This window comes from Pseudoliparis swirei, chromosome 13 (assembly GCF_029220125.1).
Source record: "Pseudoliparis swirei isolate HS2019 ecotype Mariana Trench chromosome 13, NWPU_hadal_v1, whole genome shotgun sequence".
NCBI lineage: Eukaryota > Metazoa > Chordata > Actinopteri > Perciformes > Liparidae > Pseudoliparis > Pseudoliparis swirei.
The window spans coordinates 5,617,652-5,878,765 of record NC_079400.1 but is presented as its reverse complement, the minus strand read 5'-3'; the positions used below and the strand labels follow the sequence as shown (position 1 = coordinate 5,878,765).

Here is a 261,114-nt window from a genome sequence, read left to right as displayed (position 1 = left end):
CACAACACTGGGAACAGGATAATATGCTTATAATTGGTTTCTATTCAAAGATGTGCATCTTCCTACATTTGCCCTCAATTGGCACACCAATGAAAAAACAGGCCGGGCAATAGAAATGCCCCACGAGGAAAGCTTACACAGCATAGCATTACGGACACAAAGTAATCTCTGGTGCCATCAAAGTGATTTAAGGCATTAACAGGAAGTTTTAACAGATGGAAACCAAAGCAAATTGCAAGAAAGCTCACAATGCAAAGCAGAAACTGCTCCTTTGTTTCATGTACAGTATGACTGAGCCTCAGCGTACACAACATACTCAATGTTTACTCGAAGAAGAAAAAAAATGGTAATGCTGCCAGATAAATGTTGCATTGCTCCACATGAGTGGGACACACTGTACTCAGTCAGGGAGGAACTGAAAGACATAAACATGCGTAGGTACAACATGTTCTAAGGAGGATGTAATAAATGAATAGCCATCATCACAAGGTTTTGAGAGTGTGTGTGTGTGTGGGGGGGGGGGGGTTATGTTTCTTTTTACATTCCAACAAATGTGGACTAAAGTTAAAAGGCTTCAGCAAATCCTGCAACTGCAGAACACTTCCCCCCCCCCCCAACTATGAGCAAACAAGTTAAAGAGTGAATTCCTTAAAGTGCGATTCAAATCGAACTTCTGAACTCTAAAAAGGAAATGTAAGCTGCGGCTGTAGGCGTGTCTTGTTATTTTCAACATCGTCCTTCTACATTCACACCCAGAACAGGACATTCTGTTCGCTCCCACCCCTTTTGTCTGAAAACATTCATTCGCTGAGCAAAACACCAAGGCCAGCGCTTTTCCTCGCCGTCAACACAGCAGAGCAGCAGTCCAGAGACGATCAGACTTCAGCTTGCTTTAGTAACAGCAAAAGTGGACATTTTCAACATAAAAATAACAGCACAAAGATTTGTGTGCACAGCGAGATGTTAGAAATGAACTTGAGGAAGTGGGTTTATAACAAACTAGAAAACACCACACACACAAACAGCAGGGAAATGTCCAAGTATGGCTTTATTTACACACTCTCGTTGTTTTGCTCCAAGCGCAGTTGGAGTGAGCAGCGATGAGGAGACTGAGCAGATTTCCAGATTTATGAGTTACAGTGCATGTGGAAACAAAAATGTCTCTTCAGGGGACGTTACGAAATTAATTATTTCTGTAATCACTGAGGCTAAGAGCAGATTGGACTGGAAAAACACCTTTATTCGCCGATTACAACAGTTTTTATTATTCAGGCACATAACAAGGAGGTTTTTGTTGACAGTAGTTTATTATAGTATGCCAAGCACAATAGTTTTTTTTCTTTTTGAAGAAAAGAAAACCACGCATAAAATAATCAAAGTGATAAATCTCACATTCAGTAACTCTCGATATTTTACACTTATAATATATAATGAAACCATACAAAAGGAATATCATTTATGAACTGAAATAAACTATCTCCTTTAATTTGGCTGAATTATTAACGAAAGGCCTGAGGATCTCTCTATTTAAGACTGTGTAAATCCCAATAGCTGTTCAATCGGTTTGTACCGCCACTCATCTGCTTCCAGCTCCTCCACCAAGCTTGCCAGTTTCTCCATTCTAGACACCTGTTGATCTGGAAGAACACACAGCACCTTCTTTATTAAGGAACCAGGTTGTCATGGATCAACCAAAACAAACACAATTTGCATATATAGTTACTCAACTTACCATGTTTGACCTGTTTAAGTGTGGAGGCAACTTGGTAGCTGAATACAGACTCGCATAAAAATCTGTCAGAGCCGTCTAGAAAGAAACAGACAGAAGCAAAGAGGAAGTTAAATGCGGGTGAAGACGTGTTCACAAAGATCATAGGTCACGAGTGTCTCCAAATTAAGCCTTCATGCTTCTCCAGAAAGAGAAGTTTCAGAGGAAATATTAATAAGAGATGTTCAGCCTTCAGTTTTAAAATAAACAAAGAGGAAGAGCATAAGACCTATGGCATCACTGCAGTCCTCTTCATCACTGTGTTGCACCTCTTCTTAACTGGATGCCATGCCAGTGGAGCGAACATCAATTTATTACCGTTTTTCACACTATAGATACTCAATTGTTGGATGATGAAGAAGAACAATTGTAAAGCTGCAAGATACATGTAACATTGTTCAATGCGAGTGAGACAGACTGTACTTCAAGTCACAGAGGAACTGAAAGACGTCGACACATGTAGGGACATGTCTAAACCTTTTCTGGGGATCAGCGAATGGGTGAAGCAAAGTGTCTCTCTATTTCAGTAAAGTTGCATGCTAATCCTGCTCCTCCAATCTTAAATGATGAAGGAAGGGCCTTTTTTGACAGGTAAACTGCAACTTGACTGGTTGGCGAAGGCAAACAACTGCAAGGCAGTTATTCTAATTAGCCTGGCGAACTTTGAGCTTTTATACAAAAGCCAAACCAACCACATGAATTACTGTATTTGAGCTCGACAGGACTTCCTTTTGTTCCAATACACACATTTCTTTGTGGCTTCTGGTCATGCAGACATGTGCAAGACTCAAGACCTAGCCGAAGCTTGATTCAGACCAATGTTGGCAATGGGTATTTTAAAGTTCAGTGAAAAGAAAGACGACTTTCAAGCTTTGCGATGCGACTTCATTAAACACCCAGGTTGGTGTCACTCGTCGTTTTTTCAGTGTTTGGTTTGTACGTTTAATTCATAAATCAGTTGCTTATCTCTGAGACCTAAAAGTACATTTAAAATGCACTAGACTCAAATCTGAGAAAGTGCAATGATTGTGTGAGGGGCCCAGTGCTTTCTCAATGTAAATGACCTAAAACAAAATGAATGCACAGCGTGTTGTCTCACATTATACTCCCCTTAATCCCTGCCTTGTTGTGAGGGGAGAGACAGCTAAAACACAGACGCCTTTGGCTGCGTTTTATCTCACCTTCCATCATTTCACCTGCACCTTTAGGATACGTGTACAGGACTTTTCGTGGAGGGATTAGCTCTGAAGCACTGAATCCAGATCCTGTCACCGAGCTGCCACTCACACCTCCCGCAGAGGAGGACGAAGAAGACGCTGCCATGGCCTTGGAGAACTTTAAAACACACACACAGAAGAAAACATGTTGTGCTGTTGTTATACGATGGTAAACATTACTACGGCAGACTCGCGTTTTGGTTTCCACAGGCTGTGATGTCACCATAGCCACACGAGACTTGAAGTTATTAGGCTTGCTTTCATTGCAACGTTAATATACGAATGTAGAGATATTAACTGCGACAAGAATGCTAAGTGGCTAGCAGGAAAGCTAGCTTAACTGTCCTGGTGAGCAACGGCCATTCTCCATTAGTGTTGCCCGACTAATCATGAAAATAAATTACCTTTTTTCCCTCCAAACAATATAATGTTAACTCCCCGTCGACGTTCACGTAAATCTCGAACGACTTTCAAGCCGTGCAGTTGGTTATGCTGTTTATTTTGTCTCGCCACTAGTTTACGACAGAAGACTGCATTTTACGTTTGAAATGACGGCCATCTTGCCAACGTTCACCAAACCCCTGACTGCCGTAAAGCAGGGAAAACGATATGTGAACGTCAACTAACAAGCAACTTGATAGCAACTGAAATGTTTTAAAATACGACATAAGCTCGTTAATTTTTCGGTTAATAGTTCGCTAGCTTACTGACGAACATTTCGGAGATATATAATTGTGTTGTTAGGTTAGAATTGCCACATTATGGAAGTGTTACGTCCAGCTCTCATCAATATAAATGGGAGAATGTACCGAAGGAATATCATTAAGGAAGAACATTATGAGGAGGAAGAAGAAGACGTGTCTTACATGGGACCACCAGGTAACTTGGGTCCTGTTATGTGTATGTATGACTTCGCAAACAGTGCTGCCAGTCAGCAGAACTACTTTATTAACAAAAAGAAACCAGTAATACATCTGTACATGTGTGTGTCTAGAGAGTGAAGACCTTGCCGATGAGGAAACCTGTGATGCCATCGTCATTGAAGAGACTGATAAGGGATACCGCTGTGCTATCGATGTCCCAAGTGTTCTTTACAAGTGAGTTAACTGTCTATAAAAGGCGTTTTGATTGTTCGCTATCATCCCCAACTTGAAAAGCACAAGAGGTTTTGATTCTAAGCAGCACACTTTGTTCTGCAGATACATCATTGGGAAAAAAGGAGAGACACGCAGACGTCTGGAGTTGGACACAAAGACGTCTATCAATATCCCAAAACCAGGAGTGGAAGGACAGATTGGTGAGGATTGACAGCGTCTTAAAACAGGTGAGATGACAGTTCCTGAAACGAAAGATTTCCCCTCAACTTTATTCCTTCTGCCTGACAGTTATCACAGGCTCCCAAAAAGCTGGAGTCTCATCTGCAGTCACACGAGTAGAGGTCCTCATTGAGAGTTTCCGGAAGAAGCAGCCTTTCACGCATTTCCTGTCGTTTCATATGAATGATCCCAAAATTCAAGAAGGATTCCTGAGCTTTAAAGACGAGGTGCTGCAGCAGTGCTCGCAGGTACTGTCGAAGGAACATGTGTGGTATTGATGAGGGCCAGTGGTAGCCATGTATGGCTTAAGATCAGCACATTATAATTCAATATTCACTCGTTGTTGTTCCCTGATGTGTAGGATCATGGAGTAGAGGAAAACATCTTTCAGAACCCTGCAAAACTTCACCTGACAATCGGCACCCTGGCTCTGTTAAACGACACAGAAGTGAGAAAAGCATGCGAACACCTCCAAGAGTGCCAAAACTTCATCAGGTATATGCTAAAAAGTTATTTTATGCAAAAATGTAAACTGTGTTACTAAAAAGCTTTATAATATATTGTTTGACAGAATAGCAACAAATATTGCTTTAAAGCATATATGTGGTGGTATTTTACATATTTGTTGTTTGGAACAAAGTTCATAAAAGGTCATCGATGACTTAATCCTACAAACAAGTGTTGTATGTGTTTTCAAAGCCTGATATAACTTATTCTTCATCGATGAGCCTCTCTGCTGCACTGTGAGCGTGTGTATGCACTGTGTTTATATTACGGCCGCCCTTGACCAAAGAAGTTCTTAGTTATCTAACACTCCCAAAGAAAGACATAAAAGCACCACTTTAAAAATTGTGTTTAGCAGAGATGTGCGTGCTCATAATAATGAAAAAAGTACTTCAGCATTAAAAAGCCAAACTAAAAGATTAGACTACTGAAGAAAGTTGGCTAATACCATTTATATACTTATAGAGAGAAGTGGGTTGTATCAATGATACAACCACAAGAAGCAAATCTATTGAACAAATTGGAACATTAAGATACATCTAAAATACAATACATTTTGTAAGCATAATTTAAGAAATAATGTGAACGGTTGTGTTTAAATTGTTTTGCGATTTCACAAAGGATCGGGCATTCTTTAATCGAGTGGGGACTCTTCCAATGCATCGCTAGCAGTGTCACAAACTGCTAAACGTAGGAAGGTCTATAAAAGAGAATGACAATGAATGGTCTGTGAGTAGGACACCAAACAGGCCGCCTACGGGTGAGGGGAGGGTGTTAGAGTTGGTCAAACGCCAGACTTCCAAAATAAAGATAAGGAGATGAGTACAAAACGTGTCAGTGAATTTCGCTTGTCCGAGTTGACATTTATGACAATTTGGATTAGTGCCAGGATAGTTGCCAGCTAGTGTGCTGTTAGACCAGTGAACTCTGTGTCCTACTTTGATTTGTGAGATTGTGACGGGTACAAATGTATGACCTGCCAAACCACAGTCTCTATATCGAGATATGTGGTAGTTCTCACTACCGCTAAATCCACGGCAGAAGTTCGCCCCCTGTTTGAGTCGCATTTGCTAAAACGACAGGGTCCACTTCTTTTCAGACATTATGGAGCCTTTAAAAAATAAATAAACATGATCTATTTGTAACCAGTTTTAAAGATCTACATCCTCAGTAATAACGAACGGACTCTTGGCTGGTTGCCACAGATAAGGCTGGGTAAATTGGAGCGTATTGAGACGTACATTGTTAGTTTGGGCTTATTCATGGAATTTGGTTTCAATATGAAAAAACTGAATACCACCTCACTTTTTCTTTAATATCTAATCAGATTATGTAATTTCTGGATTAGATTAGATGGAATCGGATTAGATGTCATTATTATGATTGGATTAGATACATTTAAGAGTGCACTCGGTGTCACGTGCCACAATAAATAAAACTTATAATACAACACTGAGGAACCTTTTAATTGCAATCTGCTTTCCGCTGTCTTCCATCAGAGACATCACAGAGGGAAAGCCTCTGCCGTTGGAGGTGACGGGTATAGAGTACATGAACGATGACCCAGCTATGGTGGACATATTGTATGCCAAAGTCAATGTGAAAGACAGATCTGACAAGTAAGTGGACCGGTAACAAATCATGTGGAAAATGACGCAAATTCACAAAGTTGACGCATCACTTTTACTTCTTATTTCTTCTCTTAAGGTTGCAGGTGATTGCGGACCGGCTGGTAGAGCACTTTGTCTCAGCAGGGCTGATGGTCAGAGAGTGGGACAGAGTGAAGCTGCACGCCACTGTGATGAACACTCTGTTCAGAAAGGACTCCGCAGGTAAAGAACGACGCGTCATGCTTGCGGCTTTATGTGCCAGTCGTTAAGTTAAAAACAAGGTTATTGACCTGTTGTGACCACATTGGTAGCTCCTACACCCAACCTGTTTGCCAATGTCCGCTCATTATCTCTTGGCTTGCAGCTGAGCTGCAGTGAGGAGGACAAAGCTGAATGTTTAATTACAATAACAAATTCTTGAAGATAAGCATCAGGCAACCCGTTCACCGTTTGGCCACCGCTCTGTTGACGTGCATGTTTTCCAAGAACTCTGACAATGGCTTCATTCATTTTGTCCATGGATAAAGTCCAGCTCCAGTTCTCAAATTTGTACCGAGCTGACCAACAACACCCCACAAGGGAGGGATCGTGTCGCTCCTGACCATGTTTGCCAGAATGTATACGATTAAAATCCAGTTTCTTCCCCCTTCTCTTTAGCCCCACTTTTCACAATGAAATGACCTGGATTGACACCTTGCTGTTTCCCACTGGAGCAGCAAGTCCACATATGTATTTGTCCAGGAGAGACGCATCGTTGTCCTACGTTGTTCAGCTTTTCTTTTGCATTCCGGTGTTTCTCCAGTTGAAGACACGGGCGGCGCCAGAAGACAAACCACGAGTGAACGAGAAGCGTTTGATGCCAGAAACATATTAAAGGTTAGAGGAAATAGTAACTCCCGCCTGCCCTTTCAAATACTGCTGGATGGCAAACATCCAGACTTTTGATTTAAATTTGACAAACTATAAGAAAGATGGGAAATGTTTCGTTAAATATATGTGGAAATTAACTATTGACCTGCAGTAATACTGTGCCACATTGTCTGCACATTCAACACATTGTAAACAGGGTTTCCCACTGTTGGTTGACATTTCCACGGCTTTTAAAGCCCCTTTGGGATAAAAGCGCTTGCCAAATACTACATCCTAAAATTAGAGCGATTTAGGTGTTTTGGGGGAACTCTCTGATACTCTAGATTTCACAGAGGACCAACAGGTTCATTTTGGGGCTGGCTTACTCCAACCAGTCCCAAGGGTTTTATGATTTCACGCTGGTATCAATATTTTCCAAATTACTGTACATTCAATTCACCTTAATTCACTGTCCCATAATAACATTTCACAAATTAAAATTTCCTCTCAGGGAAAAACTCCCAAATAACCTTCAGGGAAAAAAAAAAACAACCTGGAGGGAGAACAAACCAGGGGAATCAAAACAGGGGTACAGAGGGAAAGAGCAACAGATGGACAGACAGAAGGAGAGATTTAGATAGAAAATACAGATGTTATAGATGACATGTGAGGATGAGCATCAATTTATGATCATATTCAATATGATCCACCTCCCAGATGTCATCAGGTCAGGGGAGGAGGAGTGGTGGGTCATGCACATGGCGATGGATCAGGCAGGGAGAGGTGTATGGGAGTCCAGTCCGTCAGTCAGGCGAAGCAGCGCTGATGCAGGCGTCATGGATCGGATGACCAGGGGGGCGGAAAGTCAGTCAAAAAGGACTTCGGGGAGAAAGAGAGTTATGTGATTGAGAGAAAGAGATGTTCATCATAGGCCAAAGAGAGTGAGAGAAGTGATAAAAAAAAAAAAAAAAAGGACCCAAGCAGATAAAAGCAAGGGCAGCAGCTCAAGGGGGCTGGACCATACCAAAGCTGATTCAACCTAAAACAACTATCTTCAAAGGTCCTAAAAGAGAGAGGCCTTAAAAATAAGGAACTACAAGGTGACTTAAGGGAGGGTCGGGAGCTCCTGGAAAAAGAAAGGCAATTGAAAAAATAGGGCTCCATCTGATAACTAAGACTCTAGGAACCATTCTACTTCCGAGCTCTGTGTTAAACCAAAATAGTGCAAGCAATATACAAGATAAGCTCATAAGCTCTGGTCATAGCTTTAGGCATCAATGGATCTGCACCAATCAGAATTTTTTTGAGTTTAGTATTAATTTAAAAGTGATTCTTGATTTTCAAGGGAGCCAGTGCAGAGGAAAAAGTTTAAGGTGATTTGAGGACTGACCACGAGGAAGTGATTGAGATTGACTGCAGCATTCTAGAGAAACTGGATATATGAGATCTCGGCCTAAGCAGCCTGCTAATAAGGGATTAAGCAACAATTTTAAGGAAGTTTTTTTGCCCAGAGACAGATTTTTTTCTTTCTGATGTATTTGATAAAAGAATGCAGTTCTTTTGAAACAGACATAAAGAAAGAAGTCTTATGGGGAGTTAAAGAAAAGGGAGATTCTAAACAGATTAAGCTTTGCCAAGAGATTTGGATGCCTTTAAATGACATGATCAAATAGATTCTGATCCATACATATCCAGATACTGTGAATCGAGGTGTTGGTTTTAGTGCGGTTTTCATGAAGGTGCAGGTCATTTTTGTTGTTTTTCATTTTGTTTTTTTTGTGAATCATTTTGTGTTTTAATTTTTTTTTTAGTTTCAAATATAGTTGGTTTTATTTATAGTGAGTTGGAGTGTCATCTGCATAAGAGTTTGATGATATGTTTATAGGTGTTATGTATTAATAAAGCACAATTGATTATGAAGCTTGAGTAAAAAGTATACAATTTGGAAAATTATGAACAACTTAGGAAGTGTCGTGAGATCGATCTAATTAATATACAAATACAAACTGAGATCGATCTGACTGATAAATCCAAAACCAAACAATCTGTTACTGTGAAATGTGCTGCAGTGCTCCAGTCTCTGTAACAGGGCTCAATGGTCAATGGTGTCATAGTAAGGTCTAACAAGACCAAGACCAAGACAGACAACAAGACCAGGAGAGGTCGTCTCATCATTTTCACCAGTTTTTTATTTTCTGATTGGTGTTTTCTAAATAAAACCTGATTTTTCTCAAAAAACTATTATGATTGTGAAAGTCGCATGAATGATTTCGACCACTTTTCTTGAGGAGGGGCAAGGAAGGAGGATGAGAGAGAGGAGGTGAGAGAATCGGTCTGTAGTTGGCCAATACCTCTCTGATCCAGGTGGGCTTCTTCAGGAGAGGTAACATAACAGCCAGTGTGAAGGTGGCCGGCCTATTAGCAGAGATACAATTAAAAAATAAATATAATAGAGAAGCCGCCGTTATGGGCAAAGTAACCAGCAGGTAGGGGGGGGGGAAGACAGGTGAGTAGAAACGTTGTGAAAATAGTTGGAAAAAAAAGAAATGGTTGACAATAGAAAGAAACTCAAAATACATACACCCAGGCATACAGTTTCCAAAATGGTTCACTGGGGACAGAGATTATTAATTTTGTCCCTATTAGTTATTAATTTTTAATTAAATTAATTAAATTAGTTCAGTTAGTTTAGTAAAGTTTATAGAATTAGGTGCTCTCACTCACAGACATCAGACTCTCTGTGCTAGCCTGGCTAAGTGCTGAAAGGTTGTTTTTTTTTTTTTTTTTTTTTTTTTTATATTCTGCTCTGGCATGGTGACAGGGGAGTATATCCTTCTTATGTTCAAGCCAAACTAAGCGGGATTTCTTCGGATTTTTGATTAGTTATACGCCATCAGCAAGCCGTGCTTTTTGCTTCAGTTTGCGGTCTGAGGGTCCAGGGACCCAGAGACAACCTCCTCTTCCTCACTGTCTTCTTCTTCAGAGGGCTACTCGTCAGTGTCATTCTCAGAGAGCCTATGGCACTGTCAACAAGATGATCAATCTGGGACGGACTAAAGTTAGACCAGGAGTCCTCTGTTATATCAAAGGATTATGTTCCAAGAACATCTGCGATATGTAATTAGACGTTAAACCACTTGATCTATTAGAAAGCAGTTGTGGTCGCCCTAGTTTCATTTCACAAACATGTTTAGCATTTAAATCGTATTAAGTCTGTCAGTGTGTGAGGTTCTTGTTACAAATATTAACGATGACTTCGGTCACATCAAGTGTCCCAGTAAGATGAGACAGGAACTGATGCAGTTAAATTGATTTAAACCATCTTCCATTTAATTATTTACACCTGTATTCTTCCCTACTTTGGCATGTCCCCAAAAAAATGTTTTTGTCCTACGGTGTTGTAATGTTTCAAAGAAAAACCTTTCAAAACCAAGTTACTAGTTTCTAACATACTGGAACCAGGATACAAACGAAAATAACTAGAAAATGTCTCCATGAATATTGTGTTTATCTTCCCAAATTGTAATAATGCTTTCGTCCTCGGCTCGTGCTTCACCTTTCCACAAAGTTTTTCCTTATCATGCTGACACACAAACCAAACCAAACATCAACCATTCATTGTGTTTTCAAGATTCATCAGTGCTCGCTGAAGATATTATTCCAACATTCAACCAAACATGCCAAAATATGAAGTGCTAAAACTATATTGGCTGGTAGAAAGATTTACTTTTATTTTAAGGAAAAACAACACACCTGTGTAGAAGTTTAGTTTTCTTCCGAAAGCAGCACTTGTCAAGCGTGATGATGATGTTTTGTATTATTGGTGTTTTTTATTTCCTTATTTAAACATATTTGCTGTTTTCATTACAGACATTTGGTGCTTATCGATTTGGAGAGTTTAAGCTGAATTCAGTCCTGCTGTCGCAGAGATATTCGACCGACTGTTCGGGATACTACACCTCAGCAGGGAGCACCACCTTCTCCTGAGCTTCAACAGGACGGAGCAGAGTCTGAGGTGAGAAATTAATAATGAAGAAAGCTTACAGCAGAATATGGAGGTGGTCTTTACGGTGTTGTCCAGTAGGTGGCGGCATAGGGCTGTTACTTGTTTCTAAAACCCCTTGGGAACAGTTTATACCAGAGGTCCCCAAACTTTTTCCTGAGAGGGCCACATAACGTTTCCCTTGTCTGCTGGAGGGCCAGCGGGGGGGGGGGGGGGCTTTAACACTGAGGTGTGCTCACCTGTGTGCGCGCATCACAGCTTTATTGCTTTTTAGTCATCTGATTTTCTTTTTCTTTTTCTTTGTATGAATTAAGTTGATTTGCATAACATATATCTTATCCTTCAACTGTACTGAGCATCTGACTGCACTATTTTTTTACTTTGTTGTACTATTTTTAACTGTTGGTTACATTACATTACATGTCATTTAGCAGACGCTTTTATCCAAAGCGACTTACAATAAGTGCATTCAACCTAGAGTACAAACCAAGAACAACAAGAACACAGGAAGCAACACTTCCTCAACTCAGTCAAACCACAAAAGCACCACAATAAGTGCCATCCCAGTGCCACTGAAATGCAACTGGTTTCAAGATATGTTTTGTTTGTAGCCCTTTCTGTGGACCCCAGGAAGATTAGCGGTCGCTAAGGCGTCAGCTAATGGGGATCCAATAAATAAACAAATAAACAGCTGAGCGAGGCGCGCGCCGGCATCGGAGCTCTGGCGCGCGCGAGCCGAGAAGTGTTGACAGGAGGGGGGGTAGACGAAAATTACAGGGTGACGGGTGGTCAGATTTCACCCTGTTATAATGGTCGGGGAAACACTGGAGTTGATACGCGTGTCTTCTTGTCTGATCAATACGCAACTGTGAGGTGCGCGACTTGACCGAGTGGCCAGCTGCTGATCACTCACTCAACAGCCCGATGTGCATCAATAGATGGTGCGCGCGCAGCGCGCCAACATTTTTTTGGGGAGCACCGAAGACCCATTTTGACCCAGGAAAAACCCTGTGCTCACCTGTGTGCGCGCATCACGGCTGAGCGATGCGCGCGCCACTCGCTGTGAGCGCTGCGCGTGCAGACAGCATTTAACAGAGCGGAGAAGCGCGTGCGCTCTGATCGCTCTTTTAATGAAGTATCGACACTAAAAATATGCTAAATCACATCGTTTTTAACGTACGGGTACTTTGTTAGCATCGCTACACCGTGCAGCGTGACAGCAGCAGATGAAGCGGACTAACATTCAAGCTAACCTAACTTCCCAAACGCTGTGGACATCTGAACGCTGATTGGCCGAGACGCGACACGTCCCATCAAAGATGTTCTATTGCGAAGAGTACCACTTCACACTTTCTCCGCGTCTCACTGCAATCTCAACGGCAGCGGGCCAGGTGAACAAAATAATAAATCGGAACGCGTCTCTGGTATTGTTCAGGGGGCCGGTCCAAATGGGGAGGCGGGCCGGATCCGGCCCGCGGGCCGTAGTTTGGGGACCACTGGTTTATACAGAAAAGGCTAAATTATTGAATGTTCAGACTATATCTCGAAAGATTATGCATGCATGCAAAATCTCTCTGAAATGCACAAGTTAGACACATTTCTGTTTTTGTACTTCTTTTTTATTTGATACAGTGGGAATCAAACATCATCAAAACAAATCACAAATACATTTTAATGGAACAGGCAGTTAAAAAGGAAAAATTAAAAAGGTGAGAATGTACATTAAAAAAAGACACTAATAACCTTTGTCTTGTCTTTTGCATGTTTGGAGATTTGTTCACAATGGAAAGCTTTTAATGTGAGTCACAGTATATCAAAGTCAGTGCTGTTGTTCTCTTAGAAGAGGAGATGATTGACTTAGTCTGTGAAATTGGATTGTTGAAGATACAAAGTCAGATAAGAAGCTTTAAATCAGTCTCGTCTCGAGTTAGATTTCAGTAAAGATGTATCAAATATATAAAATGTGACATTTTGTGGAACACAAAGGTCAAAAGTAGCAAATTACATTTACTCAAGAACTGTACTTCATTTAAATGTTGAAGTCCATCTAATTTGCTACTTTATACCTCACTAACCCCACATTTCAGGTTTAAATATTGTGTTTTTATTCCACTGTAATTACTTTCCCCGCAACGAGGATCATGCAATCCCTCTCGTCTGTGAGCGAGTGTGCACCTCTGTGTCGGTCCACGGCTAATTCTGTTGCAGCGAACTGCACACTATTTCGGGTGGCCGGTGATGGCTGCACGCTCCGAGACCTCTCGTGGTTATGGTGATTCACACTTTCTCAAAACGCCGCTTATTTCCAGACTGCCTGTTAACTCATCACTCGCCCTTCTGAGTCGGCGAGCGATGACACAGTTGAGTGCTTCACTTGTATTGTCTTGGCGGTGTGTTGCGCTCCCAGCTCACAGAATACCAGTAACTAAGTAACGGTACCTCGTCGCCTCTCAGCCGCTGGCAGCTCGGTGAGTTTAATTGAGTTTTTAGCAAGATTGTATAATGCGTCTTATACGACGACTCCGAAGAAATGGCCGAAATACATTGCAGATTTTGTACATTTTATTTGAATTAAGTACGTTTTTTGACACCTTACAGCTTATTCGTATCCTTTTGTGGGTAGTATTCACACAATACAGTCTGAGAGGAGACCATTATTTTATGGCTCTCGCCTACATTTTTACATACAAAACATTTGATGAACTTGTTTGATATAAAGTGTTAATATAAATGAAACTAACCAACATTAATGCAAAACAATTGTGAGCAACACTTCATTTACATTTTCAATCCAGATCTACTTAGTAGTGTGAATAGTTTTGTGCTACTTCTTCCACCACTGGTTGAACATTTACTTTTTGTCACCTGGTAGTTATCAGCATGTAAGTCCAGGTTTACCCTAGGAGCTGTCAACATGCCCTGACCTGTGCATCCTTGTGAGATTATTGGCCGGTTTGTGTCGTAAGCATTCAGTCCGGTCATACAGGAAGTCATTGGCAATGGATAACAAATGTAAGAGCTCTTGCTGCACAGTCTCACCTCTCTACGATGATCCGACTTTTCTCAACTTTCTTCAACCGATATTGTAAATAACTCAGGCTTTTGCTTGCAGATGGTGAGGCGTAACCATTTCGGCAATGGGAAGAAAGTATCCAAACTTTCATAGCTGTTGATAGCGATCATAACCAAGTATTACCCATTTCCTCTCGCTGCCTCATGAATGTGTCAATGCGTCACTGACAGGATTTATTACACCAGTCTTGGGTTGTTTTTTTCCCTCCGCCTCTTTTTTATGAGCGCCGTCCCCACATGAAGCCACAACCCTGTTCCCACTCCCGTCTGTCGAGTGTGTCATTGAATACAGACATCGGACACAGGGCCTGGCCACTTGCTCTCTCTCTCTCTCTCTCTCTCTCTCTCGCCGTCATCGAGCATTTCTCAACCCTCCCCTCAGCTGCCGATGAGCTCTGTTCCACTGATAGAAACGGAGGGCTCTTTTTGTCCGTCAGCTCAGCCGTCCCATGCTGTCCACCCTCCTAGTTCAGCAGTGGCGTGACTCCTTTTTTTTTTCTCCCACCCCCCTGTTGTCCTGGAGCTATGTCAACAGACGCCATCACACAGGCTCATGCCAATGTCATCATCGGGCAACAGCCAGCCAGTTGAGCCGTCCACAAATCGACATTGAAAATGAGTCTTATCCGACCCGCGGAAGGCGCCTAATTATCCTCTGCTGTCTCCTGAGAGCATGCTCGTTTGTGGATCGGGAGCACACAGCCTGCGTTAATGGCATTCTCAGGTAACGGATTCGGAGAGGATTCTGGGAACTGCCACCGCTTGCTCATAAGCACGCCGAGTGCGAGAGATGGTGATTTGCAAGTTAATGAAATTCATTGAGAATGTGCGTCCTCGCCTCTTTTGCAGGGACATGATTAAGGATGCGCCGGACAGATGTCTTCACTAATGATCGGACTGAAAACACGCGTGAAGGATCACACGTCATCCGCAGACAGATTCACACACCGAGCACGTTTCATTTGTTCGTGGATTTGAAGATGTTTTAGTAAAACGGAGTATGTGTGTTGTGTTGATCAGGAACATATTGAACTTTAAGCCTGCAATGACCGTTAGTTTTTTCATATCAGGTCATTATTCCATTATTTTCTCGATTCATTTAACAATCATAAAATGCTAACAAGTGGGTTACACTTATACCCAATAGAAGGATTTAATAATAATGTAGTTTTAAACAGCTATAAGGAAATTGTTATGTGTTTATGAACATGCATTATTTGGTGACAATTGTAACTTTGTCGATGAAGACATATTATATTATTACAGGTTTGTTTTCCTTATATGGTAATTCATCATGTTATTACACCTACAGTATATCTCTAAGTGGGTTGGACCCCATTTGTTGCATGTTTAAATACTGCTTATCAATTCAAGGTGACATCTTTAAATCACTTGTTTTGTCCAACTTCAGCATCAAAATTGAGAGATTTAATAATAGATATAAAACTAGTAAGTGTTTGGCTGAGGAATTCGGTGAAATGATGATTGATGGCCGGCCGTAATAATGTACTTTAGTCACATTTAATTTAGAAATCTAACAGAAATGCTACTTTCGTCTGTTTAATTGCTTCAGATTTAAATATGTTGTGGGAAATTATTCCCATTGACTCCACAAAGTCATGTTGCTTTGTGCTCTGTGTGGGGGAGCTTGCTTACGCACTTTCTGTCTCTCACTAATTAGTCAGCTCCGTGCTTCCCGCAGTGGAAACTTCCAACCTGACCCCTCGAGAGTTCCAGACGAGTAAACCTTCCTCTCAAAGAGACCTCGCCGTTTCCTTTTGTGGATCTGCATCCTCATGTCTGAGGATCTGAGGAGACTCGGGAGATGGGTTTGAAGTTTTTTTTAAAGTTCGTTAAAAGTGTCGGAACAAAAAGTCGTGATTTTACAAAAAAGTGAAAGCAAAGCAATCGCTTAAATGAGTCTAGAACTTACATTCAGCAATTAAAATGAATTCATGTTTGGTAGTTAAAGTCTTGCCTTATCTCAACCAAGTATTGTTTAGGCCTCTATCCAATTTGCATATTTAATTTCATGCCAGTTTTCCAAGTTGATATTTTTCAATGCAAATTTTGCAACGGGTCTTACTTTTTTCACACATTTTGGATTTTGATATTCATAACCGCACTATACAACTTTTCATCGTGAGAATAGAAATGAATCTTTCATTCAGAGGAGCCGGCGTTAACATCGGCTGGCGGAGGGAAAGATGGCGTTTGAAAGACGTGGCCTTTTGAACACAGTAGATATGTTTTGATTTGTATTCTCGCAGTTGTAACGCACGTTAAATTGATTTTACGCGGCTAATTACTTCTTAAGGTCACGGAGCGTTTTACCCATCTGTGCCTTAAAGCGCCAACATTGGTCCAAAGAATATTTTGATCTGAATCCAATTAACTGAAAGGGTGAAGTTGACAGCGAGGAAGCATTAAGATGACATTTCAGTCGGTAGCCCCGCGGTCCGGGATCAGCTTTCCCCTTAACAAGCCCGAATCCTCGGATTGTTTTAAGTGGATCTTTTGATCGATCAAACACGTCTCTCCACGGGGAAGTTATAAAAGGCGCTCCGCAAATGATCCTGCTCGACGAAGCCGGCGAATCTCTCAAATCGGATATTGTTAGCGGGTGAAATATGACAGTGCGCCTTCCTTTGAGTGGTCTCTCATGTTGGATGCGACTCTCCCGCCGAGTGTCACCGCCGTTCGAATGTCACACTAATCACTCTGTCACTAATGGGCACGGACGGCCTTGAAGGACGGCCAAGGCTAGAGTATTTGAAATGTCTAATCTGTGTCTCCAGCGAGGAGGCAGGCGATGGCTGCAGCAGCTCTTTGTCATTCAGAGTGCCTGCAGCTGTCCACGTCTGTTTACTGCTGGAGGCACAAAGCCCAGTGTTTGAACAGCAGGTAGTCATTCTGAGCTGCTGTTTACTTTATGTACACTTTGCACTAGGAGGGTCTAAATAGAGAGCTGCGACTATTTTTTCCATTATTATCATCGATTCATCGTAACGTGTAAAAATGTCAGAAAATACTGAAAATCCACATTTTAAGATGATGTCTTGAAATTCCTTATTTTGTCAGACCAACAGTCCAAAATTCAAAGATATTCAATGATAGAAAAGCAACACATTCTCACATTTTAGTAGCTGGTGCTTTTTTTGGGGCTAAAATTGCTTAAATTCTTAAAAACTTTCTATTTAAATCATTGATTGTTTCACCTTGACATGAAATCCGTTTTCATACCTGCGTCAATTTAATTTTAAAATAATTTAGTCGGGACATTAAAGCAGCAGGAACATATTTTTCTTTCTGCTTGGGGCCAGAGAAGAAGCTATTAACCCAACATATTGCAGCGTTGTCATCTACTTCCTCATAGAGAAGGCATTAGCATTCATTTGGAGTCGTGTTTCCGTCCACATGACAAACAATATTCACTCTCCTTATATCTCTGGTTTTGATCTCCCGCAGCTCACGAAGGAAATATCGGTCTCTTTAGCAGCTAAATGCTCCGGTACCTTCACCAGATGGACGCAACCACGACGATGGCCTCCGATTTGATATGCAGAAGTCGGGCTTTTACTGCTGTAAACTCTCTCCGCATCGGAGGCTATAAACCACGAAACAAATCCTCCTCCTCGAGTGTTTTATCTTCAATCCCTTCACACAGCACTTGATGCTGTTTCATATTGGAAGGATGCAGAGTAGTAACACTGAGGGGGGATTTGTCATTTATAGTAGTCGGTATATAAGCTGGATATGCAGAGTGAAAATAAACCATCTAGAGACTGAGCACGTCAAGAGTTCAGAATATTAGCCAGCTTCTCGTCTGTTGTGTGCATTTAATTGAAAAAGATGCCGCACTCTGTTCCACCCCTCTGCTGCGGCTGCCCGCTAGTGCAAAACCAGCAGCTCCAGTACTTTCCTGGCGAATGCGAGCTGCCTTCAGACGGCTCTCAACTGACTTTGCACTTTTAATAGCTGTGTGACCCAGTTTGAGTCCAATTGAATGAGATCTATATGCGTTCCGAGCAGCTCCACTTGCAGTTTGTAAGTCACTCGAGATTACTTGTAAAATGCCTCTCGATGTGGTTTATTTTCTGATGGTTACATCTTTTTTTTCCTGAACACTTTACGGCGGCGGCCCCCGCCGGAGGCAGTAGCTGCTCCACAATGAGGCCGAGGTGGAAGAAGTGCAGGAGCACATGTTTAGTTTTATTGGGTCACTGGCATTTAATGACTTGACGTACAGGCGGAAAAATAACAACATACGGAACACGGACATGACGACACAATACAAAAGATGTGATTCGATGCAGCACACAACACTAAACCCGCTAATATGAATACATACAGTTTAATTGAGTATTATTCTATTGATTGTCATTACTATTTGATTTTTAGATTAGTTGATTGACATAAATTGAATCAGCAATTATATTTGATTAATTGTTTTTTCCAATAATCAAACAAACATGTTAAACATTCACAAATTCCACCGTCTCAAATGTGAGGATTTGCTGCTTTATTTTGTTTTGTCATTTAAAATTGTGTTCATGGTCTTTATGTTTATGTTTGTCAGACAAAACAAACAATTATGTTGATGTATCCTTAAACAATTTCCCCTATTTTCTGACATTTTACAGACTAGATAATGGATTCCCCCCCCACCGCCCTCAACAAAACAAACACACACTGTCATTGTAGATAATAAACTTATGATTTGCAGCCCTAGGGTAGAGAACAAATATTCATCACTGACTGTTTTGCAGGTGACGGATGAACATGGCAGCAGGATGAGGTTCAATGTGACGGGCTGATGAAGAAACTCTCAGTTGACTGAATCACCGTGGGAAACATCACATGATGAACATCAGTGGACTCACTACAGAGCGTCTGCTGGATATTTTTGTTATAATCAGTCGGACCATGGAGTTGCCTCATTACAACATTATGTTTAAATGCAGGAATAAATAAATGTGTGAAGCATCCACCCCGTAGCCTGTTGCAATTCATTTCTGTGTACCAGGATTTCCTGCATCGATCCTCGCTGTGTAGTTACCTTCGCATTGAAAATGCGGAAGGTAATGTTTTGATCGCCGTGTATTTGTATGTGTGCGTGTTATTCGCATAAGTCAAAAAGTATTAAACCGAATCGCGTGAAATTTCGTGGGATGATTGGTTATTATCCGGGGACCATTTGATTAGATTTTGGAATCGATTGGGTCCAAGGTCAAGGTCATGAAAAGGTCAAAATCTTTTTTTTACCATAGCAATTTTTATCCAATTTGCATGCAACTAATGCCAACATGTTCATAATTTAATGCCAAATCTTGTGATATGCGAAGGTATGCGAAGGTATGCGCTCTACTGAGTGCCCGTTCTAGTTCCAATATAGAATATGTACAGCTCTGATACGCAGCGGGGCTCCTGTTGATCCTTATGAGCTATTTATAAGACAGCAAAGAGTTGTGTTTTTACAGATAATCATCACTTCAAACTCTACTGCTGCTGTGTTGTCTGACATTGTTCAAATGAAGCTTTCCTCCGCGTGTATCACGCCTGGTGTAGATACGTTTTATCAACAACACGGCGGACCGATGACATCAGTTAATCCCCTTTCAATTAAAGGCACTCTTCCACAGCGCACCTCTAATGTGTAAAAGAAGATGTTCGGTGGAGGTGCTTCCTCTTTTAAAATGTTATCGATTGAGGGATTCCTCATGCACACATTGTGTCCACTCTGGTTTCAGTGATTATTCAGTGATTAAGATGAAGGTGTTAGTATCCAGCCTCAGGTCTCTGGTGGAGAAGCAGCAGCCGGCCGGTCGCAGCCACAGTCGATCCATCAGAGGTGGGGGGGAAAAAAATTCATCTTCTTACATCGCAACGACAGCCATGTTGTGAGTTCACTTCCAGAGATACGTACTCTAAAAGCTCCAAAGCTACATTCCATGTGGTCAACATGAACTGCCTCTTGCTTTTACACAAATAGTTATTACCTCTGGTCGTGTCCTTTGTGTCTTTTGGTTCCTTTAAAGATGAATGTGTCTCCATCGCCGTTCTCGGCACGTACGTTTGAGCATCTCACCGTTGGAACAGATGGAACAAGAAAAAATCGAATCAAATGGTCCCGACCTTTGACCTTGAACTTTGACCCGATCGAGGTAACAAGAAATACTATTTAACCATTCAACAACAGCATCACATGCCTCTCAGCCACAGAAGGGCTGTCATCGTGCTCATGGCATCTCAGGGTTTGAATCTGCAGGACGCACATAATATCTGCACGCTGTTGTGCTCCAAACGAATAGTGGGTGCTCTTGAAGAATATCTTACAGATCCAAGCATTGCCTTCATAAAAAGAGAAATACAGCCTCCTTTACGCCCTGCGATTTAAGTATGTTTTCCTCGTGCACCTGATTGTCGTTGCCTGGATGTGCGCACACTTGATCCCTCATCTGAGATTCCTCACCACAAGATTGAGAAGCTCAAATGGTCACTTATGAAATCGCAGCAAACAGATGTGATTTAAATTGGGCATTTATGCTAATCTAAGGTCGGTACTGCTGCATTTGAAAAGGTGGAGGGACCAAATCACAGCTGAGATTACGACACTGAGATTTCAATAATCAGTGAAACATGCTACACCATCATTTTTGCTTATACCTAATGTAGTGTGAGTATAAAAAGGGCTCGCTGTGTGACCAGTAGTCCTACGGGGTTGTGGAAGAGCCAAGCTCATAACGCCTATCTGTCTATAATCCTTTGAGTCTTCTCGTCCCTAAACATTACCATGTTAACCCTCCTGTTACCTTCACATTTACTAACATATTTTACCCTCGGGGTCAATTTGACCCCAGCGATTAAAACCTCCAGAAAATTCTTAGAATTAATATTGTTTCCCAAGTTTAAGTGTGAGGTACTTTATGTTTGTTTGTTGACTACCTAAATAGCCCTTTAAATATATAAAAAAGTTGATATTCCTTCTATGTTTGACACAGTGAAAAACAGCCTGGGGTCAAATTGACCCCAAAGAACACCGACGTTAAACATTGAATGGGGTCAAATTGACCCTGAAGGTAACAGGAGGGACCGCTCACCGCTGTCATCAACATGTTTTCCATGTCCTGTTCTGGCACACATGGGATTTTTCATCCAGGGGACCAGAGCCAAACAATCTTTAAAAAGCGAATGTGGAAATGCAGAACACAGTCCTTTTCAAACGCTTCCCAGCTCAGCGTGACCATTAATCTGCGGCACATTCGTCCTGATCGCGACATGACTGATGACGACCTCAACATGTCCGGCACCTGGCACTGTTGACGTGCACAGCTGGCTGACGCTGCGGGACCGTTCTCTTGTTGCCCTTGCTTTCCGATGATGTAGATCTGCACACTCAGGAAAGCCAGCATCATCTGCCACATCGACTGTTTTGATGCCAGAGTCGGAGTCGGTTTGGCCGGCTCTTCAGCGTCATAGGAGCAAGATGCTGCCCCTGGCTTGACTCAGATTCAAATATTGGGAGCCTTAAACTGTAAAGAATCTAACCAGAGTGCTGGATTAAGTTTGTTTTTCTGGGGATGAAATGGAGAAGGAAGGGAGCGAGGGCAACAGGAATAAAGTGGGTATAGAGTAAAGAAATGATGATGTGCAGGTGCAGCAAATCTCTTCTTGAAGGAAAAGCAGCATCACAGCTTTAATTGGCATTTATCAGACATGTACCATCTTCACAGACCCATCCTTATGTTATGGTGTTCACAGACAATCATTGTCCAGGCACAGGAAACATGGTTTTTCAAATGTGCGTGAAGGACTAAAGGTGTTGCTGTCAAAACACCCGAGCTTGTGTTTTGCTGATTTGCAGGGTGTGTGAGACCGTTTGCTGCTTGATGCACTTAAGAAAAAATGTGGTCTTATTTTTTTGGAGAAAAGCGAAGAATGAAATGGTTATAAATATGATATGATATGATATTCCTTTATTCGTCCCACAGTGGGGAAATTTCAAAAATCACAGCAGCGGTACACATCAGAGCATCAATGAAAAATAAATATAAAACACAAAACTAAATACTAAAAACTAAATACTAATACTAAATATACAGGGGGAATAATAAAGTAAAGTGCTGAGTAAAGTAAAGTAAAGTGCCGAGTGATCTCCAGCAAATGATCACCTCTTTAGACAATACAAATAAAATACCACCAACCTGAGTTGTTTATGGACAGTATATACAATAGCAAGACATTTTGGATTTCCAGAGATGTTCCCTGAATCGAAGGCAGTACCGTCTCTGGAAAAATTGTCCTAAACCTTGGAGACAAATGTTCTCCATGTATATTTCTAAGCGCCTTCCTTGGACCTTGACATCTTATTGACAAGGATTTGAAGCAGTATGGTGTGACCGAGCTTGTACTACCAACTGGGAAAAGGAGGCGACTGCCCCCAAAAAGCTCCGGGCTACTTCTGTGTCAACTGCTTTGTGGTAATTTAATTGAATATTATTTTAGCCATATGCACTGATAAAGCTCAGTATCAGCTTATAACAAGAACCGTAGAGGCATTGTTCAACTTTATTATGGTGGTATGGAACATGGGTTGGACTGTTGGTTGAACAACATTTCAAGACATATCTTGGGCTTTTAGAAAATGCAGCTGAATGGGAATTTTTCTGACTTTTCTGATTTTTTTTATAGATCAAAAGATTAATTCAGAAAATAATCAGCAGATCAGTTGATAATGGAAACAATCATTAGTTATGGGGGGATGTCTTTTTGTCAATGTAGTCCTGCTATGATGTAATTTCCTATATAAAAAGCATTGTTCTTCCTTTGGATTTAGTCTTTAAAATGCATCGAAACCTCCAAATGAAAAGATTGAATACAAATAGTTGCATTTGTGTTGGATTTTATTATTTCACTCTACATGTTGCTGCTTTAGTAGACGACTGTAACAACTTTCAAAGGAGATTAAGAAGAATGTTGGATCCCCAGTTTATTTTATATTAATATGAGCTGCTTAAACATACTGTTCTCAAAATAAATCACACACAAATAACGTGTTGATAAAGTTTAGACTATGAAGCACTATAAAGGTTTGTTCCAGGTATTTCATGAGATTTAGTAAGATGCTGTACAGACACTAATGATCTGAGTTACCCACAATCTCCTTCTGTGCTGCTAACGAACAAATTAAGAACAAAAGCACGCAAATTCTAAGCTAAATTTAACCTCATTTGCTTTTTGGCCACTGAGGAGTCCTTCAGGGACCCTCAGAAATCTACGGAGCCCAGTGTGGTCGCCACTGCCTCGTGGTATTAGATTTACTGCAGCTATTCCCCACATTTCTGTCATATTGTTTCACTGAGTCACTCAGAGAGACACATTGTCTCACCAACGGCCTTCTTCCAAAAAACGTTTCAATATAATAAATACAAGTCTGATTGATCCTCATTGCAAAAAAAACAAAAAAACATCCGTTCCACTTGTATGATTCCTTTGCATCCCACGTGTGTTTGTGTGTGCGTGTGTGTGTGTGTCTGTGTGTGTGTGTGTGTGTGGGCTGCTTACAAATATAGAAAAGACAGTGAAGCAATGGAACCAAGTATAAGCAGAAATAAATGATTAGTGCAGGATCTAATCGCTCCTATAGCTCTTTCCCCCTCCCCTCCCCTCCTCCTCCTCCGCCTCCTCCTTCCTCTCCTCTCTCCTCTACTCTCTCTCCTCCTCTCCCCCCTCTTTCGCTTTCTCATTTCCATTCAGTCCGTTGAAGCGGCAGCAGCAGTCGTGAGGATCCTCGGCGCGAGGACAGGAGGAGACCCATCCCAGACCAAACCGCCGGAGCAACATGGTCGCGTTAGGAGTCGTCGCGTGCCTGTGCCTGCTGGTGGGCTTCTCGCTCCAGGTGGACGTGAAAAGTGGGAAAGAGGCAGGAAAAGCCGGGAATTTCATGGAAGATGAGCAATGGCTGTCAACCATCTCCCAGTACGGGCGTAAGATGAAACACTGGAACCGCTTCCGAGACGTGAGTGCGCTGTTTGGTGCGATGGCACGGCCGTGTTTGTCTTTCTCATCTCGCGCTGCTTGAGACGAGCTGTCCGGGGAGGTGACGCGCGGGTTTGTTTGCTCAGGTGATTTTGCGCACAGCTGACTGCCGCTCACTGTAGTGCGCACACACGCACGCACACGCACTCACACACACGCGCGCACACACTCCCGCTCACATACACGCACGCGCAGTGTTAGCAGTTTGTGGTGCAGAAATACTTCAAAAGATGGAGATATCACAGTGTGGGAGAGAAGAAGCGCGTGCGTGTGTCTCATGGAATGATTGATCAATTATTTTTTTCTTCTCTTTTTTCTTTGGCAAGGTGCCTCGATTTTTCATAACATTTCATCATCTGGCTGGCATGCCAAGCAGGCTGCTATTTCATAATTTATTATTTATTAAAATAATTATAATTATAATTTATTATTTTATGGTAGAATAGATACTTTACTATATATATGTATATATATATATATATATATATTAACCTTCTTATTCAAGAGTGAATTAAATGCAACTCACATTGGCCACAAGTCTTTCCAAGCTCCTTCTGGGTAACTGATATTCCGAACAGTGATTCACTGATCAATACCCATTGATCAGCAATATTGCACACAACATGTTGTGCTCACGGCAGCATAACGTCGGGTGTTTATTCCTTCCATCAAAAATATCAAGAATAAAAGAACAAACGTGTTATTCTCATGTGAATCTATTTGTTGTCCAGATTTCCTTCTGGGCTGTAAAATGACAGCTTTGTTTATTCTTTTCAGATGATTCATTTTAAACAGTGTGGATCTCCCACTGACCGAGATTTACTCCGAATACATAATATGAATAACATTACTTGATATTTCATAACTTAAAAGATGAATCGATTAATCAAGAATATAACCAAATGAAAATAGTCTTTACCAACTGTGACAGTGCGTGACTGGAATTGTTTTCACCTTGTAAGCTGTGTGTGTGTGTGTGTGTGTGTGTGTGTGTGTGTGTGTGTGTGTGTGTGTGTCATCATGGCAGGAGCTGGTCCTTAAGACACCTACAGGACAGAGGCGGTTTGGAGTACTTTGCCAGGTGTTTATATATCAATGGAAATCATTCTTCCAACGCAATGGTGTCACAACCGTGCAAGATGCTACCGCGAAACTCTACAGGTGTGTGGTCGAGATCAAAATGGAGGTTCGAAAGTTCGAAACATTTGTTTAATTTTGAACAAGGACACCAGAAGGGCTGTTGGAGGTGCGGAAGGGCCCTGTAGACTTCCCACTTTACACCCCTGGCCGGATTTGGCGTCATGCCTGGTCCCATAGAAGATGGTCTCTGGTTAAATAATTTAATTACTTGTGAGAAACAACAACCAGTGCGTTCATTTTAGGGGTGGGTGGTGATGATAAAACATCGTGATGGCAATATTCTGAAAGAAATGCAATTGAGGAACCATTAGTGGATCAAACAACCAGATGGGAGTATTTGTTTTTCTGTCTAATGTTGATACCTCTATTTAATACATTTGATAAAAATTCTCTCTATTCACCAGAAATCGATGTGATATTTGACACGGAAACAGTTTCTAACATGATACATTTATTTAGGTTGCTTTTGGTACTAATACCGATGCTGTACATTGGATTGGTCCATCTCTTATCGCTCAATTTGTTCTGGTCTACACACAAGTTCATTCCCGGTCATAATCGAGGAGAACATATTGTATTGCGCTGCAGCTGATTCAAGTATGTTGTTGGCCCTCACTGATTTAAATGATGTGCCAGATTTTATACCGCCATGCCTCTCTGATTTGAAACACAACCAGCAGGAGATACACGTGTGAGACGGGGACACTGTGAGCTTGGTGAAGGGTCATTAGGTTATTGTATCGGGTGTGTGACACCTCCCTGGTACCATAAGACGGAACACATGGCAGGAAGGAGGATGTGAAGGATGTCGGAGGAGGAGTTGGTTAGCAACCATCCTCACATCCGAGGCTCCTCCGTGACGAGCAGACGGACCGTTTGATCTCATTGCCGAGAGATATTCCCTCAGACAGATTGTCTTATCAATGTCGGCCAGGCAGGAGCTGCATTACCTTTCCACGGTGCTCTGGAGTAGGCAGGAGTCCGCCCCTCTCTCCTGGACCCCCGGGGGGCACAGAAAGCTTGCGGTTGAATTTGCTATTAAATTGCATATTGCTGTTGTCATGGACATTTGCATACTTTCTTGGCTAGTTTTTGGAGCGGTTTGCCTCGCCTGTCTAATTGGATTGGTGCTACAGGGGACGGACTGGGAGGAATGGGTCCTTTCTGTGGGGCTGTTGGTGGAATATTTGGGGCAAACACCAACACTGTCCTGAGAAGCTTCGGTTGACATTTCTCGAGGTTGGGTGCTTTGAATACTGAATTTGACACATGCAATATGTTGGAGGAAATCTTCGCCTCATTTAATTTACAATCCCCTCAAAAAGTTATTAAATGGTGCAGCTTAGTGACACAAGTGCTTCTAATGATGGGGGGGAATGGTGGTGGGCCCACAGCTAGAAGGGGCTCACATAATAAATTGCAGGATTATAATACATACGCTGCAAGGATGCTGTGTGTACTGTGTATACCGTGTCTGTCTGGGCAGGATTAGTTCAAACTAATTGATTATTAGTTTATAAAATCTCTGAAAATTGTTAAAAGACTGATTGGTTTTTGCATGATTTTCTGATGAGCAGTCCAAAATGAAACAATATTGCATTTACAAGGATAAATATAATAGAAATACATATTCTCATTTTTAGAAGCAAAAACCAAGATTTGTTGCTTGATAATTGACGATTAATCCATCTTCAATGACATCTCTTGGTCTGTTGTAGCTTGGATCGTACCTTATTTGTATGTTGTTGTAGATAAAAGGAACATTTCTTAATTTCTTGATCGTCAAACTGATTAATGTATTGACTAACCGAATAATCAACTTATCATTTTACCACTCGTTCATCCCTCTGACCTTTTCTTGGTTTAAAACTTTGAATCCCAGAGGATTAATTAGTCATTTTTGCAAGACGGATCATTCGAGAAATTCTCTTCAATGTCAAAGTAAAAACAAATCTATTCATCAGTTTAATTTAAGTTGAACTACTGTGCTGTGATATACACTTGTGAAACCAGTCATGTGTTTGTGTGTGTGTGCGTGTGTGTGTGTGTGTGCGTGTGTAGTCAAATACGTATAGTGGTATGTAGTCCAGGCCCCAAAGGCAATGAAATATTCTCAGTTCTCAACCAGTGGGCCTTAAAATAATATTTATAGATATATATATTGTAACTTTGTAACTTACAAAACTAGTTATTTTTATAACTACATGTGATTCATAATTAGCATGATAAATAAAAACATAAAAATAATGACCAGTTTGAATATCACCAACCCGATCACGACACATCATGAGGTGGAGATAAACGTGTTTTAGATTTACGACGTTACTAAATAATAAATGCTCTAAAGCGCGTGGTGAGGAAATATGAACCCCAAAACAATACATTTGGATTCATAATGGCAGGAAGTCATGCTGAGCCCAAAGCACACCGTGTTTAATGTGGCGAAGTCAAACGAGGCTCCGAAACCAGAGACGCTCGCTGAGGGTAAGCAGAATATGTATTTTAGCCATCAGCATTACAGATGACGGCGGCATTGCCAAGTTTATGTTTTCTCATTTTTCCTCATGTTTTTTTCCTTCTTATTGGGAAGGTGTGAGACGGTTATTACCTTTGCATTGAAAATGCGGAAGGTTATGTTTTGATCGCTGTGTATTTATTTATTTATTTATTTGTATGCGTGTTACTCGCATAACTCAAAAAGTATTAAACCGAATCGCATGAAATTTGGTGGGATGATTGGTTATTATCCGGGGACCATTTGATTAGATTTTGGGATCGATCGGGTCAAAGGTCAAGGTCAAGGTCACGAAAAGGTCAACATCTTCTTAATCGCATGACATTTGGTGGGATGATTGGTTATTATCCGGGGACCATTTGATTAGATTTGGTCAACCTCTTCTTTTTACCATAGCACGGTCAATTTTTATCCAATTGGCATGCAACTAATGCCAAAATATTCATAATTCAATGCCCAATCTTGTGATATGCGAAGGTATGCGCTCTACCGAGTGCCCATTGTAGTTATCTCCTGCGCTAAGGAAATGTTATTGTGTTTTATTTTTTATCGATTTTATTGATTATCTGTTAATTTCTATGTTGAAGAATTATTTTAATTGAGGAAAATGTGCTTTCTCGCCACTCTTGTCTCTGTAAAGCTAACGTGGACTTCGGAGCTAACTTAGAGCTAGCACACGATTAGCTTATAGGCCCAATGTTGCCTTCCGTCATCTCTGAGGTTCATGAATGAACATGTATCTCCTATGTTTCTGTACACAAACAGAAATGTAATCAAACATGTGAAGTACCGTGAATATTTCTTAGTAACTAGACTAGATGGGTATTTTCTGCGCTGCATCAATCAGTGAGATACACCATCTGATATGGAAAGGGATTTATTTGTTCCCTTGCTGTCTTGGCAAACAGGTGGTGTGAAAACAGCAAGCATATTGATAGGGCATAAAAATAAAAAAAATAAACACCATGTTGGCAATAAACAAGCATCGGTGGCAGTTGGATTGAGCTGACTGGTGTTTTAATTAGGCCAGTGTACACGTATGATTATCTAGAGGAGGCCTAATGAGGAAGCATGGAAAGAAATACAAATAAAACAAACAGCTGCAGAGGCAGGAGGTGTCGGGATGATCCACAGCAGGTTACAGGCTGTTATACAAACTCCATTATGACAGGCATCAATGTTGAAGCTGTAATCATGGCTCACTGCAAATGTCAGCGCATCAGATCTCCCAGTGTAGATTTCCCCCGGCGTTTATGTTCGCACGGAATTCACCTCTTCAAAGCAGGCCACGAAGTTGCAAATGTCCCAGAATTAAGCTCGGCTGTAATCAGCTGATTGCATCGTTCTGAATCAGCTCATCGCCCTTCTGTGACTGCTTGATGAAATTTTTTTCATTTTTTTTTCTTCACAAAGTTCCACTTTGCATTCTGGTGCGTTCGGGTGGATCGGCTCAGCGGGGACTCGTGTGATCAATACTGTGCTGTTCATTCACGGCCAAATTCACCCATCTCTCTGAGCAATGCAGAGAGGGGACTCATTAAGGAGCTGTGCAGACTTCAAACCGTCCACAGAGAACGTTTTAAGGTTTGCACCTGCTCTTCTCCCTGCTTTCATTTTTAATGAGGGAAAATTGCCACGTCTTTCTCAGGTAAACGGCTCCTCGGCTCCTTTGTTTGTTAAGAGCAGCCGAGCGTACATCATTTCGGTCTTATTGGTACTCACCATTTAATTTAATTCAATTAGATTACAATGTGAGGTTCCTTTTATGTTTACCAACGCCTCTCTACGCCAACGTCTCCATCCTCAATATTCATGAAACCAAATATGCCATGCTAGCAGCTCTGTATGGTTGTACTTATGCATATCGGCTTAAAAACTAAAAAAGTAAACTGATGATGGCGCTCGAAAGAAGATATTTGTGAGCATTTTAGCATGCTGACCTCAGCGTTTAGCTTAATGCACTGCTGTGCATAGTACATCCTTGCAGAGCTGCTCGCATGGCTGAAGAATCTCTTGTTTTAGTTATTTAGTGTCAAATAATAGTCATCGAAAGTTCCTACAAATGAAGAAGACGTCTTAAGATTAAAAATGACACATTTACAATGACCACATTTCCATGTTTAGTGAGCTATAGTGGACGATTCTTAACTTTTTTCTCTGTTTATTACCTGCAAAATGCGGAAGGTAATGTTTTGATCGCTGTGTATTTGTATGCGTGCATGCGTGTTATTCGCATAACTCAAAAAGTATTAAACCGAATCGCATGCAATTTGGTGGGATGATTGGTTATTATCCGGGAACCATTTGATTAGATTTTGGGATTGATCGTGTCAAAGGTCAAGGTCAAGGTCATGAAAAGGTCAAAATCTTCTTTTTACCATAGCACGGTCAATTTTTATATTCATAATTCAATGCCCAATCTTGTGCTATGCGAAGGTATGCGCTCTACTGAGTGCCCATTCTAGTTGAGTAATAGTTTCAGGAGACTTCAGTCACGGTGGTATACAACACAAGCACTTTATGTGGCAACACAATAGGACAGCAAGCAGGTTGGAATCAGAATCAGAATCGTTACTTATCCCCGCTGCTGGGACTGAGATGATGGCGACGGCCCGGCCACTGATCCTACATCAACACAGATCCTCTTTCAGAGCTCCGAGAAAAATACAAGAGCAGGGTTCACTCTGTGTTTCTGCTGAACATGATTCTGTTGTATCCTCAGTGACACTGAGCTCCTTTACTTCACTCAAAGACACGCTACCAGCTGTGTGTTTTGTGCTCCTGTCATCAACCTCAGCCATTTATAAGCCTCCCACAGGAGATATGCTACAGCACTAACAGCCAGTGTAATTACGGATATGAAAAATGTGGACAAACATAGAGCAAGAGAATAGTGTGCAATAAAAAAAATAAAAAATAATACCATAATGAGACCTATCTCCAATTAAAATGTTATGGCAATGTGTGGGTTGAAAATGAAGACGGTGGAAACCACAACAGTTAAACGAGCTAACAGTTATCCGTGTTTCTTCTGAAGATCACCCGATCAAGTCAACTGTGGAAATGTGCTCGTTGCACACTAATGAGATCAAAATGGCAGAAGTGGTGGAAAGAGACGATGTATCGTTCTCTCGTCATTACCATGCTCGTCTTCTACTGGAGGTGAATGTCAGAGGAAAAGGAGAGAAAAAAGGAGATCCTGTTGGCTTCTCAATACAAATGTAGGCGATTCCTTATTGAGGGGAGGGGCTGTTGTTCCTGTTGAAGAGCTCGACTCGTTGTCGAGACACTGAGAGAAGCTCAGCAGCCAAAGCACAAATTCACTTTCCTTCCTTCTGTGGCTGAGCACCAGGAAGCTCCATGTTGTGATTGGACCGTATGTGTGCAGATTGATGCGTTTAATAGCGGAGGCCGACTGACTGCACCTCGCACGCGGCCTGAATTCCATCATATTTAACCGTTAACTTCTCCGTGAGTTTCTGAAATGTCGGTCTGAATAATTAGCTGTTCGAAGGTTCCTCTTCTGGCTCTATTGTTCATGCATTATTTATAGTGGCATCTGCCTGAGAGTTGTGTCTGAACTGGTGAGGCTCCTCTATTCCTTGCTGCATGCAGTGGGAGCAATAAATGCTGCCACTCTGCCGCTGAGTCTGTCTTCATTCCTGGCTGTAATGGTGGCGCATCCAATAATCAATCAATGATCCGGCTTTTTAGCAAGCAGACAGAGCTTTATTATCGCTTACGATGAGTCGATAATGGAAACTGATAAGCGTATTAGGTTCTTATTGTTTACTGCATCGCCTTTTGCTTCTGCCGGTGTGGTTATTGGCTTCCTGGGTTCGATGAATACACAAATGTCACACAAGAAATGAAAAACCAAGACAATAATTCACTTGTGATTGCATACAGTAAAATAACTAAGAAACAAGACGACTAGTCTACAGTAATGCTTTACTGCAGTTGTTTAGCAGGTATAATGTTTACCATGTTCACCTCCTCAGTTTTAGCTTGTTAACGTTTGCATATGAGCACTAAACACAAAGTGCAGCTGAAGGATGACAAAAAATGTCAACCTCTGGGTACCATGAATGCCTTCACCAAATGTCATGTCAAGCCATTAACACGCAGCTAGTCTGGTTTAAAAGCAAATGGAGGAAAATATATTGTGTGAAGAAATGAAAGGGAAAATCAAGATTCAAATCAAACGGCTGGACTAAAAAGATGACAGCAACATTGGTTTAAAATGTTTAGATTACAAACAGACATTATTTTTCTATTGTTGTAAAATACTGTCTGGTGAACATGTTCCAGCCTGAAAACACTTCTGTCATTCAGAACATTTGAGTTTTTAGAAGAGATGATTTACAATGAAATTTAGGTTAAATATACCTGACTGAGTCTCACGTTAAAAATGTATCTTACATCTTTTAAAAATAAAATATAAGACATCATCACAGGCTTAAGGATTTTGATAGATTGATAGTTGATTGATCAAGATAACAAACTCACCTGTATTTATTGTCGGCTGGAAACTCATCTGCCCCTTGACAATGAATCTATTTACCAGCCACGACCTTCATTGTTATTGCTCACAGACACAAAGCAGAAGCCTCATAGTTTACTCTTCTACGAGTGAACACTTCACAACCGGCTCCACCTCCCGAAATCACTGTTATTTGAGTGGAAATGATTAAACCTGAAAAAACAAAAAACTGCAAATCTATCTGTGCATTTATTAGCCAGGTGGAAATATTAGAGTGCAGTAAAGTGCTGTCCTCAATATATTCAGATCTGCCTCGGGTGGTTTTTGTTGTTTTTGAAATACATTATCTGAGCAAACACAGCCATATCGCTTATGTTCAGTAACAAAAGGCGTAATAATGCAAGGTGCTCAGGTTCAACCTGGCATTGATAGATTATTTGCTTGAGGCCACAAATCCCTCACTGTTATACGAGCAGGGCAAGCAAGTACGGTACAATTCGGCCTGGCAACGTTGAAGACACGCTCTTGCCTGGGGAGGATCGGCTGCTTCTACCGTCTTCTTTATGTTTGATTTGAACGCTCCTTCGTCTTTGGCTCGACTTTCTCGGAGCTGCATATGAAAGAGCAGGGAGAGCTGAGCCTCCTTCACTTCACTAACTGACAGGCCAAGAGGGAGGTGCCAAGGACGCACTTGGAAGGGACTGTGATCCCGTCTGCGTTGAGGCTGCATTTAGTATGTGTGGCATTGTGTCGGATGCATTTGTTGGTGCGTGTGTCGCAGACTGTTCATTTGTCAGAGTTGGCAGAGTAATGGATACGCAGTAAAAAGTCATATTGAAATGACCTTAATCAAGCTAATCGTATAAACTGTGATAGGGTGCAGAGCTAAACCGCTATTATCTTTTTTCTCAGTCGAAAAAGAACCCGACAGAATCTCATTTCCGTGTGATGTAGTCCTTCCTGAAGCCATAACGTGCCATCTCAATGTGGCTCCCTGTTTGCCTGTAATATCCCGCTGCCACTGCGGGAGATTGGTATTATCAGCTGCAACAACAACCCAATTTGTTCTCATTGCCGTGGCAGATGGGGGGAATTAAATGTAATCAACCAGCTAGCATATTTAACTTAGCTACCCCTGTGTGTTGCCTCATGCAGATCCCTGCGGTATTTTAACTGGGATGGTTATCATTATTATCTTTTCGTAACCATGCTGCTGGTCTCTAAACTCACATGTCTGACAGTTGTAAGAGAGCTCTGTAGCGTGAATGGACTTATTATTGGCAAGTGTAATTAATTTAAACAGCAGGCATAGCTGTGGACATTTTGGAAACACCAAATACAATTATAGTTGCTGGCGCAAAAGATAGATGGTGGTAAGTGATATTGTAATCAGAATTCTTTGATTTGCTGAACACACGTGCTGACAGTGCACTACAACACGCTTAAATGATTACACAGCGGCTCAGTACAAAACATTTCTTTGCGCAAGATTTTGACTATTAAAGTTCAGTCCATGCTATGAAAAATATTTTTTATTTTTCTCAATGTCAGCAAGACTAAAACCAACAACGTGGAAGTTCATCTTGTAATATTTACAGACTTACTTTATGTGGCAAAATTGATAGAGTTTCATAATAAAAGTAACACTTGTGAGATTTCTGCAGAGATGTAACTATAAAATAAATAAATATATATATATATATATATATGTATGTGGATAAAAGGAAATGAAGATGCAACATACCATAACATTAGAGTGAATATCCCTTCAGAATAATGCATTTGCAGTCCAATACCTCTTGCAAACCACATCACAATATCTGGACATTTACCTGTGGAAAGAGAAAAAATCAAATGAAGCATATCGCGAAGTTGGAGAGGTTTTAGAGACGCGTAGGCAGAATCTTCAAATGTGCCGTTTGGGTACAATCTGTGTGCCATTTGAAGTATTTTCTAAAATGTATTCAAGATACAAAATTAGATGACATTTCTTACTACAGCCCTAACATAACATACATGTGTACAAAGTGTGAAATCGCTGTCATTTGACAGTTTTCACAGTTTACCACAGAATCAATTAAGATTCATGAAAAGAAGTAGACTTGAATCTGCTCTTAAAATGTCCGTTTAATACGTAACCTTTCCTTAATCAATCACAACTCTGTAATAACTCATTTATAAAGCTAGCTTGTTTTTTATGCAGTAAAACCTGAAAGGTTTTTCTCTCCAGGGAAACAAAGTCCATTTGTTAAGAGTCTATTCGAGTGGAATTTATTTTCTTTGCCTTCACTACATTTAATATTGATCTAGGTCATTCATGTATTTATGTACGCTGATAACTTTTTGTGTTTGCGTATCAATACTGATGAGCCTATAGCTACTATAAAGTAAAATAAAAGCACACTGGAATCAGGTGTTGCTGTTTCTGTGGACTCCCATGCATCAATTTGTCTTAATATGGGTTTTCACTGCTAATATTGTATGCATAAACAACATGGCTCAGCACAGCGAAGACGGCCCTGCATAAGCTGTGATCTCCCTGGGGCATCTCTGTAGAGCTCAACTTGAAGGCTTACCTCCTCTCTTTCCGCTTCTTTGTTTTGAAAATGGAGGGGTGGGGGAGCGATACGACGCTGCAGAGACTCAGACGTTCCAGGGTTCTGCTTGGCTCAGCAGTGGGGTTCAACAGAATCCATTTTTCTGCATCTTCGCCATCCTTCTCCTCTCAAATTACTGCATCTCTCAGAGCATGCAATGCCTTGATTCGACCATAGAAGCTGCAGCAGCAAAGCCGGCCCAGCCTCTGTTTGACGTGTCACTTTACCAGTGCTTTGGAGAGCACAGCTCACGGGCTCCTGAGAACGGAAAAGGTTCATTTCCGTGATGCAACTTCCTGAAATGTAGTTTTGATAGCCAAAGGCAGCGGCTCAGATGAAAAGCCTCTTTTATGTTTTTGAAGACTCTTGTTTCATGTTGCAAAGAGACTCATACGTTGTCATTGCCAGTTATTTAAATCATGTGTGTTCTGAGGCAGGAGCCAAACTCCCCTGCCAGCCTGATTATTTATGCATTTCGACGCAGCGCAAACGTTTCAGGTGGATATCCGCTCGACAGTTGGCTCCGTGGTGGCTCGGGCAGAGAGACGTGCCCTCCAGTGTGCAGAGGGATGGCTGCAGAATGTGCTTCTCGCTCTACTGCATTGCAGGCGGCCGTCTTACCTTGTGACACAACGTGTGCACCGACGCTCACATGATCGATCTGATCTGTCTCTGTGTTGCCGGGTTGCGACTTAATCCCATAATGCGCCAGTGTTTTGTTGCAATCCACCCCCATTTTCTTCTCTGTGGGTTTCGCATTTTGGGTTTAGTAAACCGCGTGGGTTTTCTTATTTTGTCATATGCGCAGCATGTAATCACCTTGAACAGTCTGTAATACGATCATTGATCATGTCATTGTCTGTCAGAGTCAATATGCTGTGGAAGATCTCAGACCTGCCAAGGTTCAATGAGAGGGAGAGCGACAGACGTAGGAAGCTTGAGTTGGTATGTGGAATCAAAGGAGATGAGAAAATATGTTCTTCCAGCTGTTTTTTGCGGGATTTCTGCCTTATGTTCAAGTGAAAATGTGTTGCCATTCTAAAGCCAGTGGGTTCAGGTCGAAAGACACAGCATCCTTTCGGAACACTCTAATGCATTTGTAAGTGGTTCAATCTGTGGTGGGTCTGCACCATTACTGTCTCTCCCATTTCTTCGGCGTTTTCAAAGACGGCGGGGTACAAACAGAGCGAGACATTACCTCCACATCTCAGGCCCCAGCATGCTGAATCGGGGCGCCATAATGACATGGCAAAGGCGAGATGCACTCCCGCTGTTCCCTGGTAACTACTGAGACACGCAGGGTGGAATGTAGATTCACGACAGCCTCCGCCTGTGTGCCCTTTAGTCGCGATTTATGGGCGGCTGGGAGACAGAGCTAATTCGTCGACATTAATCAGGCAAAAGCACATCACTTGGCAAGTGACTGGCCGGGGGAATGATGAGCTGACAATGTCCTGCCAGTCAGAGAGGCAGACACACCTCAGCGATCTGATAGGATGACACAGCCCGGGGCCAGAGCGGAGCAATCAGCTGAGCCTCTCCCATGTCTCCGGTCATTACTATTATTAGAGTAAATGACTTCATGGAGCCAGATAAATGACAACTGGTGGAAATGCTGAATGTCCAGATCATCATTTAATCTCTTACTCATATCCTGTTGCTTAAGTGACGTCTTCACTGCAAATGTTGGCCTTAGAATATCAACATGGACAATTGTGAACAATTAATCATGCAGTTATTGCCCGAGGGAGAGGGCTTTCATCTGTTAAGCAGGACTTATGAGCAAAAGTGATGTGGGTGTCAGAGACCTGTTTGCTGTTGGTACCTTTTTACAAATCTGGATCCAAATCAGCATCAAAATAAATAGTTGTAGATGTAGATTCATTTTTAGATCACATTCGTGTGTGTATTTAAATGTGTTTGTATTGGTATAATAGTTTGGAAGCCAATATTTTGGGAAATCGCTTGTTATGTTGTTTATAGTGGCTTCATCCAAATTCACACCTGTCTGTTAGAGCTTTGGTTAGCATTGAGACTGGAAACAGCGAACCCGGCTTTTTCACAAGTAACCAAATGTGGCTTCCGACACCTCTAAGGCTAACTGTACAATGAACATGAACAATACACGTGTTATATCTAAAATAAGTATAAAACGTTGTTTCTGGATAAAGCCGGGCTACATGTTTCACCCTCAATCCTGTTTTTGTGCTAAGCTAAACTAACCTGCTGCTACCGATGGCTGACGATGTATCGTATAAACATGAAAGGGGCATCGATCTTCTCGTCTAACTCATAAATCCCATAAGGCAGGAGCACCTTGTTGTCGATGCTGTTTGGATACAGAATCCATAGATAAGAATCAATCCACAAAAAACATGATCACTCTGACCTAGATTATGAAATATGATGTTCTGTGATCAGAGACGAGTTTATCAGCGCATCATCTGTAGAGGAGATTCCTCTGATCCTTGTCTGATGTATTATACTTCTGCGTTTGTGTGTGTGTGGAGGTGTTGTATAAAGGGGACATAAAATGTCCCGTCCTTTAAAGAATTCTTTGACATCCACCTCGGTTTGATTTTAGATGTTGAGGTGAGTGAGTTGAAGGTTGGAGTGAGGTGTGTGTGCGGTAGTGTCCTCCAGAAACCCAGACTGAAGATTAGATTAGATTAGATTCAACTTCATTGTCATTACACATGCACAAGTACAGAGCAACGACATGCAGTTTGGCATCCAACCAGAAGTGCAACAGAAAGTATCATAAATACAGGATATACAGATTATAGATAATAAAGCGCTATAAAAGAGGGCGGCTTAAAGCCTGACATGGTACTATTGGTAATAAGTTTAGACAAATCAGTAAACAGATGAAATTAACATTTAAATAATGCGGAGATATAAACATAAACGATCTGGGGTTGCTAAACTCGTGCAAATATTCAATGCATATTAACTTGAGAGTGCAACAAATGGCATAACAGCCTCACAGCTCCAAACTCAAGAGTCCACAAGCAACTCTTTGACTTTTCTGCTTGTTTCGTGTTGTCTCTTTGGAGATGGATAGTCCCATCACTTTTCAATCACTACTTAATTTGCAGTCCGCGTTTAAGAGATTTCGAGCATGCAGGGCGTCGTCTGTGATTTGCACTTGACCTCCAAGACTGCAAGCTGCATGGGCAAAAAGTCAATGTAACCAATTCCAAGACCATTCTGGCTAGATGTGGGACACACGTAAATCGGGGCCATATCTTCTCACCGATGGCCTTGTTTACTTATGTGGGTCATATGATGCATCACTATCAACGTGAAACTATTTCACTTCCCTACAGTAACTTTAAGATATTCATTAATATGTATTCATTGTTCCATCCTATTAATTATTATCTGTAACCCATTTGTATGTCGTCCGACATTAGAGAAGTGTGTGATGAACCTGTGAAAAGAAACAAAACAAAACATATTAGTATAATGCTCCTCCCAATTTATGATAAATCATCTTGGCATAGAAAGATTGAAAAAAAAGACTTAAAGTGTGACTTTGATTTCGAACCCCTTTAATGACTTGATTTGGTCCAATAGATCAAAACACCTCCGTTCAAATTACAAAAACGATTCGTCATCCATAACAATATTTGCTTTGTTATGGTCTGGAGAGAGTTTCTCACATAACTGACACAACTTTCAACAATCTCTGTTCCGGTGAAACTTGTTTCACTCATTTTTCATGATGCCTTTGCAAGCTGTTGACGCTTCCAACACTGATTCTGTCCATGAAAATGTTTATATTGCACACGTTTTAAGTTATGTGATACACAAGTTTTCACCCGACTCCGTATACCTGGGATTTGTGTCTGTTTTACATGGTTCCAGTTGTTTAGTGCCAATGCAGACGGTGATGTAGTGGAAGTTGGAGTCGTGGATCAATGTGTCACACTTCTGGTGTTCATGCAGGAAACCAGAGTTTGTGACTCATCACATCCTTTCAATTAATGTTTGTATTTGTATTAACCCTCACCAAAATAGTTCCTCAACCTTAACCAAAGGTTTTAGGCAACCTTAACTAACTTAACCATGTTGTTTTACCATAACCAGAATATCTCCCTAACCGTACAACCAGATAGTATAGAAAGGTCAAATCTCTAAACTTGACGTCGTCGAGTGTAATCCAGGATTTTGCTGAATATTCTTCTCAACTTTCTTGCCTGTCGTTCTATTCTCTTGTTTTCAATATGTTTGTCTTTGGTCTCCGATCCACTGTTTCCGCTATTTTCAGGCCAATACTGAGTATAGAATTGGAGCATCGCTCCAATAGTTCACACACTCACAACTGCGGAGCAATTTCCTTGCCCAACACGACACAGACATGCAGTTAAACGGTTTAAGACTTTTAACCCTTACGGCTGTCGTGCAGATCTGCGATGTGTGTGAAGATGTTGATGTCAGTGCTCAGGATGGGTGTGTGTGGTGCGGGTGATGTCGGGGTTGGCTGGTTCAGGGTTATCTGTGGTATTTATGTCGCTGGCAGACGAGGCGCAGTCGAGGTGAGATAGATGTTAACTCGATTGGGCGTAGTCAGGCTTGCGGCCAAGCGCTTGTCAGCCTCATACCAGCGCGTGGTCCAGGAGGAGCAGTCGCAGCATCTGGATAGTCAAGCTCCATTAGCCTCCCCGCTCTGTTTTACACCGGCTGCGATACAGCGTTGTTGACAAATGGCAGAAGAGGTGGCATGTGTTATGTGATTCACAGAACTCAGGGGACCTCCACCATGAATATCAGACCCCATTTGCTCCCTGATCTGTCCCTCCCTCCCTCCCTCTTGTCTTGCTGGTCTTGCTGGGATGCAGTGGGACAGCATTAGCTCTCAACCTTGGTGAAGGACTAAATGCACCCTCAGCCTGGTGTCCTTGCTGTCACACTGCTGCTGTGAGAAGATAAGCACTCAAGCCTTTAGGACACGCCGCAGGACTCCCACCGGCCCCTGCAGCACTGTGAGCTGGGTAATTGCAGAAGGAGTGCAAATAATTAAATCAAGCAATCGTGACATCCGACGCATGACACACAGCCGTATCTTTGGCGACGAGGGTGGTCGTTTTTGTAGGATTCTATGATATTCAACATCCTTTTCCAGTATTTGCAGAAGTCGATTCTGTGGTTGATTTAAGGACTCTGCAATTATTGTCCCTCTTCATTTTAATTCAGATATATTGTGCAAATTTGTCACAGTATTTTTTCAGAATCTTATTTGTTCTTCTATGTTTATGTTTCTTGATTTCTGTAATACGTGCTTTATTTTTTATTTAATTTCCCCACATTCTCAACTACACAGAAGCTTGGCAATAAACCTGATTCCGGTTATTTTTATGGCTTTGTCACCCTGAAAGTTCAGTGTTACAACTACAGCCTTTTAAGTGCCATGTACACTACCGTTCAAAAGTTTGGGGTCACTTAGAAATGTCTTTATTTTTCAAAGAAAAGCACTGTTTTTTCAATAAAGATAACATTAATCAAAAATACACTCTATACATTATTAATGTGGTAAATTAATATTCTAGGTGGAAGTGTCTGGTTTCTAATGAAATATCTCCATAGGTGTATAGAGGCCCATTTCCATCAACTGTCACTCCAGTGTTCTAATGGTACATTGTGTTTGCTAATCGCCTTAGAAGACTAATATCTGATTAGAAAACCCTTGTGCAATTATGTTAGCACAGCTGAAAACAGTTATGCTGGTGATATCAGCTATACAACTGGCCTTCCTTTGAGCTTGAAGTTTGAAGAACAAAATTAATACTTCAAATATTAATCATTATTTCTAACCTTGTCAATGTCTTGACTCTATTTTCTATTAAATTTTCAATTCATTTGAGAAATAAAAGTGAGTTTTCATGGAAGACACGAAATTGTCTGGATGACCCCAAACTTTTGAACGGTAGTGTAAATACGCAGATATCTTTTCAGAAGTGGAGGTGTTTTGTCAGAGCAGGGTCTTCCTTCAATCAAAGGATCGACGGTTCCATCCCCGGATCCGCTATTCCATGTTGATGTGTCCTTGGGCAAGACACTTAACCCCGATTTGTCCCCGCAGGCGGTTCCTGCGGTGTGTAAATGAGTATAAATGGTTAGGTAGTCCTGATGGGCAGGTGGCACCTTGCATGACAGCCTCGGTCATCAGGGTGTGAATGATGACAAGAAACGTTTAAGCGCTTCAAGTGGCCAGAACACTAGAAGAGCGCTTCACAAGTACAGTCCATTTACCATTTACATATGACATATTTCAAGTTTATTTTTCCTCTTCTTATATCACAGAGATCAAGCAGATTTTAAAGATAAAATAGTGATATTGCCTCTTGTTATGTTGCACCTGGGCCTTTTCCCTGCTGCAGGGAAAATACGTAGCACCATAAGAAAGAGTCTCTGAGGTGAAATCCTGCTGTAGCTCGGTGATGAATTCTTTCCTTCGCCTTTTAAAGCCTTCCGCTGGCTTTTTGGCTTGTCCTTGTGCGTCCTGTAAATTGTTCATCGTGATATATTAAGTGTGGCCGTGTGTGTGTGTGTGTGTTTGTGTGTGTAAGAATTAGGTTTATTTACTGGGTTGAGTTGCTGAAATAAACCCTGCAGTGCGATATTTCTCTCAAAACACACCAGAGCATCGAATGATGAAGCACAGGGGAAGAGGCTGCGGTGGGTATTGATGTGTAATGCCCTTGGACCGAAGCGAAGATGGTGAAACGGAATGAAAGGAAAGCATTCACTCCCCTCTTAACTCAAGGTTATACTTTACAGGAGCTATATCCGTCCGTGTTGTCAATGGTACGCTTAGTTAATGCGCTTTATGCGTCTGCTGCAAACCATTACAAAAAAAGCATCTAAATCACATCTGTCTGTCGACTTTGAAGCTTCCCAACTATTTGCCAGTATTTTTCCGAGGCGAACGCGGTATTTTCACGGCTTACCCACAACTTCTGAGCCGGCAGGAGGCTGGCGTTTGGCAGTCGCTTGTAAACACAGCACAGAATGAGCCCTCAGCGATCGGGACCCCCGCCAGCTCGTGGAAGTGGCAGCGGATCATCCTCGCTTAATAGTCTCTCATAATCCTCTGTGAATGTCTGATGTTGTCCCCCGAGAGGAGCGAGACTAAGGCATGTATTTGCAATCAGCGTGCATTAATGGCTGACGGTTTAACTGCTGCCATAACTGTAATAAACCAACCCACTGTTTGCAATGCTGAATGGAAGCAAATTGAGAAGTTTGGAGTGTTGTTTTCCTCCTCTGACTCTCTTTCTTTCCCCCCCCACTGCTGCTCGTCATTGCCACAGGAAGTCGAGGTTAGTGTCTCTTTTGTTAATTTGTACAGGGGCTTTGTCTGTCAGTTTTGACGACTCTTTTTGACGGTACTGAAGGTGTCATCTTGGCTAAAGCACCACGAATACATATGATGCACAAAGGATGTTCGAGACAATCACATGTGAAACATGAATAACATCAACGCTACATCAAGAGAATACAAACCACTGTATGGTTCGTAAATGAAAATGTGTTTTTCTTTTTAGACTCGCTGATATTAATTCACTTCAGTTAAATCACAAACCTATCCAGTTAGCTACTCACCCTGTGCACAGTATTTAAAATGCCGTCGGCTCAACTTGTTCAGCTTGACTTGAGAGTTCAGTCTTCGTGTCCCCTGGGTGGAATAAGACGGCGCTAAACTGAACAGACCTGATCCTCTGGGTCCTCTCTGGGCCTCGCGTAGGAACCGCTTTATAGTTGATCCTCTCTGTCCTGACACACACAGAGAGAAATGGGCAGCAGGGGGACACTGAGTGTGGATCATCGCTCCAGGGCAACGCCGCCAGGGACACAATCTAAAAACCAGAGTTAGTTTGAAAATATTCCCTTTGCAACAGCGATGGAGTTCAAAGAGTCCAGGTCTTTTTATAAGATGATGTGAGTCTTTTGCTGTTTACTTAATGTTAGCAATCTACAAAAGAAACCATAATAACTCTAATATAACACTTAAAAAACCTGTCTGACATTTTGGGAAATATGCTGACTCATTTGCTTGCTGAGCTTTAAATGAGAAGATCAATATAGCTCTTGCTTGTATGCGAACCTAACTAGGACGGTGCTTAGCTTAGCTTAGCATAACGACTGTAAACAGTTGAAACAGCTAGTCTGGCTCTGTATAAACATAACTAAATCAGTTTTTTGCAGCTCTAAATCTCATCAATTTACAACTTACATTTATTTTTTCTGTCATTTTAATCTGTTCCATAACCAAAGTGTAAAAAGGTTGAGCCAGGCTAACTGTTTCCCCCTGTTTCCAGTCTTTGTGCTAAGCTAAGTTCATCACCTGCTGGTTACAGCTACACATGTAGCACACAGACATGAGAGTGGTATCAATGTTCTTATTGAACTCTGGGCAAGAAAGTGAATAAGCACATTTCCCAAAAGATCAAATTCCAACCTTCTAGAGTTTATCTCTAAACATTTGCCAGTGGCCGTGTATTACAACCAAATGTAATGGAGAAAGAAGAAATCCCAAACTTGGAAACCTAGAGCCTATAGTGATGAAATGTCGTCAGTCGGTTTATTTTCTAAGAAGACACTCAGTCAGCGAGTCTGATCTCCTCAGGACATTCGCACAGAACGAAGGTTCCTGGGAGGAAGAATCCCCTCCAGAACAAACCTTTGACGACGGTACCGTCAGGAGGGACAAAACACGGCGACTGCTTTTTAGTGTGTTTTCCAAATAAATCTGAAACAAAGATAAGAGATAAGATAACAGTTTAATCATCCCCGGGAAGAAAATTAGGTAATAAAGCTTCTGAAAAACACAGCAGATAAAGACAGAAAGGACAGAGCAGCAAAGTAAACCGTAGAATTGCAACATAAGTAAAAATAATTCGACAAATAAGTAAAAGTAAGTAATTATGTATGCTATTATTCTCTTTTTGACATTGAGTTGTTATTTATTGGGGTGTAAGCCCTTGGTTGCACTTCTGTTTGTAGTTATTATTTAATTTAACTCAAAAATGGATAAACCAGTTAAGCACAGAATATGTGGTGAATGAATATTAATTTAAAAGAATTCAACATTGGATTTAGAAAAAACTCTTTCATGTTTTTTGTTCTATGAAAATGTGTCTTTTTAAACCCATCTATCTATTCCACATAAAAGATGCATCTATTTGTATTGCCTAAAATCACAGTCATTTATCGTTTCTTTAAGCTTCCTTCATGATTTACGTTTTCTGAATTCCTATTAAGAATGAGTAAGAAAGCACATTTCTGAGTGTGTTGTCAAAAATGAAATATTAAATACATTAATGCAAATCCATTTTCTTTCCAGGATGACTACATCAAAAACATTGAGGAGAACGTTGGCTCTGATGAAAGTAAGTCTGATTTTCTGATTAGAAACGATTTTCTGTGCACACACGAGAATGGCTTTGTGGTTTAATTTGAAGTTTAATGGATTTTCCACTGAGCGCCAGAGTGTATGCGGTAATATATGCAGAGACGGTTTGCAAAGAATTTTAATATTTAAATGGCTTTACTTAAAGTAACATTATGCAACAATTGTACCTTAAAATAACAGCTTGAAAAAAATGGTGCCGCGACAATGACTTTTAATATGGCGATTTGCGCCTCCGCCATTGTCATCGGGGGTCTGTGGGGAAATAACTCCGCTATGTAGGATTCTGGGGCCGCCCGATCCGGGGCGGATGGACTTCGACCTGCTTTCTGGCAGTGATTACGCAACGTCATATAGTGCCAGTCCACGCTCGCAGCTACAGTATAAGGGCGAAGCAAGCGAAGTCTCTTGTAGTGAATTACACGTTCCAATGTAAATTATGAATATGTAGCTTTTTGGTGTTGTCAACAATATTGTATTCGATCACACGTACTCCACATTCAAACATTTAGAAAACAACGTATATTGGCTGAAAACGCGATCGGTATTTCATCTAAACTAAATGTTGTCATTCTTTTGGTTATGTTAGCATTCATCTCCGATATCACAATGAATAAAACTATGCAGTCATATTGATGTAAAATCTTTGAATATTCTTACCTTATCGGTTGACATCATTTCTTGGTTTCTGACTTCGTCTGGTCATCAATACAAGTGTATGCGAGGCTGCATCTATCGTAACTGGGTATTTACGACACTGAAGTAAACGTTAAATACCTCCAAAACTGAAGGGGGCGCTAAAAGGGAAAAACTCCATTATGGGGCTTTAAATGGCCAGTTCTACTTCAAAGAAAAAATAACCTGCTGTGTTAAAGTATTCTGTAATCAATGCTAAGTGCTGTCTTTCTTTATACATCTGCTGTACACAATAATGAAAAAGTGAAATGTACACTATAGAAGTGATGGCTTTCCTTAATTGCAGCAGTTGTATAAGGTCATCCAGCGTGTGGGGAGCGCTGGTCAGCAGCGTCGGAGCTTGTGGAGGCTGAGCACCAGTTGTGATTCAGGAGAGGAAAGTCTGAGCCTTCAGTTGGATCCATTAGTTTCAAAAGCCTTCTATAATTGCCTTTGTTGCTGAGGACTCAACTCCAAACTCCCACATGGCTCCATTTACCTCTGCGGGGTTTATAGTCGGAGGAAGGAGAAAAAAAATCGCACCGTTGGAAAATCAGCCGTGGAGGAGGAAGGGAACTTTATGTAAAAAAAGAAAAGGTGAACAATACCGAGTGCAAATGCAAATCGTTTAAATTTGGGGAAAACAAATCACAGTATTGAGCATAATGTTTGACACCGTGTGAAACAATGTGTCTTTCAAGAGGACAATGTGCTGGATAATAGTCTTGGATAAAAGTAAAATTCAATTAATTCAGTATTTTGTTCACAATATGACTTATGTGTGAAACATGATATTCACAAATTGAATTAGTGTTTTATATATATATATACAGGACTGTCTCAGAAAATTAGAATATTGTGATGAAGTTCTTTATTTTCTGTAATGCAATTAAAAAAACAAAAATGTCATGCATTCTGGATTCATTACAAATCAACTGAAATATTGCAAGCCTTTTATTCTGATTTATTGCTGATTATGGCTTACAGCTTAAGAAAACTCAAATATCCTATCTCTAAATATTAGAATATCATGAAAAAGTATACTAGTAGGGTATTAAACAAATCACTTGAATTGTCTAATTAACTCGAAACACCTGCAAGGGTTTCCTGAGCCTTGACAAACACTCAGCTGTTATAAATCTTTTTTTTACTTGGTCTGAGGAAATATTAAAATTTTATGAGATAGGATTTTAGAGTTTTCTTAAGCTGTAAGCCATAATCAGCAATATTAAAAGAATAAAAGGCTTGCAATATTTCAGTTGATTTGTAATGAATCCAGAATGCATGACATTTTTGTTTTTTTAATTGCATTACAGAAAATAAAGAACTTCATCACAATATTCTAATTTTCTGAGACAGTCCTGTATATATAAACACACACTGCCTCACTTAAGACATTGAATAGTCTTGAAGATTTGCCTCAGAGTAGAGCGATGTGAGAAGCAGCCACTCCCAGCATCTGTTCTGACAACAGGGAGAATAACTGATATAGTCTCAAGAAAACGCCTCGCTTGCTGTAGTGTGGGATATGTTCATTTGAATACAATTGATTTCATCCTCGTCCCAACCCCCACTGGGGCTAATTCTGCAGAGTTAATTAATCCGGGTCCTCTTTATTGCTAATTCAACAGGACAGAATAGCAGACACGGTGTACCTGCTAGACCTAACATGAGACCTCATACTCCTCTGGTTCTTTTGTAATGTGAGCCGATTGAGACGTCAACTCGGTCCTGCTGAGGTTTTATGGGGCCATTACAAAAACAATAAGGTGCCGACTGCTCTGATTCAACAGAGGGGTTGCCACATTTGACCTTGACATCCTCTTGTTTTCTAAGTTAAACTTCTCTAATGCCAAACAGAAAGAAAAAATATTCTCACTGTGATTACGCTTCCATTTGCACAACTTTGGGAATGTATTCAGTCATAATGTGTAATGACGAGGTGCTGCATCCTTTTTAATGATGAGTAAATAATTTCATAGCTCCATTGGAGTTGAATAAAAGCTGCAGGTTAACACAGCGAGCAGCAATTAAATCAAAGGGTGTACCAGCGTTTTCTAAGATGACAGTAATTGCAAATCCAGTTGAAACTAATTTTCTTAAAGCCTGTCTTGTGCTTTTAATGTTCATCAGCACTAAATCTTTCAGGTTTCAGATGGGTGCTCCTATTCTTATGAGGCTCTTCTCTTCTTTCTTTTATTTGGCCAGAACCACTAAAGTGCTTTATTAAATGCACATGTCAATGTAAAACAAATGTATGGATTTAGGATCCTGTCCAACTGCAACCTTCAGTCGAGAACTCGCAGGCAACGGGGAGAAATCTGATCATGGAGGAGATGTTATATTATGTTTTTGATGGCAGCGTAATAATAATAACAATAAACTCAGAGAGATTGGAAACAGGCTCATAGCACTTCCATCTCTTTTGTTGACATGATTACAGGCGGATTCAAAACCCATAATGGCCCTCAAACATCCCGACCATGCACTGAATTGCCAATGCAGCATGATGTGAACGACCAGCAGAGCGGGCGAGGTGGAAAACACACTTGAGCTTTAATGCAAATTGATTCTTGTGCTTAGATTTCATTTTCAGCATCTAGGAGTTGTATAAGAATACTGTATGAGGGATGTGTTTGGTCTTAAGCTGTTGCTTGGAGGCAGAAATACTGAACATGGGAGCAATGGAGAGATACACATCACCATCTGAAACTAAAACACCAAGCTGTGTTTCCATGGGAACATACAGTAAAGTAATTAGAAGGTATACTTTGGATGTAAGAATGGATGTAAGAATGATGAAATGGATGTAAGAATGGTGAACTCCTTTTTGGTTTTCAAGGGAATTATTTATAAAACAATTCTTGAGAGTTAGAAATGTAATTAAAAACGTATTAATATGGAAGATGTATGTGGTAGTATATATACATATATTTTGTTTTTTATTTTGTTTATTGTTGTTTTTTTGTTGTTGTTTTATTTTCTTCTTTATTTTATATTAATTTTCTGATTTATTTTGATTTCAATTTAGGATAGGAATATATAAGCATTTTTTGCTTCTACCTATACCTTTTCAGTCTTTCTCTTTTGTATATTATATAGGATAATATTGTATTGTATTTGATTTGATTGACTGAATAAAATACAAACAAAACAAAACAAACAAAACACACTTTAAAGTGAATATTTTAGCTGGAGATTCACATCCAACAACCCGAACATGTGGCTCTTTATAAAGTGCTCAGTGTTTCAACCAAAAACTCCTAACTTTTGAGTAGAAGCAAATACTGTCATCGTAACATAGTTGAAGAGCCTGATCCCTCCCTTTAGGAGTTGGTGGAGACCAAAAACAGATGAATGGAGAATGAACATTGGACTTGTAGAAACACAACTCTGAATGAATGATAATTGCGAGGCAATGCTAATGTTGATCTGTTTCTGTGTGAGTGACCTTTGTTTGCTGAGTTAAAAAACTTCAAACTTCTTGAGTAACAGTAATTGTTGTTGTTTTTGTGTATTACATAGTCTGCGGCACACTGTTATTGTTTTAGATGTTTTAGAAAATCATCTACATTTGTAAACCTAATGTAGATGATTTTATCTACAGGTTCAGTGGCCAGCTGCAGTAAAATTCAATTAAATCACCCGAAGGCATATTGTTCTCAGAGGATATATTCTCCTAAAAACCAGGGCTGCCAGTAGCCAATATGCTTGTTTACTATATGTTCATACTTGGCCGTGGTATTTCTGCACATATATCATATGCATAAGGTTTTGTCTAGATAAATGATATTGTATTCAGATACAGATCCACATTTTTTATTTTCAAAGCAAAACATGAAAAATATCGTAGAACCTTCGTACTGAGTGCTTTCTAGTTTTATTTTCTTCTTCTTCTTCTTCATATATTCAGAATGCGCAGTGCATGGCCCTGTGGTATATGTGTGAGTGGACGGCAGGTACATACATTCACTGTAAAATGACACAGAAGAAGGTTATAGTTAAAGGTATATTACACTGCTAAAAAAAACACTCAGTGTGGTTCACTGCCCACATAAAAGTTAATGGTTGATGACCGAACCTATTATTAACTAAATGACATGTGCCTTGAAACCACCAACAAAATACACTTTGGCAGTATTTGTAAAATAAGCTAGAAAAAAGCTGAGTGGTTGATTTGATGTGAGAAAATATGTATTTGCTCTCTTTTGTTTTGAAGAAATAGTCAAAATGAGATGTGTGGTGACAGTTTGGGTTGATTCTTGGGAGGTTTACAGTTTGAGTGATGTTCATATGTCAGGTATTATGAAGTAGTATGACAGCTAAACAGAGTGGGTTTGACCACTTATTATTCTGTGTGTGATAAAAAATGTGATTCCTCCGCCAATGTTTGTGTTGAAGTCACAAATGAGGGCTACGTAACTGAGAACCTTGTCTGAATGAAGCGATGAGATATCCTGATATCCCCCCAAAAAAAACAACGGAGCCAACAGCTCCATAATAAAAATTGCATCGTGGAACAAAAACTGGTGAATCACAAGCTGGGAAGCTGGGAAGTGGTGCCGCTCTTAATGAACTCAGTCACCAGCTCACTCTCACACCTGGTCTTCAGGAGCAAACCACAGGCACACAGCTTCGCACCAGTATTTTTGGATCCCCTTGGCGTTGTGTTATTCACTCTTCCCTTGTACCTCCCTGCTGTAGCATCGAACTACCGCCCAGTTTTAGGATTTGCAGAAATCTATCTGGCAGCCACTCCGTCTGTTTACCGTGTTGACTGCAAAGCAGCTGCTCAAAGCTGACTCAGGATTTCACAGCTTTAAATTTCTCTCGCCGACCGCCTCTTGCCACTCACTTTGAAATCTATATGTGGTTTTTTTTCTTCCGAGGCCTCCCCTGCCAGGCGGAAAATGGCCTGTGAGGATGTGACGTACAGTTTGGGATGGCATTGACCAGAAGGCTGAGGAAGGTGGAGGACACGATGCTATTTCCATCTCGGTCTATCAGTGAAGGAGAGGTTGGCGTTGAAGAGAGTTCAACGACAGAGAGAGAGAGAGAGAGAAAGAGAGAGAGAGAGAGGGCCTAGGGAAGAGGACAGAAGGAAAGGGAATATGGGAGAGAAAGATGGAGTGTGTGTGTGTGAGAGAGAGAGAGAGAGAGGGCCTAGGGAAGAGGACAGAAGGCAAGGGAATATGGGAGAGAAAGATGGAGTGTGTGTGTGTGTGTGTGTGTGTGTGAGAGAGAGAGAGAGGAGCTAGGGAAGAGGACAGAAGGCAAGGGAATATGGGAGAGAAAGATGGAGTGTGTGTGTGTATGTGTGTGTGTGTGTGAGAGAGAGAGAGAGAGAGGGCCTCGGGAAGAGGACAGAAGGAAAGGGAATATGGGAGAGAAAGATGGAGTGTGTGTGTGTGTGTGTGTGTGTGTGTGAGAGAGAGAGAGAGGAGCTAGGGAAGAGGACAGAAGGCAAGGGAATATGGGAGAGAAAGATGGTGTGTGTGTGTGTGTGTGTGTGTGTGTGTGAGAGAGAGAGAGAGAGGAGCTAGGGAAGAGGACAGAAGGAAAGGGAATATGGGATACAAAGATGGAGTGTGTGTGTGTGTGTGTGTGAGAGAGAGAGAGAGAGGAGCTAGGGAAGAGGACAGAAAGAAAGGGAATATGGGATACAAAGATGGAGAGTGTGTATGTGTGTGTGTGTGTGTGTGTGTGTGTGTACATGTGTGTGTGTGTGAGAGAGAGAGAGAGGAGCTAGGGAAGAGGACAGAAAGAAAGGGAATATGGGATACAAAGATGGAGAGTGTGTATGTGTGTGTGTGAGAGAGAGAGAGGAGCTAGGGAAGAGGACAGAAAGAAAGGGAATATGGGATACAAAGATGGAGAGTGTGTATGTGTGTGTGTGTGTGTGTGTGTGTGTGTGTGTGTGTGTGTGTGTGTGTGTGAGAGAGAGAGAGCTAGGGAAGAGGACAGAAAGAAAGGGAATATGGGATACAAAGATGGAGAGTGTGTGTGTGTGTGTGTGTATGTGTGTGTGTGTGTGTGTACATGTGTGTGTGTGTGAGAGAGAGAGAGAGGAGCTAGGGAAGAGGACAGAAAGAAAGGGAATATGGGATACAAAGATGGAGAGTGTGTATGTATGTGTGTGTGTGTGTGTGTGTGTGTGTGTGAGAGAGAGAGCGTGAGAAGAGGCAAGACAGAGATAACTTGACATGGGGGAAGTGAGATGTGACAAGTGGAGAGAAAGAGATGCTCAATCAGGGCTGTCAGGCTCTCTGCCAATCAGACCGTCGTTGGAGACTTCAGGCGCTGTTGACGACCGGCTGCCTGGCTAATGACAGAGAGGCGTCCATGTTTTTCAGCACTGCCGGCTATAAAATCAATGGACTCATTTGTGCACACTGCGAGAATATTTTTCACATTTCGTGTTTTTTTCTCTCCATTCATTGCATACGCCCGCCTGTGTTGAAAAGAGAGGCCGGAAGATCGTGTTGAAATGTGGAAAATGGAAATACATAACGATTTGAATATGCGGCACTTAAAATGTCTGTTTTTGTTTGCCATCAATCTGTGGAACATATGCTCCTCGTAAAGACGAATACAACAACAGCCGGAAGCTCTGTTTTTCTTCTCTCCAGGAGGTGACAAAAATAGAGCATTTAAGCAAAACACCTCAGCTGTGATTGACACCCCTGGTGATTTGCAGTGTTGTTGTTTGTGTGCTTGCAGCCGTGGACACCACCAAGGACCCGTGCCAGAATGTGAAGTGCAGCCGCCATAAGGTGTGCGTCGCCCAGGGCAACCAGAGGGCCATGTGTGTCAATCGCAAGAAACTGGAGCACAGGTAGGTTTGAGGGACGTCACAGACATTCAGTTATCAGTAGTTCACATTTGCCTTTATTATTATTACCTTCGCATTGAAAATGCGGAAGGTTATGTTTTGATCGCCGTGCATTTATTTATTTATTTGTATGCGTGTTATTCGCATAACAAGAAAAGTTTTAAACCGAATCGCATGAAATTTGGTGGGATGATTGGTTATTATCCGGGGACCATTTGATTAGATTTTGGGATCAATCGGGTCAACGGTCAAGGTCAAGGTCATGGAAAGGTCAACATCTTCTTTTTACCATAGCACGGTCAATTTTCATCCAATTGGCATGCAGCTAATGCCAAAATGTTCATAATTCAATGCCCAATCTTGTGAAATGCGAAGGTATGCGCTCTACCGAGTGCCCATTCTAGTTTTTACTATGTTTCTTTCTTTTTTGTTTTCTTTTTGTTTTCTTTTACCTGTTCTGGGTTTTTTGTTGTTGTTGTTGTTGCTTGTACAACATTTTATGTTTTGATCCGTGTGTGTGTGTACTGTCTGTGTGCTTGTAGTAGTTGGAAGGGGGGTGGTTAAAGGGTTCGGGGCGGGGCCGTCCAACTCCTCATCTCAGAGGAGCCTACAGACCTCGGTCTTTGGACGCTCCTCCATTCGTACATTTTGTTGTTGTTAATATCTGTCAGTATGTACACGTTATGTATGTACCTATGGAAATAAATTACTTACTTACTGACATTATTCATCCTCGAAATCATAAGTCATGTTGCGACACAACGAAAGAGATGCTAGCTTAATGGGCAACACCTAATGTCAAGGGTACATACTTTGTGATTGATTAATGCCTAATAATACATGACTCATCATGATCTATCTAATTCATGATGTATAATGAACTCCCAATAGTGACTTTAATTAATATGAAGACACTATTACTTAGGTTAATTACTTAAAACTACACAGATCATCTATTTATTTCAGATTAAAATGAACACGTAATCAAACCAGATGAAATTGTCTTCTCAGTTCCACGGAAGTGATAATCCTCAACACCAGATTATTATGTGTGTGCAAGATTAAAGCACGAAACTGGCTGATCAGCAACAGTATACTCTGTTTTTCTTTGCGCCTAAATTATTCTCTGCATTTGGGCTCGCTTCATGCATTCATAACAGCGTATTTAAAATCGGAGCAATCCCATGGCTTACATTGTGTCCATGGCATATGATATGAAGTGTAAATACAAGCAGCTGAGAGGGGGGAAAACATTCATATCAGCCTTCTGGTTGAAATATGGAGGAGTTCAGATAGCTACGATATCTCATTTTACAAGAACAACTGCATAAGTGTCAACAAACTGTTGCCAAATCACCATTGTAGTTTAGATAAATAAAATCAGATATTAACACAAATGGTGCAGCTAATAACAAGGAGCTTTATAAGCCACATACTTAGTATCTAGTCTAACATGTTAACAAACTGCTGCAGTTATGTATCATACATCAAATCGTCATTTGGTGTAGCTGAGAAACATCTAAATAAAAAAGCACATTGCCCAGAACGAAGCAGCCAGAATAGTTCCTCAATGTTATGTAATTTGTCATGGCTAACTGTTAAATATAATCTTTTTCGATTAATGCAAATTAGCATTTGAAATGCCACACCAAACAATTTGTTTGTGATAAATTAGTGTACACTGGTTTGTGTCCAAGGTATAATGCGCTTCAAGTGAACACTACTGGTCTTCTGGTCACACCAAATCCACAAATAAATTGTATGATGAGAACCGTTCATTCTTGAGCTTCTGCTTGTAATATTCTAATTGTGTCATTTAAGTTGTGAGAAGATGTTTTCAGCAAAAAAATTCTAAATCCACCGGAGGCTATGCTGCTCCTCATCAAAGAGCAGACAGACAGAATAAGTCGCCAGCAGAGAAAAGAGCCTGACCGTTCCCTCAGAAGTTAGTAGACAACAAACAGAGCTAAAGTTGGATTACTTGGTTCTGGTAGGTCGGTGCTCTTCAGTGGCCGTTACATGTTATGATGTATGACGTTGATGTTCATTTTAAGAGTTGGTTCATTTATGTTGTCGTCAATCCAACCTCGTAGCATGACAATGGCGTGCAAAAAAAACACAAAAAAAGGAAATTAAAGGTGCAAGGTGGCGTCACTAAGCAACAGCGTTCTTACATCTCACACCACTTGATCATGGAGGACACTGTGTGCCCGACTCCCAGAAAGAATCCTTTACTGGACTTACCGTGTTGATAAGAGGGCAGCTCTGGAGGAGGTGGTTTGGGTTGAACCATGAAAGCTAAAGCAAATAGTCGCTTCAACATTGCGGTCATTAAATACAAAGTAAAGCTCATCCTTTCCCAACGACCCTTTAGTTTTCTGTGTGAAGCTCAATAAAAAGCATTTATTTCATCCTTCGCCCATTTATTCCACTTTGACTGGAAAGCAAATGAGCAGAGTTGCAGTGTGAAAAGAATTAATGAAGTGAATTATTACTACCTTCAAAGTCTCGCTGCTGCAACAGGCGCTTATCTTTTTCAACAAAGTGCTTCAAATACAGAGTCCCTCCAGAGATGAGAGGGACTGTGTCGAATAATGGATAATAAGCATGAACGCAACCATGCTAAAGCATCCCGGCATCATTAAGCAGCCTCAGAAGTCAATCAGAGGAGAGCAAGTGGAATTTTACGAAACGATGCTTCCAAATATTAACAGGCAAACGCAGACAATTCTGGTTTTGTTTACCAGAGATTGAAGATATCAGCCTCTCGGGTTTCTGTTGCCATCCCACCACAGGAAGTGATTAGAAAATGTACTTAATCAACAGTCTTACCCATAAAGTGGCCCGTTAAATTTATGTTGCAGATTATTTTTTCCAAATCAACTGAACAACATGAAGTGTAATCAAACTTTAGCAAGATGTCATTGCAAAGTGCATCGCCCTCAAACAAACAACTGGATGCTCAGCGCTCCAATGCAAGTTTTCTGTTTTGAAAAAAGAGAAGAAATTAGAGGTATTTGCGTTTCTTCGCTGGGCAGTGACTCAGCTCTCCTGGAGTCTGTCTGCATGTCTTTGGCCCACTGGACAGACAGGCATTATCTGATGCTCCGGAAAAAACCTCAGACCTTTCCTCTGAAGATACTCTCTACTAAAGAAATAGTCACCATGAAAACGGCAGTGTGTCGCAGGATCAATATTTCTGGAGATACTTTTGAGCTTTTCGCCACTCTGGCGTCGTTGATGTCTGAGAGCCGATGTTGGTCAGTCGGACTTTAATATCTCAACAACTATTGGATTGATTGACATGAAATTGTGTCCAAGATTCATGGTCCCCAGAGGATGATTCCTATTAACTTTGATGATCACCTGACTTTTCCTCTTGCAACAGTTAGTGAAATGTTTTCACGACTATTGGATGGATTTCCACCAAATTCATCCACATCTCCTTCACCATTGATTGTAATCATTTAGATTTCCTTTCGTCATCATCAGGTTATAAATGTACTTACTAATTGATGTACAAATTACCCCAAAACTAATGACGTATACATCTGCCTGAGCTTTACTTTGTGTTTGCTTATTATCAAATGTGCATCCCAATGTGAAAAAGGAAGATGGATAAATGGTAAACCCATTCACCTGACTAAAAACCTGGAAGAAAAAATAAATTCTGTGTTATCTGGGAGGGCTGACATTTTCCCTTTTTCTGTAATTATCAGAGGCAAACAGTCCGAGCATCTCGAGGCTCATGAAACCAGCTGCAAGCTGTGTCCTGTCGCTGCCTCCTCACCTGTGTGCGGCTCTGATGGACACAACTACGCCTCTGAGGTAAAAAATGAAATATTCGGCACCAGCGTCTCACTCTAGAAGCACTCTACCTTGTATTTGGCATACATGTAGTATATTTTTGCTTTATCACTGGATTCTTCGAACGATAAAAACCCTGAGAAGAAATTGAAAGCGCCCGTGTCATCGTTTTTAAGTAATGAGGGGAGTCCAGTCAAGAGCTGTTTCCTGCTGCGCTGACACATACGTGGATGCAGCAGGGCCGCACAGTTCATCACTGCTCGCTCCGGGAGGACAAGTGGGCGGGCTCAACCCGGCTGTGTGATTAATGACTGGCGGCGTTTTTTTAGCGGCATCACCGGACAACGGCCTCTGCCAGGACTCTTTATTGATTTATGTTTAGTTTTTACCTAATTGTGACCTTGTATTGAAGGCTGGCGGGAACATGACGGCTCATTCTTGCTGCCTTTTCCAAAGTGCTGTGTCTCATCTGAATGAGCAATCTCTTTTACCTGCGGTCACCTCCATAAATATTTGAACTGTCTCTTTCTCCTCACAGTGTAAACTGGAGCAGCAGGCCTGCCTCACGGGCAAAGAGCTGAGCATCATGTGTGCTGGCTTCTGCCCCTGCGCCACAGCTCCCGTCACCCTCTCAAATACTGACACGAAACGTGGCAAGTGGACTCTTCTTTACCTGTTTCTATCTGTCTTGATTTTGGGATTCACACCTCCCTCTCTGCACGACTGTGAAAAAGAAGCTGTGACGCTTCACACACAGCATGATGTCAGTAGGAGAGGACGAATCAAGTGGTGTATAAAGTACCCAAAAGTCATACTTGAGTAAAAGTAAAGATACTTGACTGGAAAATTACTCAAGTAAAAGTAAAAGTCACCTATGAGAATACTACTTGAGTAAAAGTATTAAAGTATCAGATTTTTTTTGTACTTAAGTATCAAAAGTAATTTTCTCATATTAAATGTACTTAAGTATTTAAAGTAAAAGTAAATGCTGTTAATAAAAAAAACAAAGGGTCAGAATTTTGAGAATTATGAAGTTTATTTGTTTGGGTGCTGTGGCCGCCATGAACAAGGCAGTGTCCCACATTTAGGATCAATACTCACCAATTTCAGAGATTACTGTTACCCAAATATCCCCCATGTGGTTAAAGTGCTCTTTCAATCCTGTCGTGATTAATTATTTAGAGTGTACACTATCTATCATTGCAGCCAAACAGTATTGATTGTCCAAGCTCGTAAATGTGCCAATTGATCAAAAGGATGAAATTGTACTCCTGTTTTTTCATCTGGTGCTTAGCCTGAGACGGAAAGTGGATTCCTATTGAATAACAGCAATCTTAGGTCGTGAAAATGTATTGAGCAATAATATTTTCTGTGAGGGGAAGATCTTGTGAACGCCAACACGCACCTCGACAGCTTTACACACGAGTGAAACCTCTGCCTTCGATTCTGTTCACCGTACATCACTCAGACAGCTGTTGAGTGTCTGCTCGGGTTTTGAATGCTGGGATTCCCTTTGTGTGCCCCCTCAGAGAGCTGCACTGGCCAGGACCTGGCAGACTTGGGAGACCGTCTGAGAGACTGGTTCCAACTCCTTCACGGAAACGCGAAGCAGAATAACTCTGGCAAGCTCAGGGCTGGCACCGCTTCAGGTTAGAAACTCACAATGAGGTTTTATTCTCAAACGTACAACTCCATCTTCTGTGTGAAGAAGTGTCGTCCAAAAAAGAAGGAAATTAGAGTGCTGAGGTAACTGAAGTGGAATGCGCTTTTTTTTTGCTGACAGTGCTTGACAAGAGCCTTGTAGCCAGCTGCAAAGACTCCATCGGCTGGATGTTCTCGAGGCTGGACACTAACAGCGACCTGTATCTGGACCAGGCTGAGCTGGCTGCTATTAACCTGGACAAGTACGAGGTCTGCATCCGACCCTTCTTCAACTCCTGTGACAGCTACAAGGATGGGAAGGTCTCTACAGCAGAGTGGTGCCTCTGCTTTTGGAGAGAAAGTGAGTGAAGGGATCTCAACCAGAGAGCAGCGGCTATTTTGGGTCAAATCTCTCAATGATACTATAATATCAAGGTTACATCACAGAGTAAAAAGAGACTATGGCTACCTCCGAGCGGCAAAGCAATCCTGCTATGGCTGCTATAAAAGGGGATAAATTAAGAATTGTGTATCTGTAAAAACTAATCATCAAACTGTCTGTAATAATACTTTTAGCAGAATATTTTTGACATGTTGGGATATATGTTTGTTCACTTTCTAGCTGAGGGTCGGATCAGAAGAATCAAGAGACCACTTCTATAGAACTAGCTAGAACCAGCATGCTATTAGCTTATCTTAAGACCGTAAACAGGGGGAACAGCTAGCTTAAACCAAAGTTCTGAAAACACAGAAACATCATGTTCATTTGTGAACTGGCTGGTATATTTTAGGGGGAGAGGCTGGACTAGCTCTCTCTGACTGCTTCTGATCTTTATTCTAAACTAATCGCCTTCTGGCTTGAACTCCCCGCAAGAAAGCGAATTAAGACTATTGCCCCCCAAAAAATTGTAACCAAGTCTGAAAGCCTGCAGGCTTTTATTTAAGGATTGCAATGTTATTTTAACTTGAAAAGCACATTGTGTTTGTCTGTTTCTTCTCTTTCCCCAAAGGCAGTTTGTACAAACCTGCCTATTTTCCACCACCGCTTATCCAGGTCGGACAATATTCCCAGAAAGCATAAGCAGTCCCCACATTCTCCTGCTGAGAACAATCTGGACCTGTTTTATCTGAGTCAGCTGACAGTTTGCCAGAATCACTTTCTGGCAAATAGAAAGTCCTTCAGAGAGGTTTCAGGGTTCGTTGGGGCTAAAAAGACTCCTCCATCAGCTCTACAGCTTCGTCCTCCACTTCTTTTTACGAGTGGTGTCCTTGGTTGCAACAGTTACTTTTTTGGTCACAACTCGGCTCGCGTTCCAATACAAACACACAGATCCGTCAATGATCTTTGGCCGAAGCGGTTCTGGTAGCTTCTACATTTATGAACTAGAATGGGCACTCGGTAGAGCGCATACCTTCGCATATCACAAGATTGGGCATTGAATTATGAACATTTTGGCATTCGTTGCATGCCAATTGGACAAAAATGTATCGTGCTATGGTAAAAAAAAAGAGTTTGACCTTTCCATGACCTTGACCTTGACCTTTGACCCGATTGATCCCAAAATCTAATCAAATGGTCCCCAGATAATAACCAATCATCCCACCAAATTTCATGCGATTCGGTTTAATACTTTTTGTGTTATGCGAGTAACACGCATACAAATAAATAAATAAATAAATACACGGTGATCAAAACATAACCTTCCGCATTTTCAATGCGAAGGTAACTATGCTGGAACACGGTGTTTCCTCTGGAGTTCATGATTAGCACAGGAGTCCAATAACAAAGCGTCACGATGTTCAGATCAGCAGGACTGTTCACTTCAATCAACCCCCTCCTGGTTTCTGTGGCAGTGACCATGCGGGTGTTGAGGCGTTCCCTCCGTGTAACATGCAGTCACATAGTTGAGACAACAATACATTCTGACAGTATTCAGACCTTGTTGCAGCCTTAAAAACAAGGATTATATAAATGTTAATTTTGTAAATGAAAATCTTCAAGATGTTTTCAACACCTCGATTGGAGTCCACCTAAATTCAAATGATTGGACATGATTTGGAAAGAGCTGTCTGTATTCAGTCGTACAACGGAGACAACGCACATCAGAGATAAAACTAAACCAGCCACCAGTCTGAATACTCAATGTCAATGTGGGTCGGAATACTTCCTGAATGCACTCTATCTCATTATTTGATAAAGAAGCTCTAAATGTAATTGTGCGGCATCAGCTTTTACCAATTTACCAATTTATTTTGTTCTATGAATGTACAAGTCCAGGTGGTTTATGGGGATATCAGGTCCATACCCTCTATACTACTACTTAATGAGCTTTTTTGAGGTCATGTAACATCCCCACAACCTATGTTTTAAATGCTCTTGAATGTTGAAGAATGGTTTTAAGATCTGCTTCCTGGATTAATTTAAATTAAGAACATAGTGTACTTCTTATGATCGAGGATTAAAAACTGAAAGCAGATAACCTGAGAAACGTCAGAAAAAAATCAAATTATTAATCTAAAAAACATTGTTGTGCTTGAATAATCATTCATTAATGAAAGCTTGCTTTAAAGCCATGTTCTTGACACTTTATGTTTAGTTCATGTTGTCAAATATAATACGATGAGGTCTCTGGATGTTACCTTCGCTCTCAGTGATATTGCAGCTGTGCTCATTTGCAACATCTGCACCATTTGACCTTTACGACACAAATACAGGATAATTCTGGCACTAACCTCATTTGCACGCCGATTGCTCCATTGATCATTCAACCTGCATGCCATAGATCACACCGACTCCCTAATCAATTTTTCATTACCAGCTGGTGGTATTTATAAACCATTTAGTGATAATGGTTTTATGATAATGATTTGGAACAGGACGTCAGACTTCATGTGGAGAAATGATTGCACACTGTGATTTTAACCAAGTATTGATTGTGCTTTGTGAATTAATATTGAGCAAAAACAATATAAATGCTGTGAATACAAAAAATACTGGAGATGGTTTATTGCCTTTGGGGTCAATACAGAGTTTATTTTTCCTTTTGTTTCCATTCTAGAGCTTCAGCTTATTTCCATGTCATTCTCAGGCTCCATCCAAATGTTCTTTCACCCAAGCTCGTGGCGATCGATGAGGCTCGAAGAGAATGAAACGCAAGACTTCTTAAACAAATCAATACGGGCAAATACAATTGTGTAATTATGAAGAGCATTGATTGAGATAAAGTTTGGGGAGAGCAGTTTAAAAAGGTGTCATCACGGTTCTCGTCTGATTCTCACAGAGCCGCCGTGCCTCGCCGAGCTGGAGAGGATCCAAGTGCAGGAGGCGGCCAAGAAGAAGCCCGGTAAATTCACCATTTGTCACAACAGTATACTGGGAAGTTCAAGTTATATTTGAGTGACGGTTTTAACCCTTGTGTTGCCTTCGGGTCATTTTGACCCGAATCAATATTACACCCTCCCCCCGCCTTCGGGTTAATTTGACCCCATTCAATGTTTAATGTCGATGTTCTTTCGGTAGTCAACAAACAAACATAAAGTGCCTCACACTTAAACTTGGAAAACAATATTAATTCTAATAATTTTCTGGAGGTTTTAATTGCTGGCGTCAAATTGAACCCAAAGGGTAAAATATGTTAGTAAATATAAAGGTAACAGGAGGGTGAAACATTGAATCGGGTCAAAATGACCCAAAGGCGGGGGGAGGGTGTAATATTTAATCGGGTCAAAATGACCCGAAGGCAACACAAGGGTTAAAACACTTCGCTTGCGTAAGAATATCCTTTTGCACAGGAAATTACCAATGACTCACTTCAGATCCTTTCAAAGTCCCTCAATGCCATGAAGTGCAGCCTCCAGCTGGCGGGTGCCGCTGCACTCTCTCCTCGTCTCTGGATGCTCTTGTGTAATAAGGCCTGGAGGAGCTGGAGGAGGCTCATTTAAGAGATCACAAGCTCACACCTCGAATGAGCTCCTGTTCCAACTGGGGATGGATTAGAGGGCAGCGCTGGCTTGAGGAAAGAGCCCGGCTGAGAGGCCCATTTGGCTCCCTGAGAATCCCCATGCTTACAGGTTCTGTTTTTAACAGCTGCCAAAATGGAAGAGAGAAGTTCTTCCGTACCGAGGCCCTCTTGTCTCGTTGGGTCGTTGCTTGTGTTTCCGCGGCAGTGGAGGGCAATGATCAAAGGTTCACTAAGGCGCGTTGGCGTTCTAGTTTGTGCTGCGCTCCTCTCAGGCATCAGCATGAGGCAGCTATTTCTGCAAAGGGTATAAATATTTAACAACGAGGTGTGTGTGTGTGTGTGTGTGTGTGTGTGTGTGTGTGTGTGCGCTGGTCTTGCAGGGATGTCCATTCCTAGCTGCGATGAGGACGGCTACTACAGGAAGGTTCAGTGTGACCAGAGCCGAGGGGAGTGCTGGTGCGTCGACCAGCATGGAGGAGAGATGATGGGCACCAGAGTCCACGGCAACCCTGACTGCGGTAAGAGAGAGAGGGGGGGGGGGGGGCAAAAGACAAACAGATATGTTCACACGATACACAGACAGAACATCTTATATCTTCACAATCAGTAATGAGTGAAGACGTTTTTTTCCCAGAATATCAAAATATGTGCCGATGCAGAGAGATTTTAGCTTTTATGCAAGGCTATTCATCATGTTTCCAGGTATTTTATATTTATTTTTAGATCTCATTTAGTGCACTGACCTGTCTTATCTTTGATGCAGACACACACCTTCAGGCATTCTCAAACAAGTAGTTTTCTTAACCCTTGTGTTGCCTTCGGGTCAATTTGACCCGATTCAATGTTTCACCCTCCTGTCGCCTTCGGGTCAATATGACCCGATTCAATGTTTAACCCTCCTGTTACCTTTATATTTACTAACATATTTTACCCTTGAGGTCAATATGACCCCAGCTATTAAAATCTCCAGAAAATTATTAGAATTAATATTGTTTTCCAAGTTTAAGTGTGAGGTACTTTATGTTTGTTTGTTGACTCCCGAAAGAACACCAACATTAAACATTGAATCGGGTCAAATTGACCCGAAGGCGACAGGAGGGTGAAACATTGAATCGGGTCAAAATGACCCGAAGGCAACACAAGGGTTAAGGCAACAGATTGTAATATTATTACTACATTTAGATTAGTTTTTGTTTTGTTTAAAGACATTTATTTGGGTAGTTTTTAGTACTCAAATAGGATGAGAAATACACATACAGTGTGTGAGATTTGTTTGCATCTCACGGAAAACCCCTATGCGAACCCCTCTAGATCCCCCGAAATGCTTCGCACTGCTCCTTTAATACAAAATGCACGTGTATGTATCCTTTTTTCCAGATGAAGTAGAGGGATATTCTGGAGATTTTGGGAGTGGAGTGGGATGGGAGGATGAAGAGGAGAAGGAGGCAGAGGACACCGGAGAGGAGGCGGAAGAGGAGGAGGAGGAGGAGGGCGAGGCGGACGATGGAGGATACATCTGGTAGAATTGTCTGACCCCACGCGGAGAGCCGTGTCGTAGCCACTGGCCTGAAAATCTCCAGGGATGGCTCTCTCTTCAAAGCAAAAGATTTTGGGATCGGACCTGGGAGGCATAGAGTTGTGTATCATTCTGGTGGCATATGTGGTGCTGGTCAGGTCCAGGGATGAGACAGATGACCAGTTTTTGTCTTAGATATGTGTAACTGCTTCATTCTCTTGACTCCGTTTTTTGAGCAAGAGAGCTTTTTGTTTTGCCGTCCTGAGAAGGACCCACTGACTACTGCACCATAGGTAGCTAAAGTCCATCAGACTATCTTGTCCAACCGCCATCTATGCATATAGAGATTACCAGTGATTTTGTATTGTGTGAACAATTGCTTGAGTGTTAGAGTCGCCGTCCCACTGGAGTGACTAGAGATCAGAATTGAAATCGTTCGACATTTTGAGAAACGTGCTTGTTGGCTTGCCAAATGTTCTGAGAAACTCGAGACCACTCTGTTGAATGTGGAGCCAGAGCGCGGAGACGCGAATGTTGGAAACAGTCTGTCAGAAGGTAAAAAAAAAATCAAATCAGACCGAACACAACCTCCGAACCCTACGAGATAACATCTTATATCATTTGTTCAATCCGTACAAAAACACACAGCATAACAACAACATGTTGTGTTATTATAAAGACTTTCCAGCAAGTCATTCGGCAGGAAAATATATAGTCCGGCTGATAACATCTCGTAAAAATGCCAATTCTTGATGTAGTTTTTGGACAGATTAAGCAAACAAAACTGCTTCCTCCTGGTTTCAGTGTTTAGGAAATGATATTTCACTGATGTGTTCACAGTTTATCTCTGCTGCCTTAAAGTGGCCAAAAGAAAGAGCTCAGCTAACCTTCTCTTGGCCGTGGCTTCGTATTTACCGGACAGACAAGAGAGTTGAATACATGTTCTCGAAACAGATGGCAAATAAGCATATTTCCCAAAATGCCAATTTATTCCATTTATTAAGCAGTTCAGTGCAATGTGGCTATGTATGTCCAAACTGATTCTGTATATAAATTCAGCGCAAATGATCTATGAAGCGAGCTTCGAGGATTTCAGGTAGCCACGGTTTCAAGCTACTTTTATGATAATGTGCACCACAGCTCATCGAAGTTTTTAAATCTTACTTACGAATAAAGTGGATCCACACAACTATAAAGGACCTACATTTCCAGTTGGATTACTTTTATTGAAAAACTGTAGAATGTACTACAACGGCCCAAACTACAGTAGAAACCACCCGTCGCTGTCCTCCGCTAACGCTGAAATCATGATAAAGAATGTGCCACAACTATGTTTTATTATGGGTTTGCAACTGGAAAAACTGTATTTTGTGTTTATAAAAAGATGTGTTCATTACTTGAAGTTCTGTGTGTATACTTGAATTCACATTGTAATTTTTTTCTATGATGATATCGTTGCCATGTCTTCATTCATGCTATTGGTAGGCCAGACATGTGGTTGTTTTTAGTATTGCATGTTAGTAAATAAGAATGTACTTCTAGGCTGAGCACTTTACTAATAAAGGCACTGGAGCCAAACTGTATGTTGATTTCAATTTTTTCCAACTATTACCGAAGTGAAATTGGGTTGCGCCACAGAGTCTCTTATCATCTTCCTCTGTTTATCGGGATGAATATTTTTACAATGATCCCGCAAGATCAAGTTTCAAGTTTCAAGTTTCAAGTTTTTATTGTCACATCCCCTTTTATACAAGTATAATCGGTTCGTGAAATTCTTATGTGCAAAACACCCGACAGCAGTAGCAGACTAAAAAAAGAATAAGAATGAGAATAAACTATACAATATCCACACACAAAAAAGAAGAAAGTATTAACAATATATATATAAAACAGTGTAATAGAATATACATCATGACAATATATATATATAAAACAATGTAATAAAATATACACTTTTTTGAGACTATATATATATATATGTATATACATACAATATATATATACAATATATATATATAAACAATGTAATAAAATATACACCATGGCCATAGATATTCACAGAATATGTTCTGGTGTGTAGTGTTAATGAGGGTCTCAGTCCTTGTTCAGCAGCCTGATGGCCTGACTGAAGAAGCTGTCCCTCAGTCTGTTTGTGCGGCACTTGATACTGCGGTATCGCCTGCCTGACGGTAGAAGGGTGAACAGTTTGTGGCTGGGTGGTTATTGTCTTTCAGTATCCGTTTGGTCCTGGCCACGCACCGCTTGGTGTATATGTCCAGGATGGAGGAAGCTCACCTCCAACGATGTACTGTGCCGACCGCACCACCCTCTGTAGTGCCCTACGCTCCAGGGCGGTGCAGTTCCCGTACCAGACGGTGATGCAACCTGTCAGAACACTCTCGATGGTACTGGTGTAGAATGTTCTGAGGATGCGGGGGGCCATGTTGAATTTCCTCAGTCGCCTAAGGAAATACAGGCGTTGTTGGGCCCTTTTCACCACGTGAGTGGTGTGCGTGGTCCATGTGAGGTCCTCGGAGATGTGCACGCCGAGGAACTTGAAGCTGCTGACCCTCAAGATTCAAGATTCAAGATGTTTTATTTGTCACATACACACACAGGGCGTGCAGCGAAATGAAAGTGGCAATGCTCAGCAGGAATGTGCAAGGGCAACAAGTACACACCATTTACAAACAAAAAACAACACAACATTCACAGCAAGTGTGTGTGTGTGTGCGTGTGTGTGTGTGCCCAAGAGGGGCAGCCGTGTGGGTCCATGTGGGGGTCCTGGTGAGGTCGGAGTTCACAATCCTGATGGCCTGAGGAAAGAAACTCCGTCTCAGTCTCTCTGTTCTTGCAGCGTGACTACGGAGGCGCCTGCCTGATCGCAGCAGCTGAAACAGTCTGTTGTTGGGGTGGTGAGGATCCTTCATGATCCTGCCGGCTCTGGTTCTGCACCTCCTGGTGTACAAGTCCTGCAGGGTGGGGAGTGTAGTTCCAATAGTGCGCTCAGCCGAACGCACTACTCTCTGCAGAGCCTTCCTGTCCTGAGCGGAGCAGTTGCCAAACCAGGCTGTGATGCTTCCTGTCAGGACGCTCTCTACAGCTCCAGAGTAGAAGGACTGAAGGATCCTCTGGGAAACTTTAAATTTCCTCAGCTGCCTGAGGTGGTAGAGCGCTGCCTTGCCTTTCTCACCAGAGTATCTGTGTTTGCTATCCATGTCAGATCCTCGGTGATGTGGACTCCCAGGTATTTATACCGCTCACCCTCTCCACAGTAGTCCCGTTAATCCCCAGTGGTGAGTACGTCCTCTGTTGTTGTACCTTCCTAAAGTCCACAATCAGCTCCTTAGTTTTGGTGACATTCATGATGAGGCTGTTGTCCCGGCACCAGAGTGACAGATCAGCAACTTCCTCCAGGTAGGCCTTCTCGTCGTTGTCGGAGATCAGGCCCACCACCACTGTGTCATCCGCAAACTTGATGATGGTGTTGGAGCTGAACCTGGCCACACAGTCATGTGTGTACAGGGAGTACAGTAGGGGGCTGAGGACGCAACCCTGGGGGGATCCTGTGTTCAGGGTGAGGGATTTGGAGGTGTGTCTGCCCACCCTGACCACCTGTGGCCTGGCGGTCAGGAAGTCCAGGATCCAAGCACACAGGGGTGTTCAGTCCCAGCTCAATCAGCTTGCCGGCCAGTCTGGAGGGACTATGGTGTTGAAAGCTGAACTATAATCAATGAACAGCAGAGTCACTTAGCCCCCCCTCTGGCTGTCCAGATGAGAGAGTGTGGTGTGCAGTACCTGGGAGACAGCATCATCCGTGGATCTGTTTGGGCGATAAGCAAACTGCAGCGGGTCCATGGAGGAAGGGAGGAAGGCGCAGATGTAGTCCTTTATCAGCCTCTCAAAGCATTTCATGACCACCGAGGTGAGGGCCCACGGTAGGTAGTCATTCATACATGCTGGAGAAGCATTCTTGGGCACAGGGACAATAGTGGATCTCTTGAAGCAGGCGGGGACCACGGACTCAGCCAGGAGAGGTTGAATATTGTGGTGAACACTGGAGCTAGCTGGTTAGCACAGGTCTTCAGTACTCGCCCAGATATGCCATCTGGACCTGCAGCTTTCCTGGTGTTCACCCTCAACAGAGCCCTCCTCACACTGTGCTCGGTCACAGAGAGTGTGTGTTCATCCCCAGCGGTAGAACTCACCTCGGCTACGCTAACGGTGTTGTTGTTAGCGGCGAGCTAGCGCTGTTGTTGCTAGCCTCAAACCGTGCATAAAATGAGTTCAGGTCGTCCGCTAGGGATGCGTCGGCACTCACCATTCGCGGGTCTGCTCTGGTAGTTTGTAATAGTCCGTAGCCCCTGCCATAGGCGCCTGGTGTCGCGCTGCTCCATCTGTGATTCCACTCTGTCTCGGTACCTCCTTTTGGCGTTCTTCACCGCCCTCCTCAGTCCATAGACCGCTGCCTTGTACTCGTCCATGTTGCGGATACAAGACCGGAGTTATAGGCAGCAATGCAGGCGTTCACAGCTTCACGGATGGATCTATCAACCCACGGCTTTTGATTAGGAAAGACCCTAACTTTTACCGTGGGGACGATGGTGTCCGTTAAGCGTTGCTATGAGGCTCATTGCTACTTCCAAAACTCGCTGACGTCACTGGAACTGGATTGGATCATGTCCCAGTCGACAATACTCAGAGCGTCCTGTAGCTCAGCCTCTGATTGGTCAGACCACCGCATTACGTTCCTCTTCACTACCGTTTCCCGCCCGACCCTTTGTTTATACTCCGTAAGCAGAAAAATGGCGGCAGGGTCTGTTTTCCCTAAGGGAGGAGAGAGACAGCCTTATAGCCTCTCTTGAATGGCGTATAGCAGTGGTCCAACGTTCTTTCCTCTGGTAGCACACGTAATGTGCTGGTGAAAGTTCGGCATGACTTTTTTTAGGTTTGCCTTGTTAAAGTCCCCAGCCACCACCACAGCCGTCGGGATACTTGTTCTGATGCCGACATAACACATCATGTAGGTCCGATAGTGCTACGTCGGTGTCCGCTTGTGGTGGAATGTGAGCGGCTGTGGTGATGACCGAGCTGAACTCCGGGGAAGGTAGAATGGGCGGCATGAGATCGTCAGATGTTCCAGGTTCGGCGAGCAGGAACGAGAAAGAGTCTTAATGTTCTTGGGGTCGCACCACATGTTGTTCGTCATGAAGCAGACCCTCCACCCTTAGATTTACCAGACTCTTCCGTTCTGTCTGCACGGAAAACAGAGAAGGACTCGGTTGGACATATGACTCGATCCGGCACCAGCGGGTCAGCCAAGTTTCCGTCAGACAAAAGATGTTACAATCCCGCATGTCCCGTTGGAATCTGATCCTTGCCCTAAAATCATCCATCTTATTTTCCAGAGACTGGGCGTTAGCAAGAAGGATGCTGGGCAGAGGTGGACGGTGGGCTTGAACTCTCAGTCTGTTCGAATTCGCTCCGTTTCCCTCGATGTTTTCGTCGTCTCCCCGTAGTAGCGGCTCCACTGCTGTTGTTGTGGTTCGCTCGTACGATCTCTGCCGGCCACGCTGGATCGATGGAAAAAGTGGACAAAAACCCTTGTTTTGCGCAAAAGTTTATGTCCAAAAGTGTGCTGCGGTCGTATGTTGTTAGTGCCGATGTGTTTGTGGCAAAGAAAATATTAAAAATAAACACAAAAACTAAAAGAGCGCACAATCTCCGCGGAGCTGCCGCGACGGCGACTGGACACTGCCGCGCCATCTCTGTGCCCTCTCTACTGCAACTCCGTCTATGGAGATGGGGGTGTGCTCTCCTCTCCGCTTCCTGTAGTCCACGATCAGCTCCTTGGTCTTCTTGACGTTGAGGACGAGGCTGTTCTCCTGGCCCCACTGTACCAGTGATCCAACCTCCTCCCTGTAGGCTGTCTCGTCGTCGTCGGTGATCAGCCCCAACACTGTTGTGTCGTCAGCAAACTTGATGATGACGTTGGAGCTGTGCATGGCCGTGCAGTCGTGGGTGTACAGGGAGTAGAGGAGAGGGCTCAACACGCATCCCTGAGGGGCTCCCGTGTTGAGGGTCAGCGGCTCTGAGGTGGTACCGCCCATCCTCACCACCTGGCGGCGGCCCGACAGGAAGTCCAGTATCCAGCTGCACATGGTAGAGTGCAGGCCTGGACCTCTGAGCCTGGTGTCGCGCTCGGCGGGAACAATAGTGTTGAGCGCTGAGCTGTAGTCCACAACCAGCATTCGCACACAACAGTTCCTCCCTCCAGGTGGGAAAGGCGGTGTGAAGTGCCATGGCAATTGCGTCGTCGGTGGATCTGTTTTGACGATATGCAAATTGCCATGGGTCCAGCGTGGCAGGCAACATGGAACAAATGAAGTCCTTGACCAACCTCTCGAAGCATTTACTGACAATCGAGGTGAGGGCTACGGGTCTCCAGTCATTCAGGCAGGTTACCTTGGGGTGTTTGGGGACAGGCACAATGGTGGACATCTTGAAGCTCTCAGGAACAACAGCCTGGGACAGGGAGAGGTTGAAGATGTCTGCGAAGACTCCTGCCAACTGGTCTGCACATGCTCTGAGGGCGCGCCCCGGGATGTGGTCGGGACCTGCTGCCTTCCGGATGTCCACCCGCTTGAAGGCTCTGCGCACGTCGGCCTCTGAGATGATCAGCAGGCTGGTCTCGTTAAACAAGGGGACACTGAGCTGAGGTGCCTGTGGGGAAATTAAATGAGTTTCTTAAGTGAAGGAAGGTTTATTGTCCTTGCTGCAGGAAAGTGCACAGGAGAGAGTAGCACCCACTTACTTCAGCAGATCAATATTTTTCAAATTCAGCTGGTGTGCTAAAAAACGATCTTGAGCAGAAATTTACTGAATCTATTTCCAGTATCAGTGCAGCCTACCTCGCATGAAGTATTTTGTTTATCAAACCCACGCTGGGTGTTTGAAGATGAATATTCTGGAGCACTTAACGACTTTCTCATGACCTTTGGTGTGTAAAGCATCAATTACTGAAGCTTATTACAAATAAGGTCAGTTTCAGCCCGCAAATTACATGTGATTGTTTAACAAAGCTTTAAATAAAGAACATGTTATCATCTTTGATCATGTGACCTGCAGTGGAATACATACAAGAGGTTGTAGCTGCAAAGTCTCCTCTCAGTTGAGTCTCTGACGAACAAATAGGGATTCTTGCTTAAACTATTCTGGTGCTCATCTGCCACCTCATGCTGGAAGAGCAAATTACAGCAGAGTGGTTGCCAAATGGCATACATGTCCACAATGTGAAGGACAACACTGCACATAATGAACATGTGCTAGTTTACGTAATTACGTAATTTACGTAATCAGACTTTCTTAATTCTAAGAAAATGAGATATTTCCAGCAGTTAAATCTGAAAAGATCATCTCCAGTGCTGACAGCCAGCCAGTGAAGGGCAGCATTAGCAGGGATTGGGGTGATGAGTCACTCAAGCTGGGTGTTGACAGCCTGGAAGCTGCACTCTGCAATAGCTGCAGTTTGCTGCTTTTATAATAGAGCGATCACAACAATTAGGCCCGGAGATAAAAGCATTTGCAAATGTCTCAATGTCTGAGAGTGAAAGGGAAATGTTGGTGATGTGCCCAAACATTTGCTCAAACATGGCACGCCCAAAATGAATAGTGCAGCTCTGCAACTACAAGGTATACTTGCATAGTCTATAAAGATAAGAGATGTAAGCATATGTCTATAGGTCAGAGTCAATGAATAAATAAAAGCTTTCATTTACAACCACAAAATGTTTACACTTTGTGTGAATGATGCAGGCACAGCCCAAAACGTCGTTATGACAACATCAGAATATTACCAGTTTACAGATTTATCAGGTAACTATAACACTAATTTAATTTAATTAACATGTCACTGTAGGTATTTCTTGAATATCTATACAACTGTTTTTGTCTTTGTTTTAGAAAAATCGATCACACACAAGATGAAGCATTCAAACCTCCGGTGTCTGCATCTTTTGTCAAAGGGTTTCATCTTGACACGTCGCCCTGATATCGTTCACACTTCCATTTCTCTTTCCTCAGGCATAAAGTCTGTGGAGTTGATCTAAAGTGGCCGGAGAATGTATTCAAACCCGAGGAGACAAAATGCCTCTCTCCACGGATATGCAAATGATCTTAGCAAGTAATACTATCGCATGTCAAGAAAGTGACAAAGATAGCATGTTGCATGGAGCATGTTGTCATTAAAGTTCAAACTATTTGCACAGATAATCGCTCAAAACATCATTTTCAAGTTAATCAGCTATAAATAACTCCGGTGCTTTATTCGTGTCGGCTTATAGGCAGTGACTATACAAACATTTACATCTGTACTCTACGTCATTTACAGGAGTTCGGCGACTGCTACAGAGAGCACTGTTCAACGGGAAAGCGGTCTGTTGACATGTGTGTGATGTCTCAGTAAACACTCAATATTCCCCGTATGAAATCGGTTGGATACATATGTTCTCTTACATCTCAGTCACGAACCCCCCTGCATATTTTAATGAGCAGAATATTCATAACGGTACTCTGTAAACATGGGACGCAGGAAACATTAAATGGGGTACAATGATGACACGTTTCTGTTCACTCTGCTCTATTTCCAGCTTCTCATGAGGATACAAATTTAAACAGGTCATTGTAAAAAAAAAAAAAAAAAAGGAACTCAACCATCCAGAATAAGATTTGAATACTCAATAATTTACAGGTCAGCATGTTCACATTTGCAAGTGCACTCTCATATCTTTTCAAATAGTCACAAAGTGCAGCACCTGCACCACTTCAACCCTGTTGCACAGCCTCCATGCTGATTACGTGCACACCGATTGCTCAGGCGAGAGATTAATCTGAAGAAATAACACAAAAAGAGTACAATTATCAGGCTCAGAACTACATATATGCTGTCTTACTCTTAAATACAGAGGCGTAAGATTGTCTCTGCTACAGTACAGTGGGTCATTCTGTTTTATTGCTCTCCGACATTTTAAGGGCGGTTAGTTATTACGGCCTTCGTGATATAATAAAGCAAGGGCAGCCATGTGACGGCACGTCAGGTCGGGAATTACATTTCATCCTTGAGTTCGGTGCGGAACACCCCGAAGTCAAAGATAACGAAGACGTATCTCAGTCCAACACTCTACGAATTAGCTGCCTTCAACGCAACGGTAACATCACTTTGGGTCAAGAAGTGTGTATATATATGGATATATATATAATTTCTATGAGGAAAAGTAGAAAAATAAACAAGCCAATTCCATGAAGACACTGAAAGTGAGAAGCAAATTATTCACGGCACTCGTCAGCTCACCGATGAGTGTGACTCGGTTTGCTCTTCATCTCTGCCTTTATCGGTGGGCCTGCCGTCTCTTCTGCTCGGTCGTTCTCTAAAGGTGATTTCATCGTATTTTGGCTTAGTGCTCCGAATGGAAGATATCTTTTGTTGAAGTCCAATCTCTGTGCCCGCTAATCCCAAAGTGATTAGCACACATATTTGGCTGTATGCTCTGAAGGCAGTGGCTGCGTATCATTAGATTAAACTCAAATTAATCTTTCTGTATTTAGTTTTACACTTTAAAATCTAAACTTTGTACGACATCCGACGTGCAATGAACCACTCAACACAATCGCCACAGTTCTTGATTTTCATCACTTGCTTCCTAATCTAGAACAGCTGGCCTATTCTATATTAAATAATGCAACACTGATGTATACGCATCTTCATACTTGCATAATGCTTATCTGCCTGTGTATTGTAATCAGGTATGATGTAACCTAATGAATATGCCATGGAGATTTTAAAAAATCAGTTAATTCTCACACGAACGATACAGGTAGGGCAGCTCCCCATGAACCACTTTAAACGTTTGCATATAGAAACTTTTGAATCTTCAATAATGTATTTAAAAGAATATGCTCTCAGTATGCTCTTGTAGTTTGACGTTTGGGCTGACTGACACCGGCAAAGAGTCTTTGTCACGCTCTCGTGAAAATGTGTCAAGAAAACCCCTCCCGGCCACGCTTCGGCCGCGCGTCAGTCGATGTACTGCGATAACCATCTGAAACCTTCCCCGTAGCCTTGCTTTTTCAACACGCTGCACATGAAGATCTCCAGCGGCCGGGCGTTCAGCTCCTTCGAAGACACGTTTCCCTGGCGACGACAAATGGGGGTAAATGAGGATAGCGCTCGTTCGGCACCCGGACGGAGAAATCGTGTCGCGTCTGCGAGATCAAAGGACGGCGTCGAGGACACGCCTACCTTTCCGGTAACTTGACCGTCGAGAGCAAAAGCTCCTCTCAGCCCTCCTTCACTGATGGCCTCGGGGCGGTCGATTTTATTTCCCAACACCAACACGGGTACGTTGACGATGGTCTCGTCTCCCAGGAGAGCCTGGAAATGCAACAGCAGCACAATCGGCATCAATCCACAGTTAACAGTCGGGACCGCTGCGTGGAAACGGCTCGTCGGGGCCAATCTCACGTCGAGTTCAGTCTTCGATTCCGAGAGTCTGTCGTGGTCCGCACAGTCCACGAGAAAGACGACTCCATTCACGGCCGGCAGGTAGTTCTTCCACACCCTCCGAGCTGTCCGCAGAGAGAGAACAGTGTGTGGAGAGTTTGTCCTCGCAACAGTGTCCATCTCAGCTTTTAATGCAGGAATTTCTGTTTCACCGTGAGATTAAGAAAACTGGGATAATTCCTGCAGAATGTACATATACATTCATAGTGTGTCAATCTAATTGGGTAGCACCGTTTCTATATGCACAGCTTCTACACTACCGTTCAAAAGTTTGGAGTCACTTAGAAATGTCTTTATTTTTCAAAGAAAAGCAGTTTTTTCAGTAAAGATAACATTAAATTAATCAAAAATACACTCTATACATTGTTAATGTGGTAAATGACTATTCTAGGTGGAAACGTCTGGTTTCTAATGAAATATCTCCAGAGGTGTATAGAGGCCCATTTCCATCAACTATCACTCCAGTGTTCTAATGGTACATTGTGTTTGCTAATCGCCTTAGAAGACTAATGTCTGATTAGAAAACCCTTGTGCAATTATGCTAGCACAGCTGAAAACAGTTATGCTGGTGATATAAGCTATACAACTGGCCTTCCTTTGAGCTTGAAGTTTGTAGAACAAAATTAATACTTCAAATATTAATCATTATTTCTAACCTTGTCAATGTCTTGACTACATTTTATATTCATTTGATAAATAAAAGTGTGATTTTTCATGGAAGACATGAAATTGTCTGGGTGACCCCAAACTTTTGAACGGTAGTGTATATATTTCAAATTTCCATTAAAATGTGATTTCCATGTGGGCTCAGTGGTTCCATCCGAGCTGATTTAAAATGCGGGTACATGTCAGGGGCCACAGAGACACCATGTGGCAGCCCAGAGAACTGTGATTGGTCAACTTCGGTTTTCTACATAGTGTTTCTGATGTCAGTCAAAATTACTGATGGTGAAGCGATTATTACTGATTCCAGTGCCAACCCTCTCCCACCTGCAATTTCTGTACGACTTGTTCTGACAGCCTAATAATGTACGACACCTCTATGTAGTTTTAACTATGTCAATCTACACGTCTACAGTCAACTATTTCTATGTATTCATTCTACGCAAAAGTGGAGAAAGATCTCACCTTGTACATGTCCTCCCAGGTCAAATGTAGTAAACGTCATTCCAGCAATCGAGAGCTCTTCAGAAGCTTTGAGGAGAAAAAGAAAATAAATGATTTATTACGAGTAAGTTTTGGGCTGCACAGTGAGAACAACAAAGCTGGAAAGCGTAGTAAGACTTATACAACTTGGAATGGCCCACGGCACCACCATCTCAATCTCTCCTCACTTGGATGCAGCGTTGGCACATGTTGACCAAGTCGGTCATTTTTCAACATGTGTAGGAGCGTTGTCTTGCCAGCATTGTCCAGGCCCAGGAAAACCAGCTTCCCAGACTTTTTGTACAGACCTGGAAGATATATTTCACAAGTATATAAAAAAATGAGAAACCCAAGTCCTGCTTAGTCCCCAAAGAGGAACATAACCAATATGATAGCATCACTCAGGCATTGATAACCTCCCAGGCTTGATTACATTTCAGAACTAGAATGGGCACTCGGTAGAGCGCATACCTTCTCATATCACAAGATTGGGCATTGAATTATGAACATGTTGGCATTAGTTTCATGCCAATTGGATACAAATTGACCACGCTATGGTAAAAAGAAGATTTTGACCTTGTCATGACCTTGACCTTTGACCCGATCGATCCCAAAATCGAATCAAATGGTCCCCGGATAATAACCAATCATCCCACCAAATTTCATGCGATTCGGTTTAATACTTTTTGACTTATGCGAATAACACGCACGCATACAAATACACGGCGATCAAAACATTACCTTCCGCATTTCCAATGCGAAGGTAATAAAGGCTCTCTGGTCTATAGATTATGCTGTGGTCTGTTTCACAGACACACTGATGCCTTTGTTTTTATTTTTGTGAAGCCCTACCTGCACCACATACATGTCAAAACTGTCAACATGTCAATAATTCCACACCATAATGTACCGTTCCTCAAAGTGAGCAACGGTTGATGAAGAACTGGTGGTATCGCTCCCTCTGTTCAGGTTGCACCTCTTGTAAATCCTTTGTGAAACTGCACTCAGAACTTACCTAAGAACTGTAAAACGCTGCTAAACCCCCTGTAGATCCAGTCGAACAAAAATGACATCTTGAGTTCTTTGACTGAAACAAAAACAAAAACGTTAACAGATTAATTTCACACAACACTGCTCCGGGTTGCCAGAGAAATAGAAATGCTTGTCTCGACATAGCATTTATTAATTTGTGTGCTTCTGCTCATACCGCATGCAGGTGTGGACACCGTATTAGAAACACCTATGAATTTAACGAGAACCGAATGTGCCGTATAATTGGGTAGTTTATACAATAACTTGTCATATGTACACAAAGTAGTGTATATTTGTCGAACAACAGACTTTTTGCACAGCAGATATTTTGGAAGGAACATCACGGGTGTAATTGAAAGCATTAAAAACGACTTCAATTCAGTGAGGTGAGCTGGTTTCAGGATCCTGGGGGCCGTGTTAACGGAGACACCTGATGGAGCTGCTACCAACCTGTGCTTTAACCCTCCTGTTACCTTTAGGGTCAATTTGACCCCATTCAATGTTTAACGTCGGTGTTCTTTGGGGTCAATTTGACCCCAGGCTGTTTTTCACTGTGTCAAACATATAAGAACTAGAACGGGCACTCGGTAGAGCGCATACCTTCGCATATCACAAGATTGGGCATTGAATTATGAACATTTTGGCATTAGTTGCATGCCAATTGGACAAAAATGTATCGTGCTATGGTAAAAAAAGATGTTGACCTTTCCATGACCTTGACCTTTGACCCGATTGATCCCAAAATCTAATCAAATGGTCCCCGGATAATAACCAATCATCCCACCAAATTCCATGTGATTCAAGAAGATTTGACCTGTTCATGACCTTTGACCTTGACCTTTGACCCGATCGATCCCAAAATCTAATCAACTGGTCCCCGGATAATAAACAATCATCCCACCAAATTTCATGCGATTCGGTTCAATACTTTTTGAGTTTTGCAAATAACACGCATACAAATAAATAAATAAATACACGGCGATCAAAACATAACCTTCCGGCATTTTCAATGCGAAGGTAAATATCAACTTTTTTATATATTTAAAGGGCTATTTAGGTAGTCAACAAACAAACATAAAGTACCTCACACTTAAACTTGGGAAACAATATTAATTCTAATAATTTCAAATTGACCCCGAGGGTAAAATGTGTTCGTAAATGTGTCTACGTGTCTGTCATTGCATCACATGACGTCACACTGGTGTCGTATTATTATAGCCTGGTCGCGATCCATGCGACATGTCACCGTGCAACTGCACTCGTGCGTAGCAGCTGGCCAGTTACTTTGAGGTCAAATGTAATGTTCACTTCACGTAAAGGATTATTTGGACCCAATTTAGCTCGAAACCCTCCAAACACCTGTATCCGTGTTGATCGTTAAAGGCAGCTAACGTTAGCTGCACTGCACTCTGATGTAACAACGCTCATTTCCGCTAAGTTGTTGAATGACAGTTACAACAGTGTAATGTTAAAACTGATCAAAAACACAAAATCAATTGTAGGGACGTGTCTGTTGCTATTTAGCTAACGTAACGTTAGAAGACGCTTTCTGTTTTAGCTAGTTAGCATTAGCGTGTTAGCTTAACGTTAAACCGCTGGTACTTGCGATAGTCGGATGTGCTGTAGCTCAGGGCAACGTGTGCAGATTGTGCGCAAACCCCCTATCCGTTTTTATTGTATTTATGTCCAAATAGTGTTCCAACTTTAACGTTAGCGTACTTGCCCCTCAGCCCGTCAGCAGCAGCGCAGACAGGAGTATTGCTGGTCTCCTTGGAAACAGTCAATCCGAGTTCTTCTTCGTGTGTTCGAGTTCTGCGTTTGGAATGCAGTGGGACGCTTTAGCGCCCTCTTCGCACTTCTTGATGAACAGCAGTTCTTTCTCTTTTTTGTTGGTGTTGACAACTGTAGCTTCAAAATGTTTTATTTTCTAAACTAACATACACAAATAATGTAATATTAATGTAACATGTAACCCACGTAGTGTGTATTTAATATTTTCAGATTTACTCTTTTACTTTTTATTACTTTTTTTATTACTTTTTTACTTTTATAACTTTTTTAAATGTGTTCATTACTTTTGTACTTTTTATTACTTTGTAAAACTTTTTCATTACTTTTTACTTTTTCATTACTTTTTTATTTTTTTATTACTTTTGTACTTTTTTATTACTTATTTACTTGTATTACTTTTGTACTTTTTTATTACTTATTTACTTTTTATTACTTTTGTACTTTTTCATTACTTTTTTACTTTTATTATTTTTTTACTTTTTCATTACTTTTTTACTTTTTAATTACTTATTTACTTTTTATTACTTTTGTACTTTTTCATTACTTTTTTACTTTTTTACTACCTTTTTACTTTTTCACTCTCAGTGGTCTTTCCATCTTTTCTCCTGACTGTAACCTGACCAGAAGCAGCAAGATTAACGCGGGCTCATCCCAACTAAATTACTTGGTAAGTAACAGTATTTGTTAGTAGTTCAGAATGAACCTCCATCAATTCATGCCTTCGTTCTGTAGTAATTACCACAATATGGAACAGCCGTGATAATTTAGCCAGGCAGAAATGGCAAATGTGTTTTGATATCTGACGGGGCATTTATTTGAGTTCTTGGGAGAATTTCTCCCCGACATGATCAAACACAGGTCGAGGACAGCTTCACTAGTGTAATGCTACTTATGCTTCAATTCTGTCACTAAACATTTTTGACGATGGGTGCCCGTTTTTTTAGTTTGAGCACCTGCCTCCCAAAATGTCTGTGCACATGCCTGCCATGCTGTTAAGTCCTACATTGGAGTTGTTCTTTATTTTAAAGTATAATGAGAACAATCTTAAGGTATTAAAAATACCCAATGCCCAAAAATAGCCGCTGTGACTGATGAATTTACGTCATTAGATTATTATTCATTCATGTAAAAGCAGGATTTTACTGTTTGAGATGGAGCTATTATATATATATATGGTAGCTCATTAGGCTAAAAATTACAGCAGGTTTGATATCAGCAGAAAAACAGATGTTTTTCTTCTATTGTATAACAACACTAACCCCACTGTGAAGGCCTCTAGTGCTCATTGAAGCACAATGTTTAATTGCAGCTTGCACCCCACGAGGCTTATCCATTTACAGCCAAATACTCAAGAACCAGTTGTTTGAACTGTTAAATTGCTATGGATTTATTGGAATTGCCCATATAGGCAGTAGTTGTATGTCCATATACATTATTAGAGAGTACTGCACAAAAATTGGTTATTTGTCTTAATTCAAAGAATCTCTCCAATTATTTCCAATTGGATACTACTATTGACTTTATATCCATATTCTGGGGGTAAATTCAAGTACATGTGATGATTATAATCTACTGTATAGTAGCATTAATACAAAAAATATCAACACAACATCCAATACTGTGGGGTTTAGTGTAGTTTATTATAATGATTTTCCCGCCTACAAATACAGGTAACTATCTGATATCTTAATGTAATATAGTGTCACAATCACACAACAGGCAGTCGAGTAAATGAGACATGAAATATTAAATCCAATCCATCCAGGTCATGAACTGCTCTGATCTGTAGAAATCAGATGACCGGAGGAAGAAGTGAAGGTCGTTTTCAAGCCAGGATTTTCCCTCTTACATCTCATAGTAGAACCATGTGTCGACTGAGAAAGAAAATCATGCATTTATTCCATGTCCTTGAGAAGAAACAGTAGCTACAATACAACAATTACATGTAGAAACACCCACCTGAACTTGGAATTGGATCTTGGTCTCCGAGAGCACATGCCTGTAAGAGTTATTGGTGGTATGTTTTCATGAGGAGATATTTTGGACTCAGTGAAATGCCAATAGAAACTGCTCGTCTGTTTACTGTCTTCTGATCCTCTCCTTTTGTCTGAGGGCTTTGTGTGTTACCAGGTTCAACAGCACATTGGTATGTGTGTTAATTCTAGTCTCACTAAAGGGAGGGAGGGTTACGTGAATTTGAAAATGAAGACAGACTTACAGACTTCACCACAGCGTCTGCGTCCCCAGCAGAGCAGCGGAACGGACTGTCTGAGACACTGGTGTTCATGCTGAGTCAAGAAAGAAATGAAACAACAGGACATGGCTTCAGAAAGGCATATATTCACACTGCCACTATTTCATCTGCAGGGAGAGCTGTCCAATAACCGAGCAGATGTTGTCGAACAGAAATCTATTTTAGTCTTCCTTAGCGTTTTGTCAACTCTCCTGCAGCGCTTGATAATTATCTCATGGATGTTATGTGAGTAAATATCACTAACAGCACACACAAGCATCATTTAATTGAGTAAGTCCTCACCAGTTCAACTCGCCAGCATTGGTCCTCTTAGAAATCAGTGCCTTCCAAAACTTGTTGGTGCTCTTAATTGTTTTAATGGCAAAGTCCTGGAAAAAACAATGTACAAATATTTTTCAGCATATTTAACTACAGCCATAATACTTGGAGTAAAAGGTTAAAAAGGTGTACCCTGTCCTTGAACTCTCCGTTGAAAGCAAACTGGTTTTCAGGTTTCCCATCTGGGACTTTGTATCTTTTGAACCAATCAACAGTGGCCTCCAGGTATCCGGGCTTAAGTCGTCTTACATCATCAATATCTGCAACAATTCAGAAGACAAAGGCGAACTCTCGAATCCAGAATAGTTTGTGTAACTGATTGCAGGTTTTCTTCGTCGCCTGCTGCAGGTTATTCATACCGTTAAAGCCGGCGGCTTCAGGGTCCTCAGTATTGATCACAATGACCTTCCAGTCGGTTTCACCCTCATCGATCAAAGCCAGAGTTCCCAAAACCTTCACTTTGATTATTTCCCCTTGAGAGCACACCTGGGAATCGAAGGCATATTTTAAAAAGCTGCACACAGCTGAACTTTAACCCGTTTCTTCCGAGCCCCCAGTCAGAGTAATACCTTATTTCCTATGTCACATATGTCAATAGGATCATTGTCTCCACAGCAACCTGTGTCGCTGTCCTTATGGTTGGGGTCTTCCCATGTCTGTAAAAGAAGAAACCTTGTGTTTGATGGAGCAGAGACACAGTCTGGTTTTCTATTGTTTGAGTATTGTTATTAGGACTTACCTGTGGAATAGCTCCATAATTCCAGATGTAGCCTTTGTGAGGAAACACATTCGCTACATAACGGAGATTCCCCTTCTTCATATCCTGTTTCAGTGGATTGAGAGGATCTTTGGTGGCAATCTGATAAGCAGACGCACAGAACACAGTTGCATCAACTTACTAAAAATAGAAGGACGCACTGACTCACATTGTGATGACTGTATTATTAATAATGATAATTTGTGGAACATAAACACAAAAAGGTAAATAAATCAAGATGAACTAAAACATTATTTGAAAGTGTAATAATAAAAACATCCCTGCATCATCATTGTGTATTAAATTCAGGGATTCAAAGTACCTCTGCATTGTATATGTGCATTGCAACAAGTACAGACATCTACACAATATGCCTATGACAAAAGATCATAATTGTCTTATTTTAAAATCTTTTCAATCTATAAACTATATATTAGGAGGGAACTTACATCAACATAACACATCGTTTGCAAATATGTGAATACATTTATATTATATATACCTCCATCTTTGCATTTGTCCATCTTGGAACCTCCACAACGGCATGAAAAATATTCTGCAAGATCAACCGAAATAACGAAGATTAATTATCTTTCGTTTTAAATACATACAAATTATTTCACTAAAACCTACGTAACAGTGATTATAGATTGAAAAGACAGCCGAAGCTTCGCTGCATTATATCCATAAAAATTCCAAACTTGAACGGACACTGAAAGGAACGTGTGTGCTTGAACGCACCATATCCACTCATTACCTGTGGATATAATGGAACGAAAAAAGTGAGGGGCCGATAGATAAATAACCGGCAATGTAACCCGTAAGGAGGGGCAGGAGCAGTACATTTGTGTACAATAATTATTTATATATATTTTGTCGTTTATAGCAGGAACACAATCTTTTCCCGGGGGCATCTTGGTCACCTGGAGCCCATAAGTACGTTTGCAAAATGACAAATAATGTATTTTCATGAACATGGTTACAGTACAGACCCAGCAACAAGCGTGGACACGTGATGCTCACCTCTGCTTCATTTGCATAGATGGGTATGTCATGGAACGGGGAGATGTATTTGCCCTCAGAGTTTTCTATGAAAAGGAGGAAGGCAAATTTGAACTCTTTTAAAAATGTATCACCATGAGGAACTACAGAGTGTGAGATCCCCTCGTAAAGCTCGACGATTGCAGCTATTAATGAAGTCACAGCTCCAAGTTAACAGGCAACTATTACAGTACAATTCTCCACAACACACAAACGGGTTCCTCTGAAGAGCTGTACTTACTGAAAAACACCCTGTACTCATTGGTGTTGGGCCTGCCCCTCTCCTCGATGGAAACGCTCATGTCTGCCGTTGCTCTCGAGCTCTCCCACTGTTGTGTGACACAGGAGCACTCAGACGCTCCTTAGTGACAGGCGTTGAGACGGGGGGAGCAGGAGGGAGAAGAAGGGAGCAGGAGGGAGAAGGAGGGAGAAGGAGGGAGCAGGCATGCGCACCGCTTAAGCCAGGAGGCCTGACAACTGCATGCATGTGACAACAGGACGTGTAAAGGCCAATTCAATTCAATTCAGTTTATTTGTCTAGCCCATTTTCACAAATTAGAAATTCCCCTCAGAGTGCTTTACAATCTGTACATATAGACATCCCTGTCCCAAAACCTCACATCGGATCAGGAAAAACTCCCAAACAACCCTTTATGGGGAAAAAAAGGGAAGAAACCTTCAGGAGAGCAACAGAGGAGGATCCCTCTCCAGGATGGACAGGTGCAATAGATGTAATGTGTACAGAATTAATCATGACACACAAATCAAAACACAGTAACAACACAATCAATGGATTTGACAGAGTGTATGAATTGTTGGTAGTCGGCATATTCCACGATCGAGACCTCCACGATCCATCAGGCAGATGGAGGTAGGGAGGAGGAGTGGGCGGAGTTCCTGAGTTCTTGGTCCCGTTCCCTTTTGTGTCACCTGTAGCTAACGAGCATGAACAACCATCTGGGAGAAGCAGACTTGCTCAGAGTAGTAATGAGCAGCTCATCCCTCCTCATGCCCACTTCTCCATGGCTGCCAGCTGCACCGTGTGGCCTGGATGTGAAGTTTCTTTACCTTCTTTGCGTGCGGAAGCTGTGGCTCCTCAGAGCTCTACGCAGACACAAACAGATGGAGCTGACTGCCGTGAGCTGTAATCCAATTAACGGGGCAGGATTAGGTGGCGTGCCCTCTGTGTGACTTTGTGCTTCTGGAGTGTCACTGTAACTGTTTGATTGCAACATTACGGGCCTATTTTTAGAAACGTGTGGCCAATAATGTGTTTTTCTCTCTCAATGCATATCTTTGAGGGTAATTAATGGCTTCTTGTGGAGCTTGCCATGTTAACATTGTAATATACACGTATATGTCAGAGAAAGGTGTATAATTAGAAGAATATATGGAAGCACACTAAATGTTTGCACATTTTGGTTTCAATATGCGGAAAGTAACACATTTAAAATGTGTCCGACAACCTGATAAACTGTTTATCGATTTCTGATGTGAGAACTATACTGCTAACACATGTTACAAACATACACACACACACACACACACACACACATATATATATATATATATATATATATATAATGCATATATATAATGCATATATATATATATAATGCATATAGTAATAGAAGGAATAGAAATGCATATATATATATATATATATATACAGCTTAAGACAACTCAAATATCCTATCTCTAAATATTAGAATATCATGAAAAAGTATACTAGTAGGGTATTAAACAAATCACTTGAATTGTCTAATTAACTCGAAACACCTGCAAGGGTTTCCTGAGCCTTGACAAACACTCAGCTGTTATAAATCTTTCTTTTACTTGGTCTGAGGAAATATTAAAATTTTATGAGATAGATATATATATATATATATATATATATATATACGATAGACGATTATAACAAGAACATCAAATATAAACAATGGATAATACAATATACAAGTGGGGAAATGTGTTGATGCAATGCAGCGGTTCTTGTCACTTGCAATTTTTTCTAAAACTATATTGTGTATTGATATAAATTATTAATGACATTATCAGTTAAATAAATAACTAAAATACAACAATACCCAGATAAAAATGTGAAATTAAGTATAATTATGTTTGATAGATGTGTGTCTTATTTGTTTTAACACACACTGCAATGAAGATAGTGTTAATTACATTAAATGGTAAACAAAAAACTGACTATTTGGATAAAGTGTACCGTATTTAAACTAGAACACACACACACACACACACACACTCTAATTTACCAAAAGAAAAGCCTCCAGCCGCAAGCATTGTTAAAACACCACACTAACCATACATGTAAACACTGTCGTTTTCCTCTGGTTCATAGAGGATTAAAACAAGGAGTCAGAGAGCAGCTTGGTGCACATACGAGCTCACAGCCTGGACCCAAAGGAGTCACGTGACGCTGTAAACCTGCCTCTAAACAAAATATTTATCGTCTAATTTAAATATTTCCACACATAGAAATGATCTGGTGATCAGTGAATCCCTCACATATCATAATGCGACCTCTCTCTACCCGCCCGTCTGTGGTTGGTTTGTCACGAAGGCTCAACACAGTGAACCCAAACATCAGCTTAAGGTGATTCAGACTCTGCACTGTTGCTATTTAAAGAATTCTTGAAAAGCCTGAGTGAACCATTACATACTGTGGATCAGTGTCTGTCACCTGCAGCTGGGCTTTAAGAGCCTCATCAGTGTTTCCTCTGTACTTTCTCTTTAACCCGACTAAATCTCTGTGGTAACTCCAGCATAAAACTAGTGATCAGATACTTTCAGAGCATTTTGACCTCAAAAATTATGATTAGTGACAACGTTAAGACATTTATCATCCTATTCAAATAAATGGTTGGCCTAACTAGGATCGGTATCCAGTTAATTTTTTATGGTTGTGAATGTGAACACCAAAAACGTACTAATACAACGTGGGTTAAAACAATTCACCAAGTAGTTCATCAACATTGTTTTTCTTCTTCTATTTTAGAACTATTTAATTTGCCAAATGCCAAACATGCACTAATCCGAGCTTCTCAAATGTGATGATTGGCGCTTTTTTTATTTTTTTTTTTACTGTTTTGTATCATTGTAATCAGACGATGGCTGTGTGACTGCTGGTCTATTGACTATTTTCTGACATAAACAATGATACTTTATTCCAGAAAAAGGTTTGACTTATTCAAAATGAACAATATCATCAGCAGCAGTCTTAAAAAACAGTATAGCTGAACTTCATATCAGGACACACTTTTGTAAAATTGGTCTAATGTGAATATGAATAACTGTCACCAAGTGAAAAATAGTGACGCAAGACTACAGTTTTCAGTGCATTATTTTTAATGGAAAAAAAACTTTTTTATTACAATCAAAAGGAATGAATAAATCCTTATTTATCTAAAAATCAAATTGCATATAGATGGATTGATTTCATCTATTTGTAGTTCTTAAAAAGAGGAAAAAACGAGGCCGCAGGGTGAAGTCATCAGCAGAGAATAACACCTTATTCAAGGAGGTCGCTATCTTTAATAAAACCCTCTCTGTTTTCTTTGATTCTCGTAAACCATTTTGATATCTTCAGCTTGATATCTTCAAGTATGTTTCCTCATCCCGCTTTTTGGTTTTTACTTTTAATTTATTCATCTGGTTGATGAACATGTTTTTTTGTTTTTGTTGGCACACCAAAGCATCCAACTGAAGTAGCTAGAAGGCACACAGCATGCAGTCTGTGGGTGGGTAAATAAAATATATGACATAGTTTAGCACTCTGTTTCAAAATTGTGGGGAGATTGCAGAGCAGACTGAGTGTTTGAGTCCAACGGGTTCGACTTCACGTTCAGCCACTTCAGTGCTGGCATGTCGGTCAACTTCTCCACTGGTATTTCTGTGGGACAAAATAATAAAAACACGGAGTAAAAATGAGCTCAAGGCTTATAACAAAATACAACCCCTTTGCGTTAGCATAATATATAGTAAGTATATGTATATAATATAATATATATAACCTGTGATGCCATTTCCCTCCAGATTAATCCTCTCCAGTGTGGCTATTTCAGTCAGCTTGTCAGGGAAGATGGAGAAGTTGTTATTAGCCAGATTGATGCAGGTTAAATACTCCATTTCTCCCACGATCTCGGGCAGTTTGGTGAGTAGATTTCCTCGCAGGTCCAGTTCTGAAAGATATTTAAAGACAGGTGTAAATCAAAGGGTCAGTTCGTTGTCTGTTCTTCCGCCAACATTTGTGAAGTGAACACAAGAATGAGTCCATGAATCAAAGAGCTGCAAGGTATGATCCACTACCTCTCAGCAGAGAGAAGGTTGTAAAGAGTCTGCTGGAAATGCTCTTCATCATATTGTCAGCCATTGTGATAACGCGGATGTTGTCTGAGACACTCGTGAGGAGCTTAAACACACCATCTGGGAAGGAAATGAGCTTGCAGTTTGACAGATCTGCAGAGAAGAATGAGAAGATGATTATGAGCTTATGAAGCTTTAATGCAGTTTCTATAACTCTAAACTTGGAGATTTAAAGTTATTTGATAAGACAAACGTTAACCTCTGCCACCACCTGCTGGTGAAAATCTGAAAAAACATTAACCCGAATAATGAATCAGGGCTATTCACTTACTCAGCAGAAAAAGTGAGTGAGTGAGAAGAAGGGATATTACCTAGTGCATCATTCCCCTCCTCTATGGTTGCATTAATCATCCGGACCACATTAGCGACCGCCTCAGCCATTTATCTGCTGTTACTGTTCCTAAAGAAAACATTAAATGACACATTACATTTCCTTTCCTTTATGCATAAGATGTATGACACCCAAATACTAATACCAGTAACTACAAATTACAGTATATTAATTGAACACAATTGAGTCAATATAAAGTTAGTGCTCAATGTATTATATGGTATGGTTGTATTACACACACAAAACACATCATTTAAAAAAGATAATTCATCACTGGAGTAATATTCAGTAAATTAATTCATTTTTTGTAATAAGTTAAGTTAATATTGTGTGTAAATTGGCATTCATATTTCCCGAGAGCGGTACTGATATCACTCACATGCAAAGTATTTTAAAGATTTTAAAAAGTGAAGGAAAATAAAAGTGTCCCGTAAAAGTGCGACAAGAAGTACACCTACAACTGGATAAAATACGAAATAATCTATTGTAAATTATGAGTGATGACAAGCCCCAAAATGTATTGTGCTTTCAGATCAGTTGTCGGATCATATTGTACATTTACCATACTCTGTATTACCAGAAGTGGACAAAGTAGTCAAATATTGTACTGAAGCAAGAGTAAAAATGTATTTGCCTCAAAATATAAATATACATAAATGTAGTTAAGTAAAAATACTTATTATGCAGAATAAGAATAAGTAATGTGTCATCACTTTAATGTTCCAGCTGGTAAAGGTGGGTGAAATGTGATGACTGTATATGCTGCTGGGAAGCTTAACTTAAAATAATATATAAAAACTATTGATGATTCATTTTTTTTTTAAATTATATAAATCTGCAAAGTAAAACAAGATGTCAAATAAATGTGGTCAGGTAAAAAAAAAAAAGTACAATATTTCCCATTTGAAGTATTGAAGACAAGTCAGTCCGCTGGAAGTCGGTCAATGCAGTCGAAATAAATAAGTCGACAAAGACACTTTAGTGTCGTAAACACCGGGGCCGAAAACAAATCACGTTAGTGAACTTTACTTCACGTTAATCCCAACGTAGCGCTGATCACTTCGATCAGGAAGAACACCTTTTCTTACTCTAAAAGAGAAGTAGAAGTCCATATAAAATAATCTTTGGCCCTGAAATAGACTAATAAAAAGACAGCCTGTTGAACTCCATGTAGTATTTATTTAGATAAATAACCGTTTCGTTTAAAGCAAGCCAGGAAGAGACTTACCTAAACTAGAAGCTACTGTAACAGAGCCTGGCAGCTGTTAGCTAACATTAGCTACAGCAGCTCGGACAAATTTGGCGAGTGTGTATTTTTAGCCCCGCAGAGGCCAATTCCCCGGAGCGTTTCTCTCCATTCAAAATCTACGATTCGCAACACCTCACATAGTAACATTTAACACCCTGCAAACGTCGTTGTTGATTAGTAAAGTAAAGAATAAAGGTGTCTAGACTAGTAGCAAACGTATTGCTGGGGAACATATACATTCACGAGCGTCAGTCCTGCGTTGTCAAGTTTGCAGACGATGTAGAACCTAATTTAATGAACAAAGATCATCAGTAAAAAAAAAAAATACAAACGCTATTTCACGTATTACTAATCCTTATTGGCGATAACTATTCCGTTTTACTTTTAGTCGATCAATTTTGGTTCATGAGTCATTTTTGTCGCCAATTCAAAATAATCTGAGTCCTGCTTTTAAAAAATCGGAATATTCATCCCTATTAAAAGATCTGAAGAAAACACAAGAACGTCGCATTTTCCCCGGCAATGTTTCTCTACTTTGAATATCTATTCATTATATATATATTTTGAATGTGTATTTTTCCCATCCACATATTTGCATTAGGAAGTTAAGTGCTGTTTTACCTGACTCCTGGTCCAACTATTCCTAGTTTGAATAGTCATGACTGGAAAATTCCTGGTTAGTCAGAATATTTTCAAAAGGATTTGAATACAATGAGCTCTCTCTGGCTTCAGGTGAATAGTTTACCATTGTGAGGACTATAACAGCATTTACTGGATAGTCCTCTCGTATACAATGCTGTATTTTGAGGTGGTACCATTGATGACTGAACGACTCTAAAACTAAAAGAAACCTAGAAAAGGCCACCTTATTTGATGTGTCCTTTGTATAACACAAGGTAAATATGTCTGTAATCTAAGTGGTGGATATGTATTATGTTTTGTGGATATGTTTGCAAATATGTGGTGTTTTTGAGAGCATAACCCAAATCTGAGAAAACTGCTTTTAGACAAGGTATCATTAACCAAAACCAAAATAATTGTTCCAGTATGATACAGTTATATATATATAAGATGTTTGATACACAGCACTTCATCTTAAAATAAACTTTGTTAATAAACTATAAGTAATAAAACACAACAAATATATATAATCCATGTGCAAAATGTACATAAATACAATTCATTTAATATTTACAATAAATATACATTAGTTTACAGTTACACAAATGTACTGTCGAATAAAAAAACAGTGCTGGAATATTCAACAACATTGCCATTTCATGTTTACATTGATGAAATTGACAAGGGAAATAGAGTTGTACATTACATTGTGACATCTGCCCACAACTGGAAGGCCGGATGCTATTGTTGACTTTGTATTTGAGCAATTCTTAAAATGACAATGTTCTCCTGATAAACCAGACCTCACATCATAAATTAAAATCACATCTCTGCACATGGATCGGCTACAATCTTACAGTGAACAGTGACAAATGACAAAGAGCTTTTTCCTCTGACCTAAGTGTTTCCTTTTGTTTTTCAGACATCGGCATGTTTTATGCCGTTAGCACCGCTCAGCATCGCAGGTCATGTTTGGAGGTGGTCGTAGCTGTCACTGGCAGCCACATTCATCCACAATCATGTCCTCGTGATGTCGGAGGAGCATTTCTCTGTTCTCGTAGTACAGCATGCTCAACGGGCTCATCTTGGTCGGGGCACAGCAGGGTGCTGACACTCGGTCAGAGAGGAAATGTTTCAGTAAACTCTGTGAAAGAGAAAAACAAAGCAGAGGATTTAGATTGATCATTCCAGTCTTAAAATACTCCATTTCTGTATACAAAGATACCAAGACAGACAAATACTTTCAATATTTTTCAGATGAATTATTCCAGGTCATGCCAGCGCAAGTTTTGTGAGAGCATGCTTGTTTAAATGTGTTTCATGGCACTGCAACTAATGATCATTTCCATTGTTGATCAATCTAATTGATAATGGTGTGTCTATAAAAAAATTAATAATATGTATTAAAAATATCTGTTATAATTACCCACAGCTCCTGGTCATGAATTTAAATCAAAACCTAAATGTATTCAGTTTATTGTCCAACATCACAAAGAAAAGCATCAAATCCTAACATGTGAGAAGTTGCAACCAGTGAAGTGGGGAAGTTCTGCTTGATTAACTATGAAAATAGTTTCCGGTTAAATCGATACATATATTTTCTCTTTCTAGTCTAGTTTCCATCTGCAGTTCCTAGTTACCTTCCAGCAACCAGTTCACCTTAATCAGTGATAATACCAAATACTGCAGGTCCTGTACACAAGCAGCACACACTGATGTGAATCAGCTGAGCCTCAGATAATGAATCCGTTATATTCATAAAAACATAGAAAGATAATCTGCTCCACTAACCTGCATGTACGCATGATTTGTTGGATTCAGGTTCTCCCCCAGTGGACCGGGGCAGGACCCCTCACAGCGATAGGCGTTGTATCTTTTAGGAAAGACGATCCAGGACCCCCAGCCGATTTGATTAAAGTCGACATGCAGCTCGACTCGGCGACAGAGAGATTCATCGCTCCCTCTCTTGGACTTCTGCGGGCCTCTCACCGTTTGCTCTATCTGGCCCCGTTTGCTTCTGCGCCTCTTTGGCCATCGGGCCCTTTTGATTTCAGCGGGGGACAAGAACTTGGATTGTTCAGCCGTGTGAAGTAAGCTGGCTTTGGCCTTCGAGCTGCCATCAGAGCCAGTTTGTGAGAAGATGACCAACAAGGCCCGGTCACTCACGTCCTGCTTTCGTCTCGGGCTCGCCACAAAGACGGGCGGATCGGGGAGCGACAGGCCTCTCTTAGTCTTCCTCACTCTCCTTCTTCTCGACACTCTTTTTCGTTGAACTCTCGCCCTCGCTGATTTTTGTCCAAGCCAGCTCAAGAGAGGTTCTGTCATGTTGAACACTTTCCAGCTCTGCGATGAAGTGACCAGTGATGATTCAGTGAGAAGCCCCACCAGCTGCTGTTCCTGGCAGTCCTTGTGCCTATGGCACGTCTTGCCGTGCTGCTGATAGACCTCCACAGTGATGTTGGAGGCACTCGCTGTCCGGGGAAGCCGGATTCTCAGCTCTGCCGCCTGGATCTGCTTGTCAGCTCGAAGGACCTTGAGGTCAAAGGTCGCAATCCAGCTCCTCTGACTGAACATCAAACCTAATGTCGTGAAAAGAGAAAGATTAAAAGAATAGCATCAGACAGCTTATAATTATAATTCACACCAATATGACAACACACAATTGCCAGTGAGCTTTCCAGGAGAAGCAAAGTACACCAACCAACATGTTAACAGTGAAATGCTATATTTAAATGTTGGTCAATATGATCTCCTTCAGTCATTACTTCTTTACTTCAGGGAAGACTTCCTCTGGGAAACAGAATCAGGACATAAAGGCCACTACAGCCGTATTTCTTTCAATTTGTTTTTAATTTAATTTAAACTTAACAGGTAAACTACACTTAACAAATATTCTAAAACAATAGAATACTTTTTTTAGACTCTTATTTTCATGTTAGCTATCTTTTAATACCTCTGGTTCAAATAGGTAATTGTTTGCAGGCTTTGTTAATCTAAATTTAATCGATTTCTTTTATCAATGTGATTTGTTAGTTACATGATTTACTGAATATAGCAAACACAGACTTTCACATCTTTATTTTCCCATGCAGTTTCCTAAAATAAGTACAACTTGTACTTTATCACAATGCTAAACAATATTGTCATTTAAAATGTAACTGTATACACTATGAGAAAAAAACGTATAACAGTGAAATAAAACATTTGTTTAAAAGAACATTTGAATATGTTTCTCCAGTAACTGAAATAAATGCATCTACATGTCAGACTGACATCAGAAAATTGTTAATTACTGTGCATCCCAAAACCTCAAAAACCAACCATCATATTAATTACGGTTGGGATTCTTCCTATTTTTTGGATCCAATCTCCTCTTTTGTTTTGCAAAGTGAGTTGTGAGGAGAATGGTAAAGGGACAGCATAATTCTCTTTGATAACTTCTCCTGTGACTTCATGATTAGTGCTTGATTTCTTTAAAATAATCCAGTCATTGTTCTGGTGCTGCGCCATATGTGTAATGGGGCTCTCATTGTGATTCAATGAACAGGTGTGGTTCAAATTAATCTGAAGGATTAAAGCATTTTAAACATCCAATTTGCTCTAGACTGTTGATCAAACGTGCGAACCATCCTCGCCACTCATCCACTCAAACCAAACACCGATCCCAAAATAATCTAACAGGTCTCTGCCTCTCCGGGCTTCTGCATATCCTCAGTCAAACAAATAGGTAGTAACTCTAACACCTCACGGCGATGTGAAATTAGACTCAGCAGCAGGGAGGGCTGTCCTCTGTTGGCTGCTTGTGCCATTAAATCCCGAGCTCTAATCTAATCAAGCCAAGTGTGAAAAAAGAACTAAGGGAAGTTGTTGATTTGATTTAACAAGAGATTTGTATAGGGGGATGTCTGGCGAGATATCTAATCAACATCACCTATTTAAGTAAAAAGAGGTTTGCTTTGAGAATTAGACAGAAACCCGTCCTTTTCACAAACTGATCCCTGCATGGTTATTCACTCCCTGACCGGGATGTGGATTGAAGCCCTCTGAGGTCGTCTGGCTCGCAGCTTTGACAGCAACGCTTGAGCCCCTCAAAAAACGAACATTTCAAAGGGCCCTTTTTAAGTGGTAAAGAACGAGATCTGACTTTGACCAGTGGTAAAACAAAAAATAAATAAAGACGTGAATACATTCCCCATCATCGTGTTGCCCCTGCTTATTCGTGATCCGTAAAAAAAGAAGAAGAAACGTCTTACTTTTAGCCATCAGACTCTTCACGGTGTCTGCCTGCTGCCCGGTATATAGCTCCATATTATCCGACGGGCTGGAAAAGTTGGACTTGAAATTCCTGTAGAGATGCATCATGTAGGTTGGCAGGTGGTACCCGGACGACCGGTCCATGATGGAAAAGGGCTGCTGCGGCCGCAAATAAACTCTATCCCTGCGCTTATGGATCCCCTGAGCGAGCAGCACCAGCAGAGATGCGTGCAGCGCAACAGTCAGAGCTCCCAATGAACGCATGTTTTGGGCCGGTTAATGACACATTCCTCTCCTCGGAGATTAGGGGTGTCTTATATACCCTCACCCACCCCCTTTTTATGTTTAACAAGTAGCTGAGAACATTAAAGGAAATTGACATGCGTTCTCAAGACTTGTTACCTGACAGCTCATCATCCATTCTGGTGGTAATGAGGCGCCTGGGTGCGTGTTTACAAGGAGCGCAGCTCTTTGTTTGCGCCATGTTATGTGGGCTTCTGCAGCCCGATTTCCCATCCTTGGATTAATTGTTTCAGCTATTTGACTTACACTAATTGTTAGGCTTTCCAATAGTGTCCTGTCGACTAAATACCGTCTGAAATGAAGTATATAATGCAGAAGAAACATTGGGCTGCTGCATGTGCTTATAAGACCATGAACCTGATAACAGAAAGCACCACTCAATTATCAGGACTATCGGATGATGAATCACTCAAATCATATATATATATATATATATATATATATATATATATATATATATATATATATATATATATATAATGCAACATATAGGCAACATTTACACGTGTTTATGTACACATAAAATACAATAACATAGCCTACACTGTCTATGCTTTATCATAGAGGTACACTTATAAGCACACAATGTTCATGTATGGCTTTAAAACTTATATGGTGTTAATATTACATTTTTTCTGATCCGATCACTATTTTATGGTGTTTTGGATTTCCACAATATTACCTTCTAAAAACAATATCCTTTTAATCCAAGTTTTAATTGGTGGGTGGTTGATATTTGCACGTAAAATAGTTGAAACAAGCTGTATTTTTCGAACTGGCTTCTCAAGATATGGAACTTGGACGTGAATATTTATGGTTTGTGAGACTTGCGCCGAGCATCCGAGGATGACCGCAGACTGCGCATGCGCTGTCCGTCGTTCATACACATCGCGAAATCCTTTTCCTCGTAAATTTCCAGAGAAAGGACCCCAAAAAAATCAATGGAAGTTGTTGTTTTCCTTGTAGTCTAACGAAAGAGCGGTGCACAGCGGCTTCATCCTCCACAGGACAAACCGACTGCGTAACGACATGTTTACATAAAAGACAGACGCTTTCTTTTCCCCCCACCGTGTGCTGAAATGGTGAGTAGCTTTAAAGTTTACGGCTCTCGTTGCACGAGCCTCGACAGGCGAACACTTACACGTTCACGCGGATGCCACGACTCTCACCGTTTCTGAGCCCCTTTAACATGAAACAATGCATGTTTCCAATTATGTTTGGCTGAGCATTTTGTATCAGAGTGATGAGTATCTTCATAACGCGACGTGTTTGTGTGTTTGATGGGGCATACGATACGTGTGCTTCCCCCCCCCCCCCCACACACACACACACTCCATGGCTGCACTGTGGTGTGCACTGCATCTTGCCAATGAGTTGGTCCCCGGAAGTGATGAATAAGCTAAAGTTTGGTAAACTCTGATCCCCAGCTGGTTTCAACACACACACACACACACACACACACACACACACACACACACACACACACACACACACACACACACACACACACACACACACACACACACACGGAGAGGTATCAATGTAAAATATGCTTTTATTTTCTTTAATAAAGCATACACATTTTCTAATGCAAACTGTTTGGGTTTGCACCACATGACTACCACTTTTTAAAATGTTTTCCTCCAAGAAATCAGAAATCAATGCATCACTACTAATTAAATCACATTTTTGGAGCTTTCTTAACAATACAGGAAACACTATGCACCCAAAACAACAACAACAACAACTCCCAAACATAGTAAACATTAATAGCATTATAGAATTTTCTGGCGTGAATGTATTTAAAAATAAAATAGTCAATGGGCCATTTACTGTACTAGTTTCTCCATTCAAGAAGGTATGGATGAAAGCTCTGAGAAGCTATAAGTAGACCTTTTAGTATATTCTGTTACAAAGATCAAGCATTAACGTATGTGCTTGAATTGGCATCAATTAATGTGTTGTTATCAGCTCATGGGCACAACAATACTTTTAGTCTGGAACATGTTTGGAATGCAATACAAACACAACACAGTGAATACATTCTGTCAGTGCAAAAACAATGCCCACAAGACACAATCAATGTTCAGACATGTTCATTCTTCCCATTCAGTGCAATATGAAGTCTGAAATGTCCAAAGCGCAGGAAGACAAAGCACCACATGTCCTTTGATGTATTGTTGCACCGGCTGTTGTTTGATTTATCCGTGCAGCTGGGATCTGTCTCCTCTGCTCATATCACTTTACCTCACATCCTGGGGAAGACAGAAACTGGCTCTTGACAAGCGAGAGCGCGGATTAAACCGTGGACATCACAATTAATCAAGAGTGAGAGCATGAAACCCCTCGATGAATGGACACCTTGGATCATAAATGATTGAGCTATTTTTTCAAGGCTTATCTTGATAAGAGGAATAGAACAGAAGCGTTACTACCCCCAGGCTTAACTCAAAAGGTGACTGATTTTCATGTGTGAAAGGTTGTTTTATTATGAACTATTTCTTGGTCCTAGGGCAATTGATTGGGAACGGAAATAATCAAAACAATTCAATTCAATTGGGGTTCAGTTGGAGTTAAAAATCCAAAGCTGCTGCCTTTAAGTTATAAACACCCATTTGGAGTTGAAGTAGTTGTCGTATGATAATGAACATCCCAGGGAACCTGACATCTTGTCCAGAGTGCAATGGATAATGTTTACCACAAGGTGTCATATTGGCTCACTGGACTCAAGTGGATATTTAATATCCCCCTAATGTAACTCCTGGGGGGATCTTGTTGTCATTTAATCTTCCTAAAGTGTTGGTGATATATTCAAGACTTGTACACATGCAGCATGAGAATAAATAACATTTCGCAAATGAATATGTCATCCATAGTTATTTGACCATCATTCTCATACAGCTGAACGTTGGCTGAAGGGAAATTGTTCCATCTACTATTTCCTCCTTTCCTGTTGCTGTGAAAAGGCTTTTAGCAAATTGCCTTTTTCGAGGTGAGACAGACTCCAGACCTGAGAAAGGATTCGGATAAGACCGGTGATATTAGCCGTATGCTCTTTTTTCCATTGGGGACATTAGGAAGAGAGGAAACGGAACATCCAAACTGTGTTTTGCTTTATTGCCATCAGAATGAAATGACTGGTTTTAACCTGTCAGAGTAACTGGATGCCTCATTTGGTAGCTTCAGTCTCGCCTTATTTCATTTATAGTCAGTATCTTTTAGTGACATCTGTTAAAATAGCTTCTTGCTTCCTGATATTTGTCGTCACTCCGACAAAATCCCCAGAGAAAAGGAGATGATGTTTCTGATCGCTCACTCACTGGATTGATTGATTCATGTTCAATAGGAGGGTTTTGTTTCACTGAGTCTTGGCCTGCGCTGCTGCAGGAAGGAAACAACAGGTGTAGATTTGACGTACATATCTCGAAAAACACTCTGGATTTGGACTTTGGATTTTGTGACACACTTGATTACACACACTTGTCAGAAAATATTCTCGCAGTCAGTCACAGAATAAACTTGATGTTGTTGCCTGTTTACTTCTTTGGAGTTGTATCGTTGTTTTCAGGTACATGTGCTGTCCAATGAGGGAATTGTGTGCAGGTATAATATCACTTCTGTTTGCTTTGTTCTTGCTTTACACATCCCACATGAAGGAAATAAGACACTCGGTGCACGACGAGATGGTCTGACCTCCGGGTTACAACTATAAGACGGAGAGCACACCGCCCATTGCAGCTGAACCTCAGGCTTAAATCGAAGTGTTTGCCCAGCTGTAAGCCTGTTTGCCTTCAACATAGCACGTGTTAACCGCTAATGAATGGAGTAATTAGAGCATCGTAGTGAATTAGGCTTACGTGATGTCATCTGTGTGCAGTTGTTACTGATTGTCAGCCTCCTGGCAGGTCTCCACTGCGTTATGTCAGAGAGGGTTAACTGCCGCAGCTGACTGCAATACATTTCATAAGTGGTGGTTTAATGTGTGTGTTTGAGACTGTTGTTAAAAGGTCTGCCATGTGTGGGAAGGCATTGTGCTCCCAGGAGGCTGCGGCAGTGATTGGATAGACAACTGGACGATGAGTAAGCCTCTCTGGGTCCGCCTCCACGTCCTCTTTACACATTCACACACACACACACACACACCGCTGCACACCCACATCCGAGCGTGTGTGAGCAGCCTTGCACCTCATGCACAGGGGGGTGCGTACAAAAAAGTAACAAAAAAACCGACAAGGGGGGCATGCCGGCACCCATCTAAACCTCCTCAGGCGGAGAGCTGTGTCCCCCCCCCCCCCATCGTGCAGACTGCCCATCTGGGATCTGACCTCGCTGGAGGACACGTTCACTGACTCGCTTCATAAGGACGCCTTAACGATGCGAGACCGCCGCCTGCTGTAGTGTGATCCGTGGGAAGAGACGGATTGCCTCATAGATCAGAGAGGGAGATGCCAGAGAGGATGTCCGGCTGAACCTGGTGCCGCTGCCTGCTGGTTATTTTTCACCCATTATTTCCTGTTTTTTGTCATTGTGCGCCTCTCGAGACTCAAACACCTCTCGGATGGTGGCCTGATCAGCTGAATGTCAGGTACAGTTGGGATACTTCTCTGCGTTGTGATACTTGAGTCATGTTGCCGCTATCGGTGTGTTTCTGATGGGTGTCGTTGTTTAAAATCTCATTTCTGATATCGCCGCGTGATTTTATCGATTTTCCCTCCCCCTCTCACTCTTTAAGACAACACTATGCAACCGTGTCAAACAAAAAGATCGTCACAATCTACTTAAGAATATAAAAGCTACCTTCCCTCTTGCAGAGTGGTGTCCTTTGGTTGAGCACATTCTTTCATAATACCAGTCATGTTTGATGTTGAAACGGCAACACGGATTACATTCTTCATGGCGTGTGATGCCTCTGAAGTGTTTATCATCTCTCGTTACCAGAGGTCCAGCGCCTGTTTGACAGGATTCTTTAGCTTCCCACGCTAACTTAGAAAACGCAGCTGTGAAGTCCGTTTACCACTTCACTCTGTGTGGCGAAACATATTCACAAATTGGTGTAAACACTGTCCGGAGAGAGGCTCTCTGAGGCAGCGACTAATATACATGCCTTCAGTTAGACTTGGTGGTGCTGACAGAATGTTGTGGTCAGACGCCGGGGTTGCGGAAAAAAAAAGAAAGCCACAATACTGCAGCCATAAAATCATCGGGGGATACATTTGCCATCTTGAGATGAAATAAATGACAGGCCGGGTTTTAAAAATAGACTTGCACAGCCTGTTTAGCAGCTCGTTGTCGTGCTGTGATGAAGGCAAGATTGTCGAAGGCTAAAGGTCATTCTTGTGATTTACGACTCAGTCACTGCAGTAGCATGGTTTGTTTGTGTGTCACTCATGGAGTCCAAGTAGATCTGCTGCTTTAAGTGGAAGAAGTTTGTTAGTCCTTGTCGGTTTGTGCACCCAGTCCGTTAATCTGGACTATCTGTCTTGCACAGCGAAAGCTATCTGAGGATAGTTTCATCCGATGCGGACGTCGAGTCAATGAACAATGCCTCGCATGGATTCTTTTTTTTTCAAATTTTTTTTTCTATGGACAGGCTGTTGTTGGGCAATTTATTGCGTAAACAACAAACACAAGAGCTGTAAATTGGCACCAATTCCCAATGAGATCTCTGGAACAGTTGAAGGAAAAGAAAGATTTTCCTGCAGAGGAAGCACTGAGCTCATTTCCGCGCAGCTCTGATATTTTCGCTCAGGAACTAGCGGTGTCCTGTTGAGTCACGGCTCGATGCAGCCCTTAACCTCATTGGTGAAATATGTGTGCAGCTGCGGGCAGGAAGTTTCAGAGAGTACAACGAAGCATTTCCTGTCAAGGTGTGCTTACACTTCCTCGGCATGGGGGCGGTGTGACTGGGTTGTATTGAATGGTTCGGTGGTCTAGCATCCTGTGATGAGTGAGAGACTGTGGGACATTGTGTCATTGTTATGAATAAGACAAGGATGGAATTACACCAAAGCTTTAATTGCCATACATTAGATTCCTGCATAAGTTGTCATCAGACATCCGAAGCAACATAAATTGACGTTTCTTATGTTGTATTCATCATTTTCTGTCATTACTACCGTCGCATTGAAAATGCGGAAGGTTATGTTTTGATCGGCATTTATTTATTACCTTCGCATTGAAAATGCGGAAGGTTATGTTTTGATCGCCATTTATTTATTTATTTGTATGCGTGTTCCTCGCATAACACAAAAAGTATTAAACCGGATCGCATGAAATTTGGTGGGATGATTGGTTATTATCCGGGGACCATTTGATTAGATTTTGGGATTAATCGGGTCAAAGGTCACAGTCAAGGTCACGAAAAGGTCAAGATCTTCTTTTTACCATAGCACGGTCAATTTTTATCCAATTGGCATGCAACTAATGCCAACATGTTCATAATGCAATGCCCAATCTTGTGATATGCGAAGGTATGCGCTCTACCGAGTGCCCGTTCTAGTTTATTTATTTATTTGTATGCGTGTTAATCGCATAACACAAAAAGTATTAAACCGAATCGCATGAAATTTGGTGGGATGATTGGTTATTATCCGGGGACCATTTGATTAGTTTTTGGGATCGATCGGGTCAAAGGTCAAGGTCATGAAAAGGTCAAAATCTTCTTTTTACCATAGCACGGTCAATTTCTATCCAATTGGCATGCAACTAATGCCAAAATGTTCATAATTCAATGTCCAATCTTGTGATATGCGAAGGTATGCGCTCTACCGAGTGCCCATTCTAGTTTTATGCTGTTTTACGCAGCCAGCAGACCTTGAGACTTTAACATTTGCAGACTAAGCGAGTGGCCTCCATGGAGACCAGAAATGCCAAGGATCCTTGAATGAGACGAGCAATGTTGCCAAGTAAGCACGTTGCACTGAACTCATTGGTTCTTGCTTCCAGGCTGGCGGCTCTCTTCTCCCTCTCGGTATGGGAGGTTGTATTGAAAGATCTCCGAAGCGTTACAAAATGATACCCCTCTCCCTTCAACCCATGCATCTCTTGTGAATGAAGAGTACTCTGCATCCTTCCTCGGGGGCCACCAACAGATGCATCCTGCAGCTGCACGCTCCTTCCTGTCTGCACTCGGGCCCTTTTGTCTGAAGACGTTGCAACAGCAAAGTTGTTGCACCGGCTGAATTTAAATGGGCCTGCCCTGAATGGCGCAATGCTGCTAGGCGCACAGGAGGGACCCGTTTCTATGGTCCTTCTTCTTTTTGTGAACTCAAACATTAGGGCCTTTGGCTAACTTCGACCTGCTGTTGACCGCCTGGCTGGCAAAAAAACCCAGAGGTTGAACTCAAGACCATCTCCTTTTTGTTGAGCCGTCCACGTTTTTCGTTTTATTGGCTTCACAAGCAGCGCAAACACTCCTCTGGTTGACATGTGGGATAAACAGCCTCTCTGATGAGTTGCCTTGATTGGATCTCCAGGAGGATGTTTATGACTGAGGGCTATTTCTACTCTGGCCTCCGCCCATGCTGCCCGCCTGCCTGCTAGACCAGGCCTGCCCATGCTGAAGCCAGTGTGGCTGACGAGCTTGTTTGAAGCAACAACTTCCGTATCAAAATGTGTGTGCAACATGGTCTCGCAGCAGAGGTGACAGGCTGTTAAGGTAAGACAGAGCAGGGTTTTCAATGTACCGGATTCAGTGAGCAAGCTACTGTGTGTGTGTGTGTGTGTGTGTGCAGCAGCATTAAAAATGCCACGTTTCATTTGGAGGCCTGTTGAATCAAAACGTCCGTGAGTTAATCACATTTAACTATTAGGCATTTTACAAATACAATCTCCATATTGGATAAAATAGCGGACTTTTTTTTGTGGATGAGCACAACGGGAGAATCTGAGTGTTTCATAGCCTTCGACTGAGCCACATAGCAACATGCATATTATCATGCATGACTGTGGTGGAGGGTAAAGGAAACCTACTGATTAAATGTCCTAAAAGTGGAAGAGATTGAAAAGAGTTTGCCGTGTAAGGCCCTTTACGGTAAAGGAATGCAAAGACTGAGCTCAGTCTTTAGTTGAAATGGAAGTCAAGGAGAAACAAAAGACATTGTATATATATTTTTACGTTCAAAACTACAATTAAACATTACAGTAACAACTGATTGTTTTATTGCTATCAATTCAAGTCAGTTTTACTGAATACTCGCCTAAAATCACACATTTTCCTAGAAGGGATTGAGAATCTGTACAACATACAACACCCTCTATCATTAGACTCTTAGTTTGGATAAGGAAAACTCCCAAAACACTATTTAAAGTTTTATAAAGGAAAGAAACCGTAGGAAGAGAAACTAGAACCAGTTATGCCCACACACCCGATCAGAGGGTTACCACCAACAAAATGGTTCTTAGAGATCAAATTTACAGGTTTATAAGAAACAAAGAAAAGCAGTACATCCTCTCATTTGATAAACTGTAAGCTGCGTTTGGTCTTTTTGCTCGATTTAGGATATAAATTCCAGTCAATCAATCAAAAGAGTCACTCCAGCACGTTACTTTTGCACTTTTTTCTTGCTATACAGTGCAAGAGTCAAATCTGGACTGGTCTTTGTGCACAGTCCCTGTGAAAAGCAGCTGAACTTGAGCCATCTGGCTGCCAGATGTACCACTACTTCCTTTGGTCCCCTCCGTAGAGACTTGAGTCTCTTCCATGAGTCTACTCCCCAACATCATATAGGTGGTAGAACGAGGAGGACGCTGTCTTAAAGCTACAGCTACTGAAGTTCATTCCACCAGTGCCAAGCGACGGGGCCCTCTGAGCTCCCACGAGGGGTGTTTCCCACCGTCTGGGGGTGGGCACAGGGGGTTTCAAAAGAGAGAGATTCCTTTTTGGATGTGATGCCAAGTTCTCACACTCCTTTTCTCACAAACCATGGCGGGGTACAAGCAGCAAAGAAAGGGATCTGGAAGTACGGGTCGATCCTCATCTCACACGTAAGATGTCCACGTTTGGCGGATTGCTCCAAAGTCTTTCGTTGATTTTCTTGTGGTAGTCGCGAAATTATGGCAACAGAGATGCTTTTGGTATGTGGTGGGGACTCAAATAGATCTGGGCAGCCGGAGCCACGTATTCTTGAAAACTGCCGCCTTTTATGGAACTCGGTGAGAGATTCGAGCTCTTTTTACTCTTTGGTCTTTTTACCCCAGCAGTTGTTATTCAGATCAAGCTGTAAAAACATCATCGTCTTTGCTTTGGTTTTTTGAAAGAATATGTTGTTGTTGTCTCCTCCGTTGTGCTTGTCGGAGGAGAATCTCCTGACCGGATGAAAAGGTCTGTGTTGACAAGGTTGACCTGCATGCCCACCTCTCTGCACAATGAGAGTCCGCGCGATACTCAAAGCTGGAGTTGGCACATGTTGCATCAAGTAGATTGTGATGTTGGCTGGACCTTTGGCCTCCACTCTGCAGCTCCAGTTTGTGTTCGGGGACAAACAGCGGGGTTCTGTGTATTCCTGAAGGGTTTATGTGCATTCATGCATGTCTTCCTCTGTGTGCTCCGCTGCTGTAGATTCCTGACCAGCTACATGTTATAAGTGATGTTGAGGAGCAGTGTTACTGCGAGCTTGTCAGAAGACTTGTTTGTGTATCTGCAGAACTCACTGTTTATTCAGAGGGGAGGAGGTCTGCTTGAAGCCTGTGGCTGGCTCGGGTGAGGGTCTGAGTGCTCAGCATCACACTCTACCTATAAAATACAAATACTGTCACAGTATTGCCATCACGACTGAACCGTAGAGATACACAATACATGTTCTATCTCTCTCAAAAGACTAACAAAACGGCTTTTGTTTAAAATAACTGGATTTCATGATTAACATTTAGGATGTATGTTACGACACAGCCGAGATCGTCTCTTTGTCAGATACAAAGGCATCAAACGGCTCCATTTCTTCAGTCGTTTAGTGTTTTTTTAAATGCTTTTTTCATGCTGAATAAAAATGAGCCCATCAGTAAACACAATGTTTCAAGCGGTGCCTCTGTGTGATTCTTTGCGGGAACATTCTTACAAATCTGTCCATTAAATCAACGCGTTGATTAGTTAACGAAAACATATGAATGTTAGTGTTAAGTTGTAATAGTTTATTTTGATAACATCTGCAGAGGTCTTATGTTTTAAATTAATACATATAGAAAGATATTACAATAGACAATATTAAGGAGAATATTGTCTATTATAATATCTTTCTATATGTATTAATTTAAACCATAAGACCTCTGCAGATGTTATCAAAATAAACTATTACAACTTAACATTAGCTTAGCACAGAGACTGCAAACCGGGAGAAAGCGCTAGCATGGTTCTCTGAATGTAACAAAACAACAAGCCTACAAGCACCTTTACCGCTCACTAAAGTGTTAAAACATGCTCTTTATGCTAAGCTAACTGCCTGTAGCTTCATATTAAGTGTACAGGTATGCAAGTGTTTGAGTGTATTGCATTAAACCATTTTACCAAAGTGGTAGACAGACAGAAAGACATCGTCATCCCAAAAGCCAGCTGCTAATATAATAAAAAAGCAGTATATTACTCGTCAAAGGGTTTTTATCGATAACATCTGTGATACATCTATGAAGAAAAGAGTCCCTCAATGTGGAAGTGTGAAACGTTGGATGTGATTCACAGCTGCTTGTGGAGCATGGGTACAACTGCCAGTGCCGCGCCACAGCCTGTTTCCGTCGCGTCGCCGCTTGAGATTGTCCATGGCAACGGGATGGCCGACAGCAGGCGGTCTCTCAGCACGAGCCCCTTTCAGACGGTCAACATCCACAGCAACAAGGCCAAGTCCATTATCACCAACAAAGTCGCACCCGTCGTCATCTCGTAAGTTCCTCCCCGAATCCACGTTCTCACAATTGGTTGTTAATCCTCTTTGATCACTGTGGTGCCATCCCCATCCCCCTCCACCCCCCCCCATCAAGTGTTTGCCTCCCGTTATCATCTCATTTGTCAATCCAGGCCTGGCAAATAGTAGCTGATAATTAAATCCACCTCTCTTAACCAGCCAGACCTGCTGTTGTGTTCTGTTTTTTTTTTTAAAGGTATAATTTCAGACAGGAATTTCAGATTCACGATGAAATCCTCAAGACCAACTACAAAGTGGGTCGGCTATCAGACGCAATGCCGGAGCACTACCTGGTGCAGGTGAGGACGCGGTGGAAATACGCGGGGACATCTCACCTGTCTCTGCGTCTGCTCTTTTCACATTCACATGTCCAAATTGCGGCGTGGCATCGGAACATTGTCATGCGACGTTTTATGATCCGGGGCAGCCATTGATACCGGAATGTTGTCACCCTGCTATCAGGGCTTTGATCTGCTCCGTCACCTCTGCTGCGTCTGTTCAGGCATGCGGTGTTTGGTCGGTGTTAACCCACAGCCTCTGTTTACATGTGTCTTTAGAGGCCTGTAGTTTCACCCGCAGTAAGATCTCGTCCTCACAAATTTGAAAAGCACATCTTTTCCTGTTTTGGCCTCCCGTCCACACTCACAAATTCCAGAACAATGAAACAAGTCTGCTTGCACCAGTGTTGCGTCTTCAAATTATAATTATAGTCTTGCATTTCGAAGTTGTTTTACATAAAGAGCCAAAAAGCTATTGTGAATGAAAGATTAAATAAGGGATTAGTTGCCCGCAGAGCTTCGCAAATCCAGGTATTTCTCTAACCTGGAACTGGATCCAAAATAGAAGCGGCGATCAGAACCAGTGCCTCGGTGTCCGTAAAGCGCAACAGTGTAGGGATTAACGTTAACCTCTACGAATCACAGCCACAAGCTGGAAAAAAATGTTGACATACTCGGCTCTATTAAAACGTAGTGATCTGAGAGAGATGAAGGCGACAGAGATTTAACTTGTTGAGACAACAGAGTAAACAGACTGTGTCCGTTTTGTCATTTGCCACAGAAAGAGGAAGAAGACGATTTTAGCCATGTCTTAATTGTTTTAATGTTTCATTGAGGGTGAATTACTATGAAGTAAAAAGCTATAAATCATTTTTATTTTCGTTGCAAAATTAACACATTTTTATGAATGCATGCTCGAGGGAAAGCTGGAGGAACGGTGTGTTGCGGGGTCCTGCTCTGAGATGACGTTTGCATTGCTTTCCAGGGGGAGTACTTCATGGTCCAGGATGTGCACAGCAAGGCGGACGTCCTTAATACCACGGGCAGCCATGGAGCGCCGAACTTCCGCCAAGTGAGGGGATCCTACCCGCTGTATGGGATGGGTCAGCCGAGCCTGAATGGCTTCAAACATGTCCTCCAGAGGCTCCAGGCACAAGGACACAAGGTCACTTTTGTTTGCGTTTTATATACACATTAATACAGGCAGAACACACTAACACACACACACACATTGATGTTGACTGGTAGATGTAATGCCCTTAATTCTCCTGAGTTGGTGTCTGCAGCTCTGCCTGGCCTCTTTTCTACCAGTAAATGTTTGAGGAGTCAAGTGCTCGGTGGAGGCTGTGGCTGAATTGTGGAACTGAGCAAACAGAAAGTTGCGGTCCCGTGTACCCGTGGAAAGTGAATCACTTTGCTGACAACAGCTAGAAAACTGACCGTAATTGAAATTAAATCCACAAAATTATACGTCAGGCTTCTCTAGAAACTCCATCGTCCTTACTCATGTGCTACATACTGTACGACAACAGTGATTGTTTCCAGTTGCTCTCGGAAGTGGTGTATTTGGGAGACGCCGGCAACCGCCTCTCACTAAAGCTATTATTTGATGCCTGCTGTGCTTTTGCAAACAGGAGGTTATATTCTTCTGTGTAAGAGAGGAGCCAGTGGTTTTCCTGCACAAGGATGACGACTTTGTGCCGTACACACCGAGGAGGAAGGAAAACCTCCACGAAAACCTTCATGGCCTGGAGAAGGAGGAGCCGGTGGAGAAGCTGGAGCTCACGATCAGGAAGGAGGTGACGAACACAGTTTTTTTGCTGCAATATAAATATATATATATATATATATATATGTGTGTGTATATATATATATATGTATGTATATATATATATATATGTATGTATATATAATATATATATATGTGTGTATATATATATATATTTATATGTATGTATATGTGTATATATATATATATATATATACGTGTGTATATATATATATATATATATATGTATAGCAGTATTAAACCCCCACCTACCTCCCTCCCTTCGTCTGCAGCTCCATGACTTTTCCGAACTCAACGAAAACATCTTCTATGTCTACAACGACATCGAGCACTTTAAAGACGAGCCGCAGAAGATCTCCATCACGTGCGAGGAGGACATCCATGTGACGGAAGAGGTCTATAAGAGACCCATGTTCACCATGCCGGCCTACAGGTTGTTTACATTGTTCCTTTATTGGCCCTCGGCTCACGCTGCAGTATAGATGGACGTGTGGCTGCCTGCCGTAGAATATGCAGGCCTGGTTATAAATAGCGGCGTTTGTTTGTGCAGAGGATGGTTGCTCTGCTTTTGTCGAAAGAAAACGGGGGAGTGTAAAAGCTGAAAGATTGCAGCATCCTGTTTGCAGATCAGCGGCATCGGCTTCATCAAGATGTCACGAGCCGCTAAAAACTTTTCCAGCACAAGAGAATATATTACTCCCCGAGGAGAGCGTCTCGGACTCTCTTGACGTTTTGTAGTTTTGTAGAAAGCAGCAGGATGTTTGATTATGAATAGTTGACATTGACAGGTGGTGCATTTCTAAAAGGGGAAGTAAATAATCCCACTATTCGGATCTCTCCCGTCATTCCTTGTGGATTGTCGGAGGAGGCGAAGTGCTCCTCCAAGCAAACCCAAAATGAGGGCGCTGTGGAGTCTGACTTCAGATCGGATGTGTTTGTGCAGTGTGTTGTGACCTACGTGAGGCAATATTGACACAACACTGGCGGAGGTTCAACTCCTGGTAACAATCTGTTATATTGCAGGTACTACAGATTGCCACTACCGATGGAGGGAGCGCCATTGGAGGAAGACTTTGACGCATTTGTTAGCATACTCAGGGTAAGATAATAAAAAAAGAAACGTTGATCCGCAAGTTGTATAGACCTTTTTTGGTCGTGCTTCTCGTGATGGGATGCTGTTTGGATGTGCCGTTAAAGTTATTAATGGCTGGAATATTGGAGAGCATCTGGAATTTCTCACTGAGGTAGCAAAAAGGTCACAGAATCTTTAAAAAAAATCCACATACAGCCTTTTGAATCTGTCCTGTACATGCTATTAATCACTAATAAGTGTGATAGTTATATAATAAATGGCTGAAAATCTGCAGTGTGCACTCACTCGAAGTCCGCTCTTTAAAAAAAAAATTGTTTTATTAATTTTCAGTTTTTATCCCACCAGGGAAGAGGATTCACACATGTCTCAGGGCAATTACAGATTGAAATTTAAAACCTAATTCCCGACCCCACCCTACCCTACCCCACCCACCCCACCCACCAATTGTAGGGTTACAGGCTACGGAACTTATACAATACATTCAGGTAATTTCAGGTACATTCAGGAGAGGAAAATGTAAACAGTCAAATAATTACATTAATCCATCAGGTAATGTAAAGCAATTTGGAAATGAAAATTAACAAAGTGAGAAGTTGCATGTCAAAAAGAGAATGAGTAATGACAAAAAACAAAAACAGAAAAAACAACAACAAAAAAGATAAAAAAACAACAACATGGGGAGGGGAGGGAGGGAGGGAGGGAGGGAGGGAGGGATGCTCATTGTTGCTATGGAGCGGATCCACCTTAGACTATGTCGAGAGGTCGATGTCCGCTCTTTATTCATCTGTTCCGCCTGGTTTCCGTCCTGCCCCTCACTCACATAAGATGTTCTTTTCATCTAGTTTTGCCCTTTTTTGGACTGACGTGCAGCAGCTGGTCCAAGTCCCCGTGGTTGGAAAGTGGCTCCTTTACAGTGTTTGGATCAGAGCTTGACTGAGCCTCACACTGTATCCACTCTTTCTTTTTGTCGGTCTCACTTGTCTCACATTTTCTTTTTTAAAGATTTAAGGCATGGCAACCGTCCATACTTTCCACGCCAATTATAACTTCTCAGGACGTTGCCTCTCTTCACGCGTTAATCTCAACTAAAATATCTCCAAAATGACATTAGGAGCCAGTTAGTATTGATTTGCCGATTCACAGGCGATAATTGCATTTATACCCTCAAGATAAACGCTGAAAAGTCATTTCAATGGCTCTGTGCGGCAGGTAATACAAAACCATGATGTTCTAAAAACTAAAATGATCCAACCAAAGTTAGGTCAGCGTTAACCTTCCTAACCACCTGGTGATGCAATGCAGTTTATCTGTTCGGTGTTCTACAGTCTTGTGTGTGCTCTCCGTTTCCCAGGAGAGCCCCAGCTTGTCTCTGGGCCACGATGCGTCCCGGTCGCTGCCCGCTCTGCTCTTCAACTGCCAGGTGGGCGTCGGCCGCACCAACTTAGCCATGATCCTGGGCACACTGGTCATGAATCGCCTGAGGGGTGATTCACAACCGGCGTAAGTAAATCAAATGCATCTGGATAGTCGGAGTTTGACGAGACATCCGAGGTTATCACGTGTTTGGTCGTACTTTGAAATTGGAGCATTTTGTTGGATGCCAGGTAAGATTGGGATTCACCTTGTTTTGCAGAGTTGAGGAGGCGGCGGCTCCGGAGCCCAAACCACTGTTTCAGGTCATCCAGTCTCTGATCAACAAGCTGCCGAATGGTCAGCAGGTTATGGAAGAGGTAAAGCAGAAACAAACTACACCAACTCAATGTCCAGTTTGAGAAGGAAATATTCTCAAAATGTGTCTTTTTAGAAAATCTGCAGAAATCTTGTGCCTCACAGTTAAACTGCGAATATTTGTATATTAATAAACTCTACATTTTTTGGGAAAAACCTTATCAGACACTAGTATTTCTCAGGAGAGGGGCTTTAAATACTGTTTAAACTGTTTAAATCAATATCTTAAAAGGTAAAAAAATAATCTAAAAAATGGTTAAAGTTGATACTGTCTTGTTTTTATCTGACAGGTTGACCAGGCTATCAACCTTTGTTCAGAAATGCACAACATAAAAGAAGCAATATATGAGAACAAGAGTAAACTGGAAGGGATCGGAGAAGATTATCAAGTTCAGGTAAGTGTTCTTTGTGAACAAAAATGTCTCTCCAAAAGACGCCACTTGATTTTCAACTGCTTCTGCTGCTCAATTTATGTGATGCTAAATATGGCAAGAGGGAGGCAAAAATCAAAGGAGGATGCTGCTGCTGCTGATAATGATGATGATGATAATGATGATGATGATGATGATTGCCTCCCTTGAGCTGATGAAGGACTTTAGAGGGGAATTTATATAATCTTCTCCTGTCTGTCAGGCAAATGTGTGGGATCTCAAATGCAGGGAATATTGGGACAAAATAACATCACAAAAATATGAGCTGCTATTTAGAAAAGATACTAACGCTTCTGTTTGTAACTCAGGGAAGCAGTACCAAGGACTACTTTCTCAACAGAACCATGCAGAGCTTGGAGCGCTACTTCTACTTGATTGTATTTAATGCATACCTTCATGAACAGGTGACGTTTTTGGTTGTTAGAATATCTTTATTGATGTTTGTGACAAAAACTATGGAGTTAACTATGTTTTGCATTTCGCAGTATCCTCTTGCCTTTGTGTCCAACTTCAGCCAGTGGATGTGCTGCCACGCTTGGCTCTACAGGTTACTGGCCTGCATGGACCTATCGGAGCTGTCGGCTCCGGCCGAGCTGGTCACCAGGGGGGCCCGAGTCCTGGTGAGGAAATGAGAAGCACAACACTGAAGATTGGTGCCTTGAGCGATAGACCTTTTGATTATATGTGTGTCTTTAATCTCAAACCAAAATTCCTGCAGGCCACACTGATGTATTCTCTCTTTTCATGCATATAGATGCCACTGCCTTTTAACTCGCTGGAGGATGTCACTCTATCTCTCACAGTCTTCCCACACAGTTATGTAATCATCTGTATCTTCAGATGCACCATGTTTAATTAACTGCGTGTGTCCGCACAGGTGGCTGACGAGTGGTTGGCTCCTGACGTGCTCGGCACCGTAAAGGAGATGAAGGCGGTCAACTTCAGACGAGTGCCCAAGATGCCCGTTTATGGAATGGCTCAGCCAACATCAGAGGTGCAGCATATTCACTCAGAAGCATTCTTACACCACCTTGAAGGATTCAAAAGGGTAGAAGGAATCTTGAGAGCATCAATTTTCACACTCTCTATGTGATCATCTTCTGAGTACTTTCACAAGCCATAGTCTTGACGAGTCCAAATCAGAGTGACATTTATGTTTTTGTTTGCCTTCTTTTTAAGTCTGTAAACAGTTCCACAATGCACAAATTGAAGCAGAGCGGATAAAAAGGATGAATTTGTTGAGGGGTGTGTACGACGGAGTGCATATATCTTTTTTTTGTCTCGAGAGCTGCCACTTCTATGCAGGGAATACCGGATTTGAATTATTGATTTTTGTCATCTAAACTATGTTTTGACGGATTTTGGACACTCCCATCAAAATAAAAAATGTCCACATCAAACTGACAATTTTACGTACAAAAAGGACACCGAGGAATGACTCGTGATGGTTTGGGACCTGGATGCCCACCTCTCTTCTTAGGCTACCGTCTAATCGTAAACTTGCTGTGTGTGCAGGCTACCGGAGTAGTTTTGGCCCACCTGACGGATGAGAAGAGGAAACACGGCCACGTGCTGTGGGTCAACTTGCAGGACGAGCTGGTGCTCGAAGGGAATGGTCAGATCTTTACACCGAGGGAGCCCTCGTGCATGGACCAGCACATTCCTATCCCTTTGTCTGACCCACAGCAAATAGAGGTAGAGTGAGAACGACGGTCCTCATGGCAGTTACAATCAGACAAGTGACCAAGAGTGCAGAGACTCCCTAGTTTTACCATCAGAAGCTGAAGTATTTGCCCTTGTTGAAGTGAAAATGTGCTCATGTCCCCTCCTGTTCTGTAGAAACTGGAGACATCTCTGAAGGAGGAGATCCTGAGAGCTCAGAAGTGGCTTGAAGTGACGCTGGAGCAGGAGAAACAGATGAAGATGTTTAAAAGCTGCCTGACGGTCCAGGAGATATTCAACCAGCACAAAAGCTCCCAGCAGGGCTTCGTGAGCAAACGCATCCCGCTACCCGAATGCAGCGCGCCCAGGGAAGAGGTAATGACATCATCAACATGTGTACTCTCCAACATGCCGTCACTGCCGCCAGAAATAGCTGTTAGCTTCATTTGTAATGAAGAAAAGTGGCCATGAATATGCATTGTGCTCCCTCTAGTGGTTAAGAATGTCCTTCACTATTCAATGATCATCAGATTGAATTATTTTGCATCTTTCCATTAACTATTTAATAGTTTTCTTCATTATTATTCATTAATATTGGAGTTGTTAATTAGAAATGAGTACACATTTAAAATCTTCGCAATAAGTCACTTTAAAGCAGTTAGATTTTGCATTATTTTCATTTATTTGATATAATATGACTATAAAATAGTGTTCTAACAAATATTACGAGTGTAACTTAAAAGTCAGTAATGTGATAATATGTGATTGAATATGTTGTTATACCTCTAATTGATTTCCTTAGGATACACTTTGATGGCTATTGTGGGACAGTTTGTTTGTGTGTGTTTGTGACTGCACTTTGTGTGTTCTTGCTCTCAGGATTTTGATAAGCTGCTGGAGGCCATGAAGAGTTCCTTGGCTGAGGACTCTCACTGCGCTTTTGTTTTCAACTGTTCCAACGGCAAAGGAAGGACCACGACCGCCATGGTCGTCTCTGTTCTGACTCTCTGGCACTTTAATGTAAGACGCTTTCTTCAGCATTTAAACACCCTGTACCTAAAAAGCATCAAATGAGTTAAAATAACATAAACAACTGTTGTCCTCCACCTCACAGGGTTTTCCAGATTTTGGCGACGATGAGATCGTGAGTGTTCCTGACGCCAAGTACACAAAAGGGGAATTTGAGGTAAGCACACTTTTAAAAAAACAACAACTTATGCTTGTATACATTCGATATTAATGTACATTATACAAACTAAAAATGAAGTCTTCTGATGTTAAACAAATTATTCCGGGAACTTCTGACATGCAGGCAACAGCAGTTGATGAATTCATATCGATGATTGGTCGTCAATCAGCAGAACTATTTTTGTAATTCCCGAAATCTTTTTTGCCATTTTCTCTAACAACAAAAGCCAATTATTAGCTGATACCAGATTCATCAAATGTGAGGATTTTATATATTTGAAGATGTTACCTTGGAAATTTGGAAATTATTCAGGGAATTCTACATTATCATTTCATAGACAAAACAATTTATCTGGAAAATAAAGGGTAAAAAAAAAAAGAATGAAAGGGTCACTGATGGGATTTCCTTCTCAGTCCCATCTTTCCTTTCAGCTTCATGTTCATCATCGCTTTTAACAACCATTTACATATCAGTGCGATGATTATAGAGTGGATTATAATCTTCATCGTGATTAGTTTGATTCAGCAGATTTAAAAAAAATCTACTGCTCAAAATACAGATAACAAGTGTTGTGTCACTTTAATCAAACTAGACAATCAAGAAGGGCTCTGGGAAAATTGCATACTGAGAAGGAGATGCTAATGAGCTAACAATATATCATGATCAGCAGGACAATACATGTTCATGATGCCTCAACGGCTCGGTCGTCACATTGATTGTCATTAAACATCAGCAGGTTTTATTTAGTGTGTCTAAAAGGAAAGTAAATTGATGCTGTTGGTGGTCGAACACAATAAGCTGCTAGATACTGTCTGTCTTGAAACAGTAGTGAACGTATCCTGGATTCTCTCTCCGTCAGCACTGTGTTTTTATTTTAATGGCTTGAGGTGTCATTGAACTCGTTGCGTTTGAACCTTTTTCAAACCCTTTGCTTTCGCTTCCCCGTGAACTTCTGTGTTTGTGGATGCATCAACCTTTTGTGCCCTCCGCCCTCACTCCTTTGAACGGCAGCTTCCAGATTTCATTAGCTCAATGCAGTTGAGTCAATGGAGGCAGTCGAGGACCAGCGGTTATCACACTTGTTTGTGTTTGCTTGTGGTCAGAGGCAAATATTAGCAGGGGAAAGATATTGTCTCGGCCTCTGCAATGAATCACATCACCATGCCATAAATCTTTAGAGGAGTACTATAAAGCTCCTTTTAGTTTCCTCAACTTCATCTGTGATTGAAAGCGTTGGTAAATCAAAGCCAGAAGCCAAAGCCGTTCCTCCTCTGCTCTGAATAGTGTCTGTGAATTAGAGCTGCTGGCTGTTCTTCTTGATTCGGGGTTGTTCCAATGAATCAGTGGTTGGAACCTGCTGGCGTGTCCTCAGCATCGTAAAAATGGACACACAGAAACTGTGGCCGCACTCAGCAGGCACACAATACCGCATGCCAATCACAGCAGCACGGCCACCGTCGTTTCTGGGATACACCGAGTGGTTGCCACGGAAACCTTGTCTGCTTCCAATTCAACCTCTGAGGGATGTGTGATGTTTCCATCCCCATTGCCTCATCGCCCAAAAATGGGGTTGCTATGCTGTGTGATCCAGAGCATCAAGTGATGGAGGCACTTCTGTGCTGGGATATAATCGGCTTCTGGTGTGATACAGGGTTAGTTGATCCTTCGGTAATCGGCGCCCGGGTAGATGAAGCATCTCTGACTCTGTTAGTATTTCCTTAAAGGGGCTATAATCACTATTTCTCTCATAAAGTGAGCAACTAACTGGTAAACATAGTGCAGCTCTCAGCAGTTAAAGAGACAGATATTTCCTTCAGCAGTCCAAAAGGAGAAGAGTGTGAATATTAATTTTAATCAGAAATATGACTCTAAATGAATGAATAAGGTAATAAACAAACAACTTTGCCAACAAGTCTGCCATATAAACTTAAAAGGTGAGAATAATATCATATTGTGTGATCACAACTTGTTTCCATTGCCCCCAAGTGGCCACAAAAGGAGTTTATCAACTTGAGCTTAAAGGGACAGTTGGAGGAGCGTCGACTCAAGAGCTGGAGACGGTGGCAGCAACAAAGGCTTTTTTTTAAAGTATACTATATTTAGAGTATTTTCCACCACTCCTCCTTGCTGTCAGTCAGCCCTTTCTGACGGGGAGCTGAAGACAGAGGAAAACTGTAATTGTACCTCGCTTGATCGTGTTATTGTGTGACTTTGGTGTTTTAAAGGGATTGATAGGCTGTTGTTTTCATGACTATTAAAATATATGGTGTGGATTGAGACTTTCAGTGGAATGCATAGTAGGAAATAAAGAAATCGTATTGAGACAGAAATCTTGAGGAGGAAAAAAGTAAAAGTGTTATTTAACCTGACACAGATTGTGTTTTTCAGAAGGACAGTGGTCAGGCATGCTGATGCTGCCGGTCTGAAACACACACTGAATGAATAAATAGGGTTTTGCCTGCAGGCCTGTTCTGTTCTCTGATCCTGTTTTTTTTGCATTCCTGCTACGCTTTCTTCAGGACTGACAGTACTCTTCCAAACAAACCCAGTGAAAGATTGCACAAAGAGCCACTATGTATGAATATTTTATACTACTCGCACATAAGTATGTTGTCATACATAAAGACAAATGAAAGGGCTTTACATAATGCACCAAAATTAAAATAACACCAAATTCTATGCAATGCCGTACAATTGTTATTTTATGGCATAAAATGTTAAGAAATGATAGAAAAATTTACTTTTTTAGGAATATTTTCCAATAAGTGACTTACAACATGCGAGAACAGATGCAGACCTTGTTTTCAGATTTTTTTATCAACTGCTGTTTCCAAGGTCAAACATTTTTAGTCTCAACTGTCAAACCAACATGGAAACGCTTCCGATTTAGAGATTCCTTCTCATTTATGCAGCCTTGGTGTCATTTGATGCAATAACTTTATGTGTTATGTTAGGTGGGGGGCCGAGGAACCAGAGTTGGCGGCGCTCGTTACATTTCGCAGTCTTTTTGGGCTTTAGACACATTGTATAAAAAGTGTCTCCTGTGTCTGGTGTGCAGGTCGTGATGCAGCTGGTACGTCTTCTCCCCGACGGCCACAGGATGAAGAGGGAGGTGGACATGGCCCTGGACTCTGTCAGCGAGACCATGACCCCCATGCACTACCATCTGCGAGAGATCATCATCTGCACGTACAGACAGGTAGAGCACAACTCTTGTTGTATTCATGAAATGTAATACCATTCAATGATGTTGAAAAAGATAGATGTTAAACAGGAACATTTTCACACACAAAAAATGCTGCGTGTGTGTGTTTGCTGTCATGCTCCCGTCATTGTGAGCACCAATTAGATTTTACACCTTGTGAGTTGAACGTTGAAGGACATTTTTGCCAGTGCTCTCTTTGTATTTTGAGGATTAAGAAGGTCAGGGTTAGGATCAGTCAGGTCTAGAGGTCTAAATACATCAGCTTCCAGATGAGTATTATAAACTGTCACATTTTAAACTTGTTGAATATATATCTCACAAGTCTTCAAAAGCATGTCTGTAGTATTCGATCAAATCAGATATGAAACACTGCTTACTTGTATGATATGATATATTTGTCCCACAGTGGGGAAATTTCCCCCAAAAATTTGTGAATTTTTTTGTCAATCTGTCTACGACACAATCAGCAAATTAACAAGGATTGAGGTGCAGTTTCACACGAGCCCCATAGATGGCGTCAATAACTTGTTTCGATGTGGGTTCCTAGAGAGGCGAATGAGAGAGATCTGCTGGCAGAGTGTGGACAATGTTTGTGGTGCAACATAACTTATCTCTCAAACTCAATGGAATTCCTTTGGGTCTAAATGGAAAACTGCGAGAGGAAAAAAGGCAAGAAAAGAAATGTTTGCTTGTGGGTGTTTCAGGCTTGACCTCCTTAAGTTTTATTAAGTGTGGCTGCTGTATAAAACACTGGGGTCCGCTGGAGCAATGAGTGCTCATACCATCTTTGAACGCATACACTACCGTTCAAAAGTTTGGGGTCGCTTAGAAATGTCTTTATTTTTCAAAGAAAAGCACTGTTTTTTCAATAAAGATAACATTAATCAAAAATACACACTATAAATTGTTAATGTGGTAAATGACTATTCAAGGTGGAAACGTCTGGTTTCTAATGAAATATCTCCAGAGGTGTATAGAGGCCCATTTCCATCAACTATCACTCCAGTGTTCTAATGGTACATTGTGTTTGCTAATCGCCTTAGAAGACTAATGTCTGATTAGAAAACCCTTGTGCAATTATGTTAGCACAGCTGAAAACAGTTATGCTGGTGATATAAGCTATACAACTGGCCTTCCTTTGAGCTTGAAGTTTGAAGAACAAAATTTATACTTCAAATATTAATCATTATTTCTAACCTTGTCAATGTCTTGACTATATTTTCTATTCAATTTTCAATTCATTTGATAAATAAAAGTGAGTTTTCATGGAAGACACGAAATTGTCTGGATGACCCCAAACTTTTGAACGGTAGTGTATAACTTCATCTTTTCTTTGACGTTGAACAATGGCTCCAACTGAGACTTCGGTCTTTATTTGCGTTTTTCAAAGAATTGCAGTTCACACTTTTACAATGGGTGTGGAACCCACTCTAAGCACCATCCCATAAACGTAGACACATTCGTCCTCTCTTACCCAACGTCACTCTTTGCGACATGAGTTCAGTATTTTTAATGGAGAGCTTCAAAAGTGATTTTAGTGTCGACCAAAAGCCTCATTGACCTCTGACGCTGGAGGTGATGGAAGTCTCCGATACGGTAAACAGTATAGGAACATATACTATAAAATAGATCTGTGTCTTTATTCAAGTCTCTGGATGCTCATTGCCAAGACTTTTTGTCTGTTTTGTCTGCAAGCATTGGAAGGAGAATCAGTAGTAAGTTTTGCATTAAGAAAAGAAAAAAACGCTCCATATCTGAAAAGGGTTTGTTCCTGGTGAACAAAATAAGCTTGTAGTGGGGCTTTGAAGACCGATCTGGACAAGGTCTCTCTTGATGCCGTGGGCTCTGCAGGACCACGGCTCTGTTTTAGCCATTTGTAATGCAGACTGTAATCATTGTGCCCCTGTGCACCGTCAGCCGTTCTGGGCGCGCTGGAGGCACCCGGTCCTGTCTCCACCGTATCAATGGGCCTCATTGTCCCGTGAACCTTGTCTTTCGCCTATATTCTCTCTCTCCGTCTGTCACTCTCTGATGCCAGGCTCCAGGAAAAGGCTAGCTCTCGGCTCACTTTCAAATCAATTAGGTATTTTGCAATATATTCGCATCAGCAGCAACAAAAAGCGCTGTTCAAAGGGACAATTTTGGTGAAAGAATGGTTCCTATATTTGTAGTTGTGTTTTTGCCAACAGTGATACTTACATTGCACTCTGTTGAGTTTTTGACCACTGTAGTGTGTCAGCTGGGATCGGCTCCAGCGACCCTGATGAGGATGAAGCGGTATTGATAATGGATGGATGGATAGTGTGGTTTGTTTGTATCACGCACTCCCATGAGGATGCAGGCCGTACACATTCCTGCCGCCAATTTTGGTAAATAGAGTGTACTCAAAGTGCTTTAACACCACATGACATCATTCCCCCCATTCACACCGATTCATACACCGACGGAAGGCAAGGTTTAAACACGGCAGGCACAGCTCCGGGAACAATTTGGCGTTAAGTGTTTTGCACACATCGACATGGACTAGCGGAGGTGGGGATCGAACCCGCTGATGAAAGGAAGTCGCTCTACCACTGAGCCGCAGTCACTGTGCGCTTTGTGCGTTTCTATTGGTCAACACTGTAAGACGCATCGGAGCGTCGCACGGTGTCAGCACAGGCAGTGAGAAAGAAGACAACAAGCTAGCTGACATAAAAGGGAATTAAAAATAACGCTTTGCTTTGTTTCACACCGAGGGAAAGGCGTGTTTGGCGAGAAATACGGCACGTGAACAGAACTTTATTGTTTATAAGAAAACTTCACAGGTCACCTTTTAACTGCTGTGATCTGTGAATGTGACACTTTAGACTGGTTAACAATTGACGAATTTGGCTTGCTTCCTCATTTGCCCAATCTGACTTCTTTTTTGTTGCTGTTTTCTAGAAATCCACAGTTGATAATGATAGCCAAAACTATCAAATCAGGACCCACATTTGTAATAAATCAGAATGATCTTTTAACCTTGATATAGCAGATGTCAGGTTGGCACTATGTTCCCCTCTCAGCCTTCCCTTCCTGCTTGAGCCAGCAGGCCAGGTGATAAACAGTGCCAGATGTTGCAAGAACCCGGCAGGCAGCAGCTCTCTCTCTCTTCTCGTTGCCCTCCCCCACTGCAAAGCACCCTCCTCCCCTTTGACAGTGGTTGGAAAATGTGTCTTTGATAGAGAAAAAATATATTTACACTGGGACCTGAACCGTCCGCCAGCTTCCAGAGGGGCCCGGGAAAGGGGGGCTTTTTTTGTTGTTGTGGGGGGCGGGGGGTTCTTCTTGAAGGGCCTGTAAATCCCTGCTGCCAACCAGGCGTAACCTCGCGTTGCAGATGCGTCCTCCAGCATCAAGGCCAACGCAGTAGAGAGGCCTCCTCATCTCCTCCTCCTCCTCTTCCTCCTCCTCCTCCTCCTGTCTCTTGCACAGGATTCAGCTGCAGGGGCCTTTCTTTCCATCGTCGGGATTGAAAATTGCCTCAAGCGATCAGAGCACCCTGTTGTTTACTTTGTTACTGTTCCCTTTCTTTGTGGATATTTCTGTGTTTACATGAGTGAAGGAGACAAACGCGATATTTATTGGATACTTTCTAAGTTAGCAGGGAATCTGATCTTTTCTTAAATGATTCACAGACAACTTCACAATTGCTTAATTTCCACCTCTTACCCCTCATACTGTTTATATTATCTTCACTCTTGCAGCTTTCCCTTTCCTTAACTTTCTATATCATCCTGATTAATTATCAAGATGTTCCATTTCCACAAACAATTATATTTCTCAGCCATTAGTGCTACCTTTCAGACCATCCTTGGCAGGAGATTGCTCTTGTCTAATTTATTCTGTCTTGGACTTCTCACTGCATGCAAGATTGCTGGCTTTCCACCTAGTCTACTGAGAATAAAAAATTGATTTCTTTTCCACGCAGGTGGCGAGAATACTGAAACACGTAGTGCAAGAGTGAATGAGCAGCAAATCATATGTGTGTGTGTGTGTGTGTGTGCACGCAAGCTAAGAAAGGGCCTCATGGTTTGGATGGGGCAGTGGAAAAATATTTTCAGAAAGGGGAGAATGCTGTGTGCAGGTTTTCTTGAGGAAAGGTAGTGGACCACTTTTGAAAAGAAGAAGGGGGAGGGATTGGGGAGGTTGAGGGGACCACCGCAGCACTGACAGCCAGATTCATTTAACTAACGAGGAAGAGCAAAGGACTAGAAAGAAAGAACACCAGGATAAGGTTTTAAAAAGTAAGAGGCAGTCACACTGTACGGTTACCAAATCGTATTGTCCACCTTCTGAAGCTTGGCACTTTAATCCTGGATAGCTTTATTAATATTTCGGTTTGAGGATCTTTGTGTGAACACATTTCTTCTCAATTAGAATGACCACTTGACATAAGTGGGCCAATTAAAAAGGTGGAGTTGGTAAGGCCAAAGGAAATATTGGCAGGAAAATGAGCCCACCTGAAGTAGAGACAGGTTCTTCTTCTTCTTGCCAGAAGTGTGCGTTGACTCGCAGTTTCTGAAAAGAGGCTCTTATTTAGACCCAGCACAGGGTGGGAGGGAGGAAAGTGGGGGAGGCAGAGGTTTTTATTTTGATTCAGAATTTCCAGCCTCTCACATGCCAATGCCAATAACAGTATTTGCTGCGGCTGTCTACAAAATATCTTACTTTGACCAAATCTCTGCTGAGCAGGTGCAACCAGCTGAGCTATTTTTTTGGACATTGAACACCGCCTCTCTGTGCGCTATTAGTCCAGAGAGTAGACAGGTGTGTGTGTGTGTGTGTGTGTGTGTGTGTGTGTGTGTGTGTGTGTGTGTGTGTGTGTGTGTGTGTGTGTGTGTGTGTGTGTGTGTGTGTGTGTGTGTGTGTGTGTGTGTGTGTGTGTGTGTGTGTGTGTGTGTGTGTGTGTGGCAGGACACGAGGGGGGTAAATAAAGCATCTCTGGGGACTCTCCGGAGGGGTTTGGTGAGTCGGGGGGTTACATGCAGCTGCTACGAGTCAGTTGCTTTTCAGGAGCCCATTTATTTTTAGGGTGTTTTCATCCACAGCTGTAAAAAGAACTTCAAACGATACTCATCTAGTGACAGTTTGATGTCTAACATGACACGATGCACGAGAGAGCTGCGAAATGTACTTCGATGCAAACCTAACATTTCTGTTGCTGATAATGTATGTGCCTTTGTATGATTACCTGTACAGCAGCAGATCCTTGACTGAGTTGACTCAATGAATTTTTAAATTACCCAACCATTTTAAGGCTTCCTACTTTCAATCAGCAGGCCAATTACATTCCATTTTTAAATTATGATTCGGGGGTATTTATAGTAATTATATCCTGTGGAAGGCAGAATGCAGGCATACTTTTGTTCCATTTTGTATTGTTTGAGGCAGGCGAGCTCTATGATTAGCATACCGTCAACCAGCGAGGAGCTATCAGTGAAAATATACGAGCGTCATTGAAAGCAACGTCACACAAAATTACAAAAGTTTCACAGGAACCGATTTAAAACCGTGCTGATTAGCTCCTTTTTACGATTTTGCTGAATACTATTATTTACAGAGTCTGTTCTTCGGAAGCTGACCTTTTGAGATTTTATTATTATTTTGAACGGAACAACGCTTAATAATCAAAATATGTGAACTGCCAACTTTCAAATTCTGACTTTCCATTTTGGGGATTCAGCCAACAACTAAAGCCTCTATATCAGCCACGAGTAAACAACCAACTCAATTATGTCCTCCGCTTCAACCTATGCAATACTATTCAACAGAAACACAAAAATGATCATAAATCTGAATCAACACCAACCTAAAGTGAACATTCATGACAATAGGACTCCTGCAGGCCATTTATATTAGACTGTATTAATTAGTTTTAGTTAGGTGTGCCTGCTACACTGAAGACGAAGTTCATTATCAGTCAAATGTGCATGAAAGAGCCATAAGTAAAATATACACAAATGTTGAATATCGTTTACCTGCACATTAGCTGGATTCTTGCTGTCACATGATGACGGAAGAGTCACTAAAAAATTTACTTTGTGTAATGCTTTTGTGTCCTGTTAGCCAGAGAGCGGATTAATGGTGCAACGGATATAGTTTCGGATTGTATCCAAGATCTGATCAGCACAAAAGAATAAGGCAGCAAATATAACTTTTAAAGAATTCCGATCATGTTACGAAGCCAATACTCATAATCTATTCATGCTGTTGTGAAAACAGCTCCTTCAAACAAGTGGATTTATTCAAGTGCCTCGCCAAAACTACCTTTTTACGAGATTACATGTGAACACATGATAACATTATAATTAACCTTCGCCCAATCGTAGTTATTACTTGACAGAGCCTGAACGCATCATAATGTAACTGCGCGGAACCTTCGATGGTTAGCCGTTAGCGGTACGGTGCTGCCAACGATCCTCCAATTCAATTTCAACACGGATTTGCTGTTTGCAATTAGGGATGGGTGTCATTTATTGTTTTTTTTCCCATAAACCGGTTCTTTAAAAATGATACCGGCGCCTGAACCGATACTTTAAAAAAAAGAGCACAAAACGACGATTGACAATGACGACATTAAAAACCTCTTTGACCATATTCCCTGTAAAAGCTGCACTGAAAGAAAACGGATATCAGACTGTCGCGCGAGCTACGAGCTAGCTTAAGCATGGTTATGATGCCCAATTTATTATTTGTTGGCCTACTTTTATAATTTACAATTTAATATTGGCACAGGTTTTCGGTACCCAACCCTATTTGCAATGTAACATGAGAGATTGGCGCTAGAGAAGCAGACATGCCAATGTCCTGTTTCCTGGATATTAGCGGACAATAATCGTCAGTAAAACTTAATTTCTCATTGTGATGGTTACATTTTCTAATTAATCCACGGTTCATATGTGTGTCTGTTACACCACTAGTAGGATCAATCGGCATTCTCTACTTCACTCTACATGCTGATTGCTTGAGAAATAGTTTTTTTTATTTTTCTCCTAGCCCCTTTTTTACCCTGAATAACTGAACTTCCTTGGCCTGCCCTTTGCCCTGACCTCCCACCCCCTTCTTAACCACTGGCCCCAGGACAACGCTTCGGACCTCGCTGAGCACTGCACAGAAAGGGTTGCCATTTACATTACATTACATTTAGCTGACGCTTTTATCCAAAGCGATTTACAATCCTGTTACATACACTGTAGACGCAGCTACAGGGAGCAACTCAGGGTTAAGTGTCTTGCTCAAGGACACATCGACTAGGGCGGGGATTGAACCTCCAACCCCCTGATTGAAAGACGGACCTGCTACCCACTGACCCATAGTCGCCCATTTCCTGCCCTCACACACTAAATCTGTCATTCCCCCAGCCCAGGAATAACTACCTCCAAAACCACGCGTGAGTGTTTAAACATGCCTGCAGTAGCTGTGGTCATGGTATCTGATGGATCCTGTTAAGGCCCCAAATATATTCACCAGGAAAAGGTCCCCCTTTTTTGACTGAGCTTTCACACCAGCTAACTACTGGCACTGAACAAATACCAACGGGAATACAATCCCAATGGTGAAGTCACTCAAATGCCAACCACGTGGGATATGCAGGAGCCGTGACTGCATTGAGTTGCACTTTCATCATGCCCCAGTAGGGAAGCCGTGTTTCGTACGTGAGGACAGTTGTGCAACAGATGAATACCGCGTTAACGACGCCATAACTCCTGCCAGAGTGCCTCCAACTCACTAGGGTCAGCAAGGAACCTCCAGAGATGCCTTGGCAAATGTTTTTGTTTCTACTCTCACACAGTGACACTAATATGCAAAGCTCTTTCTGCATTCTTTCATTCTTGGAAAAAAATACGACAGATTTGATGCGTGATAGCATTTAGAAACTGGTGACAATATAATTGGCTCATAGCCTTCAGACATCGCATAGATTGACAGGTGCTCAGGTGCTGAAATCCATTTGCTGCTCCTTCTATAATTCACCGTTAGACAAGCATATTCAGGAACGTACTGAAGATAGAACATATTGGATATGATATTGAAGTCTATTGTCATGCTTTTGTGAAATCTGTTTGAGTAATGGACCAAAGCCTGTTTCAAGACCTTCGGTTCTGTCAGGTTCTTGTGACGGGGTGAGGCTCAGGCACAGAGAGACAGGCTGGGACGCAATATGAAAAAAAGGCACTCTTTAATGAGGCAAAACTGTTTACAAAAAAAACAACAAGGTCCAAAAAGGGGCAGGCAGAGAATCCAGGTTCAGGGCAGGCAGGGTCAAACAGGCAGAATCAGCAATACGGACAGGACGACGGGAAAAGGACACGGAACTAAAGACGACAATCCGACCCAAGACAAGGGAAAGACTGACACAATATACAGGAGGGGAAACAGGTGTACGACATCAGACAGTAACGAGACAAGAGTGGCTGAGTGCAGGTGCAGGTAATTAAACAATTAAGACAGAGACGAGACAGAGGAGACATAGGAGACACGGAACACAAGAGAAACAGAACAGGGTGTTACAGGTTCAGCGCCTACATGTCTGATTTGTATGTGATCTTTTCTGCCACAGCCAGACGAATTGTGCAGGGGGAAAAATTTATACGAAGATGGTGACTGCCTAGGATGAATACAAAGCTTTGTTGTTGTCAGACCACTTGAAGAGAACACTTAAATCCTGGAGCTAGGTGGATTCATCAATTTCTTGAGGTCTTCTCCACTGGGACTAATTTTCCGATTTTCATGGCAATGTAAGCTATAGTTAGTTACAAGTCCCTCACAACCAAAGTGTTTAACCATGCTGTCGTGAGCTAACAAACAGAAAATAACATGGTCTTCACAGCAGCATCGTGACTCTCTAATGAGAAAATAAGTCAACCATTAACACATTTGCTTTCAATTAACCCCCAGCATCAATAATAAATGCAGTTTGTGGCTAAGGATACACATTTGATTAGAAGAACTCCCAGCATACCATTTTATTGCTGCCGTGTTGGTTTTGCATACACAAGATATTTTGATAACCCGGTAAATGATTGATTCACAGTGGGAGTCTCTGTTGCCAGGCATTTGCACATACAGAATGTACCATAATGTGTGTGGTTCATGTGGGCAGATATTCCAGTCTCTGTGTAGGATAAATTGATGAGCCCTGTCTCCTCTTGTGGCTTTTGTAATCTCTGCTCACCAGACACGTGATGTGTTTTTGCTTGGGAAATCGTCCTTTTCTAGTGACCATTGATCATACAGCACATTCCGCCTTTGGTTCCCCGTGTTTCAGGTTATTTCTTCGGTTTATGTTCAAAAAGTCTTAAATAAAAAAAAAAATAAAAGTCTTAAATAGTCTCTTATTGGCCTTAATTTGTCTAGTTAAAAAGTCTTGTTGTCTTTTATTGGATTTTTGGTAAATTTTTTGGGTGTGGGTGTCATGTCATATTCTGAATATGGGGCAATTTGACGTTTGCTCGGTTGCTCCTCTTTCAAAGCGGCCCCCGTGTCTTCCCGCCCACCCCCTAGCGCCCTTCGCATCGCCACCCCAGAAAACATGGGCAGCAACGACTTGCAACGGCTGACTTTAGAAAACATGGGGGATGCAAATTCAACAACGGCTGAAAGAGCGCGAGTCGGGTCGGAACTCGGTGATGAATCTGAAAAGCATGTGTGTGAACTTCCAGAAGTGTAGGAAAGGTAAAGCGCAGGCACTGCTGAGACCCAGAAGCCAGCCTCGCTAGCGGCTGCTCCGCCGCCCGCGCTGCGCGCGCCCAGCTCCGCCGCGTCAACGCCAAAATCCACACGGAGACAGGAAGATCTCATCCAGGAATCCCAATGCTGACAACAAATTGCTCATCTTCCTCTCGAAGCGGTGCTCTCTTCCCACTGACCACAGACTCTGGACCAGACCATTGCGAGCTGACAGACAATGACCACGTCCGCTTGGGATCCTGTCCGTCAGCTGGGCCAGATCCACCAGGACCTATGGCCGCACCTCAAAGACCTGCTCATATAAAATAATATAGTAATATAGCTATATATAGTTACACACTACATATTATTAGAATTAATTAAAAATTAATTTATAGTAGAGTGGTGGTGGACCTGTTTGAATGTAGGTTTACCTGTCAATATGTCTCAATAGGCTATGTCTGGCTCGCTCTATAAAATAGTATTTTAATTTATTTATTCTATTTATTATTCATCTGATTGTGGTGTCATGGTGGATGTGTGTGGGTGTGGTGTTGTTTTTGTTCTGCTTTTTTTTTTCTTTCTTTTTTTTCTGGACCAAATGTCAAATGGGACAAATTTTTTATTCATTCAGTTTGAAAAGGATTTTTTTAGTATATTTATTCAAGCTCAGGGAGTAGACATGAACCAGTGCAAACACAAACATCCATCACACATAGAGACATGAGAACACACACAACACATTTCTATATACATTCTATTATGTATTTTTATTTTTTTAAAAAATGCTTTTTATATTATTTTATAGATTTTTTGTTCAAAAAGGAACTAAAAGGAACTATTTAAAAATATATTTTATTTTTTTTTTTTATTTTATTGACATTGGACCTAAATGTTGAAAAAAATGTTGTAATAAATAAATATAATTTACAACAGCAATGCAATTTGTTTTTTTTTTGCATATTTACATACTGTTAATTTTGAACAGTGTGTGTTTTTTTAATTAATTAATTTAGATTAATGTATATTTCCTTCGTACGTTAGGTCTTACATTTTATTTAGACGTGGTCTTAAAAAGTCTTAAAAAGTCTTAAATTTCACTGGTTTATTCCTGTAGACACCCTGATGTTTGTTTGATTCTTTACTCGATCTGTTACATATTCAGTTTAGATATGAAAGGAAAGTTTAAATCTTTATTCCGATAGAAATCACGAGATGGTGAATTTGCGTAAGTTACATTTCACATTTCATTTTCTAGCCCTTGGCTCGATAGACTGGTTGAAGGCAGAGCTGAATATACAGGATGCGGATTAACACAGATTGCCCCTACAATCCACCTCAGCCTCGACCTCATGATTTAATCAGCGTAGTGTGGCTAAGCAACTGGAAAAAGGACAGACGGAGAACTGGAATCTGTAGAAACCATTAACATAAAGGCATCTCCCTTCCTCTCACTGGCTGCTACATTGCTTCCCCGCTCTCTTTTAAAAAAGGACTCTCGAGCACCATCTTAATCCATGTAGGTCAGTTCTGCAGCTTGAAGCCAGATGATATATAACTTAAATTGCTTTTCAACCGGCCAACCTGGCAGGCAGCAGACTGGGTGGGTGGATGGCCTTTAAAAAAAATGGTGTGCCTGTAAAAAAAATACAAATAAAAAGAGAAGTATATGAGAAATACGTTCATACTTTTCTCACGTTTACAAATTCCAGCATCTGGGGGATGGATACACTAGGCGGCTAACGTTTTAAAAGCAATAATTATGAATTTTATAATAATAATAATATATTTGGCCTTTTTCAAATTTTGTTAGCTTCACACAGACTTTAGAGAATGAAAAAAAAGAGCGATGATATAAGAAGGTGGCAAATTAGCCTTTACAGAAAAGATTAAATAATTCATTAATTGTGTGGTAACTTTTAGAACACAATGGAAAATAAGTCAAGCTATTTTTTCACATTACCTTAAGTCGGGTTTTCGTTCGCAAAAGTAGTCGATATATATTGCATTCAGACAAGCTAACATGCAAACGGCGTATTTAACTTCATAACATGCTAAATGTCACATGGCAGATTCTAGCAGCTTAAAGGTATTCTGTTGAGTTTTTGACCTCTGGTAGTGCTATCGAGCAGTTTTGTCAATGCGTGAGTCCCTGTTTAGCTTGTGCATGCACATTAGTACACACACACACACACACACACACAAGTCACACAATAGCAGCCCCACCAATGGCTTCTCACGATTCCACTGATCTACAGGTGGCTGCAATGTGCCAAGAAACATAGCAAGGTGCACATAGCTAGCAGAAACGTAACCTCTGTTTGTTCGGAAAAATCCACAGGGTACCCATTTAAGATTCAATAACCGTCAAACAAGCAACTGAAATCGCTAATCATAGCTAATTATAGTTCAAGGTTGTTTTTTTTGCCATGTGTGCCAAGACCAACAGTCCAGACACATTGGAATTGTTTTGCAGGGCTCTCCGAGTCAACAGAGGCACAAACACACTATAATAATAATAATAAGACAAAATATAAAAAACACACTGTACATAAGATGGTAGAATATACAGTATTAAGTACAGTTTAAAAAAAACAGGTTATCAACATAAAAAAGGAGAGGGCAGAGGTTAATAAATAGATAAATGCTGCTGAAGAAACGTGTTCTCTAATTCTAGCTTTTGTGTCTAATGAAGCTTTTAAACATTCAGCCCAAAACAAGGTATCAGGGTCTAAAAGTAAGTCTTAGACAAATGAGAAATGAGACATGTTTGACGGTGTTGAGCTGAATCTGAGATGTCCTAAAATGAAAATTATACAGATCATTAACATGTCACCTGTTGGCGTCAAATGAAAAACCAGAGAACTTAATTTTAGTGATGTCACTTAACGATTGTTTCGAATGTAAGAAAAAGCTCCACAGAGAGTAAGAATGTGTGTGTATATATATAATAGAAATGTATATATATATATATATATATATAATACATAGTCATATTTGATGGAAAGTAGTTCCAGAAAATTGCAGTTGGTGGCTGTTTTGTAATGAACCTACCTGAAAATCAGCATGTATACATGACTTTGAGTTGTCTGTACATTGAGTCGAGGACCCATGTGTAGGCTGCCTGTCCGCTCTAGACAGCTCGGGGTTTGGTTTAGGATTTGGGTGGGAGGTGTTCTTGCAGAATCTGATGAATGGCTGCTTGTGCAAACTTGGGTGGGAAGGGCCAATATGGATTGGCCTTTTTACCTCGGCATCCCCATCAGCTGGTAATTGGCACCATATGTCAAGCAGACGGACTTCTCGATACCGTTCACTTCTCAATTCACTCCTCACCCACACGAGCCCACCGAGAGGTCAACCTTCAACACTCGTCTGCCTCCATTTAAGGCATTCATGACTTTTCTTTCTAGACAAAGCAGATTTTATTCCTTTATGAGAATTATCATAATGCTAAATTTAAATGACTGGAAGAGAAATTGGATAGTTTGTAAGAGATTATTAAAATAAATAGTTACACCCAGAAGTTGTCCTGCTACAAAATAATCCCCTAACACAAAATGTATATTTGGAAATGTCTTCTTGTGTCAAAGGGCTGAGAAAACTCAAAGAAAGTGTTGTTAAACAAAAACATTCAAATACTGATTTTATGTTTTTCAATTTACTTGAGATAGCTGGAGTCTGTATTTGTCATCCAGAAGATGTAGTCCCAGATTTGAGGAAAGACAACAAATTATTTCAATTAACTTTACTCTCTTTTTTCTTTATTCATGTGCTAATTCACCGAAATTAACAACCAATCAGAGCTCTCTTTTATTGACCGCCTCCGCTGCTGATTCAACATGTTTAGCTGGCAGTAAGGGACGAGTAGTGCAGACGGTGCCCGACACAGCACCAAAACAATGGGCGATGCGTAGTAACGCATGAAATGCATCATTAGATATGCCATTTTGATAAATGTAGACATTAAAATCAAAATTTGACATTTAAAGAGACAGTTCAGATTCTTAACAGGGGGGTTGTCAGAGGTTCTTATCCAGTAGATCAGGGGTGGCCAAGCAGTCAGAGACTAAGAGACACATTTGTTTACTGTGTTACCGCAAAGAACCACATTATACACTTGGCCACACATGAACATCACCCCATCCCTTACACACACACACACACAGACACACACACACACACACACACACAGAGAGAGACAGACCTCTGCTCAGCCAGATTTATTGTAAATGTCAAACACAAACATGATAATGACAGAAATTGACTCCTACAGTACTAGGACCACAGGCCAGTCATTTTCAACAATGAACATTGTGTGCACTGTCTCACACACACACACACACACTCTCAGGTCAACCAAGTCCACAAACAAAAATATAATAATTTACCATAGTGTTTTTCTTTTACTATGCATGTTGCTTACACTCAAAAAAACGATTCAAGGCCTTCATAGAGGGGACACATTTAAATATTGTTTGATACATTTAAATAAATCAATTACAAAAATAGATATTTATATTTAATGGGTGTCACACAAAATGTAGGAATACTTTGATTTATTAGATTTATTTAGGTTCGATGGTGTACATATCAACGCAAAATAAATGTTTTTAATTGGGGACTCGCCTTTGCGCATGCGCCAGCTGAAAATCAGTTTGCATGAGGTGAACACGCTTTCAGGGCTGGTGTAGTGGTTAGCACTGTCGCCTCACAGCAAGAGGGCCGTGGATTCAGTTCCCGGTCGGGGCGGTCCTTCTGTGTGGAGTTTGCATGTTCTCCCCGTGGCAGCGTGGGTTCCCTCCGGGTTCTCTGGCTTCCTCCCACAGTCCAAAGACATGCAGTCAGTTTATTTGGTGTCTAAATTGCCCATAGGTGTGAATGTGAGTGTGAATGGTTGCAGGGTTTTTCCTGGGTCAAAATGGGTCTTCGGTGCTCCCAAAAATTGTTAGGGCACCAACATGGCTAGCGGCACTAGTCCCGCCCCCCTGATGCTGTAAACCTAGGGGAAACACTGAACTCGATTACTATTGATCAAAACAGAACGAGGGTTCGGCTGTAGCCGACTTGAAACATTCTATTGTGAACATATTCGCTGACATGCACGTGATGAACACAGTTTTTTTTTTTTTTTTTTTTTTCCATCGAGGACTTTTTTTTGCCTTAGGCGCTCGGGATTTGTCATAGGCGTTTGGGAAAACGGTTTAGGCGCGCGCCCAAATTTTCTCTATGCAGGAAAAACCCTGGGTTGTCTGTCTCTATATGTGCCCTGGATGGACTAGTGGCCTGTCCAGGTGACCCTGCCTTCACCCAATGTCAGCTGGGGTCGGCTCCAGTGCACCGTGACCCTAATGAAGTTAAGCGGTATAGAATATTTAATTTCCAATTTATATTTTGAGTTGGACAAATTAATTTAATTTAATGAATATCGTTATTTTATTTTAGATGTATTTGATACAAATGAGTTGGACTAACTTAATTACATTTTATTGCACTGATGTGCTTAATTTGAGTTTGAGTTGCATATAATTATTGGATGGAAAACCTGCCAACACTTTAATTGAGTTCATCCAATGAGTCATTTCTTTGAGTGTAGTGGGACTTCTGGCCTTCCTTGCCTTGAACAATCCTCTTCAAATCTTGGCTTGTATACCGTTGTTGTCACTCAAAGCGATTCTTTCACATGGGTGTCAGTCAGAACAGATCGATGCTTTGATTTCACGCGTTTCAGGAAACACAGACACGCACATTCTCATCAGATTGAAGTCTGCGGACGTGGATGAAAGTGTCGAACGCTGCACTTACGCCAGGAACGCCGCATTATGGGCGGCTGGATGTCACGCACTTCGGCTGGGAAAGTACTCAAACGCGCACCACTAAACCACTTTAGCCGAAATAAGTGTTCGACATTCGGATGCGGTTTTCCCGCAACGCTGCACTTACACCGTGCCCGCCGAATTAATTAGCGGCTGGATGTCATGCACTTCGGCTGGAGAAAGCATCACCGCAAACTACTTGAGCCGAAGTGCGGGACATCCAGCCGCCCATAATTCGACGTTCATGGCGTAAGTGCAGCGTTTGATTTTCGGACACTGAACACGAAAATCGTGCGTGTGACAAAAAAACGCGCGGGCCGCACTAACTTTAAACTTTAACGTCAAGTAGGGGGCCACGAAATATCTTCTCGCGGACGGCGAGTTTGAGATCCCTGGGGAACTTAAAGACAAACTTAAAGACAAATCGAAAGCTTTCGATCCAAGTCTCCTATAGATAGAATGAAATAAATTGACTTCGCCACATGTTCCCCAACATTGCTAAGGAACTTCTGATATTACACAAAAGCTGGTTAACACATGTATCTATGGCTCAGTCCCTGTTGACACATGGCAGCCATATAATTAGGGTTCTGCAGATTGTCGAATTATGTAATCCTATCAAACGGATTTCAGTCTGTGATTTTAGTAGTGTGTGTCTTTGTTATGAGCTTGGCATTTGCACAGATAACTGCCGAGCTTTGGCACTGCACACTTCAAGACTGAGAGATGAAAAACTGAAAGCCCTCTGGGTTAGCAGGGCTCACAGGGCGATCAGGTTCAGCAGCGTTCACCTGCTCTGCCTCAGGAGTCAATCACTTCGAAAGATGAAATAAAGCCTGTGTGCTTTTTGACTTCCTCTGTGACCTGAGAAATGTAATAGACAACACACAGCACGGTGGCTCAGTGGTTAGCACTGTCGCCTCACAGCAAGAAGGCCAGGTCCTTTCTGTGGAGTTTGCATGTTCGGGTTTCCTCCGGGGGTTTCCCCACCATCATAAAACATGCACCGCAGCCTCACCCGGTTCGTATGGATGTGAATGAATGTTGGTGGTGGAGGGGAGGGCCGGCGCGATTGGCTGCCACGCTTCCGTCAGTCTGCCCCAGGGCAGCTGTGGCTACTGATGTAGCTTACCACCACGTATGACTGTGTGTGACTACTGGACTCTGAACTGTAAAGCGACTTCGAGTGTCTTGAGAAGCGCTATATAAAATAAATGATTATTATTATTATTATTATATCCATTCTTTCCATAGGTGTAGTTTCTCCTCCACTCTGCAGATGCAGATAGAAAACTGGGATCCAACCACGGCTGTTTGGGAATGAACAGGAAACCCCACTCATTCCCCCTCGCTCTCTGTTGCGTCACTCGGCTCTGGAATGATCATATTATGGTACAACCGTGCACATTTCAAATTACCCAGAATGCTAGCCCACGTACTTGGTGAACTTTCATTATTCTCCGGGCAGCCCCCACAATGCATTTAACACACCTCGCTGATATGCTTCAAACCGTGTGCAGATAATCTGTTTTATCCATCAGAAGTTAGTCAGGCAGTCAAAGTGCGCATTACAATGCAGACCACAATCTGCTCCCGAGAAGGCATCTGAAGAGCCGCAGACGGTTCATTGAGCCGCGCGACACCTCGTCCCGACTTGTTACTTTATCTTCACCCCAATTGGCACGTTATCCAATCGTGCACACGCCTCACACTACGCCTCACGGCTGGATGGCGAGCCTTTCCGCTTGATGCAGTCAATTGCTTCAGGAAACCAGAAAAAAGGAAAAAGGATATCTCGACACCTACTTGCCACAGCGATGAAAACCTGTCTGCGTTTGCCTCAGAGCGACAAATGAAGGTCGACGTCAATTCCCAGCCTTAATTTGTGAAAAGCGATGAATAATAGTGCTGCTGCAGAGCTGCTTGACCACGACATTCAAGCTGTGCTCGGTTACTTAACCCTCCTGTTACCTTTTGGGTCAATTTGACCCCATTCAATGTTTAATGTCGGTGTTCTTTGCGGTCAATTTGACCTCAGGCTGTTTTTCACTGTCAAACATATAAGAAATATCAACTTTTTTATATCTTTAAAGGGCTATTTAGGTAGTCAACAAACAAACATAAAGTACCTCACACTTAAACTTGGGAAACAATATTAATTCTAATAATTTTCTGGAGGTTTTAATTGCTGGGGTCAAATTGACCCCGAGGGTAAAATATGTTAGTAAATGTAAAGGTAACAGGAGGGTTAAATAACATGTTTATTTCTGCATTAGTTTTTCGATTTTTTATGATTTTGTTGTGGCTTTTTGTCCAAGTTTGGCTTGCAAAGGCTTTTGCCTCTCCCTAGACAGTCAATTAGTTATCATTGTTATTTCTCTTAAGAACAAGAGCCTCTCTGTCATTATGTTTGGATAATTGCACGGTTCAAGTGTTTCTAAATATTGGGTATTAACATGAACATTTGTATTATTTAGTCATTGTCAAAATAACTACCATGTAACTCCAACGTTTATTATTAAAACAATAGAGTTTAAGGTTATCTGGACACAGGGAGTAAACAACTGATAGGGTATCAGTATTTGGAAATGGCTTACCAACTGAACTCAAATATCAAAACTGCTATCGGTGTTAAAGGATGCATCGGTATAAGGGCCGAGGAGATGAAATACTTTCATAGGAGAAGGCGGTCCATTTCTCCCCCTTTTATATCTGCCATATCTCACACAGCTCAATATAATCTTGACACAAATACTTCCCTTTGCTTTACAAGTTTGATGAACTCATTTTATCACAAGGTATTTTTAAGGTCTGTCAACGCTGAGCTAGAAGGTTATTCTGTTATCTATGTCAGTTAAAGCATTAAAGAGCAAATGTAGATGTTATTGTTGAAATTTATGGGCCATTCCCATTTCCTATTTTCACCCCGATCCCTCGTGTTCGAGTGCCCCAAGCTTTTCGACTTGCCTAGTGGTTGAAATCGGTTTACTGTGTGCATAGTGTCATTTTTAGTGTGGATATAATGGAGAAAAATGTATGGCAGCATTTTTTCCTGGGAATGTCATAATGCAATACTTTCACCAGTGGGTCCCAATCACAATTGTGTTACCTCCTTTCGCAATATATAGGGATTTAACATATCATATGTAGATGAAAATCTTGTAGATTTCTACTTTCAAACAACGTTGTAACGTTTTCTATCTGCATTTATTTATTGCCGTTCTCGTCTTCTCACCACTCAACGCGCTGTACACTCCATGTCAACATTCACACACAAACTAATGCACAATCCAAACTTAATGTTCAGTAGCTACACAAGAACACGTGGGGACTGGAGGAGCCAGGGATCCAACTGCCGACAATCTGCTTTTCCTATAATACAACTAGAACGGGCACTCGGTAGAGCGCATACCTTCGCATATCACAAGATTGGGCATTGAATTATGAACATTTTGGCATTAGTTGCATGCGAATTGGATAAAAATTTACCGCGCTATGGTAAAAAGAAGATGTTGACCTTTTAATGACCTTGACCTTTGACCCGATCGATCCCAAAATCTAATCAAATGGTCCCCGGATAATAACCAATCATCCCACCAAATTTCATGCGATTCGGTTTAAAACTTTTTTACTTATGCGATTAACACGCACGCACGCACGCATACAAATACACGCCGATCAAAACATTACCTTCCGCATTTTCAATGCAAAGGTATTTAGGGAATATAGGAGAAATACAGTGCAGGAATGAGGATGTTATATGAACTGAAAACTAGTTCACCACACAACCTAAGAGATGTGTGAATGTTGTGATTGTGTTTAATTTATTACTTGCTGAATTTGCTTTTTACGGAATTGTATGTGGGATTACCTTTGTTATGTTTTCACCAAGATGTTTTTTGGTTTAGAAGCGGCAACAACAATAATCAGTGATTCACTAAAGGGATTACGTTTCCCTGAGAGTTACTGCACTTAAATGAAGTGGAACAGATTCGGCACATGACCCTCTTTTATTATTCCGGTTAGACAGCTTCAATTAGATGGCAAGACATTTAAACAACACACTCGCAGGTTTCATTTAAAAAGTATGCAATATGTAAATACGGTCTACAAATAGGAGACAATGAAAGACATTGACAGCGATTTCTCCGTAACAATGCAGAAATGTAAAACACGTGAGCTCCTGATTACAGTTGTCTGAGTGGGGACAAACAATTGTTTGGTGTGGCACCTTGAGAGAGTGATAAAGTTCGGTTCCCTCTTTTCTCAGATCAAAAGTGGTAAGACGGAGAAGGCGTCTCAGCAGCTGCTGCTGAGGAGCCTGCAGTACCTGGAGCGATACATTTACCTCATCCTCTTCAACACATACCTGCATCTGGAGAAGAAGGACTCCTGGCAGCGCTCCTTCACTCTCTGGATGGAACAGGTACAGGATCTCTGCCCGACTGCTTTATTCTATCTCACTTTGATCAGAATAGACGTGCATTTTATATATATATGAATATATATATATATATATATATATATATATGCATTTCTATTCCTTTTGGTGACATTGCAAATCTTTCTTTCTTTCTTTCTTTTATTTGCAATGTCACCAAAAGGAATAGAAATGCATATATATATATATATTCATATATATATATATGCATTTCTATTCCTTCTATTCCTATATGCATTATATATATATATATATATAATGCATATATATATATGTGCATTATCTCAGAAAATTAGAATATTCTATTCCTTTTGGTGACATTGCAAATAAAAGAAAGAAAGAAAACTAGGTCTTTTTGCTTGGGTCTTAATTAAGATTTAATTGGAAGCCTTTTATTCTTTTAATATTGCTGATTGTTGTTACAGCAAGAAAACTCAAATATCCTATCTCTAAATATTAGAATATCAAAAAACATACTAGTAGGGTATTAAACAGACCAGATGGAGTCCCACACTGCATGACACCTGGAAAACATTTTCAAATGTTTGATTTCATTTTGATCTGTATATATATATTTATATATACTTGGTCTGAGAAATATTCAGAATTTATGAGATAGGATTTCTTTATTTTCTGTAGCTGAAAAAAAAAGAATATGTCATGCATTCTGGATTCATTACAAATCAACTGAAATATTGCAAGCCTTTTATTCTTTAATATTGCTGATTATGGTTTACAGCTTAAGAAAACTCAAGAATATCTTATCTGGGTCTAAATATTAGATTTAATATCATGAGCGTTAAAGTATACTGCTGCCAGTGTTGTTGTCAAGACCCCCCACTAAACAGAGAGAATACAAAAACAACAACCAAGACCAGACCAGATGGAGTCCCACACTGCATGACACACTTCCCAAAATATTTTGAACAAGCAAACCATTGGCACTCCTCATATTGATCTGAAATATATATATATATATTCCCATAAAAACATCAACGGAAAACAAATGAAGATTTCTCTTCACTCACCTCTTTAATGGCTCTTTATAGCTCTTTTATAAACTCTGTACTATTTATGTGTGTGTGTATGTATGTGAGAACTGGCATTGCATCAAAAGGATGATGGCCTTCAAGACCAATATCTCCCTTTGTCGTTTGCAGCTAAAAACATCAAAGGTTTATCGTAATTGCATTTTCGTTGAGATGGTGGCGGTATTAAGACCGTGGCAGAGGAGGAACACCAACAGGACGTTTAGTTTTTCTTCACACATTTTGATCCGGTTACCAGAGTTTCATTTAGTTTTTTCTCCAGAAATTTACAAGCGGGTTGTTGCTCTATTGTGGTCCTGATTCTTCACACACTGCACTTCGTAATGTCTCGACTCTCTGTGTTTGTTGGGTGCATTAATCGTTTGGCCAGCTGTGTCCCAACAGTTAAGTGCAGAATTTATGTGCATTTCAAACAAATGAGTAGTCTGCAAGTGCCGGTACCCAACACACACACACACACACACACACACACACACACACCCTACAATTAAATGTATGTTGCAATACGTTAAACTCGCATAGTTGTAAAAGAAACAAGCATTTTGGAAAAAACACATTTAGTGGGATCAGTTTAAGCTGCAAATAAATAGGAATTAATGATGAATTAATTACACATTTACAAATTGTATACATTTAGATGTAATTAAACTGTATTAGCTGTCTTGTTTTTTATCACAGCTTCAGCACACGCTACAATTAAAATGTATGAAACTCAGCGAAACCTGTTAAATCCGGTCTTAAATGGCAAAATTATATAATTCTAATTTGTTGCGGTCACACAGTGTCATACTGGAGCGTCTAACACTCTTGCTAAAAGCAAACAACTTTCAAGCAAATTTCTTTTTTCATTTGTGAGCACACCGCTCGGGGTCAAAAGCCTCAAATGTTTTTTTTTATTCCACCTCAACGAGGAGGAGGTGTTTCATTTCAATGAATTTTAAAGAACAAAATGAGGAATTCCAAAATAGACTGGAACAATAGCTGTAAAAACATTTGTCACACAAATATGCGCGGTCAATCAGGGCATATTCTTCCTGTTATGAATATCAAATATATGCGGTGCATCGGAGTGACCGTAATGGCCCAGTTATGCCATGAGAAAATACATGTGTGCACACAGTGAACAGGAATGTTCTGCTGTAAAGCATAAACACACTTGTTGTTACAACAGAATATTGAATATGATTTGTATTGTTGCTGCTATTCCTTTCTGTTTTGTTTTGTTCTCCCTGTGACTGAAACTGCCTTTCTGTGTGCAGAAACATCAGTTAGGTCTGGTGCCTTATAGTCGTGTGATAACATTTGTCCCGAGGCAAACGATTCACCTTTAAGCTGCTGAATTCTCCCATTGACATTTGTTGCATTTCTTTTTTTTAATTTCATCCAATTTAAATTGAACCCAAAATTTCACACGTCATTTTTCCATTTGGTGTTCAAATTGACAAAAAAGGGAACCCAAAAAATGCAATAAGCTCCGACTGTCTACAAACTGTACGTTACGGGGGAGTAATCATGACTGAACCCAAATGCAGAGGCACAGAACACTGGGAGTGGGTGCAAACCAAGTGTATTATGATTTATGATGCACTTTTGAATCACATCTTCTGGCAAAGTCCCCGAACACCAGGGGCCATGTCTCGGCTCGATCACAAAAATGCCCTTTCGATGTGTCGGTGCAATCCCTGGTCACGAAGAAGATCTGGAGGGAAGCAAGTAACCAGGTCGATATATCACAGGCATCCATCAGCTGCACAAAGAGCATCATTCTCACGGCACATACATCAAATGGATTTCCATGTTATTTCAGGCCTGACCGTTTTCTCTCGAGCATTGGACTACACCTGCACCAAAGCAGTGTTTCCTCCAGTAAATTATCATATCAGAGCCAAAGGCTGATAAAGGCCAGACGGAACAAAACAACACATTTGTTTAGATGCCTCTAAACTACTTGGACATTTTACTTCATAAATATACTAAAATGTCTATCGACATAGCACACATTCCATTATTACAAAAACGGAGCCACATTTTTCACAGAAATAATGTGTTCATGCTCTTAACCCTTGTGTTGCCTTAGGGTCATTTTGACCCGAATCAATATTACACCCTCCCCCCGCCTTAGGATTAATTTGACCCCATTCAATGTTTAATGTCGGTGTTCTTTCGGTAGTCAACAAACAAACATAAAGTGCCTCACACTTAAACTTGGAAAACAATATTAATTCTAATAATTTTCTGGAGGTTTTAATTGCTGGCGTCAAATTGAACCCAAAGGGTAAAATATGTTAGTAAATATAAAGGTAATAGGAGGGTGTAATATTGATTCGGGTCAAAATGACCCTAAGGCAACACAAGGGTTAAGCAATTCTTGTCATTTCCTCGTTGCCATACTCCTGATCGATGCTAAGTTACTGTCGACAAACGCCCGATATGACTCGAGTACGTACTAAATTTATCAGGACAATGCCTTAACGAATAGGAAAGGTCGCAAAAATGAATTTTAAAAAGGCTGCTGTTGGAGAATATAGAGTAAACCTAAGAACATAGTTTTTCTGTGGAAAGGAGTTAAGCACGTCTCACAGTTAAGTTCTGTGTTTTGAGCGTGGTCTTGAAGACTTGTGTCACATTATAAAGTCACTTCCTCCAGTGACTGCTTGAGAGCTTGTTTAATGGCTAACTGGCTGACTGGACAGACTTCTGCATGGCCACTCATCAAAATCACATCATTATCCTACTTATGGCCTGAGGTCTCGTTGGATGGAGCTTCTATATGATTCAAATCCAAATGTCCTTGAAGACTGTACATCTGACAGCGTGATCATTATAACAGTGCTCTGTCTCCACCAGAGGTTATTCTTTTGAATGTTTATACATATAGCTGAAGCGCACACTGCTGAAATGTCAACTCTATACTGATTCCAACTAGAAAGCCATTTCCTCCACCTGTACAGAAAGAAATCAACAGAAGATGTTGCTTACCATACCATAAAAGCAAATTGTTCTTAATAATGAAAACTACAGTACAGTACAAGATCATTTAAATCAGGTCAGCTCACACAATGTTCCTCCAAAAATAATCATTCTCCAACGCGTGCAACATGGCATGACGTCACCTCGATAACCATTAAAACCATCCAGCGGTCAAACACTCCTTTCAGGACCAGTTTGAAGCACATTTAATTCAAAAGAGTGATCTCTGACAGTAATAGTCAAACACAATTATAATGCGGGATAATCTTGTGAAACGGGCTACGTTTTTCCCCATTTGTAACACCCGGTTCTGTTTCTCCTGTGTTCCGTGTCTCCTATGTTTCCTCTGTGTCTTCTCTGTCTTAATTGTTTTGTTCTGTCAGGTTCTTGTGACGGGTGAGGCTCAGGCGCAGAGAGACAGGCTGGACGCAATATAAATAACCAAAAAAGCACTCTTTAATGAGGCAAAACAGTTTACAAAAAAACAAGGTCCAAAAGGGGCAGGCAGGCAGGCAGGCAGGGTCGAAGCAGGCAGGATCAGATACGACAGACTGGACGACGGGAAAAAGACACGGAACTAGAGACGACAATCCGACCCAAGACAAGGGAAAGACTGACACAATATATAGGGGGGGAAACAGGTGTACGACATCAGACAGTAACGAGACAAGAGTGGCTGAGGGCAGGTGCAGGTAATTAAACAATTAAGACAGAGAAGACACAGAGGAGACATAGGAGACACGGAACACAGGAGAAACAGAACCGGGTGTTACACCATTAGTATAGTGAGGTTTTCACTGGCCCGCTTTGCAGCAGAGACGGGCAGCAACCTTATCAATCTGACCCAACCAACCCGGAGGCACAATCATTAGCCTATCACCAGTGACCGTGGCAGGATCATTAATGGTTAAATTGTGATGCCGGAGGCGGCCGAGGGGTCAGCAGCGTGCATTTGAATCCACGGTTACACAACCTGCCGATCTGAGCCGTACCGTCTGTCCTGCATCCTGTCCTGGGTGTATGTTTGTGTGCGAGCACATGCACTAATTTGATCTCTCCGGCGGCTAAAAGCAGGAGCACAGTGTTTCCAGTCATGCCGGGCAGCAGCCTGTGCCAGTTGATCCGGCGCCTCTGACCTATTTGGTCTTGTTGCTTCTGTTCAGTCGGATTGTTTGAACACCAGGAGCGTGTGTTTTGTGTTCGATCACCGTTGGATCAAAACGATGGGGCGGTACATATTTGAAGTAAATGCTTCCTGCCACATTGTGCGCACATCGGACAAATATTGTCCCGAGCGTCGTTAGCCCGAAGCCTCGTGGCCGTGTCGTAAACATCAGAGCAGAAACATCAGAGGAGGTATTGGAATTGAAATCCATGTTTGCTAATCCAAAACGTGGCCCTTTACACAATGGCAGGACTTGTGTACAGTGCATACCATGGATGCCTGCAGGAGAGGGACCCTATCAGTCATTCCAGCTGTTTTGATGTGTGGCACAGAGGCCTCCCTGTCCCCCGACACAGGTCCGGTATGTGCAGCCTTTTGAGATAGCCGACTGTGGGAAAGACCAGCGCCTCCTCGTTGCGCCGCTCCTCCCCAGCCACTCCAGCCGCCTAATGAGTATTGGCGTTTGTGATCTCCTCGATGCAGCATGAAAGGCATTTCTCCGACAGAACTACTTACTGTCACACAGAAGGTTTGTCACCGCATACCAGCAACGTGGAGGCCATTTACCCCCAGAGATTTGACCCGTTTTGATTTGTGTGCAGACGTATAGATGTGCCGATTTCCCACATCTCATCTCTTTTCACGTTGTATTTACGTATCTCATATAGATAAACACAAACATCCATACATGTGTACATTTAAAGCCCTCCGCTTTGCTCAAATGTGAAAGTGAGGTTTATTGGTTAGGACCTTGGCGCTTTGTGTTTTGTGTGACAATGAGCTGGTGTGAATGGGACGTGTCCGTTAAGCATCAGCATGTTAGCGTTGGCATTGTGAGCCGGTTTCTCTATACAGCGGCACAGGAGCTGCCGTGGCTGCCTGCGCTGAGACTTCTTTAAAGTCGCAGTGTAAGCCAAGTCTTTGGCTTCTGTACTGCAATCATTCACTGGTGGAATCAAACATTTGAGCGGTGTACAGATACAAGAGTTATGTATGAAATATATATGTATATATATATATATTTATTTATTTACAATAATTGAACGTTTAAAGACTATATATATATATATATATATTTATTTATATAAATAAATATATATATATATATATTGTCTTTTACAGGAAGAAAAGTAATAACAAAAAACTAAGAAATCGTTTTTTTGTAAATGTATTGTAAATAAGGTGCACATTATGCCAAGGGATCGAGAGAGGAAGCTAACTGCCCTTCACTGGGTTGCCTTATCTGCAAAGAAAAAAGTTTTGCCTGCCTGGTGCTTGTTTTTCTTGTTATTTGTCATGGTAATAGGAATACTTCAAAATGAGTTTGGTAATCGTTTAATCGTCTACCCTTTTGATCCAGATGGTCAGTATGATTCATAGTTTTGCCAGGAAAATTCGACAGAGCTTATATGAGCATCTCATGGAAGTGGTGTATTTACCTCTGTGGCAGAGAATCTATCTCTGAACTATATCGATGGATTGAGGAGAAGTGGATTGTGTTGCTGGAGTGCAGTGGGAGAAATCTGGGGTCACCTGTGAAGGAGTCACTGTCAAATGGATTCGGTATTTAATTAGTATTCATTTCAACATAAGAAAAGGAGGAAGATGACAAACTGTGAACGCCCTCGGCTCTGACCCACAGAGATGTCATGCAGTCACTCGTTATCCTCTCCATCTCATTAGTCCCAACATTTTCTTTTCACTGTTGAAGATTTTTTCTCACGTCCTATTCAGACAGCTGGGCTGTGGAGTAGATGAGTCATGTTAAGCACCCTGATTCCTACCAAAAAAACATAAGTCCTCTTGGGAGTCTCACTCACTGACTAATATTCAGCTGCACCAACTCATTTGTTCCCACCAAAGACCTCAAACAGCAGGCAGGCTGGCAGCCGTCCAGGAACACACGAAACACCAACACGGACGTGCTGAAAGGGACATTAGTGGCTACATTGGAGTTGAGACGGGAGCGTAGAAGCTGCATTATTATGTGTTCGTAGTGACGCAGCTCACAAAACCACTGTCGACTCTACAAAGCAAAAGTGTTGGCGTTGCCTGGTATCTATTGTAAGATTTGATTTTGCACGGTCAGCAAGTAATCTCGACCACACTCTGCGGTGCCTTGTGTTTATTTCTGCACAAAGCTGGCGAGCGAAGCTATAATTATTGTTCGTGAAAGGGATATCTTGATATTATTATTCCTGTTCATTGTTCCATTACGGCCTCCTTCGGCATTCAACCTGACTGAGCATTTTTTTTTTTTTAAAGTACTTCACGATTCTTCTATTGGAGGCGGTTAAAAAGTGAGCATCCACAAATGATGCCCTTGTTTCAACATCTCGCCTCCTGCACATTCCTCTCCCCTTAAAGTCTGAAGACTTCTTGACCGGCCGAGGCAAAGATGGAGCGACTAAATTGGCGAAGCGTTTGAGGCAACGTTACCTCCACTGACTCATACCCTGAGTGTCTTACACACCTGCGAACAGCTGGTGGTTCCTTCAAACGTCTTGTGATTACACACATTACCTGAGATGTATACATTTGACTCACTCTGGTCACATGATTTGACTTCAGGAGTCTCTTTGATGTGTTTTTTTACCAAACGTAGCGGCCGACCGCCGCAGTTTTCCGAGCCTCTCCTGCAGTGTACACTGGGCAAGCTGTGGCGCTTCTAATCGGGTGTTTAGTCTTCAAAGTGTTTGCATGGAAGTTGGCGTCCGCAGGGTTTGTTTAAATTAGTTTGTATTGTTTTCGGCTTTATGGCCAGATGTTTCTGGTTGTCTGTGGCGTTTCCCGTCAGACCGATGGGGTTCGACAGCCAAAGCAGATCCTGAGTCGGCGTGACCTGCTGCTTAACACTCGTACTGAACCAATGCCTCTTCATGTTCCTTTCTGTCCTCAATAATTCAGTAATGACTCGCATAGAATACTGTTCCGTGAAGTCCTTCTGTCCCATTATTGCATTCAAGCACAATACTCTGGTCCTTTTAAAATGTTTTTACATCAATTTGTATTTCTAGTCCACTTATTTCAGCCGTGAACACCATTTTCCTGCAAATTCAAAGCAATGATTGCACACAAGGGAGACTCTTACGCATGTTATTCAGAGGTAGATATATTATTACCTTCGCATTGAAAATGCGGAAAGGTTATGTTTTGATCGACATTTATTTATTTATTTATTTGTATGCGTGTTATTCGCAGAATTCAAAAAGTATTGAACCGAATCGCATGAAATTTAGTGGGATGATTGGTTATTATCCGGGGACCAGTTGATTAGATTTTGGGATCGATCGGGTCAAAGGTCAAGGTCAAAGGTCATGAACAGGTCAAAATCTTCTTGAATCGCATGAAATTTGGTGGGATGATTGGTTATTATCCGGGGACCATTTGATTAGATTATGGGATCAATCGGGTCAAAGGTCAAGGTCAAGGTCATGGAAAGGTCAAACTCTTTTTTTTTACCATAGCACGATACATTTGTGTCCAATTGGCATGCAACTAATGCCAAAATGTTCATAATTCAATGCCCGATCTTGTGATATGCGAAGGTATGCGCTCTACCGAGTTCCCATTCTAGTTTTAATATAGAGTTGCCTTTCATCCAGCCATTCATACATTCACTCAAACACCACCACCATGCAAGGAACTCCGCTGACCATCCAGAACATCTTGGGTTCAGTGTTATGCTTAAGTACGCTTGACATATAATGACAAAATATGTATTTCAGCCTCCTGGTGTGAGATGAAGTTTCTTCCTGAGATGACCTTGATGGCATCTTTATGACATCGTCAGGATTATTGCTTTCGAGACTTTGGAAAACTCGCTTCCAGCTCTTTGTGACCAGTAAACTGAACTTGATTTGTAAAATCAGTGGATCAAATGAGCTTGTAATGGAGTAATTGAAGGACCTGAATACTTCTTCCACCACTTCCTGTTGTTCCCAAACCTGTGTCCAATTGTTTCAATGTAAGAGCGGCACGGCTGACATTCAAAGCATTTGCGCGGTCGTGACGGACGAATACAAATATAAAAGCATGGCTGGCTGCGTTGCCTGTTCATTAACATGTTGTGTGTCTCCGTGGTAGGTGGCTTCCAGAGCCGGAGTTTATGACATCCTCAACCAGCTGGGCTTCGCCGAGTTTGGAAACCCGAGGGACTCGCTGCTGGCCCGGCTGCGCTGCCGCTGGCAACGGGAGAACATTCAGTCACTTCCTTTCCGTGGGGAGTTCATCTGAGAGGATCACTGTGAACTCACCAACAGAGTACTGGGCTTTTCAGAATAAAAGACATTCACGTTAGCATTATAACGCCTTCTATATCTACCCCTGTATTATGCGTATCTTCACTTCATCTATTGTTTAACATGTGTGTTAGCAGAATGTTGCTCCTATATTAGAAGTTGATATTTGTGCCTTTGTCTTTCTTTCTTTTTTAATGAATGGTAAACCATATAATTTCAATGTACTAATATTTATGTTACTTTTTAAGTGTCTCACATTTGAAGATGTTCCTTGTTGGAACAAGTTGAGCTGAATGCGGGCCATTGAGGAGAGAAGCACATTCCACTGTGTTGTTGGACAACCATTTTGGTTGCACGTCACAACCGTTGGCTGTTGAGTGACCTGATATTTTTCTTGAGCCCCGTCCTTTTCATCTTCGCACAGCTGTCATCAACGGCTGTGCAATTGTTTGACTTGATATTTTCAATTTTGTTCCCCCGTGTACATACAAATGCATTTGTTATTTAAATTCATCTTTGAGTTTTCTAAAGCCGTGCTGTTGAGCGGCTTCTCGCTCAAGATGCTGTCAGTCAGACTTTCTTTCGCAACAGTATAACACCAGTGTTTTTTTGTTTTTTTACATTTATCTATACGTGTCATGATAAAGGTACTAACAGTACAGCATGTCAGGAGTTACTTTTTTTACTTTTAATCTGTAAATGTGTCTTTTGTGTTTGTAGACATTGGAGCGATGTTGCTTTCAAATTGTAAACATATACTTTTTTATGATAGTTCCATGAAAGGCTAACACTACTTAAGAACTAGAGATGTTATCTTTATCTGCATTATTCTTCCATTTTCAAAACCTGGTGCCTACATGATCCACAATGCAACTCGACCGCCGACGTAGCAGTAATGCAGATGATACCACTGGATAAATATACTTTTAAAAGTTATAATTGATTCGTCAGCCATTCCGGGCAACAATTACACCTTTTATTGTGTCCACCACATGCCAAATATTCTTTACCATGCCATAAACTGTACAGTATTTCTTGAAAAGTCCCAACACTTTTTTGTTTTTGATTATGTTGTCACTCTTTAATTTACTGATATGTTTTTTGGGTTGTAAAGTAACTTGTAGTTATAGTGTGCTTTAAAAAGCACAAATGCTGCCTTAAAACCAGAAAGATAAGCAAGAAAATAAATTTAAAATCCTTCCTCCAGATGTGTCTCATTAGTATTTTTTTCTTTTCTGTCAGAATATTGAAAAAGATTGATAATGGAATGGAAATGAAAATTGCTTTAGTATGTTTGAGAGAACATGACCAACACATCTTCGTGTGACTCACACAGGAAAGTGCATGTGCTTATCGTCATAAAAACCTGACCTTTTCACTCTGCTCTTAATGGAAGATTGATTTTTTTTCCATACAGGCTTCATAGATGAAATCCTTGACCATCTATTTACTGCCTGTGCTATTTTTTTCTTCTGTGGGGGCTAAAATACATAATTTTAAATATAATTCAACATCCTGTATCTGTATTTGGTCTTATTTTATTGTTGGATTCTCAAAAGAGGAAAAGGGAAGAGTTTGAAGATTTTCTGACCATGGATAGTTTGCACACAACTCTCTGCCATGCGTCGTTTCATTGAAGTTTCCGATTCGGCGACGGAGCCAAATAATTGTCTCTCCTCTCCTGGCCTTCCTGTCTTTTTCTACCTTATCTCGGCATCAGCTTTTGCTCTGGATACGCACCGCTAAGAAGCCACTCGTATATCCGGACGGCGTCTTCATTTTATGTCGGCGCCAATCTCGGAGAGCAGAGGAGGTTATGAGCATCGAGAGGCACACATTTACACAAAACAGATGATTCATTGTTGGGCTGATATCTTAACATATTCCATATACAGTAATAAAGAGCTTAGGCAGACCAAAAGACTAATCTGAGTTGCCTTTTGATGTGGACAGGTAAGGTCTTAATTAAAAATGAGAGAAAAAAAGACACTCTCACAAGAATGGATGACTGTGTTGGGATTAAAAGCCACCGACCGGCACATCAGTGAAGCTCACTTGGCTTTGCTGGCCTGCTTTGAAAGACTGATACCCCAGATCACTTCCCGTCTTGTAAGTGCACAGCGAGCTTATCTTTGTGAGCACGGAAGTTGTTAGGATTTTATCACACCACAGCCTCCCCTGGATTAATGTAAATGGAAACCAAGTCGTTTGGATTGAAGCGCTTCTTTTTTAGTTTGCTACACTCCTTTCCACATCAGCTCAGTTTTTACGGGCTTCTTTATCCCTCTTTGTTAGAGGTCCGACAGGGTTTGGGTGATGTATTCGATCAATGCACAGCAACACAAACCCACTTATACACAGTGTCTGTTTCTCTTAACTCTACCAACGGAGACAGATTGGTTAAAACAACACTCGGATACGGAGAGGGGCTCTTCAGTTGCAGCATGTGGCCAACTTGACTCGGGGTCACGATAAGCTCAGGACATGAGGACCATGCTTGGATGATATAGCGGCCCCCTTCGCCTTTGAAATCCCTTCCAGACTCATTGAGATACTCCCCGACGTGAAACTCAAGCTAGCGGTTCTGAAGGATCACGAGATTACGGCGGACAAAGAGCGGCATTGAGAGGTGAGCAGAGAGACGGGATGTAATGAACTTCATGTGAAAAGCTTCCCTCTGCAGATGAGAGATGCATGGTGCCGTCGCGAGGGGTCCGTGTGTGTGTCCCGCCGTCTCCTTTGTTACACTGCCTTTACGCAAGAGCAATCAAACACCTCGACTCAATGGTGCTCTCCGGGATTTCATCAATAATAGCAAGATGGCAAAAATCCTTGAATGTTTTTCTTTTCTTTGCTTTGGCCAATACACATTTAGGCTTTCATTTACCGCAAGCAATAATGCCAAATCTCTGATAGGCTAGGTATTACACACCCCACTGAGCAAGGTAATGAAAAGTCTCTGCTGGCAGGACATAAAATACTGACTGAATTGACACAGAGCACACTTACATTAAATATACACTACCGTTCAAAAGTTTGGGGTCACTTAGAAATGTCTTTATTTTTCAAAGAAAAGCACTGCTTTTTCAATAAAGATAACATTAATCAAAAATACACACTATACATTGTTAATGTGGTAAATGACTATTCTAGGTGGAAACGTCTGGTTTCTAATGAAATATCTCCATAGGTGTATAGAGGCCCATTTCCATCAACTATCACTCCAGTGTTCTAATGGTACATTGTGTTTGCTAATCGCCTTAGAAGACTAATATCTGATTAGAAACCCTTGTGCAATTATGTTAGCACAGCTGAAAACAGTTATGCTGGTGATATAAGCTATACAACTGGCCTTCCTTTGAGCTTGAAGTTTGAAGAACAAAATTAATACTTCAAATATTAAGCATTATTTCTAACCTTGTCAATGTCTTGACTATATTTTCTATTCAATTTTCAATTCATTTGATAAATAAAAGTGAGTTTTCATGGAAGACACGAAATTGTCTGGATGACCCCAAACTTTTGAACGGTAGTGTATATATATATATATATATATATATATATATACCATTGAGTTCTGCTATTTAGAGGCTCTGGAGTCAAAGAGTAATCGTGTTGTGTGAGCTGGGTTTAAGCTACACAATAAGATAAATCCTGAAGGTGAAGTGTCATAACAATAGTTGACTTGAGACTTTGAGACTAAAGCACAGTGATGGGCAGGTGAGCATGATTACATAACTTGAATATTTAACTGGCATGGAAGGGACTTGGAGTCGGTTTCACAGAGATAAGACTTTGACTATGGCTTAGAGAAGACTTGGTCAGTACAACACTGTCTAAAAATTGACCATCTCAAATAATAATATTACAAACTCCTCAGTCAGGCTTTCGATAGTTGCAAGCGACGTCCTCTCAACTGGATATTTTCCGAGGGGCACTCCACAAGTTATAACTCGGGTCATGTGGTGACACTTGTGGGCAGGTGTCACTGATTGTTACCATGGGAAGATTGCTCTTAGTACTCAGTTAGCTGAAGGGTCAGGTGGTTGACCTTTTAGGCTAAAAATAAGTCTGTGTTTATTTTTGTGAAACAGTCTAACTTGCTCATCTGAGGCCCCTGGTCTCAACTATGAGAACAACATTGTTAATGACGGGTGCACATGTAGTGGTTTAGTGGTTAAGGATTCAGGTCTCAAGAACATGCAACTTCATAAAGACATAACTTGAACTTGCTCTGGCAGAAGTGAGATTTGAGTTATGTCTATTCACTGTCAGCCAATCATGAATCACAGTCTTGAGTTTCATTCTGCACTGTCAGATAATAAAATCTTTTTAGACTAAAAAGATTTTATTATCTGACAATGTAGAATTTTAGTTAACACATCTGTATCGAACCAAGGTATCCCGGAAATAGAATTAGGCAAAATGTAATGTTTGTTTATTTCATGTTGCAGAACAACATCAAAGCTTCAAGGTAAGCATACACGCTCAGAAACATAGCGATATTAATTTGTATCCATAAACATATGTTCTTTGGGTACTCAACGCAATAAACTTACGGTATGTCAGAAAGGACAAAAGGCACAAGCACGGCCTCCCTCAAAGGGGCAGTATGCAAAGAGTTAAAGGAATATTAAAAATGCTTCTTTTCTTGCCAAGAGAGTGTGAAGTGTCTATGATATTACAGCCATGGCATTAGTTTAGATTCACTTAGTAAAGGGTGGAAGCAGGAAGACACAAGTCCAGGTGGATGACTGGGTTCAACAGAACATCTGACTTTAACAAAGACATCTGTTTGTCTCAAACCGAGAGTCATTCTTGTTAAAAAAACGAACAAAAGAAGAAGCATGACCAAAATCATTCCCTAACCTTAGCTAAGTGTTTATTATATCAACCATTGCATACTCTAACAACGCATACTACAATCTTTTCCTCCTAACCAAACCTTAACCATACAGCATTGCTGCAACACATGTATTTATTTGTTTAACATTGACGTGTTACAGTTTTGGAAGGCACAGAACAATGATGTCGTCGAAGTAGTTATATCAGATAAGAAAAGGCCTTTATGTCTCGTTCTAAAGGGCATAGACTGTATTGTGTTGTTTATTTTGGAGGACTTGTTGGACAAGGCTTGGCCTACAAATAACTCTCTCTAACAAAGCGAATGTGTATTTTCCCAGAATTTTCCTACTAACCTTTTAACTTTCCACCAAATTGTATTGAAAACTATTGAGTCGTTCTTCGAGATATGAAAAAACAGACCTGACATAAAATATGAACCTCTTTAAAACCTTTTGACACAAACATAGTGACACATATTGGAGGACAAAAAAAGCTTCCATCCACACAGGGCAGAGGATCATAACAACAACTTCTTCAAGTTGCTGGTTTGCAACTCGGCAAATGCAGACGCCCGTCGTCCCTCAAGCTGCCAGGCAGACTAGCAGCTGCTTTGCATCTCCCTGCATCTCAAGAGATGAAAAGTCACATATTTTCTCAGCATGCTGGCATGACCAGACCACATTACAGCACACACTGAGGCATCCACAGCTCCACACAGTGTACTGTGACTTCTCCCCGCTAATGGAAACACAGTGGAAGAAGCTTGATTCTTTGCAGCTCACTTACAGGACAAACTATACGATTCAGCGGATTCCAATGTGTTTGTTTGATTTGCACTTTAAGTACATTTCAAGGTCACCTATGCAGAAATGTAGAGTTTGAAGCATGTCTCTGTGGAGTATGAGGAGGGGAAAAGTACATAAATAAACCAGCTGTCTCACACAAATATCCGGTGCGTATTGTTAAACGACTCAATAGTTCTATACGACAGCATTGATCTTTTTCTTTTCTGTTGTGAGGGACAGAGTTAATGAGAGCACTGTAGTAGAACATTGGTTTGGTGTGTGGACTTAACCACAGACTGCAGCGTCTAATTGAATACTGTGTTATATTGTGGAATGTCATCCAGGCTTTGAGACACAAACAAGACAAGAAAAACAAAAAACAAAAACACTCCAACTGTATGGATGGAAAAAGAGCATAACACTTCTTAAAAGGCAGTTAATGGTTTCCATCTCTTGATGCTGTGGTTAGTTTCCATCGCTTATTAATGCACAACTCTGGATCACCATGCGATCCTCTCATTGCTGCCTCGGGGGGATGACTGCATGAAACACCCACACCTGCTCTCCTCTGAGTATCCCGAGAGCATGGAGGTAATTAGCCACAGAGTGAGAGTTTATACTGCATGGGGGAGGTCGGGCAGAAGTCGAGGAACTGTTGAGGGGGGGGGGGGAAGTACCTGAAAGTCGAAACGTATTCCAACTCAACCCCCGTCCTCTTCCTCTGAAAAGGATTGCAGAGTTTTTGGTTCAGTCTGCGTGGTCATGTCTGACAAAGTCTGGACTCCAGTTGGATTGACCAGCGCCAGAAACAAAAGAATAAGATGTCCTGGTGGCTTGAGCGGTCATCCAAAGTTCGAACAGGCTGTCATTCCATTCATGAAATCTACTGTGGAGTTTTCACATCTTCTGAGTCTCCAATAATGGTGTTGGATTGATTTTCTGCAAAGGGAACATTTGCTCACAGTGACATCTGCAGGATTAGCCCAGTTTATGAAAACGTGAGATACAAACTGCATGAGGTCACTACATTGATTATACTACAATGTGTATTCAATAGCCATGGACAATGCATAGTATCTGATTTCATAATGACATGGCACTACTTTGAAATGCACTTTATTTGGCTAAATAAGATGGGTGCACATTTCTTTTAAGTCTTTCTTAAAACAGTATTTTATATATACTATATTGTGGGGACTGTAAGTGTTCCTCCAGAGATTGAAAACACAATTTTATTGTAAGAAATTATAATGTTAGATTATTAGTGTAAAAATCTTTCTTTACGTTTCCACACAGTTTCCTCGCTGAGCCGCTGCAGATCAAGCTGCAGTAGGCGACACAAAGAGGGAATCTTGTACTTAAAAATACTGTTACTCTGAAAGATGTATTATCAACCTCCAAATGCTGAAGCCTCATATTATTAGCTTTAGTTGAATTTTTATAACGTACATTTGCACAGATTTACACAAGGAACAATTACAGTCACCAAAAACGGTTCCAATACACATATGACCATAAGAGCATCCATGTAAGATCTATTGGAGGCAAATGTGAATTCATCATTTAATCTCTCTTTAAGTGTTGCTGCTTTTGGTGTGATCTCCTTTTTCTGTATCTTAAACATGTTTTATGTTCTTAATATTAGTAGGTTTTTATATGTTATATATTTCTTTGACATTTTTTGATTTGTTGTCATGGGTGAATTTATGTGACCTACAATATGAGTCTTCTACGTGTCTGTAAACCAATTCTAAATGATAATAAATATTTTTCTCCAAACAAATCTTTTCTTCAAGCACGTGCATTGGGAAATCTTTACCTCTGGCATCCCTGATTTATTGCCATGTAATCTCTGACTGAGTTTGTGGACACGTGTCAACATATATGAGTAATTATGTATATCTGGCTGCGAGTTCTGCCCTCTCTAGGAAGGAACGAGACAGAATATTAGCCGGGGAGGTGGACATGATGATATAACGTCTCCAGTTTATTTTTGTTTGTTGCAGAAAAAAAGTGGCTTGGCTAAAATATGTGGTTGTTTAGTGGAGAGAGGCTGTTGGCTGGAAGAGGCTTCAAGTTGAGCAGTCGAGACTCGAGAGTCCCGCAGCCGAACCATTGGTGCGTAATGGTGCACGACTGGACGGCAGATGTTTCACCACCGGGACACTCTGTCTCTGCACACTTTATCTGAACTCCTTCCGAATTTTCCCCTCAACGTAGGCGTGCGTTAACTTGCTCTCCTGTGCTTTAAAAGAAGTAATCTGAGGAAGGAAAGAGACGATCGGGAGAGGGAAAAAAATTGGACTATCTTCAAGCCGTCCGGGTTTTTTACCGGAGAGTTGTCGTCACCAGCACCCCAGATATCCCCCGTAGCTCCCTAAATGGATGGGGCAGACTTGGTCTATGCAGTGCAGCACAGACCAAAAGATTGGAAACAACTTGTGAATATCCGTCAGTTTGGCGTCTAGAGGGAAACGCTCAGAAATGCCCGGCTGCTCCGCTGGAGCTCAACTCTGAGGACTTTTCTCCTGCATTCGTGTTTTTTTTTTCTTCAGGAGGAAGGACTCTGGCTCAAAGTTTACAACAGAAAGGAAAACTCAGCGCTGAAGTGGCAGCTCTCACACTATAGCCCTCGCTATGGATTGGATGTATTTATTGATGTGCTTCTCACTCAGTCAACTATTTTTGGATACAATTTTCGCTGCAGAAACACATGGTGAGTTCTCCACTTACTTTCTTTTGCTCTCTGCAGTCCAACTGTTGAGAAATTGTGAAGCAAAAATGATGGCCTATTTATTGATAGGACCACATAATCAGTCTGACAGCCTTACTGTTCTGGATGTAGTTAAAGTATTGGAGTTTCCTTTATGTCTCCAGGGTGTGTGCTCATAATACCAACATTCATTCTAAGCTGCCTTTAGGCCTATATGCTTTATATAATATTAAGCATGAAATAAAGTTCATTTCTCTCCTCTCTTAATAATCAATCAGCTAACTTTGCTTTATAGTATATTTCCATAAGAACTTGCCACAGGTCTGTGAATGTGATTCTCACTTGACACTATCTGTCCCATCAGAAAAACTCTCTGGAAAGTTAAGTGAATATGGTCTTATCGTGCCATTCAGCACAGACTCCCGTGGCAGGTACATTTCTCACGTGGTCTCTGCTGGAAACGGAAGTAAAGATGCTGCAGCCACTGATGGTGATGCTGCCTCGGCCTTTGGCAGCAAGAGCAGGGTGGCCCGCAGTGCCCCCGTGATGCCCCCGGTCAGCCACGTCCCGGCGCATCACTTGTTTTTCAATGTCACTGTGTTTGGGACAGAACTGCACCTCCGCCTGAGGGCCAACAGGAGGCTGGTGGCCCCGGGGTCTTTTGTGGAATGGCAGGAGGACTTTGTGGAAAAAGCCAAGGAACGTATCCAAGGGGACTGTGTTTTCACTGGAGATGTGAGCGACATGCCGGAGGCCTCTGTGGCTATCAGCAATTGTGATGGACTGGTAAGTAAAAGCATACTTAAAATATATGTCTGATGGCGAGGGAATGCACCTGGGAGAAAAGATGCTTTCTCCTCTTATGTATGGTGTCAGACGGAATGCAACGTGTAATGGGTTGGTTTTCTTTCTGCTTAACATCTGTTTGAAGCTTGCTCGTGCATCCGATATACATAAAAGCAATATCCCATCTGAAATCTACTGCACCTTTAAACATCAGACATACACGCCTGTGTCGGCTTGAGAGCTGCTTATCAGTTTGTTGTTGGTCCTCCTTTGCATGGAGGCCTCTCCAACAGTTGTGCATGATAATAGACAGGAGCAATCGAGTTGGGAATATGTTGAATATGAACCTCTTATTGAAACTGGTGAGCAAATGGGAATCATTTCATATTTGCGTCTCTAACTCTAATTCATTATTTTTTTTGTCTCCGGCTACATGGCAGATGTGTGCCAAATCTTCCCTTTCTTTATTGCTCTGTTTCCACCAAGTCTTGAGAACACATATCAGCCTCTTTAGCTGCTAAATGCTAGATTTAGTTCGACAGCTGGTCGCTAAAGTTAGCGCTGTTTGGTTGGAGCTTTTTGCCTGAGAACTGTTACAGCTACAGCTGACTTTGTCTTTGATGAGAGCAGCAAGAGAGTTGAAACTATAAAGTTTCAACCCGTAAAACCGAAACAGTGAGCTTAAAGACGCTAAAGGGCTCTCTCTGTAAAGCAGACGTCAAAACAGTGCTGAATGATATGCCACAATCCCTGCAGACTTTTCCGAGAGCATTGCGTGTCTGCTTCATTACCACCAATCTATTTGTCATCTGTTGTCATCACTGCCTTTAAAACGGTGTCACTGCTGCAAATAAAACAGAGCCATTGGGAGGCGAGCCAAGCCGAGCCCCTACTGGATGTTTGCAGTTGAGCAATTTAGAGTGATTTTGACAAATGAGTTGTCATCCTTAGCTTTCCTGAGTCAGTCCTGTGTCTTGTTATGACAGAAAAGGCAAGCGTGGAATGAGGTTGAAGGTAACCCATTGACCCGGGAGCTTGTGAAACGCTTCACACGAGACAGAAACACAAGTGCTTTCAGTCATGACTCCTTTTCTGAATGATCACACACAACTCACATGAGAAAACGTAGGTCTTTGATTGAAGTTTAATATTGGCAGCTTTCATTTTCACAAGCTCACAATTTGCGTTTTTCAGGACAATTGAGCTTTTTTGAGCAACAAAGGAAACAATGGTCTTCCCATTTCAATGTCAGCATCGCTGTATTTTCTCTCTCTCGTGGCTCCTAAGTATATACACAAAGTAACTGCACTGGAGGTAAACATTTTTTGGGAAAAATCCATCTTTTTTTATGTCATAAAAGTCAGCGCTCAATAAAAGTCAACTGCCCGGCAAAACAAATAACGATGAAGGCAGCCAGTCTTTCACTCAAGATATTGAAACCTACATTGAATCAAGTGTGTTAATATTTTCAATGCACAGTATTTTACGACACAGTTGTCGTCAGACGGGAGCAACTCTTAAACACGGGAATGTGGTCGAGCTGCCCAGTCGATTAGTCAACTAATCTGTCCATTTGGTCTCGGGCGACTAAGATTTATTTCGTCTATTAGTGTTTTTTAAGCTTATTTCATGCTGAGTTCCTTATTTCCACGAAACATATTGAGCACCTCCCTGGTAAACACAAGATTTAAAGTGGTGCTTTTGTGTGATTCTTTGCGGAGGAACTCAGTTTGACGGATTTGTCCACTAAATCAACTTATTTCCAGTCAACAAAATTGCAGTCAACTGTTCGTCAACTTCACCTCCACTAATGGATTGTGGCTGACGTGAAGCATTTGTGATTGTTTGTCATGGAGATTTGCATGTGACAGTGTGTGTGTGTGTATGTGTGTGCTTGAAAGCTGACACGCTTTTGTGATATTATCCTGTTCCAAATCACAACAAACAGCAATTTATTCTGTCAGTTTTCATTACTTTCAGTACAACATATTATTCAAGTAATATTATTGCCAATGAGGTCTTGAAATAATTTCAAAGCCTTGATTATCACAACATGTCCACTCCCCCCTCTGATGGCATCAGAAGTCCCTCAAAATGATCTGCTTGGCTAGATTTACGTTTTATTGTTTGTGATTTGGCTGGAGTCGGTCTACATGTGTTTCCTTGCATCAAAGCCAACATAAACACAGACCTGTCTGTGCATGCGAGGGGTCTTCGAGAGGCATTTGAAGGTGAACCCACAGTTCACAGGCAAATTATTTAGTCTCGAGTAACTGCTTGATGTGGAACGACATGCAAGAGATGTCTGATGAAAGGAGCGAGTCTCCAAGGAAGACTTGGTGAATCAGGCCGAGGTCGCGGCATGCGGGCCAGATCTCTTAGATGCACTGCGCTGTGTCTTTACGTAGCACCACAATTTAAACCTTCAAAAGCATGTTCCCCTATAGAGAACACACATATACTTTATTGAGTTAGAGCTCAGAAATGAAGAACACAGCAGCCGTCATCCCAACTCCGAACCTTATTGTTCTTTTAATTGTTTCATTGCTTGAATTTTGACAGAATTTTCATGATAAGCTTTACTATCAGTGTGCCGTCTGCAGTGAGGCCGCTCACACGGGGGGGGGGGGGGGGGGAGTCTCTCACAATGAGGCATGACATCACCAGTCACAGATTACATTATTTACATTATGTGCCCAGAGACGATAGATGTATGGCATTCCGAGCTCAAGACAGATCATATATTCATACATTAAAGCTGCAAATAAATCGTACATCTTCTGGATATATTTGGCCTCACGGCATTCCCAGACCGTCTGAAAGAAAGTGACATGGGAAATTACTCTGAAACACCTTCACTTTCAGTTTAATTTGAATGCAGATTATGTTGAATTGACCAACATGTCTCGGACTGGAACTCCTGTGAGATAGCAACAGCTGTGCGCTCCAGACACGTATGAGCTATTGTTGTGGAGCGATGAGTGAAGTCTATGGTTATACTGGTGCTGCTCATGTGTTGGGTATCAGCGCAGATGATGGGCTGATTGAATTACATGTGTGATGGAAACACGAGTGCCGGATAACCGCATTTGGGAGAATGCTATTTCTGTGTCCATCGGTGAGAAAGAGAGAGAGAGACACCTAGCAACAGTCAGCAGGCTTACTTTTTGGGGGGTTTGGTGGGGCAGTTTTCCATCCACTGGAGTTGGAAAATACTTGCATACATTGTTCTATTCATGCATGTTTGCAGGAATTCTGCACAGCCCTGGTCCCAGTCCAGTATTCCAGTGTCCTCCTGTGTTCCAGTTCTCTACTGGCAGCGAAGATAAAGGCACCAAATTAAGAGCTCCATCAGTGGAAGCCCGACACCTCAGCCAACAATATGACTTATTTCCTTTCGTTCGAGTTTGCGTTACAGTAGGTCTGTCTCAACATGTGCTGGTGTGTGTGTGTGTGTGTGCTCAATCAAATGCACACTGTGATATAGGAGATGCATAACTTTAAGGACACAGACAGTTTGCAGTCACAAGTAAATACAAAAACGACATCACATCAATAATAAATATCAGATTAGCGAACAGATTTTTGATCTGACCGCACACACACTTATCAATTAAATATTCATTCCTACAACTATTACAACTACTACTCCTACTACTACAACTACTTCTACTACTACTACTACAACTACTACTACAACTACTTCTACTACTACTCCTACTACTACTACTACTACTACTACTACTACTACTACTACTACTACTACTACTACTACTACTACAACTACTTCTACTACTACTACTACTACTACAACTACTACTACTACTACAACTACTACTACTACTACTACAACTACTTCTACTACTACTACTACTACTACTACTCTACTACTACTACTACTACTACTACTACCAGAACAAAAAATAATGTCACCACTTTTATAACTATGTACCTTTGCCCTACTTTTACCGCAAAAACAATTCCAAAAGCACCCAGAGCTAGACAATGAATACTCGGTGCTGGAAAGAAGAAAATGGAAAAGACGGAAAAAAGTGTGCACACTATATAATGCTCCCATGGACATATATTTAACTACCACCCAGCGCTGTTTCAAGACTGAAGGTCTGAAGAAAACTACGAGCATTACTTCGACTGCTTTTGCGATACGACAACTACTTCTGCTACTAAATCCTTCTCCTGCTATACATCCTTCTTTTCCCACAAATGGCAATAAAAGCAACACCAATAATGATAATAAAATGATGCTTTATCTTTTTAAACTGACTATATATTGTTTGCAAATCCAATTAGCCGCTCACAGTTGCCTAGTTTTTATTATTATATGTGTCCTCTTCTTTGATATCAGTCTCATGCTGGTAATTATACGCCCAATGTTCTCTTTTCTTATTCTGGTCGTGATCCCCAGCGATGCTTGCCCTTTGTGCACAATGAGATGTGAAATCTGATCAAAATGAATCAAGTGGTAATCCCTTCTCCCACAAGCTGTCTCATACACTTATTTCAAACCCGCGACTCTGCACCCCTCAGCCATGACGTCCTCCCCGGCTTATTGATCCTCGATTGATCCTCCTTATTGTGTGACTTTCTGAAAAAGTGTGAGCATATATATCCTTGATCTCAGCAGTGAAGAGCGGATTACCTTCTTACTCTCTCCCTCTCCGTGTCTGGCTGGTGGACCAACAAAGAGCACGCCTGGAGCCGAAATGACATGTCTCTAAACAATCTGCCACAAATTACAGGTTGATCCCCTGGAAGGGCGGCTGGACTTTAATTTCCTTGCACAACGCAGCTCAAGCATGGCCGGTAGCACTAGTTCCATTTTTATATTCAGTCATGAATGGGCATCTCCATTAGATTAAAACTGTTTAATGATAGCAGTGTGTTGTGACAGTGTCTTGAGAAAATGATATCAGGAAACAGATCCAGGCCAGTGATCAATATGCATAAATAAAGTTATATAGCTTCATGTGAATTTTCCTACTTACTCAAGTCGCTATGAAAAATACAATGACCAGTTATAAGCATTTATTATTTGCTCAATAAATTGCAAAACCTTTCTGTGTGTGCCCTCAACTAAAAAGCTAGATGTCCTCATGTGTTCCTCTCCTCCGTGCGTGCTGCACTGAGCAGGTGACACACTCCATCTGCTAGTTTGCAGAGCAGGTCTCTCTTGAAATTACATGCAGTGTGTATCCACCTTCAAAGTTGCTCTTCCGGCTGTGTGGAATTAAGTGCACTGGTGTGCTTAAGAGTTAGCTATATTTGCCTTTTATTTGTGTGGTGTCGTGACACAGTTGGATGCCTGACTGCCTCGCTTCAGAAGGGGTTTCAGAGAATCCTATCCTCCACTCAGCACTGCATTTCTGAAAATAACCCCTGATGTTTGAACACATATACGAGTGAGTTTGAATTATATGGAGCAACATGATGACGTCTGCGTCACTTTTAATCGTTTCACCTTGTCAGGTTAATTACTATATTTGAATTTAAAATGTGTGAAATCTAAATACAATGTAAATCTAAAAAAACTCACATCTCACTTGATATGTCCCATGATGGGTGAGCATGAGGTGTTGCACGATTTCCGTGATAAATATTAACACTTTCACTAATAATCTATTTCCCTCAGTTTAGTGTAGGAGAAAAGACTTTTAATATTTATGACTCACAGATGTAATTTGCCTCTGGGGACGAGGGAACAGTTGATGAGGTGATGATGCTGCTGAAACATTCACGAAAGTTGATCAAATTAATTCTAAGTGGAGCAATGTCTGAACCAAATTTCCTGGCAATCCATCAAGTATTAGTGAGATATTCCATTATTGACCAATGTGGTGCACCGACTGATGACCATAAGCCTATCAGAAAGTATTGCTACGCTCATGTGACTTTTTTCTGCCCACAGTTTATAGGGGTAGCCCAAACTGTTGGATTGGTGGAGTTTGTTAGGAATGTATGTAGCTTGACATGAAAAATACACCACTTTGCAATGTTTCAGGGAAATACATCTTTAATTGATCTTCTGAGTATCAGGTGACATTGTGTCGTTATAATATTAAATAGAAAACAGTAAAACAAATGGCCGGTTTAAGTTAGATCCAAAAATGCCATCGTAAAATAGCTCAATACTCAAAGATATTTCATCTACAGTGATATGAAACAGAGAAAACAAACAAATCATTACATTTAAGAGGCTGGAATCGTCTTCTGGTCTTTATGAATTCATCTCAATTAAATTTCCAGTGGGCTGAAGGCATTAATAACGCTGAGATTAGCTGAAAATCCAAAAGCTCTATGCCCGCTTCCCACTTCTGACAGCAAGCGTCCACCCTTCCCCAGCCCAGACTTTACCATGCAGTGTACACATGTTTACATTTGGCTCCCCTAGGCCCTTCCAGATGCTGCTGCTCTCTGCTCTCACAGACCTGGGCTCTCTTTCCTCCCACTGCTGAAATAAGAGACAACAGAGGAAGTATTCGAGCATGTCTTACTTGGCATTTCCTGGTCAACGGCTGGACAGATTATTTCACTCCTCTTTGCCCTTACTGTTATATGTCCGCACTTAAATTCACGGCGTTTGTGCTGTTAGTTCCGCATGCCGAGGATCTTGACATTTATTTTTTTCCGGGCACAATGTTCTCTTTACTGCACTGTATTTAGATTTATTTTTGCAGCTGTAAATACACGCATTCTTGCCAGAGAGTTGTTGGTGTGCCTTCCTCATGAGGGATGACATGCTAGATAGTTTGTTTGTTTTTTCTTCGTAAGAAGCAGGAATATGATCAATAATCTGCATTGAGTCGTGTATTGTTAAAAAGCATAGTTTGTGCTGAAACTTTATAGAAGAAATACAAAGAAGAAATATGTTATATAAGTAGAGGATGTAACATTCGTTATCCTTCATTTACGTCACATTGGGTCACATGTTTTTTTTCTTAATTAACAAGTGCAACTTGTTACTTAAAATCCAATTCTAACCAACTCTGGATCGAGCTCGGATGGCAGGAAATTTGTGTTCGACTACATTTTCTCTTTATTGGACACAGCTCATGGTAGAGTGCGTGTCAGGAAACATGAGGGAACAATATTCTCTGGATGAATGTGGACAAATATTGTACATCAGTCCGAGGTGTCCCTATCCTCCCGTGACCCAGCAGAGGATACATGACGATGATGTAGAAGCTCTGTATTAATGCTGAGAATTTATGCTAATACAGGCTGTGATTGCTAAACACGGACATTAATTAGTTTTCTGACAGCTCGGAGGCGTGTGTGAAGTTACGTTGACACGGCAGAGAAAACATGTCCTGTGGACAATAAAACGAGTAATAAATACCTTCCAGCATTCTCACTTATGTAAACGGTTATGTAACTTGGAGGGAAACATTTTAAACACACGATTGAAAAATTGCAACTTTTCTCGCCACAAGAAACAGTTTTTAATTTACACACCATTTGGATTTATTTGGAGTCATATCTGTAGCAACCTGATGAATGTAAGTCCAATATTCTCGACCCCATGAAAGCGGTGAGAAGTTGCCAGACAGTTAAACAAAGAGTTGAAATTCATTATGAATTGTTCTGTAAAGTTCAGGGGAGCTAAATATCCATGTGAGGATTATCTTGATAGAAGAATATTGATTATAGCCATTTTTTTCTTTTTCTTCTTGTGGTGGGTAGCGGTGTACACTTGGGACACAATACATTATTCGCAGTGCACCATCACCTACTAGGTTTATAATCAAACTAGCTGATGAGATAATCAACCAACAGCAAAGACATTTTGTTTTATTTAAATGTATTGTGTAAATAGTGTAAGAACCCTGAAAATGTGACTTTAATGCCCAAGGGAAATATAACTGCTCAAAAGCTTAATATATTTAAGTGGGAAAGGGAGTGAATAAATGGCGAAAACTATGTGTATGGTAATTGACATTATTTACATAAAAAATACTAAGGAGCCGTTAATGACTTTATTACTTGTGGAACAAAGGCATCAGTCTGGCTTAAAATTACACACTGTGCTATCACTTTTAAGTGTTCATATTTTTGGAATTAATGCAGATTAATGTTGTGTGGTAATGTAGAAAATTGATTGAGTGATAACAATTACAGCAAATTGAGACCAAGAAATACACATTAAAGCTTTCACAGTGGAAACTGTAAGAGTGAACCAGATCTTGATGTTGGCTTCCACATGCAGTCCATCTAAATATTTATCTTCAGTCCCATTAGGTATACAACAAAGTGGCCTGAAGCAGGGAATGTTTACTTTATGGAAATCAGTGCGCGCAAATGTTTGTGCTCACATATGTGTTGTGCAGTGCCAATCAAGAAGCTGCGTTGCAACTACAGCTCTGATGCTAAAAAGGAGCATGCAGGGAAAGAGTTCAGGGCTCTCAAGTGTCACGCATTGAGCGTGACACTCACGCATTTCGGTCTTAAGTCACGCACTCCCGCCACACATCGTATTTCTCACGCTGAAAAAAACTCTCGGCTATTTAATGTTTTAATGTGCCGCAGCACGCAAACATGAGCCGCGCTGCCCTCACTGTGGAGGAATCAAGCGCTCCCCTGGAGTTCTGCTGTGAGGAGCCACTTATCAGCCAATCAACAAACAAAAAAGGGCTACACAATAGCCAATCAGAAAAAAAACCCGTATCTGTTGTATCTGGGTAAGATTTAATCCAGCAACCAATGAAAATAAAGCATCCTGGAATTGCGCGCACCTGACTGATATCAGAATTTTTTTTTCTGGTGGGGGGCGGGGGGGGGGGTGCTGATGGAAATGTCACTCTTGCCTATCTTCAAAACTTGAGAGCCCTGAGAGTTGATGTACCAGTTGTAGTCGTGTTGATGGATTCAGATCCAAATCTTCACATTTAAGTGCAAAGTATTGAAATACTACGTAGGGTTTTATAAATATGCATCGCGGGTGCCCTCTACAGGTTAAAACCCGTCTATTGCGATGTAATTTAGCACCTGGCTGATCTTAATCTAGGTGGTGTATAGATGACCAAAAAAGCATAATCATAACAATTGTCAGCAGTTCAGTGACTATCATCAGATAATTGAAAGGCTAACAGATAATATGAAGAGTTATAGGTAAAGAAAAGCCTAAGTCCTGCAGTTCATATGGTGCCAGTTAGGGTCTGTAATTGTAGCATGAAAGCATAGTGGAAATAGCAAGATAGCCAGAATACTAGCCAGCTAGCTGCTAAATGAGTACAAATTTACAAATTAATCCATCACACACACTATCGATACATCACATTGCTATTGCCAGAAAGTCTATCACTAACACTTATTGACCACATTTTTTATTTTGCTTATGGCTTAACTTGAAGTCCACAGAAAAGAGAAACAATATGTGTGCTGTGCTGTGAATTTAATGCTACGCTGGTTACAAAGACAACCACTTGAAATAATGTCTCGTAAATGAGACAAGAAAATGATGACTAAATTACTCGACAGCAGTTGCAGGCACTGAGTGTGTTTACCAATTATAGGTGCACATGCAACCTCACAACGTTATGCCATCAGAGTGGCAGAAGTTGCATAGCTTGGTCCACCTGCTGTCTGTGTTGTTAGATTCAAACATTGGATTGAATGTCATCAAGACACATCACAACATATTATTCAATATCAGCTTTTATAACAGTTTTCTAAAGGCAGGAGGCACCATTAAAGAGCAGGACTAGAACAACTTGAGAAGTTATTCGTAAGTTTGCACTTGCCACTTGGAGAGTGCAGACAAGGAGGTCGTTGAAACGGTATTTTTTAAAATTTCGAATCGAAGTAGAACAGATAAGGAAGGTTGAATGGAAAAGAGTACTTAGAAAAGTGAAATGTTAAACTTTAAGACAGTCATTGAATTCCCAAATGTCACAGAGCTTTGAATTCACTGAAAAACATAAAGCACATCAGATTGAATAACGAAAGAGACATTGCTACTCATCATCTCGTTCAGTGGGAAGTCATCGTGACCCTCAATAAATCTTGATGGAGGTTCTTGTTGGTGAGTGACCTCAAATGATATCTACCTGTAACATTCCCCATCTCAAAAAACGATCGGGAACACTATAATTACTGGCTCCAGTGGAATTGCTGTCCTTTGAAGGAGGAGGGGTGTCCTCATTTTTTATTTTTTTATTTTTTATTTTTAGAACTTTTTATTTTGCATTTTCCACAGACAGATTATTCCTTGACATCTAGAAGAAAGAAAAAAAATAATAATATATCTACAACAAAATAAAATCAGCACACATCCAAATCCATCCATATCCACATAAACACCCGCCAAAGATTCCCACCCATCCCCTCCCACCTGTTTATACCCTCAGGGGTGTCCTCATTTTAAACCCTCTTTTTCCAGGCAGGTCTGATCCGGACTGATAACGGGGAGTTTTTCATCGAGCCCCTTGAGAAGGGCCAACAGGACGTGGAAATGAAGGGTCGTGTCCACGTGGTCTACCGCAGGTCGGCCATCAAGCGGGAGACGGGCCAGCGGAGGGAGGACCTCCACAATGAAGGTAGGTGGGGAGAAGGAGCCCGACATCAGCGGAAACAAAAAGCACTGTGTGCGCGTACGGGTTGTGACTGCGTGTGAGTGTACATGTGTGAGTGAGTGCATCTGTTCGTTAAGCACACCACAAGCACGGCCAGGACTGTGCGTTTGATATATTGCATCATACAGTCGAATAAAAGCAGCAGCATTTTAAGGGGTTGCACTGCATTTAAAGCGCCAGCGGTTTGGCATTCATAACAGCTTCCTGCTTTTTGAGGCCGCCATTGATTTCCATTGATTTCCACCATTCTCATCGACCTCGTTTCCAGCCTCTGATAAATCCATTCACTACTTGTCCAGCACCAGCGATGTGGAATGCGGACATAGTTGGCGATGAGCTGGTGGATTTTCCTCAGAGTTAGTGGAGACCAGAACAGAGCTAAAGACAAGTGAATATTGAACTTACACACTCAAAGAAATGACTCATTGGATGAACTCAATAAAATTGTTGGCAGGTTTTCCATCCAATAATTATATGCAACTCCAATTCAAATTTAGCACATCAGTGCAATAAAATGTCATTAAGTTAGTCCAACTCATTTGTATCAAATACATCTAAAATAAAATAACGATATTCATGAAATTAAATAAATTTGTGTTTGTCCAACTCAAAATATAAACTAACTAACGAACAAAACATGCAAACTCCACACAGAAGGAACGCCCCAACTGGGAATTGAACCCACGGACCTCTGGCTTTGAGGCGACAGTGCTAGCCACTACACCACCGTGCAGCTCTGAAAGTGTCTTCACCTTGTAAACAACTGATTTTCAGCTGGCGCATGCGCAAAGGGTAGTCCTCAATGAAACACATTTATTTTGAGTTGATATGCACACCATCTAACCTAAATAAATCTAATAAATGAAAGTATTCATACATTTTGTGTTACACCCATTAAATATAAATATCTATTTTTGTAATTGATTTATTTAAATGTATCAAACAATATTTAAATGTGTCACCTCGAAGAAGGGCTTGAATTGTTTCTGTGAGTGTAACCTAATTAAATCTAATAAATGAAAGTATTCATACATTTTGTGTTACACCCATTCAATATAAATATCTTCGTTTTGTAATTGATTTATTTAAATGTATCAAACAATATTTAAATGTGACACCTCTAAGAAGGGCTTGAATCGTTTTTTTGAGTGCATATTGCAAATACAGGCCACCGCTTGTTCACATGTTCGCTATCGCGACCGGGTAACCAGGTACGTGACGAGACCTTTGACGCAAGTTGTTCGCACTGTTTGTTCCCAGGTGCTGCAGCTGCATTGTGATTGTCACAGTCGCCCTTTTATTCCAACGCGACAATCATGTAAAGTTCACAAGAATGAAAGCATGCGTAATGCCTGCTGATTGACTGACCTGTAATGAAAGTAGACCGGTGTCTAAAACTGAACCTAAGTACACATTATTCAAAGCTTAGGAGTTGAAGCACGCAGCTTTTAAACTCCAGCTCTAATTTCTATCACTGCTCTATATGTATTCGGTCTAACAGCAGATGCAGCGCTCCCAACGCAGCTGGTAATGTGAGGAATTCTGGACTCCAATGGTAGTTCTGGGGACAGGGGAGGATGGGGGAGCCAGTGAGGGGAGAGTGGTGGGGGTTACCCCTCCTTTGCAGTCAAACCACCCGGCGCCATAATGCATTCCTTTTCTATTCCTTCCTTAATTGCTACAACATTAGCTCGAGCATCTGGAGGACGAGTCTTACCATACTGACGGATTTACCCCGTTTCCCAGCATCTATTCATTTGATTCCACAGCCACTCATTCACATTTGCTAAGCCTTCCTTCCTTTTTAGGAACTGCCCTTGTGAAAAACACTTTTTTTTTTTTTTTATCTCTACAGGCTACGTTCTTCTATAAAGTGATACAGCTGGATTTTTCTTACTTATTAATATTGTTGCCAATTTAGCCTTTTCCATCGCTGTTTCTATACACCTTCAGTCATCAAGTTGCTGGAGGAAGAAGTTGTTCAGTCATTTTGACTGTGGAGAAAGTGTTTGTACAATGTTTCTGATGGTTTTTTTTCCCTTTAAAGTTCTGCCACATCCTGTTGGGAAAGCCACTGTCCCGATTGAAGCTGTCGCTCTCATCTAAAACCCTGAGCCATGCTTTTTTAATTAACAGTATGTGTTACTCATTTAGCTATTTACAGTTATTTTGTTTGCTGCTATTCTGTTATGCATTCATGTGTTTATTTGGTATTTGGGGTTATTAAGAATAAATTGCTTCTCGAGAATTTTGCAAGGAGCCAGTCGCCTGAATGTTTTTTTGCTGAACACAGCATTTATCTTTCATTTAAATTTTTCAATTAAACTTCAGACAATTCCTTGTCCAATTGATTTACTGCAACGGTATGCAGAAGACAGTGTCATGACTCCATTATCACTCTCAGTATCTGGCCGGCTTGAATCATGAGAGTTCATAGCATTGAGCAGCATGCCAAGCTTTTATGGTACGTGAGCCAAATTTTCCCAGATAAGTTTACTGTTTTTTTATTTTAATTCCATTATCTCCATTTAGGAAATAATGTATCGTTTTAATACGAACATTTTGTTATGAAGATTCCAAGACTTCAGGAACCGAAAAATGGAAATTAAAAATAATTTAAATCCAAAAAATATTTTGAATGAACAGTTGCTATACATAACTCAATCTATAGACTCTTTGGTGTTTAAGCTAAACGAATACATGTTTAAACTAGAACGGGCACTTGGTAGAGCGCATACCTTCGCATATCACAAGATTGGGCATTGAATTATTAATATTTTGGCATTAGTTGCATGCCAATTGGATACAAATTGACCGTGCTATGGTAAAAAGAAGATTTTGACCTTTTCATGACCTTGACCTTTGACCTGATTGATCCCAAAATCGAATCAAATGGTCCCTGGATAATAACCAATCATCCCACCGAATTTCATGCGATTCGGTTTAATACTTTTTGTGTTATGCGAATAACACGCATACAAATAAATAAATAAAAATAAATAAATAAATACACGGCGATCAAAACATAACCTTCCGCATTTTCAATGCGAAGGTAAATATATTGAGCAAAACATGTCACTCTTTTCTTTATTCATCTGACATTATATCCAAGATTTCCAATTCACGCAACATCCTCCTTTCAGTGAGCCTTTCAACTCAGACGGCATCCTGTGCATGAATATCATGACGAAAAACAGCTGAGATGCTTTATGAAATGGATGAATGTCGTTTGGATTTTGGTGCGACTTAGCTGGGCCATGAATGCACATATTATAGTTGTGCTAAATATAGGCTGGGAGGAAATACTCTTCTCACTCTCTCACTCTGTCTGTTAACAATTTACGAGTCTGAAGGGAGTATTTTGACGAGAGATCAAGTGGCTTAGAAAACATAAAGTATACAGGCCTGATGATAATCCCAAAGGATTCCTCCTGCGCATCCTGAACCTCAAAGACGTACATTTGTTTTATGTTGGTTTGATACAGACATGAATCACTGCGGAAGCTGAAAAGAAGAGATCTCATACATGCATTAGACTCCCACAGCTCGTTAATTGACTTGTTTATGTGCTGCTTATTCAGTGGCAGACTTCGGGATCGCAGACCTTCCTGCGGCTCTGGATCTCGTCGAACACAAACTGTCTGAGTCCGAGCGCAAAAGGAGGCACGCCAAGAAGGACGATTACAACATCGAGGTGCTGCTGGCTGTGGACGACTCGGTGGTGCGCTTCCACGGCAAGGAGCATGTGCAGAATTATGTTCTCACTCTCATGAACATAGTAAGTCCATTATGGTGTTTGAATAAAAAGGCTCATCATCTACCTGCTCCTCTTTGTATGCAAATTCACAACATGGCATATCCATGCCTGCAACTAATCATTATTTTCATTGTCCCGATTATTAACGATTATTTTCCTGATTTCTTGATTCGTTGGATTCATTTTTTGGTCTAAAAAAAAATTTAATTAAATTGACAATACGTAGTTAGAAAAACACCACAGTTTTAAAAAGTAAAAAGTGAAAAAGCTTGTTTTGTCTGACTAGAAGTCCAAACTACAAACATATTGAGATTACTGTTACATAAAACAAAGAGCAGAACAAATTAGAGCCTTTAACTAGTAATTAGTAAATTGCTCGAATAATTATCAGTGGAATAATAATGATCAGTTTAAAGCAATATCGTCTCCACTAAAAGGCTATAAGCTCTATAAATATCCCTTCTTGATGAAATGCTGCTGTGTTTAGTGACCTGTTGAGGCACTTTTCTCTCCTTGTCCTCTCTGACATCAGAGCTTGCCACACTTTCCCCAGACCCCCACTTTCTCGAGCTGTTCACGGATTACCAATAGAGAGGTGAAAAAAGAAATTCTCAGCTCATTCATTAGTGGTTCCACCAGCTCCTACCACCATAATCTACTTAATGGGCCCAAATCCCTCAAGTCAGATTTTCACAAGGTGCTGGTTTCACTCTGTAACAGTTACCATTCGGACTCTGCATGGTGGTCTGATTAGCTGCACTAATTAGAAAGTTGACTGGGAGCTGTGCCGGGCAGCCATGGCAACCAGCGCCAGGAGTTCTGACATGGAATGATGTGTTTATTTGTTTGGATACATATTTCATGCCCACATGTCTTGGGCACGGAGAAATATCAGATTTTAATGACCGTGGCTGTTTATACTGTGCTGTGGCTGCACGACCATGCCGTAATTAGCAGACGTTGGTGTCTAATGCTCTCTGGTGAACATTTATTTCTGACCATAACAAGTCCTTATTTCAGAAATTGACTGAGCTATAAAGTGAAATCAAGTTCGTAAAAAAATAACATCTCGCAACTTCCAGGGACAAAGGTGTAGTTCAACCAAATGAGGGTCCAAACTCTTTAGTTCGACTCGTAATCCACAGGCTTGCTGTGTCTGAAAGAGCTCTGCCCACTCAAATCCCTCTGAATCCCCGCTCCGTGGCTGCAGAATGTGTAGTACCACCTCGAGAAACTCTCCCTAAGGGATTGATTACTGAACATCCTGTCTGCGTAAAGCCAAAGTGACTGCTGAGGTGCCTGCTGTACAATGGCTGTGTTGTTTGAGCGTGGACCAGATTTTGTCCACATCGGTGTGATGCTGTACACAAGCCAGGGACACCTAGCTCCTGTAGCCCACAGCTGCTACTCTCATTTGCAGCCACAACACTCCAATTCCAGCCCTATGTGTGCTCCTCCTGGCTTTGTAATTATCTCGGTATACGTGGGTTTGGAGGACTCACCAAAACATTTCTTTTAAAAGCTGAATGCGAAAGAGCTGAACTAGTCCCAAGTAAGGAAAATATGCTAATTCAGTATTTATATAAGCTGTCATGGAACTTTTATGATGATAATTCTTTGGGTGCTGTCCCCTTTATTTCAACAGCTTCTCTGTTTCGGGTCCAACAGAAACACGTGTATATATAGGTCAGTATAGACCGGTCTAGCTCGGAACTAATCTGGGAGAATTTGGGGTCACTTGAGTGTTCTCTACAGCATTTATTGACTTGAATGGGCTGCTGTGAATGGAATATTTGCTCAAAAGCTTTGGGTGTAACCTTACGTCCCGGAGCAAATTTGAACTTCAGCCAAGAAAGTCTTTCTATCGTGACAGAGCTTTTTGTCATACTTTTTATCAAAAGGCACACATTTGTTCGTGTTCTAGCAAAAGGTAGAACTCTGTTATTTGCCGAGGACAACTTTGCTTCATCACTGTTCACAAATGTCGAAAATAACCTCTAGCACACTATTTATTTTTCAATCAATATAACAAAAAATCTTTCATGAGAGACAAATGTTCTGCTTTGATAACCTAGGTATTGTTTGGTTTGACCTGGAGTTAGCAAACCTTTTTGATATGAAGTGCCATTTTAAAAATTGTTAATTAGTGTACCATATAAACATTATCTTTAACATAAAAATAAAGTGCATAGCAAAATAAAAATATCTCAATAATCAGGGCATTGTAATTACATATTTTTGTCATCAACACAAAAAAACATGATCAGTTTCATCTTTTACCAGCATTGCAAAGCATTGGAATACTTTTTCCAAAATTACTGTTCGGAGCTCGATTTGTAAAACAAGTACACTATATTATTAAAAAAGAACCGAATAATATGTAATAAAAAGTAATAGACTGAGGCAACTAAAATGTATGCGTCATTTTGGGTTGAAACCATGAAAGTATTTCTTAGTCATGGGAAATACCTCAGACCTCATGGTAGAGGAGGAGATAAATAACACTCTTTTGAGGAGGGTATTGATCCTCTCATCTAACTCTTGTCAAGAAAGTGAATAATTGTATTTTCCAAAAAGTCAAAATATTCAGTTAATGTGGTGATTGAGGTTTTTGCACAAGGACAACTTTTGTTTCTTGAGCCAAGTGATAATCCTGGATAACTTACCAGAGCTTTCATTCGTATTCAACTTGAAGTAGTTAGAAGCCATCCGTCTTTAACAGAAGGTTGGCCGATTTGAATTATTATTGTTATAAACATTGAGGTTTAAATGAAACATACAGCTTGGTATCATCAGCATAACAGTGGTAATCAATAGAGAGCAAATACACAATGGAACTAAACCAAGTTTTGAGCCTTGTGGGACCCCACACAAAATGAGAAACATTATTACCAGCAGCCATGATCAACGCTGGGGAATAATTTGACTTTGACCTCCAGAACCAGAGATATCTAATAGCTACTTTAGCCTTGCTAAAAGACACGATTATAAATTTTAAATACAGATTATGCACAACCTGTTTTCTATGCATATCTTCTTATACATGTATGTCACACACAGTGTTGAATCAATCACGTGCCTTGAATGGGCAGTTTTAAACATATGTTTCCTCTCAGTATTAAGTTTAAGAGGGAAATGTGAAGATGTTTTCTGAAGCTAAATGACTCCATGTTCACCAATCGAGAGTCGCCCAGTTTGTTATTTACAATCCATATCCAACATGTACCAACCAAATTACTTTCTGATTGAATGACTGATGAATTCACCCCTGAACTTATATTCATCAACCGCAAAGCAAAGCAGTTGATTGACTTTTTCAGAAAGACATGTAGTGACCATTTGGTGAAAATAAAACACACTCAACTGGAAATCGGACTTGGGATTTGAAAGGGATCCAAGCTTGGTCCTGGATTAAGCACCTATACATACCACAGCATTATTATAAAGCCAAATAGCAGCACACATATTGCCGGGGCAGGGTTGTTTGCCATTGTTGCTCAACATATTTCATAATTATTCCAAGCTTGCTGTAAAAGCCCAACAATGCTATATGATTATATGGCCTGCTGCTGGGAAACTGTACTTCATAAATAATATTGTGTGGATGCGGCGTTCTTCCAGCATTGGAAGAATGTTCTTGTTTTTATTGATAGTCCGAGTAGTATTGACTAATCACCGTCATCATTGTGTTTCTTTCATCCCTCAGATCATTGACAGATAATGTTCTTTTCCTTTCAGGTTGATGAAATCTACCATGATGAATCATTGGGAACCAACATCAATGTTGTCCTCGTTCGCATGATAATGGTCGGGTACCGACAGGTGAGCTATGTCACACATTGCTTTTATTTCTCGTATATACACTACCGTTCAAAAGTTTGGGGTCATCCAGACAATTTCGTGTCTTCCATGAAAACTCACTTTTATTTATCAAATGAATTGAAAATTGAATAGAAAATATAGTCAAGACATTGACAAGGTTAGAAATAATGATTAATATTTGAAGTATTAATTTTGTTCTTCAAACTTCAAGCTCAAAGGAAGGCCAGTTGTATAGCTTATATCACCAGCATAACTGTTTTCAGCTGTGCTAACATAATTGCACAAGGGTTTTCTAATCAGATATTAGTCTTCTAAGGCGATTAGCAAACACAATGTACCATTAGAACACTGGAGTGATCGTTGATGGAAATGGGCCTCTATACACCTCTGGAGATATTTCATTAGAAACCAGACGTTTCCACCTAGAATAGTCATTTACCACATTAACAATGTATAGAGTGTATTTTTGATTAATGTTATCTTTATTGAAAAAACAGTGCTTTTCTTTGAAAAATAAAGACATTTCTAAGTGACCCCAAACTGTTGAAAGGTAATGTAAGTATGTCAGAATACACAAAGTTATTTCTTCAAAGAAAATAGTTTGTATTTGCTATCTTCCGAGAGTTAGATAAGAAGATTGATACCATTCACGTTTGAATAGTAAACTAATAGCTGGAGCCAGCAGCAGGCAATTAGCTTTGTATGAAGACCAAGAACAGGGTGAAACAGTTAGCCTGGCAAGGCCTTCCAATAGCTAATACGGATTAAAAACGGTGTTGATTAATGAGCTGTAGAGGTGCAGGTACCATTTAAAAGAGTCATGCTAGCTATCTCCCGTTTCCAGTGTTTATGCTAAGCTAACACATATTTACCGTACAGACGTAAGAGTGGTATTGATCTCCACATCTAACTCTCGGAAGGAAAGTGAATAAGCTTATGTGCCAAAATGTTGAACGATGAGTGTATGTCCATGCAATTAAGCACCTGGCTGACAGTCCGCTTTCTGCGGTAATCTAATTACCTTCGCATTGAAAATGTGGAAGGTAATGTTTTGATCGCCATGTATTTATTTATTTATTTATTTGTATGCGTGTTATTCGCATAACAAAAAAAGTTTTAAACCGAATCGCATGAAATCTGGTGGGATGATTGGTTATTATCCGGGGACCATTTGAATAGAGCGCATACCTTCGCATATCACAAGATTGGGCATTGAGTTATGAACATTTTGGCATTAGTTGCATGCCAATTGGATAAAAATTGACCGTGCTATGGTAAAAAGAAGATTTTGACCTTTCCATGACCTTGACCTTTGACCCGATTGATCCCAAAATCTAATCAAATGGTCCCCGGATAATAACCAATCATCCCACCAAATTTCATGCGATTCAAGAGGATGTTGACCTTTTCATGACCTTGACCTTGACCTTTGACCCGATCGATCCCAAAATCTATTCAAATGGTCCCCGGATAATAACCAATCATCCCACCAAATTTCATGCGATTCGGTATAAAACTTTTTTTGTTATGCGAATAACACGCATACAAATAAATAAATAAATACATGGCGATCAAAACATAACCTTCCGCATTTTCAATAATGAGTTTTTCCCCTATTGCTACTTTATGTTACCTTTCATGTTTTTAGATATGAGCATGTTTTAATTATGTAGTCAGAACTAATACTTAAATTGTGTGCATGGCGACAGGAAGCAGTGAGTTATTGCCCTGGAGTGCCTTCTAATCTTCATAAGCAGCCATGCTGCTTGGAGGCGGGGATTTATTTATGCTACTTTTGTCTGGTTGCCAAAGCAGAGATATGCGGCTTACGCAGCACTAATTAGATGAGCTTGAACATGTTGAATGTGTCACCAGCACACAGGGACAGAAAAATATATGTTTTGCCTGTCTATTTGTTCGTGCTATCGGATGTGAGCGGGCTTGTTGTCGGTCACCACACTGTTTCATCCTCGACTGAGTTTTGTTGTTAAAACCGCTGGATCTTGGTAACGAACAAAACAGAATCCTTTTTTTTGAGTTTCCAACAACAGTCTTTGTTCAATGCCAATTTGAGGGGGTCGAAAAACACACAAGTATTTTACATTGCAAATAAGGGATGCAGGATCTGCTCTCTGTGTACGTTTACCAAGAGCAGTGTCCTTTTAGAGTCGGGTCCCACGGAAATAAAATCCCCACAAATCCCCCGACCTGCCAGAATATTGTAATAGGGCTGCTATGTACAGTATATTTGCTTCAAATGTATTTTTATTCAACATTTAAATCTGCAAAACACCTTTGAACTGCAGTACTTCCTGATGGCGCCGCGGACGGCCGCCTCGGTGTGTTGGTGCGCGATGTTTTTTGTTGTTTTCGTTTTAAATACTGTTTTCTGCTGTGATTCCCAGAGCTCTTTCACCAGAGAAGAGCTCATGAACATCAGGGGAACAACTCCAGCGGATTTATTTCCAACGTTTTTAACTTCTGTGGAGTTACTGGACATTTTGTAAAGGTGTGCTCACCTCACCATCGCTGTGAAAAACGCGGCGGAGAGGAAAACGCTCAGGGCGCTTATGCGGCTACGGAAACGGGATCTCGTACAGCGCTGCCGGGCATATTTCTCCAACGTCCGCTCACTGTGCAACAAACTGGACGAACTCCAGCTGCTGGTGGGAGAGACAGAGACTTCTCCTCATCCTCCGCCTGTGTTTTACGGAATCATGGCTAAGTGGATCGATACCAGATTCTGCGCTCCAGCTCGCTGGCTTCCAGCTGTTCCGAGCGGACGGGACGGGACGGAGCTCTCCGGAAAAGCAAAGGGTGGAGGAATCTGCTTTACCTCAACAACGGCTGGTGCAACGACGTAACGGTGATCCTACAGCACTGTTCGCCGGACCTGGAATCTTTATCATTCACTGCAAACCCTTCTTCTCCCCCACGTGAGTCTTTCATTTCATCTGGCGGAGTTTACATGTCCGCGGGGGAACGTGCACGCGGGGGCACGGACCCTCGCAACAGAGATGGCGGTGGAGCGGGACCTCCCGGACTCTTTAGTTATTGTACTGGGATTTTAACAAAGGAAACCTCAGCCACGAACTACCTAAATATAGACAGTTAATTAAATGCCCTACTAGAGAGAAGAGCATTCTGGACCACTGCTACACAACAATCAGCAGGGCCTATCACGCCGTCCCTCGAGCTGCACTGGGAAACTCTGACCACGTCATGGTTCATCTGATTCCCTCATACAGGCAGAGACTAAAGCTCTGCAAACCTGTGGTGAGGAAGTTCAAGAAGTGGACCAGTGAGGCTCTGGAGGATCTACGGGCGTGCTTGGACTGTACTGACTGGGATGTCTTCAGGACTGCTACCAACAGCCTGGATGAGTACACAGAGGCTGTAACTTCACATCAGCTTCTGTGAGGACAGCTGTATTCCATCCAGCTCCAGGGTGAGTTATAACAACGACAAACCCTGGTTCACAGCGGAGCTCAGGAAGCTAAGACTGCAGAAGGACCAGGCATTCAGGAGTGGGGACAAGGACCTGTACACAGAGTCCAAATACAGGTTTAGCAAGGCGGTGAGAGATGCTAAACGTCTGTACTCTGAGAAACTGCAACAGCAGCTCTCAGCAAACGACTCTGCTTCTGTCTGGAGAGGGCTCAGGCAGATCACCAACTACAAGCCCAAATCACCCCACTCCATGAACAATGTGCTTCTGGCAGACGAGCTAAATGAGTTCTACTGCCGCTTTGAAAGACAATGGAGCAGTCCTGAGACCATCCCCCACAGCCCCATCAACAAGCCACAGACCATCAGCCCACCCTCCCCCAGCCCATCAGGGGCTCACACCTCTGGAGCACCTCCATCAACTCAGCCCGACGCCATCCTGGAGAGAGACGCCAACAGACTGTTCAAAAAGCAGAACCCAGCCCGCAGCAGCGCCGGGACCGGCCTCCCCCCTCCACCTGAAGCACTGTGCTGACCAGCTGTCTCCGTGTTCACCGACATCTTCAACACCTCCCCTGGATGCATGCCACGTTCAGCCTGCTCAAAGCTCTCCCATCATCCCCGTCCCCAAAAAACCCAAGATCACAGGACTCAATGACTACAGGCCCATCGCCCTGACCTCTGTGGTCATGAAGTCCTTTGAACGCTTGGTCCTGTCACACCTCAAGACCATCACCGACCCACTCCTGGACTCCCTGCAGTTCGCCTACAGAGCCAACAGGTCTGCAGACGATGCAGTCAACATGGCCCTTCACTACATCCTCCAGCATCTGGACTCCCGAGGAACCCACGCCAGGATCCTGTTTGTGGACTTCAGCTCTGCTTTCAATACAATCATCCCCCCGTCCTGCTGCAGGACAAGCTCTCCCAGCTGCACGCAGCCGACTCCACCTGCAGGTGGATCACACACTTCTCCTGACAGGAAGCAAGCACGTGAGGCTGGGGAAACACGCCTCAGGGCCGGACCACCCCAGCACGGTTCCCCAAGGCTGTGTTCTCTCCTCTGCTGTTCTCCCTTACACCAACAGCTGCACCTCCAGTCACCAGTCCGTCAAGCTCCTAAAGTTCATGGATGACACCACCCTCATTGGACTCATCTCTGGTGGGACGAGACCGCCTACAGGTGGGAGACTGACCACCTGGTGACCTGGTGCAGCCAGAACAACCTGGAGCTCAACGCTCTAAAGACAGTGGAGATGGGGAGATGGTTGTGGTTTCAGAATGCAGCCCCCGCCCCCGCCTCCTGTGTGTGTGTGACCCCCCGACGCTGTGGAGTCACCGCTTCCTGGGCTCCATCATCTCCCAGGACCTCAAGTGGGAGCTGAACATCCGCTCCATCACCAAGAAGGCCCAGCAGAGGATGTTCTTCCTGAGGCAGCTGAGGAAATTCAACCTGCCAGGGAGAATGATGGTACAATTCCGGCCATCGTTGAGTCCATCATCTGCTCCTCCATCACCGTCTGGCACCCTGCAGCCACAGCCAAAGAGCGCAGGCTGCAGGCATCATCCCATCATCCGCCGAGAGGGTTATCGGGTTGCAATCTGCCTTCCCTCCAGGTCCTGTTCACTTCCAGGTCACTGAAGCGGAAGCTGAAAGGTGAAAGATTGTCGCTGACCCCTCCCACCCTGGACACTCCTGTTCGAGTCCCTCCTCGGGAGGAGGCTGCGTCCATCATGACCAAGACCACCCGCACACCAAAGTTTTTCCGTCGGCGGTGGGCTCATCAATGGACCCGGGACTGACTGACTGTCACCCCCAGGACTACCACCTCCACCTTCCTCTCCTCCTTCTTCCTCCTTCTTCCCTTCCTCTTCCTCCTCCTCCTCCTCCCTCCTCCTTCTTCTTCCTCCCACACCACACATGCACTTTAACATGCACTTGACTAAAACACACACCCAACAACACACATTATTTGTTGTCTTTCTTTGTTTGTTGTTTGTTGATTGTTGTTTGTTTGTCATGTCCAAATGTTGCACCTTCCACCAAAAAAAATTCCTCGTTTGTTTGTGAAAACATTCCTGGCAATAAAACTGTTTCTGATTCTGATTCTGATTCTGATGAAGGAGCCTGAGGGTTCTTGTTCTTCTGATAATTACATTGTATGGAACACGAAAGGCTAGCGCACATTCTGTTGTTCTGATAAGAAAAAATAAACATCTGTTATCTCAGCCTAAATGCATTTATGTAGTAGCAACATCGAGGCAGGCTCTTCTTTAGAGACAAGAAAAGAGTTTTGTAAACACTGCTTTAGAGCAGGGGTCCCCAAAAGTGAATAAAAAATGTTGTAATTTTTTTTTTTTAATCAGTCGGAAAAATATATTATTTTGAAAAAGGACCGGATACACCCGTGTACGCCTGAGCCGCTCAGGAGTCTTAAAGTTCGGTTTTATCGCTGCAGGTCAGTCGCTACCCTCTGCTGGCGGCACACATTCAGTGACAAAGAATCTAAACATATTCAACCTGCTCAATGAATTCTGTCACTTAGGGAAATGACAACTGTTTTCAAGTTGGCCGATAAAGTCGCTGCTGTGTGCGAGTGAACAGGGAACATTCTCCATGTTTCAGACGTTGACCCGGGTGGAAGAGGCTTTTAAAAGAGTTTGAGCGGTACTCCAACCACAAAAGACCCGACTGCAAAAGAATAGACCTGCAACCCATTTGTAAACAAACCCACCCGTGAATCGAGCCCGCCAAGCTAGAAAAAATGTGTTCGAGATGCAAATGACGGTGGCCTTAAGGGACATTTCACAACACAACTCTGCCTGTTCTAATGACAGAACCCGGTTAGGAGCAGCGTACAAACACACGCCTGTGTCGCCCGCTCCATCAGCGCTCGTTGCAGGTCAACAAGCGCACGGCTCACACTAATTCGGTAATGATGAGTTGTAGTTTTGGCACTTATGCCCTTCAGTATAATTGTATGACGTCATATTTATTACGTCATTTATATTGCCGGTCCGTGAAAATAATTTCTGACACGGAACCGGTCCGTGGCTCAAAAAAGGTTGGGGACCGCTGCTTTAGAGAATCAATGCGCTGAGCAATTACCACTTGGGTTCACAGTTTGAGTGATAAAACAATCATGGTGTTGTTGTTGTTTTTTACAGTCCATAAGCCTGATCGAGCGTGGCAACCCCTCCCGCAGCCTGGAGCAGGTGTGTCGATGGGCCAACACGCAGCAGCGCCGCGACCCCGATCACGCCGAGTACCACGATCATGCCATCTTCCTCACAAGGCAAGATTTTGGTCCCGCAGGTATGCAAGGTACTGTATTTTTCTCGATCGAGGACTGTGCAGACTGAGTGCTGATATCTGCTTCCATTCACAAAGGGGTTGGCTTCAAGTCTTTGCCCAGGTAAGCTCAATGGAAACGTTCGCGTGTCGACTGCCGCTGAGGTCACAAACCCAATTTCGGCCTCACAGGAAAGTCATTCCTGAGTAGCTTTCCAACACCTTGCTGACTTGACATTGACGCCACCCTGGATATAACAATTTTGATTGATATTTTTAAAGAAGGTTTTTGGCATGTAGAGAAAAAACACAAAGGTTTTTTCTTCTTTTTTAAATCTATTTAACTAACTGTTGATTTTAACCAGTCAACTAAATCCTAATAATACATGTATGCAATGATTTGGAGGAGTTTTATACCATACATGGTCTGTCGATTTAGCATATGTCTATGCTGTACTTTTTCTTTTCAGCCCTTGAAGCGAGCCTTCTAACGTCCAGAAAGAACAAACATCCTCTGTGCTCAAGTTCAATATCTTGCATTGACTTGTGTGTATTTTTAACTTCTAAAGCACACGTGTCATGTTCAAAGGACAACCCGAGGCTACCTGGTTTGCTTGTCACACCTCCGGATGTTGCCATAGCTGCCGTTGTGTTGTGTTCATAACAAACCCAGTTTCTGCGGCACCCTGCACTGTGTCGGGCCCGACCCGGGGCCGTGTCTCAGGTTCACACGCCGACATCACACTCTCTTGTCGAAGTTTAACTGTGAGATGGTAGATTCTCTATCCAAATTCAAAGATTGTGGCTGTGCGATAAATAGACAAAAATACATTCAGTTTGTGGAGTATCTGAGAAGTGCGTGAACTAAATGATGGTAACTGATAATGAGTGTGTCGCTTTAACAAATACACTGTAAACAAACCTTGGAGATGAAATCAAGCGGCACACACTTGTTAATTCCGGGCAGTGTGTTCAGTGTTTGAGTTCATCAAGCAGATGAAAGAGACCACCTCTCGCCTCACTCATGACATCAGCAGTGAGACACATTTTTGACTAGAGATGCACCGATCAGGTTTTTGGTGCCGATCACCGATCACCAATCACTGAAATCAGTATCTGCCGATCCGATAATACCGATCACCGATCACGGTGTCGATTGAAGCATTCTATTTATTGTGTAGCATTATTGCCTAGGACTATGAGGAAAATACATATATAAAGCAACTCAAACATGAAAGAAATTACCGATTTCTTTAAACATTTAGGACTTTTACTTTGAAAAATTTCCTACTTGATACATTTGAATTGTTTGATTGCTATTGTAGGGGATTTCAGATATGTATGGAACACATCTGCATTCTTCATTTCCTGGAACTCTTGGGGAAATCTATTTACAGGACTTTTTTTAACATACAAAAGTCTGACTTATTCTTATGAACTCTTCCTTGGTGCAGTAAAAATGTTTTAATGTTAGCATAATTTAAGCTAAATCTCAGAAACGATCTATAAAGATACAAAATCAGTTCATTGTTTACTTTTATATGTTCGTGTATGATTTGTCGACATCTTATTTTGATAAACGGATGTTGTTTCATGTGGTTCTTTCCGCTAACTTTGCAAAACCGGATGTTGTCACTTAAATCCTTCCGCTAACTTTATCAAAACCCTCGCACGCTCCCGATCGAATGTGTTTAGCGTGAGCATCAGTCTATAGGGGCAGACATGTGAGAGTCGGCTGAGTCGACCCAGAGATTCAACTCGGGGGACGGGGACGCCGCTCGGTGGTGGGGATCCCCTCGTGGACCTCTCACTCTGCGGCCCTCGCCGGGCGCATCGTCTCCGTTGCGGTGCGCCGCGATTGAAACGTCTGATAGTTCTCGCAGATGTTACGTCATCTGATCGGCCGTTTTGATCGGCCGTTTTGAGAACGCCGATCAAAACCGATAATGGGAATATCGGCCGATATGGATCGGCGCCGATCAGATCGGTGCATCCCTATTTTTGACCCATAGCTGCTGCTGCTGCTGCTGCTGCTACTGCACCTTTTTGCTTTAATGTGCAAAAGCTTCCCTTCATGGGAATGTAATCTGCATTCTCTCGAATTCCTCTTATCTGCCTTTCAGATAAAAGGTCACGCTCCACGACTGCTTTCATGTTTGGCTGATTCACTCGCAGCACTAAATGTGTCCATTTTGTAGACGTTTATGAATAGAACCCTCATCTGGAAAAAAACTCAAAGAATATCTTCATCACCGGCTGTCTGTCTGCTGCATTTCTGCTTTTTACCTGCATGCCAAAAAAAGGTCTTCTGATGGTCAGAAAGCTCGGAAATGATCTGAAAGCCACTAAAAGATGGCCAGGACGAGCGTGCTTCTGAACCAAAACCAAAACGCGCTGTTTGCTGCACACCTCTTGATCGAGTTATGTTTAATGTTTGTGCTTTGCTTAAAGGTTTGGTAGACACTGTGTGAAAAGTTGTGATGTTTCCGAGCTTCATGTTTACTTCGGGACTTTCTTTTGTAAAGTGAGGAGATGCTCACTATCTACGTCTTCACAGCCACACAACTTGCTTAATTAAACTCTCTGTGGTATCTTCTGTACATTAGCACTAATTAAGTTGCTTTTAATTGTTTTTTTATATTGCAATCAAGGCATCACTTTTTTTATTTAGCTTAATATCAATGAATGGCATTGAGCTCTGAATTCAGACTTACTGAAAACATCACTGACACTTTTGCTAAGATATTTCCCTTTAATGACTTATTATTATTCTTTATTCATTTACAATTTTGAGAATGTTGCTGCCTAAACGCAATCTGCTGTATCAGATCGATAGCGATGCACACATACTGACGTGGGTTTATTATTGAAAAAATTCAGAGTAATCAGCACAGCCTGTTTTTAACATGTCCACAGTGAGAGACCATCACAGATACTGTCATCACATCTTATATCGCTTTGATTTTCTCCCATGATCTTAAGCCCCGCGTGACAATGTCACAACCTTCATCCTGGTACTTGATTATTAGGGCTGTGTGGTCTTTTCTGTTGCTCAGGTTACGCCCCAGTTACAGGGATGTGCCACCCACTGAGGAGCTGCACTCTGAACCACGAGGACGGCTTCTCCTCCGCCTTTGTGGTTGCTCATGAAACCGGCCATGTGTGAGTAATAGCGTGACGATGAAAAGACCAGCAGGGCTTCGCCGGATCTTACTGCATCCAATCCGGCCGATAGGTTCACATGCAAACGGTAGTCTGTAATCAACGGAGGAGCGCTTTATTGGGGCGTTGTTGTCTCAACAATTATGCATTTCAGCCGGGCATGCGGGTACTCAGTCAAGCAAGAAAAGCTTTTTCAGCCTTGATACGAGAAAACAAACTCACAAAATAAATATATAAATTTCATGATACACAATGTTCTTTTGTCGATTTAATAGAGGCTTTAATTAAATTAAATGTTTTGACATTCCAGTGAGTTAGTGGTTTGGAACTGGACTGCATTATATTGAGTGGTGTTTCTAATGTTTTTACCCCCTCATGTCAATGGGAAGGATAATAAATTGGAGACCCCGCTATATATTGTAGTCCAATACAACAACACCTTTAATATGACCCAAATGATAATTATATGATATATATTTGCATTTTTAACATGTCCAACTATTTACTTAAGATAAGCTCATTACTACATTACAGTATTTAGTTACTTTCCACCTCTGTCTAACTCCAGGGCTCCTTATTTTCTAAGCTTATAGTGTAGCTACAGGCTGCATCCACTCAGTCTATGACCGTGTGGAGCTTCAGTTGAACTCAGTGGCAGCATCTGCACTGTGTCCATAAACCAGAGTTATCATGTTGAATTCAATTCAATTAATTTTGTACAGAACAAAAAAACAAACATTTACCTCAGAGGGCTTTACAATCTGTACACAAAGACATCCTTTATTACAATAATAATAATAATAATAATAATAATAATAATTATTATTATTATTATTATTATTATTATTATCCTCATTTATCGACCGGACCTTTTACAGACAGATTTCCTCTCTCCTCTCTAATGGGGCCCCGAAAGGTTTTTGAAGTAATGTCTGTGAAGTGCACCACCCGCTGCGGCACGGACATCGAACAAGTGGCCAGCCAGATTTGATTGACTGCCACAGCGCACGAAATAACAGAAAGAAAGGTCACTAACCCCTTCATCCGTTATCAGTGGAAAGGGGGGCAGACACCATGCGGTGCCAATCAGTGCGTGACTAACTCACTGATTGAACTGGACGACATCAACGGTGTAATGGTTTTTGTAGTTCAAAGGTTTTAAAGTGCCGGGATTTTTTTTTCTTCCGCCACACTGACTGAGACACATGCACATATACATCTCAAACAAAACAGCTTTAATATCACCCAAAACATCTCCACGATAAAACCTATTACATATATATGTAATATTTGTTTTAAAAGTCTGACTTTACGAATACATTATCAGCATAATTATAAGCTCTTCTTATTTCTTCTTATCTTCCTCCCCTTTTTTCTCCCACTTTTAGTGTCATCTAGCAGTTCAATCAGGAGAGACTTTATTTTAAAGTAACAATAACTTATTACACGTGCATAATATGTTAATAGTGCAAAGTCTTGGCATTAGGATAATCGAGGGGCAGTGATGCTGAGGTCAGATAAGGTAAAATCCTTGCTATAACTGTTCTGACTGTCCTTTTATAGAATCCCACCTAAAAGAGTAAAAGGGGTTCAAAAGAGTCTGGATGGAGCGATGTGTTTTGTGGAAGAAGTCTCAACACCAGGGATGCATTTAAGAGTATTTATTTGACAGTCATTTCTGGTTGCTTTAAAGTTTCTGTCGACCTCCAATAATCAGACAGTCAATCTAATGTCTCGCAAATAAGATTAGTACTTACAGTCTCCATTTAGTGAGCTTAAAGCTCCCAGTTTGTGTGTTGTTCTTAATCCCCACCCCGATGGCGTGCTCTCTCCTGCTCAGCATTTCAAAAGAGAGTGAGCTTCGCGCCAAGAGAGGTAACAGCTGCTTTCCGCTTCAGGTCTAGAGCCCTACCCCCGGTTTTAGACTTCAGAATAAGAGCCTAAACAGGAAACCAGCTAGGATCTCAAGGGAAACGCACCTCTACCATAATAAAACCAATCTCATTCATACTGTCCACATCCTACAGTTGTGATAACAATAAACCTCATAAAATCAACATTACAGTTACACATATAATACAGTGATCATACTTGTCTATGCTTCTTAATACATTAATCGGAATATTCCTCCCTAATATTCACTATGTAAATTATCTTTCTATATGCATTATTTAAAACATAAGACTCCTTATTTACATGTGTAAGTGTACATAAAATCCACTACAACCTAACACACCTAACATTCAAACATATCAAAACAGATAGAAAATAATGAAAACATACTGGACATAGTTTCGCGTATAAAATAGCTTGATCGATGACGTTGTTAAAATCAAAATAATTATTTATGTAGATAATATACAGCAGATGGCTAATGGAGTGAAATGACGAGGGTCCCATTGTTTAATAAGTTAAAATGTACGTTACCGTGGGGTTCAATCAAATCAGACTGTTTTCCTGATATAAAGTACTTTCTTTGATTACCTCCCCCATCAGTTGTGAGTTAAATGATGTACCTATCAATGCCTATAATTGCTCAAGTCACATGCTGGCAGTGTTATCTTGAGCATAAGAAAAAATGTGAGAATCTGGTAATTGCTGTATTTGTTTGCATCAAGAAGCACCTACATGTACATTATCATTCATTATCATTCACAGTGATTATGGGTTTAAACTAGGGGCCACAGCTTCATTTCACATAATTACTTGACCTAAATAGGAATATGCTCCTACCTTTTAGCACATTTCACCATGTTGTTACATTTCACCCAGCCCATCTTCATCTTGCACAAGTTTTCTCTTCCGAAAGCCTAAACGTAATGAAACACTGCCTCCAATAAACAGCTCAGGTTTGGTGTGGAGGTCCTCACCCCAGGCAAAGCCTTCACACCATGTAGAGACACATAGGCCACAAATATCTGTGTCATGGACTTGAATTGCTCTTTAAATCAAACTTTGAGAATGCATGTGTTATCAGATCCCACTGGAATCAAGCATGACAGATTGCAGGATGTTAATTCATGACCTCCTCGTGGCATTTCAGTTGATTGTCAGTGCAAATACAAGACATATGCGAGCAGCATGCTGCCGCCGCTCCTGCTCCGCCAGCTTTCTCATCAGTGGGTTTTTTCCTTGGGGATCTTTAATGAGTGGCCATGGACAGCTGATGTATGTTCCAGGGTTCTTTGATCTGTATTTTGAAAAGGACATGATTACCTACCAGTAAAATGAAAAGGCCATCATTTCCGAGAAATTCAAGAGACAATATGTTATTACATTTACACATTTACATTTAGCAGCAGCTTTTCCAAAGCGACATACAAATAGTGCATTTTCAACAAACTAAAAAAGAAAGAACAACAGAAACAGGGAAGTAACATTTCTCAACATAGTCGAACTACAAAAACCATAATAAGTAAGAGCTATTTAAGTGCCTGAGTGCAAAAATGTGTTTTTTAATCCATATATAGAAAAAAGGTGTTTTCAGTCTCCGGCGGAAGATGTAGAGACTTTCTGCTGTCCTGATGTCAGTGGGGAGCTCATTCCACCACTGAGGAGCCAGGACATATGTAAATTCTTCTGTTGGCATTTAACAAGCGCTGCTCCCATTAGGCGTTGTCGCTGTGTCAATGGCTAGTCACACGTAATCTTACAAGGCCTAGCTGTATGTGTAAGTCGCTTTGGATAAAAGCATCTGCTAAATGACATTTAATGTAATGTAATTTAATGTGCCAATGTCTTTAGAGTGATTTAACCAACAGAGCTGTACTAAAGAGCTCAGAGGGAAAACATGTAACTGTAGTAGTACTGCTAGAGCCCTGCTACTCTTTGACAATCATCATCTCATCTAGTTTTTAGAAGAAAGCATCTGGTGTAGTTTGTATTGTCTTTTAACCGTGGCACTTTTAGTTATTTTTTATTCAGCAAAGAATAACAAACTTCTCGTTGCATCCGCGTTTTTAGTTGCGGCTTAAGAACTTGCCCTTCATAAAAGATGGAACAAATCGATGGTTTTGGATTGGGACAAACCTGACGGATTAAGGCCAACCTTTAATACTTGACACTTTTAAATCAGTCTTCAATAAGTATTGAATTTGGCTCTTGGCCTTCATTTCTCCGATAGATCTCTCTCTCTCCTCCTGCTCAATAAACTTGCTTTTGTCCCATCAGGCTCGGCATGGAGCACGACGGCCAGGGGAACCGCTGTGCAGATGAGACCAGTATGGGCAGCATCATGGCACCACTTGTCCAAGCAGCTTTCCACCGCTATCACTGGTCACGTTGCAGCAAGCAGGAGCTCAATCGATACATCCAGTACGTTCTCTTTATTCCACTCCATCACTTGTCATGTTCTGTCCATATTGATTCTAGGCTGCAGAGCTACTGTGTGGAGCAGCTCAATGTTTTTTGTCGTCCGATTCTCCTTATCTGGTACATTCTCCAAGTATCTCAGAAACGGTGTATTACTCTATTATTCTGATCTTTTCTTCAGCTCCTATGACTGCCTGCTGGATGACCCCTTTGAACAAAAGTGGCCTAAGCTTCCTGAGCTCCCTGGGATCAATTATTCTATGGACGAGCAATGCCGATTTGATTTTGGTGTTGGCTATAAAATGTGCACCGCTGTAAGTCCTTCACACCTGTGTAATCTCCAATATATTCATTAATTGATTTTAACTATCCCCTTGAGTAAGCAGTAATGCTCACTTAATGACTATTACATGACCAGAGAACCTGTTATGCACAAGAGGTAATTATACAATGATAGAGTGCCATTAAAGAATATGTAAACAGATGAAGACACGGAAATTAAACATTGAAGCTCCTTTGAGAGATGGAGTAATTTAAGAATGTGCCTAAAAAAATAGAAATAATTCAAATACATCTGAGATTCAGCCGAGTGTGATGATACAAAAAAAATAACTGAAGCTCAAAATTGCTGTTTTCTCATTTAGTTTCGAACCTATGACCCTTGCAAGCAACTGTGGTGCAGTCACCCCGACAACCAGTACTTTTGTAAAACCAAAAAAGGTCCTCCGGTGGATGGAACAGAGTGTGCACCAGGAAAGGTGGGAAATCTCTCTGAATCAGCTTTGCATTATGATGTTGTTTTTGTACAGTGCAGCTCTCTGGAGTAAAGAAGGAGAGAGAAAACCCCAAAGCTGGAAATGGTTCCAAATGGCATTCGCCTGGACCTTTTTACCTCCTTTTCTCTGTATTTGTCTTATTTTCAGTGGTGCTTCAAGGGCCATTGCATCTGGAGATCCAGCCAGCAGCCTCAGGGCCACGATGGGAGTTGGGGCTCGTGGTCAAAGTTTAGCTCTTGCTCCAGAACATGTGGAGGTGGAGTTCGCTCCCGCAGCAGACAGTGCAACAACCCTCCGTGAGTGCTGCGGCGACGAGGATTCAGAGTGGCGAGACCAAGAGAACGCTCTGAAACAAAATCATCTCCTCTTTCAGTGGCCGAATAGTTAAAATATGCTCTCAGCGCGTTCGTCCAACACATGACGACATGCCGTAAAAGTGTGAATGCAGAGCTGGAGAGCAGGCAGAGTTTTTGATTCAGCACTAGCTTTAATTATGGTTGCTTTCACAAAAACTTGACTTGAAAGTGTTCAAGAGTTTGAGCTACTGTGTGTCTACTTCTGCCAATATGTTACTGTTTATATTAAGTTTTTACGTGATGACATTTTTAGCACATTTAGTTTAGTTTAGTACTTTAGTTTAATACTTACCTCCGACAGGATATCATGAAGCATTTTTATTAATGTTAGAACCGTCACTATTCTGATTAATTATGGACTTTTAAATGTCCGTTTTTCTCTAATTAACTTTTTTTAGGGTCATTATATTACACAATCCTCCTGGGTCATTTTTTTGTATTTTGACTTTTTCCCTCCTTCCACCTCCTTATATTTTTATTTTTATTTTTTTTATTTTTTTGGGTTCAATTGACGCCAGCAATTAAAAGAAAATTAAAATTATTAGAATTAATATTGTTTTTAAAGTTTTATGTGAGGCACTTGTTGTTTGTTTTGTGACTACCGAAGAACAATGACATTTTACATTGAATGGTCAAAATTAATCCTAAAGCGGGGGGAGGTGATGATCAATAAAAAAATGACCCGAAGGCAACACAAGGGTTAAGTAACACAGACTCTCATTACCTCCTCATAAAAAGGGAGGTGTCTCAAAAGGATATGGAGGGAGAGTATGGGGTCAGATCAGTCTAAATAATTGCAAATGCACACAGAGAGACGCACAAATGCAAACACGGAGATTCACAAATACATTCCAATGCACACGTAAATAAATGATGACTTCGATAAATGTAAAAGATAAATCGCAAATATATTTATGCATTTCTATGTGGATTTGTCTATTTGATGTGGATTTGCGATCCACAAATCCACAAATAAATACACATAAATCAACAAACAGATGAGATAAATCCACATAGAAATGCATAAATATATTTGTGATTTTTTAAAAACATTTATATAAATCGTAATTTATTGACGTGGAATGTATTTGTGAATCGCTCTGCGTGCATTTGTACATTTTATATATTCGTGAATTGTTCTGTGCGCATTGTGAATCTTCGTGTTTGTCTCTCTGTGTGCATTTTTAATTGTCTGACCCCATAGGAGAAGGATGAATTATAATAAAATATATGGTATACAAGTAGTTTAACCCTTGTGTTGCCTTCGGGTCAATTTGACCCGATTCAATGTTTCACCCTCCTGTTACCTTTATATTTACTAACATATTTTACCCTTGAGGTCAATATGACCCCAGCTATTAAAATCTCCAGAAAATTATTAGAATTAATATTGTTTTCCAAGTTTAAGTGTGAGGTACTTTATATTTGTTTGTTGACTCCCGAAAGAACACCGACATTAAACATTGAATCGGGTCAAATTGACCCGAAGGCGACAGGAGGGTTAAATATTGAATCGGGTCAAAATGACCCGAAGGCAACACAAGGGTTAAGAGAGTAGATAATGGATCGAAAGGGTAATTCGTCATTTTATTTGTTATTTGGACAATCTTTGGGAATATCATGCATTTTGTTACTTCTCAGGCCTGCCTACGGAGGTCGAGATTGCCCCAGCTCTGCTTTTGACTACCAGATTTGCAACACGGAGGAGTGTGCTGGCCCTTATGAAGACTTCCGTGCTCAGCAGTGTATCCAGCGGAGCAACAAATACCACAAAAACATCAAGCACTCCTGGCTCCCGTACGAGCACCCAGATGGTAAGTCTGTACCAAGTGTATCTCTCATTCAGAGCTATTCTTTCATTCGTTTTGCAAAGCAACAAGAGGTCAGATTACATTTGCAGGTCCAACTGCTCTCAAGCATATATAGACTCAGGTGGGTGTTATCGTTATCGCTCCTCCGTGTCCTGTTGTTGTCCTCCTCATATTCTGAAGACATTTGCATGTGCACTTGGGTTTTCAGAGGCCCGAAAATGTGAGCTGAGCTGCAAGTCGAAGGAAACGGGAGAGGTGGTGTTCATGAACCAGGTGATGCACGATGGGACCCGCTGCAGCTACTCCGAGCCCTTCAGCGTGTGCGCCCGAGGAGAGTGTCTGGTACGTCTCTACGGAAACCACATGTCGGCACAAACACATGTCTTGCACTGATTTGATTGACTTTCTTTGATCCACACCCTCACAGCATGTAGGCTGCGACAAGGAGGTCGGCTCCTACAAAAACGAGGACAAATGTGGAGTGTGTGAGGGGGACAACTCCCACTGTCGCACCGTGAAGCTGACACTCACCAAGACGCCCAAAAAGAATGGTAATTATCAGCGGCGTGAGCTTTAGACGAGTCACTATATGAGACGACAGGATTTCAGTCATGCTATTTGTCCGTGTTTATGTCACTTAAGTAGCCAATGCAGGGCAAAGCATGTTGTCCAGTAATGAGGGATAGTGCTTCAAAGCAAGCTGCGAGGGCAAGTGAGCAGCAGTGTCGATGTCACGTTAATTTCCCTGAAAGCTTTTTTTTCACTCCTAAAAACATCCTTATCGAAAGGTCCTGACAAAGAAATCAAATGTTTGCTGACCTTTTGCTTGACCTTTCGCTCTGTTTGTTATGTTGTCCAAGTCTCACTCAAGGGGAAGACTTGTTGTGTAATCGTGTTAGAATAATTCAGCCACGGCAGTGAATATCTTTTAAATAACGCTACGCCAAGCCTTCTGTACTCACGTTGACGTCTTAAGAACTTGCCTTCTACTTGAGCTTGACTCTTGAAACTATCAGACGCTTCTAATAACAATCACAGCTTGTCATGGCGAAAACAAACACATTAAAGTGGACGTAGATGACGATGCCTGCTTGCTTCAATAGATTACATTGCAGGCCGTTAAGCGACTGCTGTGTACAGCGCTCTAGCTCAATACTGGAGTTATTCCAGAAATGTATATATATACTGTATATATTAGTTATAGTAGTTAAAGTAAACATTAGTAAATTAAACCAGAGGCCTTACAACCAGCTTCCCATTCTTTTAAGACCACCCTCATGCTATAATCAAACATATGATCAAAGCTTTTCGTCTGAATTCATAAATGATTGGCTCTTATTCCAGCCCAGAATGAACTCCCAGTTGAACTTTGCCGTGTCTGTTTGTCTTTTTAGGAATGCTGAAAATGTTCGACATCCCAATAGGAGCACGCCACATTGTCATCGAGGAGAATGAGATGTCCCCTCATATAATTGGTGAGTCTTCCATTTTTTGCCAACCATGGAAACACACGATGCTATTGATGCTCAGCTACATGTTTGGTTTGTGAACAACCGCGTCTCTGAGCTTGTATGAACAGATGTATGACTTCGGAGCACAGGTTCCCCAAGTTCAACTTCCTTGGAACAAGGATTTCGTAATCTTAATTGAATTTATCTGGTAAAAGTAAAGTGACAAATATTTGTCTGTAAGATTGATGTCAACACTTCGATATAATGGATTAAAAACATATTTAAAAAATATGAGCCTCATTCAAGAACAACACACACAGACACATTTTCTCTTAACCGACATGTACACTACCGTTCAAAAGTTTTGGATCACCCAGACAATTTCGTGTCTTCCATGAAAAATCACACTTTTATTTATCAAATGAATATAAAATATAGTCAAGACATTGACAAGGTTAGAAATAATGATTAATATTTGAAATATTAATTTTGTTCTACAAACTTCAAGCTCAAAGGAAGGCCAGTTGTATAGCTTATATCACCAGCATAACTGTTTTCAGCTGTGCTAACATAATTGCGCGGGTTTTCTAATCAGACATTAGTCTTCTAAGGCGATTAGCAAACACAATGTACCATTAGAACACTGGAGTGATAGTTGCTGTAAAAGGGCCTCTATACACCTATGGAGATATTTCATTAGAAACCAAACACTTCAACCTAGAATAGTCATTTACCACATTAACAATGTAGAGAGTGTATTTCTGATTAATTTAATGTTATCTTTATTGAAAAAACAGTGCTTTTCTTTGAAAAATAAAGTCATTTCTAAGTGATCCCAAACTTTTGAATGGTAGTGTATGACTCAATTAACTCAACAATGTTCTCATACATAGAATTAGAAAACACTTGTTTGACTGGTGCCACAATCTGAGTACATTTCGAGTTTTAATAAATTGCCAAAATCAGCAAAAAGAAATTGTAAACAATTAAAATAAAAAGTCATCAGTAAGTTCACTGTGTCAGTGTGTCAGTGTGTGTGTGTGTGTGGGGGGGGGGGGGGGTATTGCGGCACCCAACAGTGTAACATATATTCTACGTCCATCTCCATGAATGTCTCGTCCCCTTTAACCGCCTCCTATTTGACTCAAGGACCGCTTTGCTTATTAAAAGACGTTCCGTCTTTATTCCTGTGACAGTACAACATTTCCCGAATGACACATTGTTGGCAGCTATTACTAATAGCTTATTTTGAGTACAAGATCTTTAAACTCTTGAATTATTTTGACTCTTAGGTAACATTTACATTTTTTTTAATTAAATGTGAGGTGTCGGTTATGCCTCTGAATAAATCTCACCGACTCCGGAGGCATTGCTTGTCAGGTAAAACAAGCAATGTGTGTGTGTGTTTAAGAGGGTTTGGTGAGTCCGACTGACTTATTGTACAAGCAATGTCCTGCTGGTTACATGGGAGATGGACAAACACGGTTAACACTGTTTGTATTGCGACTTGGCTGTAGTTGATTGAATTTACTCTGTGTGAGAGCTCAAATTCATTCTCACTGCTGTGAATCCACCCTGACTACACCTGTTGTCTTTCTCAAAGGGGCTTTTAGGAGCAGCTTTGGAACTTAAAGAGCATATTTAACACTCAAAAGATAGATTTTTCAGTGGAGAGGAGATTAAATGCCATAAATAAATATCATGCAATATGTCGAGCGAGGAGGGATGGCCCGCTGTGGTGTTTGTGTTTCTGGGAATTTGTCAAAATCACTCACCCTGTTATCCACATCGGTGCACGATTAAGTTTCCGTTTGTGTTTGCACATCTGAATTTCAAACTTTTGCAGTTGCTGTGAATCAAAGCGTTGATTACTGATGACTGTGTAATAAATAGCACTTAATTTAACATACAGCATAAATGTGAGACGCCTTTCATCAGATGTCTTCTCCCGGTGGATTTGTATATTTCTCAGAGCAATTATCGTATATCACAGATGGTATAGTGTTCATATGAAAAGAAAAACTAGCCTTCTGATTAAAGTTACACTGTCGGGAAAATTACTTTCCATTTGAGCTGTAGCTCATGGGGATAGGTGGTCGTCCCGTAAACACAAGCTACCCGGTTTGATCCCCGCTCTCCCCATAGTTGCATGTCGAAGTGTCCTTGAGCAAGACCCTGAACCCCCAGGTGCTCCCCGGTGCTTCCCTGCAGCCCACTGCTCCTTGATAACTAAGGATGGGTCAAATGCAGAGAAAAAATTCCCCACGGGGATACATCAAGTTGTAGATTTCTTTTTTTCTTGTAGATGCAGAGTTGGGGGGAACATGAAGAATTAATCTGTAAATGCAATTTTCAGTATAAAACAATGTGTCACAAGTAATAAGACCGTATCTCTAAAATATCTTCAGGTGTGAGAAGCAGTGACGCACTCATATTGCTCATCTTAGAATATCTCTCTGTACAACTGATGATGTGTCAGGATCCCAGTGGCATTCTGCCCAAACCCTTCCTCCACTCTTTACTCCACTCATGTCCTCCCTGGGTTTTATTAGCTCATGGGAAGAAGAAATGACACACAACTTGGAGTAATTACTGTTGGCTAGCGCAAAACATCTCTAAATACATACTGGCATGTTCCCTGCTTGAAGGAAAATCTTTGAGGTTGTTTGTGCAGGGGGGGGGGGGGGGGAGGGGTTCATCACCAATCTCTGTCCGTTTTCTAAGATTTTTAATGAATGAAGCTAAAAACTACATGACGTGCACACATTCTTTCCCACCACACATGCCTAACCTTTTTTCCTTCTTTTTTGGTCATTACTGACAGCTGTGAAGAATCAAGTTACTGGTAACTTCATACTGAATGCAAAAAGTGAAGACGCTGAAACGAAGACTTTCATCGAGAATGGCTTGCAGTGGGAGTATTCTCTCGATGGTGCGAAGGAGATCCTGAAAGCAACCGGTCCTCTGCATGAGGGCATTGTCGTGCTGGTGAGTGTTCCCGGAACAGGATCATCGCTCTTTACTTTGGACTTTTGTCCGGAGTTTCTTTGGCTTTGCTAACTAACTTCACCTTGTTGCAGGTCATTCCCCAAGAAGAAGATGCCAAAATAAGCCTGACATATAAGTATATCATACATGAGGACCTGTTACCGCTAATTACCAACAACAATGTCCTTCTGGCTGAACTCGACACGTACGAGTGGGCACTGAAGAGCTGGTCTCAGTGCTCCAAACCCTGCGGGGGAGGTCAGTGAGTGCACGTGCTTATTTGTAAAACAAAGTTAATTCGAGCTGCACATCGTTACCTGCTGTGTGTCGAGAAAACTGCAATGATGAATATACAGTTTTCTGGTGTCACTGAATAATTCATAGAAAATGAATTGACGGCGTTTCGCAATTTTCCAGTGTAAATATTTTCTCTGCCGATCGGTATGTCAGATTCTAATAATGTCTGTCTCATCTTGCTGGAAGATTAAATGTGTACAAATTCCATTGTTCAGGCATACAGTACACTAAGTATGGATGCAGGAGGAAGAGTGACAGCCGCTTGGTACATCGAAACTTTTGTGAAACCAGCAAAAAGCCCAAACCCATCCGCAAACGTTGCAACGTCCAAGAGTGCAACCAGCCCACGTGAGTGCCCTCCAGTTTAAGATAGTACTATTTGAACTGCTGGATTAACGGGGTAATAAATGCTTCACATGTCCACCCTGACATAGAACGTAGGTGTTTTTCATGTCAGAAAAACCTTTTTTCAAAACGAGCCCGCTGTGCTGACAGGTGGGTGGTGGAGGAATGGAGTCCCTGCAGTAAGACCTGCGGGAAGCTGGGCTACCAGACCAGGGTGGTGCAGTGCATGCAGGCGCTCCACAACGGCACCAACAGGCCCGTCCACAGCAAACACTGCACCGAGGATCGGCCCGAGACGAGGAGGTCCTGTAACCACACCACGTGCCCCGCCCAGTGGAGGACAGGGGCGTGGTCTCAGGTGAGTTAGCGAGTGTTTGGGGATGAGATTTCATGCTACAACCAGATTTAGTGAATGAGTTGTCAGTAGTAACCAAGAAGAATTTACTCACAGAAACCGTGCAACCAAATCCTGTTTTCTTAAATTCACTTATGGGAAGACTGGTAAAGTTACATCGTTGCAAATTTCCAACATATTATGCTGAGTAACCTTGGTACATGCGCTTGAGCGCTTTTCTAGTCTTCCGACCACTCATTGACACTACATGACATCATCCACCCATTCATACACTGAGGGGAGGAGCCAAGGTTCCACCTGAACATCAGCATTAACTAACATGCTTACACTGAGCTCAGCTACGGGAGCAAATTTGGCGTTAAGTGTCTTGCCCAGGGACACATCGACATGGGCGAGCAGAGACGGGGATCGAACCACCGATACTCTGATTGAAGGACTCCCCTGCTCACCACTGAGCCACAGTGTCCCCATTGGTACATGAAGGGCGTATTATTTTTGGCAAATCAGATTTTTTTGTATTGCTTTTTGTACTTCATCCATTTAGCTGTTACTATTTTTGACATACCTGGGGACATAATGGGCCGATTTGAGTTCCTAAAATTGGAGAATTTCCTGAGCGGTGCTCAGACTATAGCAGCAGAAAAGAAGTCCTTTTAAATATCAGTAAGAGCTGTGTGTGTGTGTGTGTGTGTGTGTGTGTGTGTGGGTGGGTGTGTGTTGGTGGTGTCGCAGTGCTCAGTGACCTGTGGCGAAGGGATTCAGCAAAGACAGGTGGTGTGCAAAGCCAGCGACAACACCATCGGAGAATGCGAGGGCGAGAAGTCAGAAACAGTCCTCATTTGCAAACTAATTTCTTGTCCAGGTAAGATCCAAATAAACTAATCTGTAATTAGGAAACAATTTTCAGAAATTGAACTGCTTGCTTCTCGCTTTACAAACACTGTTGGATAATCTGCCTCGGCCTGATCAAGATAGATAGATAGATAGATTTATTAATTAATTAGGGGGAGCCAATTGAGCCAACACAGCACATAAAAATAAAAAAAAAAAAAAAAAAAATAAAAATAGGAAGGGGTGATCTGGGGGCAAGGTGAACTGTTGTGAAGAGCCTCATAGCCGGCAGCAGTTCTTCTCTCCTGTATCTCCTTGTGGCAGCGGAGCGTGAGGAGACGTTTGGAGAAAGTACTCCTCTGTCCCTGTAGGAGGTGGTGGAGAGGGTGGTCCGGTCATTTCCTTATTCCGTTATTATAGATGCAGAAAGACTGAAAAACTAGAACAAAGATGTCTTTCTTCTGAAGAACTTGTGGGTGTCAATGTGTTTCTTTGTCCCAGCACAGTGGTACATGTAGAGTTTTTGGTTAAAAACACAAAGATCGTAACGGTAGTGCTCTACCAAGCGTGACGAGAGGTCTCCATAAAGACGACGGTTTTCTTAACCCTTGTGTCGCCTTCGGGTCAATTTGACCCGATTCAATGTTTCACCCTCCTGTTACCTTTATATTTACTAACATATTTTACCCTTGAGGTCAATATGATCCCAGCTATTAAAATCTCCAGAAAATTATTCGAATTAATATTGTTTTCCAAGTTTAAGTGTGAGGTACTTTATGTTTGTTTGTTGACTCCCGAAAGAACACCGACATTAAACATTGAATCGGGTCAAATTGACCCGAAGGCGACAGGAGGGTTAAAGTAGCAAGAGGTTGTCAATATCTTTTCTTGGGTTTCGTGGCTCCTGTACATTCTCTCATTTAGGAATATGTTTGGGCTTCATTGTGTCCTCCATTCCAGGACAACCAGGGTCTCCTCTCACCGGTGGAATGATGGAAAACTCCACAACAAAAGACGAAGCTGTACACCAAAGGGCTCCTGAAAACCCCGTCCACAAAATCTCCTCAAGTAGGTCGACGTGTTGTTCTGTTTGATCGAAATGTCAACACATTTCCTCTCGATATCCTTGGTGATATCCTCTCCTCTCTTCTCACCAGATGAGCCGTGTCTTGGGGATAAATCCATTTTCTGTCAAATGGAGGTACTTGCCCGATATTGTTCCATCCCAGGATATAATAAGCTTTGTTGTGAGTCCTGCAACAAGAAAGAAAACCTCGCCACCCATGCTCCTGACCTCCATAACACCCGAGTGGCCTCCGTTGAACCTGACGCCTCCGCTCCGTCTCGCCCTGCGTTAATCAAGACTCCTCCCCCCGCTACGACCCAGAGCCCGCCACAAACCACGAAAGCGATCGTCAGGCGGCTTCGCTCCACTGCCCCGGCGCCAACCACCGCCGGCGCTGCTGAAGCCTTGCCGCCCACAGGTGCTGCTGTTCCCCAGGGGCCCACCAGCAACTCCCTCCTCACAGCTGGGAAAGGAGGCTCAGACCCGGAGCCTCTTCTACCTCCAGGGCCTCCGCGGCCCGCAGCGGACTCCAGTGGAAGTGCCTCTAAAGAGCACAGTCCAAACAGCACTTTAGGCCCGGTCGTTGCCAGGTCAAAAAGGGACGATATAGGATCCGAGAGGGACTCGAGTCACAGAACCCTGTCAGCTCAGCAATGAACAGCGAGCGATGTTGTGGACGTGCTGCTCAGTGAGACGGTCTCATACGTCAGCTTTCTCTTTGCAGCATCTTGCTGCCGATATTTTCTTTCTCTTTTTTTGCAAAGGTTGTTCTTTTTTCCATGCCAGATTTTAGACCAGACCAGAGATGGTTACCTCATCAAAACTGCAGTGATCTGTGCGCAGCATCGCTCTGCCCTCTGTGCTTCAAATATGAAATGGAAGAGAAAAACAAGTTGTCAGGTGCTGTAAACGACTTCTAGGCGTGTTCAAAATGTGACGACTGCATTGCTACATTCATGTTTTTATGTGTGTACAGTTGTGTAATCCTTTTTTCTCAAGTGCATTAGAACTACTATTGAACTTGTATTGTGAACATGCGAGGAGAGGTCAAAGGCCATGGTTTTGTAGGTGCACGTGTCAACTATGGAGACTAGAGTGTGCCGGAACAATTGTAGACCCTGTCAGTGCTCAATTACAATGAGTTAATATATTGAATTTTAATGACGAATTAAATAACGCAAAGTAAATTCGGGGATTAATATTTGTACTTTCTAATTCTGTTTCAAGAATTAGTAGAATTTTAAAACCAGAATTGCGAAAATATGCATGTTTTTTTAAGCTTTTAAATAACCGTTTAATTTATTGTCCAGTTTCCATTTGATGATAGCTCTAATTTAAAGACGGTTCTCAGATTTCAAGATGTGTAAATGTTGTGACACCGAAAACTTCAATAACCTCCAAACCCACAGAGCATTAACAGAGACTCTTGGCTCAGCAGAGGGGGGCAGCAGAGTGCATTACATAACAGCTATAATGAGGCAAGTCAAGTGTATGTATACAACACATTTAAACAACAAGGTCATTCAAAGTGCTTCACATAGAACCATCAAAAGCATCAACACATAATGCAAAAGTAGATACGTGGGGATAAGAAATTAGCTTCGTTCTCTACGAATATTTGAACAACTCTCGCTAATTATGTTGTATGTTGTTTGTTTAATCTACATTCGAACAGAAATGAAAAAACATAGGGGGTGATAGGGGAATAATTTCCTTTTGGACACTCCCTCATGCCTTATCATTTAAATGCAAACGTAATAAATTGACAATGCTTTTTCTAATGTTTTATAATAAGACACAGTCTATAATTATTCCAGTGGCACACCCCAGACTCCGTAGACATCACTCCTGGCAAGGAGCCTCATAGCTTCTCTGTCCCCGGTGCTCTTTTTTGTTATTTGTTCCTAAAACCAACGTACCAGTGATTATTGTCACCGGTAAAAAAAAATCCTGACCGTCTACAGGCCAACCCCACTGTAGCGTGCCCTCTGCCCTCTGTCTGCCTTTGTAGATGCCAGTCACCTAATGTTTTAAAAACAAAAAAAGATTTAAGGAAAAAAAAATCAAAGTCATTGTTATCTTTTTTGTAACTGATATATTTTTCAGATAATAATGTATATAGTGTAAATTTCAAGTGATGAGAAGAAATGAACAACCAGGAATTGAACGGAAAGTATATTGCAGTTGTAAAAATCCAGGCGATGCTGTAAGTCTACAGACTGTGGTTGGTCCTACTGTTACATCATTCCTGCATTGCAGTTCATAACATCATTATGTTTATTGTATAGTTCTTGTATATACGTAATGAAAGCTTTAAATGTTAATATTTATTGAATTTTTAAGTGGTATGGAGAACAAAGTAAAACAAGTTTGAAAGAACAAAGATTCTTGTTATTTCTATTTCTGTTATTTCTATTTCCTGTATTATTCAGCTTTTTCTTGTTTGACTTCCATATTTTGGTTGACTGACTTTATATGTTAAATGACTTTATTTGAGTTGAGAGCAGCCACCTGTTTCGTGCCGTGGTATTCAAAACAGGCAAAATAGACACATTCAAGGACTTTATTTGTTTTGTGCAGTTGTCCTTCAGTGATGCGCGTGTCAAAAGACAAGTGATGACTCCTTATCAGGAAATCTTGAGGTTTGAGTGACACTCTGTGACATTAATTCCTATGAACCAGCTGACATCTTCCATGCTGGCAAAGGGCTGCTGAGACTGGTGTCTGCCAGCTCTGGAGCTGAGCGTCTCCTCCGGGCAGCGGATCCACTCTCGCTGAAAGGGCCGCCGTGTGCCCAGCGGCCGGTCTGTCACCGTGCTTCCATCACCCAGTCTTGTCCTTTGAGTAATGACAGGGTGCTGCTGCATTAGAGACTCCATTAGCCCAGGGTGCTGGTCGCTGTGAGACGTCTGCGGAGGTGTCTGGTGAAATCCAGCTGTGCTCGGGGTAAAGCCTGATTGACAATGGACTTTGGCAGCCAGCCCTGAGAACGACGTTAAAACAATGTCATGTGGCTGTCAGTGAACAAAAGAGTGAGTAATAGTAATATGCAGTATTGTTTTCATTAATTATACCAATTCTATTTACACTACCGTTCAAAAGTTTGGGGTCACTTAGAAATGTCTTTATTTTTTCAAAGAAAAGCACTGTTTTTTCAATAAAGATAACATGAATCAAAAATACACACTATACATTGTTAATGTGGTAAATGACTATTCTAGGTGGAAACGTCTGGTTTCTAATGAAATATCTCCAGGTGTATAGAGGCCCATTTCCATCAACTATCACTCCAGTGTTCTAATGGTACATTGTGTTTGCTAATCGCCTTAGAAGACCCTTGTGCAATTATGTTAGCACAGCTGAAAACAGTTATGCTGGTGCTATAAGCTATACAACTGGCCTTCCTTTGAGCTTGAAGTTTGAAGAACAAAATTAATACTTCAAATATTAATCATTATTTCTAACCTTGTCAATGTCTTGACTATATTTTCTATTCAATTTTCAATTCATTTGATGAATAAAAGTGAGTTTTCATGGAAGACACGAAATTGTCTGGATGACCCCAAACTTTTGAATGGTAGTGTATATAATCCACTTTTTTAAAAGATAGTAACACAGTACTCCAAATTAAATAGTGATAATGAAATGGAAATGCGAAATTAATATATAATATAATATATACAAATATTGTTTCACAAAATAATATTTACTGAAGCTCCATTTTCGCATCTGTGCATTGACTTTAAATGCAAAACATTCGCAACGCTTTTGGTGTGAACGCGGCATCACATTGGCCCTATTTTACATTTAATATTTCAAGTACATTTTGTACTGTATTTGTACTTGTACATACTGTCAGTTACCAGAGTACTTTTTCCAACCATGGAATCCACTCGGCTACTTCTGAAACTAATCTGTTTGTCTATTGAAGCAGAAAATGATAGCGGAGCTTAATGGAAAAAGCATCTTCAAATAATTATTGCACAAATGGGAGTGCATCTGTGAAATATAAATGTATTACACAGATGTTTGTCGCTATTAATGGATGTTGCTCATATTAGAGGTCTGCAGATGCATCTCCTACCCTTATCCTTCACGGACTGGCAAATGCAGCACATATTCATTTACCTTAACGTCCATATTAAGAAGCCATGTGAAGTGGCTTTTTCCCATATCCTCGTCCAGAGCCTGAATGATGATGCAGGTTGGGCCATCCTCAGCTCTGTAAACAAAGCAAAGTCAACAACAAGTATTGAAGCAGGGTTTATAATGGATTGTGAGCTTGCTTATTATGTAGATTTTTATTTCAAACCTAAAACATCCTTAAACTAATCACATTTTATTTTTATTATCAAGCTATATACATAATTTAAAATGTATTAGGCCTGAATGTCATACTAATTTGCAAATGTCACAATCCCATGCACTTATAATAAATGAAGTCGGTGAACATGGTAAACATTAGACTACGTCATTATGGTTGCATTGTCAGCTGAAGCCGGCATGTAGCTCAAAGCAGCTGTGCCTGTACAGCCTCACAAAGCTGTAGACGTATAGTCTTGTTAATTGACTGAAACATTTACCCAGCAAGAGTATTACTTTAAATTTGAAGCATAAAAACACTTGATTTTTTTTTTTTTTAGATTTTTTTTTTATCAACAAAAAATTATTTTTACAGAATATTTGTAGTGAAATAGCATTTACAGTTTGTTATGCTGAAAATATTATTTTACAAAAAGAAATCACCAGACAAGGATTTTTTAACATAAGATGAAAACGAAAAAACACTTGTTATCTTTTGTTCTATCCCTCTATTTCCACATTCTTAAAGATTCTCTGACATCTGCATGACGGATAAAGCATGTATCTCACAAACATGAGATATGACAGCAGACGGTTAAGGCCATTGTTTTAGCCAGTACTGATAACAACTGTGAGAGCGCATTAAAATGTTGGAGATAATCAAAAACCATCCACTTAATTTATTAGTATAAAGTGGAAGTTGTTGACATCTTACCACCTGTAAGACTGAGATAACTACTCAGACACTGTATATTATGAGATGGAGATTCAAGGGGAGTTGAAACAGTCTGCATGGGGTCCTACCTCACAAAGCCTGGCTGGGGTGGCAAGGACGCCAGCTCAATCGCTGTTCCTCCAAGATAAACTCTGGACTTTTGTTTGCAACTGTGTCTGACACACAGGAAATCCCTTTGACCAATTAGATTTCCCGCTGTCTCGGCTGAAATCTCATGAGTGACGATCGTTTCGGGTCCAACATGCTTCAGAACCTACAACAGAAACCAATAGAAAAATGTAGTGTGTTAAACACTACAGAAAATACATGTCATTTAGCTGACACTTTTATCCAAAGCGACCTACATTCCTAAGTGTCTTGCTCAAGGACACAACGACTAGGGTGGGGATTGAACCTGCAACCCCCAGATTGAAAGACGGACATACTACCCACCAACCCATAGCTGCTACACACATGCACTATAGCACTATATTACAATGCAATGAGCGGTCTTGCAATGTAATAATTTATTTTTTTACTCAGGGCAGTCGTAATAAAACTCTTGAATTTTTTTTTGGACATTTCAACTCAAGCTTTTAAATGGCATTAAAGCCCCATAATGGAGTGTTTCCCTTGGAGCGCCCCCTTCAGTATTTAACGTTTACTTCAGTGTCGTAAATACCCAGTTACGATAGATGCAGCCTCGCATACACTTGTATTGATGACCAGACGAAGTCAGAAACCAAGAAATTATGTCAACCGATAAGATAAGAATATTCAAAGATTTTACATAAATATGACTGCATAGTTTTATTCATTGTGATATCGGAGATGAATGCTAACATAACCAAAAGAATGACAACATTTAGTTTAGATGAAATACCGATGAAATACCATATTAAAATTCATTGTAGCGGCACCATTTTTTTCAAGCTGTTATTTTAAGGTACAATTGTTGCATAATGTTACTTTAATATGGTATTTTTTATAAGTGACAGTTTCACAGACGATGAAATGTCCATTTATCAAAGGTCAGCCGCTCACTTTGATCTGCTGTATGCTCGGGTTCCACTGGTGCATCTCCTCCACTCGGACAAACAGGATGTCGTAGAGCTCGTCCACGCTGGCGTCCAGGACCGCCTCCAGCCTGAAGACCTTCCCGGTTCCCGGTATCACCTTGCTGCAGATCACATCTCCCTCGCTCTGAAAAGGAATAACAAACAAGCAGATGTCTATAAGCATACCAGGTTGGTGAGAATTGGAGGAATATATACTTTAGAGAAGATGAGACATTATAATTAATCAAGTAAGGATGCTTAAAATCGATCAGGTGATACCTCTGTCATCTCAAACTTCCATCCTTGCGTGTCTTCTAACATACAGAGAGCCTTCTCCATTGCGTCTTGTCCTCGTTGTACATAGAGCAGCTGATCTTCTTTCAAAGGCACAGGACTTGCATCTTCAGGTTTGGGCTCTGCAAAAGATTATTCTTACTAATCGTTCAACAACTGTGCTCTAAAAACCAGAATGTAATCACAATTATTTTTACCGTGACGCTTTAATCGAGAATGTGTTCTGATGAGATGTTGGACCTGTCCCCAGCGCTGCATGTGTGTGAGCTCCTGGCCTATCACTGCCACGGCTGTGCGTTGAAGTCCTGCACGATTAACATGACGGTTAAGAAACGCAAAAAAAAAGAAACAAAAGCTCAGTTGTTTTACCCAGAGTGCAACATGTTTATCAAAAGGAAATACCAGAACCAACGTTCCTCCGATTATTAAGACTGTTTACCTGTTAGATTCCTCAGATGTGGGTAGGAAATTCCACAGCAGAGCTTTACAACAGCAGGCAGCATTTTGTCTGATTTTGGCAGTGACAGCCAAGCAACAGAACGCGTCTCTGCTCTTTATATGGCGTCTGAAGGACGCCTCGTGAGATAAGGCCCAGAGAAGATAGGACCTGTTCCGAAGGCCACGCTTGGCAAGAGCATTAGACCAAAGGCAGAAAGGACATTCTTTTGCTTTTGAAATTACTATGTGTAAAACTAGAGCACTGAGTGGGAACTGCAACCGTCATTTTTGTTTGTTCTGTATTGTATTGTGTTGTAATGTATATTTTGTGTAAGCACTGAGAGACACTTTACCAAGTCAAATTCCTTGTTTGTGCAAACTACTTGGCCAATCAAACTGATTCTGATTCTGATTCTGATTGATTTCTATCTGCCGGAGAAAGGGCTTTACAAATGGCCTCATCTCACGCACGTCATTGGCGCCATGGTCTGGCCATCAGCAGCAAATTGGATTTCAGTGTCTTCCTCAAGGACAGTTTCATGCAAACAGACACAAACCTACCCCCTCTTCCTCCTGGGGCACACTAGCTTTTATTAAAGAAATAAGCATAACTCTAGACTGGCTGTCCTTCAAACGAAAATCTGCTTCTTTGAAGAAAAGGGAAAACTAATGTTCAGGTATAGGGGAAGTGGACTTATTGGGTGATCATGGAAAGGTTCAACTGTATTTCACAATACCACCAAAGGCATGCACACAAAAAGACTATATTTACCTTCGCATTGAAAATGCGGAAGGTTATGTTTTGATCGCCGTGTATTTATTTATTTATTTGTATGCGTGTTACTTGCATAACACAAAAAGTATTAAACCGAATCGCATGAAATTCGGTGGGATGATTGGTTATTATCCGGGGACCATTTGATTAGATTTTGGGATCAATCGGGTCAAAGGTCAAGGTCATGAAAAGGTCAAAATCTTCTTTTTACCATAGCACGGTCAATTTTTATCCAATTGGCATGCAACTAATGCCAAAATGTTCATAATTCAATGCCCAATCTTGTGAAATGTGAAGGTATGCGCTCTACCGAGTGCCCATTCTAGTATTAAATGGGTTGATATATAATTACTCAAAGTCAATACAACTATTTGATCTTGTTATGCATTAAACAAGGTTCATAATTTTCCCTAAAGGCAGCTTTGTTAAGCTTTGTTAAGTTTCCTCAAAGGCAGCTTTGTTAAGGTGTGTTTGGGGCGTTCGTTATATTTTTCAGGGCCATCTCACACCTAAAGATTCAAGGGATGTCTGTACAAGCATGGACCTTAATTTATGTAATAGCATATTGAGTATATCTCTATAAGGCAATGATAATAAGCATCGACATAAAAAGCATGATAATGCTGTCATATATTTAATTTAATTGTAGTTGTACATGCATCTATTGAAGGACAATGAGGGTTAACATTATGTAGAGAGATCCAGTGCTGATTTTGAGGATTAGCTGCTTAGTGTTTTACTTTATCTAAATTTATATTATCTTTGTTTGGTTCTGTTCATTTACTCATACCTATGCCATTACTTAGTTTATTACTGTCACTGTTATGACAACTGAATCTCCCTCCAGCGTTTATCTTTATCTTTTCTAATCTTAGAAGGGCATAACAAATTCAATAGGAATTTAATTTGATAATTGTAGAATGTGGAATGTGTGTGTGTGTGTGTGTGTGTGTGTGTGTGTGTGTGTGTGTGTGTGTGTGTGTGTGTGTGTGTATACAGTGCATCCGGAAAGTATTTACAGCGCTTCACTTTTTCCACATTTTGTTATGTTACAGCCTTATTCCAAAATGGATTAAATTCATTATTTTCCTCAACATTCTACACACAACAACCCATAATGACAAAGTGAAAACAGTTTTTTGCTAATTTTTGCAAATCTGTTAAAAATAAAGAACGAAAACATAACATGTACATAAGTATTCACAGCCTTTGCCATGGCACTCAACATGTAGCTCAGGTGCATCCTGTTTCCACTGATCATCCTTGAGATGTTTGATTGGAGTCCACCTGTGCTAAATTCAGTTGATTGGACATGATTGAGAAAGGCACACACCTGTCTATATAAGGTATCACAGTTGACAGTCCATATCAGAGCATAAACCAAGCCATGAAGTTCAAGGAATTATCTATAGACCTCTGAGACAGAATTGTATCGAGGCACAGATCTGGCGAAGGGTACAGAAAGATTTCTGCAGCATTGAAAGTCCCAATGAGCCCAGTGGCCTCCATCATCCGGAAATGGAAGAAGTGTGGAACCAGCAGGACTCTTCCTAGAGTTGGCCGCCCAGCCAGACTGAGCGATCGGGGGAGAAGGGCCTTCGTCAGGGAGGTGACCAGGAACCCGATGGTCACTCTGACAGAGCTCCAGCGTTGTTCTATGAAGAGAGGGGAACCTTCCAGAAGGACAACCATCTCTGCAGCACTCCACAAATCAGGCCTGTTTGGTAGAGTGGCCAGACGGAAGCCACTCCTCAGTAAAAAGCACATGACAGTCCGCCTAGAGTTGGCAAAAAAGCACCTGAAGGACTCAACGACCATGAGAAACAAAATTCTCTGGTCTGATGAAACAAAGATTGAACTCTTTGGCCTGAATGCCAAGCGTCATGTCTGGAGGAAACCAGGCACTGCTCATCACCTGGCCAATACCATCCCTACAGTGAAGCATGGTGGTGGCAGCATCATGCTGTGGGGATGTTTTTCAGCAGGAGGAACTGGGAGACGAGTCAGGATTGAGGGAAAGATGAATGCAGCAATGTACAGAGACATCCTCGATGAAAACATGCTCCAAAGAGCTCTGGACCTCAGACTGGGGCGACGGTTCATCTTCCAACAGGACAACGACCCGAAGCACACAGCCAAGATAACAAAGGAGTGGCTTGGGGACGACTCTGTGAATGTCCTGGAGTGGCCCAGCCAGAGCCCTGACTTGAACCCGATTGAACATCTCTGGAGAGATCTGAAAATGGCTGTGCACCGACGCTCCCCATCCAACCTGATGGAACTTGAGAGGTTCTGCAAAGAAGAATGGGAGAAATTGCCCAGAAATAGGTGTGCCACGCTTGTGGAATCAGACCCAAGAAGACTTGAGGCTGTAGTCGCTGCCAAAGGTGCTTCAACAAAGTATTGAGCAAAGGCTGTGAATACTTATGTACATGTTATGTTTTCCTTCTTTATTTTTAATAAATGTGCCAAAATTTGGAAAAATCAGTTTTCACTTTGTCATTATGGGTTGTTGTGTGTAGAATGTTGAGCAAAATAATGAATTTAATCCATTTTGGAATAAGGCTGTAACATAACAAAATGTGGAAAAAATGAAACGCTGTGAATACTTTCCGGATGCACTGTATATATAAACAGTATATTATATGTGTAATGGCTGTCATTAACCTTAAAACATGCACAACCAGAATTAATAACGGTGAGCTGACACAAGGCGTAAGCAACGTCTCCTTTTAGTCCCCGGGATGCAGTACAATATGTCCACATATGATTAAATGCTATTTATTGATAATGATTAACAGTGATGCAGTAAGTAGGCTGATAATTACAAAAAATCTACCACTGCATCTTGCATAAATATTAAACATAATTATACATAATTAACGTCTTACTTCCATGGTTTATATTTTTGGAAAAGCAAATCTTCGCATCAGATTGTCCTCTGACTGTCGGGTGAATCTCAGGGGAACTGGAAGAAAAAGGGGAAGCACGGAAACTGGCTCCACTTGCTAGGAGAAGCTCAGATAACAAGGCACAGAGGGAGAGTGAAATCATTCTCGGTTCAGGTCAAATAAATGTAAAAAATTTCTATACGTTTGAAAGTATGTTACTTTTCACACATTGTGCTATAACTGGGAACTCCTGTAGAATCTGTTACAAGTTGATAGTCATCGAAATAAACATTGTGAGGGCTGTGCTATTATCAGCGAAGGCAAAATCTTGAATCTATTTCCATTTATATCTCACATTTTGAGCAGGCATGCCTATAACCCAAATTACATTTTCTGGGTATGCTTACTAAAACATACGGAGTCATTGAGGCGTCGTGGAGAAAACAAACAATTTAGTTTAACAATATGTTGGGCAAGATGAACGTGATATTAATTTGCCGATTTACTACAGGCAATTCATATTAATTAGCGGGAAGCACTACAGGATGCTTGAAACATTGAAGGTCTTATGTGACAAGAGTGAATCAAAATTAATGAATTTTGGAACAAGGGGTCTAAAATGTGACCCATAACTACGACACCGATTAACCAGCAGCAGCTCATGTTTATGATTATTCTTATCAGAGATGTTGCTGTACATCTCTCACCCTCTCAGTTATGCTGCATTTTTAAAAAGTACATATCTAACGATGTAGACCTTTTGTGCAAATAAAACAAGCATATTTGTCCATACTGTATATATAAATCAAATTTAGAATACAGCATATTATGATTTTTTTTTTTTCACATATTAATTTGCAATATACAGGACTGTCTCAGAAAATTAGAATATTGTGATAAAGTTCTTTATTTTCTGTAATGCAATTAAAAAAACAAAAATGTCATGCATTCTGATTCATTTAAAACAAACTGAAAATATGCAAGCCTTTTTTTTTTTTTAATATTGCTGATTATGTTACAGCTTAAGAAAACTCAAATATCCTATCTCTAAATATTAGAATATCATGAAAAGTATACTAGTAGGGTATTAAACAAATCACTTGAATCGTCTAATTAAAAACACATTTTCAAATGTTTGCTTTTGTTTTGCTGGTATAAATCTTTTTTTTTACTTGGTCTGGGGACATATTCAAATTTTATGAGATAGAATTTTAGTTTTCATATAATCAATAGAATAAAAAAAAAAAAAAAATAAAATATTTCATTTTGATTGAATTGAAAATGAATGCATGACATTTTTGTTTTTTTTAATTGCATTACAGAAAATAAAGAACTTTATCACAATATTCTAATTTTCTGAGACAGTCCTGTATGTGGTTTTATAAGCAATCTATAATAATCATCAGAACACATGCAGTCTTCCAAATGATTAATACGGGGCTTCCATGAAGGAGAAAACATGCTGTAGCTAATGAGCGGAGGAAATATGGACGTCAATTAGGCTTCACCATTTGCACACTTGTGCCTGCTATAAATGTATGAAATGCATAGGTGATTATGGGAAGAGGGATATGTTGATACACCAACATCGCCTGCTCTGACCACCTTTCTTTTATATCTATCTATCTTTTATTTTGAATTTCGAAAATTATATTTGATCTAAATGTACAACAGACTCTTTTCAGAGAGAGGCTGGTCGCAGTCTGTATCGACTCCTTTGCTCTTTTTGGTCGTGGCTATTTACCACATCTTTGTTGACTTTAATTTTAAGACAATATTTGATTTAATCTCAAGAAATGAATTATTGTTCATTCATCTAAACTGACTCTGGTCCAGTATGAGTTATGAATCACAGAAGAAAAAAGATATTGAATTTCAATCACACATTCAGTCAATCACCGATTGGTTCACTCCGTCGTCTCTGATCTGACTTTGTGCTGGCTAGTCACGATGTCTGTGAATAATGTTATTTCTAGACACAATAATAGCTTATGATTTAATTTGTTCATTACATTTTATTTGTAGCTGCTAGTTACCATGTCTTTGTGGGTTACGATTTCAGATAGGGTTTATGCTTTCAAATGTAATAATTCATCCGTTCACACTTCTCCAAACCTTCAGGGTAAACTCCATCAACCTGACTGTAATCTAACTTTCAACTTCACCCTTTCACTTTGAAGGAGCTCCACCTCTCTCTCCTCATATGTGATGTGGAGTTGGTCAGTGAGGTATGTGTGTGTGGAGGAGCAACCGTCACATCTGGGAAATATTTGGCAGAAGGCCCGAGTGCCGCCTCCTCTTCTCAATGCTGTGTCTGATAGAGCAGCAGCAAACAGCTGCCTCTTATCGCGCGGCGCAAAACGGGTGACCTTGTGAGAATGATTCATGACGTCAAAGCTGATCTCAACCTGCTGACCGGGCCAGCTGACCTCGAACTGCGGTCACGCCACCAAGGAAGAGGCCGACTGTAGCAAGGACTTGTTTGTGAATAGCCTCTGGGATTCTTTCACAAACACATCATTCAGTCATCATTACGATGTGTGTGATTATGTGCAGTTTGAGCACAATCTTCATGCTAAGTGGCAATTCATTGTAACGCGTATTCCATTCTGTGGCAATAAAAGAAAAATATATCTAGATAAAGATATACATAAATACATATATCAATTTACAAAGTTCCTGCTTGCGTATTATCCCCTCCTTTCCTCTCATCTCTGTGTAGATTTAACCTTTTAAGCACCAAGCTTTTTTTAGCACTTTCACTGGTGCAATATATCTCACAAGAAAATATATTTTTCTAATCGGATGAGTTTTTATTTGTATTAAATAATTAAACCTTGACTACTTTAATTTATGATTAATCTAATGGATCGATTGTATATTATTTAATTTTCATAACAACAAAGGTCCTGGTGCATTATTTATTCTGATCTTTTTTTTTGTACAGTCGTCTCAGGTGTTAATTCACTCCTGGCTCTAAAGAAAGCTGAACAAACTGTGACAATAGCTACAATGATTGTAAGAGCACAATCTAATGCAGTCATATTTTTGCTAGTAAATGAAACTGAATGAATTCCTTCGGGATAAAAAATGATATTGTATCATATTGTACACTCCTGGCTTGATTTGGTCTGACGGACACAGGAGGAGGTGAAGGAACACAATGAGGAGGTGGATAAAAACAGACTCACTTAAACCCTAATAAGGTTCATAAGGGCATCTTAATATATAAACATTTTCTATTATATTTTATATATTTATGATTTACATTTTAAGATATTTATATTTTATTATAATATATTTATATTATATATTTACATTAGTTTGTATTTATATCTCATATTAAACTGAATATTATTATATGTTATATAATATATATATATATATATATATATATATATATATATATATATTACATTACATGTCATTTAGCAGACGCTTTTATCCAAAGCGACTTACAATATATACTGTATATATATTCGTGCTGTGAAAAATAACGCGTTAACTCAGTTAATTCAATTACAGGTTTAACTAGTTTTTTTTTAAACGCATTTAACGCATGCGCAGAATGAGCTTCCAATCCGTCTGGTCGTCGAGACGAAAAAAAAGTCACTTGCAAAATGAGCTTCAATCTGAACTATGTCCGCTCTCATGCAGACGGTCGTGCTGTTCATCGATAATGATCCTTCCGCAGGTTCACCTCCGGAAACCTTGTTACGACTTTTACTTCCTGTAGATCAGGGGTCTCAACACGTCGATCGCGACCTGCCAGTCGATCGCGGCGTAGTGTCGGTAGATCGCATGACATTAAAAAGATTGGCCCGCCCCCTGACATGTTCTCTATAGCACGTCTTTGTTCTTTTATTAAACTAAACGTCTGTTGTTGATCGTATCTCCACAGCAGCATGTCATTTCTGTCTCTTCGCGTTGCGTTAACACTTATCGATCTCCGTCTCGCCCGCCACAGAGCTCCGTGCGCGCGCACCGGGACCGAGCAAAAAAAAAGTCACTTGTCAATCTGTCCACCTGTCCGTGTCCGGGCCGGTGAGGTTTCAGCTTTGCAACGGTGTCCCCGCCGTCCCTTTCATCACGGCCCAGTTCATGAAGAAAACCCACACAGTCAGTTTGCCTCAGCAGCTGCTAGAGGAAGACTAGAGGCCTTTAGATTGTATCATGGTGGAGTTAATGGTTGACAAACAAGAGAAAAATGTTCTGTTTAACCCTCCTGTTACCTTTACATTTACTAACATATTTTACCCTCGGGGTCAATTTGACCCCAGCAATTAAAACCTCCAGAAAATTATTAGAATTAATATTGCTTCCCAAGTTTAAGTGTGAGGTACTTTATGTTTTTGTTGACTACCTAAATAGCCCTTTAAATAAATAAAAAGTTGATATTTCTTATATGTTTGACACAGTGAAAAACAGCCTGGGGTCAAATTGACCCCAAAGAACACCGACATTAAACATTGAATGGGGTCAAATTGACCCGAAAGGTAACAGGAGGGTTAAACATTCTGTTTAGGATGAAGATGTATTAATGTTCCATATGGAAGAAAACTGCTAAATAACTGCTGAGTTGCAGCACCATTGTATAGAAGAATGTATAAATGTATATATCCGTCTTTTGTCATAAATCTCTATGTTCTCACAAAATATACCGAGAATATCGGTAATATGTGATTAATCATGATTAATCCACAAAAACCTGTGATTAACCCGATTAAAAATTTTAATCGTTTCACAGCCCTAATATATATATATATATTCACTACCGTTCAAAAGTTTGGGGTCATCCAGACAATTTCGTGTCTTCCATGAAAACTCACTTTTATTTATCACATGAATTGAAAGTTGAAGAGAAAATATAGTCAAGACATTGACAAGGTTAGAAATAATGATTAATATTTGAAGTATTAATTTTGTTCTTCAAACTTCAAGCTCAAAGGAAGGCCAGTTGTATAGCTTATATCACCAGCATAACTGTTTTCAGCTGTGCTAACATAATTGCACAAGGGTTTTCTAATCAGATATTAGTCTTCTAAGGCGATTAGCAAACACAATGTACCATTAGAACACTGGAGTGATAGTTGATGGAAATGGGCCTCTATACACCTCTGGAGATATTTCATTAGAAACCAGACGTTTCCACCTAGAATAGTCATTTACCACATTAACAATGTATAGTGTGTATTTTTGATGAATGTTATCTTTATTGAAAAAACTGTGCTTTTCTTTGAAAAATAAAGACATTTCTAAGTGACCCCAAACTTTTGAACGGTAGTGTATATACTGTATATATATATTATTTTACTGAATTGGCCTCAAGCCATGGTCCTGGTGATGTCCCTCCACTCTACCTCCTTCTGTGGGAAGAGAGCCCGGGGAAGACCTTAACAGGCTGGAGGTATTATATCTCCCAGCTGTCCTGGGAACGCCTCGGGATCTCACAGAATGAGCTGGAAAGTGCTGCGGGTGAGTGGGAAGTCTGGGTCAGCCTGCTGGGTTGGCTGCCTCTGCGACCCGACCTCGGATTAAGCGGATGGAAATGGATGGATGGATGGATATACTGAATTGTATGAATAAGATAATACATCCATCGAGATTCAAGTTTTATTCCCCTGCAAACGATTTACACTTCAAAAACATGATCCTCCAGACCGGCGATCTAAAATTATGGTAAATCATCCACAGTGTCATGTAAAACTATCACGCCTATTGTATAATGCTTTACTCAATTCCAAATGAAATGAGGGTATCTCATTAAATTGACGTGCGTGTCAAAGAAATATCTATATGGCAAATATGCTACAGTATTTAAGGACCATTATAATATGGGTAGATGAAATCAAGCATTCTGATTGGTTAAGAGTAAGTAACGAGGTGTACTTTATTCAGTCATAATATCCTACAGCTGTTTGCATTTATCTGAGCGTTCCATATCAGTGCGCACTAAAAATAACAATCACGGTAGATTTTGTGCGACCATTAGTTGTCAGTTCAAACTTGACAGTTACAAACATGTTTCGTTTCAACTTTGATATTTTGGGGGAAATGACTTTAAATGAGTGGTTAGCGGAAGAGGAAACTTCAGGTAGACGTCATGCTACCAGAGATAAGAAAGAAAGTGAGACCTATGAAATGTTGCGCAACAGAAAAAAACAGTCGTGGACAATGAACTGCTTCACCAACTGGTGCGAAGAGAAAACTGTCGACTTGAAGACCAGAACCAGAGACGATATGAATGAAATACTGCGGGGTGATTTCTATAGCACTGTGCGCAATGCAAAGGGTGACCACTAGGGGATCAGCAGTTACGTCTGACCGTTGAGTTGGTGCTGGTGTTTGATGAAGCGCGTTCACGTCCGCAAACAATGTTTTTATTGCCGTTGTAAAACCCGTAGACGTCAGGGACACGACAAAACAAAGTTCGGTAATGTTGGAAAGATATTCACAGATTCGGACTTCCCGGCGTTCGTCTGTTGCATAGAAAACACAAGGGGACTATTTTCTCTCGGCTACTGAAATGCGATACACAACGTTTGGTGGCGACAACTATTTTGTGCTGAAAGGCAGCTTACTATTTACTTACGATTCATAATGTCGCACGCAAGCGTATTATAAAAGCAACATGGTACTCGAGGCAGTACTTTATCCTCAATAATGCCCGTTTCAAGGGTGTTGTTATGCAAACCCTTGAACAGGACATTATTGACGATACATACTGCCTCGAGTAAATTACTGCTTGAATAAACAAGGGAACCAACTAATCCTCGAAATAAGGAAACCATAATGCATTCATCTCTATGGAAATTAGGGAATTCTATACATTCTGATCTTGAAGATCCTATTGAGCTTCTGAGTGGACTTCAAGGACCTCTGCATCTCCAATCCTCTCTGCAAAAGAAAACTCAAGTCACACAACGCTAGTCATGTTATGCTTAACATACTGTAGGTCCATGTGTCCATTTAAAAAAAGAAAAAAGAGAATGAAATACGTTATTCACAATCGTTCACGATGAATGTTTTGGTTTCCTCTTATAGTTATGAAAACAGATCTTTTCTTACATACAATTTGGAGAAAATTAACCCTTTCATAACAAATTACTTATTTCCACAGGAGGCGAGAAATGCTGTACGTTGAGAGACTTGTTACATGACTGTAGGTTGATTTTGGTGTCAATGTGAAATTTGCATGAATGTACATTTCTTTCAGAGTATTGGCTTTATAGCTTAATAGTTTTGCCCCGCCTCATTGGCCCTGCCTCCTTCGCCATGCTTCCTGCCTCCTTCGCCATGCTTCCTGCCTCATGGGCCCGGCCTCCTCCCTACTGGCCCTGCCTGAGTTCTCCTGCCATGGCCCTGCTGATGCCCCTCCTTCTGTTTACAAGGAGTTTGGTTGTATACATCGTGGTCCATGCCTACTACTAATTATTCATACATTTGTCATATGAATTTAATGTGTTATAACTCTGTAACGCTGTTCATCTGTACACATTACATCTATTGCTTCTGTCCATCCGGGGTGAAGGATCCTCCTCTGTTGCTCTCCTGAAGGTTTCTTCCATTTTTTTTCCCTGTGAAAGGTTTTTCTCTGGGTTTTTTTGGGGGACAGGGATGTCGTGTGTGCACAGATTGTAAAGCACTCTGAGGCTAATTTGTGATTATGGGCTATACTAAATTGAATTAGTCCACATTGAATTTGTCCACTTTGTGAAGAAAAAAAAAAAATCGAGCGGCAGGAGAGAAAAGAGAACAAATGTCTCTCGTACAATACTCAACACACTACAAGGGAGTGAACAGTGGTGCACTAGTTTGTTACCTGGTTCATCGTTGCTGGAGGATTGCATTTCCTTGCATAAGCTGTGGAATAAATAAACAATAAACACGCTGAGCGTAAAACCTTTTAGAACACAAGAATTAGATAAAAAGTAGTTTGATGACCCTGACCTCGTTCCCGGTGGTTTTCTCCACGACTGATGGAACGATGGACCGTACACAGGATGAAAAGCCTTGAGCAGCTGAAAGTTCTGCTGATGATGGCCCGAGACGTCGGCACCATCCATGGCCTGCTTGATCATTCCCATCACCAGGTCTTTCTCTGAGGGTACATCATATAATATGAGTAAAAAAGCTCATTGGTTCTTCTCAGAAGAGAAGATATACCTTCCGTCAGTGGTTGTTTTAAATGTCTGTCTTGACTGAGGAATAGAAATGAGAGATGATCATTCCAATAAATGTTTTGCGGATGGACATCCGCTGCACTATGCATTTAGAAAACCTATTAAGGTAAATAAAGCATTTTACCTCTTTGACCTGCAAGCAGAAGCCACTGCTGGACTGTCGACAGTGAATCTGTCTGCAGGATCTGACAAAGAATATCAAACACCTGGGAAAAACAACAACTTTACAACATTATCTGGCAAACCGAATACATTTTTTTTTTTTTACTGCAAAGGGAACTTGCAAGGGATCAGCTGTGCTGAGGGCTACAGCGTTGGGATGCATAATTATCATCTATAATGTTGGAAATCTCTTCTATTTTTCAAATGCTGCTTTAAGATTTTTTTGCTGTGCCCCATTTCAAGCCCACACATTTCAAACTGTGGAGAGGTGAACATCAGTGGAGGAATATTTTACCATGAGCTCTTGATCGTGAAAGGTCTGAAGATGTGTCACGCGCTGTGAATAGAGTCTTCGTTGGTGAGAGTTTGTGGCTGGAGGGATGATTCTCCCCGTTTCAGCTGAATATTGAGTCTTTCGGCGGACAAATTCTTCCTCTGGTTGGTCCTGAAATTGTATCGACAAAATCTTGCTTTTTAATACAACAACCTTGAATATATGTTCCAGTATATCTCTTTATAAATTGATCCCATTTTGGTGAACATATTTCTGTGTGAACACATGATTGTTTCTGACAAAGTTGTGTCTACCACTAAAACCCTTTGACTTCATTATTGTCAGGCACCGGCTAATATTCAATTCCTACCATTTATTGATCATTTAAATGCAGTAGTAAATCAGTTGCTAAGGGTTATGAACAGTGCTCTTATGTTAACCCTTGACATACTTCAGATAACAGGATTTACAGCAATATACATACGTCTTTTTTGTCCTTTTGTGCTTGAGGAGACAAACTGACTTTTGCGGCGAGGTCTTTAAGTTCATCCCTCCAGGCTTCTGAAAATTGTGCTGCTGAAATAAATGGAAAAATTACTCCAGTTGTCCAGTCTTTTGCTCAATTGCGAGTCATACTTGACTGGAGGCGCTGTGTGTTACATTCAACGTACCTGATTTATTTGTGTTACTACACACTCCATAAAGATTCTGAGGGAGAGGAAAAGCTAAGGATTGATTAGTTGCTTTGCTGAGGACGTGACTCTTGAGAAGTGGATGGGGAAATAATGATGAGGTGACGAACCAATCATCCCTCACCATGCAGACGGGCCTGCCATTGAGTCCTGTGGAAAAGAGAGGCACGCTATATACAGTTCAAACCAACACAGAAGGTAAAGCGCTTCAAAAGTGTGGAGCCATCAAAGGAAATGTCCATAATAAATAAAAACCTGTCTAATTCCTGCTGAGATCAAAGAGGACGACTCCATGAGAACCTCAAAGAAAGAAATGCACTGCTAACAATACAGCCGTCCCTTTCATGGGCCGTATTGGTATTCCAGGCGTCCATAAATGTATATGGACGACTTGTGAAATATCAGGTTGGGATGCTTCCACAACCACTTCAGAAAAAAGGACCGTGTTATCGAGACGTCACAAGATAAATGCCCACAATAGATGTAATTAGCTCTGAAAGACCAGGTTGGTTCTTTTCGTGAGCCACACCAGAGAGGCGAACTCGCAGGCAAGGGTCTGGCAACCTGTGCCAACCGATCTACATGGAGCAGCCGCCCGAATGGCCCATGATTCAGAAAAGTTTGGTTAATTCTACCCAATGGACTTTTTGTCTATTCTAGGAAGATTGGTGTATAAGGTTTTTTATAATTCAAAAGGGTAAGGATACACAATGTATTGTAAATACACTACCGTTCAAAAGTTTGGGGTCATCCAGACAATTTCGTGTCTTCCATGAAAACTCACTTTTATTTATCAAATGAATTGAAAATTTAATAGAAAATATAGTCAAGACATTGACAAGGTTAGAAATAATGATTAATATTTGAAGTATTAATTTTGTTCTTCAAACTTCAAGCTCAAAGGAAGGCCAGTTGTATAGCTTATATCACCAGCATAACTGTTTTCAGCTGTGCTAACATAATTGCACAAGGGTTTTCTAATCAGACATTAGTCTTCTAAGGCGATGATCAAACACAATGTACCATTAGAACACTGGAGTGAGGTTGATGGAAATTGGCCTCTATACACCTATGGAGATATTTCATTAGAAACCAGACACATCCACCTAGAATAGTCATTTACCACATTAACAATGTATAGTGTGTATTTTTGATTAATGTTATCTTTATTGAAAAAACAGTGCTTTTCTTTGAAAAATAAAGACATTTCTAAGTGACCCCAAACTTTTGAACGGTAGTGTAAGTGGCATTTGGAGCTTTAAAGGTTCGAGAAGAGTAGTGAAGAGTGAGACGCCACAGAAAAGATTATGACAACGCTTAACAGCCTGACAACGGTGTTCCACTGATTTGCTAATTGTTAGTCCCCCAGTGGCGCTAATTAGTTCGATCAATGTTCAATAATTAAAAAACGCTGTATGATACATTGCTCTGAAGAGCTGAAGTGGAATAACAGAGTCCGATGGAAATGTTTTCACTTTGAGTCTAATAACCATAGCTTCAAAATGGAAGCAATAACTAATAGGTGACAAAAAATGCCATAATAGGCATTATTTTAACCAAAAGGTAGATCAGTATTAAATGAGATGTATAGCAATAGATGATAGCATTTGCTGAATATGAATTGCTACTTCCAATGGTGCAATGACAGTGATTTGTTATTTGTTAAAGCCAGCTGAAGATATTCTGACGTGGACTGACGTCTGAACTGCAGACGCATTCAGTTCGGTAATTTAGGGACACATAGAGTACATTCATAGAGTAAGGGGGACGAAAGTAGGACTTTAATGTTTGGGGGATCTGGGTGTGAAGAAAAAATGAGATTGAGTTTTAAACCAAATGTTGGACTGACTGTTGAGGAGAATTAAATGTGACAATCCACAGCAATAGATCCCTTGAGCTAAATCCCACTGAGACATGGGGCGAGAGCCATTTCTGAAGAAGAAGCCTCTGAACTTGAACAACATGCTGCTGGTGAGAAACGTGTCTTTGGATTTTTTAGAGATATCATGTCATATATCGCTTATACCCCTGTGGCTGAGCATGAATTAAATGAGGAACACGACCAAACCGCCAGTGTACCAGTGTTGTTCATAAGGCATGAAAGAACTATAACAGATGTATTGCAACTGAGTCCATGCACAAACAGATATGTAAAAACAGCTGTGAGGAGTGAATCTCTGGAGGAGTGTTGTTACAATGAGATTAACAGGCAACCAGCTGATAAGAATTTGTTATACTGTTGACAGTTATAATGTAAATGTGTGCTTTCTGTTGAAGCCTTATATGATGAAAGAAGTATTAATCGGAGACACTGAGTGACAGATGTTCTCTCTGCTTCCATGTTCTATGTTGAGCTAAACTAATCACCTCATACATGCTGTCTAACTGATCAATACTTTAATCTGTGTTTTATCTGTGCCGTATCACTATTTTATTAAGGGGGTCATTTATAATTTTAACCTATTATGCAGCATCAGAGGGGCAATGGAGTGAACGAGTCAGATATGTCGGTATAAATCTCCCATCAAGACCCAGCGTCTATTCTGGGAAGGTGCGCTTACAAGTTATAAATTGTTAACAGAGCAATTATATATGATGTATAGATTATGTACTTTCACAATACAAGTTGCTCCATCCAATAGTGCAATTATACTAAACTGAGTATTTAGAAACCAAAGCCACATACTTTTAAATTTAGGTTTGAAATACACACTGACATCTGTCCTGAATTCTAGGCATCATTTGCATTTTATGTCAATTTGCTGTAATGAATCTTCAAATTAATAAATCATAAAGCAAACAAATGTATTCTGCTACTTGCTCACCTTGAATATGTTTAACCCTGTTTGGATGAGGGTTGTGCCGGGAGAAGAATGAGTGATGACTCAAGGTACCAAAGCGTGGACTGCTTTTCATCAGCATCTGGGAGAACTCGGGGGAGAATGGCACCTGATCAGTTTGGCTCCTCTCTCTTGATTTTCCTCGGGAGGCCGGACTCTGTGCCATCGACATATCTTGGAGTGACAATTGAAGGTTTTGTTTGAATCTGAGGGAGTGAAAGAACTTTAAAAGTAATAGAAATATGCCCACAGAACAAAACCTAACAAGCAAGAGCACTCAACTTATATTCACTCTAAAGATAACTTCGTTTTTCAAAATTGAACTGAAAATGTTTGTTCTACTGAGAAGAAATAATTCACAATCTCGAAGAAAATACGGTTAAAATACCACTTTACCTCTGAAAACCTCCTTCAGCTCAAAGCCGTTGGTACTGTATGTGCCGTGTTGCCCTTGTTGCTTAGAAACCCAACCTAAACAAGAAACAATGGCATCTGTACACAATGAGGGACTTAAACTCCACGTGACTGGATTTTCACATGCAAAGCCGCAAGCAATGACACGTTATTTAATCGAACAACCAAAGCCAATAGTCGTTATTTGGTTGTTGAAAAGTTCAAAATGAAGATGGAAGGGGGAAACTGGGGTAGATTGTGTTAAACTCCCCAGCCCAGTAATCCTGCAGGAATCATCTTCATATTAGAAGTTGAAACATTGGCATGATGTACACTACCGTTCAAAAGTTTGGGGTCATCCAGACAATTTTGTGTCTTCCACGAAAACTCACTTTTATTTATCAAATTAATTGAAAATTGAATAGAAAATATAGTCAAGACATTGACAAGGTTAGAAATAATGATTAATATTTGAAGTATTAATTTTGTTCTTCAAACTTCAAGCTCAAAGGAAGGCCAGTTGTATAGCTTATATCACCAGCATAACTGTTTTCAGCTGTGCTAACATAATTGCACAAGGGTTTTCTAATCAGATATTAGTCTTCTAAGGCGATTAGCAAACACAATGTACCATTAGAACACTGGAGTGATCGTTGATGGAAATGGGCCTCTATACACCTCTGGAGATATTTCATTAGAAACCAGACGATTCCACCTAGAATAGTCATTTACCACATTAACAATGTATAGTGTGTATTTTTGATTAATGTTATCTTTATTGAAAAAACAGTGCTTTTCTTTGAAAAATAAAGACATTTCTAAGTGACCCCGACCTTTTGAACAGTAGTGTACATCAACTGCCGGTGTTCAGTTTCAGTGCAGAGGGTAGAAGGCCCTCTTCTGGAGGCAGAATTGAAGTGTGGATGGTGAGGTGAGGGATGGGCTTGTGGCCCGTATCATATGGGAGACTATGGTTTTGCAGAATTTCCTGTCTAGCGATAGGGTTATTATATTTGTATAAAGCTTATTACTGCAGTTAAAAAATATATACTACGGGCACGCTATTTTTTGCAGTTTTTAACAGTAGAGTCCACATCGACAAAGATTTCGAGCAATCACAAATTTTCAAAACGGTCTTTTTCACGGGTTTAGGCTCCAGTGGAGCGCTTGTTTTTATTATCAGTGTTAACTTGTTTCCTGTCTTGTTTGACTCTCAAAGCACAACGCTTAATGATAATGATAACTTAGAAATGTACCCGTGTTTTGTTTTGCATTTTCTCTTATGGGTCTGAGATAAAGTCGACTTGTCTAGACTAAACAATATTTTAATGTCTTCCTTTTTTTTCTTTTTTTTAATGAAGGTTTTTTGTTCTTTGAAGCTGGTAGAATGTGTGGTGTGTGTATATGTGTGTGTATACGCTAAAGGTCTCCGTCTTCTGATGGTTCCATAGGTGCCACATATGCTGTTTGGCAGCTATTCCAGTCGACTAACAAAGACTTTAATTTCCTGGTGACATGCAACACGTGTAAGTGTGCATCTGCACACTTACACGTGTTGCCCATGACTAATCTTGGATGGCTAGTCATGGCTGCATGCTCAAGGACCTCTCGTGGTTGCGGTGTATCACACTCTGCTAACTGCTTACAGCTATAAGAGCACGGATTGCATTTAGACCACAAATTCAATTCAATTCAGTTTCTTTTGTATAGCCCATTCTCACAAATTACCAATTTGCCTCAGAGTGCTTTACAATCTGTTCATATAGACATCCCTGTCCCAGACCTCACATCGGATCAGGAAAAACTCCCAAACAACCCTTGGCAAAGGTATATGGGTGGTTGGCCTTGCTTTAGTTGATTACTTTGATCCAGGACATTATAGTATTTTCTGCTCTACTATATTCACGGTTTGCCTGATGTTATCCCCCAGAGTTCTGTCAGAAACAATCAAAACGTATACTAGCAGATGTGTTTTCTATCTATTTGCAAGAATTGGAGTAAGTAATGTGTGATTTACCTTTAATAAAGATATTAAGTGATACGTAAATAAACTGCAAGTGTGTTATTGTCCCTCAGCTCCTCCTGATTGAGTGTTGCTGTCTATAGTCCATCCTATTGGTCTTTCTGATTTCTCATTAGATTGTTTATTATCTCCCTGGTCTATTATGTCCTTTTCCCCGTATCCTGGAGCTCTGAGGTTTTCCGATGTTTCCGTAACGTCATCCATTAACCTTGTGAGCAGTTGTTCCACCGCGTGTTCTCCTGCGTTTCGTTATTTGTTTCAGACTTCACTTTTCCAATTTATTTGATGACTGTGCGATGGTTCTGAAAATTCATAAATTCTGCAGCCAATTGTTGAATAATGTTGGCATAAAATGTCCACCTTTTTAATCGTATTATATAACCAAGGACAATCGGGAGCTTTTGTTTCATGCTGCCATCAGCCGCGGGCTTACAAGAAGCCCTTGACCTTTAACGGCCTCCCAGTGTGGGAAAGACCCTTTTTTCCTTCAAAAATATCATCTCAGCTCCTTAACAAATTATGAAAGTATTGATTTCAACAGCATTAAGAGCATGCGGCCGGAGAGTTTGCATACAAATATAACTATTTCTGTAAAATGACATATTTCAGGCTATCAGTCAAGCATGCAAAAGGTTCTGTTCGGTGACATTGGCATGTTATGGCGTTTATGGTCACAGGCTACAGTATGTTTGCTGTGTAAGAGTGAATATTATTCAAACCCATCACTTTTATATCTTTTGAATTTCATAACTTTCAGAATAACATGATAAGAACCTGTAGTAAATTAAACCTTTCAGAATAAAAATCCATCCCCTTCATCTCATTTTTTAAATATCTCGGACACTGATCTACTGATTGCTGCTGATTATAGATCCTGTAACATTTTACATTCTACTTAATTAAAGCCCTGCCTGATACTGGAGATCACACTATTTTAATTGATTATCTGCAAATAGTGGGCTCTGGATGGAGTGGGTTTGGTTTTTGTGGCATAAAAATATAAGTAAGTAAGTATAAAAAGTATAAAAGTATAAAAATGAACTGTTTGATATTAACTAAAGGATAAATATGTGTCACTTTGTGAATATGGCATAGTTATATTTCTCATAACACAGAAGTCAGTATAGCGTAGCTCTTTTACTGAGCTAAACATTCTGCAGGGGGAGGACGTTATATGTTCCTACATCAAAGTAAACCATAACCGTAGCCGTGTCGGACCAGAATATACCAATGCTTTGCAATATTTTTAGAACGATTTAATTTCCAGCATTTTGTCCAAGAGGAGATTGTTGAACCTGTGTTCTCCTCTAAGGTTCAGATTTAGGGCCTGTGTTCAGATTTAAGGCCATGTTTATGTCATTTGCTGCCTCCGGGACACATATTCTAACACACAGTGCGGCCTGAAATCCTGAACCTTTTCATTCTAGATAGATATTTTGGCACCCCCTGGCTGAACATCCCATAATGGAAAAATCAGTAAATCATTTTTTAAGACTGTCACTTTTAAGTGTATTTGTCTTAACTCTGCCTTCTTTATAACTTGTTTTCAACTCATCATTTTAGAATATTTGTATTGTTTCACTACTTCTGACACAGTGGGCATGATTCAATACAGAACATTGACGCTCAACAACAGTTGCATTTTTAAACTGATAGCTGTAGATATAATAGATATTCATGAACCCATACAGCATATTCACATCAGTGCACCTGATAAGTTCTCACACAGCCAAATATAAATAGGCCTTTTGTGTTGTGTTGAACCGACGGCACACGATGCTGCTGCCTTTCAGTTAATTGTTGGGTTTAATGCAGCATGAAGGATGCTCTGCTGTACTTTGGTTGTTCACTAAAGTTTGCTTGGCTCCAACATAAGTATAAAATACTTTTCTATCAATCTTCACCGCTGAAAGCGGTTTCCATGAGGAGCTATTTTTCCGTGTTTTAAGATAAGATTAAATAATATAATCCTTTATCAGTTCCGCAGTGGGGAATTTACAGGATTACATCAGTAAAGTGCAAACAAGAGACATGATGAGTAATGCCAGAGCAGCCTATTACTCATCAATAATAGAAAAAAATAAAAACAACCCCAGGTTTCTCTTCAGCACTGTAGCCAGGCTGACAGAGAGTCACAGCTCTGTGGAGCCGAGCATTCCTATAAACCTTAGTGGTAATGACTTTATGAACTTCTTTAATGAAAAGATTTTAACTATTAGGGACAAGATTAATAATCTCTTGCCCATAACCAGTGCCAATCTGTTCTCAAGTGGAATGGCCTTGGAAACCGCTGTATGCCCTGGTGTATATTTGGAGGCATTTTCTCCTATCAACCGTGACCAATTATTTTCAACGGTTTCTACTTGAACACGTCTACCTGTCTCTTGGACCCCATCCCGACGAGGCTGCTTAAAGACGTTTTGCCTTTAATTGGCGGCTCTCTATTAGATATTATCAATGTGTCTCTGCTAACAGGCCACGTACCACACTCCTTCAAGGTGGCTGTTATTAAACCTCTCCTGAAGAAGCCCACTCTGGATCCAGAGGTATTGGCTAACTACAGACCGATCTCTAACCTCCCCTTCCTCTCCAAGATCCTTGAGAAAGTGGTCGCAAATCAGTTGTGCGACTTTCTACATCATAATAGTTTATTTGAGAAATTTCAATCAGGATTTAGAAAACACCACAGCACCGAGACGGCACTGGTGAAAATTACAAATGACCTCTTAATGGCAGCAGATAAAGGACTCCTCTCTGTCCTGGTCTTGTTAGACCTTAGTGCTGCATTCGACACCATTGACCATGACATCCTGTTACAGAGACTGGAGCAGTCGATTGGCATTTCAGGCACGGCACTAATTTGGTTTAAATCCTATTTATCAGATCGATCTCAGTTTGTATTTGTAAACGATGACGCCTCGATAACCACCAACGTTAATCACGGAGTTCCACAAGGTTCTGTGCTTGGACCAATTTTATTTACCTTATACATGCTTCCTTTGGGCAATATTATCAGGAAACACTCCATAAACTTTCATTGTTATGCAGATGACACTCAACTATATTTATCGATAAAACCAGAGGAGAGCAACCAACTCTGTAAAATTCAAGCATGTCTTAAAGACATAAAACAATGGATGACCTGCAAGTTCTTGATGTTAAACTCAGACAAAACCAAGTAATTTTAATCGGCCCTGAGCACCTCAGAGATCAATTATCTGGTGATGTGGATTCTGTAGACGGCATTGCCCTGGCATCCAACACCACTGTAAAGAATCTTGGCGTTATCTTTGATCGGGACTTGTCCTTTAACTCCCACGTAAAGCAAATCTCAAGGACTGCATTCTTTCATCTACGTAATATTTCAAAAATCAGGCACATCTTGTCTCAAAAGATGCAGAAAAATTGGTTCACGTTCGTTACTTGAGACTGGATTACTGCAACTCCTTATTAGCAGGCTGCTCTAATAAATCTCTTAGGTCCCTCCAGTTGATCCAGAATGCTGCAGCTCGTGTTCTCACTAAAACTAAGAAAAGAGATCACATCACTCCTGCACTAGCTGCTCTGCACTGGCTCCCAGTAAAATCAAGAATCACTTTTAAAATTCTTCTCTTAACCTACAAAGCCTTGATTGGTGATGCTCCATCATATCTTAAGGAGCTTGTCGTACCATATTGCCCCACTAGAGAGCTACGCTCACTAAATGCGGGACTACTTGTAGTTCCTAGAGTCTTAAAAAGTAGAATGGGAGCCAGAGCCTTTTGTTATCAAGCTCCTCTTTTATGGAACCAGCTTCCAATTTCAGTCCGGGAGGCAGACACAGTCACCTCGTTTAAGAGTAGACTTAAGACCTTCCTCTTTGACAGAGCTTATAGTTAGGGCTGAATCAGGTTTGCCCTGGTCCAGCCCCTTGATATGCTGCTATAGGCTTATAGCTGCCGGGGACGTTTTAGGATGCACTGAGTACCTATCTCCTCTTTTTCTCTCCTTAAGGATGAATTTTCATCTCTCAATCACACGTTACTAACTCTGCTTTCTCCCGGAAGTCCTTTTGACTTTACGTCTCATGGGGTCATCGGACCCTATGAGACGGCATAGATCTATCTGCCTGATGGATCGTCTGGGTCGTGGAATTCCTGCTCATGACTACGCCACTGTCCTGTTGAGACTCCGCCCCTCCTCCTCCCCACCGCCATCTGCCTGATGGATCGTGGAGGTCTCCATCGTGGAATATGCCTACTATGAACTATTCATACACTCTGTCATATTCATTGAATGTATTTTAACTCTAAATCTGTCCTTCTGTACACATTACATCTATTGCATCTGTCCATCCTAGGAGAGGGATCCTCCTCTGTTGCTCTCCTCCAGGTTTCTTCCCTTTTTTTCCCCCTGAAGGGTTATTTGGGAGTTTTTCCTGGTCCGATGTGAGGTTTTGGGGCAGGGATGTCTATGTGTACAGATTGTAAAGCACTCCGAGACAAATTTGTAATTTGTGAAATTGGGCTATACAAATAAACTGAATTGAATTGAATTGGTCATATAAATCTATGCAGAGATGCTGCTGCCCCAGCAGACCACTCCACAGACGATGGCTGATGCCACCACACACTCAAAGAAATGACTCATTGGATGAACTCAATTAAATTGTTGGCAGGTTTTCCATCCAATAATTATATGCAACTCCAACTCAAACTTAGCACATCAGTGCAATAAAATGTAATTAAGTTAGCCCAACTCATTTGTATCAAATACATCTAAAACAAAATAACGATATTCATTGAATTAAATTAATTCGTGTTTGTCCAACTCAAAATATAAACTAACGAACTAACAAAATATGCAAACTCCACACAGAAGGAACGCCCTGACTGGGAATTGAACCCACGGCCCTTCGCGCGCTGTTTCCCCCCTGGACACGAGGCAAAGAGACCCGTATGTTCCCCTTTGAGTGAGAGACGACCTGCAGCAGCACACACACACCTGAGGCTCGCGCAGCATCTTTTCGCAGTTCTTTTTCGGACCAACAGTTACACGTAAGTACGCAGCATTTTGTTAATGAAGTTACTTAATGAACGGTTCTCAGTTGTATCTGTTGGTCAACTGCTTCTATAGTATACTTCACTTGTGTTGGTTAGCATTGTAACACTGTGTTGTTGGCACCGTACGGTTAGTATTGAATGGGACGTATTTAATGTATATTGTTGTGTGTGTAACGTGGTCAACATCAACAGGAACTCATTGGCTTGTCTTTATGAATAATATTAGTTTGAATGGGTAATTACTCCAGTTCCCCACGTTTAAGATGGCTTCAAGTTCTATGACAAGCAGAATAAAGAATAATAAGGTGGAAAACACTTAGTTTTTTTTGTCCGTCTGCCTATATCTGTGTAATAAATGAAGCTGTTACCTAGTTATTACAAATGCTCATCACTGTTAACGTGAGGGACTCTGTCTATGCGCTGCGTTGTGTTTTGCGGTGCACAGGAGATGATGAAGAAGACCACCAACTTCTTCCCAGGCAGGAAGGCGGTGTCCTTCAGAAAGGGCCCATCGGGTCATCTGCGGCAGGATCCCTCCGATGAGGCCATGAGAATTAAAACCGATCCCTCGCTTCAGGACAAGTCTCCTGCTCAGCTCCAGCATCATGTGAGCACCAATGCTCTGACCGCGGTCCTTCAGCGGGGAGGAGATGTGTCCGACCGACAGGAGGTGATGGGGGAGTACGGCCTGCAGTTTGGCAAATACAAGGGGAAATCATTCAGATGGCTCCTCGAAAACAACATTGGCTACGCCATTGTATACCTGATGAAAACGGTAGAAGAAGAGGAGAGAGCCGGTAAATTTAACCCCCAAGGAAACAGCAAGGACAGCCTGCGAAGTAAGTGGATCTACTCTAACAAACGGAGCTTTTTTAAATCGTACTGTACATGGTAACAATCTAATGTCATCGCCTGTGCTTTCAGGGCCCCCAGCAGCAGTCTCCAGAGCCCAGATGTGTCTTCACCAACAGGTTTTTCTCCACCCGTGTGGAGGGAGGATTCGGTTTTCACCAGAGTCCTCCCTGCCATCACGATTCTTTGAAATAGTTTGTTATTGTGGACGTATTCTGGCCTGTTCTGATGTGTTCTTACTCTCCTACGAACTGAAGGATTTAACATGTCGCCTATGATGGTAAGTGTTTTCCCTTTTTTGCATGCTTTCTCTAGGCTGTCCCTCCAGGATGTGGCATGTGAACAAAAACCGTTCATACATGCCACATCTTTGATTGACAGGTTGTGTGCTATATATTGCTATTGTTTCTCTGCGTTACCTGACAAACAAAATAGCAACTTAGAATTAAAGTAAAGGGTATTTTAAGTCTGAAAAAGCAGCAGGTAAATATACACTGAGAAGCATTAACACACTTTGTATAAGGAAAATGACAAAGAGTTGTTGTTCCAGCACACGGGACCAAGTCACCAGCTGCAGCGACTGTTTCCCTTGTGGCTAAAGCTTCAGTAAAAGGTTATTATTTAGTTTTGCTCCTCACGTTCCACCATCCTGAACGTGTCGTTTCGTTGTTTTTCTTTCGATCCCACAGCGAAGACTCTGCTGCCGGTCCCTCCTCAGCTGCTCGCCATCGCCCCTCAGCTTGTGAGGGAAGATCAGGAACCCAACGTGTTGAGGCCAAGTGTGTAGTGCTCCCAGCCTCGCAGGGTGTTATAGAGTGTATATTAATCATGTATTGATAACATCTGCTGTTAACAATGAGTTTTTCACATCTGTTGTTCAAACTTTGTTCCAAAGCACATGCAAAGCCAGCATCCCACACCTCTTCTGCAGAGCTGGGGATACGAAGTGACCACACATATATACTGTATATAGCAGGGATGTCTATGTGTACAGATTGTAAAGCACTCCGAGACAAATTTGTAATTTGTGAAATTGGGCTATACAAATAAACTGAATTGAATTGAATTGAATAGTTCTAGTAATACTTTTTTATTCATTTCATTTGTTTTACATTAAGTCTTTGAGAGGATTTTAATTGTGTTCATTTTAGAATTCAGCTGTGTATTTTCAATAAAATATATTAAAATCATCCCTTTGACTGTCTTCACTTTAGTGGAATTAATACATGGAAAGATAAATAATACAATATTTAGATATGATCAGCTGTATACTTAATCATGTCTACAATAAACGTGTAAAATAAACATGTGTAAAATAAACATGTTGTGCCCTCATAAAAGTACATCTGAAGCATTATATTTAAAGATTAATATTATTTGCATGATTACTTTAGGGCTATAAATGATTCTATTTCGATTCTTTAATTTTAAGTAAGTGATGCATGCTAAACAAATAAAGAAAGTTTATTATTGAGATTAAATGTAGGTGTCTTCTCACATTTTGGATAATTTTAAAATAAAAAACGCTCTTATTAAATTAGTTAAGGTGGGAATTGAAGCGCCCCTCGGCTCTCCAGCATGAAAAGTCTCCTACTGGTATACGCGGCTGGCCTCTGGCTGTGAGGCGACAGTGGTAGTCACTACACCACCGTGCAGCTCTGAAAGTGTGTTCACCTCATGCAAACAACTGATTTTCAGCTGGCGCATGCGCAAAGGGTAGTCCCCAATGAAACACATTTATTTTGAGTTGATATGCACACCATCTAATCTAAATAAATCTAATAAATGAAAGTAGTCATACATTTTGTGTTACACCGATTAAATATAAATATCTATTTTTGTAATTGATTTATTTAAATGTATCAAACAATATTTAAATGTGTCACCTCGAAGAAGGGCTTGAATCGTTTTTGTGAGTGTAACCTAAATAAATCTAATAAATTAAAGTATTCCTACATTTTGTGTTACACCCATTCAATATAAATATCTTCGTTTTGTAATTGATTTATTTAAATGTATCAAACAATATTTAAATATGTCACCTCTAAGAAGGCCTTGAATCGTTTTTTTGAGTGCAGTCAGGAGTGCTCTCGGCACTCTGGAGGACCAGATAGAGTCTGAGTCAAGAGTTTTTATTATTTTTATTGTTTGAGTGTTTTATTCTATGCCAAAGTTTCACCGAGTCAAATGTCTTGTATGTGTAACGATTCTGATTCTGGTTTATTGTAATAATGAAAACATTGTATGGTAAAAGACAATTCACCAGTCTTAAGGCTGATACAAATTCTTAGTATGGTATGCCATAAAATGTAATAAGAAATGTTAAAGTATAATGTCTCGTGAAAAGTCATACAAATGAATAGTATAACTTGCCATATAGGAAACATGTTCCTTACTAATAAAAATGTCCTAACAAGTCATAGTTAATATGTCATATGCCAAAATAGTGTGTCATAGTTTGTCACATACATATCATAATACAGACCGTGCTCTTTCATCTGCAATAAAACTGGAGTAAGATGTATTAAATAGTGACATGTAATGTTTTTCCTTTGTGTGCAGATTCAAGACTAAAAGTAAACTTAAATGACCGACAATGAAGTATACAATATTCATACATAACAGTAATATGTGATTCTAGAAGAGCAACAGTTGCAGTGGCAGCTGGTGGATGGAGGAGTCAGCGCGCACCACCCCGACGCACGCGCGGGGTTAAAAGAGAAGCTCCACCACGCACCCTTCTTCTTTTTCTCTCGTTCTCTTTTCCCGCGCGCCAGGATGGCGGCAACCTCCGCCAAGATCACCCCCGAAGCGTTGCAGGAGATGCTCCAGCACTACAACCTGAGCCGCCAAGAGTTCATCAACATGTACAACATCCAGCCGCTCGTCTACATCACCGAGTTGCCGTACAGCGCCAAGACCACCTTCGTCATCATGTACATGCTGATCTTCGTCCTGGCTCTGGCTGGAAATAGTTTGGTTATCTACATAGTTTTAAAGAAACGGACGATACAGACGCCCATCGATATTTTTATTTGCTCTCTGGCGGTCAGTGACCTGCTCATCACTTTCTTCTGCATACCTTTCACTTTGCTGCAAAACATCTCGTCTGAGTGGATCGGAGGTGAGTTTTTAAACCCCTGGTGAGAAGGAGAGGTGATGGCTAAGGATTTGCATATGGGAAAGTAAGGCAATTTATTCTCTAATTGGCTCTATTCACGATGCACGCTATAACATCACAGAGAAGTCCATCAATTCCTCAAAATAAACTATGAAGCACAATAACTACTGTATATATTTTAACTGTGACTGAAAAAAATAATAACATTGATCCCTTCAAGCCAAAGCGGGAGCTTTCTACACGGATCAATAAATCAATCGATGAGTGCCACATGCAATTACTTAATATTGGAATATTACACTCTGTGTTGGTGTTGTTTGTCTTATGCATTAGCACACAGAAGTTTTACGACAAATTAAGTGTAACTGAGAGGTGCCGATTCAACTTTTTGATGCCCAATTTCAGGGTGTCCGTCTGTATAGTATGGTATAATTAACAAATTGTGATTGAAAATGTCGTCATATAGTATGTTATAAAAAGTAATTGTATGTCATAGAAATGTAATAATAATAATGTCATAGCATATGGTATAACCATGGACATGTCATGAACCAGTTGTTGTAATGTATGCCATAAGTGTCACCTGTGTCTGAAAATCATTAAACAAACAACACATTGATCCCTTGAATGAACGAAGCCAGCTGCAACAGGAGCTAATATCTCAAAATGAAAAATGTGACCCTCGTGTCTGCTCCTTAAAAACTGTCTATTTAGGTGAGGTTTGAGTCACTAAACTGTGATTTTTAAGACCCCGAACTGTGAGGAATTTTTGAAATATAAAATGTATAATATCTTAAATGAAATATATCTATGCAGATCAATAAGTGCATTGATGAGTGTCACATTTAGCATTGGACAATTACAGGCTGTATCATGGTGATTCATCATTTTGTATGCCCTAATTTAAAGTGCAGTCAAATGAATTGCTGTTGTCGTAAAATACTGCATTGTGTAATAGTGTCTTCAGTTATTCTGCCCAGGTGGACACCTGATAATAAACAACTCTTCTTCATCCTCTAAAAGGCACGAGAGAGCTGAATCAAAACACATTTTCCTCAGTGTCCTCATGATGTGAAAATTATCAGCTTTACAGATGGGATTTTATTTGAAGTTGATTTAATCATAGTTAACACTTCACAATATTGTGACCATGTCTGATACTGACAACAAGCACATCTTATGTAAAAGTAGCAACACACAGTTTATCACAGCAATTAAAGGCCGGCTCAAAGCATGTGCTCTTATTAAAATGCGGTCACAATTAGTTCAGGGTGAATGAATCAAGACTTTACGGTCTCACTACAGTGCTAATTTTCTCCAGGGTTTCACTTATGTGCTTCATTAGCTGTGACACATGTGTGTTCAAGAGTAATCAGGGATGTATTTGTCATTCAATTAACTCCCCGTCGGAAGATAAACAGGATGGGGGGAGAGGAGGTCGCCTCTATTTCCAGTCTCTGATCAACAAAAGAAGGAGCATTCAATCTCATAGAAATGCATGCTTTGTACCGTTTCCCAGTAACTCATTTTTTCACCCAACTGTTTTTCTTGCAGGGGTTTTGGTTTGCAAGACAGTTCCCTTTGTACAGACTACAGCCATAGTGACAGGCATCCTCACAATGACCTGCATTGCCATTGAGAGATACCAGGGCATTGTCTTCCCACTGAAAATGAGGATGCAGTACTCATCGAGAAGAGCATACAATATGATAGGTATTCTCATATTTGTTTGACTAACTGTGCTTTTGAGAGTGGATATCATTGTGTGACGTCTGTATCTTTGGGATCCTGTGTTCTGTGAGCCAGATAAAGGCTGCTCTGATTCATACGAGTTTAAATAACCGTTGCGTAAGACTCTAGTAGACATCCAGTGTTACGTAGGTCAAATGAACGCTTTGTTTCAGCCAGATCTGATTGAAGCGAGAACTATACTTCTAACTAAACATCTCTGAGGACCTACACCAGTGGTCCCCAAACTCCAGCCCGCCTCCACATTTGGACCGGCACCCTCAAGAAAACCAGACGCGTTCCGATTTATTATTTTTCTCACCTGGCCCGCTGCCGTTGAGATTGCAGTGAGACGCGGAGAAAATGTTAAGTGGTGCTCTTCGCAATAAAACATCTTTGATGGGACGTGTCGAGTCTCGGCCAATCAGCGTTCAGGTGTCGACAGCGTTTGGGAAGTTAGGTTAGCTTGAATGTCAGCCCGCTACATCTACTGCTGTCACGCTGCATCGATACTATCAAAGTACCCGTACGTTAAAAACGATATGATTAAGCATATTTTTAGTATCGATACTTAATTAAAAGAGCGCACGATCAGACCTCGTGAAACGTCATCAGTCGCAGCCCGAGTACATGTTCCAATTCAAAGTTCACTTCTCGCAAAGCACGGTCAAAATGCCCGGATGTGACTTGATCCTCCCACTTTCCGGAGGATGCATCAGAGGAGACTTGTGCGTACTCTGGCAGCATATATCCCAGAATGCATTTCACCAGCACAAGTCTGTACTCGTGTACTTTGAATTGAGAAACGCCGTAAGGCTATAGCCCGAAGTCAAGGGAGTCATGACAGCAAATGCCTCAGAAGAAAACCTGTGCACTTCCTTTAAAAGTGCAGACGCAGAAGCATGTTCCAGTCTTAATCCCTTCTATAGCGAGGGGAATATGAAAGGAAGCAGCAGATAAGGAATGACTCAAAGCGTATGAAGCGCTGCTGCAGCTCTCTCCCTCTGCTGGGAGGTCAACGTGAACATTTAGTAACCTCCTTATGTCTCGACACATGCATCCCATGTTTGAAGCCAAATTGGAAATTGTTGTTCACATCAGGATAATTTGGTAACAATCTGTCGCCTCGAGGTTTAGACCAGGGCTATTCAACTTCAGTAGCAAGTGGGCCGAATAAGAAAATCACGGGGGGTGTGAGGGCCGCACAGAATATTGATCAAATAATGGCTAAAAATTAAAAACAGTAATGTATATTTCCACAGGTAAACAGTCACACACGAAAATGCGTCGGTATTGTGTGGCAAAAGTGTTGCGAACAAGCATCACTATAAACATGTTTCAAAGTATAAATATCCGCTCAAGGTAACCAGTTGTTTCAGGTCCCTTCAACCAAACTGTTCCCATGAAAACATAAGAAATGTGACTTAATGGATCAATATAATTATATACACTTGTACTAATCCCCAAGGGGAAATTAGTTCTCTGCATTTAACCGATCCTTAGTTATTAAGGAGCAGTGGGCTGCGGTGAAGCGCCCGGGAAGCAACTGGGGGTTCAGTGCCTTGCTCATGGACACTTCAACTTGCAACTAATGGGGAGAGGGGGGATCGAACCCACAACCTTGCGGTTGAAGGACGGCCTTCTTACCCCACTGAGCTACAGCCGCCAATATTTAAATGACTTGGGATGAAACTAATATCTGGTGGCGCAGCGCACAGACTATGTGTCTTTGAGTGCAGACTCCTTTTGCGTGAAAGGGATCGAAACCAGGTCGGGCGATCTTTTTCTTTTTCTTTTTTCTAAAATGTATTTCTTCCTCCGTGGCTGTGATGCACTGCTCATTTATACAATCGTAATCGCCCAAATGGATATGAACGGTGGCTTGAAGATCTCCAGCAATATGTTTGTGAATGTGTGACGAATCTGGTGAGCGAGACAGAGCCCCGCTGCAGATGTGAAGAGAACACAACGCACGCGCAGGGAAACCAGTAGGTTTGAAAACCAGTAGGGGTGTAACACCGGCAACCAACACGGGTGCGTAACATAAAGATGTAACCATACAGGTTTGGTTGAGGCAACAGTGAAACTCAATGGCTCTGGGTTAGATGTCTCAATGTATAAAAGAGGCGTGTCCGTCAGTTTTATTTTTTCTTACCAAGCTATACTGATTTGCAGGCAGTCTTGCGGGCCGTAGTTGAACTCAAACGGGCCGTATCCGGCCCGCGGGCCGCTAGTTGAATAGGCCTGAATAAACTTTAAGGTCAAGCCCCAACGGTGCATCAGCAATTTGCAACACATACATATTAGATAAGATGCATGTTATATAATGGTTCAGGTTTATTTTCATAAAGTTTTTACGATTTCTAAAATGTTGGATGGGAGCGTTAACTGTTTTAACAAAAAAATATTCTTTTTTTAAAATGCCATATGAATATCAGTCTTAAAAGGCAAATGTGTCAGGCTTAAAAGTGAGAACAAACCCGAAGTGTACTTACGAAACTCCACAACAGAATGAAGAATATTAGCACTTAATAATCCTTGATTTATGTAGGCCCTATGTATGTGTAAAAGTAAGTGACAGTGAGTGCTGATATAATGACTATAGCACTGAAGTTCGGACTAGTCTTGTATCACAAAATGAAACAATGTGAGGAACTTTGCACTCGGCATGATTTGGAGCTTGTTATTGATGAGAAAGGGATTTCATTTTGCAGCTGCTGTTTGGAAATAGTCATTTACACTTTTCTCTTTGACAGAAACTGTATTAAACTGAGATGTATTTAAACCAAGTTGTTCTGCTGCCTGTAATTGGTGTACTTCTTGATATCCTGCAGGGCTGGTATGGATTGCCTCAGTGATCGTGGGATCCCCCATGCTGTTTGTGCAACAGCTAGAGGTAAGTGGTGCTACTTAAACCTCAAGTGGAAAAAAAAAACTTGATATGCAGACAAATCACTTCCACATCATCTTAACTCTCATGCCTCCAAACCGGTCCTAAAGTGCTTGTCAGGCCTGGGCTAAAAAGAGGACTCAGATGCAGAGGGTAGACCAAATAAGCCCAATTTATTGACTTCCGAACCTCTTTGAGGAGTGACAAATAAAAGGGCTCCGGAAAAGAGCTCACTAAATATACTAGGGCTAATCTTAAACACAAAATCGCTCCAAACGGGAGGACACAAAAAAACGTCTGATAACTAAAACAAAAGCGAGGGTAAACTAGAAACGTTACAAACAAAAAAAATCACTCTCAAGGAGGAAACAGAAACAACTTACGTGGACCGGCAATATTCAAGGACACCGTGACTATGGCTGGGGCAGAAGGCTTTGGGTGTACGCACAAGGACGAAGCACTTTGGCACAAGACAAAGGGGAGACGCAGACTTTAAGCACATGAAGGTCATGGGGAACAGGTGGAAACCATCAGGGATCAGGGGAGACAATCAGACCGGTGACACATGAGGAAGGGCAAGTGACCTGAAACGAGAGGGGGACTTAACCTTAGAAATAAAACGTACGAGAAATTACGAGACAAAAAACCCGAGACAAGACAAACTTGCCCGCGATGTGACAGTCCTGATTGATTGTGATTCATCTTTTAGACGGTGACCATAATTCACACAGTCACATCATCGTCACTTCAGTACATCGGAGAATATAAACCTAGTTTATTGATTCTGACTCCCCCTCGCTACCGAGGTGATGATGATGTTGTTGTGGTTTGGCTGTACTGTGTGAACGAGCTGCTGCAGTTTGTGAATGTCATGAACCATAAGTGCACAAACCCAGTGACTTGAATTGAATGTCGGAGATCAGTGTCTCGACTCCAGGAGGATTATGCTTGACCTGATCGTGTTAAGCAGAGCCCTTTCATCACACCCGGGGGATTATGATGATGATGAAGTTGGGTCGAATTCAGACGTATCGTGCGAACGCGCCGAACGACACACACAGACGTGGGAAGGGATGAATGTCTGCATCTCAAGAGGTCCCCTGGTAATAACTGGGCGAGGAGAGCTTATGTCACAGGGCAGCAGCAGGGTTAGCGGGGACACAGATTGGACCCTTCAAAAGTATACGAATGCTGAAATGCTGTTGAAATTTAGAAGAAAAAAACCCACACAAATCCAAGAGTGGCCTCATTCAAACCATCATTACCCGTCTGGATCATTGGTTCAGGACTAACAGCTTTTCTCCTTCCGTCTCAAAGGTGAAGTACGACTTCCTGTACGATCACTACCACGTGTGCTGTCAGGAGAGTTGGCGCTCTCTCACTCACAGGCAGGTGTACACCACCTTCATGATGGTGGCTCTCTTCCTGCTGCCCCTGACAGCCATGCTTTTCCTCTACACGCGTATCGGCATCGAGTTGTGGATCCGGAAGCGGGTGGGAGACTCCTCGGTGCTCAACACCATGAACCGCAGGGAGATCAGTAAGATCTCACGGTACGTTCGACAGCACCGTCACGTTTGTGCATTTCTATCGCGCAGACATATTTATTCTCGGCATCACGTCTCCTGGTCGTGTGGATCTTTTTCAACTGGAGTTGCTGGTGGGACGCCAGTGGAGGATCATGCCCTGGTGACTCCTACTGGTTGGTACACCTGCACAAATGGGAGAGACACTGTACTTGTCTTTTAGTTTGTGTAGTCTGCAACTTAATGGCTGAAACATTCAGTTGTTACCAACCACTGTTTACATGCAGGAGTTCATTTAACCCTCCTGTTACCTTCGGGTCAATTTGACCCCATTCAATGTTTAACCCTCCTGTTACCTTTATATTTACTGACATATTTTACCCTCGGGGTCAATTTGACCCCAGCAATTAAAACCTCCAGAAAATTATTAGAATTAATATTGTTTTCCAAGTTTAAGTGTGAGGTACTTTATGTTTGTTTGTTGACTACCTAAATAGCCCTTTAAATATATAAAAAAGTTTATATTTCTTATATGTTTGACACAGTGAAAAACAGCCTGGGGTCAAATTGACCCTAAAGAACACCGACATTAAACATTGAATGGGGTCAAATTGACCCTAAAGGTAACAGGAGGGTTAAGAAGCTAAAACATCGCAATGGATGGATTGGCCTCTTGTTGCCTACAAACAGTTGATGTTGGTGAATTTAAAGTTGTCAAGTTGAGGTGACTAAAAGAAGGGAAAGATCGCCATGATGCCAAATAAATGATGCAACATTTTCGGGAAGAAGAAGAAAGCCAACCGCTTTGTGAAGCCATCCATTATTCCTGACCTCGTATTGTTTGCTACTGAATATGAAAATTAGTCATTTCAGACCGTTGAGTGCTTTATGATGCTGAAACATTTCTGGGGACGACAGGTGAAAGGTGTTTGCTCTTTAGTTAAAGGGCAACAGTCTATTTTAAATTCAAAAACACATTTAGCTTATTGTTCCCTCACTTCGGTTTTATCTTCAGTGTAGAAGTTCACATTCTTCCCATTGTCTGTGCTCCCTGTGAACAACTTAAAACTCCCACTGAGCACTGAGGAGGAACTTCTTAGTGAAGCTGGAGACATCTATAATAAAAGATAGTTAAATATTCAAAGATTCTGAAATTATTTCTGGCAGCTTCCTGATATTTTTCATTCTGACTGGCACATTTTAATGGTAGAGCGCAATCATTGGTGCTTTTAGAACTATCGGTGCCTTTCCTGCTATATAACAAATCAACATCTCTTCTCTGACCTTCTACAGAAAAAAGAAAAGAGCCGTGAAAATGATGATTACCATCGTTCTGCTGTTCACCATTTGCTGGGCTCCGTTCCACACAGTCCACATGCTCTTTGAGTACTGTAAGTACAGCTGACGTTTTTATGAATAATATGGTGATAATGTGCATATAACAGTTTATTTATTTTGTTACCTTTAGGGTCAATTTGACCCCATTCAATGTTTAATGTCGATGTTTTTTGGGGTCAATTTGACCCCAGGCTGTTTTTCACTGTGTCAAACATATAAGAAATATCAACTTTTTTATATATTTAAAGGGCTATTTAGGTAGTCAACAAACAAACATAAAGTACCTCACACTTAAACTTGGGAACCAATATTAATTATAATAATTTTCTAGAGGTTTTAATTGCTGGGGTCAAATTGACCCCGAGGGTAAAATATGTTAGTAAATGTTAAAGTAACAGGAGGGTTAAAGTATCTGTTCAGTTAATCAGATTCAGTGTTGACCTCCGTCTGTGTGTCCAGGTGATCTGGAAAACAAGTATGACGGAGTCACCCTCAACATGATCATCGCCATTGTTCAGGCCGTCGGGTTCTTCAACAGCTTCAACAATCCCATCGTGTACGCCTTCATGAACGAGAACTTCAAGAAGAGCTGCGTGTCCACCCTCTCCCACTGCATTCAGAAGCCTAACCCGCAGGGCGTCGCCGCGGCGAGGCCCAAACCGTGCGTGCAGTTCATCAAACCGCAAAGCAGAGAAGCCTTCCCGGTATCCGATGAAGTGAATAGCTTGAACCAGCACTCGGCAGAGAAAGGACCGCCCGGAGAGAGCTCGTTAGAAGCGATAGGAGAAAGGTCTCCACCGTCCAAACGGAGCTCCCCGCAAACGGCTCCTGTCAAAGCAAATGAGAACCGGCCTCAAAGTTCAAGTGTTTAGCCGTTGAACTCGTCCTTCCTCTTGGCTGTCTGGCGACAGCTGCAGGTGCGCCAGATGTGATTTCAAATCTCACACCTGTGGTTCAAAGAACCAAAATCTCTCTCTCTCTCTCGTGTCAGACGCCAGAGCGTATTGTCTCATTCTGGTCAGGAGAACAGCAGAAAGGAAATCAATACCAAGAGGAGGTCCGTTTTTGCTGCCCTTGGAGCAATCAGGACCGGGGCTCAGACAGTGAAACAAACACCTTTATATTTGAACTGAAGATAGAAATCAATTCGGTGGAGATGTCTCTGAAATCTGCAGTGGGCATTCCATGACTTGCCGGATGGGCAACATGTTCAATCCCATCCCAAATAAGCAGAAACCACGGTGGCGTTATGACACACTGAGAACTGTTTGAAAAGATAACATAAGAGGACATTGGCTTTAGCAGGAAGGGATAACACCTCTGCTTTTTGCTTTTCAATCTGTTCAGGTCAGCATGAACCCGCGTTCAGTTTGCCAGACGTTATTCTAATAAATTAGTTGTATAGCTCGACAGTGTTATTGCTTTTGAAATCCTTTGGAGATCAGAGATAACTACTTCATAAAATCCAGGACAGATGATGAAAAGCCTTCACACTACGGGTCCAAATGATTCACTGCTAGACAAATCGATGGCCCTGAAAAATCAGCCCTACCTCTTTCTTTAACATATGCTCCTTAATTACCATTTAGGAATTAGACTTTAGCCTTTTGTCAGAGCACACTTTAATTACAGCATCTTTCTTCTATCACCAAATAGACATTTTACAGAAATTACCCCCCCCCCACACACACACACATGCAAAGGACAAGACTAGTTTGAATGTTTGTGCTTCATGGCACTGTGGAATATCTTTGTGAACGTTATCATTTTGGTGTATCTTTAAAGTCAGGAACACTTTCTGTGATATGTTTAGTCACAACAGCCTGATGATTAGTCAATCATAGCTCTTCTCACGAGGGTACATTCATTTTTTGTTTGTTTTTGAATGTTTTATTTTCTCTTCTTTGCTTGTCACGCAATTATTTCTTGACGGTTATGCTCAGTCTTCATGCCAGTATGTCATTGTGCAGAACATATGGTCTTAATCCTGTTGTTAAATAAAATGTCATGGATATTAAGTCTTAACTAGTCCGTGAATTTTCATCTCTCTCTCATGAATTTAACTCTCCTCATCTACTACTCTCTTTTTCTCCTTCTCCCTTCATCTCGGACTCTCTACTGGATGGATGAGACCCCATAGATCTGCCTGATGGATCCTCGAGACTGATGGTGGGATTCCTGCTCCTGACTGCGCCCCTCCTCCTGTGACCACTGTCCTTGACTGAGACACTCCGCTGTTCCTCCTCCCTCCGCCTCCCACCTCCTGATGGATGGTCTCCATCGTGGAATATGCCGTGGAACTACTAATCTATGAACTATTCATCATCTATTCATATATTATATTAACTCTAAATCCTTCTGTACTACATCTATATCATCTGCATCATTCATCCTGGGATCCTCCTCCTCTCTCTGCTCTCCTCTCTCTTCTTCCCTTTTCCTTTTTTCCTTTTATTTTTTTTTTGGTTCCTGATCTGGGAGAGGTTTGGGGGAGGATGTGTGTGATGATTGTAAGTGTAGCAGAAGAGACAAAATAATAATTTGAAATTTTTGCTATACAAATAAACTGAATTGAATTGAATTGAATCAGTGTGTCAATGGGTGAATGACAGTGTAAAAAGCACTTTTAGGGGTCTTACTCTATCACTGTAAAACAAATTATCAGTGAATTATAAAAAATCAAATAAATATATTTATATATTATAGTTCAGAGCATCTTATATTGGGGCAACTGTGGCTAAAAAATCTGTGACCTTTTGACGTTCACTAGTACAAAACAACCTAATTTCCGTCCACAGCCAAAGAAAACACTAAATGTCAGGAGGTTAAACAATGTTGTCAATGTCCAAATTCAATAATTCATAACACTGTTTTTGGCAAAGGTTGACATCATCTGGGGTTTTTATCAGAAAGGCGACAACAAACTATGCTCAGATTAGTGGAATAAGGATAACGGTCTATTCTTCCCGTTAAGGTCGGGAATAAGGAACTGGCTCCGCCCCCTCAGACCACTGGCATCCTGAATGTGGTCAGTCACAACTTTATCAACTTGTGTCTCCTTTGGAGAGTGATTGGCCAACCGCGTGCTACTCACTAAGTACACAATAACAACACTTTCCCATGTTTTCCTGGGTCAAATATTTGTATTACATTATATACATTATTACACACAAAGGCTTCAAACAGGATGCCAAATGTCTACACCAATGAACCCCAGCTGATCCGATTCTTGTATGAAAACCAGTTTTTTGTTGTTTTTTTAGTTGATATTATAATGCAAAACTAAGTCAACCAGACACACTTGTTTAGTGCCATTATGATGTAACATCTTAATAACAGAGGAACACACCGTTTTTCAATCAAGTAAAAAGCCCCCCCCAAAAAAAAAACAATAAGCACAACTTCAACACTAACACGCTTGTTTTGAAAAATGAATGCAGTGTCTTTACAGCCACGTCCCCCCCCAAAAAAAATAATGATATTTTGTGTTGAAATCGTCTCACACTTTGGCAGGCACTTCTGAATTTGCTGAATCTAAAGAGGTCTTTAGACGGCAGGCCCTCAGGAAAAGAACATGAACAACAAAAGACCCCGCTGCTTCTTTCCTCACTGCTATGTAATCAGAGGTATGTGGAAGTCTGCGCTGTCAAAGAGGAGAGGTCTTCTGACTGGAGAGGGATCCTTGTCAGTCTTGTGGAGTAGTTTAAACAGTCCGGTTCCGATGTTCATTGGAATCCCCATAATGATGCACTCGGACACACCTGGAACAGGAAGACGAGAACTGTTAAAGCCCAATTGGGACAAATGGTTCACTTCAATTTCACAACAGAGATGAAGCATCAATTTACCACAGACGGAGTCCTTTTGTCCAAAGTAGGCAGCGTCAAAGAGATGATCGGCTGTTTTCTCGAAGGACGCCAGCATAAGGACACTCTCCTTCATTTTGGCTAAACCGAACCTGGTGATTCCAAGGATCTCCCCCTTTATTGCCAAAAGACACACAGGTGAAATGACCTCTAACGACACTGAAGAAATATCAACATTTAGACTGGTCCTACCTTGTAGGACATGAGGTCTGCTAGAAGCATGACGTGACGCCGGTCGATGCTCATTCCGTGGTTCACCATGGTGTACTGAATCTCATTGATGATGGTGGATCTCGCCGCCTCAATACCCAAAGTCTTCTCAACCTAGAAAAATGCACAGGAAAGCTCGTTAAAAAGATGTTTGTTGTATTTTTAATCCAGCTGGTACCTGCGGTCAACATATAAACCACGTGGTCTTTCTGTCTTCGGACGACAGTTTCCAGATTTGTGCGTTCGGCCTCAACGAAGCAGCTCCAAGCAACAACAAAAAACTCAAACGTTGACCTAGCGTTGGTTAACAGGCTACATTGTCGTTTATATTCCTCCTGATATCTTACAAATAATATCAATGAGACATTAATAAGATGTTTAAAAACCAAAAGAGGAAGGAGAATAAGTTTATTTAAAAGAGTATTTTAAAAAAATTCTTCTGCATGTATGTGTCCTTTAACAAACTAATAAATCACAAGATCCAATTGGACATCACAAGCAACATCAGCCTGCAATACAAAACATTATAATCTTTATGAAGATAGGCTTTACCACAGGGCGGTTGCAATAAAGAACTCTAGTTATAGCTCGCTATACAGACTAATTTAGGACCTACATGGTGTTATACAACAAGTAAACTACTGCTATTTTTACACTGCAGTCATTAGTATTGTATTGTGTATGCATATATGTTGTATATATACATATATATTTTATATTGTACTTTGTATACTTTGCACAGTCATTGTATTATGTTTGTTTGTGTGTGTGTATATATATATACATATATGTTTAATTGTATATACATATATATAATTCATTTTGTATTTTATATTTTACTTGTATACATCTATATCTTTCATCCCTGTTATTTATATTTTATTCTCGTGTGTTTAGTTTATTGTGACGACAAATTTCTCCTTGGGGATTAATAATGTATCTATCTATCTATCTATCTATCCTTCAAACTCACTCAGCCGACACCGATATGTTGTTCCTATTGGTTTGTGTGAGAGCCGGTCGGCTTGCAGACTATCGTCTCCCATGGTGACAGGTTGACAGAAGATGGAGGCAGCTGTGGAACCAAATAAAGGACACATGCAGAGCTCTAACCCAAGCTTCTGCTCCCCGGGGGTCACGGATACCTCGTATGTGTTGTTTGAAGTGGTCCTGCTTCCATTCACTCCGTGAGTTGCCATGACGGCCCTCAAGTTGTCGCCCTCCACCAGGAGCTTGTACATGGTCTTGGTGCTCTGTTCGTCAATGTGAATGACCGCTCGGGAAACCTCCGGTATGCCCTGGACCACCACCTGCCCACGGGAAAAAAATACAAAAACAATGCACACGTTTACTTCTTTACACAGATTTGCACTTAAATGGCTCTTATTATGGTACTTTTGGAGTTCGACTATGTTGAGGAAATGTGACTTCCTGTATTCTTGTTGTTCTTAGTTTGTACTCTAGGTTGAAATGCACTTATTGTAAGTCGCTTTGGATAAAAGCGTCTGCTAAATGACATGTAATGAAATGTAAACTTCTTAATTCAGGGCAGGACCACTTCGATTAACATTCAGCGGCACACGTCCACACTGCTGTCGAAACAAACCGCGATTCAGTTTCACAGACGAGCAGATCATCACCTTCGGGAGATCCCCCTTCAAGGACTGCAGCACGTAGTACATGGAACTTTTGTTGTTCTCTCGCGGAGACACACACACCACCGCCTCGCCGTGCACAGCGATGTCTCCTGGCTTCACCCGCAGTTTAGACATGCAGATGGAGTAACGCACCGTTTCCGCATTTACCTGAAAGCCAAAAACGAAAATCAGAGCAAGGCCACCATAGTTATTTAATCATATTAACACACAACACAAAGCGCTAATCCATGAGGTGGCACAGTTAATGAGCTCCACTCGGCTGTCGCCATTGTTATCAAAGCAATAGAGCACTGGAAGAATCAGCCGTATTGGTAATAATAGCGTAGTAACCCTGGCGCTAACCCAAATATTCAATTGAATTAAAAGGATGACAGCTGTGTTTGTTTAGCGGCTATAGTGTGTGTACATGTGTTTGACTGTATGTGTGTGGACCCATGGGAAAACATCCAATGCGTATGCTGGTGCTAATGGAGATCCTCATTAAAAATAAAAAAAAATTACTGCTAAAACATCTGGGAGAGTAAATTGAAGCAGTGTCTCCATATTTGCAGTTCTCTTTGGTGAACCCGAATGACGGATAGAAATTACAGTCATAACTACAAAAATAAGACCCAGGTTGTAACCAACTATAATTCTTCTTTAATGAAAATAAATGGGTGATACATTTGAAATAGTCAGAATAAGAAGCCGTGGTACCTCCAGCCGCAGCAGCCTTATTCTCTCAAGAGACAATTTCACCAGGATGAAGCAATCATCTGGTAGAAAAACCTCCTCGATGTACTCGGAAATCTGAAGGGAAGCGAGAGACCGCGGCTTTATTAAAACACGTGTTCATCTACTGAACGACTCTACTGAAAGTCAATAGCGTCAATCTAATATCACCGATTAAATGACAGAAGGAAAGACATGTGCTGGTTTACCTCTCCGAGAAGAGTTTTCTCGATCCTTCCCTTCACCAGCCGGCCGAAGTCGGCGTTGTCTTCTACATCCATATGAGCCGTGATTATAGGAGTGCTGAGTGGTGAGTAGAGGACTTTCAATTGATTATTCAAAACAAATCGGGGGTTTTATTCATTAGTCTGACAAAAAGACAACCGATGTGGCCCAGTAGAGCTCATTAGGCTTAATTGTCAAATTCGAAACCATGGATGCGTCATTAAAAGTAAAAAAGAAAGATAAAAATGTCCAACGTGGTCATTCTTTTGATGCTCATATGACAGAGGGAACACAAGTATGTATAACGTACCTGATGTTCTTGGAGGCATTGATGATCTCTTTGATGCGAGGCACCCCCAGAGTGATGTTCATGGACGCCACACCAGCAAAGTGGAAGGTTTTCAGGGTCATCTGAGTCCCGGGCTCTCCGATGCTCTGGGCACACAGGGCCCCGACTGCTGAGCCGGGCTCCATCTGAGCTCTGTGCGAGGAAACGAACGACACAACCTCCATTCAACTGACAATCAAGAGAAACTTCATCATCATCATCATCATCATCATCTCAACAGCCCTCAGATGACGGTATAGAGAAGTGTGCACGTGGGGATAAGACAAGCCAGTAACAATCTACTACGGCATATAACTCAACATTTTTATTTATCTATTTAATATTTTAATTGAATCTGGGGAATAACATCACATTTTAAAATAGTAATATATATTTTTTTTTTAGGTCAAAGTCTGGTTTTAAAAATAACATTTCCAGTCTGGTTTGGATGCGACGACAAGCCGTCAGTCTGCCAACAACTACTGGACGGATTGTCACAGAAACCCCAGATGAACCATTAGGAAGCCGGATCATTTGGGGATCCAGTCTTTTATTCTGATGATGAATCGGATGGTTTCATTCACTTTAAGGATGACTGAAACCACTTGTTGTGTTTACAAATGAGTCCAACATGATGAGTGCCTTCCAGAAGGTGCTGACTGAAAATGCCTGCAGTTATCAGGCTTGTTTTCCACCGTTTGTTTCTTTACTTTCTTTTACCAGAAGCACATTTTAAAACTACCATCGTTCCAAGAATATATTGTTTACACTCATCTGCAGTTCAGCGTCTTCTTGCAGCATGAAACAAAACGTGTGTGTGTGTGTGTGTGTGGACATCTGCTCATTAAAAAAAAAAAAAAAAAAAAAGGTTTTGCTGAAAATGGGTATCAAGCACTGACAATGAGCAATATAATAAAATGAGGCTTTTTTTTTTTACCTCATGTACTTGTCTCTGCAGGTTTCAAGGAACTTCTCCAGTTGAGTGGGCGTGATGCGGTCCAGCTGATAGAGAACCTTGGGCTGCAATACAAAAGATGCCATTAGCAATTACGTTAGAGAAATAGCTGTGCTTCAGGATGATTTCGACACAATAATCCACGCTGTGCGGCGACCGTCTACCTCGCTGGTGCCGTTGTCGTGGATGCCGTACTTGGCTCTGGTCTTCTTGATCCTTTCTGAGATGCTCTTGATAAATTTCTTCATCTCCTACAGTCGAGGGAAAACAAATCAACCGTTTCACAGGTCAAGTCAAAAGGCTCATCAATATCTTTCAGAGCAAATGATGGCGTTTGACCACACTGTCATGGAGCTGTTAGATGTTACAGTAAAGGCAGGACCGATGCAAACTCCGAGTAAATCACGTTGAGCAATCTCTTGAAGAAAACAGACAAACACCGACATCGCTTTAAAGAGAGCGGTCCGATGTCAAAGCATGAGTCTAAGCACAATGACGCAGGCTTTTAAAATAGCAACAATGCGGTTTTTAAATACATTAGCGATAAGTTCCAGCTCTCGTTGACACAACATTCTCGAATCAGTTAAACCACAATTCAGCATGCTCGGTCACTATACCTCCAGGTACTTCTCTGAGCCTGTGTCAGTTAACTCCTTCACAAAAGGGGGGAAAGGTTCACATGAATTATTGCCAGCAAGTAACTGCATTAAATGGCTTTGACTCCATGTCAGTGGAATGTTAAATCTATTAACTACAGCAAAGAAAATCAATGCCATGTTATTTCCTCTTAGAGCACAGTATCAAAAACCAGAGGATACAAAATAATGTTTTTTGGAGGTGTTGCACCACAACCACAGGCGGTGTATCGATGCAACACGATGCAACTTCAGTCAAGAAGAGTAAAGAAAAATGATGATAATTTAATTAAAAGAAACATTTGAGGGATTGTTCAACCTTGATAGATACCTAGTAGTAAAAGTGTTGAGCTTTCCAGTTATTTCTATTTTTCGTAACCGCTTTCTACTGATCAGCTACACCACACTTCTAAGCACTTCCCCTTTGATTTAAAAGTTAACAGAATATATCTAGCAACCTTGTGACATACTTGGATGAGCCACACTCTCTCTCTCTAAACTTCTGCATTTTGTTCCCTTTTATTTCCATTGCAAGAAGGCAAGTAGTTGTGGAGCCCTCGTACCAAAGGGCTTTTCGTAAAAAATTAAAATGCATTAGAGGAAAAGTCGAACTTTGACTGAGATTGTGTTCCTACCTCCAAGAAGCCGTCTTTGCAGCACAAGAAGTCATTTCTCTTCGTGATGGAATCGGCGGTGAGGACCAGCTCGTTCTGACTGAGCGCAGGCTCGTCTGGACACGCGTAGATCGCCTGCGGGAGACGGAGGGGATCAAAAGGAGGTCATTAAGAGCATCTGAAACGGCTCACCTTAAAACACACACACACACACACACACACACAATAATGACTGGAACAGAATTATTTATGTCGTTATATTCCTATCTGCTCTCCATTTACTGGCAAGTGCTTTTTTAATAGATAACATCCCTACAATTGCTTGTACTATTTCTTGTCTTCAAACCTCTAATTACCTTACAGCATAGAAAGAGACACAAAGGACAGACGGAGTAAAACACACTTAATAATAATATTGGTATTTTCCTATGAATCAGAACTCCTTTGTCATTTGTAAAACACCTTGAATTGCCACCGTGTTTTAAATGAACCATTTAACTAAAATATCTTTCCGATAGAAAACTAAAAAACAACATGCAACAGATGGTTTTGCGGCCGAGCTCATTCTCTGGGATGAATCTCGTCTTGTGAGCACACTACCGATCACCACAGTCCCGGAGGTGATAACAGGTGGCATTCCAGGCTGATTGCAGACTGATTATCACACTGTACCAAATAGAAATGACAGAAACGCCTGTGAACTACAATATCTATTCTTGAATACAGTTATAAAAAAGTCAAATTCTTACAAACTGAGATGGTTCTCTTTATTAATAATTAATTAAATAAATAAAAACAGCGTTTTGTGTTTTTTTAACTGATAATCTTTGAACAAATAAGTTGTTTTACTACCTTGTGCGCAAACATTCCGAGATAAACTAACTGTAAACAGCACCAGAAAACATTCATTTGGTTTTTGTGGTTGTCTCCCATTTAGTATTTTATTATTTCTCAGTATTGGATTATTTCTCAGTTAATTGGAGCGGGATAGAGGCTCTAATCAAATAAATGATTATGTCGAACATGTCCAATAAATAAGAGTCAACATGAGACAAGAGCTGGAGGTGAATCTCCAGTTGACCCGAACATTCATTCTCACTATTAATCGAATAACTCAGCCCACCAGATCACTTTCCTACTAGGAAAATTAATTTAAACTTAATGCAATTTGATTAATGTGCATGTAAATGCTGAACGATTTCTCGGAAAAGGAATTTGCTGCTGGCTCCTGGGTGCATGTTCACATGAAAAGCTTCTCTGGTAATGAGCTGCTTCTAAAGCTGGCAGTTAGCTTCTCCCAGCAGGAAACTCCTGTTGTTCTCCCAGAGCACTGTCATAAAGTAGTCCATGAATGTTGAGACACGGACACACGAGACCAAACAAAGCAAGAGTACTGACAGGATACTATACTCATGGTTTGCACGCGTGTTTGTCTAAGCGCAGGCGTGTGTGCGCAGGGAGGCGTCCGTGTGGACGGGTTTCAAGTGTGAGAAAGAAAACGACAGGAAAGAGGAAAGAAAAAAGCAAAGCAAAGCACTTCCAAAAACTATCCTCTCACCCGGATGTTGTCGAGGACTCTCTTAAACTCCAGCGGCTCGTCCTTTCCCTCCATGGCAGCTGGATCCAGACCATCGCCGCCATAAATGAACTGGATGATGTCGCCGGTGGAGCTGCGTACCGTCAGGTCGTACTGTGAGCACAGATCCTCCAGGGACTTCACCAGACGCCTCTGTCCAAGCAAGCACAAGCAGGAACACACGATATATCACAGGGACATGTGACGGACGCATGACACAAACATCTGCACCGACCTGCGCGTATACTCTTGGTTCAGCCATATATGTGAAAATAAGTCAGAGATGCAGCTTAATTAGGTGCTCTGTTATTTAAACTCTAATGTTTCATTTGCGAACATCAATTATGCAACAAAGAATCCATATTTGATTAAATTAGTCATTTAATTAATTTAACATGCGCGTCCACCGAATGCAAATTTACCAATTCCATCCTCCAGATGTGAGGGCTTCTGCTTTTCAGTGAACCATTTTAGATTTAATGTCTTTGGGTTTAGGACTGTTGGTATGTCCTGGGTATTTTATCATGTTTAGACAAAAATTTGAAATTCGAAAGATGGAAAAGTATTAGTGGTAAGGGTTAACCAAAACAGTGAAGTTACGGGTCAGACAACTAAACATTCATTTGAAACTCCTAATAAAGCTCTGTAAAGTCGAGGGACGCCAAATATTTAGATAATAAAGATTTAAAATACAAATATTTAAAGTGGCACCACATATGTAATTTTGAATTCTTAATTATTTTATCTTAATTATGAATGCCTATTTGAAGAACTATCTGACAATATAAACCCTGCGTTGACTGCCCCTCTACAGCAGTCCGTATTTGGTGTTTTTGAAAAAGAATTTGATCTCAAAGAAGATGATGGACTGGACAGGGATATGTTGTCAAACAAAGAAATATAAGAAGTTGAAACCCCCTCAGGCTTTACCTGCATGTATCCAGTCTCTGCAGTTTTTACAGCAGTGTCCACCAGACCTTCACGGCCAGCCATGGTATGAAAAAAGAACTCAGTGGGCGTCAGGCCAGAGTAGAAGCTGTCGGCCACAAAGCCTTTAGCAGCAGGCAGCTGGAGAGAAAAACAGAAAGCCATCAGCAGGAGAGCTGAGGATTCTTGAAACATGTCAAATTGATATATATGTATGTGTGTGTGTCGATTTGGTGCTGTCCTCGGTACTGAAATAGAGTGGAGGAGCCCCCCCCCCCCCTGGATAAACAAAGATATAAGTAGAGAGATAACAGAAATGTAATGCAGGGATGCTTTTAGATTTAGCCAATCAGAGGTTGGAATAACATAATGAGGACTTAATGCAAATGATCAACGTCAGAAAACCTTCGGATGAGATTGAGTCACAGAGAGACCACACACACACACACACCATACTTACAATCACACACCAGAATTCAAATCAGTCAATAAAAACAAGACACATTGGACATGTAATGTGTGGTTAAATAAATGAATGGGTTCTTACTTTTGAATGCTTTTCAAAGTGAGGCAGGGAGCGATTCTCAAATCCATCAGGTACTCGAGAGCCACTTATGGCCTGCTGGCCCACACAGGCAATCATCTGGGAGATATTAATGAAAGACCCTGTATGTATATTAAGAGGAAATAGATTAAACAAGAAATTAATAATAATGAAAACAGAACAAGCATATAAATTCCCAAAACACATATTGGAGCAAAAGAAAAGCTTTATAATTTAGTTAATTACTGCAAAACCACTAATGAGTATTAAACCTGTTCACTTGAGTATTTGTTCAATCGACACACATCTGTTTATAATTTAGAAGGCGACTTGATGTTTGCTGCAGTTTAAGAGTTAAAGAAGGTCCTCTTCTTACGAGAATGCGCTGCTGACTCACTCCAAGTTTTAAATGCAGAAAACCTTCAGACTTTTTCAGTTTCAAACTGAAAAAGTTTTAGTTACATGCACAAATGAGTTGGAAACCGATTTACTTGATTTAATGTTGTCCTTGCAAACATCTGTTTTTATGTATCGGCACAACTTGTTATTCACAGTTAATTACATTGAAGAAGGTCCACTTTCAACGAGGACAGCTCGGAAAAAAATTGAATGAGCTATTGACTACTTTTAAGCAGAAGCTGCAGTCATGTAAATAGCTGTATCTGTGATTGAAACACAGTACTTTGTATCCTACAATGAAGCCACAATCATCTTTTGAAAAAAAAACCTCCATCAATGTTCCAACTCAATTCAATTCAGTTTATTTTATATAGCCCAAGATCACAAATGAGCCTCAGTGGGACTCATACAACTCACTCAACCCATTTTGGAGGTAATGTAAGTTCAGTTTTCCAGCTTGTATTTGGAGGTTGCTGTCAGAGTAACAAAGTCTTAACCGGTTTAAAAAGATAATTGCCTCAGCATTTACAAAGTACAACTTATAATCCAAAATAAAGATAAGCCTTAAACGTAGATTGCATTATGATTCAAGTTTCCTTTCCAGAGACCTTACCTTTGGAGCCGCAAAGAGCCATGATGAGGGGGCTGTTGCTCTTGTCCAGCTCCCTGAGGCAGGCGCTACCTGCTCGATCTCTGATGACGGACAGCTCTCTCAAGATGAGAGCCTATTGAGAAAGACATCCTGAATAAAAACACCCTCGGTGGACGACAAACAGGCAAAACAAAGGAAACTAGAATGGGCACTCGGTAGAGTGCATACTTTCGCATATCACAAGATTGGGCATTGAATTCTGATCATTTTGGCATTAGTTGCATGCCAATTGGATAAAAATTGACCGTGCTATGGTAAAAAGAAGATTTTGACCTATCCATGACCTTGACCTTGACCCGATTGATCCCAAAATCTAATCAAATGGTCCCTGGATAATAACCAATCATCCCACCATATTTCATGAGATTCAAGAAGATGTTGACCTTTTCATGACCTTGACCTTTGACCCGATCAATCCCAACATCTAATCAAATGGTCCCCGGATAATAACCAATCATCCCACCAAATTTCATGCGATTCGGTTTAAAACTTTTTTTGTTATGCGAATAACACGCATACAAATAAATAAATAAATAAACAAACTAGAATGGGCACTCGGTAGAGCGCATACCTTCGCATATCACAAGATTGGGCATTGAATTATGAACATTTTGGCATTAGTTGCATGCCAATTGGATAGAAATTGACCATGCTATGGTAAAAATAAGATGTTGACCTTTCCATGACCTTGACCTTTGACCCGATTGATCCCAAAATCTAATCAAATGGTCCCCGGATAATAACCAATCATCCCACCAAATTTCATGCAATTCGGTTTAAAACTTTTTTTGTTATGCGAATAACACGCATACAAATAAATACACGGCGATCAAAACATAACCTTCCGCATTTTCAATGCGAAGGTAACAACGATGTTGTTAACCGTGCGGGAAGCCTTTTGAAACCTATTCTACACACAGTAGTAAACTGTGTGTAGACTGCCTTTTCAATATCATACGGTGTTCGTTTCTTGAGAAAAGAGTCAGTGTTTTGGTGAGCACATGCTCCTCTGAGGGCTGAAAGGACTCTGTGAATGTAAAGTGTATTAAGTGTGCAAACAGTAATCTAGACGAGACATGCAAAGAAGTTAAAGTGAAATCTGTTTATTGCAGCACTGTAATGTTTGTCTATATACTTCTGAGATCAAGCGACCAACCTCCGAAATTTTAATTAATATTTAACGGCCTTTCAAGTTAACCGGCTGGTTCTTCTGCAACAGGAAGTCTGTCACGCCACTGATGATTCACCCTTTGGTGGGAATATTTAGTTAGTGCCATGAGGGGAGGCGCTGTCAGTTTCAAATGAAGATATTAAAACGAAAGACTTTAAATGGTTGACTAAATGGCCTGCAGCAGTGAGGATCCAGATACTTATGTTCATAATCCACAGACGTTCATGTTGACCCTGAAAAAATATGCATGCACGCCTACCTCCAGAGTCTCCTCTGCGGTGCATCCTGGCTGCTGCGGCAACTTGCCGGTGCGTAGAGCTTCGATGTAATCGTCACACTTAGCGTAACCTTCATCAAGCAGGTCCTGTTTGGCCTTCAGCAGACCCTGGCCCGGGGTCACGTCGCCAATGCCAATAGAAAAGCCTCGGTTGGCTGAAAGTTGAGGGGTGTAAGAAATTCAATAAATAAAAAAAATCAACTGAATTTACAATCATCTTTATAGATTATCCAGGTTGCTGAACGGTTTTCAACTGTTGACAAACGATTTTAAATGATCTAATGCAGGGGTGCTCAATACGTCGATCGCGATCTACCAGTCGATCGCGGCGTAGTATTGGGAGATCGCATGACATTAAAAAAAATTGGCCCGCCCCCCTGTAATTTTCTCTATAGCGCCAAATTACAGCAGAAGTCATTTAAGGTCTCTTTTCTGAAAGAGCACGTCTTTGTTCTTTTATTAAACTAAACAGCCGTCTGTTATTGATCGTCTCTTCACACCAGCATGTCATTTCTGTCTCTACGTGTCGCGTTAACACTTCTCGGCTCTCCATCTCGCGCGCCGCAGAGCTCCGATGCCGGCGTGTCTGCGCGCATCGGGACGGAGCAACAACAACAAAAAGTCACTTGCACCTACTTAGATACACCGGAGTGAGTCTCGCCAGGCGAGACATGGCGTTGGCAGCCTCCTGCTGTCCCCAGTCTCTCAGCAGGATGTAGAAGATGTTGTTCTTAGAGCCTGACCCCAAGGTGCCTTTGTCCAGAGAACCACACATCAGCTCACTGTTGTGGATCACCACAACTGGAAATGTGACCAGAAAATGTGAGAATTAGTACCATTAGGTGACAGAAACAGGATAGAAACACAGCGCGGTGCTCGCTCAGAGACACCTGGTGCTGTTTGAGAGGGTTGCCGAAGGCCGAAAGACATTCGGCTTTGAAGAATTCCTTGTGGCTGGACTTTTTTATTCAGCATGTGATTTATTTCAATGGTTGAGCGAATGAAAAAAAGTAGGGTGACTTTTTTAAGAAAGACAAAAACTACCAGGGATGGTTATTATTTTCAGTATCATCATTTATCAACTTCCACTGGAACATAAACTGATCAAAAACCACGACAACTAACTTTTGATTTCCCTTTTTTTGTTTGCTGTAACACAGAGCTTTGGAACACAGTCCAGTGCATTGCACATTGTCCTTTTAAATTTATATTCCTTCCGGATACATTTTTCAAAATGATATTTTTGTTCAATTGTATTGTTTTAAAATCATCCAGCTATTGTGTCTCCTCGTAAAATCTCATCAGAAAAGTGTTTACCCGTGAATTGAAACAACATGCTGTTAAGATCTCTCTCTCACTCTTATGAAATGGTTCTATACATTCACGACCTGCCAAATAGAACCTTTTCATTTGGTGTGTTTCGTGGACTGTTGAAGAAACTCACATGAGTCGTTGAAGCAGAGATCCTCTCCCTTGCCACAGTACTGTTTGCCTTTGGTCCGCAGGTTCGCCTTCACTGGACACTCCTTGTTTGGCTTCAGAATGAGGCTGAAGATCTGTTTGCCCGTCCACAGAGCCATGGGCTAATGGACACACACAGCAAAAACATTAGTGCCAGGCCACAAACAGAGAGTTACGTAACAAGCTCCCCAGGGTGCAGTACCTTCATGATAGCCGGGCGGGGGAGAGAGATCTTGACTTTTTCATCTTGGTCCACAAGGATTGAAGCGATTAACTGACAGGATTTTGCTCTCTCAAAGAAGGTGTCCTTCAGTGTCAAGAGGTAAGCCCCTAGGAGGTGGAAAACGGGTATTAAATTAAATTCAGGCACTCAAACTCGTGTCAAGTTAATTTTTTTAAAAGGTGCATTCAAGCCATGATTCTTTTTTCCACGAGCAAAGTCATTTAAATCGTATTAAACACAACTGTTTACCAAAAAGAAATGTACGCTACTATTGATGGAGTTATATTACTCTCCTTACTGAACAAAACACACAAAAAACGATCAAAATTTATTTCATTATATCCTCCTGTAAGTCAGAGCACCAGAAGCCTCACACCACATAAAAGCAGACTGCTGTGAATGATTGCCACAGCTCACTGCACTGACCTGTCAGAAAGTCCTGAATGGCAGCAATCAGCGGTTCGCCATTTCTTGGAGTGACAAAATTGGCTTTTGTCTGGAAAATAAGATAATTAGTTTTAAAGTGCAGCAATTTTCTACGAACACCGGTATTCCAAAAAATATCTTTTCACTGCTGAATGTCAACTCTGACAGGTGTGTGTATATCACAATGGACCACATGTGTTGTGAGGGTATATACCCCCATCAGGACGAGGGCCTCGGCTTTGGCTTCTTCAGTCTGAGGCAGATGAAGGTTCATTTCATCACCGTCAAAGTCGGCATTGTATGGGGTGCACACACACTCGTTGAACCGAAACGTCCTGTGAGGTTTGACTTTGGCCTGTGCATTTGAGAAAGAAGAAAAAATGATCACAACGGTTTATTCAAACTTTGGATCACTAACTTTTTTAGTTTGGTTTACTTGGACAGATAAACTGTCTAAGGCCCCGCTAACTTGAATTATCTATTTTGTTCCAATCTGTCACAAATCGGTGTACAACAAATAGTATCTTGTGTTCAAAAGAGATTTACAGTTATTATAAGAGCATACAAGTGCATAGAGGCTACTTTTGATTCCTCCTGTCTTCCATCACCTGTAAAAACATCCCTTCCCATTTAACAGGTAAAAGCAGCGGCTTTCCCTTCAAATTGCTTTAAAAGTACAGCAAGAGCTGTAAACCAATAAAAGAAAACACGCTAAATCGAAGCATGGGAGAAGTTTAACAACCAAGTTTAATCACCCAGAATGGTAAAAAGTTGAAACATTTAAAAAAAAAACATGAATTTATCACAAATATCAGGAAGTAAGTTAGCAAGTTTTAAACTAAGCTTACAATGTGGGCCATGATGCTGAGTTTGTGCAGGGAGGGTTGTCGATTGAAGAGGACGATGTCTCCGTCCATCAGATGCCTTTCCACCACGTCCCCAAACCTCAGCTCTTGAGCGATCTTCTCACGGTTTCCGTATTTCAAAAACCTGACCGAACAAAAAGATACACTTTTTGTGGTGAACCACATCAAGACATTACTGATTATATTTTTGCATAAGAATCCGCAAGCCTAACCTTTTCAACTGTGTGTGACGATTCTGGATAAAGTTGGCTCCGGGATGAACCTCAGGACCGCTGCGGACCAGTTTCCTCAGTAACTCCAAATTGGCTTTGGTCACCTATAACATAGTGTCACATTTAGCTTGAGTTCTGCTATGGGAGTGGTAGTCTAGTTTAGTTTACAGAGGCTTACCTTTTCTGGGTACGTCAGGATTTTGGCCACATGCACGGGGACGGCCACCTCATCAATCCTCAGGTTTGGGTCGGGGGAAATTACAGTTCTGCTAGAGAAGTCCACTCTTTTTCCTGAGAGGTTTCCTCTGAATCGACCTGAATTTGAATAGGAACTAACTCAGTTACTGTAATTTAAAATGTGCACTTCTGTTCAGTTTCCTTCACTCAATTGTATAAGCCGAGTACAAAATTAATACCTGCCAAGTGACACATTACTTAACTAGAACGGGCACTCGGTAGAGCGCATACCTTCGCATATCACAAGATTGGGCATTGAATTATGAACATTTTGAACATTAGTTGCATGGCAATTGGATAAAAATTGACCGTGCTATGGTAAAAAGAAGATTTTGACCTTTTCATGACCTTGACCTTTGACCCGATCAATCCCAAAATCTAATCAAATGGTCCCCGGATAATAACCAATCATCCCACCAGATTTCATGCGATTCGGTTTAATATTTTTTTTGTTATGCGAGTAACACGCATACAAATAAATAAATGGCGATCAAAACATAACCTTCCGCATTTTCAATGCGACGGTAAAAATGTGTCTTGGGGGTTTAAATTGAGAAGCATACCTTGTTTCCCTTTAAGTCTCTGCACAAAGCCTCTGGTCCATTTCTTAGGTGCCATGTTGAGGGGGATGCCAGAAAGCTCGCTGTTGAAGTAAAGAGCACACTGCAGCTGGAGGAAGTCCCAGTCCTCCATGATCATCTGGGTCTTTGCCCCCGTCACACGATGCTAATTGATGTAAAAAAAACAATTTCAGTTTGTTAATGTGGGCCATCTCCATGGAATGTAATTAAATAACTGCATTCAAGAATGTTTTTGTTGTCGTGTGGCTGATGATTAACTTTAGATCAGGGCTCAACTGTCATCACATTACAACACTGAGCCGCTTTTCCTTTGTTAGTATGTGTTGAGAAGGCTACTTTAGAGACAAGGAAAGAGATTTCCTTATTTAAAGAATACATTACACGCAGAGCAGTACACACAGGACGATGTGATGGCAACTGGAGGCTGCTGGACACTGAATTAATGTTGTGCTCTGCTAAAGGATGATATCAGTCGTTTATAGCAACTTGCCCACTGCTGCTCATTGAAGTAAATTTAACTTCGAGCCCTCTTGTAGTCTGAAGTTTACAGTCCCTACAAATGACCTGTACAGGACAGAAGGCAAGTAGCCACCATCAATAGAAGATGCCAACCTTTTTGATGACATCGTTGAGGAAGATTATTTCTGTGAGCTTCATGGTGAGGTCATCCTCGTTGGTGCCCGACTTCAGGTCGCTGACCACAGAGGGTCGTATGCAGAGCGGAGGCACCAGGAGGCGGGTGAGAATGAGGTCTGCGGGTTTCCCTGACTCAGGGTTCATCAGCAGCAGGGGAATGTCTTCTTGGGAAATCCTCTTAAACATCTCCAGCACCACCAGAGGGTTCAGGTTTTCCTGGAGAGAAAATAATAATAATAATAATCATAATAATAATAATAAAGGACAAATACAAGTTTATCAGTCTTTTTTGAAGATATACACTCCCGTTCAAAAGTTTGGGGTCACTTAGAAATGTCTTTATTTTTCAAAGAAAAGCACTGTTTTTTCAATAAAGATAACATTAAATTAATCAAAAATACACTTGATACATTGTTAATGTGGTAAATTAATATTCAAGGTGGAAACGTCTGGTTTCTAATGAAATATCTCCAGAGGTGTATAGAGGCCCATTTCCTTCAACTATCACTCCAGTGTTCTAATGGTACATTGTGTTTGCTAATCGCCTTAGAAGACTAATGACTGATTAGAAAACCCGTGCAATTATGCTAGCACAGCTGAAAACAGTTATGCTGGTGATATAAACTATACAACTGGCCTTCCTTTGAGCTTGAAGTTTGTAGAACAAAATTAATACTTCAAATATTAATCATTATTTCTAACCTTGTCAATGTCTTGACTACATTTTATATTCATTTGATAAATAAAAGTGTGATTTTTCATGGAAGACACAAAATTGTCTGGGTGACTCCAAACTTTTGAACGGTAGTGTAATACATATTTTTATGATATTGTATAAAACGTTTGTCTTCATTTGGTCAAATATGCTAAACTTCTCAATAATAGAATAAGACTAATGGTGCGTTCACAAAAAAAGCAACGCTTTCGGTGCGAGCGCTATTTGTGCCGCCCAGCGGATGTTCGTTTTATTCTCACCCATTCGCATATATGCATCGACTTTGCATGAAACTACCCGTTGCGAAATATTCGCAACACTTTTGGTGTAAACGCCCCACGAGAACCTAACCAAACATTCAAAGTCAACTAAAAACACTTGTTTCATTCATAGACAAAAACACATTGAGGTTTGATACCTCGCCCTACTTCTGATGTACCTTTTTGTCTCCCGCATGCTCATCACTTTCCATACCACAGCGTGGCAAAACTTAATGACACAAACCGCAAAGTCAGTGCGAAAGAGTGTAAAAAGTTCACCTGTGCTCTGGTCAGCAACGGTTCCACCACTTTGTTGTGCTCAATCGCAGTATCAAAGGACTGCAGGAACTCGGACACAAAAGCATCCACCACCTTCTTGGTAGTTTTATACTTCTCATGGATGATCTTAAGCAGACCACACTTTTTCACTGGTCCTGCAGACAAAAAGAGACACATGAAGTTTCTCCAATTATGACATTATGATGGAATGCACAAAAAGCTGTTGTTCAAAAGTAAGTATAAAAAAATTAGATCTCTCTTTTCACCATTGAATGCTGAACAACTCAGACAGATTGTCCTTTTGCGACACTTATCAGAGATCTTCTTCTTCAGCCCTCGTTTCTGGAGATAGGGCAGGTTGGGCTTTTTCAAGAAATCCATGAACTGCAGTTTCTCGTCTTTCGTCAGCATTATGCTTGAGCATGTCTTACAAATCATCTGGAGAAATTAAGAAATACCACATGACAATCAGGGTGTTGACACATTGTCTCACAGAAATGCTGACATTTAATAATAATACATTTGCGAAATGCAAAAGTTGTATAACACTATAATAAAAGCTTGATAAACATGATCTTAAATGATGATGTATACACATATTCACAAGAAATACGCAATACAATATATTCTACCTGTTCCAATTGTGATACTCTAGTGACACCTATAGGAAAAACACATGTTTGCTTGTTGCATTACAAATATCTTGTTAAAATCAACTTCTGGACCTTCTTGCTGAATTTTAGTCACCCTATTTATTTACGCCAACTGTCTGATATTGTCTTCCATAATGTATAAGACCCTGAAATGAATAACCCACTGTGGATTACCTTGATATTACATTAGACTGTGAACTTGCCTGTAAGATTCCTATGATGGCTTTAAAATAGCCAACATGAAAACATGGAAGCTCCAGATCCAAGTAGCCATAATGTCCCAAACAATCTGCCAGATTCTTCCCACATGTCAAACACGGTCTGTCTTTCTCACTGGTGCCCTGCAGGAAAAATGAGAAGAGCGGGATGAAGCCTGCAGAATGATGACGGACTACTGCGACATGAAGTCATATCAGAAATGGGCGACGACATTATTGCATGTTGGTTTCTTGGAGAGTGTTTTCACGTATCACTGCAAACATGTGTGTGCATGTCATACCATGCGGTGGTCCAACACTCCATACGGCAATGGGGTGTGTTTGGTGTCTTGGCTGTACAAATTCTTGCTGACCACCTGGATGTGGGCCTGCTGACGCATCTGTTCAGCAGATTTCATCCCAAAGCAGATGTGGCTTCTGTGAACAAATATAAAGCAAACACAATAAACAAGTGCACAGTGACACATATCTGAAGTAAACTAATTAAAAACTATATTTGTGTATGGGTACTACATCGCAATATATGGGTACTACATCGCAATACCACAGATCATCATCAATATCGATTTGAATGTTTTGATTGATGTTTAAAACAGCATCAGACAATAACGTCTCTTTAATCAACACGTGTAGCACAGCAGACGTTAACACACACAGGTCAACATCTCTGAATCAATATGGGCGTTTGATGGGGGCAATGTATACTTTTTATTATGAAAAACGAGGTCGGCAATTGTAGCCACATTGCAAGCTCACACTGGCTAACCGGCGAGCTAACTAGTTCCAGCGAGCAAGCTAAAAGTGTTCCTATACTCACATTTTCTTGGCCACATCCGTCTCTCTGAACTGCTCCTTCACCATTTTGGCAGCTTCTCCTTGACAAACAACACTAATAAATACACTGTGTTGTACTCATCACAGCGGACCAGGCGTGTGCTTGCAGCACGATGTCACTTCACTTTCCCCACGTTCAAATGCTAGCAGCCAGCTAGCTACATGCAAAGCGTTGATAACATTGCATGTGAGCTACAACAAAGCGCTGCCTTCAGGGTCAACCGGTAATCTAGCAATTTAACTCCTTATAGGTTCAACCTAATGCGACGAACGCTGTGTGTAAGTGTGTATGTTGACATTGTGTCATCTATTTTAATATAGTTTTAATTTATAGACAATTCAGACCCAAAGTATTTGTAATATGCTGGAAAGCCCACACGCCTTTTTGTAAAAAGAATACGTTTACAAGAAGTGTTTGAACGCACCACAAGCCTGTGCACAACAACAGGAATAAAGAGAAATCGAGCACAAGCACAAGCTGTCTCAATTGAGTGCTGACACCTAACGGTAACAATGTATAATACCTCCAGAAGGGATTTGGTGAAGAACTAAATCTATGATGGCATTTTATTTATTTATTGTCACTCCTGTCTTGCTTCAAGGACTGTTGTGCATATGCTTAAAGTGAGGATATGGGAACAAATGTACTCTAGTAGGCCAAGATATGCTCGAACAACATGTAATAGTATCTTGGTGTAACCATACATTAAGCATACACTCCTTTTTGTGCTTATATCTTAATTCATATCACTCAGCAGTTAAGTGGCATTAATAAGATTATGAGTATTATTTTCAAAAGACCTTTC

General features: G+C 41.1%; 13 protein-coding genes and 1 long non-coding RNA gene across 21 annotated transcripts; 6 read left to right on the top strand and 8 right to left on the bottom strand.

Annotated features, from left to right (window-relative positions):
• Positions 1-1,030: 1,030 nt before the first annotated feature.
• anapc16 (anaphase promoting complex subunit 16) lies at positions 1,031-3,488 on the bottom strand. The gene is made up of 4 exons (XM_056429496.1): positions 3,390-3,488; positions 2,950-3,103; positions 1,733-1,807; positions 1,031-1,637 (listed from the first exon to the last, which is right to left on the bottom strand). Exons 2-4 carry the CDS (start codon positions 3,089-3,091, stop codon positions 1,528-1,530), a joined length of 327 nt encoding a protein of 108 aa, XP_056285471.1. The 5' UTR covers positions 3,092-3,103; positions 3,390-3,488; the 3' UTR covers positions 1,031-1,527.
• Positions 3,489-3,601: 113 nt separating this feature from the next.
• ascc1 (activating signal cointegrator 1 complex subunit 1) lies at positions 3,602-19,329 on the top strand. The gene is made up of 10 exons (XM_056429495.1): positions 3,602-3,864; positions 3,980-4,082; positions 4,185-4,282; positions 4,371-4,549; positions 4,663-4,796; positions 6,305-6,424; positions 6,513-6,637; positions 7,218-7,291; positions 11,135-11,279; positions 19,109-19,329. Exons 1-9 carry the CDS (start codon positions 3,747-3,749, stop codon positions 11,249-11,251), a joined length of 1,068 nt encoding a protein of 355 aa, XP_056285470.1. The 5' UTR covers positions 3,602-3,746; the 3' UTR covers positions 11,252-11,279; positions 19,109-19,329.
• A 4,789-nt stretch (positions 19,330-24,118) lies between these two features.
• Positions 24,119-64,543, top strand: LOC130203934 (testican-2-like). 4 transcript variants are annotated; one of them, XM_056430395.1, is made up of 10 exons: positions 24,119-24,357; positions 44,462-44,507; positions 51,923-52,037; positions 55,754-55,862; positions 56,380-56,494; positions 57,371-57,490; positions 57,625-57,843; positions 60,764-60,826; positions 61,825-61,962; positions 62,822-64,543. In XM_056430395.1, the coding sequence occupies exons 1-10, from the start codon at positions 24,181-24,183 to the stop codon at positions 62,965-62,967; spliced, it is 1,248 nt and encodes a 415-aa protein (XP_056286370.1). In that variant the 5' UTR covers positions 24,119-24,180; the 3' UTR covers positions 62,968-64,543. The 4 variants fall into 4 exon arrangements, 3 of the variants coding, with proteins under 3 accessions (XP_056286370.1, XP_056286369.1, XP_056286372.1); XM_056430394.1 differs by lacking the exon at positions 24,119-24,357 and adding an exon at positions 41,087-42,437; XR_008833548.1 differs by lacking the exons at positions 24,119-24,357; positions 62,822-64,543 and adding an exon at positions 41,087-42,437 and having other exon boundaries at positions 60,572-60,826; positions 61,825-61,854.
• A 6,715-nt stretch (positions 64,544-71,258) lies between these two features.
• Positions 71,259-77,486, bottom strand: sar1aa (secretion associated, Ras related GTPase 1Aa). 2 transcript variants are annotated; one of them, XM_056430311.1, is made up of 7 exons: positions 77,416-77,486; positions 75,680-75,751; positions 74,853-74,972; positions 74,647-74,712; positions 73,480-73,661; positions 73,258-73,389; positions 71,259-73,149 (listed from the first exon to the last, which is right to left on the bottom strand). In XM_056430311.1, exons 2-7 carry the CDS (start codon positions 75,735-75,737, stop codon positions 73,033-73,035), a joined length of 675 nt encoding a protein of 224 aa, XP_056286286.1. In that variant the 5' UTR covers positions 75,738-75,751; positions 77,416-77,486; the 3' UTR covers positions 71,259-73,032. The 2 variants fall into 2 exon arrangements, with proteins under 2 accessions (XP_056286286.1, XP_056286287.1); XM_056430312.1 differs by having other exon boundaries at positions 73,480-73,583.
• A 1,617-nt stretch (positions 77,487-79,103) lies between these two features.
• On the bottom strand, positions 79,104-82,902 carry ppa1a (inorganic pyrophosphatase 1a). Its single transcript, XM_056429956.1, has 11 exons — positions 82,099-82,902; positions 81,840-81,904; positions 81,319-81,372; positions 80,799-80,918; positions 80,629-80,715; positions 80,419-80,545; positions 80,192-80,319; positions 80,024-80,109; positions 79,706-79,775; positions 79,447-79,486; positions 79,104-79,361 (listed from the first exon to the last, which is right to left on the bottom strand). Exons 1-11 carry the CDS (start codon positions 82,157-82,159, stop codon positions 79,333-79,335), a joined length of 867 nt encoding a protein of 288 aa, XP_056285931.1. The 5' UTR covers positions 82,160-82,902; the 3' UTR covers positions 79,104-79,332.
• A 2,310-nt stretch (positions 82,903-85,212) lies between these two features.
• lrrc20 (leucine rich repeat containing 20) lies at positions 85,213-88,009 on the bottom strand. Its single transcript, XM_056430147.1, has 5 exons — positions 87,800-88,009; positions 86,552-86,640; positions 86,184-86,333; positions 85,889-86,056; positions 85,213-85,767 (listed from the first exon to the last, which is right to left on the bottom strand). Exons 2-5 carry the CDS (start codon positions 86,619-86,621, stop codon positions 85,643-85,645), a joined length of 513 nt encoding a protein of 170 aa, XP_056286122.1. The 5' UTR covers positions 86,622-86,640; positions 87,800-88,009; the 3' UTR covers positions 85,213-85,642.
• Positions 88,010-89,332: 1,323 nt separating this feature from the next.
• On the bottom strand, positions 89,333-92,959 carry ndr2 (nodal-related 2). Its single transcript, XM_056430513.1, has 3 exons — positions 92,695-92,959; positions 90,233-91,020; positions 89,333-89,585 (listed from the first exon to the last, which is right to left on the bottom strand). The coding sequence occupies exons 1-3, from the start codon at positions 92,957-92,959 to the stop codon at positions 89,433-89,435; spliced, it is 1,206 nt and encodes a 401-aa protein (XP_056286488.1). The 3' UTR covers positions 89,333-89,432.
• A 1,026-nt stretch (positions 92,960-93,985) lies between these two features.
• pald1a (phosphatase domain containing paladin 1a) lies at positions 93,986-145,843 on the top strand. 3 transcript variants are annotated; one of them, XM_056430302.1, is made up of 20 exons: positions 93,986-94,080; positions 103,671-103,868; positions 104,087-104,189; positions 105,154-105,333; positions 105,803-105,967; positions 106,230-106,390; positions 106,981-107,056; positions 108,402-108,550; positions 108,684-108,780; positions 109,069-109,173; positions 109,518-109,613; positions 109,695-109,829; positions 110,087-110,203; positions 110,725-110,904; positions 111,049-111,246; positions 111,751-111,891; positions 111,986-112,057; positions 115,119-115,259; positions 135,042-135,197; positions 144,483-145,843. In XM_056430302.1, exons 2-20 carry the CDS (start codon positions 103,684-103,686, stop codon positions 144,630-144,632), a joined length of 2,607 nt encoding a protein of 868 aa, XP_056286277.1. In that variant the 5' UTR covers positions 93,986-94,080; positions 103,671-103,683; the 3' UTR covers positions 144,633-145,843. The 3 variants fall into 3 exon arrangements, with proteins under 3 accessions (XP_056286277.1, XP_056286276.1, XP_056286275.1); XM_056430301.1 differs by lacking the exon at positions 93,986-94,080 and adding an exon at positions 97,281-97,583; XM_056430300.1 differs by lacking the exon at positions 93,986-94,080 and adding an exon at positions 101,781-101,983.
• A 6,724-nt stretch (positions 145,844-152,567) lies between these two features.
• On the top strand, positions 152,568-198,805 carry LOC130203847 (A disintegrin and metalloproteinase with thrombospondin motifs 14). Its single transcript, XM_056430283.1, has 22 exons — positions 152,568-152,983; positions 153,345-153,766; positions 164,163-164,319; positions 167,937-168,133; positions 171,851-171,934; positions 178,550-178,706; positions 181,730-181,835; positions 186,006-186,149; positions 186,328-186,460; positions 186,791-186,904; positions 187,070-187,218; positions 188,920-189,092; positions 189,298-189,431; positions 189,517-189,640; positions 190,484-190,564; positions 193,365-193,528; positions 193,621-193,786; positions 194,041-194,173; positions 194,321-194,528; positions 195,258-195,387; positions 196,317-196,424; positions 196,514-198,805. The coding sequence occupies exons 1-22, from the start codon at positions 152,905-152,907 to the stop codon at positions 197,077-197,079; spliced, it is 3,729 nt and encodes a 1,242-aa protein (XP_056286258.1). The 5' UTR covers positions 152,568-152,904; the 3' UTR covers positions 197,080-198,805.
• Positions 198,806-199,279: 474 nt separating this feature from the next.
• On the bottom strand, positions 199,280-203,294 carry star2 (steroidogenic acute regulatory protein 2). Its single transcript, XM_056430254.1, has 7 exons — positions 203,231-203,294; positions 202,989-203,096; positions 202,777-202,913; positions 202,484-202,642; positions 201,529-201,713; positions 200,551-200,644; positions 199,280-199,405 (listed from the first exon to the last, which is right to left on the bottom strand). Exons 1-7 carry the CDS (start codon positions 203,292-203,294, stop codon positions 199,301-199,303), a joined length of 852 nt encoding a protein of 283 aa, XP_056286229.1. The 3' UTR covers positions 199,280-199,300.
• Positions 203,295-213,742: 10,448 nt separating this feature from the next.
• Positions 213,743-219,218, bottom strand: tbata (thymus, brain and testes associated). Its single transcript, XM_056430400.1, has 8 exons — positions 219,032-219,218; positions 216,186-216,356; positions 215,999-216,090; positions 215,536-215,685; positions 215,203-215,284; positions 214,846-214,996; positions 214,718-214,758; positions 213,743-213,792 (listed from the first exon to the last, which is right to left on the bottom strand). The coding sequence occupies exons 1-8, from the start codon at positions 219,216-219,218 to the stop codon at positions 213,743-213,745; spliced, it is 924 nt and encodes a 307-aa protein (XP_056286375.1).
• Positions 219,219-227,879: 8,661 nt separating this feature from the next.
• Positions 227,880-228,267, top strand: LOC130204169 (uncharacterized). Its single transcript, XR_008833562.1, has 3 exons — positions 227,880-227,969; positions 228,046-228,135; positions 228,252-228,267. It is a non-coding gene; the product is annotated as an uncharacterized LOC130204169 (long non-coding RNA).
• Positions 228,268-230,146: 1,879 nt separating this feature from the next.
• On the top strand, positions 230,147-238,803 carry qrfprb (pyroglutamylated RFamide peptide receptor b). The gene is given in 7 exon segments (XM_056430305.1): positions 230,147-230,480; positions 232,032-232,190; positions 235,040-235,101; positions 236,413-236,648; positions 237,915-238,012; positions 238,419-238,742; positions 238,745-238,803. Coding segments are annotated over 7 exon segments (1,239 nt in total). The 5' UTR covers positions 230,147-230,179.
• A 2,277-nt stretch (positions 238,804-241,080) lies between these two features.
• Positions 241,081-260,433, bottom strand: polr3a (polymerase (RNA) III (DNA directed) polypeptide A). 2 transcript variants are annotated; one of them, XM_056430153.1, is made up of 31 exons: positions 260,292-260,433; positions 259,756-259,891; positions 259,460-259,597; positions 258,870-259,041; positions 258,604-258,758; positions 257,326-257,565; positions 256,696-256,858; positions 256,074-256,210; positions 255,896-255,999; positions 255,666-255,807; positions 255,032-255,172; positions 254,818-254,887; positions 254,371-254,498; positions 254,152-254,290; positions 253,344-253,508; positions 252,690-252,862; positions 251,221-251,332; positions 250,212-250,330; positions 249,668-249,805; positions 248,720-248,890; positions 247,183-247,296; positions 246,077-246,163; positions 245,895-245,977; positions 244,940-245,110; positions 244,614-244,707; positions 244,390-244,482; positions 243,676-243,840; positions 243,181-243,345; positions 242,018-242,149; positions 241,808-241,940; positions 241,081-241,720 (listed from the first exon to the last, which is right to left on the bottom strand). In XM_056430153.1, exons 1-31 carry the CDS (start codon positions 260,333-260,335, stop codon positions 241,572-241,574), a joined length of 4,173 nt encoding a protein of 1,390 aa, XP_056286128.1. In that variant the 5' UTR covers positions 260,336-260,433; the 3' UTR covers positions 241,081-241,571. The 2 variants fall into 2 exon arrangements, with proteins under 2 accessions (XP_056286128.1, XP_056286129.1); XM_056430154.1 differs by lacking the exons at positions 259,460-259,597; positions 259,756-259,891; positions 260,292-260,433 and adding an exon at positions 259,236-259,375.
• Between the last annotated feature and the right edge of the window lie 681 nt (positions 260,434-261,114).

What these genes read in the sequence shown, in the direction of transcription:
- ascc1 (XM_056429495.1), top strand. Translation starts at nt 3,747, where the DNA reads ATGGAAGTGTTACGTCCAGCTCTCATCAATATAAATGGGAGAATGTAC. An exon ending in GTCCCAAGTGTTCTTTACAA is followed by an intron (nt 4,083 to 4,184) that starts GTGAGTTAACTG and finishes TTTGTTCTGCAG; the next exon opens with ATACATCATTGGGAAAAAAG. An exon ending in GTTCAGAAAGGACTCCGCAG is followed by an intron (nt 6,638 to 7,217) that starts GTAAAGAACGAC and finishes GTGTTTCTCCAG; the next exon opens with TTGAAGACACGGGCGGCGCC.
- ndr2 (XM_056430513.1), bottom strand. Translation starts at nt 92,959, where the DNA reads ATGCGTTCATTGGGAGCTCTGACTGTTGCGCTGCACGCATCTCTGCTG. An exon ending in GAAGAGTCTGATGGCTAAAA is followed by an intron (nt 91,021 to 92,694) that starts GTAAGACGTTTC and finishes TCACGACATTAG; the next exon opens with GTTTGATGTTCAGTCAGAGG. An exon ending in CAAATCATGCGTACATGCAG is followed by an intron (nt 89,586 to 90,232) that starts GTTAGTGGAGCA and finishes TCTCTTTCACAG; the next exon opens with AGTTTACTGAAACATTTCCT.
- lrrc20 (XM_056430147.1), bottom strand. Translation starts at nt 86,621, where the DNA reads ATGGCTGAGGCGGTCGCTAATGTGGTCCGGATGATTAATGCAACCATA. An exon ending in GGAGGGGAATGATGCACTAG is followed by an intron (nt 86,334 to 86,551) that starts GTAATATCCCTT and finishes TCTTCTCTGCAG; the next exon opens with ATCTGTCAAACTGCAAGCTC. An exon ending in GGAGGGAAATGGCATCACAG is followed by an intron (nt 85,768 to 85,888) that starts GTTATATATATT and finishes TTTGTCCCACAG; the next exon opens with AAATACCAGTGGAGAAGTTG.
- pald1a (XM_056430300.1), top strand. Translation starts at nt 101,922, where the DNA reads ATGGCGGGGTACAAGCAGCAAAGAAAGGGATCTGGAAGTACGGGTCGA. An exon ending in TCCAGGCACAAGGACACAAG is followed by an intron (nt 105,334 to 105,802) that starts GTCACTTTTGTT and finishes TTTTGCAAACAG; the next exon opens with GAGGTTATATTCTTCTGTGT. An exon ending in CCAGGGGGGCCCGAGTCCTG is followed by an intron (nt 109,830 to 110,086) that starts GTGAGGAAATGA and finishes GTGTCCGCACAG; the next exon opens with GTGGCTGACGAGTGGTTGGC.
- LOC130203847 (XM_056430283.1), top strand. Translation starts at nt 152,905, where the DNA reads ATGGATTGGATGTATTTATTGATGTGCTTCTCACTCAGTCAACTATTT. An exon ending in AGACAGTGCAACAACCCTCC is followed by an intron (nt 187,219 to 188,919) that starts GTGAGTGCTGCG and finishes GTTACTTCTCAG; the next exon opens with GCCTGCCTACGGAGGTCGAG. An exon ending in CAAGAGTGCAACCAGCCCAC is followed by an intron (nt 194,174 to 194,320) that starts GTGAGTGCCCTC and finishes CTGTGCTGACAG; the next exon opens with GTGGGTGGTGGAGGAATGGA.
- tbata (XM_056430400.1), bottom strand. Translation starts at nt 219,218, where the DNA reads ATGTCGATGGCACAGAGTCCGGCCTCCCGAGGAAAATCAAGAGAGAGG. An exon ending in CACAAAAGGACAAAAAAGAC is followed by an intron (nt 215,686 to 215,998) that starts GTATGTATATTG and finishes ATACAATTTCAG; the next exon opens with GACCAACCAGAGGAAGAATT. An exon ending in TTCACGATCAAGAGCTCATG is followed by an intron (nt 215,285 to 215,535) that starts GTAAAATATTCC and finishes TGTTTTTCCCAG; the next exon opens with GTGTTTGATATTCTTTGTCA.
- ppa1a (XM_056429956.1), bottom strand. Translation starts at nt 82,159, where the DNA reads ATGAGCGTTTCCATCGAGGAGAGGGGCAGGCCCAACACCAATGAGTAC. An exon ending in TATGTGACATAGGAAATAAG is followed by an intron (nt 80,546 to 80,628) that starts GTATTACTCTGA and finishes TTCGATTCCCAG; the next exon opens with GTGTGCTCTCAAGGGGAAAT. An exon ending in TGAAGCCGCCGGCTTTAACG is followed by an intron (nt 80,320 to 80,418) that starts GTATGAATAACC and finishes GAATTGTTGCAG; the next exon opens with ATATTGATGATGTAAGACGA.
- polr3a (XM_056430153.1), bottom strand. Translation starts at nt 260,335, where the DNA reads ATGGTGAAGGAGCAGTTCAGAGAGACGGATGTGGCCAAGAAAAT. An exon ending in CGTCACACACAGTTGAAAAG is followed by an intron (nt 255,808 to 255,895) that starts GTTAGGCTTGCG and finishes TTGTTCGGTCAG; the next exon opens with GTTTTTGAAATACGGAAACC. An exon ending in TGAAGGGGGATCTCCCGAAG is followed by an intron (nt 243,346 to 243,675) that starts GTGATGATCTGC and finishes TCCCGTGGGCAG; the next exon opens with GTGGTGGTCCAGGGCATACC.
- anapc16 (XM_056429496.1), bottom strand. Translation starts at nt 3,091, where the DNA reads ATGGCAGCGTCTTCTTCGTCCTCCTCTGCGGGAGGTGTGAGTGGCAGC. An exon ending in TGCAGGTGAAATGATGGAAG is followed by an intron (nt 1,808 to 2,949) that starts GTGAGATAAAAC and finishes GTTTCTTTCTAG; the next exon opens with ACGGCTCTGACAGATTTTTA. An exon ending in ACTTAAACAGGTCAAACATG is followed by an intron (nt 1,638 to 1,732) that starts GTAAGTTGAGTA and finishes GTGTTCTTCCAG; the next exon opens with ATCAACAGGTGTCTAGAATG.
- LOC130203934 (XM_056430394.1), top strand. Translation starts at nt 42,222, where the DNA reads ATGTTGTCCCCCGAGAGGAGCGAGACTAAGGCATGTATTTGCAATCAG. An exon ending in GAACGTTGGCTCTGATGAAA is followed by an intron (nt 44,508 to 51,922) that starts GTAAGTCTGATT and finishes GTGTGCTTGCAG; the next exon opens with CCGTGGACACCACCAAGGAC. An exon ending in CGCAAGAAACTGGAGCACAG is followed by an intron (nt 52,038 to 55,753) that starts GTAGGTTTGAGG and finishes TGTAATTATCAG; the next exon opens with AGGCAAACAGTCCGAGCATC.
- star2 (XM_056430254.1), bottom strand. Translation starts at nt 203,294, where the DNA reads ATGCTGCCTGCTGTTGTAAAGCTCTGCTGTGGAATTTCCTACCCACAT. An exon ending in CGAGCATACAGCAGATCAAA is followed by an intron (nt 201,714 to 202,483) that starts GTGAGCGGCTGA and finishes TTTCTGTTGTAG; the next exon opens with GTTCTGAAGCATGTTGGACC. An exon ending in TTCTTAATATGGACGTTAAG is followed by an intron (nt 199,406 to 200,550) that starts GTAAATGAATAT and finishes CGTCGTTCTCAG; the next exon opens with GGCTGGCTGCCAAAGTCCAT.
- sar1aa (XM_056430311.1), bottom strand. Translation starts at nt 75,737, where the DNA reads ATGTCATTTTTGTTCGACTGGATCTACAGGGGGTTTAGCAGCGTTTTA. An exon ending in CCTGGGAGGACATGTACAAG is followed by an intron (nt 73,662 to 74,646) that starts GTGAGATCTTTC and finishes ACGGTGAAACAG; the next exon opens with AAATTCCTGCATTAAAAGCT. An exon ending in ACGGTCAAGTTACCGGAAAG is followed by an intron (nt 73,150 to 73,257) that starts GTAGGCGTGTCC and finishes TGTCGTCGCCAG; the next exon opens with GGAAACGTGTCTTCGAAGGA.